At 47.2% G+C, this 242,462-nt stretch overlaps 2 protein-coding genes, 1 long non-coding RNA gene and 1 pseudogene across 4 annotated transcripts; 1 reads left to right on the top strand and 3 right to left on the bottom strand.

Moving 5' to 3' along the window:
• Positions 1-48,860: 48,860 nt before the first annotated feature.
• Positions 48,861-49,039, bottom strand: LOC135919834 (U2 spliceosomal RNA; annotated as a pseudogene).
• A 12,138-nt stretch (positions 49,040-61,177) lies between these two features.
• Positions 61,178-187,052, top strand: LOC135913624 (amine oxidase [flavin-containing]-like). Its single transcript, XM_070537845.1, has 14 exons — positions 61,178-61,338; positions 155,238-155,332; positions 156,906-157,049; positions 161,800-161,907; positions 163,929-164,020; positions 166,919-167,060; positions 167,873-167,933; positions 173,964-174,052; positions 174,805-174,964; positions 180,918-181,017; positions 182,687-182,798; positions 183,449-183,546; positions 184,523-184,700; positions 186,824-187,052. The coding sequence occupies exons 1-14, from the start codon at positions 61,284-61,286 to the stop codon at positions 186,977-186,979; spliced, it is 1,590 nt and encodes a 529-aa protein (XP_070393946.1). The 5' UTR covers positions 61,178-61,283; the 3' UTR covers positions 186,980-187,052.
• Positions 131,778-137,482, bottom strand: LOC139059422 (uncharacterized). 2 transcript variants are annotated; one of them, XM_070537843.1, is made up of 2 exons: positions 135,967-137,482; positions 131,778-131,976 (listed from the first exon to the last, which is right to left on the bottom strand). In XM_070537843.1, exons 1-2 carry the CDS (start codon positions 137,252-137,254, stop codon positions 131,819-131,821), a joined length of 1,446 nt encoding a protein of 481 aa, XP_070393944.1. In that variant the 5' UTR covers positions 137,255-137,482; the 3' UTR covers positions 131,778-131,818. The 2 variants fall into 2 exon arrangements, with proteins under 2 accessions (XP_070393944.1, XP_070393945.1); XM_070537844.1 differs by having other exon boundaries at positions 135,985-137,482.
• On the bottom strand, positions 184,651-225,936 carry LOC139059424 (uncharacterized). The gene is made up of 3 exons (XR_011514172.1): positions 225,724-225,936; positions 184,850-184,896; positions 184,651-184,775 (listed from the first exon to the last, which is right to left on the bottom strand). It is a non-coding gene; the product is annotated as an uncharacterized lncRNA (long non-coding RNA).
• Positions 225,937-242,462: the final 16,526 nt, after the last annotated feature.

Raw genomic sequence — 242,462 nt, 5'->3', positions numbered from 1 at the left:
TTCCACTTTTGAAGGCGAAGCTTAATCAACGTGGTCATTCATAGAGTTAATTTCATTATAAAGAATGCAGTCGTCGGCAAAAAGCTTCATTTTAACGCGGGTGTTAGAGGACAAATCATTAATAAAGATAAGGAATAAAGTGGGAGCAAGGACGCACCCTTGAGGCACCCCGATGTAACAGGTACAATGGAAGAAATTTCATTGTTAACAACAACATACTGAAACCGGTTGGTTAGGTAATCTTCAATCCAGTTGACAATAGAACCATCGCCTAAAGTTGTTTTCAGTTTGCTGATTAGTCTTCGATGGGCTACTCTATCAAACGCCTTCGAAAAATCTAATGCTATTAAGTCACCTTGTTTTTGATTATCAATACTTTGGGATAAGTCATGCGTTACTTCAAGTAATTGGGTTATTGTTGAAAGTCCCCGCCGGAAACCATGCTGGATAGGCGATAATATTTCTGCTTGCTCTAGATAGCTCGTATGATATGATATGCTCTAATAATTTCCCTACTGTGGACGTTAGCGATATTGGTCTTTAATTGCCAACATCACTTTTGCTTCCTGCTTTATGAACGGGGATCACTTTCGCTATTTTCCATTCCTTTGCAAGGCTACATGTTGATAAGGATTTGTTAAATATTAGATGTAGATATTTCGCGTTGACTTCGGCATATCTTTAAAGAAAAGTGTTGGGAATATTGTCCGGGCCGTTTCCTTTTTTTTTGTGTCTATTGATAGTAATAAGTTGAGGGCTCCTGACTCAGTTATAGTTGGCATGCCTAGCGGCCTCTGGTTGTAGTGATTCACCTCCGGAATGCGACCATCGTCAGCATTGAACACAGACTGGAAGTATGTATTTAATGAATTGGCAAAACTTAAATTGTGTTCCTGAGAATTGAGAGTGTTGCTTTGTTTTTTGGGACTAAGATACTTCCAAAACTTTCCAGGGGAATGTTTTAAAAAGTTAGGAAGCGTAACTGAAAAGAAATGTACTTTCGCTGTACTAATCTTTGCTTTCATTTCATTGACAGCACACGAGAGTTTACGTTTATGTTGAGGACCTTTTTTTGTTTTGAGCAATTTTCTTAGTCGCTTCACTTTGCGTTTCACATGAATGACATCACGTGTTATCCATGGGTTATGTCTATTTATTCGTTTCACGAGGTCGCGGGATCGAATCCCGGCCACGGCGGCCGCATTTCGATGGGGGCGAAATGCGAAAACACCCGTATACTTAGATTTAGGTGCACGCTAAAGAACCACAAGTGGTCGAAATTTCCGGAGTCCTCCACTACGGCGTGCCTCATAATCAGAAAGTGGTTTTGGCACGTAAAACCCCATAATTAAATTTTTTTATTTATTCGTTTGGTTCTTATTGGAATATAGTTATTGATGCAGTGGGATACAATGGCTTTAAATCTTTCCCATATTGCGTCTATATCAGTGTCTGAAGAATTAGCGAGTTCTTCAAATGATTGATACTCCAAAATTAAGTAATTAACTATGCTTGAGTCGTCAGCTTTTGTAAAGTCTGGATAACTAGTTTGGGGAATAGAAAGATTTGTTGCGGCCTGAATGGGAGTAGTGCATAATGTTAATTTGTGATCTGATATTCCATCTAGCACTGCTAAGTTAGTTTTGTTGATCGAAAAGTGGATGCTCAGAAAGATGAGGTCAAGAATGTTGGATGCATTGCCTTGAACACGTGTGGGCTCGTTGACAACTTGTGACAAGTCAAAAGTAAGCATAATATCAAAAACAATTTCTTAACAAGGAGAGCGATAACTCATGGTTGGCCAGTCGATATCAGGAAGGTTGAAATCCCCGAGAAGGATCAGCCGGGATTTTTGTACATGAAGTTCCATATACTGATATAATGATGTCACTGCACGTTCATCAGTCGAAGGGCTACGGTATATACATCGACACTGATAGTCGTTGCACCAAAACTAAGTTTGCAAAAAAGTGCTTCGGCATTTTCGACTTCTGGTAAGACGCAAGTATCACACTTGCGTTAAGCAGAGGGCCTATGAGAATAAGAATGCATGCTGCACTTCCACACACGTGCGTGCGTGCGCGCGTGAAGTACATGTACACACAATGTATCTCTCCTTGATGCGTGGTCGCTCTGCCCGTTGCATCTGTCACACAGTGTGTGCTGCGACCGTAATCGACATTACGGCAAATACTGTCCAAAAACTGCATCTCCACCTAGCGGCCGCGGCCACTCAAACAGACCTGAAACAGCAGCTGGAAAAGGCTTTGAGTTCCCGCGTAAAAGAAATGTTTTCTCTTATATTTGAATTACAATCCGTAGTTATCATTTCTGCAGCTTGTGTGTTAGCCATAGTTTAAGAATTCTCCGACGCAACTTACTTTGAAAAATTGAATTCGTTCAATAAGGCCTATAGAGGAGTGAGCATGTATGCTGCACTTCCGCACATATGCGTGCGCGTGTGACGTACGTCGTTCGTGGTGGTGGTGCTTGTCTAACGTATGCAACAGCTTCGCTGTACATCCACTTTCACACGGTGCAATGGAGGCGGTTTGTTGTAACTGCTTGGCCCGCCTTAGCTGGGTCACACGTACATGTCCGATGTTCGTACACTGGCGCTTTGAGGAGGAACCGAGGCTGCCGCGCATTCCTCTGGTTTCGATGCCTCGAGAGTGCAGGTGCACGTGCAGTAGTCATTTTTTTTATCCATGCCTCATCGTTGGCTGGAATGGCGCGCGATATACTTGGAAGTGCACTCGCGAAATACGGTTTCAGCGCGGAGACGATGGAGTGCTTTCTCGACGCCATGTTGAGTAACAAGATTGACGTTTATCCAGGCAAGGTTAACCTCGAGCCGACTTCAGTGACAAGTCGCTCGTGTTTATCATACAGGGCCGCTATTGCGGTAGAGCACGACTTCGAGAACGCGTGCCGTATTCTCAAAATTTCGCATCCTTTCGAGTCAACATTTTGCAAGTGCATTCTATTTGCCAACATTTGTATTATGCCAGCTACGTTTGAATGCATCTTCTGACAACTCAGGTTTCTGGGCCTAGCCGCAGTTGTATTTTTACGCTTTATTTAGGCTGACGGTTTGGTGCTGAAAACTAAGTCGAGAAATACACATATCCAACGCAATGTTACAATATAAATGACGCGAATGTTGTTTGAGTTGGTGAGGTAGCAGCAGTACCGCATGACTCGAGCACAGCCTCGTTAGCCATCTGCGCGCCCGGTGGCGATGTGTGGCACTTGTCGATCGAAGAGTCTTCGTGAGAGGCGTATGGGGAAGGCACTAGGAAGTACGACACATGTCTAAGTACATTTACGGCGTCATAGCACTTGTGTCACTGAGGCACACACACCCTGGCGGACTGGCCAAGCATGGCCACAATACACAGTGAAAAGTTGCGTATGGGCCTGACAGCAGCAAGCACTGTTTGGCCACATATCCAGTGACCAGAATTGTATATCAGCATCACCACCCTATTTATTTTATGTGCACGGCAGGACGAAGACCTCTCCCAGCGATCGCCACTTCCCCCTGTCTTGCGCCAGCTGATTCCAACTTGCACCTGCAGATTTCCTTATTTCATCCTCCCCCGACCTAAATTACTGCCGTCCTCGAATGCACTTCCCTTCCCTTGGTACCCATTCTGTAGCTCTTATGGTCCACCGGTTATCTAACCTACGAGTTACATGGCCTGCCCAGCTCTATTTCTTTCTCTTAATGTCAACTAGAATACCGGCTATCCCCGTTTGCTCTCTGATCCACGCCACTCTCTTCCTGGCTGTCTCGTAACGCTACGCCTAACATTTTTCGTTCCAACACTCTTTGCGTGGTCCTTAAGTTGTTGCGAACTGCATGTATACAGTATCAAAAATAACTGGGCGAGGAAACAACCACGCATGCCAAACCTCTTCAAGAGGATAATGCCCGTAGACTAAGCCTGCTGCACGCTCAGATTCGTCAGCGTAGACGTGCTCGCATGTTTCGGAGAGCGCGGGCTCCTAGTGCACCTTCTCTGTATCGACCACGTTGCTGAGAAGAAAGACTTGTGAGAGGTCCTATGCAGATCGTTCCTGACGGCGCATCTCAGACGCCCGAGTAGATTAGTCATATCTTTCTCGTGGTGAAAGAGGAGAAACTCGTATATCCATGTATGGTGATATCATTTAACCTTTACTCGCGGTCACGGCTCTCGGCAGGCACGTACCCAGGGGGGGGCCCGGGGGGGCCCGGGCCCCCCCCGAAATCAAGTGGCATACCCCCCCCCCCCTCCCCACCCACGCCACCACTCCTCACACATCCCTAAAGCGCCACCACATCAATGTTGAGATTCGCAGCTGTTCATCGGTCAGCATTATGCTGCCTTTTTCACTCCTTTTAGATGGCGGTAGTTATCGGCATCTCTTGCAATGTGAAGGACAGTTTTCTCGTAGATTCCGCAACCGCGCGATTAACTCGACATGCGTTCAGTTCTCACCATCTATTCAACCGTCACGCGCATAGCTGTTGCTTTTGTTAGTTCAACCTTCTTTGTTTAGGCTGATACTGGGACCAGGAGAGGGATGCGGCTGTTACTCAGCTGGTCTGTACTCTCATGGAACGAGTTATCCCTTTGCTTCATTGTTTCCTTGAGTTACGGCTCACCGCGACGCTGGCAGATGCCCGGAACCATATACACGTGATATGGGTTAGATAAGGTGGGAAATAATATAATGTGAAAGAGCGTCCTTCATGAAACCCTGCAGTAAACCTTAAACCCATAAGCAAGATGACTGTCGCCCGTTATCTCGTCTGTTTTTCCCTAACTGTATAGCACTTTTCGTGCAAAATTGGCAACCGGAAACAAACATCGCAAGGAGTTGAGAAATTAAGCGATCTACTAAGGGAGAGAGCCAAGGCAACAACCAAACTGCAAGCAAAAGCGAATAATAAAAAAAGTTGACCGTTGTTTATGAGAATATTTATGGATCAACATCTCTTTATTTAAAAAGGAAGTAGAGAAAACGCCGCTGGAAGAGGAGAACAATTACTTGTTTTGAATGACGCTTCCACAGTTATTGGTCGAACCGCCTCACGTAGCCACTTCTCTGCTGTGCTGATGTGGGTGTTTTTCTAACCTTTCGTAGTGAGCGCAGTACGTCCAGAATCGCAGAGTTCTGCGCTCTACGTGGTTGTATGGGACTGGCGGCCGCACAGCGTTACGCAATTTGCGGAACTGTCAAAACTGATCAATAAGGCGAAAATAACTGATATTCGAAACTATAACATGAGAAAGACTGAACAAGCCGTAAAAAACGAACGCAGCCTGAAATCAATAAAAAAGAAAACTGGCATAGGACAAACCATGATGATGATAAACCACTAAAAGATAAGAAGGATAATATCATCAGCAATCTCGAAGATATAGTAAAAGCAGCGGAAAAATTCTAAGCTGACCTGTATACAGTACGAAGAGGAGTCATGATAGTTCACTTAGAAACAGTAATGAACAGGATACAGAAACTCTCCTATAACTAGCGATGAGGTCAGAAGGGCCCTGCAAGACATGAAACGATGAAGAGCGGGAGGATAAGGTGGAATAACAGCCGATTTAATCAAAGATGGAGGAGACATAATGCTTGGAAAACTGGCGGCTCTTTGTACGAAGTGTCTATCGACTGCAAGAGTCCCAGAAAACTGGAAGAATGCAGACATTATACTAATCCACAATAAAAAGGAGACATTAAAGAATTGAACAATTATGGGACCACAGCTTGCTCCCAGTATTGTATAAAATATTTACCAAAATAATCTCCAATAGAATAAGGTTAACACTGGATTTTGTCAACCAAGGGAACAGGCTGGCTTCAGGAAGAGATACTTTACATTGGACCACATCCATGTCATCAATCAGGTTATCGCGAAATCTGCAGAGTACAATAAGCCTTTCTATGTGGCTTATATAGATTACGAAAAGGCATTTGATTCAGTAGAGATACCAGCAATAGTACAGGCACTATGTAATGAAGGAGTACAGAACGCTTACGTTAAAGTCTTGGAAAATATTACTACATGCGTGAGGTATTTGGTTGTTTGAACGAGGCGCGTATGCGCCATCATTCCAGAAATGAGGAGAGAGGACGAACTGGGCCGCGCTGTGAATCTAACCGGTCAGCGCTGCAACCGTTGTTCTAAATATAATCCGTAAATAGTTTCTCGTCTTACTGACTCGTCTTTCGCGTTAGAATATCTACAGAGGTTCTACAGCTACCTTAATTCTACACAAGAAAAGCAGGGAGATACCTATAGAGAAAGGGGTCAGACAGACAGGGAGACACAATTTCTCCAAAGCTATTTTCTACGTGCTTAGAAGAATTCAAGCTATTAAACTGGGAAGGCTTAGGAGTAAAGATCGACGGCAAATATCTCAGCAACCTTCGGTTTGCCGATGACATTGTTCTATTCAACAACAATGCAGATGAGTTACAACAAATGATTGGAGACCTTAACAGAGAGAGTGTAAGAGTGGGATTGAATATTATTATGCAGAAGATGAAGATAATGATAAATAGCCGGGAAAAGGTACAAGAGATCAGGATGGTCAGTCGGCCACTAGAGACTGTGAAGGAGTACGTTTACCTAGGTCAATTAATCAGAGGGAACCCTGGTCATGAGAAGGAAATTCACAGAAGAATAAAAATAGGTTGGATCGCATACGGCAGACATTTCCAGCTCCTGACTGGAAGCTTACCATTATTATTGAAAAGTAAGGTGTGCAATCAGTGCATTTTACCAGTGCAATATGTCCAGTGCCAATACATTTGCCAGTGCATTTCCCAGTGCATTTTGCCAGTGCATATGTGGCAGAGACTTGAGAGCAAGTGAAGGGCCACGCAAAGAGCGATCGAACGAAGATTGCTAGGCATAACGTTAAGAGAGAAAGAGTGGTTTGGATCAGAGAGGGAACGGGTATAGACGATATTCTAATTGACATCAAGAGGAAAAAATGTAGCTGGGCAGGTCATGTAATGCGCCGGTTAGATAACCATTGGACCATTAGGTTACAGACTGGGTACCAAGAGAAGGGAAACGCAATCGAGGACGACAAAACACTAGGTGGAGCGATGAAATTAGGAAATTCGCGAGCGCTAGTTGGAATCGATTGGCGCAGGACAGGGGTAATTGGAGATCGCAGGGAGAGGCCTTCGTCCTGCAGTGGACATAAAACAGGATGATGATGATGATGATGACGACGACGACGACGACGACGACGATGATGATGATGATGATGATGATGATGATGATGATGATGATGATGATGATGATGGAGGTGGTGGGCCCCCCCCGAAAAAAAATCCTGGGTACGTGCCTGGCTCTCGGTGCACTGTATTTCAAGAATGCCAGCCGATCTCGAGCAAGGAACTGAGGAGCCACCATTCCATTCATCATCTCATACATAATTTTTATTCGCCACCTTTATTCGTAACTCGTTTTAAGAGTCTTGCGATCGAATGACCATAACGACGACGTTGTAGGCTGCGCCCCTAGCAACCCGAGAGCACGAAGAGCTGGGTGCCGGGGGTGACGAGGCTTCGTTATTGGAGCCATACGCAGCATTTCTGGTCCCTGGGGCAGGAAGAACTTTCGCTTTCCAGCTCCTTGCAGATGCGGTTGAGCGGGTTGCACTCGCCTCCCTTGCCCTTGCAGCCGGTTAGTTTCGCTGTACCACGCGCGCAGTAAAAAATAAGTAAATAAATAAATAAATAAATAAATAAATAAATAAATAAATAAATAAATAAATAAATAAATAAATAAATAAATAACGAACAAGAAACAGAACAACTTGATCTGGAAAGATTGGATGCGCTTTGTAGACGATCACAAAGAAGAAGACAGCACTGGCGAAAACTAAAAACTGAGGTTTATTCGAGGGAAACACTTAAATATCAAATCATGCCAGCGCAGGCGCATCAGGGTATCAGCAGCAGAAAAGAAGAGAAAAAAACACAAAATCAGAAAAAAAATCCAATGGCGTGGCTCAGCTAAGCATATTATCCAGGAAACGTGCCTCCCTATTGTAAAGCATGACCAATGTGTCACTGATGCATGCTTGTCCCTTCTTTCTTATATAATATGCCTCTGGAAGTTCCCGTGAATTTTCGTTACTGCACTTGCGCAGGATCTTAACCTGGTTGAGCAGAGGCCTGCATTTATGATCTAGGCAATGCATGGGTAAATGACGTTGCTCCCGGTTTTTTATTTGACCTTTCGTGTTTTCGGATTCGCACGTTCAAACAACGGCCCGTCTGGCCTATGTAGGTTTTGCCGCATGTTTTGCCGCATGTGTGCTTGGTTGCTATCTTCTGCCTGGTTGCTATCTTCTGAAGAAGATAGCAACCAAGCACGGTGTCCCACTAGTTTTCTCGGCTCCCTGCAAGCTAAGTCAACTTTGCGTCCGCATTGGGAGACTTCACGCCAGAAAGAAGCAAGGTGGCTGTGGCGTGAAACACAAGAACCCCCATGTAGATTGCCAAGTTGGCGTTATTTATCAGATTCCCCTGATATGTGGCAAAACTTATAGGCCAGACGGGCCGTTGTTTGAACGTGCGAATACGGGAACACGAAAGGTTAAATAAAAAGCCGGCAGTAACGTCATTTACCCATGCATTGCCTAGATCATAAATGCAAGCCTCTGCTCAACCAGGTTAAGATCCTGCGCAAGTGCAGTAACGAAAATTCACGGGAACTTCCAGAGGCATATCATATAAGAAAGAAGGGACAAGCATGCATCAGTGACACATCGGTCATGCTTTACAATAGGGAGGCACGTTTCCTAGATAATATGATTAGCTGAGCCACGCCATTGGTTTTTTTCTGATTTTGTGTTTTTTCTCTTCTTTTCCGCTGCTGATACCCTGATGCGCCTGCGCTGGCATGATTTGATATTTGTTTCCCTCGAATAAACCTCAGTTATTAGTTTGCGCCTGTCCTGTCTTCTTCCTTGTGATCGTCTACAAAGCGCATCCAATCTTTCCAAATACAATGAACCAACTTGCCCAACAACGCATTCTGCAGAACAACTTGACACGTGAGGCTTTGCACGCGTAATTTATATCGCTTTCGTTTTGTTCACATGTTTAGCTGCCGGTCACGCTCAGGTGACAAGACAGCTGGTTATATAGTATAAGAACGGTACAAAAACAACGCAAATGCACAGCAAGAAATGATATATGATAACAGAAAGACAGCTAACACCAACAAAACGTCAGTGCAGCTATATAACAGGTGCACATTGCAAAGGAAATGTAACACTTATAAAGTGTGCAGGAAAGCGATGCAAACAAGAATGTCGCAAAAAGACAAAACATGCAAGTAGCAGGCTTAGACGTACGGAGGTCGACTGCGCGCTTTAAAAAAAAAACGACTTAGGTGACGATATTACTGCGACATAAATGTCCTCATTAAGGGTAACAAGGCACGCCACAAGAAAACACCCGATACCTACGAACATTTCAGACGCTGCAGGTGGGCATGCTCAAAACCATTGAGGTCTAGCTCCGCATCCCATAAAAAAACCTAACCTAACCTAACCTAACTTATGACATTTCGACGGATGGCTGGAGGCATAAACTCAAGTTGATGAAGGAACTTTAGCATATATAGACGTACGTGAGTGGCGTCGGCAGATTATTGCGGCATTTGTTTTGTAAACAAACTCTTCCTCTGTCGGCAAGACCGACGTACATTGCGCGTCCGGGAAAGGCATTTGCCGTAGTTGGTCTTGAAGGTTTTGAGCATTTGCCGGTGAATACGCTGTGACAAAGGCAGCAAAAGTAAACGGGCGCTATCATACAAAAGTCGTATACACTTGACCTGCATCAAACGCATCGAAGACCTTGGGCCAAATTCACGCAGCTTTTCTTTCGCAAGTGCCCTTAGCAATTCGTCGGCCGCCTTCGCCAATAACATGTCGCACATCATGGTCGTCTGACAGCTGCTCTTGAGCGAATTCTATGAAAAGGAGGCGGTCTCTCTTCTCATACTTTCCGCGCGCAATAAACGATTGGAATGCACTGCCTGAACAGATTGTCTCAAGTGACAGTTTTGAAAGAAATCTTAGCAATGAATTTTGATGTGCAGATTGATGTGCAATGTATTTCCTTTGACTTGTTTCGCTCATTTGTGTCATGTGTCAAGCCTTTTGTCTATGTAATAACTTTAAGGCGTTTGTAAATATGCCTTGTTATCTGCCCTTCCTGCTTGGACCACATGATGTCTGCAGTATTATGTAAATAAAGATAAATAAAAAAGGGCGCTGGAGTGCTAGACGAAAAAAAAAGAAAAGCTAGGCATATGCATAATTATTTTGGGACGAATGATTGCCTGAATTGCACACAGACCATTAATTCACAGAAAATGTGCTGCTTTTTTTTCTATAAATTGAGGTTCTTTTACTTTTTAAGGCATACTGCCTGCCTGAATTTCAAATAGAGTAAGCACATGTTTATATAGCCGAAAGTGAGGACTTGTTGGTCTAGCTGGCGCTTGCTTAATGGCGTAATGCAACACAACGATACAAACGTCGATGAACGGTGCATAGAAACATGTTAAGGACACTGCTAACATAGACACACAGTCGTCAGCAATGCAATATGAAAGGCAACAGCGAATTTCTTTTTTAAATGACGACAATTCGTAATGCGTGGGAACTTGACACGCCTTAGGAACTTGATACGCAACAATCAGTTTTCCTGTGGAACATTTAGTCTCATTGAACGTTTTTATAGAAAGGCATGGCTATGTAGCCACTACAAGCGTTTGAAAAATTATGGTGTTCCCTTTCAGATTGCTGACGACTGTACGTCACAGGTCCTACTAACGACTTCATTTGCGGAGTGCTTGTGACGTGCGTAGTTTATTCATCGGGCAGGCTTAGTATAAAGCACACAAGGCGTTTACTAGCTATGCTTTGGAATCGGATAAAATAACTGGCTGACACTTTGCGACATAGTGCAGCTCGCAGGGACACGGCAACACTGAAAGACAGGCAAACGTCAAAGATGTTACTAGCAACATTCAACAAAAGAAGTCGTTAGTAGGGCACGTGGCCTGTTTCTGTGCCGCACGCGCAGCCCACACTAACGACACCTAACAAAAGAAGTCTGTAACATGTTTCCATACACGTCTTTCATCTAGCCTGGCTGTGTCGCTGCGCCGCCTTAAGTCCCAAAGTGCTAGTTGGTTATTAAATGCGATTCTTACTATATCACGTAGAGTTCTCGCGGGCTTTATACTCAGCCTGCTCGATGCCTAGGCTACCTAAACTCGAATTATGCGTGCCTCATAATCAGAAAGTGGTTTTGGCACGTAAAACCCCAAATATTATTATTATATTAAACTCGAATTATATTGGCAGCACTATAGCGCATATTTTGCTGTGTACTCTCACTTTTGCACCGCGTAGATACCTGTTAAAGCCAGACTATACTTTTGCACGCCTTTACCACATTCACAAAGTTTAAAAAAATTGGAGGACGCTTAAGCTTCGCCTTCAAGAGTGGAACGCCACAGCGTTCCCGTCGACCCGCCAAGGGGTGTAAGACAATGGGCTACGGCGCAGCGACTACGCGCCCCGCATCGGACGCGGTGAGCGTCGAGCAACGCAGCGTTCGGCACGGCAACGAAATGTGCGCCTGAGCAAGCGACGCACGCCTGAGCCGTAGAAACAGCTCGTTTCTAAGGCAACACTGCATTCACTAGAGGCGCTTTTGTACCGCTTTGAAGCATCGTACTCGTGGCTCAGTGGTAGCGTCTCCATCTCACACTCCGGAGACCCTGTTTCGATTCCCACCCAGCCCATCTTGCAAGTTGCTTTTTATTCATGAAGTGCCTGCTGGGATTTATCGCTCGCAGCCAACGCCGCCGACGCCGACGACACCGGCTTTTCTGCGACACGAGCTCCTTAACGCTATCGCGTTAAAAAAGAATCTGAGGACGCCTAAGCACTTCTTATGAGTTGTGAGTGCAAAAGCACTAATGTCCAACTGAAGGCCGCAGAACAGTCCCTCGAGTTATGAACACCTCCTTGGCAAGCCGCAGAACAGTCCCTCGAGTTATGAACACCTCCTTGGCAAGCGAGCGCGTTGAGACGGTTGGCCAACGGTTTCGCCCAGTGGGTAAGACACTCGCTTTCTGAGCGTGGGGTCTTAGGTTCGAAACTCACTACCGCCAGCGTTTTCCCTCTCGAATGTATTCTGTTTTCATATACGTTCATTTCTTTACAGCGATTAGCGAGGCGAAGTTCGAACGCGGGCAAGGAACGCACGGACGATACATGCCTGCGAGAGGGGCGTAGCTTGGCGCCCTCTCCCCGCTGTGCTCCCTCCGTTTCGCTGCTCAAGACGCCGGCTTTCTCGTTGAATGGGACATTTGATGCTTTCGCTTCAAAAATTGCAATGTAGGACTGATGTCCTTAGGATATCTTTCTTCTCGAAAACGATCGGTGACTGGAATGGATGCCGCAACATGTCGTTTGAAATGTCTCTAATGATGAATTTTCGCTTCATTATAATTTGATTCGGTGGTGCATGCTTGTAGTTGTGTAATCTGAGTGTCGTTTCCTTAGCTACATGTTAAGCTTTCTTTTTTTGTTCGCTGTTCCATTTGCATGCGCTTCCTTTTAACGTTGTACCTCCTTTTGTAGTGTTTTGAGCTACCTTTGTTACCTTCCCACTGTAATTCCACACAGGCGCGATGCGCACTATAATAAATAAATATAAACGATAGCATGCGGTAAAAATTTTTTGTGCACCATAGTTATCAGGCAATAATTCAATTCCGCGGACACATACCACCATACCCGTTTTATTTGTTTTCAGAGGAGCTGCTTTAAAAATTCATGATAATACTTCAGAATACTAACGGTGAAGTGTACTTACACAAGTCACAGCAGACGGTCGAGCAGCCTTGATAGCTCAGGCGAGCCTCCTGCGGGCAGTCGGATTGCGGAAGACAGCCGAAACCCCTTGAAACGCAGTCGTTGGCCTGGCTGAATGCTTCACGCGGATAAAGAAAGGCGGTATTTTGAGTGAAAACTCGGAATTGCGGGGGTGATTAATGAAATGGATACATTGCAGCAAAGAGAGGACGGGTGACCTATTGAGGACGGCGCATATGCTATGATACCCGCTGCAAATGTGTAAATTACGTGCCCCCACCACGGGGTCCAGAAGAACTTCACTTTTGCCTAGTTGGTATTTACTGCATATCATATTGACCTCAAATAAGATGGGGACAGAGGGAGAGAACACATAAACAGCACGTGCTGTTGATGTGTTCTCTCCCTCTGTCCCCGTCTTATATGCGGTCAATATGATATGCACCACGGGGTCATTGTGCTCTAACGCCATTTCCACATTTTCAAAAATTGAAGGGGTGATGTGGCGTTACTAAGTGCCCGGTTCCTAAACGCAGTACATAAGCACACTCCCTTCATTATATATATATATATATATATATATATATATATATATATATATATATATATATATATATATATATATATATATATATATATATATATATATATCCGCGCACATTGGCGAGTGTGGAAACTCAGTAAGACACTTGAGGTTTTTGTTGCCTTATTTCTTGTTTTATACAACGTCGTCGCGTGTACATACCTGATGCCCGACAGCGCTTCCGCTTCAATGTTTACAGTACCCTCGGTTGATAACCAATCTCGGTATCGCTACAATATGCATATGCGTGGAAATAGCATGATTTGGCGGTAGCCATCATATTAAAAGGAGTTTGTAATATTTACGTATCTTGCCTAACAACCATCGAAGAATCCACGCACTGTACCATTGTTACTTAGAGTTGCGAGGTCTGCCCATTTTCGCCAAAATGTTTCGAGACGAGCGCCTCCAGAGGCGAGAATTCCAGCGTGGCAGTGTACTGCTCTAAGATAAGCGACAATAGTGCTGCACTATCCGAACGTTTTCAGCGACCTCGGTGATGTCGTGAACGTCCTCGCTCTATCTCTTTTTTTTCTCACAAACACTCTATACGACGTCGTCCAGTTATCGGCTTCCGCTGTCTACGCGTCGTCAGTGCAGTCATGTACGTCCCGCCTGCCAATTAATTTGTATCTCGCTTGTATAGCTGCTCTTTCGTAATTCAGGCGGTCCTTGGCGTGTTATCGTGTTTCTGCACACCGCACAACGCATGAAACATGTGTCGTCTAGGCCTAGAAGTAATAGGAGGATCACTTTCGCAAGACGTGGCTTCATAACCAGTTCACAACAGGTTTCTCTTTCGGCTTGGTTTCTGTGGAAGATCGGGCAGAAAGAAAGAAAGAAAGAAAGAAAGAAAGAAAGAAAGAAAGAAAGAAAGAAAGAAAGAAAGAAAGAAAGAAAGAAAGAAAGAAAGAAAGAAAGAAAGAAAGAAAGAAAGTGGGTATGTAGTATGGCGCAAGATGGCGTTAGTGAACAGCTGCAAGCGCCATTCTCTGCACACACTAACGACAGCGTCACAATCTTACTGGATGGAAATGCGAGCACATATTTCAGCCTATTAGTGGTTATTTTCCTTCATAGGCTACATATTTGAGACGGTGCTTCAGAGTTGACTTTTCTTACGGCAAGAAGTCTAAAGAGTCAAAACATAAGCAGTCGTAGGGTTATTAGGCGGAGTTGGGACTACAGCGTGAAAGCAGCCCTTATGACAAGATAATCACCGACAAGGATAAGAGGTGAGTGTCAACTGGCATGGTTTATTTGTGAAATCCCGCAACAAAGCCAAGAAAAAGCGAAAACAAAGTACAAAACGGCAAAATCCTCAGAATCATCTTCCCCGATTGCAAGCACTTCCTACTTCAGCGGGTTCGCTAGCGCTGCTACGAAGTTTTATTTTCTTTTGGTTTGACTCACAGTCGAAACAAGTAGAGGCGGTGGCTACATGGCAGGCCAAAGTTGCTTTGCAGGCACTATAGGGTCTAGTATACCTTGTGTACGTTGGCCAAGCTGTTCAACGAAACATAAAAACAAGATAAAATCCGGTGCAAGATACAACTATAAGACCTACGGTCGCTATAGGAGTGACGACCGAACATCGGAGGTCTTAAAATCGTATCTTGTGCCATGTCATAAAACATTTTCTTTTCGGTAAAAAGCTTAGCTAACGTTAGCTGGGGTGCCCTATATGGTGCATGAGATGTGCTTGACTAACGACCCCGTCAGCAGACAATGCGAGAATTTGTTCATTCATTCAAAGCAGCCGCATTGCTGTGGTTGGAGCGCTGCTCGGTCTGCAAACGCATTATTTAAGAGGAAGCTTTAGCTCGGGTTCCTCTATCTGAATACACGTAAAAGGAGAACTCGTTTTTCTCGGCAACCACTGCACCGAATTTGACGAGGCTTAATGCATTTAAAAGAAAAACCTAAAATCTAGTGATTGTTGGTTCTGAATATCTTATTTAGGTCGTCAATTTTTTATTAAAACTTGGCAAAAATCGAAAATTTTCAGCAAACCAAACTATCACATTTATGACTATCTAACTCAGCAAGGAAAAACGATAGCACAATTCTGTGAACTGCATCTCATAGTACATCTAAAGCGGACAAAATTGATATGTTACATTAAAATCTGAAAAAAATTCAGCAATATGGGAATACAGCTTTTGCAGAACCGTTGCACACAACGTAACAAATTCACGTAAGATATAAATTGACATATACAATTTGTCCTCTTTGAAAGATCTAAAGGCTGTCATTTACAGAACCGCGACATCTGTTTCTGATGCAGAGCTATGAATTTGTAAACTTCGTGCTATTTTTTTCGAACTTTGGAATTTTTGTAAATTCTTGTAACAAAATTCAGGCCTCAAATCATAATTCCACTTTCAACAGTCACTAGAATTTACCTTTCTCTCTCAAATGCAAAAAAAAAATCATTACAATCGGTCCAGTAGCCGATTGGAAAGCGTTTTTGCGTTTTACATATATTTGAATAGGCCGCGTCGGAGTTGGGCCCGAGCTAAAGCTTCCTCTTAATGCAAAAGGATAGAAAGTTGGGCGAGTTGGTACGGTAACATGATCTTGGATTGTAGCACGAAGTGACACTAGAAAGCTTTAGTTTAGGGGACGCAAGTGGCTTGAGTACGCAAAAACTAGGGGCGACGGTATTGCGCATGCGCTGACCTAGAGGTCTGCGCATGCGCGGCGCACTACCGTGGCCCCTAGTTCTTGCGTACTCAAGAAGCTTGCGTCCCCTAAACTAAAGCTTTCTAGTGTCTGCTTCTAGTCTCTGTCCATGTCACTTCGCGCTACAATCCAAGATCATGCTTGCTCTTAAGGCGACAGCCTTTCTAGGCTCGTGGTGAAGTTTGTGTCAGCAGACCTGACCGTCGGGGTGTCCGCCGAAGCGTCATCACACCATAAGAAGAGAGATGAAAGAAAGCAAAATGATTAATAGTGACAGTTAGTGAATGATAACGTTATAATAGAGATTGGTAGAGGTTAACAATGACTAGTAATGACTAATAACTACTAATGACTTGTAATGACTACTAATGACTCCGAAATTACCCCTATGTCTAACGACGTCTTGTAATGACCACAATTGATTAGAAATGACTAGAAATGTCTATAAATTAGTAGTAATGACTACAATGGCTACTAATGACTTGCAATGACTACTAATGACTTGCAATGACTACTAATGACTACGAAATGGCCAATATGTCTGACGACGGCTTGTAATGACCACAATGAATTACAAATGACTAATAATGCTTAGTAGTGAGCAGTAATGACTAAAAGAAAGAAGAGAAAGAGAAGAGGCAAAGAGAAAAGGGCGAATGATAAGAGAAGGAAGAGTAGGCTTTCGCCGTTCGCCTCTTAAGGGAGATCTTAAGAGACCCTGTAATTTTTGTTGGTTCAACCTTGGCCATATATGCGTGCTCTTTATTATTATTATTATTATTATTATTATTATTATTATTGATTTATTGATTGATTATTGCCTCGACTACAGAGGCACCGAAGCGGTCTTAATTTTCTTATGGTCTCACTGATTGCACAGCAATATTGAATAACGTTAGTATCAAAATTTCAGAATTTATTTTTTTCAGGAATTATCTTCACCGTCACATAGTTGTGACGGTAAAGAAAGCAGCAAAACTGTGATTGACGAAACTTGTGTTTTATTGGGCGAACCTGTGGCCTTCAAAAGCACGTACACTCAAAGAATGGCGATAGCGGCGAACACAGTCGGCGATGATCGAAAATCTGGTCAGCGGGTCAAGCGCGTCGGCTTTTATAGATAAGTCATCGAAGGTTCCAGAGTAATCGCTGGCGCCTGCGTGTCTTCCAGAAAGTAGTTATACATGTTATACGAGTACACGAGGTTCGGTGACAGCGGATAGAACCATCGATGACATTCGAGAACCTTCCGATACATGCAGGCGCGTCCTGCGCTGAGCGATAACATTCGTTAGACGGTGAGACAACGCGGTCACCCGATAAACAAGCAAAGTGTCGATAGCTATAGGCTGTCTAGACATTTTCAAGTAGTATCTACTTCTGGCGTCGCAAAGAATACTTTGGCAAGGATTCCTTGCGACGAAGGCGAGGAACTCGCAGTAACTTGACCTATTTCGGAAATATTTGCCCACTTTCCCAGCAGTACTCGAATCCACTTCACAACCTATTCTAGAAACGTCCATGTTCTGTTTGAATGTTGTATGGTAAATAATTACCCGTGTAACACGTGTACTCTTCCTTCGTGTTTATCGACGTATGTGTTACTTGGTCCATGAAACAGTTACCTTATGCCTTGGTGTTTCCATGTCCTCCAAGAAATTTCACTCAATGTTTTTTTTTGTATGTTATATATTGTTATTCTGTCTTATGCTATATGTATGTTATATAATGAACCTATTTCTTGTATTCAGCCAAACGCGGGGGCGCTTGACCGGCTATGTGTGTATACTATATGCCTTCTCTCACGTGCGCCAGTAGCAAGACCAACTGGTTGTTCCTGGGCACGTTAATAAAATTGATTGATTGGTTGATTGACATTGTTATATTGGAGCACAAAAAAAACCGGTTCTTCTAATGCGAAGCATTCTTTGGCTCATCCCCGGTACATAAGTCGTCGTAAGTATATGTAAGTTCCTATTTCGCCTCATTTCAGGGCTGCAGTGGGATCGCACCTTTGGCCGTGATCCGGGTGCGCGCGCACTCATCGCTCGTGCGCCACGCAGCGCCACAGCGAGCGGCCAGACCCGCATGGTGCGGCCACTTCCGCGTAGCAGATGACACGCGGCACCGCCTCGGAAAGGGTCTTACCGCTCCTTCACCGCGATAGAAGAACGAGCTCACAGGGCGGTTACGAGTGTGCAATGCGATCGTTTAAGCCTTCTCGCTCCCAATCCCGCGCTCACTGAATCACCTCTGAAGGTCCTGCTTCCTCCACGACATTTCAGGGTACAGATAGTTTTATAGCGTTCTCGTTTAAACCACCACACCACTTGGTAATGCTCGAGTGCCCGCCGGCTTTCCAAGCATTGACTGGCGCCAGGCACCCCCACCGGCGCTCCTGATGCCGTGATGTTAAACGCCATCTGGTTAACGCGACGTGGCAGCTCGCGCCGCTATCGACTCACGAAAGCGAGGCGTGACCGGCGACACGGCAATACTTTCACGATACTGCGGGCGCAATCGCCACCCGCGATGCGTGGAGGTGATGTTATGAGGCGCCTAGCTTTGTATCCTCTCAACGAACACTCCTCTCTCATTGGTGGTAGCACTCTCTGACGCCTCTCCCTCACTCACCCCTCTGGCTGTGGATCGTGCCCGCGGAGGGACATTGAGCAACGAGCTGAGGAAAGTTTAAAACAAAATTGGCGTGGGGCAGACCGCGTTGCTTCTGTCGTCACACAAAGGCTCGCATAACACGCACAATCGCTTGCTTTACGCAAACACGTTTGTACATCTGGTGACAACCCGCCGTGGTTGCTCAGTGGCTATGGTGTTGGGCTGCTGAGCACGAGGTCGCGGGATCGAATCCCGGCCACGGCGGCCGCATTTCGATGGGGGCGAAATGCGAAAACACCCGTGTGCTTAGATTTAGGCGCACGTTAAAGAACCCCAGGTGGTCGAAATTTCCGGAGTCCTCCACTACGGCGTGCCTCATAATCAGAAAGTGGTTTTGGCACGTAAAACCCCAAATATTATTACATCTGGTGACTCTACGAAGAACCTTATTCGGTAACTCTTTGAAGAAACAAAGCGAAATCTATTGGGATCGGCTTTGTTATTGTACCGCTGAATTCTGCATCTGACATGTACTTTTGATGTGTCTGCCTCGTAGCCGCGAGATGGGCTCCTGTAGAGCTGTTTATGCAGCTTTTTAGCTCAGGTAGCCCGCCAGAGCTATCTGGTAAATAAAGCAGATTGAATTGAATGATCAGCTGCTTGCAAAATGAAAGCTTCACATAACATTGATTCCCACAGTCCGGAATCTGCGTAATTTTTGAAGACCACGCGTTACATTACACAGGCTTTGACAACGACGTTTGATCTTATACAGCTATTGTTCAGTTAACCCACTAAGACGCACATGGCAAGTTCTGTCCTATGTATCGCCAATGAATACTTTTTTAGAACTAAAGGTTCACGTTCTCTTTCTTCTCCTGTCCTCATCTTCGGCGATGTGCCCATTTCTTGGTGTGAATAACCAGCTCACGCAAGCTCGCATGCACTTGTACAAAATAAACAATTACTATAGAAGTAGAACCCACAGTGTGCAAAGGAAGCAGTTCATGGATACATTGACGCAACGTAAAAGTGGCACACATATATTAGGAAAAGAAGAAGGAGTCATAGTCTGACATAACAGAGCGAACAAAGAAGCCACTGAAAGAGATCAGCCGCTTTACTCCGCCGCGACACCAACCGAACTAAAGCGAGTGAGACGCGCGTCTTGCTTCGAGACGAGCCAGATATAGCTCTAATACATTTACTAAGCGCTAAGCTGCTAAATGTCGAAGCTGCGTGAGCACATTATCCAAGGAGCGTTTTACGCTCTTAACCATACGGATCAGTTATTGAGTTGACCGGAAAAGTTACGCACTGCAGCGAACGTCGAAACAACGTCGTGCCTCAGTTTCACTGGTTTTTCTCAACGCTTGTAAACGAGACATCGCTGTGTGTCGGTAAGAGATAACGCCCGCAAAAAGGGGGGGGGGGGTGGAATGAGAAGTGATGAAAGGGACCCTCCATATTTTTATTTTTTTTTCTTATGCGCATGCGTGTTCGTAGCTCGACGCCGATGATAGTGGCAAAAAGCGGGTCAGGCGAACGGCTGGCCGGCCAAGCAGCGAAGAATGTCAAATCTGCGACAGGCAAACATGACTTTCGAATGGGAAGACGTGCCATCTACAGTTGATTGCGTTACACAGCCTCGTGAAGCGCTTTCTTCTCTTTAAATGCGTAAGCATTTTTATGTTTACCCAAGGAAAATGTCGCCCGTCCCTCCGTCATGCAAGAAGACCGCTAAAAGCTGAATCCCGCAGCAGCGAGCGACTTCACCTCCTCCGTGCTGTTGCTTCAAAGCGAACGAAGCGGCGGCGAGAACACAGCGCTCACGGAGATCTCAGCACAGGCCGGCCCGTTCCGCAGATCGCTTTCAAGATGCGGTCCGCGCGGTCGTGCTATACGCAGCCGCCGGCTGAGTAAGTTTGGTCATTGTTCATATTGCTCCGGCGCGGATGGATAAGGCCATATAAAGAGCGATATCGGCTTATAATGAGCGTCGCCACCTGCAGTACTTTGCTCGCGTTATCAATGCACCTTGCGCCGCCGTCAGCAGCAGTTCCTGTCGTCAGGGGTGTCGTTTGTACTGGCCTGATCAAGTTTCATAAAATTGATAATGACACCAGGCTGCGTGGAGATCAGCAAGTGGCACAACGCTTACGCATACTTGGCTCCCAGAGGAGCTCCTGCGTGATTTTTTTTAGGTGCCGGTTCAGGTGCCAAAGCCAGTGTAGCGCACCGCTGCCTTTTACTTCTTTTTTTTCGCGGATGATAAATTATGCGGTTTTACGTGCCAGTATCACGATATGATTACTACGCACGCCGTAGCGGTTCGGTACGAGGTTACCTCGCACCTCCACCATAACTGTTAGGGATAATTGCGTGTTTATTTACAGATGAATGCTAGCAGAGATGATCGATCGGGAACACAGCCGTCGAAATTCTGCCACGCACCCCAGAAACCGTCGTCATATTCCTCTTCAACCTCTTTTTTCACGCCACGTTACAATTTATTCACCTTCTGTACACGGAACCCTCACAGAACGCAAGCGTTTGCAAAAAGCTCTACAAAAGCCAGAATTATGTGCCGCCGTCGCAAGTCGAATAGTAACGCCCTAGCGCACCATCGTAGGCCTTGAGGAAGTATGAGCACTTCGACGAAGTGTTACATGCGTTGTAGAAAATCGCGCCCAAGTTTGTTTAATGTCGTACGCACAGAGATCAATGTCCTACTTGAAGTAGGCGACCAAAAGAAAAAAAACTGCGGCACAACCCATTTCACCATGACTGTCGACGGTAACGCGATATCATTTGATCAACAGAGCGACACAACGTATTGCCATCGTTGAAACGAGTTATGCATGAGGCGTGTGCTGCAGCAGGACTCCTCTATCGCACTTCTCCAAGAACACTCGGCGCCATCTCGAGGCGCTGCCGAGTGGTCCGCGCGTTGCCTCCGAGACGAGAAGCGTGGCGCGCCAGAACGCTGACAATTGTTCCCTCGCTTGCCGCACACTCAGTGGTACATACCCAGTGACTCAAGTTTCCATGTGCCGCACTTCAATCAATGTCTCACCCAGTGCACTCACGGCGTGGTTAGCTCAAGCGTTGGCCTGAAATGCGCTCATTGAAAAGCGGCACCTACGCAGTGCATTTGTGGCGCAGCCTGCGAATGCGTCGGGTTCTTGTCCTCGAGGAATCTTCGTGACGTGGGTTTGATTCTGCCCACACCGGAGAAATCTAACGGAACTTTTCGTCATTATAGAGTGGCACGTTCCCGTTGGCTCATACCTAGTTGTCCAATATGGCACCAAAGACGTTCATTGAAGGGCGGCACACACCCATCAGCACATTCCCAGTGATCCACGTAGGCGCGAAAGATTCCTAGAGTGGCACGTACACATTGGCACATACTCAGTTAAAAATTAAATTATGGGGCATTACGTGCCAAAACCACGATCTGATTAAGAGGCACACTGTCGCGGGCGACTCCGGGAATTCAGACCACCTGGGGTTCTTTAACGTGCACCTAAATCTAAGTGCACGGGTGTTTTCGCATTTCGTCCCCACTGAAATGCGGCCGCCGTGGCTGGAATTCGATCCGTGCTCAGCAGCCCAACACCATAGCCACTAAGCAACCATGGCGGGTACATACTCCGTGACCCAAGTTGAACTGATGGCTGGTTTAGAACCCGTTACCTCAGCACAACAGCCCCGATGCGCTAACCATTCAACCACAGACTATCTAGTGGCCGATGTAGGCGGCAAAACGGTTAGATTACATACATGGATAGCCCCCGGAATGCTCGTGAATTACGCCAAGAAAGTTAACGAATTAATGGTAATAAAGAAATAAAGCTATGGCATTCCCCGCTACAACGCGGGGTCACAGGCTTCGACTCCCGGTCGGTGCGGTCGCGTTCCTATCGGGACGGGATGTGTAAACCGTAATTGTGTGCTCGTGTTAAACTGTGTGGCTCAACGCGGAGCGGGACAGGCAAACCAACTAGCCCAAACCATCACCCTTCCGAATGTGTACTCCCAAAACACAAAAAAAGAGAGCAGCTTTTTCGGAAATTGGGCCGGATAGATAGATAGATAGATAGATAGATAGATAGATAGATAGATAGATAGATAGATAGATAGATAGATAGATAGATAGATAGATAGATAGATAGATAGATAGATAGATAGATAGATAGATAGATAGATATAAAATCGCTTTGCAAATGTATGGCGCCTGTGCAAATACTGCTACAGCTTTAACGGAAAGCCGGCCGAGAACGTAGCCATAACAAACTCCTTGTGTTGTTAAGCACACCAACATAGCGCGAGGCATAATTGACCGAACACTGTGACACGTGAAAAGGGCGCGCACAGAGACTCACCTACTAGTGCCAGGGCAAAGCAGACGACCAAGAGCGGTGCCGCCATGGCTGCCAGGAGTTTTTGCTCGATCGTCGGCTGGCTTCGAGTCGGAGCGGCGCCTTTTGAATGCTCGTCACGATCGTGCGCGGCGCGTTTTTCTTTCCCCTTTCGACAGGATGTGCCGACCACGTGCTGCGGCCTGTAGAGGGGCGAGCGAAAGTTGTTTTGTTTCCGCGCGTGGCGGCGACTTGGAAAGGAAAAATCGCGCAACCTTCGAAACCGTGGCCTCCGTCTCCATTACCCTTGCGCCATATTTTCTTTTTCCTTCCGGCCTCGCAGAGGACAGCAGCCTTCGTGATACACAAGCGCACGTTTGTGTAGTTTGTGATTGGGGTGTTGCGCGCCGCGAAGGCAAGTGAACCGTGACGGGCTGCCATTTGGAAATCAACACTAGTTTGTAATATGCGAACTGGCAAGAGAGTGCTTGGGCTGCTTGGTGCGTGATGTGAAGTTAAATCGAATAATAGCGCAAGAGACCGGACAGACAGAAGGAAGCGGGCGAAGTGCTGGGGTGTATATATGTATATGTATATATATAGTATAGTAGAGGTAAGGTTTCACATTAAACGCGAACGAGGAAAGTGGCTGCATCCAGCAAACAGCTGCTGTAGCGCAGCTGGCGCTTGCAATAAGCGATGAAACTTTGGCGCACGTGGAGCGGCAACACAGCGGTTGCGTTTTGTAATAACATCAAATATGAAGGCGGGAGGAAACACGTGCAATTAGTGGCACGGCGCTCTTTTTGTTATACAACCATGACACAGTGCACGCGGTGCAGACTTATACAGGAGACAACGAGTTGTTATGGGAGCTGGAAGGAAGCTCGTCGTGGTTTGATCGAGGGCGCGTTCGCTGAATGGATGTCTGAATCGGTGGCGACAACGCTTCGACGACCGCCAGCGCGGCCTCGAGGAGAGCCGAAGCCGTCGTGGTAGGAACAGCAGGAAAACAGCGCTAAGAACAGGACGTTAGGAGAGTGAGAAACAAGTGTGGCATTGTTCGTCACCCAATTCGCGTACTGTCCTTAACACTGCTCTTCCCGCTGTCGCAGTCGCGAACCAACCAGACCGCATAAGAATTGTCGTTGTTAATAGCTAGCGCCGCACTGACAATCACACAGCGCTCGCCCATGTTTGCCAGTATAATGATGCACAGATGCACAACGTGGAGTCGGAACTACTAGGCCTACTGGGGCGTTCGAAGCTGCAGAAGCGATATAGCCCGACGTGTAGACCCACCGGCGGCGGTACTTGGACGATCGCGCTGCTGATCGGGCGACAGCAGCTGCAGCGGAAGCTTGTCTCGAGTACGGACGGGCGAAGACGCCAGTATTTCCTATTTCCAGCCCGATCGTGCATGGTATAAAGTGGTTGGTAGCACGTGTTGCACAGTTTTCCGCGGCCTAATACAAACTGGGCCAAGTACAGGCACACGAATAAGAGCGCGATTTGAGGCTCCTTCGTAGATGCTGGCAGACTGTTCCTGCATGCGCGCAGGCCAGTTCTGCAGAACAAGGAACACGCGTTTGATTAAAGAAAGAGATAATCACGGAATTTAATATTCTGAACAACGTTGTGGCAACTATGCTGACACAGGCTGTAGCGGGCCCTGCCTTTGCCAGCAGAGGAAACAGGGAAAAATTCAAAAGTGCTTAAGACATTTTCTTAAGCCGAACTGTAGTTGGTCGCGCATACTGCAGGATATTAATATTTGAATATCTGTTAAGAGTATTCAGAGGTACAAGACTTGGCACTCGTCTTCTATTGACTCCTGTTCTCGTCTGTTTATCGCCGCTGAATATTCTGCCAGAACTTCTGCTCTGGAATGTTACAAGTTGTAATTTCGCCCGACCAGTCTGGAGGCCTAGTTAATATTTAGGATGCAGTTTGAAACGGTGCACACATGCCCGAAAATTACCGAGAGAAAATATTCATTCCGGTAAGCTAGGTTTTTACGTCACGCTTCACGTATGACATGCATATTGTCACGATATCGTGACGGTGAAAAATAAGACAATGCCAAATGCATGAGTTAGCTCTTTATTGGGCACACTTGTACGCAGAAAAACAAGTGATGCTCACTTCATCAAACAGCGCAAGAACGGGACACCGGAAATGGGCACACAACACAGGCACTGACTTCCAACAGATATTTTTATTGTGTGAGCGCGAAATATATACATAGGCAGAGAAGCATGAATGAGACATAAATGGCGTGACAAACATGAGAAGTTGAGCTTGCAGGTGGGCGGAGATGTCCTAAATTTGCAGAGACGGTATTTCCTTGTCTAATAACTGGATATATGGTGAACTGATGCATGAAGGACCACATTGGATAATGGCAAATGTCTCGATAATTACGCGTGTGCGCTGTTCAGCATAGAGTACTGCACGAGCCCGGGCTGGCCGAAGTGTTTTTCGGTGGTGCAGGGCCGGGTTCGGGCGTGAAGCCGCGGGCCCGGGCCAGACTCGGTCCAACTCATTAGAGAGCCCGAGTAGTGCCTTCGAGTACAAGCGAACGTGATGCATTGCATGGTCGAAGGCATCCTGTGCCAAGCTGAAGTGACACATGCAAAGAGCTTGCGCTTAGTATACCTTAGCAAAAAAAACTAATGAAGTTCATTTTTTTTTCTTTTCCAGAAGAAGTAACATTGTTTCCGCGTAAGTAAAAATAAATTATACAGAAGACCGCTCTCCAAACCATTTCTATGTTACCGCTTTTGCGATTGCACTATTACTACTCTCGATACTACTATATTAAGGCGACAGCCTTAAGCAGTTCGCTGCAATAGCTTATACCAGAAAAAAAAAGCGGCGTCTGGTCCAGTGATAAAAAGAAGCAGACGAGTGGTACAAAATATATCATCAGCAATGGCTCATACCTGAAATAAAAAGAAACAATCTGGAATGGCTCGTAACCCCAGTAAGCAAGCAAATATACAAGGGCTGAATATGAAAGACGAAACGAAAGAAAGAAAGGGAGAAAACGACGGCAAGAAAGAGAAAGCGAAAGAAAGAACGAAAGTATCTTTAGGTAGTGCATTAGGTGCTCGCATGTGTGGTAGAGGAGATCGACCTACAGCGCAATACGTTTACTTCACACTGCAGCTTGTTATGCCTTGCAAGAAGTCTGGCCCTCCGATCGCATAACTTATTGCTTACCACGCAGAGTCGGTAATGGGTTTGAGCCACATGTGACGTGGTTCACTTGCCTCCTGCATTTTGCAGATTTTTCGGATGTTTTTCGAAAGTGTGCCCCTGAACTTTCTACATTTTCGGATCCGTGAAGTCAAGTGGTACACGCCGATATCCGACTTTTATGGGTGGGTGGACTTTTTTTGTGGCCGTTTTACTATCGACCGCGTGATTGTGCGCTGAGCCTAACCGCGTTACGGTTAGCGCGGCGAGGCATCGCTCGCCCGCCTCTTCTCGTCAGAGGCTTTTCCATGAACTTTGTGATGGGGTGTGAGGTGGAAGGGGAGTTTTTAGCTCCCAAGGACTTCACTAAAGACTCCGGCTGGCAGCTCGTTGCCGCCAGACGTTCTTCAATGATTATGAGAAACGCGGCCAATGCCAATGCGATCGACGTTCAGCCTAACAGCGGTTCCAACGCTCGGGGCCGCGCCGACCGTACGGGCATTAAAAGCAAGATCATTCGAGGGGCCAGGATGCCTCCGCTGCCCAAGGAGAAGGCAAAGATCGTTGTGGGGCCCAAGGGAGGCCTGTGTATCAGCAAGGTCGGACCTACAGCAGTCGCCGACGCCATAAGGCAGGCTACCGGGCTCGATTCGGCGTCGGAGGACACCGACATGATGTGTCCCAACTTTCAACAATATATAATGGTGATTAGCACACCAAACAGGGTCAACGCTGAACGTTACGTCGGCATCAAGGGCATCTCCGTCGCCGGTCAACGCTTTGAGCTGAGCGCTTACGAGGCCGCCACACCCCTCCCCCTCCACGTGCAAGGGCGTCATCCGAGGCGCCTCCCTTACCGACGGGACCGCGGTGATCGACAAAGAACTCGTCAAGCCGAGAAACCCCACGGCGCTGGGCGCCAAAAGAATCAACAACACTGGTACCGTGGTGATCTTGTTCGAGGGGTACAGGGTGCCAAATTGTGTCTCGTACGGCGGCACCATCGTCAGGTGCACTTCATTTCGCAAGAAAATGGACGTGTGTTACAGCTGCGGCAGACACGGAACCACTCCGACGTTTGCCTTTGCCCAACGACGCCATCGGCAAGGGATGCGGGGAAGCAAGCCTTGACGCTCACCATAGGTGCGATCCCAAATGCAAGCTGTGCGGAGGCGATCACCTTACGGCCGCCAAGGAGTACAAGCGAAGATTTCAGACGCCGTATCTCGACAGGCGCAGACGGGGGAACGCTACCACGCCCTCAACGCCGAACATTTCCCGCCCATGGAGGGCGCGAAACAAGGCCGGCAACCATCGCGTCAACGCCGATTCGGTCGCAGCCGCTCCCTTTCCAGGGGGAGATCCAGTTCTCGTGGCCGCTTCAGAAGTCGCACCAGGAGCCGCTCCGTCTCCAGGGCCAGGTACAGGTCAAGGCCCCAGGTCTGATCTAGATCCAGGTCCAGATCAGGTTCCAGGGGCCGTCAGGGTTCCAGAACCCAGCCAGCAGCCGGACCTCAGCCCGCCTCCACACGTCGTGGGAAGCAGCCGACCTTCGTTTGGCCCAATCTAGCACGTCCCAATCCCGGCGCCAAAACCGAGGCTGCTCCGGCACCTCGTAATGAGCTGCACCGAGAGCAAGCTAGGGACGCGGGAGTCATTCGCTTACAAAAAGAGAACGACGACCTCAAGAACCCTATCAAGAGGCTAGTTAACCAAATGACAGAGATCAGAAAACCCGTTTCGAATGCGTCTTGTAGCGGTGCGCCAGTCATGGCAACCGAGACTCCAATCCCAGCTCCGGTAGACGATACTGCGATGTCCTGAAACGCAGGGAAGTTGTGAAACAAAATGTGAATCGCGAGCGTTGTGCGCAGAAGTCAGCGAGATTAAACAAACTCTGATTCGGCTGGCAGACGGCCTCAAACAGGTCACCGCCCGCGTCAGTTTCCCCACCGATAGCGTTCGCCAAATTCAGGTTGCGCTCGGGGGACCCCAAGAGAGGCCGGAGATCTCACAAATCGCATCGACGCTACTGAGGCGCGAATTGCTTCATCCGCCACCGTCGTACGACCGCTAACCGTTCCCGCCATACTAAAGGAAGCTAGACTTCAGTATCCTACCAGCGCGGCGACAGGAGGTCTCAGTCTTTGCGCACCCCTAACTCCCAGTTAGGCGGTAGTCCGTTCAGTCAGCCATAATGGATAGATCCAAAGAGAGTTTTCGCATTTGGCAATGTAACTGCAGGGGGTATTGTAACAAGAAAGCCCTCGATCGGCAGCAGTTATTTAGGTCTTTCGCTGTCAAACCTCAAGTCATTGCTCTCCAGGAAACATTAGTTCCCGCCGCCTCGCTCCAGGCCTACAGGGCTCTGTCGGGCCGGTCCGGAGGGCGAGTGATTTGTACCTTGATCGACAAAAGGCTTACTCATCTCACCCACGACCTCAAGCTGACGAGTGGTAGAACCAAATATGTCATGGTTGAGATCCTTCTCGACGCGCCGCTGCGGTATCAACACAAAAACAGCGTATTCGTCCTCAATATCTACAGCAACCCCAGGGACTCGCGCCAGCAGTTCAAGACCATCCTGAAGAAAGCGACCGACTTCGCCGGCCTTCGACCCTTGGTCGTGGTCGGCGACTTCAACGCACCGAACGGCGTCTGGGGTTACATCTACGACACTACCAAGGGGCACAGCCTGAGGCAGGATGCCAACGAGATGGACCTCTAGTCATTGACAAGAATTTTCCTACGCGCATCGGCAACTCAGTCACCCAGGACTCCACACCCGACCACGCCTTCGTCAGGAACGTCGAGGACGTGGGTTGGGTGAACACCGCCATACAGTTCGGCAGCGACTACTACATTCTCGAGACCAACTTCATGGTGTCTCGTAGTAGGGTCAGGGAATTCACGTTCATCGATTGGGACCATTTTCGCAAGATTCGTAAAGAACCCGCGGAAGCCAGGGCACCCGCCACTCTCGAAGAATGGTGTGAAGGCATCCGGATCGACGCTTCCGCGGCCACCAATAAAATGGAAACAGATTTCGAAGTCGAGCGGATGGACAGCAGACTCGCCCACCTGATCGAGGCCAAAAAAGCCCTGCTCCGCCGATGGAAGGGTGAAAGGCTCAATCGCAGACTCCGAAAGAAGATCTTGGAGCTCAACAAGGTCATCGATGACCACTGCAAAGCACTATGCCAGCAGCAGTGGGACGAGGTCTGCGAATCGATCGACTGACAGATGCGCAGCGGCAAATCCTGGGGTATGCTGAAGCACCTTCTCGACGAAAGCGGCTCCAAGTCAAATCAGAGGCATATGTTAACGAAAGCACTAGGTCTCACATGGTCGATGAACTCATCTCAAAGCTCATACAGAAGTACCTGCCCTTCTGTCGAAACGGGGATCCGGCGAACCAACTCCCGGTCTACCGAGGCCTTCCTCGCCCCGAGCTGGACGAAGGCTTCTCCGTTGCCCAGGTTAGACAGGCCATCTTCGCGCTCAACCGCAAGTCTGCGCCGGGTCCGGACAGAGTCAACAACAGAATGTTGAGAAATCTTGACGACACGTCCATTGTCTTTCTCACCGACAAGATCAACGAGTCCTGGAAGAGCCGCGTTGTTCCTGCAGAATGAAAGATGGCTTGCGCGGTGCTCATTTCCAAGCCCGGCAAGGCCCACAACATTGAGAACCTCACGCCGATTTCTCTAACCTCCTGCGTCGGCAAGGTGATGGAGCACATCGTTCTCAACAGGCTCAACGGGCAACTCGAAGACAACGAGGTTTACACGTACAACCTGATCGGCTTGCGTGCCGGACTCTCGACACAAAATGCCATGAAACTAATCAAGCATCAGATCGTGAGTGGCTGTTCCAGAGATGTCAGGGCTCTGCTCGGTCTAGATCTTGTTGCGGCGCCTGTTTCTTGAAGCCCGACCGGCGCCACTATTGGGTAGCGTGGCGTTGTCGGCAGGCTGCAGGAGTCCGCTAGACCATGGCGACCAGGCAAGAACGAGACGATTTCTAGTGCGAAACTTGCACTGTTTATTCAATCATTGGTGAAGGATAAGATGAAGAGAATGAATGAAGTGAGAAAGTACATTGTGGGGCCCCTAAAATAGGCCCACTAAAATCGTAGGCAGGATCTTGCTCGCGTTAACTTCAGGTGACAGGCACCGAGTCCGCTTGTGGATGGGTAGCGGATCCCTCCTACCGGGTGAGCTTGCACGGGCCCACCTCCGCAGGTGACAACCCGTGGGTCCGCGATCGTAGGCGGCTGATTCCTTCTCCCAGGTGACTTTTCACGAGCTTGCCTCCGCAGGTGGCAACCGACGCAGTCTAGTCGGGGATAGGCGGCAGATTCCTTCTCCCCGGTGAGCTTGTACGGGCCCGCCTCCGCAAATGGCAACCCGCAGGTCCAGGATCGTAGACGACTATCCTTTCTTGTTGGCGACGTTGGTTCGCGGAAAGCGTTCTCCCCTAGAGTTTGGACAGTTTGTGGAAAAGGTTCTTCTAAAGTCGCACACACACAAAGGGTAAGCACTGCGGCGCGCCAGCCAGACCGGGAACCTTTCGAAACAACCGTAGCAAATTAGGAATCCATCCTTCGTTTCGCTTAGGCATGCACACACACGAACGGCCTGTAAGTACTGTGGGGCACCTGCCAGACCGGTAACCACTTGAGACAACCACAGCAAATTAGTAATCCATCCTCCGTTCCGGTTGAGCGGGGTCCCCCGAGCATCCTTTTTTCCCGGGTGTTACACGCCAACCATAACCTCGAGAAGGTTTTCGACAACGGGCTCCACATCTTCATTGTCAATATCATTTCGGATCTGGGTCTCGGTGCCAGATTCCACAACTACGTCAGCTCTTTTCTAACGGACAGGAAGGCCAAGCTTCCGCTCCGAAGATGTGTCCCTCGGAGGGCGGGGAACTCCTCAGGGCGGCGTCATCTCCCCAACACTGTTTAACATATTGTAACAGATACGAAAGGCACCGACAAGAAGAGAAGAAAGAGAAGACGAAGAGAACGAGGAGTTTGAGAGGCCGCGCTGCGCTGCGATCACGCTACGACCATCGTCCATCTCCTGTAAATAAAGCCATTTCTTCGCAACTCACCCTAACAGTTGTGGTGGAGGTGCTGGGTAATCGACACCCGAAGACGGAGGCTGAATCACAAGTTCTTCGACGGAGCCGTCGCCTTGCTGGACTCCCACCGAATCCACCGGAGTTGAATATGTCCCACGACGCAGACGAACAACGGCCCATTCCAACTGCTGCGCCGACCAGTTCCGTTCTACAACTGAGAGATGCGCGTCCCTTCGCCGGAAGATCGGACGAAGACGTCGAGGAATGGCTCATCCATTATAACCGGGTGAGTGCCGCTAACAAATGGAACAGCGCTTCTCAGCTTTCGAACGTAACATATACTGCGTTGTTGTGGTTCGACAATCACGAGGAAACGTTCACAACATGGGGAAGGTTTGTTTTGGAAATCAAAGAAGGATTCGGCGACTCCGCAACGAAAAAGAAAAGGGCAGAACAGACGCTACTGCAACGTGCGCAAGTGCCAGGCGAAACCTGCACTACCTACATGGAGGCAGTAATAAAACTGTAGCATGGTGGACTCTGGAATGTCCGAGGAAGACAAAGTCGGGCACATCCTAAAAAGAATTGCCGAGGATGTTTATAACTTCCTCATCGCAAAAGACAACCTGGCTTCCGTCGCTGACATCATTCGGCACTGTCGTACTTTCGAGCAACTGAAGACAAGGCGCATCACGCCGAAGTTCGGCAGGCTAGGCAATGTGACGACAGTTGCAAGCGTGGACACCAACCAGCCCCTCGATCTGGCATCAACGATCCGACAAATAGTTCGGGAAGAGCTAAGCCTGCACGCGCAAGTGACACATCCAGGCACTCATAGCTTCCGCCTATCACCAGATTTCGAACGAAACGTGACATCCTTCTTCCCGTATTCTGCGGCGAGAGGCACTGGGGATTATGAACTCGCGCCCCGACAGCGGCCGCGTCTCTACGACAGAGGCCCTACCTATGACGCTCGGCCACAACGAGAGCAGCCGCGTTTTCACCCCCGAGGCCCTGTGACTTTTGTCAAGCCGCGACAAGAACAGCACCAACCCTACTACCACGATGCGACTTATGCACGATATAACGGATTTCAGCAAGCAGCAGAGACACGTTATCCACATGACAACGAACTTTCTCGCCGACCGCAGCCGCCTACCATCCGTTTCGAGAAAGACGCTGTGAACCGCGACCCTCCCGTATGCTAGAACTGCGGTTCCACAGGCCGTATTTACTCTCATACCCACAGCGCCATTTGGCATCACAGAGGGGGGGGGGAGGGGGGGTTACGTACATCAATGTAAACAGCTTATGGCATCGAATAAACAGCATTAAACTATAAAATACAATGAAAGAGAAAAAGAGAAAAAAAACGCAACAATGACATGACAAAAATGGTACATCAGGATATCAATGTACAGCACGCAGGAAACGGCATCATACAATTAAGTAATAAAGCTCTATATAATGATAGCAAACTCTGCAATTACTGTATACTGTAAAATAAAGAAGAAAATTTCAAAGAGCACTTGCAAAATGTTCATTATTAAGTATACTAACTACGGCAGCAGGCATTTAGAATTTAGAAGTGTCATGAAAATATTAGGAATTTTGATAAAATAAGTTAACGTAAAGAAATGAAATAATAGAAATTATTGATAATTTTAGAAATTCAGCAAGGTACTCTTTTTGTCTCTCTAATAAAATTGTCAACTGCAAGAAAAGCATCCCTGTGGCTGGATCCCAATGAAGTCGCCCCAAAAGAAAGAATGGTTGGCGAGGTTAGCGATAGCCCAAGTTTTGTAAATGAGTATTCTAATAGTTTTCTTTGCCTTAGAAAGCGACTGCACGAGAGAACATAATGTCTAATAGTTTCAGATGCACTTCAAGAAGAATTCAGAGGGGACATAGCGAAATCAGACCTGTGTAAGTAAAAATTTAGAGGAGGCGTACGACATTTCAATGTTGTAAAAGAAACTTCCAATTGCCTTGAAGAAAACCAATTAATATTACATGAGAAGCCATTTTCCTCTTCCTTCTTCTCCCTCTTCTTTTTCTTTACTACAGCTAGTGGCAGTGTAACAGCTGGCAAATGAGCATACCTTTGATAAAACCGTCCTTAGTCCTTCTCTAAAAAATTCATTTTTTCATTACTCCTTCAATAACCGCGCTGTGTGTAGGATATCTGAATATAAGTATATTGGTGTTATTTTTGCGCATAAAATGTCATGGTCTAATCATATTGTTACGGTGATGTTGGGAGTATAGACTGATTGTATTTACAATGTCTATACAAGCAGAGTTAATGGGGTTCGATGGCTGACTAGCAACAAGCAGCTGCCGCTGTCTCGCGATCTTCTTCTTTCTCTCTCTTCTTTTATCCTTCCGTAACAGGTATGGTACCTGTTAAGATGGTACCTGGCGTTTTTGCGTCGATTATCGCCATTTAAACACAATCACCCAAAAAGACGTCTACCCACTACCACGCATCGATGACGCCTTGGACTGCTTGCACGGTGCTATGTACTACTCGTCCATTGATCTTCGATCCGGCTACTGGCAGATATCAGTTGATGAAATGGACGGCGAGAAAACGGCCTTCATCACGCCGGATGGCTTATATCAATTCAGAGTCATGGGTCTATGGCCTATGCAATGGCTATACAATGGCCTATGCATTGGCCTATGACCCTTTGGCCTATGCAATGCTCCTGCGACATTTGAACGTATGATGCACTCTCTTCTGCGAGGCTACAAATGGACCACCAGTCTGTTATCTTGACGACATTATTGTTTTTTCTCCCACGTTCGGCAGCCACCTTACCCGACTCGCTTCAATTCTTGCGGTCTTCCAGAAAGCCGGCCTCTAACTGAGCTCCACGAAATGTCAATTCGGGCGCCGTCAGGTTACCGTGTTGGGACACCTCGTCGACGCATCCGGTGTACAACCAGATCCGGAGAAAGTTCACACCGTTCGCAGTTTCCCCGTGCCATGTTCTGCTTCTGACGTACGCTGCTTCGTCGGCCTATGTTCCTACTTTCACCGTTTCGTCAAAAACTTCGCTGACGTTGCTCGGCCTTTGACAGATCTAAAGAACACGCCGTTATCATGGGGCCCTGAGTAAGCTCACCCGTTCGCCGCTATCATCGGGTTTCTGACCACCCACTTTGATCCATCTGCACCGACCGAAGTCCACACAGACGCAAGCGGCCACGGCATCGGCGCTGTTCTCGCCCAACAGCAGAATGGTACCGAGTGCGTGATAGCTTGCGCCAGCCGCCTGCTGTCACCTCCCTAGAAAAATTACTCCATCACTTTCGTCAAGTTCTGGCCATATTTTACGGCCGCACGTTTTCGGTCGTTAAAGACCACCACGCCCTCTGCTGGCTGTCTTCCCTCCGCGACCCCACAGGACGACTTCGCTGCTGGCCTTTGCGGCTCCAGGAATTTTCATTTGTTGTCAACTATAAGTCTGGACGTCTGCACATGGACGCTGACTGCCTCTCTCGTCACCCCGCGGATCCTCCCGATCCTGCTGCGCATGATCCGGTGACCTGCGTTATGGCTTTGACTAACATTAAACAACGCGACGCATCCTTACAGTCAATCACCGCCGGAGTGTAATCTGGCAGTACCGACGTCACTTGTCGCATGTTCGTGCTGCACGACGGCATCCTCTACCACCGCAATATCAACCCTGACGGCCCTGAGTTGCTCCTTGTTCTTCCTCGTCATCTGCGATCCGTCGTTCTCGAACAACTTCACGATGCACCGACGGCGGGACACCTTGGCGTTTTGCGCACATACGACCGCGTACGACATCGATTCTTCTGGCCGGGTCTCTAACGCTCTGTTAGTCGTTATGTCGCAACTTGCGAATTGTGTCAGCGCCGGAAGAAACCTCCCCTGCTACCTGTCGGACGACTTCATCCAATTGAAGTTTCTTATGAACCTTTCTTTCGCGTAGGCCTTGACCTGCTTGGCCCTTTTCCGACGACGACTAGAGGGAATTAATGGATCGCCGTCGCTACTGATTACGCGACACGCTATGCGATAAGAAAGACGTTGCCGACTAGTTGCGCAAATGACGTCGCCGATCTTCTCTTTCATGACGGTGCACCTCTACAGCTACAGACCGCAGCCGCTCGTTCTTGTCTCCAGTTGTGGACGACCTCCTCCGCTCTCGTGCCAATGAGCACAAGCTGTTCACCGCCTACCACCCCCAAACGAATGGTCTTGCGGAACGTCTCAACCGAACACTCACAGAGATGCTGTCGATGTGCGTTTCCAACGATCAGCGCGACTGGGACGCCACGCTGGCCTACGTGACATTCGCGTAAATTCGTCCCGACATGGCACTGCAGCCTATTCACAGTTTTATCTGTGTATGGTCGCGACTCCACATTGCCATTTGACACCCTCCTACCTTCTGTGCCACGCGTTGCCACTGAGTACGCCCGTGAAGTCATCGATCGTGCTCACATGGCGCATCAAGACACCAGATCTCGTCTATTAGCCTCGCAGCATATGCAAAAAGAGCGTTACGACCCGCGCCGTCACGATGTTCAGTTTGCTCCAGGTGCTTGGGTGCTCCTTTGGTCACCATTTCGTAGGGTCAGCCTCTCCCAGAAGCTTCTCTCTCGCTACACAGGGCCTCATGAGGTCCTACGCCAAGTTAACGATGTCAATTACGAGATCGCGCAGTTACAGTTTCATCCATCTTCCAAGTCCCGCCGCCTCTTCACACCGTGCACGTTTCGCGGCTGAAGCTATACTTCGCTCGCAGTTCTTCGCCTACCATGCATCGAGACGGCGCTGCAGCACCCGGGGGTCCTGTTACGGAAGGATAAAAGAGAAAGACGCGAAGATCGCGATACACTGGGTGCTGCGTGTTGTTGCGAGTCAGCCATCTAATCCCGTTGACTCTACCAGTGGCGTAGCCAGAAATTTTGTTCGGGAGGGGGGGGGGGGGGGGGGCTCACGTTGCAGCTCGGCCTCCTTAAGAGGAAGCTTTAAATCGGGTGCTCCTATCTAAATATGTGTAGAAGGATAATTCGCTTTTCTCGGCAACCACTGCACCAAATTTGACAAGGTTTGTTGCATTTAAAAGAAAAGCTAATTCTATTACCTGTTCCGAATTTTTCATTTAGGTTGTCAATTCTTTATTAAAAATTGGCGAAAAACGCAAATTTTCAGAAAACGCAACTATCAAGCTTAAAACTCTGTTACTCAACAATAAAAAAATGATATCAGAATTATGTGAATTGCATCTAATAGAAAATGTGCAGCGGACAAAATTGATATGTTACAGATGAATGTAACAAAAAATATTAGTATTATGGAACTACGGCCTTTGAAGAACCCTTGCACACAACGTAACCAATTCACCTAAGATACAAACTGACACATCAAATTTGTTCGCTTTGACTGTTATAGCAGATGCCGTTTACAGAACCGCGATATCTGTTCTTGATGCCGAGCTATTAGTTTGTAAACATCGTGCTTCTATCTTCCCGAACTTTCGAACTTTTCAAAATATTTTAAACAAAATCCAGGTCCTAAATCGAAATTCCACTTCCAACAGACACTAGAATTCATCTTTCTCTCTCAAATGCAACAAATTTCATTAAATTCGATCCAGGGGTTACCTCAGAAAAGTGTTTCTGCGTTTTACATGTATTTGAATAGATCGCGTCAAAGTTGGGTCTGAGCTAAAGCTTCTTCTTAAGCAATTTGTCGAGGGATGAAATACATGAATATTAACTGCATTGCCATTGCCAAAGATGCTGCAAACAAATTCTTGAACGCTACGCACTGTCAAAACAAGTAAAATAATTAGTTTTTTTTTATAAACGAGTTTACTTTTATGTGCCAAATATTGTGCCCAAAGTAACTGATATCAGTGCTTCCATGTATTTATCTATTTAATAAGTGAAGAAAATATCACACGAACTTTAGAACTATATCAGTTCGAAACCAGCAAAGCATTGCATGCCGCTGGTATGAAAAATGTAAAGGCCATGAAATGAACAAGTTGAGGACAAATTTATTAATAAAACTTTGTCATTCAAGAACCCTATTTAAAGTCTTGCACGCATGCAGCGGCCAGTGAAAAATCTCAATGACGCTGTCACTTGCTCCAATGTATTATGCAGGAGCAGCTGTCACCGGTCCTGTATCGTGAGTAATTGCACCGAAATAATAGGCGCAACAGGGATCGCGTATAAAAAGGAGGAGTTCTGCAAAATATACGAGGGCGAGTCAAATAAAAGTGAGCCAATGTGAATATATGACAAACCGAGTACTTTATTTAAAAGTAGTATCCATGAGCAATTAGACATTTGTCCCATTGCCTAACGAGTTGCGTGATTCCCGTCTCATAAAACTCCATGGGTTGCTGCTTCACAAAGCCTGCAACTGACTCTTTCACGTCACCGTCCTTCAAGAATCTGGTTCCCTTGAGTTGTTTTTCAGTTGCCCCAAAACGTCGAAGTCGCAAGGTGACAAGCCTCCGCTGTATGGCAGATAATGCAGCGTTGCAGAACAACTTTGGAAATGCCTTTCACATCAGAAGTTTATGAGAACTTTATACCCATAAAGTTTCGGAATTGTCATCCATGCGCTCCGCAGATTCCTCGGCCTCCGCGAGATGCCGCGGCGAGCCCGTTCGCCATCAGAACGTCCTTGAAAGTTTGTGCTCGGATGGGGCTGCTTGGCGTTATGCGACTCCCGGTACATGGACGTTGTCGCGAAATCACGCCCGAGTTCGCAATGTTCGCGGTGAAATGTTTTTTCGAGCGTGAAAAAGACATTCTAGACAAAATCCAGAATGATTTCCGGCGCCGGTGGGTTGCTTTGGTCGGCGGTGCATGGACAGCACGAAAAAATTTCGAGGTGGGGGGAGGGCGGCTAGAGCCCCATAAGACCCCCCCCCCCCCAGGCTACGCTCCTGGACTCTACCTGTATATATGTAAATACAGTCTGTCTAACTCCCAACAACCCCGTAACAATATTGTTCACATTTGTAACAAATTACTAAAATAATTAGGTTACCTACGTCGTACACGATCAACTCTCCAAAACATATTAAGCTACTGCTAAATAAATCGCTAATACGCCCTTTTGTTGACTACGCAGCTGTCGTTTGAAACCCTTATAAGCAGTGTGAGATTCACAGGGTATAGGCAATTCAGAAAAAAAACTAAGGTTTATATGTCACCATTATGATCGTGACTTTTCATGTCCTGCACTTCGTTCCTTAAATTTAACTTCGCTCTATTCTCGTCTCCGCATAGCCTCGTTAGATTTCTTGCACAGCATCGTCAATTTTTCCCTTCGACTTTCAAGAACGACTGTACTAACCTCACGCCAGAGTCATCGACGAGACGACATCATAGCTTGAACTTGATGCCTTACTTTGCACGCCCACTAGTATGCTTAAATTCAGCCTTTTCCCTCGTTCCATAGAAGACTAGAATTCCTTACACGGGTCTATTCGCTCTTGCTCACCTCGAAGTTTTGTATCTGCCATCCAAGATGAAGGGTCCTAGCAAAACACCCTCATCGTTGTATCGTATTTGTCTGCGTCTAATTTCCCTCTGTTAACCCACTCCTCCTACAGCGCTTATTGCGCTGCAGTAAGTCCAAACAACAATCTAACAGACAAACTAAGTAATAATTAATTAATTAATTAATTAATTAATTAATTAATTAATTAATAAAACGTAAATAAATACATTAATACAATGTCCTGTTCCCGCTGTCCTGTCCGACGAGTGGCGATTTTCTTAATTATTCTGCTAACTTGTAGCGTTGTATTTTTGAGGAGCGTCTGGGTGTGATTGTTCCATTGGTTAGATTCGAGCCACATCTCCAGCACTCTTATGGTCTTCTCGGGTGCTCCTGGCCCTCGAGATAACCCACTCCTCCTACAGCGCTTATTGCGCTGCAGTAAGTTCAAACAACAATCTAACAGACAAACTAAGTAATAATTAATTAATTAATTAATTAATTAATTAAATAATAAAACGTAAATAAATACATTAATACAATGTCCTGTTCCCGCTGTCCTGTCCGACGAGTGGCGATTTTCTTAATTATTCTGCTAACTTGTAGCGTTGTATTTTTGAGGAGCGTCTGGGTGTGATTGTTCCATTGGTTAGATTCGAGCCACATCTCCAGCACTCTTATGGTCTTCTCGGGTGCTCCTGGCCCTCGAGATGCAAGTTGAGGCGGAGACCGTGGGTACTATATCCTATTTAGTTTGTGCCTCCAGGCTCTCAGTACCCCGGATTTCTCAGTTGAGCATTCCAGGCCCATTTCTTTAGTATACTTACTGTTCGACGCAGTTGAAGGCTTCTTGTAGGTTTGCTTCCTTTTTTCCCAGGGAGCTCTTAGTGATCCGAATGGTAATGTCGTCCACATACGTTGCATATCTGATGCCCGGGATGTTCTCTAATTTTCTGGCAAGCACGATTACCGCTATGTTAAAGAGCAACGGTGAGATTACTGATCCCTTGGGTGTGCCCTTGTTGGGTACTTGGAAAATATTTGTGCGGGCATCGTTTATGCCTATTGTAGCTGTTCTGTCTGAGAGGAATGCTTTTACATAAAACAGAAGAGTTTGCAGGACTACATGAAGTAGTGTGTACTGGTCACTTTGTCACACTTCGTGCAACATGGAGAAGTGGCACGGCCAATATTAAACGCCCCTATTGGAGTGTAGGCTGATCCTGTCCTTGTGCTGTAATGAAAAGTGGCTTTTGCGATACTCTTACAACCCAGGTGTGATGTGGCGGAGTGAACCAAAGTGGCGGCAAATAGGAAGTTGGTGACACCAGGTCAGGCGGACAGCGGAGGTCAGCGGTGACCTGGGCTGAGGGCCCGACTATTTTTCCTGTGCTACCTAAGCTAGCAAAAAGTCTTTACTACTATACTTTTACTGGTGACTCGGGAAATCGCCCATCTTGTGTCTGCCTCTAAGTATTCCGTATATTGAGTTATCTTGCGGTTATGGATCTGTATACCCTAATAAATAGCAGTGTCGGTAACCCCATTAACGTTTGGCTTGAGATACCGCCATAGCTATTCGGTCTGCCAAGCACGCGATAGCGGCATATTCGTATACTCGACTCGATTAAGAATATATGCTATCGGAACACTCCTAGTTAGGCCATCGCTTCCCTTAGCCCATGACTCTTGCTGAGCAGTTGCTCAATGGTGATCCTCGTCATTACACGACCGTAAGCAAAACAAAAGTATGAGATGGGGCGGTGCGTCCGCAGCCCTATGGCGATTCTTGGTGCAATTCAAGAGTTAATTGTTTTTCGTTAAGTTAGAATAGTTATTTACTTACTTAGTCTTTAGTTTTTAAGACACAGTATAGGCATAGCGTATCACAGCTGGACGTGAGCGCAAATAAATCTATAGGCTTTTCTCGCTTGAATATTTATTGAGGTTGACTGACGGTCCATTGCTTGACAACTTTGCCGAAGACAGTTTGAAACAGCGTGAAAGTCAACTGATGAATTTGCAACTAAAAGCTATGCCGGACTTGAGGAAGGCAAGACCTATAAAATGCACCCATTAGGGTAACGATGGCAATTTCACGTATGACCAGCTTGGCATGGGCTGATAAAAAGTATGCTAAGAGCTCACTTAAGACTTTTTTATTCGCCGGCCTAGCTAATCAGTAAATGGCGAAGCGCTTCAAATTACACTTTGCTTTTTGATACTGTGTTACCATGCCTTAGTCTTCAACGAATTCCGCATTCCAGTCTCTTAAAAACGACATTTTATAGCTACTGTGTCGTTCGTGTTAGGTTGTCCCGCGTTATGCACTGTCACTTCAATGCTGAGTTCGAACGAACTAGTCCAACTGTCTACACTTCATTGATCTAAAATGGTGCTCGTGGAGAAAGAGAAAAAAAGAAGCTCATGAACTAAAAAACATATCCTATTCTGAAAAGTATGAAAATACGCGTCCTCCGGTACACATGTTATTCCGGACTTTGATCGGTATGGAAATAAGGGCAGTTTTGTGTGATGCAATATGCTACGGTTTCTCGGGGTATAGTATAGTCGGCGTGCGTGTTTATTAGCATTATATTTTCTAATTAACTTGCAGTTAAACGGAATGCGCCACAGACGAGCTAATTGCGGCAGGGATTAACAGCTCCTGTACTCTTTCTCGCAACATGAAAGGTTGCGTGAAACTGTCACGAGAACAAAAAGGTGTGTGTCCCCCAAGAAGATTCGTTCGAGCATGGAAGCAGCTACACTCTCCCTTTTGCCGTCCCAATCACATCCACTGACTTCGTGATGTCGTGCGAGTCATCCAGAGGCGTCGTTGCGTTGCCCGAAGAAAAGCTTGCGGCGTCTTTCGAGGAAACAGACACTCCGAGCTTCGTGCTGCCGTTCGAAAAGCGTGAATCCTTCGGATAGCGTTCGGCAACGGAGTGCTTGTCCTCGGGTTCAGCCGGCGTCACCGTCTCGACGTTCTTGGCGGCCCGGGCGACATCATCCAGTGCACCCGACGCCCACACCCCAATGGTGAGCACGAGAAGCAGCGTGAACGCGCACATTGTGCAGGAGCAAGCGACCAAGGGGCTCGAAGAAGGCGACGCGTTGACGTCCTGCGGGTGTGCGGCCCCCTGTCCCGCCTTCTGTCCACGCATGTGCGCTGTCCAAGAGATGTGGCCCGGCAGCCGCGAGCGGCGCCGTCTCTTCTGCCTGACTTCGGAGCGCCGCTCTTCCGTGACGAGGATGGAAGGCTTGCGGGTACGCGCGGTCGGCACGAGCTCCACGGTCGAAGCCGCGTCGGCCCCGCTCGTCTCGGTGGCGCCAGTGTGTGCGTCGCCGGGAAGCGGATTCAGGTTGCCCACGAAAAAGTACTGCTTGTACCGAGGGTCCCAATACAGATCCTTCGGGGACAGGTCGTCCAGCACACCATCCTTCGTCGGCTCCGTCATCGTCTTCTTCGTCTGTCGCTCTCAGTCTGCTGGTTAGACCTTTGGGAGATAGCGCAACTCGTTACAGTGGATGTCGAAGAACCGGGTGTCGTGAATGGTCAAGAGTGGAGATGAGATTTGGAGAATGTGAAATGAAACCTGATCAAATGAAGCGTAATTAGGTAATTAGACTCACAGAGGCGCGGTGTCGAATAAGAATTTCAGAAGCTCATGTAAAAAAATCTGAAAACACTGAAGCGTTAGATCACCGGGCCAATTTTTAGATATCTGCGTGCACCTGTATGGCATTTTGCTACACGCAATGTATCCCTCAACGTCTACAGGAGACAAAGTTCTGCAACAGGCCAAGACTGTCTGACATGGTCTGAAAATGCAACAATAACCAACTGTTCCGGTTCACTTTGTGCGGCAATGAATGGAAAGCATGTGAAACGCCTGGGACACGGCGCGCCTAATCGTTACGCTCGTCAACATGAAAAGACTTGTCCGTCGGGTGTGTGCGACGGGATTATGCGCGGAATGTGCAGATCCTACTCCCCTCTGCCCTACGTTCAACCGCTCTACGCGAAGGTGCGGTTTCCCTCCCATGCTGTCTGTGTGGCTTGACCCCACGTGTCCCAACAAGGTGCTCTACCAGGGGGCAGCAGAGAATGAAGATGCCCGGATGGTGGAGGGTATAAGAAAGCCAGCGAGCCGCCACGAGTGTTCGCATCTTCTCTGCGCTTGCGTGTTGGTGCACACACGCTGGACGTTTTAGTATTTTTTTTGGCATTTGAGCGCACCGCTAAACCGTAATGATGTGCTAAACTCCTGTTATTTGTTTTTAGATCACCTCATCTTCCATGCCAAACCCCCTCTGATGGTCAACCTTGTTAGAGTTCTAAGCAAACGCTGTTGAAGGTCGCAAAACCCCGTGCCCATAACTACACTGACAACGCTCATCCAGGTACCAACAGAGGACCAGCGGGAGGCCCAGGTGACAAACCAACGTCCTAAGGATCAGCTACGGCTGACGAAAAGGCCTATTCTGTTTAGCGCAGGGCCATGGCTGCCTAGAATATGGTAACCATTTATCTCCGGACAACCAACAGCTTGATATCTTAAGTGAAGTTCACTCACCCACTTACTCGGAGCGCTTTTTCTTGTTTCCAAAGACGGTGCAAAGAGCATTCTTGGTTCCCACAGAAGGTTTGCACTATTTTTTAAATAAATAAATTATCATCATCATCATATGGCATTGTGTTTGTATCGTCACCTCCCAACGAATAACATTAACAGCGTCTACCTTAACGCCTGTTCACACCTTGAGCTTTGGATCACTGGCATTTCTCTTTTATTTCTCGACGAATACAATGGCAGTGCTCCACCCCTTGGATCTCCTACTCAAGCCGCGTCAAGGCCTGGCTGCTCTAGGCTGATATACAAGGCTAGCGTGTTAGGGGATATGAATCTCGGATTTTGTAATCATTGAAAAAAAGGTGATATGTGTGCGGCGTAAATGAGGATGCTGAAATGCAGTTTTTTTCAATGATAGTGAAAACTCGAAGTACAGTTCGATATCAACTTCTTTTTTTTTGTCTTTAATTTGATCCTATCTGGTCTGGAGGACATATCGTTGGACATGCACATATTTGACCGCAATATTTGTGTGGAACATCTGCCTCGCTCTTTTGATAGAAGGTTATTATCAATCGCGCATGTCTTTATGCACACCCCTTCTTGAACACTCTTGTAGGTCGTTGGGAATCGCAGACTGAATGATATGGGTATACACAACCTAAAACGTCGTCTCACGTCACGATTAAATATCGAGGCAACTAAGACCATCGCATTGCTTCACGTGCCACTGCCTCCACTTGACGTGCGACACGTTCAACGTCGTAATTACGAAAATGGCAGCCTTTCAGGCCGCCTTGTTTCGACGACAGTTTGTTGAGTCCATCTTTGCTTCTATTCATTAAGAACTGTTAGACGACCGAACCCAGCCATGCCATCGTTCGTATGCGCACCGACTCTACCAAGGCAAGTAACGTGGCCTCATGCAGTCCGGCAGGCATCCCGCGGTTGTAGGATGTCCGGGAATTCTACATCCACATGCCGGACATCTGGCTCATTCAAATGGACAGTCATTTCCTTCTCAACAAGGTTCCAGGCTCCGGCTGCGTTCCAAACTGCCAGCCCCCGGCCCCGACTTCTACGGTGACTTGCGAGCAGCCGTGCTCACTATGACAACTGGAGTGCTATGTCACAACCCCTCTGGCCAATTTCAACCGTCGCGTCATTCCGCGCCTTGTCGTCCCGCATCGTCTGCGTCCACCCATGCCGATCGTCAGCGCGCTCCGGCCCCAGCACCAGACCTCTACTCGGTCCGTGAGCCTCCTCCCCAGCTCAAACGCAGCTGCGCGACGACTCTTTCCAATGAATTGACTGGGCCAAACGTAAGTGATTTCAGCTACTCTAGGGCTCACCGCTCTCCTTCCTTGGACGTTCTGGCAAGCTGTCCGCTTTCCGTTCAGGGGCACCTCACTCGTCCCCGATACAGAGGCTTTCCCGCCCGCTCCACTAGGCGTATATTTCACTCTCACAGCCACGGCGACGCCACAAGGAAAATGGATTGCGATGGATTCAGCCACCACCGCAACACTGATACTATCAGCATTTGAAAGTTCACCGCAATCAGCAGCAAGCGAGCTTTCCGGTGTGCTGTGCTCACACCTTCCGCGGATGCATGGACTAGCGAAGTTTCGCACGAGCAGGTCTGTCATCTTGTTTCCTCAGCTCAAGAATCCCTTCTACTTCAACAACATGAGTGGCCCACACTTTCACTATCTCCACGCAAGTCACGAGCTGTCAGATGGTCTACTTTTGGAGCTCCAATTTCTACAGGCCCAGGCGTCTACGAGAACCTGCGGCAGATCGCGGTTACGCACCACGGTATCACTGTGGCTGCGCCTGACTGACAACTTATGCTGCCGGTGCTGCCTGGTACATATCTATCGGATTGCGTCAACCCGACACTTATATGACGACACCATCTGCACACTTTACCTGTGCTTTACCACTGGACTTTAGCACTGGACTTTACCATTGGACTTTGTTTCAACCGCGCTTCGCACAAGGAGGGAGGCCCTGTAGCGGCGCGACTGTCGCCTCCAGAGCAGGCGAAGAAGATGGGCTCACGTACAGGTAGCGCGAGAATTACACACGCTAGCGCGCTCGACCTGAGCGGCCGCGGTGTCGGCCGCTCCCGAGATCTCACTGCACCATGGCTAAGCGGCCTAAATAAACCGTGGCTACGGCGGCTATCTCGTGCCGCCACCTCCCACGGGATCAATGATGGAAACGTAATCAGCCCGTCAAAAGTTTCCAACAAGGGTACATATGCAAGTCTCATTTTTGGCGCAGTGAGACAGCGGCATCTTTAAAGCTTTCCTTTAGTAAACACAATATCTAAATTTGTACTATTGCAGGTTGGCTCTTCTACAACCTGTCCTAGATGGTGGCTGATCGTGATCTTGAAGGTGTCGCACAAGGCGCTGACGTACCATACGAAAGAGCTCCAGTTAAAGGCACGCAGATTGAAGTCGGCTGTTAAGGTTACGTTTTTCCCACGATTATTTAGGAGACAATCAGAGTTTTGCAAAAATGGAATCATCTGCGTCGGGAGCACCGACACACAACATACACAAGAAAGGTCATGCCTTGCAACAAAACTTTTAGGAGTAAAGTACCATGTTTCAACTTGCTCGACAAGGGACAAGTCAATACAATTCGTGTTGATAACATGCTACACCACCGTCTCTAGAGCCCCTATGTCGTCTGTAAATTTATAGCCAGGTGGAATTGCCTCACTCATCCGAATACCATCATGGCACCAAGTGTCAGCTACACCTGGAGTATGTGGGTCTTACAAAAGTAATATATTCTCTAGTGTTTTTTTCTTTTTCATTGACAATTTTCCTAGCACGTAGAGGTAGAAAACGTATTTGTTAGTAATCCAATCGCTAACTTTCCCATATTAAGGTATCCGTCACAGACGGTAGCTTTCTGGTGTTCGAGGTGTCATTCCAGCCGAAGAACTGATCTTTTATGCGTAGCTTATCATGTAACAATGATGCTTGTTTGCCCTTTCGCCCAGTGAGTCTGAATGATTTTTGTATCATGTAGTATCGTCGAGTTTTCTATATCTACCACTCTCTATGTAACTGGCGATTTTTTCCGAGCTGATAAATCTTGCGAATAAGTACTCAATTACTTCCGCTCGCATTACCCAATCCAAAAAGAAGCAATAATGTTGACGTACATATCACTCATGTCCACTTTGCACGTTTTTGAAAAATGACTCCGCCGGAGCAACCATTGTTTGTAGTTTGAAGGTTTCCCTCATGTGTTAAAAATCGTCCAAAGCAATGGTAGATGCAACAGGACATTTCGTCACATAGTTATTCGCTCGGCAAAAGCCATCCCTACCATTAGAAATGAAGGTTAATTTACTACATTCCTCTGTCATAAATGTAAGTTGGTCTTTGTTTACCGCCTCTCTCTCTCTCTCTCTCTCTCTCTCTCTCTCTCTCTATATATATATATATATATATATATATATATATATATATATATATATATATATATATATATATATATATGAGACGAACAAACAAGGACATCAACGACAGCATAGTGGAAATTACATGTACTTATTACCTGAAAAAAAGGAAATGAAAAATGAATGGAAATGAAAGCGGGACCGCGGAAATAAACGACCACGGACCCGTCGTCCACGCGAATATACATGGAGAACGAGAAAGAAGAGTTGCTATTCTCCGTTTTGAATGTCACTTCTGTCGCCGTCGTAATGGGAAGGCCGCGTATAATCAGAACTCTCGAGGAGCAATGCGCTTACGAAGAGCGGCGTCCAGCATGTGCGTGGCGTTTTCTGCACGATCTTCCTCGGCGGTGTTTGCCGCCCGCCGGCGACGATTGTATTCTCGTCCCTGTTCCTGCCGTCGCTCCTCGTACGCGCGTTGCTCCGCGGGAGTCCGAACTATACGCGAATATTCTATTATTAATAGCACAGTAACAGAGGTGACATGAGAATGCGTGTGCGTACCTATCGTCGCGATGACCACTGATGAATAGAATAAATGTTTTCGTGCCTTTGTTCAAAATTATATGTCACCTCTGTGTCCTGTGTTAAACAGATTCGCTGGTCATCCACCTTCACAGTGTGGAATGGCTGATGATTTGCTGAGGGAAGGCAACTGGCCAATAAACCCACACATGCTACCTGAAGGCACCAATGCTGCCGGATTCGATACCCCCGCTACGTTATGAACGAGAAGAAAGTTCACGCAGAAACTCCTCTTGGAGTTGTCGACGTATGCGTAAGCATTGTGCCACTTGCTTATCTCCACGCAGCCCGGTGTCATTGTCAATGTTGTGGAACTTGGTCCGACCATATCAAATCTTATGGGTCGTTGGCTTATGATGTTCCATACCGAACATGATAAGACAGGTCTAATTAAGATAGAGTTCATTACGGCACTCGAACCCATGACCATTGGTGTTATTTAGGTGAAGTTACAATGCTTCATTGATAGTCCGAATGCTTGTTTTGATCTTGCTCTTCATTGAAACGTAAGGTGTTCTGTGTGTTGTATGGGTGATTTCAATGAATGTAAGCATTGCTCTCTTCAATCTGCTGAGCTCTTGTCGCCTCTGCCTTACGTAGAGGAGGAGGAGGAGGAGGAGGAAAAACTTTAATCTGGTCCTGTACAAGGTGTTGCCACCTGCCTGGCTAGTTCCATGTTGGGACCGGGAGGTCAAGCCTCCTAGCCCTATCACGGGCGTACTGGACAGCCAGGACTTGAGGGATATGATCAGGAGATCTGATCATTCCTAAAAACCGATTCCGGGAAATGCCAGGGCCGAGCGACCCACACTCCCAGAGCAGATGTTCAAGCGTGCATATCTCCTGTTTGCATGCTTTGCATATAATATTCATGTCTGCAATGTTATACCATTTCTTTATTTGTGCAGGTGAATAATAAGACTCTGTCTGTAATTGTCTAAGTGTAACTGCTTGTGCTCTGTTTAGCCTATAGTGAGGGGGTGGAAACTCCCTCCTTCCCATGTAGTAATGTTTTGTAATTTCATTGTATGTAATGAGCGTATCTCTATGTAAGTTCTCCAATCCAGCAGAATCAAAACCATATGTAGATAATAGCCATTGCATTTTTTGCTTGCTTACGGGTGTATCAGCCATTGCTTAAGAGAGTATGAGCCATTCATTGTCTTAGGTGACGGACAAATTTCTCGTTGGGCAGACATAGAAATGCCTACGCATGCAAAAGGAAACCGAGGGTCCCGATTTTACAGTGAAGGTGTATATGGCCAGTTTCCAGCGGATCGATGCCCGTAGTCCAAAAACGTGGAACCGATCCGGAAGATACTGCAATACCGGGACAACCTGCGGCGGAGGTGAAGTAGGCTTTAAGCACTCCTCCAACTTGCAAAAATAAGTTTAATATTTGGAGTCCAAATACAAGCCGTATAGATATTAAGCTAATAAGAACAGATACTGCACTTTGAACAGCGTCGGCGATGTGCAAGTTCGCGCCACCCTCTCTTTGTCGGCGTTCCAAGCGCTTGCGCATCTCCTTTCCTTTCCTTCCGCTCTCGCGTGGTGGTGGTCCCGTTGTAACGTCACTCGTTTAGTTTCCTCCGGCGGTCCCGTCGTCCACGCGAATGTATGTAAAGATCTCGGTAAACGAGTCCATACCTATGTTCAAAATTCTGTGTCAGCTCGGTGTCGTATGCTATAAAACAGCTTCACTGGTCATCCAGCCTCACACAGTCGAAAGGCTCATGATTATCTTAGTTGGGTGCTTCAGTGCATGAAACTACGTTTTGTTAACAAATTAACTGAAACGCCAATGCATTTCTCCGCAAAGTTCGGGAATTTATATCTCGAAACTGGTGTCATCTTGAAAATTTCTTCCAAGTGGATCCGTCTGCGAACTCCACGGCTAGAATTTGTAAATTGGAATATGGGCCATAATGTAATCAGTTAAAAACTTAATTATAGAATTTTTATTATTTAGTCGATTTTCAATCTGATTTTTTTGCGCAAGTATTCTCCGCCGCGTCTAGTAGACCAGATCATGAACTATAAGTGTGATATCTGCCACAGGTAACCTTTAAAGATTTCTGAAAGTATTCGCTGAAACACCCAGTAAGGTTTTCTTCCTCCGCAGGGTTCTTCTTTCTTGGTGTTTTCGTTCCGTTCTCCGCTCTTCCTAAGCCGCTGCTCTGTTTTCTGCTTCGGTATTCCGGGTCTAAAGATGCTGGATGGCAATAATTTGAACAGAATTTATTTACCGACAGACATTAACAGTCACACTGGGTATATAGTAAACAAGGAAAGAAGGTTCACAATAACGAATGCGGCTGAGGGGCTGAGACGTGAGACAACGGACAGATCTCGTCAAGTGCCCGATCGGAGCGAAGGACTGCCCCGAGGAAAGAAGGTTCACATTAACGAATGCGGCTGAGCAAAGGCCTCGGGGCAGTCCTTCACTCCGATCGGGCAGTTGACGAGATCGGTCCATTGTCTCACGTCTCAGCCCACACTGGAACTTCTCAGTATATACTAAACAAGGAAAAGGGGTTCACATTTACAAATGCGGCTGGGCAAAGACCTGGGGGCAGTCAGTCGCTCCGATCAGGCACTTGACGAGATCGGTCCGTTGTCTCTCAAGTCTCAGCCCACACTGGAACCACTCGGTATATACTAAACAAGGAAAAGGGGTTCACATTTACGAATGCGACTGAGCAAAGATCTCGGAGCAGTCCGTCGCTCCGATCGGGCACTTGGCGAGGTCGGTCCGTTGTCTCTCATGACTCAGCCCACACTGGAACCTCTCAGTATATACTAAACAAGGAAAACGGGTTCACATTTATGAATGCGGCTGAGCAGAAGGCCTCGGAGCTGTCCGTCGCTCCAATCGGGCACTTGACGAGACCGGTCTGTTGTCTCTCAAGTCTCAGCCCATACTGGAACCTCTCAGTATGTATTAAACAAGGAAAACGGGTTCACATTTATGAATGCGGCAGAGCAGAAGGCCTCGGAGCTGTCCGTCGCTCCAATCGGGCATTTGACGAGACCGATCCGTTGTCTGTCAAGTCTCAGCGCACACTGGAACAGTGGCGTAGCCAGAAATTGCGTTCGGGGGGGGGAGGGGGGGGGCTCACATTGCAGCTCGCCCTCCTCCTAAGAGGAAAAATTAGGTCGGATGCTCCTATCTAATACACGTAGAAGGAAAATTCGTTTTTCTCGGCAACCACTGCACCAAATTTGATTAGATTTGTTGCATTTAAAAGAAAAACTTAAATTCTAGTGTCTGTTTGTTTCGGATTTTCGATTTATGTCGTCAATATTTTATTGAAAAGTGGCACAAATCAAAAAATTTCAGAAAACGAAACAATGAAGTTTATAAATCTGTAAATCAGCATTGATAATTGTTATCACAATTCCATGAATTGCACATAGTAGTACGTCTACAGCGGACAAAATTGATATGTTACACATGAGTCTCAAAAAATTAAGTATTATGGAAATACGGCTCTTGCAGAACCCTTGTACATAACACAACCAATTCATGTAAGATACAAATAGACATATCCTATTTGTCCGCTTTGAATGGTGTAATGGATGCCGTGTACAGAACAGCGATATCTGTTCTTGATGCAGAGCTCTTAATTTGTAAACTTCGTCCTATTTTTTCTTTCGAAGTTTCGCATTTTTCAAGATATTTTAAACAAAGTTCCGGCCCTAAATCAAAATTCCGCTTCCAGCAGACACTAGAATTTAACTTACTCTCTCAAATGCAACAAATTTCATTAAAAGCGATTCAGGAGTTATCTCAGAAAAGCGTTTCTGCGATTTACATGCATCTGAATAGGCAGCGTCGGAGTTGCGCCCAAGCTAAGCTTCCTCTTAAATAATTTGCCTAGGGATCAAATACATGAATCATAACTTCATTGCCATTGCCAAAGATGCTGCAAACGATTTCTTGCACGCTACGCACTGTCAATACAAGTAAAATATGTATTTTTTCATATAATATTATATTCGTATGTGCCAAAAATCGTGCCCAACGTAACTTATGTCAATGCTTCCATGTTTTTGTTTATTTAATAATAAAGAAAATATCACATTAACTTTAGAACTACATCAGTTCGGAATCAGCAAAGCAGTGCATGTCGCTGATATGAAAAATGTAAGGGCCATGAAATGAACAAGTTGAGGACAAATATGTTAATAAAACTTTGTCATTCAAGGTCCTTGTTTACATCCTTGTACATATGCAACGGCCAGTAAAAAATCTCAATGACGCTGTCATTTGTTCCAATGTATTACGCAGAAGCATCTATCACCGGTCGTGTATCGTGAGTAATTGCACCGAAATTATAGTGGCAGCAGAGAGCACGTATCAGAAGCAGGAGTTCTGCAGAGTATACGAGGGCGAGTCAAATGAAAGTGAGCCAATGCAAATATATGACAAATGGGGTACTTTATTTAAAGTAGCCTCCATGAGCATTTAGACATTTAGACATTTCTCTCATTGACTAACGAGTCGCGTAATTCCCGTCTCATAAAGCTCCTTGGGTTGCTGCTTCAAAACGTCTGCAACTGACTTTCACGTCATCGTCAGAGACGAATCTGGTTCCCATGAGCGGTTTTTTCGGTTGCCCCAAAATGTGAAAGTCACAAGGCGACAGATATGAGTTGTATGGCGGATATTGCAGCATTTCCCACTTGAACTTCGGCAGTTTTATATTAACCACATCAGCGACTTGGAGATGGGCATTGTCGTGGAACAAGATGAACCCATTCGTCAATTTTTCACGTAGTTTGTTCTTGACTGCGACACGCAGCCGATCCGGCGTTTCACAATATCGGAAACAAGTGATTGTCTCTCAAGATTAAGTAAATTCTATCAGTAATGGCCCCTGACGATCGAAAAATAAAAGTCAACAACACCTTTCCGGCGGGAATGATGGCCTTTGCTTTCTTTGGGGGGTGGTGAATTCAAGTGTTTCCATTGTAAGCTTTGCCGTCGTGTTTCAAGCTCGTAGTAGTGGCACCATGGTTCGTCCTCGATCGCACTTGCAGACAAGAAATCGTCACCCTTATTGTAATACCGGATCAGATGAGTAAAGGCAGCGCCGAACTTCTCCGTATTCTGGCGGAGATTCAAAATCTTGGGCATCCATTGCGCACACAAGAGCCGATAACCGAGATGTTCATGAAATATGGCGTGAACGGTGACGGTGAACCGAACCGTGACTGATGTTCACACGCTCTGCCAGTGCATCGATGCTTATCCTCCGTTCTTGTGTCATCAGCTCATCAACCTTTGAAATTTTGTTAGGGGTGATTGCACGATGGCTTTGTCCCAGTCTGGGATCGTCTTTGCAACTTTCACGTCCTTCTTTGAACAGTTTGTTCTAACGCTTCACAGTGGCCAATGAAATGCAATGTTCAATCTACACGGCAGCCATACGATGAGTAATTTCTTTTCGGGAAACACCTTCAGCTGTCAAAAAGCTCACGGCACCACGCTGCTCAACTTCTGGAGCGTCCATTACGTCACGCAACTATGTTCAACAAAGTGTATGGGCGCATTAAAGAACATTTATACTCACACCTGCTTGCCACTTTTGTAAATGAGAGATGCCTGCGTGCTACCGCAGGCCTTGCAGATAATGAACAGTACCATCATTGCGCGGGGTGGGTAGGCTCACTTTCATTTGACTCGCCCTCGTACATTAGAAATGCGAAGACACAATGGAATATACAAATGCTAAGATACAGCTTGATAAAGGGCAAGAAATTACCACTGGAAACAAAGTTCACTGCACGTATACACAAAACCTCGCAACAAGATATCTAAACATACGTATAAGTCTCCAATAAATCTACGTATCTAAGAAAAAGTCACGGTATATAATGGGTCAAACAAAGCAAATAAACATGTTACGCAATCACAGATTCACAGAATCCTAGATCTCGCCCCAATTCCATCTACTCCCCCCGATGTATCACGCGCGACGGAAGGCGCGGCGCGCTTGCTCCCCGCTTTTCTTCTTTGCGCACACAAGACTGAGCCACCATCATCGGCTCACCCATCCCCTCCCCCACACACACATACGCTTTCACTCGCACATACAGCACGCGGCGTGCGGTCACGATGTTATCGCCCTTAGACTTTATGCGGAACATGAGGGCGACGGCGACGGCAGGAATGCGCCTCTCCAGCGCAATAATATAATGAGCATCCGGCAGCTGAAGCGTCCCATGGTCCATTACTTTCCGCAAAAGAAGTAACAAAATAGAACTTTCACCATGCGACAATTCGCTGCACCGCAACATGCATGCGCTCTGGCTGGCTCTGGCAGCCCCCGGGCTGGGGAGCGAGAACAAAAAAAAATTGAAGTGGCTCAATCTGTCCTCGCGATTAAAAGTCATAGTAGAAAAAAATAAATAAGAACGTAGTTACCTTGGTTGGCTTTAGTGTCTTCACTGGATGTTTTGGCGCAGGTGAAAAAAAAATTTATATTTTTTATGTGACATGCCGGCACGAATGAACCACCACAACGCTTCGTCTCATCGGGCCTCGCTGCGGGCTTTGTCAACTTGTCTGATAGTGTGTTGATTTGGCTAGTCTCGTTGTATGGCCCGATGTGCGACTTTGGAAAAGTTAATGCACCTTTGGCGTCAAATATTTATGGGAACATTAAACTTACAAAGTTCCGGAATTGAAAATATAAAGCACACGTTTGGAAATGTCAATGCACCTTTCACATCAAAAGTTGATGAGAACTTTATACCCATAAAGTTTCGGAATTGACATCCACGCGCTCCGTAGATACCATGATAGAGTGTAGATTCGGCGGCCTCCGCGAGATGCCGCGGCGAGCCCGTTCGCCATCAAAACGTCCTTGAAACTTAGTGCTCGGATGGGGCTGCTTGCGTTATGTGACTCCCGGTGCATGGGCGTTGCCGCGAAATCCAGCCCGAGTTCGCAATTTTTGCAGTGAAATGGCTTTTCAAGTGTGAAAAATACGTTCTAGACAAAATCCAGAATGATTTTCTGCGCCGGGGGTTGCTTTGGTCGGCGGTGCATGGACAGTGTGAAAAAATTTCGGGGGGGGGGGGGGCTGAAGCCCCATAAGCCCACCCCCCCCCTGGCTACGCCCCTGCACTGGAACCTCTCAGTATGTATGAAACAAGAGAAACGGGTTCGCATTTATGAAAGCGGCTGAGCAGAAGGCCTCGGAGCTGCCCGTCGCTCCGATCGCGCACTTGACGAGGTCGGACCGTTGTCTCTCAAGTCTCAGCCCACACTGGAACCTCTCAGTATATACTAAACAAGGAAAACGGGTTCACATTTATGAATGCGGCTGAGCAGAAGGCCTCGGAGCTGCACGTCGCTCCGATCAGGCACTTGGCGAGGTCAGACCGTTGTCTCTCAAGTCTCAGCCCACACTGGAACCTCTCAGTATGTATTAAACAAGGAAAACTGGTTCACATTTATGAATTCGGCTGAGCAAGGACCTCGAAGCACTCCGTCTCTGCAATCGGGCACTTGGGAGATCGGTCCGTTGCCTCTCAAGTCTCAGCCCACACTGCAACCCCTCAGTATGTATTAAACAAGGAAAACGGGTTCACATTTAGGAATGCGGCTGAGCAGAAGGCCTCGGAGATGCCCGTCGCTCCTATCGGGCACTTGGCGAGGCCGGACCGTTGTCTCTCAAGGCTCAGACGACACTCCCCACTCAGCCGCGCACATTCTCACCCCCAGCCGTGGGACCATGTCCGGGCCAACGTTACTAGACTAGCCTTGGTCCGGGCTGCGTAACTCGCATAGGCGGTGGCCGCCGCTCGAACCACCCGAGCCGCCTGCACAGCCTCGGCCCGACCCAAACACTCCTTTCTCCAGATGCCGCTACAGCGCTCGCCAGAACCAGTGCGCGAGAACCCCTGCTGCTCCTTTTTTCGCCGAACAGCGTCCGGCCACAGCCTTCCCAAAGCAGGCGCTCTCTGGAGGCCGCCCGGGTGCAAGAATAACATCACAACACTTCAATGCAACAGATACTCAAACACACAGTGGACCCCAGAGAAGTTGAACAAGCACGCACTTCAACCAAACAAAAAAGAATGCCCGCATGAGTTTAACCAAGGCGAACATTCACAATGACCTCGCACCCCGTACCCAAGGTTGTTATTACAATCCTACTGGTTGTAATGCACGATTAACTCAAGGTGTCATCGTCAATGATTCATGCACACAAGTGGAAACAATACCAACAAAGGGAATACTTAAATTAGAAGTGAGGAATTGGTTACATGGAAGCACGCTTGGAAGCATGAAGAATGGTTAAGTATGAAACAAAACACGGCATTGAATATGGTATGTACGCGCACCGTTACCTCAGCAACAGAAACACACCGTAATGACATAATATCAGGCACTGCTAAGTATGTACATTCCATGTCAAAGCACGTACAGTCTCTCCGGGTGAGTCCCTGGCACAGCCCCCAGAGACCATGGGGGTAAACCACTCTTGCATTTCGTCCCGTGCACACCTTTCCTCAGACACCCTATCGGCTCCTCTGAGACGCGATAACGCATCGGCATTCGCGTGCTCCGTGCCCTTTCTGTGGCTCACAGTGACGTTGTGCCGTTTAGTGCCAGCGCCCAGCGGACAAGCTTCGCGACCGCGAGGGGCGTCGTGGTTAGGTAGGTTAGGGGGTTGTGAACCGACACGATATTTATTCGGGCGCCGCAGACCCACGGGTGGAATTTACGAATGGCCCAGATCACAACAAACGCGCTGCTCAATTTGGAATTTAATCTTCAAACGTTCCAATTCCATTGAGGCTATCTGAGTTTCATGTTGAAATTCTACGTCTTGCCTGTATGCGCCTGTGCCCGACCTCACCCCATCACTCGGCCCCGTAACTTCCCCGTCACTACTCATGATCAGCACCCACCAAACTCCGATTACTGCTAGTGGTCTCGGTGAACCATGCAGAGAAGTCACCCATCTTGTTTCCAGTCCCTGGAAGCCGATGAAAGGGGTCTCTTTTCCCCGGTCCTCACGCACCAAGAAGCTTTTCACGGATTTCCTCTACTCCCTCAGAGGGTGATGCAGTGCGGTCAATCAGTGAGCTGCACTTTCCGATACGCACTCAAGTCCAGTAGTGAGCGCTCCCTGTGCGTCAGGCCGTCGCCGCACTGTCTGGGCTTGGTCCGTTGGCCCGTTGACGCTAATCTTCGCTACTCGCCTTCACGCGAGCAGCACCCTCGCTTTCCACTTCTTCGCCTGGCCAGGCACAGTGAAGAACTTGTCGCAGTTCTGTCACCTTCGTGAGTTCTGATCGGTCACCGCCTATCTGCCGCTGCTGTCCGCGGAAGGCTTGCCAAGAACAGATATCCTGTCGGCTGCGCCAGTAAGGTTTTCTTCCTCCACCGGGTTCTTCTTTCTTAGTGTTTTCGTTTCGTTGTCGGCTTTTCCCAAGCTGCTGCTTTGGTATTCTTTGGTTCTCTGCTTTGTTATTCCGGGACTAAAGATGTTGGATGGCAATAATTTGAACTGAATTTATTTACAGAAAGACACTAACGGGTGTTACACTGGGTATATAATAGACAAGGAAAGAAGGTTCACATTTACGAATGCGGCTGAGCAATGACTTCGGAGCACTCCGTCGCTCCGATCGGGCACTTGACAAGATCGGTCCGTTATCTCTCAAGGCTCAGATCACACTGGAACATATCAGTATATACTAAAAAAGGAAAGCGGGTTCATATGTACGAATGCGGCCGAGCAAAGGCCTCGGAGCAGTCCGTCGCTCCGATCGGGCACCTGACGAGATAGGTCCGTTGTTTCTCGTGTCTCAGACGACGCTTCCCACTCAGCCGCGCACATTCTCACCGCCAGCCGCGGGACCATGTCCGGGCTGCGTAACTTGCACCGGCGGTGGCTGCCGCTCGAACCACCTTAAATCCCCTTTAACTTCGTAAAGTAGCGACACTCTCCTCCTCCCTGTTTCTCCTCTCTTTCACGCTCCCTCCTCGACCGTGACGCCGCCTACACTGCTCGAGCATAGCAACGGCGCCAACATATGCTCCTCGCCACACCGTCTCGAGCAAAAATGGCCCTGATGCACGGCGCGAGGGCGCACGTGATGCTATTAGGCCAATAGCGACGAGGCGTCGGCCTCGGCCAGAGCGCGCGAGGAGCAGGCGGCATTCTTCAAAGCGTGGCCCTACTTTACGAAGTTTAAGGGGTTTTAAACCACCCGAGCCGCCAGCGCCGCCTCGGCCCGACGCAAACACTCCCCAAGGACTCTCTTCTCCAGATGTCGCTACAGCGGCTCGCTGCGCGATTTATGGGGCTCGCCAGAACCAGTGCGCGAGAACCCCTGCCGCTCCCTTTTTTGCCGAACAGCGTCCGGCCAACGTCTTCCCAAAGCAGGCGCTCTCTGGAAGCGGCCCGGGTCAGAGCCAACAGCACAACATTGCAATGAACAGATACACCAACACAGAGGGTACCCCAGAGAATTCGAACAAGCACGCACTTCAACCAAACAAAAAAGAATGCACACATGAGTTTATCCAAGGCAACCATGAACAACGACCTTACACACCATATATATATATATATATATATATATATATATATATATATATATATATATATATATATATATATATATATATACCAGAAATAAAGCAGTTCTGGGTCCGGGTAAATATTCACAGTGAAGTAGACGCGCGTATAAAGCGGTTTGTTGACGTTTCGGCCGGGGTCCGGCCTTCATCAGAATACATTGCATGGTGTCAGTACAGTTAATATACATGTGCTTATCAACCAAATGAAGATACGTTAACATGAAAAACGAATAAAATGGGCGAACAAAATGCATCCGAATCGTTCAAAGGATAGCTGACACGTGTATAGACCGATGGCGATTGGAAACATAATCTAAGATACAAAGCATAAAAACGTACCGAAATTAATTGTAAAAACCAATCGCCACGTGACAGCAAAACGTCGATATGCGCTTAATATGTGCTATGTTATCAAGCAAACACAGACACAGAAAAAGGGGAATAGCGACGTACTAGTAGAAGAAGAGACAAGTGACGGACTACAAAGACAGACTACTAATTTTTCCTACACATTCATTCATACCACACGCGACAGTATCAAACTTGTAGATAAGGAAGGATTCGCGGCCTTCTCTATCATAATTTGAGCGAAATCCAGATTCAAGCAACGTGACTCTCAGTTTATCAAATGAGTGGTCAGGAAGATGTACGTGTTTTGAGATGGGCAGGTTGGGCAACGTGTTAGCGTGGGATTTATGATTGTTAAAGCGGAATCTGAAAGGCCCTTCTGTTTGTCCGATGTACCATTTTTTGCAGAGCGTACATTCAAGCATATATACTACGTTTTTTGTGTCACAGTCGAAATCGCCTTTGATTTTTAAACAAAAGTTTGAAGATGTACTAGTAACCTGTTGCGATGTGGCCATGTAGGAACATACTTTACATCGCGGTTTTCGACAAGGATGGCATCCGATGGCATCAGGGCAGTCAGTCTTAGATGATGATGCTAGTATATCTCGAATATTTTTAGCTTTACGGTATACTGCTTTAGGCGGATCAGAGAATATGCTTTTGAGGCGTTCACTTTGCATTAGAATATTGTGGTGTTTCTTTAATACATGCGAAACATTTGAGACTGACGCAGTGTGGGTTAGGACAAGATTTGCCTGGGGTGAGGCAGTCGGTTTGTTCTTAATGCAAAGAAGCCTCCTTCGGTCATGCACGTCTGCGCGTTTTATTGCATCGTCAATCAATTGTGGTGGGTAATTTTGTTTGGCTAAAGCGTTGTTTAGGGTACCACAATTCTTTTGAAACTCTGATTGCTCAGAACAAATTCTTTTAAAACGTAAGGCTTGGCTATAAGGAATGCTGGTCTTGCAATGTTTAACGTGACTGCTATCGAAGTGTAAATATTGACATCTATCTGTCGGCTTTTTGTATAGGGCAGTAGATAGTTTATCATTTAGCACCGAAACGCTGACGTCAAGGAAGTTAATAGTAGATGCAGAATACGTGTGAGAAAATGATATAGATGGATGGGCATTGTTAAAGTCAGATATGAAAGAAAGCAGTTCCTGTTCCCCATGAGGCCAAATCAGAAAAACATCGTCAATGTAACGTTTGTAGTAAAAAGGTTTTAAGGTCCTGGTTAGCAAAAATTTATCTTCTAGCTGACCCATAAATATATTGGCGTAGTTCGGGCCAATTCGCGTACCCATAGACGTCCCACTAATTTGCACATAGTGTTGTCCTTCAAATTCGAAGTTATTTAGTTCCAAAATAAGGGCTAGCAAAATTGCCGATGTGTCGCTGTCGATGATTATGATAGAGATTATGATATTATTATGATAGAGATTATGATAGAGAAGCCCGCGAATCCTTCCTTATCTACAAGTTTGATACTGTCGCGTGTGGTATGAATGAATGTGTAGGAAAATTGAGTTGGCTGTCTTTGTAGCCCGTCACTTGTCTCTTCTTCTACTAGTACGTCGCTATTCCCCTTTTTCTGTGTCTGTGTTTGCTTGATAACACAGCACATATTGAGCGCATATCGACGTTTTGTTGTCACGTGGCGATTGGTTTTTACAATTCATTTCGGTACGTTTTTATGCTTTGTATTTTAGATTACATGTTTGCAATCGCCATCGGTCTATACACGTGTCAGCTATCCTTTGAACGATTCGGATGCATTTTGTTCGCCCATTTTATTCGTTTTTCATGTTAACGTATCTTCATTTGGTTGATAAGCACATGTATATTAACTGTACTGACACCATGCAATGTATTCTGATGAAGGCCGGACCCCGGCCGAAACGTCAACAAACCGCTTCATACGCGCGTCTACTTCACTGTGTGTGTGTATATATATATATATATATATATATATATATATATATATATATATATATATATATATATATATATATATATATATATAGTGAATATTTACCCTGACCCAGAACTGCTTTTTTTCTGGTGTGTATATATATATATATATATATATATATATATATATATATATATATATATACAGTGTGTGTGTGTGCCTGTGTGTGGAGTGAAAATAAAGCAACACTAGGGTTAATATTACAGATGAGAAGTTTTGCGCCTGTCCAGCTAATTCAGTTTTCCCCCTATTACCAGGATTCACACAAATTAGATGAACATAGGAATTACTAAAACACTGAGCATGCCCGCAACAACAGTGCTATAACGAGCTTCTTTTATAACCGGTTGAAGAAGTTAACAGGTGAAACTTAGATACAACTCAAAAGTAACATTAAATTTGGTCGACAGAATCCCGACAATGAAAACTTGGGGGCATGGACGCCCGAGCCCCACACGTGATCGGCTAACGTAATAACTGAGAAAAACCGCCACCCCATCGCACGGCACCTTCGGAACGGCTCGGATTGGACTGGCAGCCTGTGAAGGTAAAGCGCAGAGACCGAGTATTGCCGGCAGCATCATCGGCGTGATTCCTGCCGCCTCCGGCAGGAGTCGCTGTCAGCTCAGATCCCGAGCACCGCAGGCCATGGCGAGGAAGGGCAGGCCACGGCTGAGAGTGACGCGGGCCGCCTCGTGCTCACATGCGCGGACACACACACGGCGGCCGCTGTCGACGAGAAGCGTGTGGGGTTGCGGACACTTGGCAACGCGACGAGCTATGGCTGATAGCGACGGCGGGGGTCCCGTAATCGTTGTCGGCGCCGGCATAAGTGGTAAGTTTATCGTAGCAGGCACTGGATGGATGTCATGTTCAGCTGCCGAGTGTGAGGTTGCTGGTTCGATTCCCGGCCGGGGCGGCCGCATGCCGATGTTACAGAGTGTCAAAACGTTCTTGAATTTCAATTTAGGTTCATGTTAAAGGATGGTACATGGTTGTTCTTTCCCCACCCTTTGTGCTGCCACGATTACATGAATGGTGCTCTATCCTAAATATTTTTGCTCCCTATTGCTGTCCATGTAATATTTCTTCCTGTATGCCATTACTTTTGAAGCTTCTTTCTTAAATAATTTATAGTAATGGTATACCTGTTTCATGTATGTGATCGATTCCCACTTCATCCACAAAACTAAATCAGTCCAGCAACATACACAACGGCGATAAAACGGCTATCTGCATTTGGCGTTAATAGCGTTCGACTAATATTTTCTGGTTGTTACTAATCAAATCGTGCTGTTATACAAGCAGAAGATGCATGCCAATCGTGCCGTTAAGTGAGCACATTATTCTTGCTAAAAGATAGTGTGCGTTGATATAAACAAACCGCAAGTCCGCCCGCAAACCTCTTCAGTACGTTTCGTGATATGTACATCCTCTGCACATGCTACAAAGGACTATGGGAAGTAGTGAACGAACACCTTCATGAGGCAAGAAGCCTGGACACCGACTCGATCTTTTGATCAGCGCGTCATGGTCGCAGGCGCCAAACCTACTGGGGCGGTTGAAGTCCCCTGTATTGTCCACAAGAAGCTCCGCCAGAAAAACTGATTAGTCCGCCGCATTGCAGCGGATTCTCTGTCGTTTGTGCATTCACCGACACTCCACTGCTCATCAGAAACACAGCTGTCTTATTCGATCTGCCTTCTCGCTTTAACAGTCTGTAGACCTTACTATGTTTCAATACAAGGATATCCTTGTATTTGCACGCAACTGTGTGCCCTTGTATTCACTCATAACTTGCGGATTCAGCTGCAGATTGAAACGTAGGACTCGCTTTCGTGCAGCTGCGCGCGTTGTTGACAATATTTCGACCGGAATGTAACGCGAAGCTAACCGGAACTACATTGTGCGGTAGGGGGGGGGGGGGATGAGACTAAACACTTGCAATCAAGCAATCAAAACATGCTTTCAGAATTTTTATTTATGCCTGTGACCGGCGCAAATGAAACCCAGCAACAGATTGAGCTTGGACTGCGACAGCTGTTCTGTTATGTTCCCGTAGTCTCAGTGTGTGCCGTCTAACCTATACAAAAGATAAAGCATTTGAACACAAAATTATTTTCGCAACCTGGTTGAAACAGTAATGTTTGATGTAAATACATCACAAGCTAGATCGGTAGCTTTCCATTTTCCGACATTTCGCCGAGTTGAATGCGAATTCAGTATAACTCGCTGAAGATTTGCTTATTCGCTAGCGTATATGGTGAAGTGCGAAACGAAAGAGTGGTTCTCAAGAAAACGCCATAGGCAGAGCCTGGTGTCATTCTGTACACCGCCTGTCACAACACTTAAGCATGGAAATACGTGAATGTGTCTGTTTTCATGTTCCAATAAATGTCGCTTCATTATATGCATCGTTCACAGCTATCTCTCATTTTCGACGGGGGTGGGACCGTATGTCCCATGAAAACATTTTATGCACGTCGAACACGCTTGTTGGAGCCCGTGTGAAGATGAAGCGGTTAAGTAAATGCTACACAACTAAGTGCGATGCGTACAATTGTCTGTATTTTCACCATATTGGAGCGAAGTGACACACGTTTACATTCAGTAGCATCAGCTCAGCAGGGAGACGACGAGGAAGGGAGCTCCGCTCCGGTAGAGGCTAGCACAGAGCGGCAGGCACGACGACGAAGAGTAGGGTTTGGCAGACTCGGTTGCAGGTCACAAAGCCTTAAATGAATATGAAGCTAGACTCGCAGTAGCATTCTACGATGGTCTTACAGTTCCCATTCTACCTACGTCAGCTTTCATCACTGCGGCGCCATTCAGAAAATGTGCTACTGCAAATAACTTCGCGAAATCATTGTTGACAGCATCTGATTTCCCGCATCTCAATTTTGCTTGGAACGATAAATGCTGCTCCACTAGAAAAATTGAAGTAATGATTCCGAGACTACAGTTCTGAGTCCCCCCACAGAACATTTACCTCCACAGGTCTGGTCTGGCTATATCGCCTTTGTGTCCTTTATGCAATGAGAGTTAATCTCTACAGCGCTTTTGTGTCGTGCCGACGGTTTATTATCCAAAGGAAAATATTTTTAGGACAACCCTTCCAAAATCTTGGTTTTAATTTGACTGTTCCAGTAATTATTTGGGGCTGCCGTACTAGGTTACAGTCACAGGAACGTTTGTGAAGCCCTCTGAATCTTTCTGCGCGAGGAAAAAGAATTGCATGCTAAAATTCTGCTTTATACTTGGTGACTTCAACGCCATGGACAAGAGCTGGGGTACCAAAAGGAGAACGCCAAAGGCAAAACACTTGCAGGAGTAGCGGAGAAATTAAACTGCGACTTAATTACCGATCCAGCGAACCCTACAAGGAAAGGAAACAGCGTTAGCGTCGACATCTGCCCCGACCTCACTTTCGTAAGGGGAAGCGCAGACTCGCAATGGCAAACCGTGATGGAAAATTTGGGTAGCGACCACTACATACTCAAGACACGGGTAGCCTCAGACAGCATGAGGCGCCAGATGAGCAAGGCAACGATGCCTAACTGGAATGTATTCCGAGAAGCATCTAATAGCAACCAGGCCGGAAGACAAACGCCAGAGGCGTGGGGAAACATGCCAACAGAGACGCGAGACAGATGCACCCAGAAGTAAACCGGCAGCAGTAGTACCTGAGGTGGACAAACGGCTACTTAGGATCTGGAAAGCTAGGCGCGGCCTCATCAAGGGATAGAGGCAGCAAAAATACAACAGAAAACTCAGGCTCAAGATCGCCGAGCTCGGGGCAAAAGCCGAAGAATACGCCACACAATTGGCGAAACAAAACTGGGAACAACTAACTCGCTCAAGGGAACGCTAGGCATGGCAAAGACCTGGCATCTCCTTAGATCACTCATCGACCCGACGAAGACCAAGTCAGAGAAAAACAAAGCTATATACCGGCTAATCCACCAATACCAGGAACAGGACTCAGAACTCTTAGAGAAGGTGCGAACCAAGTGCTTTGGCAATACAAACCTGCCAAACTACACAGGGACGTACCGGGGAAGCGAGAATGTTAAGCTGGACAAACCCATAACGAAAGAAGAGGTCTACGTGGCCATGCGAGACACCAACGAGAACACGGCTGCAGATGCGGATAGGATAAACAACAAGCTAATCCGCAACCGCAGTGATGAAATGGTTACCGAATGTACCGAATTCATCAACAAACGTTGGGAAGCAGAAACAGTCCTGGAGGAGTGGAAACATGCTGAAGTGGTAATAAGCCAGGCAAGAGACTCCAAATGCAAAACCTCAGAAGAATCTCACTCACATCATGTCTGGGGAAGCTGTATTAGCGAGTAGCAACCGAAAGGCTACAAAACGATATGGAAGATAACGAATCAGTTCTCCACAGAATGTTCGGCTTCAAACCTAAGATAGCAACAGAAGACGTACTCCTTCAAATAAATGAAGAAGTATTCCAGAACGTTCCCAGGTATGGAATAAACGTATAATAATGACCCTAGACATCAAAGGAGCATTCGACAATGTAAGCCACGAAGCACTCCTCACGGGTTTGGACGACCTGAACTGCGACTCGTACCACAGCCACATCAAGACCGAAATCCAACAGGCGGATTCGATAATGCGCAAGGCGTACAAACTGCACTACGACTACCCCAAAACACCTCAATCGAAAAGCTCCCAGCCCTGGGACTGCCATGTCAACAAACTGACGTAGTCCCAATCATATCACACCCAAGTGCGGAGCAATGGGAGGAACTGCTATCCAGCGACCGCTGCGAAGACCAGCGAGGTCTACTGCGGCGTGCACGACAGACAGCAGAAACCAGCGGAGGGCAGCCGACAATTGCGATAAAGGACGGACGAAGCAGCGGGCGAAGACCTCCGGGGAAAACACAAGGAGGAAGACTATCCTGAAGAATCCGCCCCAGCCGCAAAAAACACAATTACTAGAGCTCAGTAAATTTTTCACTCACTCACTCTTTACACTTATTATGCTCATACAATTTTACTGCAATACTTATATATTTGATCATTCATATCTGTAAGAGCAGACTCTTTAATTCCTATTTACAAGATACTTACCTTATATCACCTTATTTTCCTCAAAAAGAAATCGATAACAGTTTTTTCACCACCCTATTATTCATGGCCGATTCCCCAGAGTGGGTTGCGCCACTTCACTAAGGAACAAGAACATGAGATTAACCTTAGATTACTTAAAACTTACACTGTTAAACACTGTAAAACTTACACTGATCAAACATCGCACACAAAGAATGACGTCATGCCGGTCGGCGGCGGCCTGCTTGACTGGTCCCCCGTGGTGAAAATGTGCCGTGAACTGCTGTCTTCTTGTTCTCTCAAAAAATATTGGACCCCTTCCTTAAACGGGCTTTTCCGGCATTCAAGGGACCCGCGGACTCGTGGGGGAGGTGGACCTCAACTACACCAACCAGGCGAGCTGACGCGAGGCGATAAAGGCGGCCAGACATGGTCCCGAAGACACCACCGCAGGGAATAAAAGTAACTACATGGCTGCTCTAGATGGTTGAGCAGGGCAGAAAGAAACGACCGCAACACGCACTCCTACCCATCTGTCTCGTGGTCCCGTTAAGGTCGGCCGCGTGTAGAAGAGTTTCTTGACGGGGAGCGCCTTAGAGAAAGCACTGTCATGCACGGCTGCGTCAGCGGGCCGCAAGCCCGAGGTGCCGGCTGCCTCCGCCGGTGCCAACTCCCGCGTGCGAAGTTTACCCGAACCGCAGGTTATCGTGGTCCCCACTTCTCGGACCTCTGTCTCTGCCCCCACCTCGAGGAAGGCCCAACAGTTGCAAAAAGAAAGAGAGCCCCCTTCGCGACGAAATACAGTGTGTAATCTCACGGAATGTTTATGTTCGCATTGCAATGTTCACGAGCTAAGCTGAAATTCAAATGTCGGATCATGCGAATGAACACTGGTAAGGTAAACGTAGCCATATGGCCAAATGCCGAGGGTGATGTTTGATGTTTGCGCAGGAAAGAATGATGATGAAATGTCTATGCAGAGAAAAGCACGACACATGCGCAAATACGTTTGAGGCTTCTACACTCCTCATCAGACATGTACCTAGGATTCTTTTTCGGGGAAGCACCCAACCCCCAAGATAACTTTTCTATGCAAATGATGGAGGAGGGTGTAATTTTACTAGTACAAACGTTATTAATTCCCACTGTTCGCTGCAAAGACAGTCGCGTGAACCTGTAAAAGAGAAATGAAATAAGCTGTATCTCACAAATACGCCTGTGATATACACGTATCCTTTACTTGGCATACCAGGAACCACATCAAATTGACTCGTGCAGGAAAGGAACACGGGAAGGACACAACCAAGAACAAGTAAACAAAAGAAAGCATAAAATGAAGATTTGTAGTAGCGTTTTTCTAATTAGCTTTTTAACACATATCGGACACATTGTCCGATATGTTTATAATAGACGGTGAGAGTGTACACGATGAGCAGGTTGTATGTTCTGCTTTTAACAATCATTTCAGTAGTGTATTCACAACGGATGACGGTTGTCTGCCCTCTTCTTACATGGATTTGCCTCCCATTCCCGATATTGTTATTTCTGAGAATGGTATACGTCACTTACTGTTAAAAACTGATGAAAAAAAAATCCCCCGGTCCAGATGGCATACCAAACACTTTCTTAAAACGTTATGCCGAGTGGTGTGCGAAATACTTGGAAATTTTATTTAGTAAATCGCTTCAGGATGGCATCCTTCCGTATGACTGTAAGACTGCAATAATCAAACCCTTACACAAATCGGGAGACAAGAATTGCTTAAAAAACTATCGACCAATTTCCCTGGCTTCAACAACATGCAACATTTTTGAACACATAGTCTATAAGCATGTAATCTGTTTCCTTGATGAGCATTGCGTATTGACAAACGCTCAGCATGGATTTCGGCAGGGCTTTTCCACAACCACTCAGTTAGCAGAAATAATTCACGATTCTGCCAACATAATGAATAATAGAAAACAAACCGACGCTATATTCATGGATTTCAGTAAAGCATTCGACAAAGTATCCCACAGCAAATTACTTCACAAATTAAGTTTTATACTTAGAAATGATAAGCTATTCAAATGGATACAGGCGTACCTAACCAACCGTTTTCAATACGTTAAAATAAACCAGACTTCCTCCAACACATTACCTGTTGCCTCTGGCGTTCCGCAGGGATCCGTGCTGGGTCCTCTTTTATTCTTGCTTTATATAAATGACATTGGCAATAATCTATCTGTAAAAATTAAACTTTACGCGCATGACTGTGTACTATATGATGAAATTGACTCACCCCAAGATCAAATCAGGCTAAATAGTGACTTTGGAAAAATAGTTGCATGGTGCCATCAATGGCAAATGGCTATTAACTGAAAAAACCGTCTTTATGAGAATAACACTGAGAAAAAAGCCTCTTCTCTTCCACTATTTTGCCCAGAACACTTATATCTCCGAAGTTTCTTACTATAAATATCTCGGTGTACACATATCCCGCAATATTGCCTGGTCAAAACATATTGGCTAATTGTCTTCGCAAATTGTTCACCCTCAGACGGTCGCTGAAATTCTCCACACCAACTGTCCGCCTCCTGGTATATAATAAAATAGTTCGTCCTACTTTAGAATATGCAATAATCATTTGGGACCCCAACACAAAAACAAATATTGAGAAATTAGAAAGAATTCAAAAGAAAGCTGTCCGATTCATTTACAATTCTTACGGTCGAACTTCTATAACAGATCTCCTTAAACGTAGTGGCTTCTCTTCGATTACAGAACAAAAGCGTACTTCCCGATTAAAATTCTTTTTTCAACTAATGAATGGCCACTACCATATTGATACCTCACACATCTTAACACCTTTAACTGGTTATGCTACTCGTCATAAACACTCCCTAGCAGTAACCCCGTTAACACCGCACAACTACTGCTTCAAATACTCTTATTTTACAAGAACAATAGTTGATTGGAATAAACTTCCTGATGAAGTCGTTACACAAAATTCTTTATCGAGTTTTCAGGCGCACCTGCATTCATGAATCAACCGCACATACTTTATTTGCTCCGTTCTTCATGCATTTTGCCCTTTTGCCATTTTGAATTCAAGCGTTGGCATGATTGCTTGAACTGTATGTTTTTATGAATGCACTTTTCTGTTCCCACCCTGCTAATTTCTTGTAAAAGATCGCAGTACCTATAAATAAGCAAAATAAATAAAATAAAGAATAGTTATCGAGAAAGATGTATTTGCGGAACAATCATAGTTCTTTAGCTTAAAAGAACTATTTTCTGGGCTTGTTGGTGCATGGCTATGTTTTACAAAGTGTTGTGCCTAAGAAAGAACGAACACAGGAAAAGACGAGGTAAACCAAAAGAACGAAAAGTGCACTCTTTTCGTCCACCTCATTTTTTCCTGTGTTCTTTCTTTCTTAGGCGCAACTCTTCCTAAAACATAATCCCAGTTCTTTTGTATCCCTCGTTTACTGCTCTACTAAGTTAGGTGCCAAAACCGACTCGGGTACGTGCCTGCTCCTCATGTCACAGTGACCCGGTGTGAGGATTGGCCAAAGATGGGAACATGCCCAGTGCCACATACCGAATTGCCCAAAGGTGGAGTAGGCCAAATATAAGTAATTTCAGAAATGTAAAGAAGCCGTTGACAATAATGCACTACTCCAATAATATTATGTGTACTTTATACATAGCTGTGAGCCGACATTATATGCGCAGGTTTTATTTGGGATTTACTGCTTGATTGCGCATCTAGACATGCGCAGATATACTGACCAACCAAGGAAACTTCTCTATGAAGGTACATAGGCAGGGCGAACGCGGGGGGAAGAACAGTAATTCTACGCTTGTACATCAGAGCCATACGTTGCGAAGACTCTGCTGTTCGGAAGATGTCTGCGCCTTCGCTGAGCGAGCAGAGCCTCACGCGTGCAGCCTTTTTTGATGCGGTGAAATCAGATGGCAGCCACCACTGAATGCCGGTGTGAAAGGAGCCTCACGACTCACCGACCCAATCGCGACTAACACTGCTGCAGTTAGCTTAACAGAGCGAGATGAATACTGCACAGGGATGATGATGAGCTATCCTTTCCACCAGAACATAGTAAACAAGAGGCAGATAGTCAATCTATCTATCCCCTTATTCTGCCAAGAACACTACAAATGTAAGAGGTTTTATGCACTATACATGATAACTCTGTTCAAACCAGTCCAGGCTTTCTAAATCTCATCTCTGCAATTATACAAAGTGCCCCACCTAACTTTAGCCAGACTAAAAATATACGAATGCCAGGTTGCTCGACAGAACCCAAGGTAAAGTTCGTTGCCGTCGCTTGGAGACAGTAAAATTTTTACAGAAGTCTTCCGCCTTTTTTACTGTATCTTCGATATTGATGATATTACCCTGTCTATCTTTCAGCGCATACATCTTGGTTTGTCCGATGCCTCGTTTCCTTTTCACTGTTTTCAGGCTGCGTTCATGTTTTACTGCTTCCTCAGTATCTGTCACTTTATAATTTCAAATATCCTGTACTTTCTCCTTGTTGATTAGTTTTGAGAGTACCGCGAATTCATATATATATATATATATATATATATATGAATGGACCAGAGGGGACCAATTTTGCTTAATCACAATTATATGAAGCTAACACACAATGAAGCCAAGGAAACCATCGGGGAAGTTAATTGTACAAATTGAAGTGTAGAAAGTAAATTATATGGAAACTAAAGCGCGTAATAAAACCACTTCTGTGTGAGTGTGCGTGCGCGCGTGCGTGTGAAAGACAGGGACAATGCCAGCTGTGACGCGCGCACGCCCCCCCCCCCCCCGCCCCTTAACATTCTTCGATTAAAATATTGCCATACGTAACTCGGGTCTGCGAATTGTAAGCTATGCCGCAACCACGCGGACATAGGTACTGAAATAGAAGAATAAGTTAGAAACCTTGACTTCGAAGTGACGACCCCACAGTTAAAGAAGCTTTAACACCGTAACTGAACCGAGGCGCATTATATATAAAATGAACCGCAAAATATAGAAAGGTTCTAGTAGGATCACCGCAGCACAAGAACGCATACTCGGCAATAATAATGTGATGAGTTTGTTACGTTTCTAAATGAACTTTTCCGTGCGACTGCGTGCAACGTGCTTGGGAAGATGATTTCGCTCACGAACGTCGTTGGCTTATTGACACAGCACGACGCGGCGTGGCAGCCACTTCATTTCCTCGAGAGCGACAGCATGACAGGACAATGGCGGCGGCGGTTGTTTCCTGTAGCTGACTGCCAAGAGTTGCCTTGCGTTTATCGGCTTCCCTTTAAAGGAAGTGAAAACTATCGACAAATGAATAGGCGTCATGTAAATGTGGTAATCGTTTGCATAGTTTGTATCACCATGTGCTGCTGTAACCAACGATATTCTATTTACACCACTTCGTTGCAGCTCAGTGACTGTCGTGCGAGTCAGGCGCACTGCAGGTACTCGTATGGAGGACCCGGAAGGTTTCCCGTGCAGGCTAGTCGGCCCTATAAGTCGTTGCGCTAGTACAACCGACTGCACGTAATTACGTTCGGTGGCCGCGATCAACTCGTACCGTTTTTCGTTGCGCGCATATGAAATTACGTGCTGCCGAAACTCGTGTTGTTTGCGAAGCCGCGCCGCATCAGAACATTTGCGCTATTGCGTTATACATCGTCTTCGTTTGCATTTAAACAGCTGTATATGTGATAGGCAACAAAAAATTCAGCAATCGCGAACGCACAATTTTTTAATGGTACTCTCTACTTGCAGAGTGTATGTTCCAGTGTTAACGACTCTTTATAAAGAGGAGACGCCAACGCAAGTGCCGCTTTTGCCCGGCTTCAGCACACTCGAACTGGTTATTGTATGCAGTACTCCATCCATAACGAGTGTAGGAGCGGACGTTTCCGGAAAGTTTCATGTGTCGATAGCACGAACAGGCAAATAATATAACTCTAAAGGACACTTATGCAAGATATGGAACGGTATAGAACGTATTTGCCGGCTCCAAAGCTGTGCACTGTCTTATATATATAAGCATGCCTCGGAGTAGCCGAAGAAACTGCTTGTAGGATGGAATGAAGAGCGCAAAAGGTTCACGGAAACCTTAGTCGTGATAATCGCAACCCGTACTCCAGGCATATATACACCATGGGAATAGCGATGATGTCCACTATACAGCAGTGAACATTAACGATTTCTCAACGTTCACTGTGATGCAGGGATTTCTCAATCTGATAAAATTCTATCACAAACAAGATAGAAATTTTAAGTAGGTAGTGTTACCGTTGTTCGCTGGCTTTTGTAGCCGCCAGTACGAAAAAAATACCCGGTGTTCTTGAGCGAGGACTTGATGATCAGCGCCGAGACGTTCTATTATAAGTTTAAATTCGCATACCTTGTCTCCATACCTTATATTAAACGTTTCAAGTTAAATTTCACGAAAACGTATGTTTATTTCTCCAGTTCATTTCATTCTTCGGTTTGTTCCTTTGGTTATTTCACCGCTGTGCTTGACTCCCTCTGAAGCTCACGTTGTCTATGAGACAGAGACTGATTAATGGGGTTCAGTGTTACGGAAATGCAGGGGCTGCGTGAGACATCACGATGGAAGGCCTGGAATTCATTTTCACCACCTAGTGTTCTTAAATGCACCACCAAAACGCGGTACACCAGCGTATTCACATTTCACCCTTATCAAAACGCTCCCGCCGCTGCCAGGATTCGAATCCGCGACCTCTTGATCACTTGCAGGAACGTCGCAACCACTGAGCGGTCAGTGTCGGTGGTCCTATGTGACAATAGCTTCAAAGTTCAGAGGCTTATTCTTTCTATCGCATTCAATTCAATTTTATTTTCCTTTGTAAGAGACGACAAGCCACAATAGCTGTATACCACAGCTTGGCGGAGGTCCTGCCCCCTATAGCAATATAGCAGGAGCAGAAGTACAGTGATTGTACACAATACATAAACACGCAATAGAAATGGTCATACTAATGAATACATACATATCAAAAATATATGCGCGCTTACGATGTTCATTTTGCAAAACATAGTGCGCGGCCAGTTGCGATGTCACGCCGCTGAAAGCCCTGGTTGTCGTCTGCGATTTCTGCAAAACATGTGGGCCTCGACAAAGCGTTTATGCAGCTCGGCTTTCATTGCTTATGTTCTATGGAACGGATGTATTTTATGATACTACTTTCAACGGTGCCAGGTGGACAAATAAGGTGATGTTCTGAACCACGGACGTCCTGAGTTATTCGTTGCTGTGGGAATGTGTTTTAGAAAAGAACAAAAGGATAGTGCGCGAAGCTGATTATGTGCAGCAGGTACTTCATGTGATGTTATTGGGTGCAGGATCACTCCAGCAAAAGGCAGAAGCAGCACGCAGAAGCACAAACACACATCAGACTTGTATTGACGCACACAACATATATAAACGGCACACACACGCGACAGTTCCCCAAAATACCTCAGACGATATGCAGCTATATATACGTATCGTTCAATTATAATCGGCCAACAGTTCAGGCGGAAGCGCGTGTCGCCGTGTAGGAGACCTCATGGAACCGATGTCGGCCAGCCGGGTTGGACAGCCGGGTCGGACAGCCGGGTCGGACGGCCGGGTCGGACCGCCTCGCGGCGCTCAGATGGCCGGCAGCAGTCACCGGGTCGCGTCCACAGCTGGCGGGGTAGCCCTGTGGCAGCTCACCCGAACGCTCGACCACCCCGGTTCAGGACCGCCAGCCCTCCAGGGTCAGTTGCCCAGCGGAAGAGCCGGGCGCGGTAACCTCTCAGCGGGCGACAGCGTTGACTCTGGTGCGGCGTAGTGGCGCGGGCGGCGATAGCTCCCATGGGCCAGACGCCCAGCGAGGAAGATCTCTTTCGTTCAACGCCGAAACTCGCGCACTGCTCGCGCCACGGGGCCATGGGCCGCACTCTCGCGCCACGCTTTTTTGAGGCGCCACTGCCGACGCTCGCTAATTGGTGTCGATGATGATGATGGTCCTCTTCGCCACCGCACGGCTCACTGTCTTCATATGTTTATGCTTCCACTCCCGCGTACCCTATATTATAACACTTCAAACAAGGTGATCGACATTTCCGCTGTCAAGCCTAAACTGACAACAGCATGAGCGCATTGAGTGACATGGTACATTTTTTGCTTTGCCCATTTTATTGTTTGGGCTACATACTATATTTCCAGTGGGTAACGTGAATGACACAGAGCTCGGAGAGCAGACACTATTGTACTACCAAGGTGGTGTGGCATTAGAGGATGACATTTCCATTTGTGCCAAATGTGCTATCAAGATGGAACCGCCCCATGCTTCGTGGCGTATTTAAGCGTCCTTTCCGCCCAAGCTTAGTACCAGTGCTATAGTATAGATTGCGCTGCATCGTAGTTGCTAGACACCGCTTCCAACACCCCAGCATGCAAATTGTTTGAGGCTTGTGTTCAACACAGACCTACACAATAAATATCGAAGCGTTTATTCGCCTCATGATATTGCCACGGGGCAGGATTAGTGAAACGTAGGTGTATTTACGAGTATATACAAGTTGCAGCAACACTAGATGCACAAGATGGCTGCTCGAACCAGCTGCACGCTCTTCTCGACAAATCGTCCTCTTTCTTCATAGTCATACTATGACTATGCCCCACTGCTCCGTAACATCACACCCCGGTCGGATAAGCCGCCGTCTCGGCGGTATTGTTGATGAGGGCGAAGTCGCGGTGAAGTAGGGTTTCAGCCGAGAAACGTGGACAACATGAGTGGGCACAGGGGCGGACGATGAACAATAGTCCAGCCGGGATACTTCGTAATTTACATCACCAAGCTTGCACAGGATCTTATAAGGCCCTGTGTAGGGCGGGAGAGGTTTTCCGGACAGTAAGATGCGGCGGCATGGTGTTCATAGAAGAACTAGGGACCCAGGGGAGAAGTACATGTGGAGGGTGTCCTACCTCGTCTTCTGGGCACCCTGTGAGCCATGAGCTGGCAATTTGGCAAGCTGAGTGAGCCCTGGCGAAGATGTCGCGGGCATACTCGTTTGCAGTGTCGGTCGTAAGTGGAAAGAGTGTGTCGACGGGTAAAGTTGGGTGGCGTCCGAACAGCAGATAAATGGGAGAAAAACCAACGGTCTCGTGACGGGACGAATTATAAGCAAATGTTATGTACGGTAACGTGTCGTCCCAGTCGCTGTGGTCCGGAGAAACGTACATGAGTAGCAACGCCGTCAACGTCCGGTTGAGCCGCTCAGTTAGTTGATTGGTCTGCGGATGATATGCGTTGGATAGTTTGTGCGCGGCAGAACAGGAACGAAGAACAAGGGCATGGTGATCCACGATAACGAAAACAGGGCGGCCAAATAAGTAAGAGCGGAACTTGGCTACTGCCCAAACCAACACCAGGCACTTGCGTTCTGTGATAGAAAATCTCCGTTCGGTGGGCGAGAGAACGCGGCTAGCGTATGCAATTACGCGCATGCGATTTTCAGTTCATATGTCGCTTTCACTCAAGCCTCTGAACAAAAATGAAGTTATGCGTCTGATGCTGGGATTGAACAAGAACCCTCACGAAATAAGCGCGATGCTTTATCCATTAGGCCACAGACGCATGCATGCAAGCGTGCTTGTCTTATATCAGCTTGTGTGTCACGTCCCATACCAACAACGTAAAAAAGCAAGAACACCGCGCGCGAAGGGCACAGACGCAGGAATGGAATGCATAAATAACTGTCAACCTGGTCATCTGCCCTTCGCATGTGTAACGTCGCACAGCAACAAGACAAAAGCGATAGCGCGCCAGTCTCCGTCATATTGTGCCGCCTTTGGGATCGGTCCACGCTGTACGTTTCCTCGCCGGATTACAAAATTGGCGGCGCATGCACCCTGCGGAGGTGACTGGCGACACTAATGCTATTAGTGTTATTTCTTACGAGTGCCACTCCAGCCTGCAAACCCTGAGGACAAAATAAACAAATATCTTAGGTATGTCATGATGACCATTATGAAGATTATAGTTATGACTGGTCATGGAATAACGAGAGAGAAACAGATTTGCTATGCTATTTGCTAAGAACTTGGCGCGCTATCTTTAATTGTCCTATATACATTTCCTCTATGTATACAGTTCTATATATATATATAATAATAATATTTGGGGTTTTACGTGCCAAAACCACTTTCTGATTATGAGGCACGCCGTAGTGGAGGACTCCGGAAATTTTCACCATCTGGGGTTCTTTAACGTGCACCTAAATCTAAGCACACGGGTGTTTTCGCATTTCGCCCCCATCGAAATGCGGCCGCCGTGGCCGGGATTCGATCCCGCGACTTCGTGCTCGGCAGCCCAACACCATAGCCACTGAGCAACCACGGCGGGTATATATATATATATATATATATATATATATATATATAATGTGCTGTCATTCTATTTTTGTCGCCTTGCTTCTGCCATCATATTCATTCTTGCGCTGCAAAATCATTTGTTCATGGAAACCCGTTGATCCATCTGGTAGCACTTCGCAGAACCGTAGTGGATTCTCTGCATAGCACGTATTTCTACAGTACATGGGACATGCATAATATCTAGTTTCATATTCTCCTTGCACCTCTGCCTCTTTCCGCTACAATATTGTCAAATATAGTGGCACGGAATAACGCAGCAGAGAATGAGCTTTCGCAAGCTTTAGTTGACAGAGGTAGCTATCAAACCGCACCACCACATACTTCAGAGTGCGTTTATTGCCTATAGCTTGCATGAAGGAGCGATTCCGTCGCCGAATCCCAGAGTTCGCACGTTTTAATTCGAGAGGCGCATCAGAATGCCGCGTTGCACTATTAGCGCGAAATTGGATATTTATCACACTTAAGCGCACATATTTCCTTCGACGGTTGTTTAAAAATAAACAGACGAATGTTGCTAAATGCAAAGCCGCCTAACCACTCTCCCGCTGTTCGAAGGTCCGAGAACAGAAGAGAAAAGGACACCCCCTTTGTTTTCTGTTCGAACGTCCGAGAACAGAAGAGAAAGGGACATCCCCTTTCTTTTCTGTTCTCGTAATTCGCGTTAATATAGTTCGTAGTATTGGTGTGCAATCCCCTCCCCAACCAGACGGGATTCCGTGAGGCCCTCGATTTCGTAGTGATAGAACCATTCATGTCTAACTTGCATGCGGTCGCACCAGCCGTTATCCGAGGGCACTTAAAGTGATTTCCAAAATACAAGATGTGCCTTGGTCGAGGAATTTCCAGTAAACGCGATTTCCTTCTGTCTATAGCGATGAAAGCGACATCACCATGAACTTTCAAGGCAGGATAACCGTGATTACTTGCAGCTGTACTTGGCGTCTCTGCGTGGAGCGCGTAATTAGCCGCATGGCGAACTAGCCCTGGAGGTAGTTCATATACACGTGACAAGCACAGCAGGAACTGCAGCTGTGGCGCGCATTGGAAAAGCGAAGTCGAGCACCTCCTGGATCACGCCTGTCCCCACTTCTCCTGCGTGTCAGCCTTTCGTAATAACCCGCCACGAGCACAACACCGAGAGCGAGATCGAGCGTGAGATCGAGCACGAAATCGATACCGCGATGCATTCTGTCAAGATGCGAAAAAGACTCGTGTGGTATATTTAGAATTGAGGGCACCTTGGAGCACTTGAAATGGCCAAACTTAATCCGAAGCCATTTACTATACGGCGTCCTACACAAGTCACTGTGAAGCTTTCGGACCTGTATCTTCGCGTTGTTGTTTTGTTTAGATGCAGAAGCAAGGGAATGTAGGCTACGTCAGAGCCGGCTATATCGAAAGCCCAGATTTGTTACGCAATAAAAATAAAAATTAAAAGAAAGAAGAAAAATGTCAAAAAACACGATTCACCCACGAACACAAGTGCACGAAGATTGTCTCGTCTACGGGCACCAGCACCAAAAGCAGAGTCAACTATAGAAAGTCCAGTGAAGCAGTCCACGCAAGTATCTTAATATAGTACACATGTAAGGACAACACCACCGCGAGATCAGCTCGTTAAAAAAGAACCACAATGTAGAAGATCCAACAGTTGTGGGGCAGTCCGTAACTTTAGTGTCCAGTAAAAAATCGCGAAGGGCACTTGCAGCGAGCCTCTGCTTATTGTTGTTGACGTGTTAGAAGTAGTATAATCACCATCCCGTCGATACATCTACGTCAGTTCATCATGATCATCATCATCTTCATCATCATCATCATCCTGGTTACGCCCACTGCAGGGCAAAGGCCTCTCCCATACTTCTCCAACTACCCCGGTCATGTACTAATTGTGGCCATGTTGTCCCTGCAAACTTCATAATCTCATCTGCCCACCTAACTTTCTGCCGCCCCCTGCTACGCTTCCCTTCCCTTGGAATCCAGTCCATAACCCTTAATGACCATCGGTTATCTTCCCTCTTCATTTACACGTCCTGCCCATGCTCATTTCTTTTTCTTGATTTCAACTAAGATGTCATTAACTCGCGTTTGTTCCCTCACCCAATCTGCTCTTTTCTTATCCGTTAGTGTTACACCTATCATTCTTCTTTCCATAGCTCGTTGCGTCGTCCTCAATTTAAGCAGAACCCTTTTCGTAAGCCTCCAGGTTTCTGCCCCACACGTGAGTACTGGTAAGACGCAGCTGTTATACACTTTTCTCTTGAGGGATAATGGCAACCTGCTGTTGATGATCTGAGAATGCCTGCCAAACGCACCCCAGCCCATTCTTATTCTTCTGATTATTTCCGTCTCATGATCTGGACCAGCGGTCACTACCTGCCCTAAGTAGATGTATTCCCTTACCACTTCCAGTACCTCGCTACCTATCGTAAACTGCTGTTCTCTTCCGAGACTGTCAAACATTACTTTAGTTTCCTGCAGATTAATTTTTAGACCCACCCTTCTGCTTTGCTTCTCTAGGTCAGTCAGCATGCATTTCAAGTGTTCCCCTGAGTTACTAAGCAAGACAATGTCATCAGCGAATCGCAAGTTATTAAGGTATTCTCCATTAACTCTTATCCCAAATTCTTCCCAATCCAGGTCTCTGAATACCTCCTGTAAACACGCTGTGAATAGCATAAGAAAGATAGTATCTCCTTGTCTGACGCCTTTCTTTATTGGGATTGTGTTGCTTTCTTTATAGAGGACTACGGTGGATGTGGAACCGCTATAGATATCTTTCAGTATTTTTACATACGGCTCGTCTATACCCTGATTCTATAATGCCTCCATGACTGCTGAGGCTTCGACTGAACCAAATGCTTACTCATAATCAATGAAAGCTATATATAAGGGTTGGTTATATTCCGCACATTTCTCTATCACCTGATTGATAGTGGGAATATGGTCTATTGTTGTGTAGCCTTTACAGAATCCTGTCTGGTCCTTTCGTTGACAGAAGTTTAAGGTGTTCCTTATTCTATTTGCGACTGGTTCAGTAAATACTTTGTACGCAACGGTCAATAAACTGATCGGTCTATAATTTTTCAAGTCTCTGGCGTCCCCTTTCTTATGGATTACGATTATGTTAGCGTTATTCCAAGGTTCCGGTACGCTCGAGGTCATGAGGCATTGCATATACAGGGTGGTCAGTTTTTCTAGAACAATGTTCCCACCATCCTTCAACAAATCTGCTGTTGCCTGATCCTCCCCAGCTGCCTTCCCTATTTGCATAGCTCCCAAGGCTTTCTTTACTTCTTCCGGCGTTACTTGTGGGATTTCAAATTCCTCTAGACTATTCTCTCTTCCATTATCGTCGTGGGTGCCACTGGTACTGTATAAATCTCTATAGAACTCCTCAGCCACTTGAACGATCTCATCCATATTAGTAATGATATTGCCGGCTTTGTCTCTTAACGCATACATCTGATTCTTGCCTATTCCTCGTTTCTTCTTCACTGCTTTTAGGCTTCCTCCGTTCCTGAGAGCATGTTCTATTCTATCCATATTATACTTCCTTATGTCAGCTGTCTTACGTTTGTTGACTAACTTGGAAAGTTCTGCCAGTTCTATTTTACTTGTAGGGTTAGAGGCTTGCATACATTGGCGTTTCTTGATCAAATCTTTCGTCTCCTGCGATAGCTTACTTGTATCCTGTCTAACGGAGTTACCACCGACTTCTATTGCGCACTCCTTAATGATGCCCATAATATTGTCGTTCATTGCTTCAACACTACGGTATCTTCCTGAGCTAAAGGTGAATACCTGTTCTGTAGCTTGATCCGGAATTCGTCTATTTTACCTTTTACCGCTAACTCATTGATCGGCTTCTTATGTACCAGTTTCTTCCGTTTGCTTCTCAGGTCTATGCTAATTCGAGTTCTTACCATCCTATGGTCACTGCAGCACACCTTGCTGAGCACGTCCACATCTTGTATGATGCCAGGGTTAGCGCAGAGTATAAAGTCTATTTCATTTCTAGTCTCGCCATTCGGGCTCCGCCACGTCCACTTTCGGCTATTCCGCTTGCGGAAGAAGGTATTCATTATCCGCATATTATTCTGTTCTGCAAACTCTACTAATAGCCCTCCCCTGCTATTCCTAGAGACTATGCCATATTCCCCCACTGACTTGTCTCCAGCCTGCTTCTTGCCTACCCTGGCATTGAAGTCGCCCATCAGTATAGTGTATTTTGTTTTGACTTTAACCATCGCCGATTCCACGTCTTCATAGAAGCTTTCGACTTCCTGGTCATCATGACTGGATGTAGGGGCGTAGACCTGTATGACCTTCAACTTGTACCCCTTATTAAGTTGAACAAGACCTGCCACCCTCTCGTTAATGCCATAGAATTCCTCTATGTTACCAGCTGTACCCTTATTAACCAGGCATCCTACTCCTAGTTCTCGTCTCTCCGCTAAGCCCCGGTAGCACAAGACGTGCCCCCTTTTTAGCACTATATATGCTTCTTTTGGCCTCCTAACTTCACTGAGCCCTATGATATCTCGTTCACTGTCCTCTAATTCCTCCTATAGCACTTCTAGGCTCGCCTCACTAGATAACGTTTTAGCGTTAAACGTATCCAGGTTCAGATTCCCATGGCGGCCTGTCCGGCCTGTCCGGTGTATTACGTCAGTTAAGATGACATAATAATAAATATCAGCGGAAGCACACTTCTTATAAGCTGTGAATGCGAAATCATTAATGATCAATTGAACGCCACTGAGCGGTCCTTTGATTTAGGAACTCCTCGCGGACAAGCGAGCGCGTTCAGGCGCTTGGCCAACGCCTCCCTGATAGCACAATGCCGGTGCACTTCGATCCGTGACGTCATGCCACTTTGCCGGAGTGCCATAGAAAATGATGAGAGGGGTTACGAGCAAGCTGTTGTGGTTCAACGTCAGCACTTTCGTCATGCCGGGCTTGGCAATAGAAATTTCGGTTCAAGTAGCATGATGTCATAAAGCAGAGTGCGCAGACCTACTATCCAGGGGGGCGCTGGTTTACCCAAGTGGGTAAGATACTCGGCCTCTGAGCGTAGGGTCTTGGACTCGAAACTCACTATCGCCAACGTTTTTTTCTATCGAGTTTTATTGTTTTTATATAATAATTTTCATAGCGATTACCGAGGCGAAGTTAGAACGCAGGCGAAAGCTTTCGCGGACAAGGAACGCGCGGATAACACAGACCTCCAAAGCGAGGGGGACGTGGCATCGCGATGATGCCCTCTCCCACACGCAATACATGGCGCGACAGTAGTTGTTCCCTCTCGTCCGCTATGCTCCGTCGAGGTGCGCGCGTGGCATGCCGTCGCAGACAATGGAAATTTAGGTGCCGTCTCGCTTCTACAGACGCCGAATTTTTCGCTCAATGGGCCGTTTGATGCTTTCGCATCAGTAATAAGCTTATTTGCATCAAACGCATACATGATGCTGGAGACCAACGGAAAAAGCGGCCGACACCGACAGCTTGAAGCCACAAGCCCCCACGAAATAGTGGCTGCAGAGCTACGTGATGCCGTATAAATAAATCGTAGTGAGTTTAAGGAAACTTCTTAACAATGCCCAAGTACATATGGAATCGCGAGAATTTTAGGAACAAGTAGAAAAAAAATGGCTGTGGCTAAGGTTAAGCCCAGGATGCGAAGCATACTAGCCTTTATTTTAACGCGACAGCGTTAAGGAGCTCGTGTCGCAGAAAAGCCGGTGTCGTCGGCTCAGGCGTGCGGCACTTGCTCAGGCGCACATTTCGTTGTCGCGCCGAACGCTGCGTTGCTCGACGCTCACCGCGTCCGATGCGGGGCGCGTAGTCGCTGCGCCGTAGCAAAGCCACCTAGAAACAGTCTCTGTAGCACGCCGCAACCTTCGCTTCTCATTCCAACGAGCAGCTCTGTCTCCAGGAGGCACCTCACCTCGTGGGTGTCTAGCAGAGGCAAGCGCAGCTGCTTATATACCGCCGCGACGCCGCGAGCGACGGCGCGAGTTGGAGCCCCGTTTCTCCTCTGTCGTGACGTCACGGTGTGACGTGGTCAGCCTTGAAGGCGACGCCGCGAGCGACATCGCGAGTTGGAGCCCCGTTTTTCCTCTGTCGTGACGTCACGGTGTCACGTGGTATTGAAGGCGACACCGCCGCGCCTGAGGAGCTGGGTTGAGCTCTAGTAATATGCTTCGCATAAAAAAAATGGCTGTGGCTTAGCTAAGGTTAAGCCCAGGATGCGAAGCATACTAGCCTTTATTTTAACGCGACAGCGTTAAGGAGCTCGTGTCGCAGAAAAGCCGGTGTCTTCGGCGTCGGCTCAGGCGTGCGTCGCTTGCTCAGGCGCACATTTCGTTGTCGCGCCGAACGCTGCGTTGCTCGACGCTCACCGCGTCCGATGCGGGGCGCGTAGTCGCTGCGCCGTAGCCCATTGTCTTACACCCCTTGGCGGGTCGACGGGAACGCTGTCGCGTTCCACTCTTGAAGGCGAAGCTTAAGCGTCAGCTTTGCAGCTGTTATGACGTCATATGGTAGCTACGCGGCCGTGCGCCGCGCAGCAAGGGAGAGCGTGGTTGTGCGGCTAGTGTGTTTCGCATAAAACAGACGGTTTACATTCTTGGCTACAAAAAAAAACATTAACAGAACTAATGTCACATCTACGGATTGTTGCAGTAGTAAGAAACGAAGATACTAAGGGGGTTAGAAATGAATGCGTCAATCTTTGAAAGTTAAGCTCCGTAAAGTAAGCTTGTTTCTTTGTAATACTGTATTTAGTAGCATGGGTAACTTGTTTTGTTGTGTTTGTTGGCCGTACGTTGTTCTGTATGTTCGTACTTTCCAAAGTTCATTATTTCTTGTGGGGTACACGGCTATAACTTTTCTAAGATAAGCCAGCTGCCGCAGAAAGCAGAGATATTTCATACTCTTCTACTGTTTGAGCTAGAACGAAAGTCGCAATCCCGAGTGCTGGAAACGGCGAAAACGAACGCATTATGTAAGCACGACCAATGATTGAGAGAGGGAAGCCTAACAGCGCCGTCGCTGAGAAGACACACGGCACCGATCGCCAATATTTATAAGTGTGCTTGTCTCTGCTTTTGCGCAGTCGGGTCGGGCGTCTGAACACTTGTTGCAATAAACGTGATCGAAATAAATATGCCACTTGTACAAAGACTATGTCGGGTTCTGTTATTGGTAGTAACATTTTCGCCATTCCAAAAAAGAAAAGAACTGATTCACTGCTCGCCATCCTTCGAACGATGCACTGTTTATACTAAATTGCTCGGAGTTCCACTTCAGGCTGGTGTTATCAATACGATTATATCCATACACAGAGGAACCAAGTCGCACACGTACACAATGGCAAATTGACCGGGGCGTCGCACGATAGCTGCGGTTGGGGCAAGCGAAAGGTGCGTATCCTATCGCGATAACCGAGACTAAAACACTTCATCAGGTCAACGGCCACCGTGTTGCTCGAAGATTTACGGTGCCTGGCCTTCGCTGTATACGACCTCGCTGCATGCTGCAGGGACTACGTGCTTGTATGTGCAGCCGCCGATTACCTAGTCACGCTGCACAAGGCGGGTTCTGCGTAACAAAATCAATATTTTACCACTTGACTCTCGTGCCAACTGCTCGCGCCGCAGCAATGCTTTTCTTTTTTTAGGAATACGGAAAGGAATGCGAAGGATGGAATGCGCGTTGTCTACAATGGGCGACTGATATACCGCTGTACCCAAGGACCTTAATCAATGTGAACGGGCCTTTTATTTACAGCATATCCTGCGGCGCTGAGTCATTACAGCTGGAGAGTGGGTACAAATAACAAAAGCTATACGAATAAGTAAACAGAAAAAAGTTGAAGCGACAATGAAAAACAACGCATTCGCAATTTCAGAATATGTTAGGCAAGCCATAAGAACAGCACAGTGCAAGAGTAACTATCAATTACAAATTATTGATAAGTTAAGCGAAGCGGCCACCGTCGGCTGTGACCACCTCCGCTGGTAAAGTGTTTCATTCAGATAATGTTTTATGAAGAAAAATAATTTCGCGTAATTTGCAGATTTTATTTCTCTAATTTTACAGCTGTGATCCCTCCTGGTTGAGACGTAGTGGGGAGGCTTGTTATATTGAAGTTTGTCGATACGAGTTGAGTTATTCTGAATCGCATGCATTAGTTTCAGGCGGTTTTCCTTGCGCCTTCTGTCAAGACGTTTGATTCTAATGCTAGCCGTCATTTGTTTGTGGGACACTAGTTCCCCAGTACTATTGTTTTAATAAAAACTTCACCGCACGGCTCTGTGTGCCTCCAATATTAGCACTGAGACATTTTTGATGGGGATCCCACGAGCTTCACGCGCATTCTAAGTGCGTTCTTAGCACTTAGCACTGGCACGCCGCGATTTTCAGTACTTCAGGTGCGCCACGAAGAGTGGACTATTCCCGTTCACTCTGATGAAGGCCGGGTCGCCGGCCCAAACAATAAAGTAATAGCATTGTTGTTATATATATATATATATATATATATATATATATATATATATATATATATATATATATATATATATATATATATATGTATATGTGTGTGTGTGTGTGTGTGTGTGTGTGTGTGTGTGTGTGTGTGTGCGCGTGTGTGTGTGTGTGTGTGTCAGTGAAGTTTGATGTTATGGTTTTTTCTGAAACATGGTTCGGCACTGATGGTGACGAGTGTTGTTTCGATGACTATACTTACAAAGGCTTATCAAGGCCCCGTGGAAGAGGTGGTGGCCTTGCTCTATATGTTAAAAAATGTCATTCGCACTCTGTGGTTGGCGATGTTACAGTCAGAAATCCCAACGTTGAGTGCTTAGCTATATCGTTACAGAATATAATCGTTGTTGCTATGTATAGACCCCCTCAGGGTAACAAATCAAAATGTTTTGAGTTCTTGGAAAGCCTTTTCACTTTTCTTGACTCTACTAAACTACCTTTCATTTTAATGGGTGATTTAAACATTGACCTATTATCAGATGATTCTCATTCAAGGGAATTGCAGAGCCTCATTTCTTCTTATGCATGTATGAACTATATCACTTTGCCTACTAGAATAACTTGCAACACGGCTACTTTATTCGATATCTGTATCTCAAATGTTCAGCCTCCACGCACTGAATCTGGTCTATCATCTTTAGATATTAGTGACCATTTGCCCATATTTTGTTTCATACCTCTCAGATTAAACCGACTAACAAATGCTGTTACGCATATGACCAGAGATATTAATGATTTTGCTCTGAACGAGTGTCGTAAACTAATCGAAGGTACTAACTGGGGATCTATATACGAAATATCTGAAGTTAATACAGCATATGCTGAGTTTATTGATATTTTCTTAACCCAATATAACGCAGCTTTCCCACAAATAGAGAGAGAAATTAATGTTAAGAAGTTTAAGAAGCCTTGGATGAACAAATCACTTTACGCAAGGGTAAGAAAGAAAAATTATCATGATACACTCATGATACAAAAATGTATCATGAGTTCCTCCATAGCAGAGATCTAGCTCTGCTTTGTCAATATAAACAATTTAGAAATAAACTTAACAAAGACTTGAAAAACGCTAAATCTAATTATTACATAAGCCATTTTTCTCCTATTCAAAATGATAGTCGTAAGGTTAGCAAGAGGTTAATAACTTGAAGAATAAAACAAAATGCACACAACTTAGTGAAATAATTGCGACTAATGGTAAATTAACGGGCCGTGAGCTATCAAAAGCCCTGAATGACTACTTTATTAATGTCGGTTCACCAAATCTTTCTACGCATACTCCGGTTGATAGTTTTATGGGCCTCACCACTCCATTACTGAATTCTATAGCGCTCGCACCAGCAACCCCTCAAGAAGTAGCTGCATTAATATTTTCTTTAAAGAATGATGTATCCGCTGGATATGACGATATAAAAGTAATTCCCCTGATGTATGTATGCAACGTTATATGCGACGTCTTGTCACACATTATAAACCTTATGTTGTCAACAGGTGTTTTTCCGGACAAATTAAAATTGGCCCGAGTGGTTCCAATATATAAAGGTGGTGACATAAATAAACTGTCTAATTACCGACCTATTTCGGTATTACCTGTTCTATCAAAAATTTTTGAATGCGTTATTAATTCAAGGATGGCCAATTTTCTCCATAAATACAATGTCATTGCTGATTCACAGTATGGGTTTATAAAAAATAGGTCCACGGAACAAGCGCTATTAGTTGTTAAAGACAAAATAATAGATAACATTGAAGGTAAAAAATATACACTTGGTCTATTTTTAGATTTTCGCAAGGCCTTTGATTGCGTACATCATGATACTCTCCTTAAGAAGCTTTGTGGCTACGGGGTTCGCGGTATTGCGCTGAACCTGTTGAAACGTTACCTGAGTAATAGGTCCCAATTCGTACGAACAAATAACATCTCCGCTGATACACAGACAATAATGCATAGTGTCCCGCAGGGATCAATACTAGGGCCTTTATTATTCATTGCATATATCAATGACCTAGCCGATATATATAATTCTCCAGATCTGGTAATGTACGCTGACGACACAAATCTTTACTTTTCCTCCCGCTCATTACTCACCCTCCAAAGTATGATTAACACTCATTTACTGAAGCTTCGTGTTTGGTTACACGTAAATAAGCTTAGTTTAAATATAAATAAAACAAAATATATTCTTTTCATGCCGATCAACACCGTGGAACGTTATTCTATACAGATTTATTATGATAATACACAAATCAGTCAGGTTTCTTCTCAAAAATTCCTCGGTGTGTGGTTTAATAAAAATCTCTCTTGGTCTGTTCATATCTCAAAACTTGCTTCTGAACTAAGCAAAATTGTTGGTCTGTTACTCTTACCTGTTTGGTTAAAGGTGTCCATGTATAACGCACTGTTTTTCTCAAAACTGTCATATTGTAATCTTGTATGGGGTAGGACTACGTCTTCAAATTACCATAAACTACTACTGCTACAAAAAAGAGCCTTGCGTGCTATTGAGGGCTATTGCGGCGCACCACATAAATTACGTACAGAACCCTTGTTTGTTGAACATAGCATACTACAAGCTGAACAAGTGTATTATCTACGGCTGTTGCAATACATTCATAGAAACAGTTTGTACTCTATTGCTAACAGTACTATAAAATACAACCTTCGTGAGGTAAAACTACGTGTACCGCGAACACGCACCAATTATGGTAAACAAAAGCTAAATTTTCAAGTACCCAACGCCCTCAACAAATTTCCCTTTAGAGATGATTTCTTATTATCTAAAAATGTGTTCAAGAAAAACATGAAACGACGTTTGATTGAAGGCGAAATTCAAATGTAAGAAAATGCATCTACCGTTTCTTTATACATACGTTTCTTTCTATTTTTGTTGCGGACAAGCAACAATAGTCTGCTGCAGTCGCATGTTTTCGTGTCTTAATTCACCAGCCATGTACGCATTGTATTTGTACGTGTATAACTTTGTGTGCTTGCATATTACCTTGCACATGTTTGTATTTTTGCCGAATTAAGTTTCACTGTGCGCATGGCAGTGTTTGGACATATTTGTCGCGCCTTCATTGTACATTTTTTTTCATTTATATTGTTAATGCCAACAGTATGGGTGCCGGGGCCTCGTCAGGCCTTACCGCCTTTTGTCCCGGTCCCCTCTTTGCCTTGAAAAGAAGAATAAACTTCACTTCACTCTTCTTCACTCATAATTTCTTCGGCAGAATCAGATTGCTCTACCACGGAAAAGGAATGCTAGGCTGTATTATGAGCAGCTACGCAGTTCCACCCGTACATATACGGCTGCCGTTTTCAAATCATAAGTGACCACCATTCGGATCGGTGATGGGTCTGAGCCACATGTGACTTGGTTCGCTCTGCTCTTGCTTTTTGCCAACCTTTCGGATGTTTTTCGAGTGTTTGCCCCTGAACTTTCTACATTTCCGGATTCGTTGAGTCAAGAGGAACACGCCGATACCCGACTTTTATGGGTGGGTGGACGTTTGTGACATTTCTTTCCGTTCTCCTTTCGGCTACGCCGTGACTGTGCGTTGTGCCTAACCGCGTTAGGGTTCGCGTGGCGAGGCATCGCTCGCCCGTCTCTTCTCGTCGGAAGCTCTTCCACGGACTTTGTGATGGAGTGCGAGGTGTAAGGGGAGTTTTTAGCCACCGAGGACTTCACTAATGACTCCGGGTGGCAGCTCGTTGCCTCCAGACGTTCAATGAGAATGAGAAACGCCCCCAATGCCAGTGCGATCGACGTTCAGCATAATACCGGTTCCAACGTTCAAGGCCACGCCGACCGCGCGATCATTCGAGGGAGCAGGAAGCTTCCGCTGCACAAGGAGGAGGCAAAGATCGTCGTGCGGCCCAGGAGAGGCCTGTATATCAGCAAGTTAGGACCTACCGCAGTCGCCGAGGCCATATGGCAGGCTGCTGGGCTCGATTCGGCGTCGCGGGACACCGACACGATGTGTCCAAACTTTCAACACTATATAATAGTTATCAGCACACCAAACAGGCACAACGTTGAACGCTACGTCGGAATCGAGGGCATCTCCGTGGCCGGCCAACAGTTTGAGGTGAGCGCTTATGAAGCCGCCCCCCACTCCACGTGCGAGGGCGTCATTCGAGGCATCTCCCTTACCGAGGGGCCCGCGACGATCGACAAAAACTCAACCCGAGAAATCCCACGGCGCTGGGCGCCAAAAGAATCAAGAACACCGGTACCGTGGTGGTCCTGTTCGAGGGGTATTGGGTGGCAAATTTTGTCTCGTACGGCAGCACTATTGTAAAGTGCACTTTATTTCGCAAGCAAATGGAGGTGTGCTACATCTGCGGCAGACTCGGGCACCGCTCCGACGGCTGCCCTCGGCCCAACGACCCCATCTGCAGGGGATGCGGAGAAGCAAACCCCGACGCTCAGCATAGGTGCGATCCCAAATGCAAGCTGTGCGAAGTCGACCACCTTACCGCCGCCAAGGAGTGCAAGCGGAGATTTCAGAGGCCTGTTACGTTTCGCCTACGACGCGCGGTGTTGCCGGCGCGGATGCAACGGACGCCGAGGCTTCATTCAAAGCGGCGGACATTTTGGCCCGTTCGGAGCGGCCGCGGTCTGTTACGTTTCGCCTACGACGCGCGGTGTTGCCGGCGCGGATGCAACGGACGCCGAGGCTTCATTCAAAGCGGCGGACATTTTGGCCCGTTCGGAGCGGCCGCGACGCATCCCCGCCGAGCGCGTCCCGGCATGTTCAGTGCCACGTGTCTTTGTGTGTGCGTGTGTGTGTGTGTGCCCACGCTTGTCAAAGCGCGGCAGCCGGGGAGAGGAGCTCCCCAAGTGTGAAGCGAGGAGGTCTGACCGGCGCCGGCCCGGCTGATGCGTCACTACACTCGTCTCTACATGTCTCAGTCCGTCCGTGCCTCGCTGTCACGTGGTGTCGTCCCGTGACCTTCCTTCTTGCCCGCGACGCCAAGAGTATAAGAGCAGCTGCCCCCGGACGCCGAGAGAGAGGCTCCGATTTCTTCTGTTGAGTAACGTGCTCTCCCGTCTCTCTACTTCGGTCGACCTGACCGCCCGCTCTTTGCGATGCTAGAATAAACAAGTTGTTCTGTTAGCAGTCGACTCATGCTTTGCTGGGACCTTCGGATGCTTCCAGTGTGCCCCAGGCCGCCAGGCCAACGCTACCCTTGGGGCTTGCGACCCATTTTAAACAACGGGCGCCAACGGTCCGATTGCAACAACGGGTGTCAGCACTGAGGTTCCAACAGCTGGTGGCAGCGCTGAGGTTCCAACAGCCGGTGCCATCGGTGAGGTTTCAAATAGGCCGTATCTCGTAACGCGCAGACGGGGGCAACGCTCCCGCGCCCTCAACGCCGAACATTTCCCGCACATGGAGGGCGCAAATCAAGCCCGGCAAGCATCGCCTCAACGCCGATATGCTCGCAGCCGCTCCCGCTCCAGGGGGAGATCCAGGTCTCGTGGCCGCTCCAGGGGTCGCACCAGGAGCCGCTCCGTCTCCAGGGCCAGGTCGAGGACAAGATCCCGGGTGTGATCCACATCCATGTCCAGATCCGGTTCCAGGGGCCGCCCGGGTTGCAGAACCCAGCCAGCATCCGGGCCTCAGCCTGCCTCCACACGTTGCGGAAGGCAGCCGACCCTTGTTTGGGCCGATCTGGCACGACCCAAGCTCGGCGCCAATACCGAGGCTGCTCCGGCTTCTCGTAGCAACCCGCCCACACAGCAAGCTAGAGACGCGGAACTCATTAGCTTACGCAAAGAAAACGACGACTTCAAGAACACGATTAAGAGGCTAGTTAACGAAATGGCAGAGATCAGGAAACTCGTGTCGAATGTGTCGGGTTACGGTGCGTCAGTCACGGCCACCGAGACTCCAATCCCAGCTCCCGTAGACGGTACTGCGACGTCCTCCAAACACAGAGCAGTACGCTAACGAACATGTGAATCGGGAGCGTTGTCCGTAGAAGTCAGCGAGATTAAGCAAAGTCTCATTGGGTTGGCATACGGCCTCAAACAGGTCACCGCTAGCGTCGCTTGCCTCAGTGATAACGTTCGCCAAATTCAGGTTGCGCTCGGGGACCCCAACAGGGGCTCGGAGCTCTCGCAGATCGCATCGATGCCATTGAGGCGCGAATGGCTTCATATGCCTCCGTCCTACAACCGGTAACCGTTCCCGCCATACTAAAGGAAGCTAGACTTCATCATCCCACCAGCGCGGCGACAGGAGGTCCCAGTCTTTGCGCAAGCCTAACTGCCTTGTTAGTTGGTAGTCCGTCAGGTCAGCTGTAACGGATAGACCCAAAGAGAGTTTTCGCATTTGGCAATGGAACTGCAGAAGGTATTCTAACAAAAAAGCCCCTCTGCAGCAGTTTTTCAGGTCTTTCGCTGCGAAACCTCAGGTCATTGCTCTCCAGGAAACATTAATCTCCGCCGCCTCGCTCCACGACTACAGGGCCGTGTCGGGCCGGCTCGGAGGTCGAGGGATTTGCACCTTGATCAGTTAAACGGCTAACTCATATCACCCACGACCTGAAGCTGGCGAGTAGTAGAATCGACTATGTCATGGTTGAGATCCTGCTCGACGTTCCGCAGCTGAACACGCAGAAACAGCGTGTTCGTCCTCAATGCGTATAGCAACCCCAGAGACTCGCGCCAGCAGTTCAAGATCATTCTCAAGAAGGCGACGGACTTGGCCGGCCCTCGACCTTTGGTCGTCGTCGGCGACTTCAACGCACCATATGGCATCTGGGGTTACGTCTACGACACTACCAAGGGGCGCAATCTGTAGCAAGACGCCAACGAGATGGACCTTACTCTGGTCACTGACAAGAATTTTCCTACGCGCATCGCCAACTCCGTCCCCCGGGACTCGACACCCGACCTCGCCTTTGTGAGGAACGTCGAGGACGTGGGTTGGCAGAACACCGCCATGGAGTTCGGCAGCGACCACTACATTCTCGAGACCAACTTCAAGGTGTCTCGGAGTAGGGCCAGGGAATCCACGTTCATCGATTGGGACCATTTTCGCAAGATTCGTAAAGAACCCGGGAGAGCCAGGGCACCCGCCACTCTCGAAGAATGGTGTGAAGGCATCCGGAACGACGCTTCCGCGGCCACCAAGAAAGTGGAAACAGAGCTCGAAGTCGAGCGGATGGACAGCAGACTCGCCCACCTGATCGAGGTCAAAAACGCCCTGCTCCGCCGATGGAAGGGTCGAAGGCTCAATCGCAGACTCCGAAAGAAGATTTAGGAGCTCAACAAGGTCATCAATGATGTAAGATTTGTCGGACGATCCCACCGCTGGCATACAGTTGTAAGATATTATCGGACGGTCCCACCGCTGTTACCAGTTGTAGGAGTTGTCGGACGATCTCGCCGCTGCCACCATTTGTAAGCGTTGAAGGTCGTAGAGGGGAACTTGGGAGAAACTAGACGAACAGAGTTTATTTACACAGTCTAGCGTTACTCCGAAATGGAGCCCGCAAGACGAAGCATACAGCAAACGAGCACACAGCTCACGAGTACATTTCGAGCACAGAGCACGACGACCAGCACCCTCTAGCAGCCGAAAATCGCTGCTTATAATCACTCCGTTCGTCGTCGTCGTTCGACGTCATCGCAGACTACACGCCTTTTTGGAGGAGGAGGGCTCACACACACGTGCCGCACAGGTTTCAGTGCCGCCCAGGTTTTAGTGCTCTCTCGAGGGCACACGACCTTTGCAGCGCAGTCGTCGTGGTATCCATTGTCCTGTGTCCCCGTAGTCAGGTGGTCACGCCCGACCCCAGCCGGCGCCGCTAAATTCCATAGCTGCCTTTTTCCTGTAGTCGCCACGTGTGTCAGCAGACTGTGACAAATACTGGGGCCCCCGTACCGCAAAGCACCCTTTTGCCAGGGAGGCTCCCTCTGCCGCTGATAGATCATGACGACCCGGCAAATTAACCAACAATGCACAGGGCGCCAAACGTGGCCAGCCCTGCTGTCGTCAACGATCTTCCGAACGCGGCGCATGGCTGGTGTTACGACTTTGCACCACTGCCACCGCTATTGCGACTTTGAGGTGGTCCCGTAGCGCTCGTCACCCGTTTCGTGACAGAGCGTTGGTAGCGAAGACTCCGAGTCAGGCGTCGGTGAGAATAACGAAAGGGATTTTATGCACTATATACAGGTCATTATACAGGACAAGATCGGATCGGAACTGGGGCCGAGAGCTCACAGCAAACGCGACTGTTCCCGCACGGCGACGTCCGGCGAAAACGCGTGACACATCTCCCTCCACTCGAGAGCGGCACTCTGCTCCCGGTGGGTCGCCGGATCCGGTTTTCCAGGTGGCCGCGTCGCGCCTTATAATGCCCCGAGAAACCATTGTCACTCAAACGGCCCTATACGAAGCCAGCACTCGACGGTCATCCGAGAGGTCCAACCAGAGACCACGCTGGCCACCCGGTTCAAAGTTGGCGGGCGCGGTGACCTCCAGGCAAAGGGAGATACGGCGCCGGGCTGTCTGGCACTTGGTTGCACGTTTGAACATGTCGCTCGCCCATACTTCTCCGCAGGACACCACTGCCTGACGGCTCAGCATCTTGACTTGTCAATGGAGAATTAGGGCGTTGTGCCTTTCGGCGCAGCCCCGGGTTTGTCCAAAGGGCGCTCGCAGGATGAATTCTGCATCTTGTAGATTCGGAATCCGGGCTGGTGGTAATGGCACAACACCGGTTAGCGTTGTCGTGCTCGCTCGTTCTCTGAAGGGCGCCGCCAACGCGGGTCGGTCGAAGCACGTGCAGTGGGCTGAAATAGCCGGCACGTTGCCACCCCGGCCGGCCATTCCTAACAATGACCACTGCAAGGCGCTATGCCAGCAGCAGTGGGACGAGCTCTGCGAATCCATCGACTGACAGATGCGCAACGGCAAATCCTGGGATATGCTGAAGCACCTTCTCGACGAAAGCGGCTCGAAGTCAAATCAAAGGCATACGTTGGCCCGGGCCCTTCACGAAGCCACCAGGACTCACACGGCCGACCCTCGCAAAACTCATACAGAAGTACCTGCCTGTCCGTCGCGACGGAGACCCGTCGACCCGACTCCCGGACTACCGAGGCCCTCCGCGCCCCGAGCTGAACGAAGACTTCTCCATTGCCGAGTTCAGGGCGCCGTCATCTCCCCAACACTGTTTAACATATGTATTATTGGTCTTTCCGAGTGGTTGGCGCGCGTCGAGGACTTCAAGCACACCATCTACGCCGATGACATCACCATATGGTGCTTCGGCGGCTGCAAGGGCAGACTCGAAGAAGTCATGCAGGAGGCGATCGACGTGATCGAGGAGTATCTCCGCCCCACCGGACTTCGATGCTCCGCCGCCAAGTCGGAGCTCCTGCTTTACAGAAAAGAGAAGGGAGGCAGCCAGCTGAATCCCTAGGCTGAATCCCCGATCCCTAGGTGCATTCAAGAAAAGTTCGTAGTGGCCCCTGTGCCCCGAAACGTCCATCTCGTCCACAACGAGGGCAGACCCAAGGCCAGAGCAGCAGCCATCCTCAAACAGAACAAGCAACACGACATTAGAGCAAGCTTTGTCGACGCCGCGGAGTACAGTGACGGGAAGACCTTTGCCGTGGTCGGGGTCGACTCGAGCGGCGAGATTTCCAATAGCGCCTTAATTCGCAGTTCAGACCCCGGAGTCGCCGAGCAAGTCGCCATCGCCCTCGCCCTACTAGACGGTCGTGGGTCCGAAATCTATAGTGATTCGGAAACGGCAGTTAGGGCTTTTCAGAAGGGTTGCATATCCAAGGAAGCTGTTCGTCTTCTTAGCGGCTCGAGTCCATATGCTCTCACAACCATTCAATTCACTGGTTTCTCGCTCACGTAGAGTCGGTCGAGGGTGCTCCCCCGAACCTTAATGAGTCTGCTCACGAGGCTGCGCGTGACCTCACCGACCACGCTTCCACTATAAGGAGCAGTGACTCCCCTCCCCTCTATGGTCACAGGGACGCTCCCGCTGCTCGCAACGAGATTATTAAATATTTCTACATGTCCAGAAGGGTTTTTCCACCCCTCACCCCAAGTTGAATAGGGCGCAAGCCGTTTCGCTTAGGCTTCTACAGACCAGCACATATCCGTGTCTGTCCGCTCTCCACGAGGCTTACCCCGACTTGCATCGCGACGACGCCTGCCCGTCCTGCGGCCAGACCTCCACTCTAGCTCACATGCTGCGGGAGTGCGGGTCGACATACCCCAAGTTCATCAAGGAGGGGTGGGACTCGCTTCTGCGTAGCCCCGCTCTAGAAAAGCAAACGGAGGAGTGGGACTCGCTTCTGCGTAGCCCCGCTTTAGAAAAGCAAACCCTGGCCGTCCGGCGTGCCCGCGACCGGGCCGGTGGGCTAGACCTGCCGGCCCCGACGTGGTACTAGCCGGGTGCGCGACGAGTTCGCGTCCTCGCCGGACCTGCGATAAAGTTTATTCACTCACTCACTCACCACCATTCTCTCTGTTGGTTGGCCAACATGAAAGATCCATCTGCACGTTTGATGCGATGGAGCCTACGGCTTCAAGAGCGGCGAATCGGGATCGGACAAATCGGGACGGCATCACTTAGGTGCTGACTGCCTCTCCTGATCGCCCATCGAGTTTTTAGGCGAACATAACGATGAATCCGCAGGAATTTCGGGAGTTGTTGATGCCGCCACCATCTCTCAACAATAACAAGACGACGAGGAGCCTGCTTCACTAATTGAGTTCATAGGAGGCCGCGCCACAAACAGGCGTGGAGTGTTCTCAAGGGGGTTGCAATGTGGACTTGTTGGTAATGCATCTTCAACGGGCATACGGTAGCGCGATTAAAAGACTGGACAAAAGACACACAGGGACACACGCAGCGCTAACTTCCAACAACGTTTATTGTCGAAAACCAGGTCGTATTTAGACTCAGCCAACATGAGTCACAGCCACGCGAACAGATAAACAATCAGAGTGATACATTTTTGTAAGTGATATGTTAAGCCATGTGCAAGCCTGTTAAGCCAGCCCGTATCGTGTGGGAAGTGTTACGTCGGACAGTCGGGCAGATACATTAATGATAGACTGCGCGAACACAAAAATAGAGTAAACAAACTTGTATTATTTTATTTATTTTTATTTATTTCAGAATACTGCAGGCCAACAGTTATGGCCCATGCAGGAGGGGCTATACAAGGCATGTAAATACACTGGAACATCAAAAAATAAAAAGAAAGAACGGCAGTTTAACAGATTGCCGCTAACAGACAAGCAGAAAAATATGTATACACATGTACATATTCATATATATATATATGCTTTCGCACATATGCAGCTCTCATTCACTCAAACAAATGCTCTTCTAGAGCTTTAACAAAATTAGCGGACTGGAAGATGGCCCCTGGAAGACAGTTCCAGTCGGAAACGGTCCTCGGAAAAAAACTGTGTTTGAATGTTTCAGTTCTTGCAAAAATTGGTTCCAGTAAATGACTTCCTGTGTGGTGTGTTCGTCTAGACGATAACTGTTTAAGTTCTGTGGGATGCGAAATGTTTAGTTTATGTGCTAAAAGGTTATGCAAAAACAACAAACGGGACATTTTCCTACGTACTTGAAGTAGTTGGATGTTATTTGTTTTCATTAGTGTCGTAGGTGAATCAAGCCTTCTGTATTTGTTATAAATAAACCTAATCGCTTTCCTTTGCACCATCTCAAGCTGGTAAATGTCCTTCTTTATGAACGGGTCCCATAAGACCGACGCGTACTCTAATTTTGATCTGATGAATGTTATGTATGCAAGACGTTTAAGCTTACTTGGAGCGCCTCTAAGCTTCCGCCTCAGAAAGCACAGCTTGGAAAATGATGAGGAACAAATGTCTGAAATATGCTCAGACCAAGTTAAATCGTTTGTTATTGTAACCCCTAAGTATTTATGATGTGTGACCTCCATAATAGAATGATTTAGAAGGCTGTAAGAGAAAGGAGAAACCTGTTTTTTGCGCGAAATTCGCAAGAGGACAGTTTTATCTAGGTTAAGTTGCATATTCCATTTAAGGCACCATTGATGAACAGCTAATAGTGAATTTTGTAAGAGGTAATGATCATTACGCTCGTTTATGCTCTTGAAGAGAATGCAGTCATCTGCAAAAAGCTTGACAGAGACATTTTCGGAAATAGCAGCCGGCAAATCATTAATATAAATTAAGAATAGCAGTGGGCCTAAAACGCTTCCTTGGGGTACACCTGACGTAACTGGAAGCACTTCAGATTTACAACCGTTAACCTCCACGTACTGTGTCCTGTGTTTTAAATAAGCATTAATCCAATTAACAAGGTAAGTAGGGACGCCAATACTTTCCAGTTTATAAATAAGTTTACTGTGGGGAACTGTGTCAAATGCCTTGCGGAAATCTAAAATAAGTACATCAATCTGCCCCGATTTATCAAGCACAACAGAAAAATCATGAATTGTTGTAACTAACTGTGTCACAGTGGACATTTCTTTCCGAAAGCCATGTTGTGCAGGTGATAAAATGTTATTTTCAGCAAGATAAGAGTTAAGATAACCCGATACTATGTGTTCAAGCAGCTTGCAACAAGAGGAAGTGATTGAGATTGGCCGATAATTAGAAATGGTTAGCTTGTCCCCTTTTTTTAGAATTGGCACAACGCGGGCCATCCTCCAGTCCTCCGGTACATCTCCCGATAGTAACGAGACTTGAAAGATCCTCGTTAAGAAAACAGATACCTGTGCTGCAAAACGCTTCAAAAAGGCATTTGGAAGCCCATCGGGACCCGCGGATTTTTTATCTGCGAGTTTACGCAGCATACACACAACACCGTCCACAGAGATAGTTGGTACGTCACCAGGATCTTCAACTGGAATTCTTGCTGTGGTTGCCCGTTCCACAAGGAACACGCTTTGAAAATACGAGTTAAAACTTTGCGCTATGATCGTGGAGTCGGTTACAACGCTGTTATTAACTTGAATTTTGGTCAAGTGGTCAGTCCTGCGACCTAGGAAATTCCAAAATTTTTGGGGATCACTTCTGATAAATTCGGGGAGCGTCGTGTCAAAATAACGTGACTTTGCTAGTTTTAACTTATAGGCAAGTTCCTCTTTTAGAACCTGGAAGTGTTGCGGACAAGGTAATTTTTTCTTCCTACAGCGCCTTACTTTACGTTTCATTTGAATAATTTCGCGACTTATCCAAGGATTGCGGCGATTAATACAAACCTTTCTAAGGGGAACAAAATGTTCTATAGTATACTGTACTGTATTCTTAAAGTGCTGCCATAAACTATGAAGGTCATCGCTGCTAGGGTTATCTAACTGTGATTGTAAAGAGTCGATGATTGCGTTATCGTCAGCGCGTGCGTAGTCCTTGATCATTTTAATCGGTCGCATCCCGGCAACAACTGACGAAACACAACAGAAGAACAAGAGACGATGGTCCGAGATTCCAGCTTCAACACTAAGCACTCCATCAAAAAAGGTTTGACTAACAAAGAAAAGGTCTAAGACAGATGTCTCTCTGGTGTATGCATGAACGGTTTGCTTAAGGTTTAAAGAAAACATCAGATCAAGAATAATATCACATGAGGCAGACAGGCCATAATACGGTTTATCCCAATCAATAGCAGGGAAATTAAAATCACCGGTAATAATTAAGTTCCTGTTTTGGTAAGGCAGTAAGCGGTCAAATAAACTATACATGAAAGAATCCGCTGCATCAGGGGCACGATACACAGCACAAAGAAGAAAAGTGAGACCATGCGCAGTAACGTGCAACAACAAACTTTCATGCTGATCAATTTGTTCAAGCAGCGTTACGCTTACTGCACGTTTCGCAATCACAGCAACGCCTCCACCACGTGAGCCGCGATCGCGTCTGTATATGACGTAGTCCGGTGGCACAATTTCTTCATCAAGAATACCGCTATGTAACCATGTCTCGGAAATCACCAGTAGGTGAGGATCGTAAGAAATGAGCAGAACTTCAAGGCTATCTATTTTGTTAACAATGCTTCTAGCATTCAGGGATATCACACGTAACTGGCACGTATCTGGCGTAAGCAGCATAAGTGCTCCCCTCTCTTCGAATCAACAATGATTACTGGTAGAAATAAGTGCGAGCTCACTAGACTTGTAATAGAAGCCGAGCAGATTGATTCCCTAGGGGATTCATGTATCAGCAAACCGCCATTGGCATTCTCTAAAAAAGATCTGAAATTTTTGCGCATGGCTTAACATATCACTTGCAAAAATGTTTCGCTCTGATTGTTTATCTGTTCGCGTGACTGTGACTCATGTTGGCTGAGTATAAGTACGACCTGGTTTTCGATAATAAACATTGTTGGAAGTTAGCGCTGTGTGTGTCCCTGTGTGTTTTCTTTTCTCCCGTCTTTTAATCGTGCTACCGTACACCCCTTGAAGTTCTCAAGGGGCCAGTCTTCCTTCTGTATAGGCAACGGTGTTCTTTTTAGGAAGAACTTTTCTTCAACAGCGCAGAAGTCTACTAGTCGTCCCCAAAAATATTCGCGACGAAATCTTGCAAGCCTGTCACGATGAAGCCACCTCAGGTCACCTAGGCTACACAAGAACAATAGGATGGTTCGAAGAGAAGTACTACTGGCCACGGCTCGCAGCACAGGTGAAGCACTACGTACGAACGTGCCTTGTTTGTCAGCAACGCAAAGTGCTACCTGCGAACCTGCCGGGCTATTACATCCCTTTCCAGTGGCGGAAGCTTCGTTTGCACAAATTGGAATAGACCTTCCGGGCCCCTTCCAAGTATCTGCTACCGGAAATAAGTGGATCATAGTTTCGACAGATTATCTCACGCGATATGCTGAAACCGAGGCACTTCAGAGCAGCACAGCAGCCGAGGCCACACAATTCTTTATTGAAAACGTCGACATGAGGCACGGAGCTTCAGCGGTCATCGTAACCCACAGGGAAACAGTCCACGGCTGAGCTTCTGCAAAGTGTACTCATGCCCATTGGCATGGCCGACAGAAGGAAGACAGCCTATCACCCGCAATGCAATGGACCTACGGAACGCCTCAACAAGACTCTCGCAGACGTGCTGTGAATGCCGATGTGGAGTGCAAGAAATGGGACAAAATAATGGCCTGCGTAACGTTTGCATACAACGAGGCTCGGAAAGAAGCAACGAACATGACGCCATTCAGTCACCTCCACGGTCGAGAAGTGACTACAATGTTGGATGCTATGTTGCCTCACGATTCTGGCGATTCCAAAACTGACGCCACAGACTTTACAGAGCGCGGCGAAGAAACAAGGCAGCTGGCGCGCGTTCGAATAACTAGCCAGCAAGACCGTGACGCCGGGCGCTACAATCAACACCATCGATACATCTACTAACCCGGCCACAGAGTCTTCGTTTGCATTCCGAAACGCCGCCAAGGCCTCCCAGAGAGACTTCTACGCAGATACTTCGGAGGGTACAAGGTTCCACGACGCCGTAGCGATGTTAGCTGAGGAGCCGTTCCTGACAGCCCATCCCGCTGGAGGCGCCGTCAAGACCTACCTGGTACATGTGGTACGTAGGAAACCCTGTTTTTCTGACTGACATGGACACTTTCTAGTTTGTTGGACACTGAGTGCTACTCACCGAACGTCGGGACGATCGACGATCGGCTACAGAATGGCGCAAAAAATTGGCCCCCGAGATTTTGGTGTGTCAGGCTGCAGCATAGTGTCTTGGAGACTGTGCTAAGCTCCCTCTCCTCTCTGTTTTATTTCTATTTTTTCTCTCGGGCAAAGTTTTTTCTCGCTCATGTTGCAGAATTGGCCGACTTCGCCGAGTGTGAAAGGGCTGCAATAAGAAAGAAGGAAAGAAAGAAAGAAAAAGAAAAGAAAGTTCTCGGATGCCCGTGTCACGAGTGCGCATGTATTCCTGCCAGAGGCACTTGAATCACTTAAGGGTACAAAATATATCACCCTTCAATGTGATAACTTTCTATGCAGTGTTCCAAGGTCACCATTTACGCTGAGTCGTTCTTTTGCTGAATTCCCCTCTCTACGCCAAGACTGACAGAACTTTTAATTTTTTTATTTATTTTAACCGATGTAATTAAATATCCGAATCCAAATGAATACGAATATTCGAGACAAGTGAGCCCCGGATATTGTATCGAATAACATTTTGTCGTTTGTAAAGCAACATGAAATGTGCACTTTGCTCGAAGCACGTTCGGTAAAAAATCTGGCTTATTTAGATTGACGCTTGCACGCAGTACCGTTCGCAATTAACCGTCCGGATAACTGAGGAGCTTGTAAATTATAAATAATTGCTCTCAGATATATGAAGCTCCATGGCAATTACATTGACGAAACATGAGAACAGAATGTTACCAGATGCTCGTACAGTGTTGTGTTCGCTGAAGGAGAAAAGGCTGATACTACAGCGCCGCACGTTGTTTGAAAGGGATGCAAACATGATGAGGCTAGCCAAATAATAAATCAGAGCACATTCGTATATAGGCTGCCTAAAAGTGAGCCATGCTTATTGAATGACTGAAAATTATTGACCAAACATTCATCTGCCCTTTGCGTTTACTCAGGAATTCGTGCCCTTGCCCTATAACAGCATCTATCCTGCAGCACAATCATTCGAAACAACCCTCGCACACGTCGCTCCGTCTCCCTCGAGACTCCCGATGTGTTTTTATCTCTTATATGTTCGACAAAAAAACGAATATTCGACAACCTCGAATAGCGAACTCTCGAATCGAAAACGAATCGAAGGGACTATTGTATCCGTAGTCTAAATTTCGAGCATTCGCACACCTAAGTATTATTCATTTACCACCGAGTGTGTCGCTAGCTGCAATTTTCGGTACCAGCCTTGACAGAACATAATACAATGCATCCATGGGAACGCAGACACCCAAAACGGGCAAGGTAATAAGAAGGGAAGGCCCTGAAATCAGCACGTCTCAATCCCAGCTCTCCAAACGGTATGTGCTCGACTGGAAAGGTCGTACACTCGCATGCGGGTGAACATTCGTCTGGAGATTCACCTTCAAATAGCCTTCTTACTGTAGTGTCCGTATCGGAGCGATAACCGGCAGCAGTAGAGTCTCGCAGACAAAGCCAATGTTCTTCCACGTCTGCTCTCTTTTTCCGTCCAGCCATATATCTACCCACTTAAGGGCTGTGCAATATGGCCTACTTATCTTGGCAACGCCTGTCAAGCTGTCTGCAGTGGGGTTTCCAGCAGTACAGCGGCTGCCAGGGCTGTTTTGCGTCCGCATATGGATCGATCGATAGGTTAATCCCGAAGGCTCGACATTGGTGTGAATGCAGCGAGAAGTGTGAAGAGGGATCTACAGATTGACATGTTTGAGTCCTGTTTATTTACGCGTGCGCCTCACTATGTCCTCTAAGCGTTCGTCATTAAAAGCACGCAGATGTAAGAACTAACGAAACTGGCGGAATTACGGGGGCGCCAGATAAACAAAGAAGTGAGAAAGCAAATGACCAACGAAATGATCAAACTAAAGGAACGCGCGAATTTCTCAACGACATAAAAACAGAAGCAATGGTTAAGAGTCCGGGCTTCGACGAAGTTGGGCGCACGAGGTTTTCGACAGCGTTAACGAGGCCCTAAATCACTCGCGCTCCTCGTTTGCAGCGTTTCGATCATTGGCGTCCTCTCGTCGCCCCTGTTCCGCTCCGGCGTCTTTTTATCCGTCACAGAAGGTAACAGCTGCCGTCGACCAGTTTCCTCTTGCGCTAATGCGAAACGCGCTCCCCCGTGCACCGACGGGAACGGATGCCGAAAAAGTGCACCTGCCACACGTCGCCGACATCGCACGTCCTTCACCGGACCCGCCTGCGACACGTGTACGATTAGTGCATCTTGATAGAATGTTATTCGTCGGTTTCTTTTTTTCTCCCTCATGTCACTGTTGTTACTTTCGGCAATCAAATGATCGCCGACACTTGCAGTTATTCAATGTCAATGGCCAGGAGGTAGGGGCCTATCAATCATTCAATCCAACCAATTGTTCGTTCATTTCGAATAAACTCACGATTTAAATAAAGGAATTAAGCAAGATAAAAATAGGTTCAGTCGAGGAAATGGGCTAGCCCGTGATCGTACATAAGTTGGTGCCGCACGACAGCGTGATATATAGCCGTGTGTCACAGCCATCGCGTGCGTTGCAAGCGTCACTGCAAGCTCCTGTGCTTGCGCTTCTCGCAATAGGGGCGGGAAAACGAGGGAATGCAGAGACACGGCAGCTCGATGCAAAGCAAGGTGCTTTTAAGTCAAGCGGCCGTGGCAGAGAGCGGCTGCATATGCGACAGACGTCAAGTGGTGTCTCCGCTTCCAAGTGGAACTGCCGCTCAAGGCAGACCAAGTCGACCTCAAAACAAAAGAATGAAGCCTAACTACCTTGGGGACTCGTACGAGGGCCGCACCCGTGTAAGGGCTGCGCCCCCAACTTGGCAGCCCGAAATTTGGAGAAAAACGTTTCCGTCGGAGCAGCAAGCTCGTTCGGAGCGCCGATGGCGCGTGCGCGTGTCGCGAAGTACTCTCCTGCGCGTGCGCCGGCAAGATGGCGGGAGCTGTGCGTTGGCCTCTGATGCAGTCGTGCCTTCGGGGATCCGGCGCGCGGTTGTCGCCGGCTGAGCCGACGCCATTTTGACCAAAAGGTTCGGTCGTGTTTAAGGACCGCACCTCGCAAAAATTGTGAAAAATAAGTGCGGCCCTTACACGAGTATATGTGGTATTCGCCAAAGCTTTGGTTTCCGGAACAATATACTGATCGTAAAAAAATGGTAAGGTGTATGCGGAGACACCCATCGCAGCTCTTTTCAGTCAATATCTTGTATGTGCGCCAATAAACACTAATCTTGCTTGTCAGGCCGAGGTTGCTGTATACTGGCAGGCAACTGCACTCGAGATAAAGTGATGCACAATACACACGCATCGGTGTTACGTACGTGGCACCTCAACTCTAGTGCTGCGAAAGATTCAAGGCGCCAAGGGCGTGGAGAAAAAACCTCTTCGCCAGGTTCTGACTGTCCACTGTAAACTAAGGCGAAAGCCGCAATATTTAAAATAAATTTCAGAGAACAGTCCGTTTAGTACGATTATTCTCATTCTCGTTGTGCTTCATTCCTATCGCCTGGTCAAAACGAGAACAAGGTGAGAGCAGGACCCAATGTTTCGACAAGTGGACTTGTCTTCTTTGACAAGTGGACTTGCCTTGAAGACAAATCCACTTGTCGAGACGTTGGCTCCTGCATTCACCTTGTTCTCGTTTTGCTCATCATCTTGAATTTCCATCTCCCGCCTTCCCCGTGTATTCCTATCGCCTGTATTATTCCCTGCTTCACAGACTGTTCTGTCTCGGAGAGAACTTCACGTGAGGTTAGTAAAACGTCCATTTCACGCTCTAAATTTCAGGCAAGCGCACGCCACCGCTTCCTTGCTGCACAGGGTGAGCTCTAACTCCAGCGTGGCGGTGCAAGACAGGACTAAACGCGTCGTGGTCGTATGCGCAGTTTCAAGCTCTTGGTGTCGTTGGCTGTTATTTGTTCAAGAATCCTGGATTTGATACACAAAGCGAATGATTAATCGATAAACTCAAGCGTAGAATGACCTCCCACACAAGGGCAACGGACATTTTGCTCCTACGAAGACGCTGGATATTTAGGAGATACGTGTACCGGCTCATGTTCGAATTCCTCCGATCGCTACAGAGCTGGAGTCTGAATGGTTAGACGTGTAGGGAAAAGAAAAGGTGGGGGGGGGGGGGAGGGTGTTCAGACTTTGTATATATTTATTTATTTTACAATATTTATTTTACAATATTTTGCAGACCCTCCTCGGGCCCATGCAGGAGCGGTATATATATATATATATATATATATATATATATATATATATATATATATATATATATATATATATATATATATATATATACCTTGAATAATTCTCTTTTGAAAGATCTGATCACTGTTTCAGAAAAAATGTGCAGAAAAAGATATAACAAAGAGTAAAGAGGAACAGGTACGATCATCGATGTTTTGATTCCCGTGCTGATGTAAAGAATCCGCGAGGAGACTGCTCCGACTGGTTGAAGCAGCGGAAGTCCGCGAGCCGGTTCCAATAGCGACGAGTGGCGCTGCTGCTTGGTGCCTCACTTCATCTTGTGCACGGGCTTCTGCAACTGAACGCGGCAGCAGATTCAAAGAAGTTGCGTAGTAGCCACGGGCAGACAAGAAAAAAGAACTGATTTCATTGCTTGCAAGCAATCATTTGAAGAACTTCAGTCTCTTCACTTGCATTGTTCTGTTATGAAGCGCGCACACTCACGCATACGCGCTTGCACACACAAGCACCATTGGAGCGGATGGTATACATACATGCGCTCTGCTAATCGTCAACGACTGTTTCATGAAAGCAACAGGCTGTCTTTTATACAGACCATGGTCACACGATGTCGCTGCGAGCAAACAATGAAGATGTCCACTAGAAGAAAGACCATGAAAATACAATCGGTGCATAGCACGACCGTGTGAGAATCGGCCATTTACTTATTTGCCAAGCTTTCTTTGATGGTGCTCTCTCAATGCACGCTCTGGTCCCATTTTCATCCCTTTACTTTCTCCACACTCGGCTGCTTTTGATGCCGACTTCGTCACTTCACTACGGCGGACTTCTTGCTTCTTAGTCAGCTCGTCGATTCGGACATCTACGTAATGGCTCATACTCATTATGGGCCCTAGATTGTCCAACAGTGTCTACATGCCCAGCTGCACATAACCAGTGCACCATATTGTCTATTCGGCCACACACACCCAGCAGTGTGTCCATCCATAGGTAACACAGCAGCAGCCAGCGCGCCCAGGGGCGTAGACAGGGGGGGGGGGGGGGGAGGCTTATGGGCCTTCAGCCCTCCGCCCCCCCCCTCCGAAATTTTTTCGTGCTGTCCATGCACCGCCCACCCAAGCAATCCCCGGTGCCGGAAATCATTCTGAATTTTCTCTAGAATGTCTTTTTCACGCTCGGAAAGATATTTCAGCGCGAACCTTGCGAACACGGGCTGGATTTCGCGGCAGCGCCCATGCACCGGGAGTCACATAACGCCAAGCAGCCCCAGCCGAGCACAAAGTTTCAAGAGTGTTTTGATGGCGAACGGGCTCGCCACGGCATCTTGCGGAGGCCGCGGAATCTACGCAGCGCATGGATGTCAATTCCGAAATTTATGGGTATAAAGTTCTCATGAAGCTTTGATGTGAAAGGTGCATTGACAGTCTTAAAGTTGGGCTTTAGATTTTCAATTGCGGAACTTTGTGGGTTTGATGTTACTATAAATATTGGACGCCGAAGGTGCATTGACGTTTCTAAAGTCTTACATCGGACCATACAACGAGACAATCAAACCCAACACACTATCAGACAAGTATCAGACGGATGAGATGAAGCGTTGTGGTGGTTCATTCGTGCCGTCATGACACATAAAGTCAGCCAAGCTAACTACGTTCTTATTTATTTTTTCTACTTCGACTTTTATTCGCGAGGGCACATTTTTATTCGACTATTATTCGCGAGGACACAATTTTTTTGTCCTCGCTACCCTACCCGCGGGCTGCCTGAGGCAGCCAGAGCGCATGAGTTTTTCTGATGTTACCACAGAACACCTATACAATCTGGTGTTACCCCGACCACCGCGCGGCGCACTTCGGTGCGCGTTCGCTTTACTCTGGCCGAGTGTATTATCTCCTGGCAGAGTTTTGGGCACTTTCTGGCTAGCAGACAAGAAAAAGAAACTATCGTTGCTCACCGCCATCACTGTGGGAACTCGACGCACCGCGTTCACTTGAGCGCAACCCCTCCGGAAAGTCCTGTCTCGCCAGTGTAGCTTACCGAGCAGTATGCGTGTAGTTCTCGGTGGACCAAGCGTCTCACGTTTTCTTCGATATTCTTTCGGTAGCTACATTAGGTGCCCAAAGTAGGCATTTGATTGTGACCAACATACTTTGCGCTTTTTTCATTTCGGTGCCCCGGCGCTACAAAGAAAAAAAGCAGACGTTGTGGCGCAGCGAATTGTCGTATGGTGAAAGTTCGATTTTGTTACTCCTTTTGCGGACAGTAATGGTCCACGGGACGCTTAAGTTGCCGGATAGTCTTATTATATAGTATTATATAATTATGTAGTATTACATAGTATTGCGGTAGCAATTATATGGACACTCCAGGCGCATTCCGCTGTCGCCGTCACCCTCATGTTTCGTATAAAGTCCAAGGGCGATAACATCGTGACCGCATGCCGCATGCTGTATGTGCGAATGAAAGCGTAGGGAGGGGCATGGAGGGCTGGAATGGGTGAGACGACGATGGTGGCTCAGTCTCGTGTGCGCAAAAGAGCAAAGCGGGAGTGAAACTTTTTTCCCTTTTATCAAGCTGTATCTTCGCATTTCTAATGTACGAAGGCGAGTAAATGAAAGTGACCGCGCAATAATTGTTCGGTCCATTAGCTGCGAGGCATGCACGTGACAAGAGGCATCTCCGATTTGGAAAAGTGACACGCAGGTGTGAGTATCAAGGTTTTTTAATGCACTCATACACTGGATTGAACATGGTTGCGCGACATAATGGACGCTCTAGAAGTTGAGCAGCGGGTTCCCTGAGGTTTTTGACAGCTGAAGGTATTTCCTAAAAAGAAATTATTAGCCGTAACGCTGCCGTGTACGTTGAACATTGCATTAATTGGCCACTGTGAAGCATTCGAGCGAACGATTCAAAGAAGGACGTGAAAGTTGTAAAGATGATCCAAGACCGGGTCAAAGCCATCGTGCAATCACACCTAGCAAAACTGCAAAGGTTGATGAGCTGATGAGACAAGAATGGAAGATAAGCATCGATGACTGGCAGAGCGTGTGAACATCAGTCATGGTTCGGTTCACGCCATAATTCATGAAGTTCTCTGTTATCCGCTCTTGTGTGCGCAATGGCTGCCCAAGATTTTGATCTACGGCCAGGAGATGGAGAAGTTCCGCGCTGCCTTGACTCATTTGATCTGGTATCACAATAAGGGCGACGACTTCTTGTCTCCAATTGTGATCGGGGACGAACCATGGTGCCACTTCTACGAACACGACAGCAAAGCTTACAGTGGAAACATTCGAATTCCCCGCCTCCAAGAAAGGAAAGGCCGTCATTTCCGCCGGAAAGGTGTTGTTTACTTCTTTTTTCGATCGTCAGGGGCCATTACTGATAGAATTTGCTAAAGCTTGAAAGACTATCAATTTGTTTCGTTATTGTAAAACGCCAGATCGACTGCGTGTCACAATCAAGAAAAGACTACGTGGAAATGTGACGAATGAGGTCACCTCGTTCCACGACAATGCCGTCCCCACGTCGCTTATGGGATTAATACAAAACTGTCAATGTTCAAGTGGGAAGCGCTGCAACATCCGCCATACAGCTTAGACCTGTCGCCTTGCGACTTCCACTTTTTGGAGCATTTGAAGAAACAGCTCAAGCAAGCCAGATTCGTGTCGGATGATGACGTGAAAGAGTCAGTTGCAGACTTTTTGAAGCAGCAACCCAAGAAGTTTAATAAGAGGGGAATCACGTGACTCCTTAGTCAGTGGGACAAATGTCTAAATGCTCATGGAGACTACTTTTTAATGAAGTACCCCGTTTGTCATATATTCACATTGGTTCTCTTTCATTTGACTCACCCTCGTTTATATTGCACAACTGCTGCTTTTCATACGTGCTCTCTGTTGCAGCTATAATTTCGGTGCAATTACTCACGCTAAGCGACCGGTGACAGGTGCTCCTGTGTAATACATTGGTACAAATGACAGCATCATTGAGATTTTTCACTTTCCGTTGCATATGTACAAGAATCTAAGCAAGGTTCTTGAATGACAAAGTTTCATTACAATATTTGTCCTCAGCTTGTTGATTTCACGGGCTTTACATTTTTCATATCAGCGGCATGTACTGCCTTGCTGGTTTCGAACTGATATAGCTCTAAATTTCGTGTGATATTTTATTTAATTGTTAAATAGAGAAAAAACATTGAAGCATTGACATCGGTTATTTTGGCAATAATTTTTGGCACATACAAGTACATTCTTTTATGAAAAATACATATTTTACTTGTTTTGACAGTGCATAGCGTTCAAGAATTCGTTTTCAGCATCTTTAGCAATGACAATGCAGTTATTATTCATGTATTCGATTCCCAGACAAGTGGTTTAAGAGGAAGCTTTAGCTCGCGCCCAACTCCGACGTGGCTTATTCAAATACATGTAAAACGCAGAAACGCTTTACTGTGATAACCCCCGGATCGCTTTTAATAGAATTTGTTGCATTTGAGAGAGAAAGTTAAATTCTAGTATCTGTTGGAAGTGTAATTTCGATTTAGGGCCTTAACATTGTTTAAATATTTTGAAAAACTCGAAAGCCCCCCCCCCCCCCCCCCCCAAAGAGAAAACATAGAAGCACGACATTTACAAACTAATAGCTCTGCATCAAGCACACATGTCGCTGTTCAGTAAACGGCATCTATTATAACAGTCAAAGCGGAAAAATTTGGTGTGTCAATTCGTATCCTACGTGAATTGGTTACGTTGTGTACAAGGATTCTGGGAAAGCCGTATTTCCATAACGCTAAATTTCTTGAGATTCACGTGTAACATAGAAATTTTGTCCGCTGTAGATGTACTATTAGGTGCAATTCACACAATTGTGATATCATTTTTCATTGCTGAGTGACATAGTTTTCTACTTGATAGTTTAGATTTCCGGAAATTTGCTATTTGGGTGAATTTTTAATAAAGAATTGATCAACTAAATGAACAATTAGAAACCAACAGTCACTAGAATTTAAGTTTTTCTCTTAAAAGCAACAAACCTCCTCAAATTTGGTGCATTGGTTACCGAGAAAAACGAACTCTCCATTTACATGTATTTAGGTACGAGCACCCGAGCTATAGCTTCCTCCTAACCGAGCTGCAATGTGAGCCCCCCTCCCCCCCCCCCCGAACGAAATTCCTGGCTACGCTACTGAGCGCGCCCACTAAGTGGCGAAGAGAGACGAGAGAATCTCCGCTTTATTACATGGCAACACAGCCAGTTAAAAACAACCAAGGTTGCCGTATTCGTCTAGCACCAGTATCTTGAAATAAAATCAGATTCAACATCGTAAATATGTAAGGATGGATCTCTGATATCTGACAAGAGACGTTGACGAGGCATTTCGCGTGGATACACCGCATACAGCGGCCGTTTTCAGGCACACAGAGCCACACGCAAGCACGGCGCGCCATGTCGATCTGATCGGCGTCGACAGCATCTGTGGCGCAGTCAGCCGACGCGAATGGAGGCGGTCGAGACGCTCACCCAGCGTGGCGCCGCGAGCTGCTGGCTCCTTGGAACTGGGCCAGCAGCGCAGTCTTTTTTTATCTCCAAAGGGAGGCTGGGGCTGCAATAACACGAGCGAGTATCCGTGCCACGACGGGCCAACGTCCTCGGTGGCTTGTTGAGCCTGCCGATTGTCAGTCACTCCCGGCATGCTCTCATCCGCCATGGAATGCTTGGCGTGAGCTTCGCGGTTGTCTGCAGGTTCTACTTAAAGGGTTGTAGTCTGCGCTCTAGCGCAAGGTTAGGTCGTTCGACGAACAGGGTGTAAGGTGCACGAACAAAGCAACCGCACGCATTGCAGTGGTGCCGGGCAGGAGAAGGGTCATTTTTTAGAAGAGAAAAATCAATGCAATGCAGCGAAATTGCCGCATATTGTCATCAGTCGGCGCTGTCATCATCTTCAGCGGACGGCAACTTGTTTAGCTGCATGCATGATCTCCAGCTGCATCTGTGCCTCGACGGCCAGATGGCCGGTTGCAGTTCGCCGTCAAATTTCGCAATCTTATCACTTCACTTCGGCTGCGTTTCCCTTGCCGTCGCACCGACACTGTTACTTTAATATTACACTGCCGGCTGTCTTGTATGCCTAAGTCCATTCATCCCTGCACTTAATTTTAACTATATTAACAACTACCCTCTAATCCTAATTGCCATACCTCCTCAACGTTTCGCCTACCATGCATGTTTAGTGAAATTACTCGTAGCGCAGCTCATAGCTTCATTTTATCGTTCTTTGTTATCCTATATCCAAGTTTCCACACCACGTGCAGATTAGTACTGTAAATAAGCACCGCTATCAGTGTGTACCGATAGCGTTTCGCGCTATGATCGTAAGGCAGCGATACGTTAGTGCTTAAATTCGCGGCAGGGCTTATCGCAGGGACCCGGAACAGGTGCGCGAGCGCGCATGAGTTATCCGTGCCCGTCGGTCAGCTGAGATGTGCGCGCGCAGTGAGAGAACAGGCGGGGCGACATTTTCTGAGATGCGGTTTTTGTTTGCATTAAACGGCAGCGTGCAGCCAACATTATGGATGACTTTGTAACTCGATTAGAACTAAACGGTGTTTGTGCTGATCAGGTACGTTGTCAAATTTCTGCACTTACCTTAGGTCTGTGTGCGTAGTGATTTTGTTGCCTGTTATGCTGAGCTTTCCTATACTTTGGAGTGCAGCGCTTCGCATATATTCTTTTTTTGCCTTCGAATAAACAAAATGAAACTAAATTTCAGGCGTTGTTCGTGTCTTTATCGTGTTCGTGTCTTTTACTTCGAGCACTTGGCCACTTTCTGCAGGCGCGGATCTGCACTCGCTGCATGGCGTGCTTAACGAGAAGGGAGACCAGAGTTGCACAACTTTCAGTGAGCCCATGCAGCAACTGTGACACGATATTGCCCACATTCCCTGCATGCAATGCTGTATACTCCCACATTGCCGCAATCTGCAGCGAATGTCAGTGCCGTACGCACACTGGGCGTTGAGCATTTCGAGTGTAAGCGCCTGTGAGCCACGTCGAAGAAAGAGAGCCCGGCAAGGGTGCGCCTTGATTGATACCGTAGAATAACATTATGAATCGTGCACCTTTCACGACTTTACTGACGTCACAAATTAGCATCTTCAGACACCGGCATGACGTCAGGCTTGCTCTGACTTCCCAACTGTTCTTCCAACTACAGCCAAAGCTTTTCTGCCATCACGAGCACCGATGCCCAACTGCGATCTGCTCACACCTATGCGATATGTTTCCTAAATTGCCTTGGAAAAAAAATTCGAGACAACTATGAGCCATATACCAGATGTTTCTATCAATACCTTAAAGGGGCCCTGAACCACGCCGCGGGCTTGGTGAATGAAACACAGTCCGCGGATAGCATGCGCTGCTGTGAACATCTCAGCCAAATTTTGCAGGGGTGCGTGGCGCGTGGAGCTCGAAGCCGCCTTTCTCTCAAACGCATTTTTTTTTTAACGGAAGCCTGCTCCTCCCCTTTTTCTGGACGCTTTATTTGCTCGCCACTATCGTTGCGATTGAGCCGGCACTATTTATTTACCGTCACTACTACGTGGCAATATTTCCAACACAGATTTTTCTTTCAGTTATACATTGCATGCCTAATTCTTACATAGTTGGCTGTGCAATAAGCTACCAAAAAATGAAATGGTACAACAATTTTTGATATATGGCATCGTCGTGCAAGTGTTTGCAAAGCGATCTTGCAGACAGACGACGCGCGAGAGCTGATGTCGATATTTTGTACACTATTGTTACTTCAAAAATAAAAACAAACTGTTGCGGCAGGTGTATATTCATTATTCAAACGTGTTTTTTATATCTAAAAGCACATACAGATCACTAACTTATTGTTTCAAGCTTAGTTTACAGCAGGCTATTTTAGGCCGGACTTTGACGGATGAAGACGGAATAGTCCAGCAACAGTGCGCCGCAGCCAAGGAGCGAGCTTCGGCGCGCGTCGGAGCTTGTCTCCAGTGGTTGCGCGCCCTTTCCCTCCAGCCGAAGCGAAGCGACGCGTTCGCTTGCCAGCGCGCGCCGAAGCTTTCGGCGCGTGCCAGTGGTTGGGGCATTACATAGATTGCCATACGGCGCTCGCTACCATTTTCATTAGTCGCGGCATTCTCTGCCCTCCGCTGGCTGACGTAAGCAAAACGTCGCTTCAAGGGGCGTGGCTTTGCGCTCGCTGCAGCCTCCCAATTTCGGGTTCGCGCGCTCAAGGGTGCGATCGGAAATGGTTCGGCGCGTTCGTTCGGTTACCGGCGCGCGCGATTGGCCAACTCCACGCCGACGTCAACAGCCGCGGGGCGCGGCCACGTTTTTGGTGACGTCGAAATGACGACACGTTCCTGTCAATCATCCTCCCACCGAGCATGTCGTCTGCTAGGCGCCGAACGCGACGGGAGTTGAGAAGTTTGGAGCGATCATCGCTCCTTACGAGACCGACTTCGCATGGCGTGTCTGGTGGATTGGATTGGATCCAACCGGTGGCTGCGGCTGTGGAATGTCACGTTTGGATCCAATCCACAGATTAATTCAAGAAAATGGCGCTTGCGTTGGGAACTTCGGTTGTTGCGGTGGCGTTGCTCGATGAGGGAGAACAGCGAGTGGAGCTGCGAAGCGCGTTTGAAGAAAGGGCAGAAAGCGAATCCCAGCGTCGCTTTCGTTTCTCGAAGCAAATTGTACGTTGGTTGTACAGCGAAACTGACCCCACCATCGGATGCCAGCGATTCGCTGGAATGTCGTTGCTGCCTCTTGAAAATTGCGCCAATGTTCCCATCGTTTTTTTTTCTTTTGTTTTTCTCGCTGTGCGCTACACCACCTAGGGACGACGCAGAGAAACAAATAGTTATAAATTGTAGTAGTCACACCTACTACTTTATTAAAACGTGTTTAAGCTTGAGAAGAAAAAAATCATTTTTAGATAAATATTTCATTCATTGGAAGACGAGAAACATTTCGTTCTGTTGTATATACTGTCTACAAGCAGACGACAAACGAGGGAAGTAAACTTACGGGGAGTTCACCGCTTGCCGATTGGCTGCTCTCTCCACCCCGTTCTCACAAATTTTGCATACTGCCACTTTGTGACGTTGCAGCAACCGAACAGAACGCGTATCGAACAAAGATCTCCGATCGCGCCCCAGGGGCGCGATCGGAGACCCCTCTTTGGCGTTTTCTTTACCGCAGTCTGCTGGCACAAGCAACACACTTCCGTGTTATCACTATTGGCAATCTCTTGTCTCGTTTTCAACAAGCGTGAGTACCGAACGAAGGTATACGTTGTTTGGGGGGAAGAGGGGGGGCGCATACAAAGCATCACAAACTAGGCCCCGCAAGATTCAGTCCACGCGAAACTAACCAATGTTAGACAAGCTGCGCACAGCGGCCGAACAGTCTTTCTCTAACTGCGTCACGGCGCCTTGTGTGGCCAGCGTGCCCAAAAAGTATCACAAGATGTACCGAAATAAGTTACAATAGTGTTGGGGTCCTTATAAAGAATCACAAACGTGTCCCAGTAAGATTCAGTACACGCCAAAATTAACTGCGCCACAACGCCCTGTGCGGGAAGCGTGCCCATCAAGTACTTTGAAAAAGTACCGAAATAAGTGACAGTAATGTTGGGGTCCACAGAAAGCGTCACAAACATGTTCCGTTAAGACTCAGTACAGTCCGAACAAACTCGCCACGACGGCCACGCTATCTTACACTAATTGTGTTACAACGCTCGATGACGTGCCCCGAGCCTAAATTGCTTGAAATGCAGCGCAGACATTCAAACAAAATGTCTTAACTTGCCGGGTTTCAATGACGCAGGAGTGCCGTGTCGATGTGCAGCAGAAACGGAAAGATACGGAGGGAGTGCAAGTGGCTATGCATGAAATAAATACAAACGGGACGCCGAACGCTCACATGCGCAGCCGTCCTCGCTCGCTTCGGGGGTGTGTCTATAGCGTATGCATCTGGCGTGTCATTGGTTTGTCGCTAGGCAACCAAGAAAAAATAAGTCTCAAAGTATAAGGTCATTTATACGCAAAACTTCTTAGCTTTAGTGGGAAAGAATACAAAAAATAAAACACTGTTAACTTCATTTCACTTTTCTTTTTGTATGCTCCCGTCGTCTAATGACTGATATGAATACTAGGGTGACGTGTTTCCTGTTTCCAGTTTTCACCGGCTGTCCCCTCTTGTTGAATTTCTTTCTCTATACTCTACCGTTCAAAAAAAAAAAAGCCGCTGTGCTCGTGCTCTTGTATTTTATATTTTTTTTCTCGTCATGTTAAACCTTAGCTTGGCTTGGTGAGGCTCGCCCTTAACCCTTTACTGCACCTTGTTGCATTTACGCAACATTCTGATGAACGGCGATAAAAACCGAAGCAAAGTCAGTTTGGAGCTTCCTGTACACGTTGTTGCATATCCGCGACATTGGTCTGTAAAACGCGGCACCTTGTGCTGCAATCTGTGCTAATTCTTTGCATCTTCTACCAAAACAAACGTGGCGGAGGCTGCGCGCGCCCACGAGCAGTGATATAGGTAAGTTTTACAAATTGTAAATGTATTTCTCCATAAGACAAAGCGCAAAAAAATATTGTTACGCTATGCTCCACATCCTTCTAACTCTGTAGGTTCAAAAAGACATTGTAATTTCGGAATAGTTTGTTCCTGGCGACAGAGCGTTGCTATGTTGCACAAATGCAACAACGTGTACATGGTTTATTTTCTTCGGAAAAGTGAAATGGCTCCGAAACGCTGGTATGGCCCAGCAATTCCTCCTTATAGTGAAGGCAGTGACTATTCAATTAGTCACGACAGCCACGAGTGTAAGTGCGTTTCGATTCAATATGTGGACAAGATGTTCTCTGGTCAAATTTCCTTTTTTTCTTTTCAAAAGTACGCTGTGCCTCCGCACGTTGCCGTGTCACGTCGTCACGGGCACAGCTTTACGTCTGTGCTTCGATGTTCTACATTTTGACAATAACCCGAAAACACTGCATTGTTTCCTGGCTGGACGGGAATCTGCATGACGTACTGCATGAAGTGTGGGAACCACCTGTGCTGCACAAGCATGTACAAGTGCTTCTTTTTGTTCCACACTAAATCATAGGTACACCAATGATTGTCTCATGCGAATAAGCATCTGAGTATGAATCGCGCTAAATCTATTATTTACTTTCAACTTCTTCTTTATTTGCACATTGTTGCAGATATGCAACATACCCTTATTCTGCAAATTGAAACCACAGACATTCGCTGAAGTAAGTTTCCATGGGAGTACAGGTACTATTATGCTTCCCTACAACTCCATGAATAATATTTTGAGGAAACAAAAAATTGTGCAGTAAAGGGTTAACGAGCATAAACCGTAACGTTAGTGTTGTTTTCATAAGTGAACGAAATTCTGCTTGTACTTCATTACTTGGCTAGAAAACAATTGTGCAGATGACTACCGAAGGATCGATGCCCTGGCTCGCTCTTTTAACGTGCGCGCATCGCTGTCTCTTCATGCCGATGATCATCACTTTACTGCTTGCCTTGAGCCAATTACTATATAGAAAGGCTGGATATTTTAGAGAATTGTGCGGTAATTCATCGCTCGAAGCAACAATATTGTCGGACTGCTAAATTTCTATTAGCAACGAGAAGCTGCGCTTTTTCTCAATTTGGCAACATTTCTTGTATTGCAGTTTGCTAAGGCTCGTAGTGAGCAGTATGTATTTTTCACTTCTTGGGTCCAGCTTTTCTTTTTTTTTTGCACGCTAGAATTATTATAGTTAAACGTAAACAGGAGATTTAGGTGCCTCGCAGGCTCCGGCTACTCATCCCTCATGCATGACAAGGGAAACACTTTGCAAAGAATGAAGCCATAGCGATACAAGAAGCTTTTAAGCAATAGCTTTTGCGAAACACTTGACGTGGAATTAAACAGATAGCGCACCAACGCAGCCGTGCAGGTTGCCAGACGCTTGCGCTGCACTTCGACAGCTTGTACTACAGACAATTGAAGCCCAAGCAAACCTTATACGTCATGGTATTTTCACCGACAAGGTAGAACCTGTGAGCACATTTCTTTTCTACCCAATGAAATAATAAATCACGGTAAAGTGCCCAAGGTAAATATACCTGGTATCGAAGCTTCCATAGGAGCCCATACGTTCAAAACATGGCGGTCCATCGGCGGTTCATGGGGCTTAGCGCCAACTGTATGTGGTGGGAACACTTCCGGCGGAAAAAAAAATAATCTGACGCCATGTCCGTTAAAAGCAGAAGTGACGTCATGTTGTTTTCGAAGGCGCGAAATTTGTTTTTTTGTCCTGCCTTTGGAGCTATATATTCAAATGCCCCGCCATTCGACTTGATGGGCGCTTCGAGCTTTCAGCATGGAAAACGATGCAGGAAAAGGCCAGCCGTACGGTTGTCGAAATCGCATCCCTGCCCAGAACATACTTTCCTTGGAGGCCGACGAAAGGTTTAGGTGTAGAGTACTGATCCTATTGTCGGATGCCAAGCCCGTCGGCCAGCGAAGTCGCGCGAAAACAACTACACAATTATCTGGCGGTAGTACCTCACTACTTTTATTGACTGAACACATTAAGCAATGAAGCTACCCGCGTCACCAAATTCATACAAACTTCGACAAGCAAGAAAGCACAAACTGTGAGGGGGGCGTATTTCAACAAGTGAACTTTACGAGTGCGCTTTTCTGCCCATTTCAAGACGTGCATTGCATTGCGAGTGATAGTGGCGTCAACGCCCCCTGTAGCGATGGGCGCTGAAAAGAAATGCATTTATTAATAATAATAAAAATAAATAAACTTGTATTTTCTTAACTCTTCACGAATATATAAAATTGACTAGGAATTTTATTTTCGTTGAATGAATCTAACTGTGTCTCGCTTGAATTAAAAAAAACACGTTTTTCTTTCCCAATGTTTGTTCCCTCCAAACATAGTCGCGTTTCAATCGCTGCTCCCATAACCCCCCATGCTGATGTCGGTGACAATCTGTACTGAACCGCTTTTCGCCCGAAGCTTCGCGACCTATTTGAATCGACCTTGAAGTGCTTGCATATTTTTTCATTTCCCTCGTATCGCTTCTTGGGCCAGTCACGGATAAGGCCACGTTCCGAGTATCTTTTACTCGGAGAGCGGTCTCGAATTTGCAAAGCAGCCAGTTGGCTCAAGATAGGCAATAATTGAAAATTTCCAAGGTCGCGTGATAACTGATAAAATGGGTTCGATTCAAGATCAGGTTAAGAGCGACATCAGGGCGACGGGAAGCAGGCGCGTTCCCCTAGCGCTTGCGTGAAACGAACGAAAGCAGTCACGCGCTTTTCGCAATGACTTTTGCGTACACTGCGTAAATGATCTCGGTGGCCTACATACATTTAGCTACTGGCATACAAGAAAACAGGCAACGCTCAGAAAGCAAGCAATAAGAAAACCCTGACACGCGTATACAATATATAGTGTATAGAAGGACCCACCGCAGTGGCCACAGCTGTCAGATCTATACCAGCGCCAGTGTTCGCCTGCGTGCTCAGTGGGTTGCCTCTTGTCTTGCCCCGAGCCGCGCCGGGTTGCATAGCCTTATACGAGTACAAGCATATATCATATACCATATTTTATAATAAGCACTAGCGTGCAAAGCATCCGCAAGCTTTTTCTTATCCTTTATTTTACACCTCGGCTTCTATGTGGCAGAACTGCGATTTTTCTTATCGCTAACCATAGCCACGGATTCACTTTAGCTGCCACGCAGCAGCAGCTATTGGCCTCGAGCTCCACCACTGGAAAAGCTGGCGCCACCGTCGGCGTGACGTGCTAGGAGGGATCACGTGGACATAGCGGCCGCGTCGGCTGCTTCGGGAGCGCCGAAGCGAGCTGAAAACGAGAGTTTAAATTCCTTCGTACGCTACGGTCCTCATTTAGTGGCGATATTTTCCCGCTTCGAGTGTCTCTTTTCCAACGCTTGAAAGCACTACAATAGGTAGTGGCTGCCTTTGAAGGCGCGCAACATGGTAGGCTACTGCTCGGTGCCGCAATGCCGGACGTACGTAACGGAGGCCCGTGTCAGCCTTATTCACACGCAGCCGCAGGACAAGAAGCTGCCTGAAGCTTGGCTCGGGAAACATAAAACTGGCAAACAGTCATCGGCTACATCGGGTATGCAGCAAGCACAGACGCGAGGAAGATTTCTGCTACGGCGCTCGGTCTGCGATGTTCTGAAAACGCGCACTGAGACGCTCGCCCGAGTCCGCTGCCCGAGTAATGTCATGACGGTTTGGTCTATGAACTTGTCGATGCTATAGATACTGGCAAGTTCAGTGGAGTGGAAAGGGAGCGGTAAGAAGCACATAAAAAAAGCATGGCGTATGGTCATGTTTGTGTTATGAATTAATCCACTAGATTACAAAAAAGGAGCAGCGGGAAATCGCACGCTGTGAACACCGATAAACATACAGTGCGACGCAACTCTAGAAATAATATTGAAAGGTAAAAGAATTTAGAAGATAAAAAAAATATTGAATCGTCGCGACGGCACATCAGTCCCCGTAGGCGTCGAAGTCTCTACAATGAAATTATTTTTTGAACAGCTCTGGTAGCGCCCACGCAACAATGGTTGCTTGTATACTCTCAAACGCTCATATTCTGCGGCCTAAAGCTCACGGCACGGTGCGAAAACGGGCACGCGGCGAAGGCGAAATAGTGCGCGGACAAGCATGCAGACGCGCAGTCGGTCGCTGCGAATCTGTGCGATCGCTGCATTGAGGCCTCTTCATTCTATTACGCTCCATTTAGCTATACAAACACTATAAGAACATATTTCACATAGTTCGCTCTCAGCGTTTGCCTACCTTTCACGCAAGAAGCCGGTTCGGGAGACTCCATCGCGGCGACCGCGCGCAGTGGCGTTCACTGTACGTATTTGGTAAAGAGATAGCGTCTGTAAACGATTGTGCGCTTTCAGTCTGCCCAAGATTATTATTTAGACAGTAAAAAAACTTCGCTCGCTTCGAAAGTACTTAGAGAAATGTTCGGAAGAGCTCGCGCGTGGTGTTTTCACTGAGCGCTGACAGCAAAACCTATGAGGAGCGCGCCGCGTGATCCCTCATACTACGCCAGCGAGGCGCTTCCGATAGAGGGCGACTCCGTAACTCCTCGCCGCCAATAGCGTGGAACACAGAAATGTAAGCAAATCATGGGTACCTGGACGTTTCCAGTTCTGCAGAAACAGACAAACCAGCAAAAAAATTCACCGAAAATTACGATACCCTTAATGCGAATTTTTACCGCAGCTGTATAGGTTCTTTGAATTTGCGATATATTGTGGCACAGAATTTCATTCTGAGCGACAGGGTCCTCTCGGCGGATGCGCTGAGCTTCTGGTCGAGCAGTTCGTTTAGCAGCAGGGGTAGGCGAAGCATTTCCACCGGTTGCGCCACTCATTGTTGAAAAAAAAAAAGCGTGGACACGGGAATGCGTGGCTCGCGCGGAGCGCATTCTCTGGGGGCGGCGGTGCAGGCGAAGTAGCGCATGCGCAGTGTGTTCGAAGCCCACGCCACCGCTTTGTTTCCATGTGTGGCATCGGTGGACGCGCTCGCCGCCGCCGTGGAGCACGTCTCGTACGTCACTCAGCCTTCCTCCTCATCCTTTCACCACGCCCTATCCTTCCGGTTTCCTCCTCGCGCTCTCTTCGCTCTCGCCATCTTTCATCCCCCGCTGCGCCCCGCGTTCGCTCTTTCATCCTTCCCTGCGCTCGTTCGCTCGATTACCCCGAGGGAAGCCGACGCTCGACGCAGGAGCTTGTTCTAAAGGATTGGCAGGAGTGCTGTTGCACCACGTGACACATGTAGTTCCTGTAACGGTACGTCTTGTCAGCACGCGCCCGGAGCAGCCACCGAGTGACGGGAGCCTGCATAATGCGATGCGCGAGACCCGGATCCTGGCGTGGCGCGCCGTGCTTTGCGAGTTGCAGCATGCGGTGCGGAGCAGTGCTGCGAAGTGAGGAGGGCAGGACTGGCCGAAAAGGGTGGCGCGCACCTGTCGCCTTGCGAGGCGCCGCGGTGCCACACACACACGCGCGCGAAGACCGCCGGTCGATAAATCAATTGTGGTCCGAGACAAAGTGGCCGTCTGCCTGACGTGTGTGCCCGGTCCGCGCCGGCAGCTGCCAAAGAAAAGCGCGAAAATTCGGTGCGACTCGCCCACAGCCGCTTCTTTCATACTTGGCGACACAATCGATCGGTTGCGCAACACTCGACGAATGGAATGGCTGCCCCCTCCCCATTCCGACAATCATTCAGTTCTCCTGGCCGCCTGTCCGTGCGCCTCTCCAAGAATTAACAAATTATTTAATGAATCAATCAATGAACCGATGAATGAATTAATTAATCACTCAATCAATTGTCAGTCAGCCAGTCATCGTGATGTGGCAGCGCTACGCAAACGAAGACATAAGGCAAGAAAAAAATATGCGCTGACACTCTCAACTAATAATCTTTTTCGACAGGTACGAAATCAAATAGAGACAACAAAAGCAAGGAAATATACACACGAGGAGCACGAATGTGCATCATGAAAATTAAACAATAATCCAGATACTTTGACGAGATGTTCAAATTCTTCGTGATTGAGAGCAGTGAGCACAGTTGGTGACACAATGGCCCTTTCTGGTACGGAAGCAGTCAATGATCCCACAGGCAAGCTGCTGACCATAACCAGAAAATACTGTATGACCGTGTAGAGCTACCATATCACTATGAACATTCATTCATTCATAATGTATTAGCAGTTGAACAAATTAATGTGTGAAACAATAATGTATCCAATCAATCAGGTAGACAATTATATGCACTATTATTTGGTCTGTCAGAACTCAATTTCTTTGTCGATTCAGTTCGTCAGGTTGCAAGTAAGTCGTCAACTAAGGCCACGTGTAACGTCACCATTTCACTCGCGGAGTATGAAGGCGGGCGCACCAAGAAACAATACCAAATTGGCGCCCGTGTATGTTACACCTCATAAAAACGCATTTGCTCACCTATATAGGTGAGCATCTGCTCACCTTTATAGGTGCAGACGCACCTATAAATGTGAAATAATTACCAAATAAGTATATTGATACTTTTTGTGCGCAAACAAACAGGGACGAAGAATAGGGGCAACACAAGGACGAGCGCTTTCTAACAACTGGTTTATTTTTGAAGAACTACTTACTTAAATACCCACAGAACTGCGCGATCTAGTCAACAGAGCACCCTACAGCGCATATGATACCCGCTGATCTGCGCCTTCAAGTCAAAAGAGCAACGTCAATACTACATAAAACACTTGTGATAAAAAAGACGTGGACAAAAGCCACCTGGTCATACTAAAAACAGCAAAGTGCAAAAAAAAACAACCACTTACAATAAAATGCGTTAAAGATGCGATGATAGAAGCGAATTTTCTTTATCTAACAATGAAACAGAAGGATGGCTGATGCATTTATCTTTTTGTTTTTCTATCCAGTATGCTTCCACGATTTCCCTAGCGGTTTGATTCCTATGCCTGTCTAAAATGTCTGTGCTAGTAAGACAAGGGGAGCAACCATGTTCTTGGCAATGCATTGCCAAATGCGTACTAGGGCGACCTTTAAGGCTAGACAATTGCTCCCTTAACCTAGTGTTAATGCATCTCCCAGTCTGCCCTACGTACACACGACCACACGTCATAGGAATCTGGTAAACAACGTTCTTCGCGCAATCAACAAATTGGGTCTTGCGCGGATGTTTAACAGTGCATTCTTTCTGTACATCACCCTTACTTTCAAACTTCTTTTTAACCTTGGAACACACACTACCTATTTTGTTTCTTGCCGAAAATACTACTTTTACTTCATAACAACCAGCCACTTTTTTAAGTCTGTGTGAAAGGCCGTGCACATACGGAATCACTGAAACATTGGAGCCTCCATCCTTCTGCCTTTGATTCTTTGTGCATTGTGCTTTATCCTTGTTAAGTTCTTTCATTAGTCTAGCACACGTCGCCAGCAACACAGCGAGCGGGTACCCAGCCTTCCTCAACCTGTCAACTTGCTCAAAGAATGCAATCCTTACAGTGTGGTGGCATGACTTCAACAACGCTGACCGGAAACACGAAATGACTATTCCATTCTTCACAAGCCTGGAATGGTTTGAGGCATAGTTCATTAGCGGTTTTCCAGCTCGGGGTGAGAAAGACCAACACACATGTTCCGGTAGGAATGTTAACTTGACATCAAGAAACTGTAGCCTCTTATCTACCGGTACTTCCGAAGTAAATGTTAAGCCCTTTCCCAGAGAATTGAAGGCTTCTACAACCCTATTTCTGAAAGCACCCTTGTCTACAGGACAACCTAAAATCAAGTAGTCATCGACATACCTGTATATCTTACTTACTACACCTTCTAAATCTTTTGCCAGCTCTCTGTCTATGCTTCCCCAAAAAATGCTACTTAGGATGGGAGCTACCTTTGACCCGATGCACACACCCCTTGCCTGTATATAAGTTTCACCACAGAACCCTACATGTGTATTCGCTAAATAAAAATGGAGAAGTTCAAGAAAGGATTCAACGGCCATGCCGCACGTATTGCAGAATGACACCTCGTCATTTTCCTTTGTTATGCAATCTTTAACACTGCACATTAGGGGCCCTTGCGGTAAGGAATAGTAGAGATCTTGAACATCTATGCTGAATCCCCAGCTGCAGCTTGTACTATCTAGTGCCAAACAATTCACAAGGCCTTCAGAGTTTTTCAATAAGTACGGCTGGGTACCCGCTCGCTGTGTTGCTGGCGACGTGTGCTAGACTAATGAAAGAACTTAACAAGGATAAAGCACAATGCACAAAGAATCAAAGGCAGAAGGATGGAGGCTCCAATGTTTCAGTGATTCCGTATGTGCACGGCCTTTCACACAGACTTAAAAAAGTGGCTGGTTGTTATGAAGTAAAAGTAGTATTTTCGGCAAGAAACAAAATAGGTAGTGTGTGTTCCAAGGTTAAAAAGAAGTTTGAAAGTAAGGGTGATGTACAGAAAGAATGCACTGTTAAACATCCGCGCAAGACCCAATTTGTTGATTGCGCGAAGAACGTTGTTTACCAGATTCCTATGACGTGTGGTCATGTGTACGTAGGGCAGACTGGGAGATGCATTAACACTAGGTTAAGGGAGCACTTGTCTAGCCTTAAAGGTCGCCCTAGTACGCATTTGGCAATGCATTGCCAAGAACATGGTTGCTCCCCTTGTCTTACTAGCACAGACATTTTATACAGGCATAGGAATCAAACCGCTAGGGAAATCGTGGAAGCATACTGGATAGAAAAACAAAAAGATAAATGCATCAGCCATCCTTCTGTTTCATTGTTAGATAAAGAAAATTCGCTTCTATCATCGCATCTTTAACGCATTTTATTGTAAGTGGTTGTTTTTTTTTTGCACTTTGCTGTTTTTAGTATGACCAGGTGGCTTTTGTCCACGTCTTTTTTATCACAAGTGTTTTATGTAGTATTGACGTTGCTCTTTTGACTTGAAGGCGCAGATCAGCGGGTATCATATGCGCTGTAGGGTGCTCTGTTGACTAGATCGCGCAGTTCTGTGGGTATTTAAGTAAGTAGTTCTTCAAAAATAAACCAGTTGTTAGAAAGCGCTCGTCCTTGTGTTGCCCCTATTCTTCGTCCCTGTTTGTTTGCGCACAAAAAGTATCAATATGAATATGTTCCAACTAGGCCGACTCGCAGTTATGCTCCAAATAAGTATTTATTATTTGATGAGTTATAATAATTATCTGTGCGCTTTGGTTTTGTGGAGATAACATTGAATTCTACAATGGAGTGGGAATGTAGAGCGCTATTCGAATGGTGAGCTGTTCTAGACGGACTACAGAAACTCGTTATTTTGGGCCCGTGGTGTTCTGCTGCGGCGATTTTAATGAAGCGCAACTTGTTACTCAAGAGCAGTTCGTCATCCTTGGCGATTTGGAATGATCCCGAGCTCGTAGTGATGTCCGCGTGCATCTGACGTCGAAGGCCATCCGTTACCTCAAAAGAAGGTCAAAGGTTCGTCGATCTCCTTTCGGGGCTACCTTTTAGTTAGGAACAAAAGCTCGAAAGGCAGCAGCCGTTCGCTGCCTCGTGCAAAGACGCTGTAGTCGATGGCCCCCGTAGGGGGGGCTTCCCAGAAGGCAGCCGGCGTCGGTCGCAGCCCGAACGCTCGTCTGCAGCTTCGCTTGAGCGGACCGGCACCAGCAGGCCGCAAAACTGGCATCGGTCTCTGGGAGCCACCAGATGGCGCCCTGCTCGCTAGCGACGTTCTCGGCGGGACGTGGCGGAAGTGGCTCGCGGACGCTCCTGTGCACGAGGCTTCAGCGACTTCGTTCGTAGCTAAGTACTCTTTTATCTTTATTAGCTAGTGTTTCGAAGTGTTTTCTTTTGCATGGACTATGGGCGCCAATTTTGAATATTTGGTAGGTGTAGTAAACGCGTGAGTAAACGTACCGGCTTTGTCTAGGTCTGGCGGCTCCGCCGTTAGGCCTAGGTGGTAGGAGGGACCTATTTGATAGGCTCATTTAATTCTTTCAGCTAGCTCTTCGGATGCTTACATGGAGTAGGGAGTGATAATTCTTTAGTTTTGTTTGGGATAGTGGTCGAGGTCGGCTTTGCGTGAGTGATTTGGCAGACGTGCTCGTTGAGCCTAAGGACGTAGGCCTAGCGATGAAACCGAAGAAAGGGAGGGCCGCGGAGGACGCGGAGCAAGTGCAGTGCGACGAGTGCCTGCGCTGGTGCTTCCTCGACGAGACCAGTTTCCAGAGCTTAGCAGACGCGGAGGAGTCTAGCTTTACGTGCAGGCTGTGCGAAGGGGTCAGGGAAGCAGTCCAAAAACTGGAAGGAAATTGGACAGCCAAGTTCGAAGAGCTGAAAGCAGACCTGAGGGAGGAGCGGGAGAAGCGGGTAGCTTTGCAGGCGAAAGTCGCCGAGTTGGTCAAGGTGGAAGCGGTGCAGGCGGCGCAGTTAGTAAGGACCGTGGCCGAGCTTGACGAAGAGAAAGAAAGGAGCGCCGAACTGAAAAAGCGGCTCGACGCACTTGAGACGCGTGCAGCGGAGAATGTCGGGTCAGGACACCAAAGCGGTGGCAAAGACTCAGAAAGTAGGGTAGACCCTAGAGGCGAAGTGGGAGGCAGGGAGCCAAAGCAAGCGGTCGCCAGCTCGCCGCCGGTGAATCGACGTAGCTATAGTGAAGCAGCGCAACACGCCCCGAGTGAGGCGACGCTGCAGCCACAGGAAGCTAGAAAGAGCGGCACCTACCTTGAGGCCACGCGGAAAAAGCAGGAGCCCAGGGGACAATGCCCTTTGTGGAGTCAGAATCACGCGGAAAAGGACACAGGGAAGCAGGGAGAGGTAGGAGAGAGTGAAAGGGTGATTATCGCTGGTGACTCAAACATGGCTGGGTGCTCAAAAGCAATTGTGGAGAGGGTGAAAGGCGACAAAAGAGTGGCGGTGGGCACATTTCCAGGGCGGACACTGCGTGCTGTCAGGGAGCGAGCAAAAGAAAAGCTCACGGAAAATGCCCACGTACGCAACCTTGCCGTAGTAGCAGGTGGGCTAAATGACGTCCTAAACAGGAAAGGGCCAGGACTAGCCCAGCGTTTGGCGAAGGGGGTGGATGACTTGCGCGAGCTATCCCCTCAAGTGCAGATCGTGGTGTGCACGGTGCCGGAGGTGCCTGTGCGTGACAGTCACGTACAAAGAGCCGTAATGGCTGCCAATGAGGAAATATGGAAAATGAGCCGAGAGGAGGGCTTCGAGGTTGTCGAAGTAAACAGGGAAGTGAGAAGGTGTGGTGGTTTTAAACGAGATGGGATCCACTTCAATTACAGGTTAGCACAAGAAGTGGGCTGGCGACTTGGGGGTCGCGCTGTTGCTTTTTTAGGGGGCCCGCGGGCGCTCAGGAGGTCAGAGTAGGTAGTAATGAAGAAGGTCCCCTAGGGGAACATCAGCAGAGCATCACCGTCGATAACAGAAAAAGGAGGAAAGCAAGAACAAGAGCTCGCCATGCTATGGCTACATAAACATGCAGGGCGGCAGAAGAAAGGAAAAGTGGGCAGAGATTGAGGAGCAGTTACATAGAGAACAAATAGGGGTGTATGCTGTTACAGAAACGCACCTTAGAGACTCAGAAGAGCCACCAGTTATTGAGAATTATGTATGGGAAGGGTGCAACAGAACTAAGTCGGAAAGAAAGGGAGGGGGAGTCGGAATGCTCATCCATCAGGGAGCCAAATGGAAAAGAGTAAATTCACAATGTCAAGAGCATCTTTGGTTATCAGGTCCAATGAGTGGGAAAGAAACTTGGCTGGGAGTTACGTATTTGTGGACCGGAAAAAATTGCACAGAGAAGAGTAAAGAGTTAGTGGAATGCATAAGCGCCAGGCACGTACCCAGGGGGGAGCCCGGGGGGGCCCGGGCCCCCCCCGAAATCAAGTGGCGTACCCCCCCCCCTCTCCCCACCCACGCCACCACTGCTCACACATTCCTAAAGCGCCGCCAGATCAATGTTGAGACTTCGCAGCTGTTCATCGGTCAGCATTATGCTGCCTTTTTCACTCCTTTTAGATGGCGGTAGTTATCGGCATCTCTTGTGATGTGAAGGACAGTTTTCTCGTAGATTCCGCACGCGCGCGATTAACTCGAGATGTGTTCAGTTGTCACCATCTATTCAACCGTCGCACGCATAGCTGTTGCTTTTGTCAATTCAACCTTCTTTGTTTAGGCTGATCCTGGAACCATGAGAGGGATACGGCTGTTACTCAGCTGGTCTGTACTCTCATGGAACGAGTTGCGGCGGGAGAAAACGTCAATTGCGTTTAACTTATCCCTTTGCCTCATTGTTTCCTTGAGTTACGGCTCGCCCCGACGCTGACAGATGCCCGGAACCATATACACGTGATATGGGTTAGATAAGGTGGAAAATAAAATAATGTGAAAGAGCGTACATCATGAAACCCTGCAATAACCCTTAAACCCATAAGCAAGATGACTGTCGCCCGTTACCTCGTCTGTTTTTCCCAAACTGTATAGCACTTTTCGTGCAAAATTGGCAACTGGAAACAAAAATCGCAAGGAGTTGAGAAATAAAGCGATCTACTAAGGGAGAGCCAAGGCAACAACCAAACTGCAAGCAAAAGCGAATAATAAAAAAGTTAACCGTTATTTATGAGAATATTTATGTATCAACATCTTTTTATTTAAAAAGGAAGTAGAGAAGAGGCCGCCGGAAGTGGAGAACGATTACTTGTTTTGAATGACTCTTCTACAGTTGTCGGTCGCACCGCCTCACGTAGCCACTTCTCTGCTGTGCTTATGTGGGTGTTTTTCTAACCTTTCGCAGTGAACGCAGTACGTCTAGAATCGCAGAGTCCTGCGCTCTACGCGGTTGTATGGGACTGGCGGCCGCACAGCGTTACGCAATTCGCAGAACTGTCAAACCTGATCAACAAGGCGAAAATAACTGATATTCGAAACTATAACATGAGAAAGACTGAAGAAGCCGTAAAAAATGAACGCCGCCTGAAATCAGTAAAGAAGAAACCTGGAATAGGACAAACCATGATGTATGCAGTAAACGATAAGAAGGATAATATCATCAGCAATCTCGAAGATATAGTAAAAGCAGCGGAAAAATTCTAAGCTGACCTGTATACATACCCAGAGGAGTCACGATAGTTCACTTAGAAACAGTAATGAACAGGATACAGAAACTCTCCTATAACTAGCGATGAGGTCAGAAGGGATCTGCAAGAAATGAAACGATGAAGAGCGGCAGGATAAGGTGGAATAACCGTCGATTTAATCAAAGATGGAGGAGACCTAATGCTTGGAAAACTGGCGGCTCTTTATACGAAGTTTCTATCGACTGCAAGGGCCCCAGAAAACTGGAAGAATACAGACATTATACTAATCCACAAAAAAAGGAGACGTTGAAGAATTGAGCAATTATGGGACCATTACCTTGCTCCCAGTATTATATAAAATATTTACGAAAATAATCTCCAATAGAATAAGGTTAACACTGGATTTTGGCAACCGAGGGAACAGGCTGGCTTCAGGAAGAGACACTTTAAAATGGATCACGTCCATGTCATCAACCAGGTTATCGCGAAATCTGCAGAGTACAATAAGCCTCTCTATGTGGCTTATATAGATTACGAAAAGGCATTTGATTCAATAGAGATACCAGCAATCGTAGAGGCACTACGTAATCAAGGAGTATAGAACGCTTACGTAAAAAGCTTGGAAAATGTTGCTACATGCGTGAGGTATCTGTTTGTTTGAACGAGGCGCGTAGGCGCCATCACTCCAGAAAAGAGAAGGAAGAACGAACTGGGCTCGCGCTGTGAATCTAACCGGTCAGCGCTGCAACCATTGTTGTAAATATAATCTACAAATGGTTTCTCTTCTTGCTGACTCGTCTTTCGCGTTAGAATATCTACGAGGTTCTACAGCTACCTTAATTCTACGCAAGAAAAGCAGGGAGATACCTTTAGAGAAAGGGGTCAGACAGGGAGACACAATTTCTCCAAAGCCATTTTCTGCGTGCTTAGAAGAATTCAAGCTATTAAACTGGGATGGCTTAGGAGTAAAGATCGACGGCAAATATCTGAGCAACCTTCGGTTTGCCGATGACATTGTTCTATTCAACAACAATGCAGACGAGTTACAACAAATGATTGGAGACCTTAACAGAGAGAGTGTAAGAGTGGGGTTGAATATTATTATGCAGAAGATGAAGATAATGATAAATAGCCGGGCAAAGGAACAAGAGATCAGGATGGCTAGTCGGCCACTAGAGACTGTGAAGGAGTACGTTTACCTAGGTCAATTAATCAGAGGGAACCATGATCATGACAAGGAAATTCACAGAAGAATAAAAATAGGTTGGATCGCATACGGCAGACATTTCCAGCTCCTGACTGTAAGCTTACCATTACTATTGAAAAGTAAGGTGTGCAATCAGTGCATCTTGCCAGTGCAATATGTCCAGTGCCAATGCATTTGCCAGTGCATTTCCCAGTGCATTTTGCCAGTGCATACGGGGCAGAGACTGGAGAGCAAGTTAAGGAACACGCTAAGAGCGATCGAACGAAGATTGCTAGGCATAACGTTAAGAGAGAAAGAGAGTGGTTTGGATCAGAGATCAAACGGCTATAGACGATATTCTAATTGACATCAAGAGGAAGAAATGTAGCTGGGCAGGTCATGTAATGCGCCGGTTAGGTAACCGTTGGACCATTAAGGTTACAGAATGGGCTCCAAGAGAAGGGAAACGCAATCGAGGACGACAGAACACTAGGTGGAGCGATGAAATTAGGAAATTCGCGGGCGCTAGTTGGAATCGGTTAGCGCAGGACAGGGGTAATTGGAGATCGCAGGACGAGCCCTTCGTCCTGCAGTGGACATAAAACATGATGATGATGATGATGATGATGATGATGATGATGATGGAGGTGGTGGGCCCTCCCCGAAAAAAAATCCTGGGTACGTGCCTGATAAGCGCTGATATTAAGGGTTTCGGGAATGGTGCTGAGATTGTCCTATTAGGTAACATGAATGCCCACATACAGGATTTAGATGGCTATACCGACACTAACGGGAAATCAATGCTAGACCTTTGCGAGCAACATAACCTCGTGATCGTGAATACAGGGCCTAAGTGTGAAGGACAGATCACGTGGGAAGTGGGAAACCGGCAATCGACCATTGATTACTGTCTGATGACAGAAGGAATTCATGATAAGTTGAGAGAAATGGTCATCGATGAGGAAGGGTTTAGCAGCATAGGGAGTGACCATAAGCGCATCATATTGAAAATGGGATATGTAGTTGGGAAAGAGAGCAAGGAGAGCAAAATGGCCAGTCCAAATTTGAACGCTGAACAAATAGCAAATATAGTCACTAGAGTTGAAGAAGAACTTGGCAAGTGGCCAAGTAAGGAGTGGGAATATGGTGAGCTTCTAAGTGTAATAACGACAGAAATATGGAAAGAGAAACAACATGTTCGTTGGAAAGGAAAAAAGAAACCGAAAAGCTGGTGGAACAAGGAGATACGAGAAGCGATCGCCGAACGACAGAAAGCATCTCGAGAGCACAGGCAGGCAAAGAAGGCGCAGTTGCCACAGGATGAAGTAACCAGTAAATGGGAAACATACCGGGAGAAAAAGTCTATGGTTCAAATACTGGTGCAAGCAAAATTAAAAGGTGAAAGTGAACGTTGGTTGTCAGAAATACGTGAGAAAAAGAAGGCCGCACCTAGAATATTTTGGAATCACATAAAATTATTAGGCAGGAAGTCAGCAACAATACAACAACATATCCTAGACGAAGATGAAAACAGACTGGAAGGAGAAGCGGCAATAAATTACATCCGAAACGCAACAGCCGAATCCTTCCAAGGCAATGACGAGGTTGTACTTGAGGAAAAAAATAGCATGAAAGAGACCCAAGTGGAAAAGGAGCTGGTGCTGACAAATTTAAATTGGAAGAAAGCGGAAGAGAAAATTCCTAAGCGCACAGCCACAGGGCTAGACGAGGTTCCCGTTAGGCTTATAAATGAACTGGGACCAAAAAGTAGGGAAGCTCTGGTGAAAGCAGTGGAAAAATTTTTAAGAGATAGACGAATAGCAGACAGTTGGCGACAAAGTAGAATGAATTTAATTTATAGAGGTAAGGGGGAGAAAGACAGAATTAACTCGTATAGACCGTTGACCATTACATCGGTAATATACAGGCTAGCAATGCAGGCAATCAAATTAAAGCTCCAAGCATGGGCAGAGAATAATGGCATTTTGGGAGAGCTTCAGAATGGCTTTAGAATAGGTAGGCGTTTGGATGATAACTTGTTTGTTCTTACTCAGTGTATGGAAATATCAAAAGCAGAAAGCAGACCGTTGTATGTGGCCTTTTTGGACATTACAGGAGCATACGACAACGTAGACCGCAACATTTTGTGGGATATTCTGGAAGGGGAAGGCTTAGGTAACGATTGTCTACAGCTTTTGAGAGAGATTTACCTAGAAAATACCGTTTGCGTTGAATGGGAAGGGATGAGAAGCGCGGAGAAAGTTCAAATCAACAAGGGACTCAGGCAGGGGTGCCCTTTATCCCCGCTGCTGTTTATGATGTACATGGTGAGGATGGAGAGGGAGAAGTCATCTTTACCCGATTACGCCGTCGGCATGGCATGGCATGGCAAGAACTTTATTTTAGTCCAGAGAAACTAGGGTCCGAGGGCACAAGCCCCCGGGCTATGTTGGTGGCTCCGCCCACGTAGGCACCGGTAGGCCAAAGGCTTTCCCGATGTCGTGAGCTCTCCGGACGGCCAGGAGTTGATCTTGGAGGACATCGCTGGATATGCGCCGACTCCAGTCCTCCTCACTGTTGAGATCCGAAGCCCTTTGGTTGGGGCACAGCCAGAACATATGATCAAATAGACACGGAGTGTGTCCACAACTTTTACATTCCGCGGGAAAGTCCCGGTCAGTTTTGTTAAGCACAAAAGGTGTGGGATAAGATTTAGTTTGAATCATTCTTAATGTGACTGCCTGAGCTCGGTTGAGCTTCTGATGGGGGGGAGGAAAAAATCTTCTGCCGTCCCTATAGTGTGAGGTGATCTCGTGATAAGTAGTAAGTGGGTCTTTGTAGGAGCCGCAGTCATCCTGGAGCAGTTCCTGATCTGATGCGCGGCATGTGAGATCTCGCACAGCAGAGTGAGCTTGCTCGTTAGGATTGCAGCCACTGGGGCTGACCGAGTGGCCCTGATGAGCCGGAAACCAGACTAGGTGTGAGCTATCCAGTTGGTCGTAATTATGAGTATTAATGCTGTGTTTAAGTAGCTTGTGTGCTTCCGCTGAGATGAAGCCGGCTGAGTAATTCCTAATAGCTGTACGGGAATCGGAGAAAATTGTGGAGCCTCTCCTCATTGTAATTGCAAGTGCTATGCTTGCTTCTTCGGCGGCATGAATGGAGCTCGTTCTTAGTGATGCCGCACTTATTAATTTACCGCTCTCATCGACCACGGCAATAGCGTAGCGGTTGCCCGATCCATAACGAGTCGCATCGACAAAAAGAGCTGAGCTGTGTTGTTGGTGCAGTTTACCCAGAATGCATTTGGCCCTGGCGTCCCTTCTGCCTTTGTAGTACACAGGATGAATATTTCTAGGTATGGGGTCCACAACTAATTGTGTCTCCACCTCCTTGGGTATTTTGAGCTTAGAGACGTCTCCTCCTCGAGGCAGTATTCCGACTTCATCTAGAATTTTACACCCTGACTTAGTGTTGGAGAGTCTTGCAATTTGTGACATCGAATGTGCCTCAATGAGCTCATCTATAGTGTTGTGTAGTCCTAACTTGTTGAGGAGTTCGGTACTCGTTCCGTGCGGGAGTCCCAGAGCCCTTTTGAGTCCGGAGCGTATAAGTGCGTTTAGCTTAGCCTTCTCTCCTTTCCCCCAGTTCAGGTATGATGCAATGTACGTCACATGACTGATGAAAAATGCATGATATGCTCTGATGAGATTGTCCTCCTTCAGGCCTGCATTTCGGTTTGAAACCCTGCCCAGGAGCTTTAAAGTACTGTTGGCCTGACCTGTGAGACGGTTCAGGGCTGTAGCGTTACAGCTCCTTGCGTCAATGAGAAGACCCAGAATTTTTATTTGCTCTACTCTGGGTATGACCCGTCCTGTGTTGTCTGTGATTTTTATTGGCAGAGTTTCTAAAGGCACAAGGTTTCTAACACCTTGTCTCCCCTGTCTAAAAAGCAGCAGCTCAGATTTACTAGGTGATAGCCTGAGTCCGGTGCCCTTAAGGAAGGATTCTGTGGTGTCTACCGCTGCCTGTAGTGTCTGCTCTAGCGCTGCGAGTGACCCCCTTGGGACCCACACTGTGATATCGTCAGCGTATATGACGTGCCCCAAGCTCGGAATTTTGGACAATTCCTCTGAGAGCCTGTGCATGGCAATGTTAAAGAGGAGTGGGGACAATACTGAACCTTGTGGTGTGCCGTTGTTGCCTAAATTGTATGGACCGCCTGTGACTATACCGAGTTTGACCCGAGCTGTCCGATTAGCTAGAAAGGACCTCACATAATTGTAAAAATTGCTTCCCAGGTTCAAGGTTGAGATTTCATGTAGGATATGTTTATGTGCAACCGTATCAAATGCTTTGTTAAGATCCAGACCCAGGATGCCCTTCACGTCCCTGCTAGGGTCGTCAATAATAGCCCGTTTGATCATGAGCATGGCGTCCTGTGTGGATAATGCCTTCCGAAAGCCTATGAGATTGTGCCTGAAAAGCTCCTGGTTTTCTATGTGTTCTATTATCCTGTTATGAATAGCATGTTCGGCTACCTTGCCAATACAGGATGTAAGTGATATGGGCCTGAGGTTCTCCTTTGTTAGTGGTTTCCCGGGTTTCGGTATAAACGTAACCTTGGCCTCCCTCCATTCCGGTGGGACAGTGCCGGATCTCCAGTGACTATTAATTTTGACCGTGATTATGTCTATGGCATCATCATCCAGGTTTCGCAAAAGTTTATTTGTGATGCCATCCAGACCCGGGGCAGATCTCCCATTTAAATTAAAAAGTACATGCCTTATCTCAGCTGCAGTGAAGTCACTGTCCAAGTCCGGTTGCGATATTCCGGAGTAAGGTTCGCTTACTTCTTCTTCGTTTTCATATTCATTTTTAAGTGGCAGGTACATGTGTGCGAGGTCGTTTGCGACCTCTCTTGCTGTCCGCCCTATAGCTATCTGTTTATTGACGAGTCTGTTTATGGCGAGGTTTGTAGTACCTCTGGAGAGCTTGTCATTAAGTAGGCTCTTCAATAGATTCCATTTGCCTCCTCTGCGCAATCTGCCGTCTGTTTCTGAGCAAGTTTCGTCCCATTGTTGACGTGAAAGCTGAGCCGCGTATGTCTCGATATCACGATTAACTTGGGCAACCTTGGCTCTAAGTCTTCTATTGAGTCTGTGACTCTTCCATCTGGTTAGGAGAGAATTTTTCGCTTCCAGCATGTGAGCTAGCTTGGAGTCCATTTTTGGGACTTCGATTTCTGTTGAGACTGCTTTAGTAGCTTTCTTAATCGTTGTCTTTAGTTGATCTAAGAGCTCCTCATAAGATTCGTCATCTATGCTGGTTTCCTTACGCAACTTACGGAAGAGATCCCAGTCCACATACTCATATTTCCTTAGTGGTGGTGGTTGCGTCTGTAAGATGACTTCAATTATGTAATGATCACTTCCTAAATTCTCCTGCAGATTGTCCCATGAGCCTTCAATTCCCCGAAGGAATGTAAGATCGGGGGTTGTATCTCTGGTAGTAGAGGTACCAGTTCTCGTGGGGAAGTTAGCATCTGTAATAAGAGCAAATTTTAATTCACTTGCCGTGGTTGCTAAATTAGTACCCTTGACGCTCTGATGACCATAGCCCCATTCTTTGTTAGGAGCGTTGAAGTCCCCAGCCACTACGAGTGGGGCTGTATCTGCCTTACTGGAAATGCGGCCCAAGAGGGTCTTAAAATCCCTTTTCCTATCTTGCGGAGAGCTATAAACATTAGCTATATACACGTTAGCTGCTTTTTTGTTCTTCAGAATGAGTTCAATCATTTGTGCTTCTAGACCAACCTTGTACTTGGGAAGCTCGTGAGTTTCATAGGAGGTACCCTTTCGAACCAAAGTCGCTATTCCCCGACCCCCTGGAATGGTCAAGGTTTCGGAGTTGTAACCCGGTAGAGAGATATCCTCCTTAGCTAGTGTTTCCTGTAAGAGAATAACGTGTGGCTTAACTTTGGCCGATCTAATAAGCTGCTGCAGGGGAGCCTTGCGCCTTCGGAAACTCGCACAATTCCACTGCCATATTTTAATGTTATTGTTGTCGTTTGAAGCCATTATGATACCACTGGTTGATTGCCCGAACCCCTAGAGTCCGCGCTCGGGCTGCCGTTTGTGCCTCCGTGGACTGCCGATGCAGCCGCTGCGCTTGCCTTTGCCTTAACTTTGGGCCTTTCTAGTTGACCCACTCGAGCATCTAGATTAGTGATGAGCTCCATGATTTTCGCCAGAGTCCTGTCTATTGTGGCTAACCTTGCGGCTATTCTGATTTTTTTGTTCTTGGGGGGTGCCTCACTCTCTCCCATCTCCTCTGCCTCAGAGGTTTCTAAATCTTCTTCCTCTGTTTCGCTAATGGGAACGGGGTGGGGGGCTTTACGTTTAGGTTTGCCGGCCAAGGGTTTTGGAGCCGTTGTGTCCATCTGACTACTGGGTGTTTCGGACCTTTCTTTAAAGGATTTGAAAGCCTCCCTGAGCTCAGACAGTTCTTGCCTTAATTTCTGATTTTCTGATTCTAATGCCAATATTCGGGGATTTGACTCACGTTCCGGCTGTGCCCTACCATTAGTACTCCTGGACCTTGCCCTTGTCGGTTGTGCTGGTTTCCCAAGGCCTCCGTTCTTGACTCGATCGGCCCAGGTTGCTCTTGGGGTCGACTGTGAACGGGACCTCGATCTTGACCCAGGTCCTCGGGGTTGCGGGTCAACACCAGAAGATTCTCCAGAGCTGGGTTGTCCTCTGGATCGAGAACGCCCCCTGGAGCGGGAGCGTCCTCGTGAGCTGGAGCGTCCTCTCGTGCGAGAGCGCAAGTTGGCGTCATTTTCTAGCATGTCCCCTTTGCGCTGGGAATTGTTGCTGTCTTCAATGTCTTCGGCCACCTGTCTACAGCGTGCTTGCTGTCGTTGGCGCCTACGACGCCTTTGCCTCACAATGTAAGGCATCTGGAATCTTCGACTGCATTTTCGGTCCCCAGTTGGGTGTGCGCCACCGCAAATAGCGCACCTGGGATCGCAATGATGATCTTCAGGTGGGGAAGTGATTCCACAGCCCCTACACTTTCTAACACTTGCCGGATTGGGACACACGTCGGATCTATGTCCGATTTCACCACAGCCGTAGCACACATCTATCTGTCGTCGGTAGAGATAACAGGGCATGAGTACGTTACCACAAATAACGTGGTTTGGCACTCTTTGTCCTTCAAAAAGTACCACCACCGTTGTAGTCTGCTTGATCCGACGTACCTCGACGAGGCCCGGATTTCGGTGATTGACGAAAAGGGTTTTCAGTTCCGCGTCGCTAATGTCCAGGTCGATACCGCGAACAACACCCTTACATGTATCTTCTCCTGCTGCGGTGTAGGCCGCCACTTCGAAGGGTCCATCCCTCGTATGGATCTTGCGTACCTTGGCGTAAGCTCTTGCGTTTTCTTCCCGCGGAGTCGATACCACCAAGATGTTCTGACAGCCGTTCGGACAGTACGTGTCCTCCGTCGTGTCTTCCGGCGCTAAGGCTGCCGCCATGGCCAGCGCTCTGGAGAGATGCACCAGGCTGAACTTTTTAACGTCGAGGCCGCCACGGGGGCGGACAATTATCTTGATGTGATCCCTCGGTAGCATCGGGATCCTAGAGGCGGTAGCGACGCGCCTAAGCACGTTCTGCGAGGTGGCCGTGCGGCGACTACCTTTCCCGCCATGGTTGGTATCCTTTATAGCCACGGATTTCCCGCCAGCGGCTAATGCGCGTCTCCTTCGGCGAGTGATGGCTGTCGTCCATCCGATATCTTCCTCCAGGGTGATCTCCATGCCTTCAACAGCTGAGCCGGAGGCCATGCCTACACTCCGTCGTGCGCGTGAGGCCTAGGCCTACAGCGCGAGCCAGGGGCTGGCACCTTTTCTACGTGGCACGCAGAAAACAGTTTCCAACGAAGCGAAAAATGGACCCACCGGCAAAAAATGGGCATCCACGTAATCCTTGTGATACGACGCGTCGATCGCCACCAGGTTCTCAGGGCTGGCACAAAAATTCGGCGCAAGAACATTGATCGAAGCGGGAGCCGATGTTTGCACGACCGCACTAGTCGGCTTCTTCTTCTTCCACTCACCTACGCCGTCGAATACCAAAATTAAACTTCTATCGTCACAGGGCTGGTCTGGTGCCCTCCCCTCTGTGCCCAGTCTGTGGAGAAGATGAAACAATAGATAATTTTTTTCATATTCTGCCACCGTTTCACTTCTTCAAGAAAAAATCTAGAATCAAGACTTACACAGCTTGGTTTGGCTTTTCCATTATAAATATCCTTTCTCTAGGAGCCTCCTCTCTTGGACAGTGCCACAGGGATATTTGCTCAACCGTGGAGGATTTTATAATTGCTACAAAGAGATTGTCTTGAATTCTTAAACATTTCATTTTTGTTAATTTCCTCCAGTTAGCTTTACCATTTTCAGTTTTTAATAAAGATAGCCTATATATATATCAAAACGTTTATTTGAAACAAAAAAAAAATGCAGAAAGCGAGTGGGTGGAACCCCTAGTCCAGGGCCCCACTGGCTTGAGCGGTCCGCCGTGCTTGGTCGAGGAGCGCTAGTTGCATCTCCCGATCCTCTCTGGCGAGCCAAGTCTCCCATTGCTCCCTTCCGGAAAGTTTGCCAGCTATTTTTGGCGTATTAATTTTGGGTGGCCTGTTCTGGCAGTCCCACGTAATGTGGGCGAGAGTTGGCCGGCCTCCGCACCAAGGACAGCGAACGCTGTACAGCGTTGGGTGAATGGCATTTTATGCGAAGCATATTACGAGAGCTCAACCCAGCTCCTCAGGCGCGGCGGTGTCGCCATGAAACCACGTGAAACCGTGGCGTCACGACAGAGGAGAAGTGGCTTTGGCTCAACTCTTGCAAGACGGGCTGGGTGGGAATCGAACCAGGGTCTCTGGAGTGTGGGACGGAGACGCTACCACTGAGCCACGAGTACGATGCTTCAAAGCGGTACAAAAGCGCCTCTAGTGAATGCGGTGTTGCCTTAGAAACGAGCTGTTTCTAAGGCGTGCGTCTCTTGCTCAGGCGCACATTTCGTTGCCGCGCCGAACGCTGCTTTGCTCGACGCTCACCGCGTCCAATGCGTGGCGCGTAGTCGCTGCCCTGTAGCCCATTGTCTTACACCCCTTGGCGGGTCGACGGGAACGCTGTCGCGTTCCACTCTTGAAGGCGAAGCAGTAATGCATGAGTTGTTTCTTCGTCTAGCCGAACCAAATATAGCCAAGCAACAGCAGTTCACCAGGCTAAACAGTGGTTCAACAACTAAAATAAAGGCTAGTATGCTTCGCATCCTGGGCGTAGCCTTACCTAAGCCACAGCCATTTTTTTCAAATAAAGGTTTGGAAATGTGTGCGTCTGTATTCGGCGCCAGTCATAAGAGTCCTGCCTGGATAGGTCAGGGTGTGGTGGACTGTACTTTCTTCGCTCGCGCCGCTGGTGCTCAAGGATGTCTCGTGGTAAAAAGGGGTTTTCGTCAGATAGCCTAATTTCACCCAAATCTTGGCCAATCCCCCACAGTGGGTGTGCGCCATCGCATAAGGAATACCATACCATACCATACCATACCATACCATACCATACCATACCATACCATACCATACCATACCATAATGTGTCTGTTGCTGACTAACGCTCCCACTCACAGACTCAAAACACAACTCCAAACGACACAACTCCAACACACAACGCTCCAAAGTGAGCTTGTCTCACGAACAGAATGTGCTGCGAGAAAGACCCGAGCCGAAAAAAACTTATCTCACTCTCCAGAGGCCCAGAGCAGCAGCGAGAGCTTCAGGAGCGCGATTACTACAGCAACGTTCCCGTTTGGGGTGCCATTCCCAGTGCTCTTTTGTGAAAAACAGCACGTGACTTCCGCCACACTTTGCCCAACACGTCCGTGCTGGCCGGGGCCTCTTCCTTCCTCCACGGACTGTGCGGTCGCGACGCTTGCCGCGGGTCATGACCGTGGAGCAGGCACCGCCAGAAGCACCGGCCCCCAGAGGCCATTGCTGGACGCTGCGTAGAGTCACACGCGTGGCAAGCGGGCCTGGTGTTTCGACTCCCGAGATATTTTTCGCGTGGACTTTCTGTCGTTGCATGTTATCTGAAGTGTTTACGGTATTTTCTTTTGGTGTGACTGATTGTCTGATGTTGTCTGATTTTCGCTTGTTCGCGTTTGTGTCCGATGCCATTGTGTATCTGTTATAGTTTCGTCGGTGGATGCTTTTATCCCACATGTGCGCGTTAAGGCATGCGTTAGCGTGGATTTCTGGTGTTGTTTACCTCAGTTAGACGTGCTTAGTTTATCCTAATGGCTTGTATTTTTGTCTTAGTTCTATTTTTTTACGTTGGTGACTTTGGGTTCTAGCTGCTAATGAGTAGCTCCGGTGTCGCATAGCTATGGTTGTTTGTTTGTTTCTGGTATTTTGGTTTGGTCGGCACCTGAGCCGCTAGCATTAAATTGATGCCTTGGATGGCAGTCATTGCTTGGCGAAACGAAAGTCCGGCAGATAATGGCAGCGGATCCTGGAAAGGGGTAGCCGCAGAGATCCGGGAGAAGCCTTTCTCCTGCGGTGGACTTTAGATTGGTGAAGTTGACGGTTGCTTCGAACTAAGGCGAGGCGCAGTTCGCCATCATTGGAAAGCCAGCCCGGCGAATGCACGGGCGGCAGTCATACAACGGCTGACCGCCCTTCAAGAAGAGCCAGCCCTGCAGGGAGATCTTGTTTGCCGTCTTCACCTTGTGCCTCGAGTTAAGCGCCTGCTTAATGCGAACCAATCGGCTCTGCGCGAGAGGGAATCCGGGAGAAGGAAAAAAGGTCGGAATGCTCCTACTTTTGAGTTCCATTCTGGCCCCCGCCACGCTGCTACCTTTATTACTCTGTTTGCGGTTTTTATAAAGCTCCTACGCTCCCCAAAATCAATTTGAGGATAAGGATTTTTTTATTTGTGAGTTAGCTTTTTCAAGAACTGTTCCCTTTCCAATGTAACACTTTGCTTCAGCATTTTGCATGGCGCCATCTTCTTTAGCCTATTGTCTCCGAAAGCAGCATCCTACCGCTGTGCACACTTCACTGATTGCTAAATTATAAACAAAAAATATGCGGATCGGGAAATATTTAAATTCTTCAGCGTTTAGTGCAATACGAGAGCTGATGGTACACGTGACCTTGCATACACCACTTGTGTTTGTCAACGTAGTACACATGACGCACAGCGAGACGTGTTTGCTTGAGGCCGTTGTTGTGTGCCATCGTTCATAGCCTGCGAGAAGATAAGCATTGTCATTACCTCACGCCGCGTATAGCATCGTGGAAGAAGTCTTACACTTTAATCAAATTATGGGGCTGTACGGGCCAAATTCACAATCTGTGAGGCACCCGGTAGGGGGGGACTCCGGGTTAAATTGGACCACATGGGATTCTTTAGCATGCAACTAAATTAAAGTACACGAGTATTTTTGCATTTCGCTTCCGTCGAAATGGGGCTGCCGGAGTCGGGAGCGAACCTGCGACCTCTAGCAATGCCATAGCCACAAAGCTTCTGCGGCGGGTAAGCAATTGTTGATTTGATGGGCGGCCGTTGCCGTAGCGTTGTATAAGCGCTTCGATGCTTTAATGTTACAGTGGCTTGCGTCTGCGCACCCTATGCCACTTTTCCGCTTGACAAATTTGCATGGCGTTTATCTTTCAGAAATAGCAGAAACATAACGTACCATACCTAGAACCTAAATTTATCCAGTATGTCTGCAATTGCTGCCGTGTCTTGCAGTACCGTTTCCTCGCTTTCTTACGTCGCATTTCTCTCTCACGCACTTCGTCCTTGTATGCAATGCTGCCACGAGCGAAGAGTGACGAAGCTGCTATTCGCTCGTTTCGTTCTACCGGATGTACCAATTCTCTGTCTTCTCTTTCTACTCCCTCTATACTATTCTCTCTACCTACCCTCTGGACTACTGTCTGTTAGTACAAAGATGAGCATTGAATCTTCCGCTATGCGCTTGCAGAGAGCTTACGGATAACTTCAGCAGTCTGGAGGGCATTGTGGCGATGCCTATAGGGAGCTCCAGAGGACATTGTGACAACGCGACGGAAAGGTCCAAACGAGTTTCTCGCATCACATTTTCTTTCAGCTGCGTTCCCTTACTCCGACGCGGTGCGCCAGTCAGTAGCAGTATATAGCAGTAGCAGCAGCAAGGGAAAATTTGAAGAAAGTGGGAAAGAAAGCTTCGCTTTCGAATTCATTCATTCGTTGCTTTTCGTTTCTTCTGTTCTGGTGCAGCTGCCCTCGCATCTGAACCGCGTGATCAGGTGTTCGCGCGGGTACTGCGCATGCAGGGAAGTTCGCTCTCACAGAAGTTCAGCAATGCACGCATGCTTCTACCGCCTGTGGCCACGGGCAGAGTGCCAGAACGCGCTATTGTAGTTCGTGTCGGAGGAAGCTCAGGAAGCTCGAAGAAGCAGGCAAACACACCACCCGATGCAGAAGCACATAAAACGCGGCAGGCTCGTGACTACGCTGCTGCAAGCAAACAATGGACCGACGAAGCGCCAAATTAAGTGCCGTCGGCGCGAAGACTCGCTGGAGCGGCGAGAGGGAGGGAGCTCCCCGGGCGCTGCATCGGCGTTCTCGGAGAAAGCTCCGGCAGCGCGCTTTGGTGAGCAAACAAGACTGCAACGCATGAAAGAGCGGGCCATGTACCATGCATGGTCACAATCATCCTATAAGCCTTGCCAATCACCCATAGAATAAATTAGGCAAGGCGTTATCTAGCTCGGTAGACGACCTAACGGTGAACTTGCCAGCGAAAACGCTGGCGGGGCGAAGCAGGTGTGTGTGTGTGTGTATATATATATATATATATATATATATATATATATATATATATATATATATATATATATATATATATATATATATATATATATATATATATATATATATATATATATATATATTGTTACGGCGCAACCCCAGGAGTGGCGCCCGCTGGAAGACGATTTGACGTGTAGAGGTGAAATCGGTCTCGACAGCCATCTTGTTTATGCATCGTTGCATCTCGTGTAAATACTGGAAATACATCGTTATATGTGACGTCCGCAACATAACAATATATATATATATATATATATATATATATATATATATATATATATATATATATATATATATATATATATATACATATAGTTCTTCGACCGTGACACACAAGTTGCTAGCAGAAGAAACTTATTGAACACTGTCATTTCCACATGACAAAAAAACTCCCCACCAACCAAATTGAAATATTGTACTTGGGTGCCTTATTTGTACAGTATCTAGCTGGGCGAGTCGGTACATCTTCATAACTGTGGTACAGAACAAAACGTCGTCCAATTACGTATCAGTTTTTGGCGCACGTTGCCGCAGCAGCATAGTTTTCTTCCTCACGTCTTTCACTCCATCATGGTCGTTTTCTCTGTGAAATGGGGAGAAGTGCTAGACGGGGCACGCGTCTTTAGTGCTGGCGTGTCAGATTTGAAACAGAGCCCAACTCGTATTTACTAGTCTTTTTCATCGGCTAATTGAAATATATGACGGATGGCGTTCATACTCATTTTACGCACGTATCGTGTTGTGAGGAGAGCAAATCGCTTCATAAGGAGAGAAACGAATAATTACGGTCTGACATTTCATTGTTTCTTTTTTTTGTTTTTTGTTCAGTCCGCATCCAATCGTGCGAGCTACATGCAACATACACAACTCTGAAACAACATGCTCCAGAGTTGCATCATCTATGTTGGTCATTCCATAGGTTCTTTTCTGTAACTATTGTGCCCGTCTGTGCACCTTAGGCACGAAGATTAGTGGAATAAACAACAGCGCTGCATGTTTCGTAGGTGGTCCGCAGGATGGTGCCGATGACTCCGCGACTCGCATTGCGGTCATGAGCCCATACCCCCGCCGAGTGTTTATTGGATCGCAAGGACTCTGGCTCAGCCCAAGTCAAGTAGGCCGTGTTTGTTCGCCCCGAGAGGGCGGCCTCGCAAGAGCGCTCCCAGCAAAGACGAAGACAATGTCACAAAGGAGGCGATAGCATGACCACGGGAGCAGCCGAACGATAGCCGGCCCTGTTCGATACTGTCAAGAGCAGGCTCCTGCCGTACTGTATACACACGACGTGACTGGAGAGCAGTCAGTGTTGCGACGAACGACAAGCTTGAGGACTGACAGGTGCGCTCAGGAGTGCCTTGTAACTGTTCACTGCAGCTTCGATTAGGGGGTATCATACGCTTCCCGATGGCGGCCGCGTTTGACGAAGCTTTGTCGGTTCAGAAACTGAGTGCAGGTAGATTTTTCTAGGACAGGTAGAGGCGGCATCTACATGCAAGCACTGCTCTGTATAGCCTACAGGTCGCTTAATAAGTGCAACGAGACCTTTTAGACACCACGTGCTCTTAAGAAATTTTAGCATCGCGGAGGCAACTGCAGTTGCTTTTGCTCGCAAGGAAGAGTTCACGAGTTTGTCTGTGCTTTACTTAAATACTTTTGCTTAATGATTTGCGAATCTTTTCAGTTATCCCTCTGTACATTGCGATTTCTGATGCATATTATTTCCGCTCCTTTTACAAATCTGACTTAAAAAACGGAACAACGCTACATCAGTCACGACGATTTTTTTTTTTTTACAGCAACGTTGTTTATGGCTAGGGCTCCGCGAAAGTTTCATGTGCGAGATCAAAAGCTATTGTCATCGGCAATGGCTCGTGCCACTGCTCGTGCGTTTGTCGTCGTCGTCCTCCACAGCTGACTCCGATGATGCTCACCATACCAGCGTTTCCATACTGCCGCTCCCTCTGCGACGAAGCTGACGGCACTGATCCATTGCCCGTCGGTGCGGTGATGTCGGTCTCAAATTCATTGTCTCAACATATCGCGAAATGAAAACACGGATGTGTACAACGAATGTGTATAACGAATCTATAACATGAATGAGCGCAAATGTATAAAAATAAATGTTTTGCGTACCTTTCATCACAATAACCACCGATCAAAACAATAAATGTGTTCGTACCTTTGTTCCAAATTCTGTGTCACTTCTTTGTCGTGAGCTACACAACTACGCTGGTCATCCACCTTCACAGAGTGGAATGGCTCATGAATTTTTTAATCTATACAAACTAAAAATATTAATGATAACATGGCACACTTGCACGTTTAAATTCTGGCATTATTTTCCTTGGAGCAGCATTGAGGTCTTTTTTCGCTAATTTAGTTTTTCCCACAGGCAAAAGCCGAATAATGGTGTTAATTGCGCAACCGCAGCTTCCACGGGAACATTTTTCGGATGATGATGATGATGATGATGATGATGATCTATTGGCATCCCTTTTGAAATGAGGCGTCGACAAATATTCGCCCAGCCCACCTGGCGCGTAGAGCAGCGCCATCTTCTCGCAGCCGCAATGTGAAAGAGCATGGCAGAAACTGGCTCGCTGCATTTCGCTCTTTCTTGTTGAGGGCAATGCATGGTGGAGACGTCGAAAGTACAACAGCGAATCCATAAAGCGGAGAGATAAGAAGAACACGGCGGCCAGTAACAATCCGCAATGAACTACTTAGTTACATAGCCACACAATGAAAAATCGCGACATCGTCACACTTTTACGATAGTGCTGGGAAGAAGACTAATATGAACTCCATGGAGGAGCATCAATTCGCAATCCTGCAGCTTCACTTCATTCTTTATCTTTTTCATTATTTCTGTTCTGTTCGTGCTTAAGTGGTCTCTTAGTCTGGCTGAATACTTATTCAGCAAACTACCGTCGACGCGTTAAAGAGGATCAGTTGCGCTACTCGTTCCTTGGGTCGTACTGCGCAGACGGTACGACCACAAGAAGAAGGACAAGACGACACACAAAGCTCAAACTACCAACAAAGGCTTATTTTTTCAGAGCACAATTTTATACGCTCGTATGAAGTCATCACGCGTGAGCAATTAATTGCCTCCAACAAGCTTCATATCGTAAAAGTTAAAAGATGGGATGCTTATGCACTCCGTTTCTAATCTCAAAATATTTTCAGCCTCAGTGATTTCTCTTGCGAGCTTGTCGTGCATGAAGCGTACAACGGTGCATGCGCTGAACAATGATTCACATCCACAGAATTTACAGTGAATAGCGAGCCACCCATCACGTGTATTTTTGACATTGTTATTGTGTTTTCTAAGTATTTCATTAAGCCACCTGCCCGTCTACCTGATATACTTCTTACCACAATAGAAGGGGACACTACGAACGGAATTAGTAGTGCAGGGAAAACACGTGATCTTGTGTTTCTTTTCACAGTCTTTTGGTCTCCTATCGCCGTCGTTACGATGACAGAGTCCAAGGAGTCTCCGAGGGTCTCAAAAAAGTTACTTTTATTTTCGATCGATCTGCAACTTTTTTTTTTTTCAGATTATGGGCTACCTTGTGGTAATACGGTATAGCAGATACCTTCTTTTCTTTATCAGCTGGAGACTGCTCTGTGGTTGGCGGACGCCGAAGTTCTTTGCGCAAGGCTTCAGCAACAGAAGTTTGCATTTACAAAGGGTAGCTGGGCTCTGATAGCCGGTTTGACTGGTTATCTAGGCTAGCTGCTAATTCATGTTCACGTGATTTAGAGTGTTACGGAAGAGAAAGTTAGCGATGACCTTGTTTGCTAATTTAGAGTGTGTCGAGGTGTAAGGCAGATCGGGCTTATTACAACGTTTCTGATAACGCCAGCAAAAACTTGGGGTGAAAAATGAATACAGTGTCAACAAATTTAAGCCTTGCTCAAGAAAATTCGGCATTCGGCAACCGCAGAGCAGCCTGCGGCGGATAAACCGAAGAAGGTAGCTGTTTACATCGTATTACTTTTACTTTCTCTCACTTTATTAGCTTAAAGGCCCCACTATGGGGGTATTACATAAGGGGTGGGTGTACAGAAAGCAAGACACGTTGACCATTCAAGATGAGTAGTGAGCTCTTACAGCGTCAATGAAGGCGTGTGGGTTGATGATGGCCACGATGACGTGGGGAAGGCCGTTCCAGCCTACAGTGGTGCGTGGAAAAAAAAAAGACGAAAAGTTGAGAGCATGGGTTCGGGGACGAGCAATACTTAGGGAATGGGCTGTACGAAGTGATATACGAGCTAATAGTAAGACGTAAGGTATCTGATTGAGATAACTATGATATATTTTGTGAATTAGGGATAGACTAGCGATGCGACGCCGACAGTGAAGGGCGGGGGGGGGGCGGGGGGGGCAGACCTGTTTTTGCCTTTACTGAACATATGCTTATGTTGTATGAATACGATGAGAGGATGAACCTAGTAGAGCGATTCTGCACAATCTCTAGTGCACTTATAAGATAAATTTGGGGCCCTATAACGTAAAACTATTCCAATATGTTTCTATTCCAATCTCCTGACGTCAAATTTGCGTAACCGCCAACGCAAGCACCGGGTGGTCACCCGCAGGGTTGTCTGAACAGACCAATATACGCTCTCCTAGTTCGTAGGAGGTCACTTTTGTTTGTTTGAAAAACCAATAACATTGCCTACACTGAGCGGCTTGTCGTATCTAATTGGCTGACAAGAGGCGAGGAGAACGCTCAAGTGCAGAGGGATTCGATGGGGCCGAGCCACTGCACTGAAAGTCGATAACCGGATGAAGATGGTGGTGCCGGCGTCTACGATTCGTCGGCTTACCCTTACTTAGCTTGCGGTGGCTGGTCGAAAATCGCGGCGGCATGCAACGGAAGCTCAAGACTGACGCTGAAACGGACCCTCAGCAAAGAAGAGTTGGCAGAATGAGGGGGTAAACGTGCTGAAAGTGCTCGAAAACGTTACACGGCCACGCAAGAAGCTTTATTATACGCAAATACACCCATGCTCTCCAGCAGGTGCGAGTAGCCAGCGTCTGAGCGATCGGCGGCAGCCATCTTCTATTCCTTTCGGAACGGGGCAGCCTGCGGCTATTCCGAAGAAAATTCAGTTTTGTTCGGCAAATTAAGGCATATTTATCGCGTACACGTCACTTTGACGCGGTGAGTTCTTGCGGTTTTGTGACGTCGCGTGACAGGCAGGTGAAGTGGGTGCAGCCCGAAAACTTTTTACCAATAGCCGAGGGCTAATGGCGAAAAGGGGTCGAATCAGAAATAACTGTTTTTCTTTTTTCTGTCAAATCATGCATAATCAGTGTGTACACATCATATCAGATGGGGAGGTATCGCGGTTTTCGTGACGTCGCGTGACAGACAGGTGAAGTGGGGGTGGTCGAAACAAGTTTTTGACCAATCGTGGGGGGCTGATAGCAGAATTAGAATAGAAAAGTTTGGAATAGTTCTACGTTATAGCGCCCCTGATTAGGGTTCCAAATTTCTGACGCGTATTCGACTTTAGGGCGAATTAGAGAGCTGTGTGCAATGAGTTTAACATGAGGAGTGCAATTTCGTAAATAACTGCTGCTGTGCTGTGATAGATGAACCATGCTGTGATAGATGAAAAAAGCTATTGGAATCAAGGAAGTCCACTTATACGACAAAATATCGCATAATCTAAAGAGGAAGTAGCAGAACGATCAAAAATAAAAGTAGTTTTTTATGTCCCTCGGAGACTTCTTGGGCTCTGCCATCGTAACGACAGCGATAGGAGACCAAATGAATGTGAAAGTAAACACGATCACGTCTGTCCCCTACGCTAGCAATGTCGTTCATAGTAACCCCCTCTCTTGTGGTAAGGAGTATATCGGGCAGACGGGCAGCTGCCTTAATAATTTACTTAGAGAGCACAATAACAGTGTCAAAAATGCACGTGATGGATGGCTCGTTATTCACTACAAATCCTGTGGATGTGAACCATTGTTTAGCACATGCACCACTGTATGCTTCACGGGCTTCGCGGCTGTGCCACTACACAGACCTCTAACCCGTTCATCCTGATCATGCAGATTGGTAGCTGGTACCATAGGTCTACTAAAAGATCAAGTGATTACTGTTTGGTGTAGCTGCCGAGCCCACAGTGCTGCTATTTACTTGTTACTGAATGTTTTAATGTCACGCGCGCCTTGCAAATGCTATCAGGGGATCTAGAGACAAACCCTGGTCCTTACAAAGTTATCCTGGACGAGTTGAAAAAGTTATCCGCCGGCCAATCGACACTAATATCTGTGCTACAAGGTCTTAAAACCCAGCTAGCGAATACAAACCAAATTATCACTAATCTTAGTGCGCGCATTGCTGATTTAGAAAATCATTGTCAAGATCTTCTAACCCTCCGAACAGAACTAGAAACCATAAACACTAAGACCATTCAGTTAGCTCACCAAGTGTGTGACGTAGAAGAGCGTCTTGATGGCCTCGGGAATTGCCCCCGCCGTAACATTCTAATATTTCACGGTCTTTCGGACACTAATCTCAAGGAAACATACGCTCAATCAGAACAAATAATAATTCACCACTGCCATGAACGCCTTGGCCTTACAATCGAACCAAAAGATATAGAGCGTGCGCACCGCCCAGGGCGGCACACTACAAATCGCAAACGACCCCCCCCCCCATAATAGTGAAACTTTCATCCTTCAAAACTAATGAATCTATTAAAGCGAAAGCTTTACTACGCCAGCCAGCGAGCGATTTCGGCTCGTCGCGCCGTATGCCATATGCAGGCAGCCGTATGCCATATGCCATGGCCGACGAATGACCTTGAGCCGCCGTTGCCTAGCAACGCCGCAGCCGTGCTTCAGCAGATGGCGCTGCCGTCGCCGCTCGCTCCACCACGTGTTCCGCTGGGGTAGAGGGAGAGGAGGTGTCGCCTCGCGGGGGTATATATATATGCGCTGTCGCATTTGGAGGCGATCCCACCGCTGGCAACCAGTTGTCGGAGTTGAGGAGGACGTCGGGATGAAAACTGGAGGTTTATTTACATTATTAACAGTGAGAGGACCAAGAAATTAACAGTCATAAAGTCATTACGGGCCGGCAGCAACTCGGACGCTGCGGCCCGTGGCAAGAAGCTCGAAAGAGATGAATGAAGGAATACTCCAGGAATGCTCCCGGTCTCTGGCTTTTATGCCCTTCGGTGTATCGAAGTCACGTCACGTTCGGCCAATCGGCGTGCCCGCTCAGGTGACGCCATTTTCGGCCAATCGGTGAGCCCGTTCAGGTGCCGTCATTTTTGGCCAATGGTAGGCGCCCGTGCGATTGTGTCACACCCGGCGGGGAGGGTCACTCCTTGGTCCCTAATTGTCCGAGTGCTTACTTCTCTCTGCGGTCTTGCCTTCCCGGTCTGCAACTACCGTGACAAAGGCGGACGGGGGGGGGGGAAGGGGGATTGCTGCCAGGGCTTCACGGTGCATTACACCCGTCTTGCCTCTTGGACCCACGTTACCTGGAACAGTGCCAGGCTCTCGCTGCACTTTCGGGAAGAGTCAAGCAGTGAATAGCTCCAGAGGCGGCGTACGAGGTGGGGGCCGCCAACTTGCTTGCACGTGCCGCGCCTCGGGAATGTGGTATACGTGCTTCTGCGCTCCTTAATTAGCTGTGGCGCGATTCGATGTGGTCTGATGAACTTGAAGGAGGCCCAGGAAAAGGCCCCGTATCTAACAGTGCTTCGCTTCAGTGTATTTAGTCGTTATGGAGAGCGCGAAAGAGACGCAACAACGACAGAACTAAGCGAGGAAAAGACAACGCGCTCAAGAGACACCAGAAGAACGTGCCGCATGACTGGAGAAGTGTCGTAAAAGCCTAGTCGTTACCTGAACAGTGTGCCTTTCCGTGTCTATACAATAGAGCTAAACCAAACGCTTAACCACAAGCTAACACCACAAGCGTAGCCATGCAGCTTTTGCTTTCGCAGTTCAACTAGGGTTAACCAGAGCTAAGCAACAGGCATTTTTCTTTCAAACGGCCCGAAACTAAAAGGTAAACTCAGCATTGGCGAAGATTTCACTCATCCCGTTCGAACTGCGCGAAAGCAGTTCGTTACCTTTGCTAGGAGCAAATCTGTGCAATTTTCTTTGCATTTCAAGACTTTGCACATTGGATATCAGCGACACACCTTTGACGACGTAGCGGTAATTGTCAGTTAGGTATCAGCCTCGTAAAAGTGCTAGATCAAACCTTTCGTTTTCTGTTATTTACACTAACATACGTAGTTTTCTTCCTGAGTGCATGCTCCTGTCTAATCTATTGCAGTCATCTGGCAGTAATATACTAATATTCACTGAAACGTCGCTTACGGACGACATTTCAGATACAGAGGTCCTGGCTGACTTGCCAAACTTTAACATTTTTCGTCGTGACCGCACAAACGCACGTGGCGAGGGCGTACTAATCCCTGCTAACAAAGAGCTATCATGCTCCCTCATCAACATTACTTCACAAATTGAGTCACTATGGCTAATGTGCCGTGCCCCACCCGATACAGTAATACTTGGCGTATGCTACAGGCCCCATCGTACAGATCCAGATTTCTTACGTGAACTTAATGAAATATTATGTCAGCTTACTAATAAACACCCCACCGCACATATTCTCCTCAATGGCGATTTTAACTTCCCTAACATTGACTGGATGAATCAAACATCACCAATCACAGGAAATACTGAAGCAAGGGAATTTGTCGATGTTTGCCTGAACTTCAACTTTAGTCGACTGGTAACCGAACCAACACGCGTCACTAATTATTCTTCGAACATTTTATACTTAATGCTTACAAAGCGCTTAAAATCTATCGCATACTTACGTGAAATCAGGGATCACAAAGTAATTCATACTATATTTACTTTCGCCCAAAAAACACGCCACATCTTCAGCAAAACAACTTTTTTGAACGATAAGACCGATTACGACGCAATTAATAAGGAACTACAACAATTCCTGCCTGCGTTTAAATCCAGTCTCGATTCTCGTAATAACCACTGGCTAATTTTTAAGCACGAAATAATTTAGCTAACTAACAAATTCATCCCCAAGGTAAACTTCCTTGCCAATAAAAACAAACCATGGTTTTCAAAAGGCTTAAAAACTCAAGAAAACAAAAAGAAACGTATCTTACGTATTGCGAAACTTAATGGAAGTGTGTGCGCATGGGATAAGTACTATGCTGCAGAAGACGCGTTTTATACTTCAATCCGAAATGCTAAAGAGAAGTTTTATCACAGTGACTTACCTAAAATTCTAACAAGTAACCCTAGAAAATTCTGGGAAGTCGTAAACCCGCAAGCGCCACACGACATTAAACTTACGAACGATAATGGCGAGGAGGTAAGCGACGCTCATTGTGCTGAAGTGTTTAACATCGCCTTTTCATCCGTTTTACTAAAGAAGCTAATTTACGATTTCCTACGCCACCTGCTACAACATTACCAATGATGGCCCCAGTGACAATCTCTGTTGCTGGCATTTCGTCCCTCATCGACAAAATTAAACTGTCATCATCAGCCGTAGTCGACATTAACTCCAAACTGTTAAAATATACTAAACAAATTATTGCATAGCATCTTTCAATACTGTTCTCATTGTCGCTTGAAACAGGAGTTTCGCCAGACGACTGGAAAGTGGGAAAGTTCATTCCGGTCCACAAATCAGGTAACAAACAATCCCCTTTGAACTACCGTCCCATTTCACTAACGAGCGTCGCATGCAAAATCATGGAACATGTCATATACTCTCACGTAATGCACTTCCTGGACACGAACACTTTCTTTCATTGTTCGCAGCATGGCTTTCGAAAATATTTATCCTGTGAAACTCAACTGGCAACATTTATTCATGACTTACATTTCCATCTTGACCGTAACCTTCTGAGTGATGCCATATTTCTGGAGTTCGCTAAAGCATTCGACTAAGTGCCACACAAATGCCTGTTACTAAAACTTGCCCAGTTGAACCTGCACCCTCACATTCTCGGGTGGATTTCAGAATTTCTTACTAACCGTTCTCAGTACGTCTCTACAAAAATAAACGTTCTATCTCCCTCCCAGTAACATCGCGCGTCCCTCAAGGGCTTGTCCTCGCACACCTTCTGTTCCTAATATATTTAACGACCTACCCCAACCTTGTATCTTCTCATATCCGTATCTCGGCCGACGACTGCGTCGTCTATCGCACAATTTATAACCTTTCCGATTAAAATGCGCTCCAAAATGACCTTAACCGTGTACAGGAGTGGTGCGATCTTCGGCTAATGACACTTAATCTTACTAAATGCAAGCTCGTTTCATTTCAACGCCAGCATAATCCTTTACTTGTTTCTTACGTAATCTCTAACACCACTGTTGACCAAGTCTAATGCTATAAGTACCTTGGCGTCACCTTGTCCTGCGATCTTTCCTGGCGCGCACATGTGACCAATGTCTTATCATCAGCGAACGGATCTCTCAGTTTTTTAAAGCGTCAGTTGCGTCACGCCCCACAGGACATAAAGCTTCTCGTGTATAATTATCTAATGAGATCTAAGCTATAATATGCGACGCTCATCTGGAGTCCGAAACAGGTATACTTAATCAACGAATTAGAATCCGAACAAAATCGTGCAAAATAGGTTCATTCATTCTTCATACTCATATGACATAAGCATATCATCCCTCAAACGAGAAACTGGTCTCCCAAATCTTTCTGTGCGTCGCCGCAACGCCAGCCTCTGTCTACTTCACAAATTTTTTCACAGCTTCCTCAATCGCGCGCCCTACATCATCCCACCGACGCGCATCTCCCACCGCACTAGCCATCCGTATATATCAAACTGCACACTCATGTGCTCACACTACCACCTTCGCTGGCTCATTTTTTTCTTCATGCAGCAGTGGACTGGAATGGCCTTCCCCAAGAGATTGCAGCAATCACGTGCCCATCCGGTTTTACAGAAATTGTTACAGCACACTGTTCCGCATAAAGACTTATTTGTAACCTTCATTTGTTAGCCCATCTCTTATGTAATGCCCCCTAAACGGGGGTCTTTAAGGTAATAAGGTTAAGTGAAGTGAAGAAGTGAAGCATGAAAAGCTCGCAGGAGAAATCACTGAGGTTGAAGATATATTGAGATTATGTCCAGAGTGCATAAGCATCCCATCTGTTGACCACTCCGATAAGGAACTTGTTTTTCTTAGGAGGTAATAATTTGCGCACGTGCGATGACTTTGTAAAAGCGTATGAAATTGTGCTCTGAAAAAATGAACCTTTGGTTTGCGCTTCGTGTGTCGTCTTGTCCTGCTTCTTGTGGTCGTTCCGTCTGCGTTGTACAACCCGAACTCATGAACCAACGAGCCCAGATTTCCACCTCCTCGCATTGTTCGCCTTTAGCTCGGGGGCACCTGTCGAGGTGCATCGGAACGGAGAAACTGTTTTTTCTCGGCAACCACTGCAACGACTTTGATGAGATTTGTTGCGCTTAAAGGAGAAAGTCTAACTGCAGCAAGCGCATTTTTAATTCATGGAGTGATTGCTTTACAAAATTTAAAATCGCAAAGCTTCAAAGAGCTCATGAGTCAGGTTTCCAACTCTGTAAGTCAGAAATTAAAAAAAAGACAAAAAGAGGAAAGTCATACCACAGTTCTGTAGACAGCGCATCCAAGGCAAACGAAATTCGTGCACCCGCCGCGTTCATCCAGTGGCGATGGCGTTGCGCTGCTGAGTGCGAGGTGGTGAGATCGATCTCGGATATCGATGAGGGCGAAATGCAAAACACGTTCTTGTACTTGGATTTACGAGCACGCTGGAAAACCCCAGGTGGTCAGCGTCAATCCGGAGTCCCCCACTGCCACCTGCTTCATTATCAGATCGTAGCTCAGGCATGTAAGACTGCAAATTAATTTTATTAGTCGATATACATTATATACCGCTCTGAAATAAATCTAATTTTTGAGTGGGAATTTTGTAAAACCCTTGTAAACATTGTGACACTGTCACGTAAGCGGCAAGTTCATATATCACATTTGTACACTTTAGATACTCTAAGCCATGCAGTTTACTGTACTGCGACATATGTATTCTCGTGCTGAGTTACGGATTTGTAAACATCGTGCTAGTATTTTTTTTTCATTTGGCAATTTTCAACAATATTTGTGAAATATTCGAGCTCCTCAATCATCATTCTGCTTCCTAGAGTCGCTAGTGTAGAAGGGTGTAAAATTGGGCGAGTTGGTTCGGGTTCATTATGACGGCATCGCAAGTGGGACGGCAACGCAGAAAAGAAGTACACGGTAGAAGCCTGCCTTAAGGAAAGGCACGCCGTCACGTTCATGTGGCTGTAAGTCATTTTTCGAAAAAAAAAAAAACTTGTCATAACCAAGCACACGAATAACGGCACTTGAACTTATAGATGCTTTCCATATAAAGAGAAACCATGGATTTTGCATATCATTTCGTTCTGTCAGTTTGCTTGAGTGCGAGTCAGTCATCTTGGCTTGGTTTGGCTTAAGGTTTGGCTTAAGCCAGCAGTAGGAGTGTGTGCGCACACAGGCGGGCTTGTTGCATTTATTCCTTGCAGTTTGCAATGAACTGTCAACCATTCAGCTATCGGCCTGTGTACTTGCTTTCTGTACATCGCCGTCCCTTTTGCGCTGCCATCCTAGTGAGTAGAATTTAACGTTCTCTCTCGTAAGCAACACATTTCATTCAAATCCCCCCGGTGGTTGTCCTGTAAAGTCACGTTTTACATGTGTTTGAATGGGCAAATTGCACCAGGCTTCTTCATTTGAACGCACCGGTGGCCGAAGCAGATAGCGCCAGCTCTCGCAAGGGGCGACCGCGAAAGACCTCCTCTCCCTCTTTCTTCTCAGGCCTCGCAGCGGCTCGGCAGCTGCGCAAGGAGGGCGCGGAAGTCGTCGTGCTCGAGGCCAGGGATCGCGTCGGCGGACGGACGTACACGGTGCAGGTGAGGCTGTCGTGTATAATGCTCGTACATCGAAACTCATCGTCTGGAGCGAATGTTTACTCGAGTAAACATGACAGTTGAGCGCCGAAGTGGCAGATGCAACGAGTGAATGGAGAGACCGAACCGCATTGATGTCGTAGTTATTGGCAAAATCGGGGCCGGTGGTCACCGCTTCGCTTCGGAGCACACGCGATGCAATGATTGCGCGCACGATGTATGCGGTTCTCGCGTGTGGGCCTCTTGTGCCAACTTGCAGCGATGAACTGCAAGGTGCTCTAGATGCATACGCTGACACATGCGGGTATAAACCGACAGCTCTGGGATTCAAGATAACTCGTTTCCACGCTACATACCAGGTGTACTTTGAGAAGGTCCAAATTTAAAAAAAAAAATCCTATTGCAGATAGCACAATTCACACCCTTCATCTAAATTACTACATGAGGTGGCCGTTATGTCTACGAGAAATCAAAATGCCTAATTAAAGCATCAACATAATTACTCTAACGTCTTATTTTTTTCGGCACATTTTTAAATCTACGAACTATAGGCTCACCGGCTATAATTCGTAGATTTAAATCCGTTCGCGAGGCGTATCTGCTTGGAACGAGTTCTCTGGACTGCACCAGTTTCGAGATATTAATTTTCATTGTGTCCGACGAAATGCATTTGCTGTCCCAGTCACTTTAGTGCTTCAGTGCATAACACAGTGTTTTGTTAAAACTGGAACGCCAACGCGTTTCATCGCACACTTTGAAAATTAATACCTCGGAACCGGTGCAGTCCTGGGAATTCGTTCCAAGTGGATACGCCTTGCGAACTCACCAGCTATAATTTGCAAATTCAAATATATGTGAGGTAAGCTAATTAATTAAAAAGTAAATCAGCGCAATTATGTTCATTATTTAAGAGGCGTTTAGATATATCTTAGAACTAATGGCCCCGCCTTCTCGAGCAATTTAGTTCAAGGGTTTGTATTGTCCTATCTGCCACAGGCAATAATTAAATTTTTTTTTACCTTGTTAAAAAAAAAGGGACTCGCTATAGTTGGTGCATTCCTTTGCAGAAGTGGCAGTTCCAGGGCGCATATACAGGACGGCAAACGTGCGCATGTGCATAGCAGTTTATTGTTTAACGTTTTTCTTTTTTCCTTTCTGTTGAATGCTGTGCAGAAGCCAGTGGCATATTTGCTGCCAATATTTACGAAACTGATCAATGAGTGAATTAATTCATGAAATAACTGGGTATTTATTTATTTATTTATTTATTTATTTATTTATTTATTTATTTATTTATTTATTAAACGTAAGCTGACACCAAATTTCGACTGATTATTGAAATGCGAAAAGAAAGCACCCAAATTCCCCACCAAGGTATGTACTTATCCTGCGCACTTTTCAAGCTTTTAAAGCATCTCGAACATTCAAAGGTCCCTTTTCAACTTCAAGACGGCACGACACAACATGCCCGAGGGTGACTACGACATGAACGCCAACTCCTGCGGCTCGTGGGAACGACAGGCGTGCAACGGAGTTGTGCTTGCGTGACCTCTGGTCGCTGTACGGGCACTCGCAGGGCGATCACTATGGTTACCTGGACATCGGCGGCGCGTACATCGGCGCCACTCAACGGCACCTGCTACGCGTGCTCAAGGAGTTGGGCCTGGAGAAGCACCTGTACTGCGTCTACTACGAGGACTGGTCCGTTTTCACAATCCTGGTACGTCGTCCAGCTGCGCCGCATCCATTGCCTGTACGCGCAAGGAGAACACAACACATTCGAGGGATAAAGTAAAGAAAAAATTACCGACGATTACGTTACTTCCTAATGCGAAATTTGAGCGCAGCAAATAAGCTGTTTCACCTTTTCGATAGATTGAGGCAAAGAAATCGAGCAACACATGTATGCGCTATCACAGAATTTTTTTTTTATTTTTCACACGTATTCCTTTAACAAAGACTCCACTAACAGTTCTTGACAGTCATGAAGGAAGCTTTGTGGTCGGAGAAATAGACTGATATATGTTCGACTTGGTACACCAATGCTTGATTCTCAAAGACGAGATCTATACAAGTGCCTCGCGAGGTTGTCACAGCCGTGGGACGCGTTACGAGCGAGACGAACGGGATGTTCTCCCGCATAAGTGTTAGGAAATTGCTGTTTGTCTTTATGTCAACATTAAAGTCCCCCACTACTAACATCGGTGTGGATCGATGGACGGTTAATGCGAGTTGCAGGAAGTGCACGACGTCTTTCGTGAGTGCGGTAGGGGCGAAGTAGGCAGCTACTACCAGCAAGCCGTTGGGCTGATGAGCACATATACAGATCCGCCGCCACCGATCTGGCTCTCTGATTGCCACCGCACAGGGGTTGCATTGGAGGAGGAGCGAAGAAAGGAATTAAGTTCGAGCCGGCGCTTTGACAACCGGAGACTTGCAGGAAGAGGGGGGAGGGGGGCGGCGTGTACACCCAGCGGCAAACGATGGGGGCAGAAGCGCGCGCAGCAAGCGGACAACACGATAAAGGGAGAGGGAAGAGATAGCAGCGACTGACTGATGCCGCTGACGCCGATAGTGAGTCAACCCCAGCTGCGGAGTTGGTTTCAGGGACAACGCCGCCGATGCCGACACAAACAATATGATACCCTCGCTTCCGCAGCGCTAAGAACCAGGTCTAGCCGTCGGAAGGTGGTCACGTATTCGTCGACGTGCCGGGGCCTACGTGAAATAACCGGCGCGTCGGCAACTGAAGAGCACCTTATCCGCCACACAAGAACAGGGGGGGGGGGACCCTTTCCTCCTCTTTCTGCATGGCGGCGACGGTGTTCTATGCAGTCACGTTATCTTGACTCTCTAGCGGCGTCAGCGGCATCCAGCGGTATCAGTCGGTCGCTGCTAGCGCTGGGGGGATGAAAGGGGGGCGGAGCTGGTTACGAGGCCGACGACAACGCCGACGACGACGCGAAACCCAGGAACGGACGCCAAAGAGCTGCGATCTAAAATGGCTGCGGCTTAGCTAAGGTTAAGCCCAGGATGCGAAGCATACTAGCCTTTATTTTAGTTGTTGAACCACTGTTTAGCCTGGTGAACTGCTGTTGCTTGGCTATATTTGGTTCGGCTAGACGAAGAAACAACTCATGCAGGCGAGCGCACGAGTTGAGCCTCCGCTTTTACGGCTGTTATGACGTCATATGGTAGCTACGCGGCCGCGCGCGGCGCAGCAAGGAAGAGCGTGGTTGTGCGGATAGTATGCTTCGCAAGAAATAAAATGGAGGACGGCTTAAGCTTCGCCTTTAAGAGCGGAACGCGATAGCGATCAAACACTCCTTACTGCTTTTCATGTTTCCCGGCAACTGCAGCTTATGTAACTAGGGACTTTTAGCGTGTCCGGTATCCGGGAAAGCGCGGGCGGTTTTCCGGTTTAGCGGGGGCGTGAAGGTGAGCGGCCCGATCGGTGGCGCCAGCTAGTGGCGCGAAGCTCAACCACACAACCACAGAGCTAATTACTGTATTCTGCTTAGCTGCTGGGGTAAATATTCGACAGTGGCGTAATCGTGTTCACAATTACGCCGCTGCCAAAAATTTGCACGAGTGGCGAAGCAGGATATGGTGAGTTACTGCAGTTTTAGCTATGCGTTTGTCTGGTTGAGCTCTACAACACCAGACGGCTTCACCGCTCACGTTTACGCCCCGACCATCCGGTAACCCGCCCAAACCGCTCCCGTTTACCGGATTAGCGTACAAGCTAAACGTCTCTACTGTAAAATTTACCGGGAAACGCTGGCTGCGAACGCTATGCACGAAGGCGAGCTTTCTGGTAGAAACGCGACCTTTTTCGCGGATCGTTCACCTGTTTTTGTTTCGCACTTATAATATTTCAGAGTGAGAAGAGCTAATATAAAGGACATGCGCTGTCGGTGCTTTTCTTCATTAAACTTGTTTGAAGGCTGTCGTTCTCGAAATTTCGAGGAGTAACTTTGTAAAGAATGAAAGACAATGTATGAGCAACTTTGGTGGTAGAGAAGTGGTTGGGTATGCGTGGTTTGGAATTTGCTCCGAAATTCTTATTGCTAAAGCGACGTCCGACGCCTTGTAGAGGGCACTCCATTCAAAGATCTCTGACTGCTTCTCACACTTCCCTGAAACTAGTGTTTATGTAACCGTATGACGGGCCTGAAACGGCAGCTGGGAAATGGGTTTGCGTTTGAGTTACAGTGTAACAAAATTATGTTTTCTCGTATATTCAAATTACAGCACAACGCTAACATGCCTGTAGGTTGTGTTTTCGAATTTTCAGACGCATTTTACTTTGAGAACTCCAGTTGGTTCAGTAACGCCTTTGCGCCGCGCGGAGGACCCGCGTGGATCGGGACGCGTGGTTCAGGATGAGTTTTCTTATACGGACATCGTCGCCGGATTTTCTGCAACACGGGTTCCTTAACACTAGCGCGTTAAAATGAACTTTTCCAAACTTAACCCAGTCCGAGCAAAGAGCGGTGCGTCAAGGGGACGCACAATCAATGCAGACGTCGTGGGATTTCAAGCGCTACAGTTAGGCGACGCCATTGCGTTTCTCTGAATCTCCACGTTCCTCGCTTCCGGCCTGGACGGGATGGAAGCAGCGAGTCATAAAACACTGTCACTCGGCTGTCGCCTCGCCCACGGACTAAAAGCGTAACACAGTGAGCAAGCGTCTGTAAACAAATTTTCGGTGCTGCTGTAGTCCAGCAGGCCAAGGATGCCGCCAGGTCCCAAGGGCTCGAGGCCGTCATCCAGGTAGAAAGGTCTAAATCTCAAACCTGCTGTCCACAAATAAAGTTTACTCCTCCTCCTCCTGCTGTAGCTGTAGGAAATCTTGAAGTTGCAATGTTGCATAAAAATCTTAATAATGTGGATAACGACAAAGAATAAATTGACTCCAGAGATTAACCTGTTTCCTTTTTGGCAAGTAAACGAAAAATTCTTTTTTTTTTCGTTTGTCCACGTCTGTGGCTCTTTCTTTTGTGAACGTCTTACGCGAATTCCCCAACTGTTTGAACTATACACTTCAATATTATTCGACAGCAATTAACATTCGCTGCGACTACGCTTCGAACTTGAAAAATTATATTTGCACAAGCTTACAGTGGCTTTGGCACGAGATTGTAAATTCTCTACTGCATGCAATGCAATAATATTTGTCTCGCATGTTCGCAAGTGTCTCGTTTACCGATCGGCAGCGTTTTTCTTTAATTATTATTATCACGTTAAAGAAGTGTTTTAGGGCCCCTTTCGATATGTGTGGATATATTCTGCACCAGCATAATTTTTGTTGAAATATATGCCTGAATTTCAGGTTTCTTAGATACAGTCTTCAGCTTTTTCTGGACTATGTCTTGCAGGGCCGCTTAATTCAGTTTCTTTCTATCTGTTTGCTGTGCAGGTATCGTCTGGTAACCGTGCTATCAAATGTGCGGTTTTCTGCAGCACTTACGTATCTTTGAAACATAATTGACTTCCTAATTGTGCCGCATCACTCTGTATAGCTTCGTGGAGCATTTCAATTTCTTGCGAGCTTCGCACTGCACAACAAGGAAGCTTGTGAGGTCGGAAGGTTTAAGCCGAGCCGTCCTGTATGAATTCTCGTGCCTAAGCAGCCTAAATAGATTAGGACAGACAGACAGACGGACGGACGGACGGACGGACGGACAGACGGACAGACGGACAGACAGACAGACAGACAGACAGACAGACAGACAGACAGACAGACAGACAGACAGACAGACAGATAGATAGATAGATAGATAGATAGATAGATAGATAGATAGATAGATAGATAGACAGACAGACAGACAGACAGACAGACAGACAGACAGACAGACAGACAGACAGACAGATAGATAGATAGATAGATAGATAGATAGATAGATAGATAGATAGATAGATAGATAGATAGATAGATAGATAGATAGATAGATAGATAGATAGATAGATAGATAGATAGATAGATAGATAGATAGATAGATAGATAGCCAGGCAGGCAGAGAAAGGCAGGAAAGTTCACCAGACACAGGCCTGATTTGCTAACCTGCACTGGGGGAAGGGGGTAAAGAAATGAAAAGAAGGAAATAGAGAGAAAGAACCAGCTGCACGCATACTGGAAGTTTCCAACCAAATTGAAGGTGCCAACCTATAGCAGCTCACCGGCGAGCCACCTTAATGTCACAGCCTAATTGCCTACAGACAACCTTGCAAATTATTTGCTTATTTTATAAAGCCGTCTTCTGTATCAGACAAACAGGACCGCAAAGCCCTCTCTGTACGCCCTCTAAGATAATATCCGTTCCGTGTTCAACGGCATGTGAAAGTTTCGGTCGATAAGTAACCAACAACGGCATCATCCTAACAAAAACTCGTGCGCAGCGAGTTCTTTTTATGATCTGCCACCAAGCCAAAGCATTTGTTTGCATCTGTCTTCGTTTCGCGAACAGGGTCGACGGTACGTGACCACCGGCGGAGACTTCCCTTCCTTCTGGAATCCGTTTGTGAACATGGACGTCAACAACTTCTTCCGCAGTCTGGACAAGATGGGAGAAGAGGTGAGAGTGACGCCGGCGCTGTACTAGTGGTTTGCTGAATGACAATGGCGCATTGAGAAATGGAACAGTATGCACGTCAGCTAAACAGACAGGAAAAGGAGCAACGCGAAAAAAACGACCGACGCTATGTGGAAAAAAAAAAGTAGACAAGTCCGACGGCCACTGCCTACTGTATAATAGAATTGAAGGAAGGATAAGTACTTCGCTGCGCAGGAAATTTAGGGAAACATGTCAACAACTTTTAGTTCTTTTTCTAAATATTTCACTTTTTTTTTATCAGCCAATTGCGAGCAGTGTTAAAGCAAAGCTGTCAAAAAAGCAGGCAATATGCATCTGTAAAATTGAATCACTACTGACACATGGATGCATTTCCAACGTTTCCAAAACAACAAACACATTTCTGCAGTTTTCTGTCATGTTTACATACACTGGGACCATAATATTAGCGCTGTTGAACACAACGCTAGCGTGTAAACAAAAAAATATGGTAGGCGACCCTAATCTTTGACTTAGGTGTCTCTCAGCGGCACTCGCACCTCGGCGTTGGTGTTTCTTAGGTTAACTTTGGGCGAACCTGACGCACGAACCGAACTCGGAATTGTTTCCCATTATTTGCCGGCTTAATATCATGCCACCTTCTTGTGTTTGGCGTCATTAGTGACCTCATTATTTCCGCTTTGTACTTCTGGGTTTCCAGAAATTTCGTCAAAGTCGTGCTCACCTGGCGGGTCTCTAAAGTCTACGATTCTGTGCTTTGGTGGGCCGTAATCAGCGATTTCTAATTAATTCTAATTATTTCAGACACTTCAGTAACTAAACTTGTAACTAAACTTCTGCTTTAATTAATATAGTTTTATAATGAAACCCGTGAATTTCATACTATACTATTTTTTTCTATATTTTTCTCATTTATTGTGAATTTCCTCCTCGGTCGTCTCACGAGGTGAACCGGAAGTGCTGCGCAAGAAACAAGAGTGTCACTCGATGCTCGTTCCACTAAAAATACGAGGCCCTGAGTACGTGCTGATTTTCGTTTATACCAATTGAGTGCTTGATATTATGTTGAGCACACACAATCTGTCACATCTAGTTTCCCTGCCGTATTTACGATATTCTACGTGACTAGGCGGACATTAGAGCAAAAGAAATTTCAGTGGTGATTTCATTAATTACCTAGATTATGCGAATTAAATGTTTAATTGATAGCTTTAGAGGACATGCTGTAATTGAAGCCGAGCAGTTGTGAAGTCATGTCTGCTAAGCAGAAATCATCACAACACTAGCACCACTCTGTAGATGTGAGACCTTAGGATATGCTACATAATACATTAGTGTTCCAGTCAATATTTTCCAACATGCATGTCCCTAACAGTTATGGAGGGCCTTAACTACAACGCCGAGGATTCTTTTAGGAGATTTCGGGGGCAGATCTCTCGAAAGTGGTCCTATAGTCTTGAGATTTTTGCGAAGCAGGCATGACTTCACTATTCCTCGGCTTCAAATTCGAAAATATAACATGTGCGCTAATGTTAGTAAATAAAAAGCGAATTAGCACAATGTGTTAATCAGGGACATTATAGGAGAAATTTTGGTGCTGCTGATGTCTACCTATATAGCGGCGCCACTTGGCTATGTGACAGTTATTTTCATAAGTGTTCCTCATGAAAAGGTACACCTGACATATTTTTCTTATCGAGTGCATCATTACCTTTCCTCTGTGTAATGATCTGAAGGGCGCCTTTAGGGTAAATACGTTAATGAATACGTGTGTGGGCATGGGTGCGGTTTGAGTTAAAGTCTTAATTAGGTTATCTTCGTGTTTCACATTGATCTTTTCTGTTTTGTGTGTTTCTGATACATGGTTCTGCCAATTGCCAATGAAAAGCGACTATACACAGCGCAAAAATTGACGCAGGACGAATAACAGGGGACAAATAATTATTCACTCTCGCTCATAGCCTGTGCTGTACAGTAGCTCCAATGCGAATCACCAGGCAGCCTGGTTTTATGCGCTGTCCCAGATTCCAGTCGACGCGCCTTGGGACGCACCGCACGCTGAGGAGTGGGACAAGATGTCATTCCAAGACTTCATCGATCGCACCTGCTGGACCAGGTGGGGAGCATGCGCCCGGTCACGTTCGAACCTAACACTAGCATGTCGAGAATGTTCATTCATTCATTCATTCATTCATTCATTCATTCATTCATTCATTCATTCATTCATTCATTCATTCATTCATTCATTCATTCATTCATTCATTTTCGCTTTCGCAGTGTGTCTATCAATGCCAATTATGTTTTGTTAAACGGGGTCAGTGAAGCGCAGACGACACAAAGCCATTAAATTTAGGAACGCATTAAAGTTAAGGGAAAGTGGCGCTCAGACCTTCACGTATTCGCAATGAGATCTTGAGCAGAGCCGGTGGCATCAGAAAAGAACTCAATAGACGAAATCAGTGAGCAGGAATCCTTATGGCCACGTCACGACCCGTCACAGCCAGCAGTAACAGTCACACATGTAGCACTGATGTAATAGTTCTGCGAAAACCCGCAAGGCAAAAAGAAGTAGTTCTGCGGGTTACCGCAGAACTGTTACATTAAACTGTTGCCGTTGCTTGGAGTTGATGACGAATTCGACTTCGCCCTGCCATCTGCTATCCGTCTAGTTAGCTCAGATGGTAGAGTGGCTGCCCCGGAAAGGCGGTGGTCCCGGGTTCGAGTCCCGGACCAAGGACCATTCAGAGAGCATTCAGGCAGCATTGAGGGATGTCGTTGGCGGCATGTTATTGTGGCTTTAGAAGAGCCGGTCAGGTGGTCAATGCGAGAGTAACACAAAAGACAAAAAAAAACGTGAGTTGAAAGAGTGACTTTAGTACGCCGTCAGTGCGCGAATAACACAAAAGACAAAAATGAGATGTGTTGGAAGAGTGACTTCAGTGCTCTCAAGTCACTAGGGGGTGTTGGCGCAGCCCGTCTCCGCTCCTCCTCCTCCGCCTCATGGCTCCGTTCTCCTCGTGCGCTTTCCTTCTCTCTTCGCTATCGGCCTCCTTTCATCTCCCGCTGCGCTCCGCGTTCGCTTTCATTCTTCGCGGCGCTCGTTCGCTCGGTTATGCCGACGCTCGCCGCAGGAACGCGCTATTGGGAGCTGCCCTCAAAAAACGAGAAGCAGTGTGGCTTACTCCGGCCTCGATGCACAACACTCAATCCAAACACGGAAAGGCAGTACGCGCCGTGTGCAGCAACTTTAACGGAGGCAGAAAAAAATTAAAATAAAGTCATATAGCTGTAGCCATAAAACAGATCTAAATAAAAGGAAACCACTTTACCCGTTTCCTGCAAGTCCCTGAAACAGACCGACAGTATGTAGCAAAATAAAATAAGGTAATGAATAAGTCTATACACGCTCGCAAATCCCCTTCACATTATTTATTTATTTATTTACTTATTTACTTATTTATTTATTTATTTATTTATTTATTTATTTATTTATTTATTTATTTATTTATTTATTTATTTACAAAAACCCGCATTCGCTCCAAGAGCATTACTGGGGGGGTTATGCACATATATACACATTTGTGGATGTAAAGAGAAAACACAGTGTCGCACAAGCGAACCAAGGCTTTATAAGGAGGTAAACAGAAGCAATAGATCGCTAGTATCTAGGTATCATACCCCTATAAAACAAGCACAGAAGTACAGCGCAGAAAACAAAACAAGTACAGGATCTGGTAAAAGCAGCGCTATAGAGCTTCAACACACATATAAAACTGAGCATTCGATGCGATACCTACAACGGTTTCAGGAAGCCTGTTCCACTCAGATGCCGTTCACTGACAAAATGAATACTTCAGCGAATTGCCTCAGGAAGTTGTCTCCCGAGCTTTGAAAGCATGGTCGCGGCGATTCGAAATGTAATGTGCTGCGAGCATGTAGCTCGTTTTATCTATGCCAGAGCGCCCGTGAAAAATATTATGGAAGAACTTCAGCCTAAGATAACGCCTACGATCGCTCAAAGTCTGCAGTTGCAATCTAGTTATCATAGTGGTGACGCTAGTTGTGCGGCGATAGTCACCGACGATGTACCTGACTGCTGCTAGATAAGGATCCCACAGTAAACTCGCGCTCGAGAACAGGACGACCGTATGAGGTGTACCGCACCTTTTTCACGCCTTCAAGGTACGCGTGGGAAGCGCGAGCCAAAAATTCAAGGGCTCTGTTGGCTTTATTTGCGGTTTTTCTTATGTGTTCATTCCATGAAAGGGTATCCGTAATGTATACACAAAGGTACTTTGCCTCCTTTGCATGTGGTAAGCCGACATTGTTGATAACATAGGAGTTTGGCGAGTCTAGCTTTTTCCTCGAGAAACGAATGTAATTGCATTTAGTTGTGTTTAGAGCCATGTGCCAGGTGCTACACTATTCGGAAATCTTATTCAGATTAGATTGAAGAATTTCGATACCAGCTGAAGTGTTCATTGGGCGATAAACAACGCAGTCATCTGCCTACAACCGTATTTTCGAAGTAATTCCTTTTGATATGTCATTGATGAAGATTAATAACATCAAATGGCCTAACACTGATACCTGCGGTATGCCAGACGTGACAGGAACTGATGACGATTTCGAACCGTTGACAATGGTAAGCTGACTACGAAAAAAAAGGAGGGTAGGTCTCAAGCCATTTAAACGCATTTTCAGGAAGACCAAGGTGGGCTAGCTTGAAGGATAAGCAACGATGACTGACTTGGTCGAACGCTTTCGTGAAGTCTAAGAATACTCAATCCACCACCAATCCTTTATCGATTGCAGACACAACGCCGAAATGGAATTCAGCCAGTTGTGTGTCACAGGAGAAGCCCTGGCGAAATCCATGCTGGTTCTGGAAAAAATACCTGTGCTCACTGAGATGTTTAGCTATGTTTCTATGTCCTTCGTTACATTTTAATTACCCACAAAATCACTGAATCCATAAAAAGAACAAGGCTTCTGGCTTTTTCCTTCGCCGCAGCGTTGCCAAAGCCATGGCGAAGTTTTTCATCGCCATCAATGTGACGTCGGAGTCGTACGAGGGATCTCTTCTTTGGATGCTCTGGTACGTGAAGCAGTGCGGAGGCGTCAAGAGGATAATCTCCATCAAGAATGGAGGACAGGTGCTGTTCTTATATAGTTCAATTATTTATTAGCTACTTATTCCACGTGCTCGCTAGCCAGACTGCGATTTGTGCGAAGCGTTCAAGACAATGGAGCGGATACTTATTTGCTTCTGTTGTGCAAGAGTATGTCGATCTATGTCGACCTATGTCGATCTATTCAGCGAGTTGTGAGCTTAGCAAGTTATGCTGAGCGCTACCAGTCACTTGATGTAGTAGACAATTTCATTGAGTACGGCAAAAACTTGCGGATTGGACCTCTGCTCCTTATAGACCTTAATCTGTCCTGGTAGACCTACGTCGACCTAGCCGCTCACACTACATTTAACCCTATGGCATACTGATCATCGCAATTTAAAAGGGCACACTAGGATGGATAAATTACTGGCATGCCTTTACAAGGCTAAATCCACCCGTATACTTGGCGCCATATCCTCTTCCTCCTCCTTTTCCTGCTGCTCCAATAAAGTGTTTGGATGGATAATGGTGCTCTGCAGTTAACGATAGTCAGTTGTGTTTTCGTGCACGATACTCTACATATGTCAATGGGACGGGGAGGGGCGAAAGGTCCTCTGGATATGCCAAAGGACCAGCATTCTTTTTTATTTGCCGGGTGCCCTGAAAAGTAAAAAGAAAAAGGAAAATAAAGTGTCAGAGAGAGAGATACTTAAATAATTATTTAATGTATTCGTCTCTAACTTCGTGATCTCAATTCTTCTATGGTGTCATCCCTTGCGCGCCAAGTCGTAAATCCTAAAGCAACCGAAATAATTCACATTTCAGCGCCATCGTTTATTTCCTGATTTCTGCAGGAAAGAAAAATGAAGGGTGGCATGATGCAGATCAGCCTCAAGATGGCCGAGTCCTTGGGAGGTTGGTAAAAGTTCGTTCGTTTGCATAGTTATCAGGATTCTTGGCGCCTTTTCTAACGCTTTGTCCTTCTGAGAGCAGCTTCGGCGCAGACGAGTTTGAACAGCTGAACTGGAACACGGGACAAATTGAGACCGACAAGGACGTCGTCTGTCTCCCTTTGTCCCTCGTTGCACTTGAGCTGTTCAACATCGTCTTATCCATGGACCAACTAGCTCAGTTCAATACTGTCGCAGCTTTGGCGCCTTTGTTATCATGGCCGTCGCATCGCGTGAATCGCAGCGCACGCACTCGCCTGGAGTGACCGCGTCTCGCTTGGCGTGCCCCCGCCCCGTACCCGTGACGGCCCACACTGGCACTGCTCCGCACGCGCGTGCAGCTTGTCCACGACGTGGAGCACACGCGCGCCCCCGCGTGGCGTCGCAGTTGCAGAATGTCGCCTGCCCTCTCCGTTCACTCACTCACGGTACCATTCCACCGAGAAGAATTTGCGAATATTTGGTCTAGTTGGCCAGTCATCTTAATTGCGCATAAAGGTTGAGGGAGGCTTATCTAACTTACAATAATAGAATAAAGCAAAGGAGAAGAAGGAAAAATTGAAAGCACTACAGTCTGCTCGATCTTACAGGTACAGTAATAAGAAATATTATTCTGGCTGTGTTAGTAAATTGCCCCACTGCGATGACAAAAAAGCCGTTCTTGACGCGAGAAGAGCCTCGACTAGCCAGAAAAGGCGCAAGAACGAAAGGTGACTGGTGACGCCCCCTTCCGGCACCAACTCGCCGTGACATTACGTACCTCGACGGCGCATGCTCGGGCGTGACTAATCTGTCATCGGTAAAGCAGGACTCTCAAACAGCCAGAGAATGAACTTAGCAAGTTTCACAAACTTTTACTGACCTACAACGGCCCAAAATCAGAAAATAATTTGAAATCCGTGGCGTTACACTGACCTACATCGACGTTGGTGTCTCTGAGCGATATTTTTAAAAATGAACGTTGATTTTAATTTCTCTTCTAATAATCGACGTATTAGCGCGAAACTAACGAAAATTCAGTTAATACAAATAGAGCAACATTTATTCATCGTGAATATGCCCAGCAAGGCTGGTATTGACGAACCTTAACTTACGTAAATGCCGCCCGTGATTGGCCATCGTCGTCGTCTCGTTCCCATACCTGTAACGTCATCGGCAGATGGCCGAAACAAATTGGAAACGCTCTAATGTAAGACAAGTGATCTGTATGCGGACCAATGTTTCCATAACCTTTCAAATAATTTTTTTTTTCAGGAGCGCGTCGGACGGCGTGATACCGCTTGGTACATCATTTTGCGGGAATGCGGAGTGTGCCTTTTGTGAAGGCGTCCGAAAATTCACGCGCGCGGCCATCGCAGGGTATGTCGGATGGAGGCCTGTACGGAATCGCGTGACCAAAGGAGGGCTCGAGCAGGATTAGCCTGGCAAGCTTCAGCCACTTGGTCTTCCGGCAGAGAGATACGCGACCACGAACACGAAAGTAAATAATCGCGCATTAACCAGCGTTGCTGAAGGAGGCAAAAAACGCTATGTTCCGAAATTCTAGTGATGTGAACCAATAGTGAAATAATAATCGCAGTCTAAAATGCATATAGCGGAATATCCCCTTAATATGTTCTCGTAAATCCTCGTAATGCACACAATTCTCGTAAATGCACACAATCGTGTTTACTGTGTTGCCATTAGAAGTGTCGAAGTGGAAAAAGGTCTACGAAGTGTGCGAAGCCGGCCACGTAGTAGAGAGTAGACGGGAGAGCTTATATATATATATAAGGAACGACAAGAAAGGAAACCGAGGTGCCCGACTTGTATTGGTCATATATCATAAGAAGCCAACAAACAATGGCATCAAAGACAGCATAGGAGAAGTTATCTGCAGTTCTTAACAAAAGAAATTATAAATAAATAGAAATGCAAGTGGATGAAAAAACAACTGCCGCGGGTGGGATGCGAACCCACATCTTGGCATTATACGTGCGACGCTCTATACCAATTGACCTACTTTGGCGCCGTTTTCCCATCCACTCTCTGGGGCATTTATTTAGTGGGACTAACCCTGGGAGTGTTAGCCAGCGCCATTACTCACGGGTTTGGCGGCAGACGTGGAACATCCTTTCTGCCGCATGCGTCACGTCTACATGAACTTTTTGGGTGAAGGCCACGTTGATGTAATGACCCTTATGTGTGGGTCAACAAACCCACTCATGCTACCTGAAGGCACGAAAACCACAAAGAAAGACGTTCAACGAGAGTGGACGCTCCCATAGGGCCCAGCGGCCGAATTGACTGTAGCACACCAAGCGGATCTTCTTCCGGTTTCGGTTCTGGGCGCGCGCGTTTTGAACTCTAGCTGGCGTGCGCTAGGCCGGCTGCGCTACTCGGCGCCTTTTCTTCTTTTTTTACTTTTGATGCTCAATCGCGCGCAATGATAGTGAGGAATCGTGTATTTAATTACAATGATTGCGAACGATATTTACAAGCCTCCATCGAATCTGTGGCACGTGCAATTTCATAAAATAGACGCAGAACGGCTTGTAAATGAGAAAATGTTTATTTCGCTCTATATAAATGCTCGTTCCAGGCATTTTGTGCGTTCATCCAACGTTGTGGTAAGCAGCATTAGTTCCCGTACGAAACTCCATCTTACGGCATCAGCTGAAAGAAGTAAATTACAAGCATGTGTCATTTTGGTATTTAGCCTTAGCAGACATCGTGAGCTCCTGACTGGGAGCTTACCGTTATCATTGAAAAGGAAAGTTTACAATCAGTGCATTTTGCTGGTGCTGACTACGGCGCAGTGACTTGGAGGCTGACAAAGAAGCTTGAGAACAAGTTAAGGACCGCGCAAAGAGCGATGGAACGAATAATGCTAGGCATAACTTTAAGAGACAGAAAGAGAGCGGTTTAGATCAGAGAGCAAGCGGGTATAGACGATATCCTAATAGACATTAAGAGAAAAAAATGGCGCGGGGCAGGTCATGTAATGCGCAGACGAGATAACCGTTGGACCATTAGGGTGACAGAATGGGTACCAAGAGAAGGGAAGCGCAGTAGAGGACGGCAGTAGACTAGATGGTGCGTCGAAATTAAGAAATTTGCGGGTGCTAGTTGGAATCGGTTGGCGCAGGACAGGGGTAATTGGAGATCGCAGGGAGAGGCCTTCGTCCTGCAGTGGACATGAATATGATGATGATGAATATGATGATGATGGTGGAATGCTAAGTGTAGAGAAACACGTGCGAAAGCGAAGAATGGGCGACATTAAAAACAAAAGCAATTCACTTTTACATACATGGCGTCTAAAATACCCGACTCATTCCAGGCCGCACTATAAATTATGAAGAAAACATCTGATTTTCAAGCATTCCCCTATGCATACCCGGGAATTATTTCCTGCACTTTAATAGCAGAAATTCATAAGCGACTGCGCGTTTCCAAAACGAATTGGCACCAGCCGACGCGATAGTACGCTACATACACAGGTAGCCACAACACAGGCTCTCAGCCAGACCATGCTAGAGGCTCGCAGAATGCCTTCTACTCGCACTCGAGAGAAATGCGTGGGTGCAAAGCCTATCTTGAGTTGTCCGGAAAATAGAATTTTCGAGTTCGTTTTTGAGCTCATCGGCCTTATCTTTTGCGTGTTCTGCCGGTGCAAGCAACACACTCCAGTGTTATCCGTCTTGGCAACCGCTCGTCCCGTGTTCGACAAGCGTGAATACCGAATGTATGTGTTGCGGGGCCACAGAAAGGCGTCACAAACTTGTCTCACTAAGATTCAGTACACGCCAAACTGTCACCACGACCGGCTTGTTTTCTGCTAACTGGTTTACAACACCAGGCGCGGCGAGCGTGCCTGAGAAGTATCCCAAAAAGGATGCGAAATTAATTATAAGAATTCAGGGGGTCAGAGAATGCGTCACTAACTTCTCAGTGAGATTCAGCACATGCGAAACTAACTGCCGAGCTGCTTTTCGCTAACTGCGTTGTATTACTGTGCATAAGAAGCATCCCGAAAAGTAACGAAATTAGTTAAAATAATGTTGTGGCTCAGAGAAAGCGCCAAAACTTGTCCCGGTAAGATTCAGTACACGCGAAATTGCCTCACACGACCGAGGTGCTTTTCGCTAACTACCGAAATAAGTTATAAGACTACCGAGAACTACCTAAATAAGTTATAATAATGTTGGGGCTCGCAGAAAGCGTCGCAAACAGCTCCCAGTACGACTCATTAACTCAGATTAACTACGCCAGGACGGCCGAGCTGTTTTTCGCTAACTGCGTCACAAGTCTCAGTTCCGTGCCGCAAAAGTCAAAATTTCTTGAAATGCGTCGCAGACTGTCAAACAAAATTTCTCACCTTGCCGTAGCCCAATAGTGCAGTGCTGCCATGTCGATGTGCAGAAGGAGCTCAAGAATACGCCGGGAGCCTATGGGAAGCCCAACAAACACGCTATAACATCCAAAAGAGACGGGTCGCCGAGCAACCGGCCTCGCTGGCGTGTCTGGCGCATGACGCAGGCATCTGTCGCGCTGGCGTGCCGTTAGCTTGTTTCTAGGTAACGCAAGAAAAGTGAGTCGCAAAGTATGAGTTAGTTTATGCGCAAAACCTTGTAGTTTTAGCGGGAAAGAATAAAAAAAAAACGAGCGCCGGGAAAATAAAAGAATGTGAAATGAACTTACAGTTCATTTCACATTCTTTTATTTTCCCGGTGCTCGCGTCAACTAACGGATGGGATGAACACTATAATAGTCATGGCGTGCTTCCTGTTGCCAGTTTTCGCCGAGTGTCCCGTCTTGTTGATCTCTATGCCAAAACTACCAGATTCGAGACCTTCGCTATGAACGAGAAAAAAGGAAACCGAATTGCCCGATTTTTATTAGTCATATATTGTCACCTTGTAGTGACGGTGAACAACACAGTATAGCAAAACTGTGCCCACGAATGCAAGCGACACTCGAAGCACAACGATAGCGGCGAGCACAGTCCACGATCGTCAACGCCTAATCAGTGGGTCAAGCGCGTCGGCTTTTATACATGACTCGGCGATGGTTCCAGCTTAATCACTAGGGCCAGCGTCGCTTCCACAAAATACTGCACAATTCGCTCTGTGCGTACAATCAGATTACACAAGGTTTGGTGACACGGATGAATAGCATCATCGATAACATTCGAGAAACTTCATATACAAGCAGGCGCGGCCTGCGCCGAGCGATTAGGTTGCACATTTGTCGTCCGGTGAAAAGCGGTCTATATATATATATATATATATATATATATATATATATATATATATATATATATATATATATATATATATATATATATATATATATATATATATATATATATATGTGTGTGTGTGTGTGTTTCAATGAGAAGTTCTTTAAGTCCGGTGCATAGGTAGTTGAAGAAACAAAGGTGCACACTTACGAAAATTGCATCTTTAATGTTTTGAACGTTTCGGTCGTGGCACGGCCTTCGTCAGAATATATATATATATATATATATATATATATATATATATCACGAGAAGGTATATGGGAAGAACAACGGAGATCAAACGCATTTCGCTCGCCTTTACCTCTATATCGCCACTCATATTTTTCTTAATTTACATATGCTACTTTAGTGGCCCTCTTAAAGAGATCCCTTCGAATCAGGTCGTGCATCGCTGAGAGAATGCGCTAACCGAGCCCTGCATTCGTGACCTGTGCTGTTCGGCCATTCGCTGCTGTTTCGCGACAAGGCGCTTGTCGGTCGGGACGGGCGGTTCACTGAACAGTCAGGTTGTCAGTGCCGGCGAAATTTCGATGCGCCTCGTCGCAACTAAGAAGTGCCTTATTCCAGACTTTGCTCGGCCCACGGCGTTCTGCCGTGCGGAGTTGCAGCACGTGACGTAAAGCGGGAATTTAAGGGACGATACTGCGGTTTGCTGTAAACCTTTCCGTAATTTGCGCCGACTCACCGTGGTCTCACCTTCCGTGTTTTCAGACAGGGTGAAGCTCAATTCTCCAGTGGTCAGCATCACGCAAAGCAGCACGGGCGTCGTCGTCCAAACTCTGAACGGCAAAGAATACAAGGTGAACATGAGAAACTCCTAATTTATCAATGCTTCAATTTTGCGAAACAGAAACAACGGGGGGGGGGGGGAGGGGGGAGGTGTATGAGGGGCTGGCATCTTAAATAGAAATTTCCACCTAATAGATGAACCACTTAACCAACGCTACAGATTCGATGTCAGCAATTAATACGTAATGTCCCGCTCCGTCTGCTTCTCTAAACCATAGGTATCCGCTTCCTAAAATGTCTCAATTTCCTAACTGTAGCGTTCTGGTCAGCGGTCCACAAATGAGGGATAACTTATGTTTAGGATAGCTGTCAAGTGGGCATGTTGGTAAACGTTCATGTTGGAAAAAGCGTTACTGTTTTCATTAGCGCTTTTTGCATCATGGATAACTTATTGTAGTTTAAATATACCGACTGTGCAGTTTTTCGTGCACGTGCTTCCTTAGGACATCTCTTTCAACCTGTTAAGTGGTATCGCGTGAGGGTCAAATATGTGTCCCTCCCAGTATTAGCCTTTTGGTGAAACCTGTACGCTTAGGCAGGCTTCGCAACGAGATTACATGCAGCTTTGCTACAACATGGTATCGTTGCGTCCGGAGGACATGTGTATGTTCGCATGCGGAGAGTCCCGTGTCTCACCGTGTCCTATAAGTGTTCTTAGCTGACGACAATGACTTTCCATGCGAGCCATCTCATTGCCCGCAAAATTGTGCTAAGGCTCTTTGCTACGACCGTGCCTATGTTTTGCCTGTCGTTGAAACCGCAGGGAAGTCACGTGATCATGGCCATGGCTCCGCCTATGCAAATGCGCGTCCACTACTCTCCCCCGCTGCCTGCGATGCGCAACCAGCTGCTACAGCGAATGCCCATGGGCTCCGTCTGGAAGTGCCTCGTCTACTACAAGGAGGCTTTCTGGAGGAAGATCGGTGAGTGAGCCTCCTTCTGTGAAGTCAAGGGCCCGCCGCTTTGCGTGTACAGTGGCGGCACCGAGAAAAAGAACTTGTGCACGTTGCAGTAGCGTGACTTTCCCTGCCTGCTGAAACCTTTTATTGCGATAGCATTCATATGGACACTCCAACCGCATTTTACAGTGGAGCTGTTAGAACCTCGCTGGGTTTCTCTTGACATTCGCAGCTTCGCCTAGCTGGGAGAGAGAGAAAGTGAAAGCAGGCCTATAAAAGCAACATCGCGCAGCATAGCGACGCGGCGAGGGTGGGTGGAGCCTAGCGGAAATAGAATTTCACATTACTATAACTAGAGGGAAATCTGGCGCTGCGATCGTTCAACCATCATGGGAACGATGGGAAATACAGGCTACGGATTGGCGTTCTGTTGACTGGCGAACTAGTCTACGAGTATTTTTGGCAGTTTTGGTTTCGCTCTAAGAGCAGTTGCTATAACCTGCAGTGGGACAGTGCAACGCAAAGCTCTCTGCCTTTGTTCTGTTGCTCGAAGTGGCGATAGCGAGCTGGGCCAGCGGCTGGGACGATGTCTGCGTTGGGGTGTGGTGTCGAAGCCCTGACGAGAAAGCGACGGCATCGTAAACATTGAAAGAACATGTTTTGACCGTTTGGACCTTGGATGGTTAAGTGTGTTATAGGTCGGCACTGTGGCGTTACGTGCTTTATGAAACTTCAGAATGGAAAAAAGAAGGTACTACTGATACAATACATAGGCAGTTGTACTTCTAGTGGCTTGGCGATCAAATTTTATTGAAGGCTTCATTATGCATTGCTCGTTTATGTGCTCATTCAAATGCGTGTTTTAGGACTTTGAGAACACAAACTTACTTGTAGTAGGAAAGGTTGCTGCTTCCTGGCTGTAGTCTAGTGTCACAAAATGAGTAATTGCAAAGCCACGCTGTAACGCTTCGGAAACGGTGCGTCAACAAAAAACAAAATGAAGCATACTCGTAGGAGGCCTCAAGCATCCCTGCTAGCAGTGCAGCATATGCGCTTAAAAGTACTTGAAGACGTTCAGTAATCGTGACAGCCGACGCAGCCTTTTGAAAGAGCGAGAGAGTTCGCAAGTGCCTGTCGTCTGCGAGAAAAGTCTCGCATTTGCAGCGAGCAGGCACAAAGCCACCTAGAAAAAATCTAGGGGCTTTGGCAGGCATCGTAGCAGACGACTCTTCTGGAATTCATCTCAAGGGCGCAACACTTTCTCACAATACATTTTTATTTCCATAAACACTCGATGAGTATCTTTATATAAGTACATACACAGTTGTTATTGCTGTTGTAAAAATAAATAAATAATTATTCTCTGGAGTTAAATCGAAAACAGAATCGCACAAGAATGCATACCCTGGTGTGTCCTGTTGATAAACCATAGTAAAACATGCTTCAATCTCAAAGTCATACAAAGTTTATGTAACGTGTTGTACATTATATAAGATGCTTCAGAAATAAAATTAGATTTTACGCGATGATATCTGGGTATAGCTTCGTTTACAGCGCCACAAACAAATGCCACTAGTCTAAAGATTGAAGTCAATCCGAAGCCTGTACTTCCCATCATTCCCATGTAGGTTGAGGCAACGCTCATGAACCGTAGACACTAGCGCCACATTTTCCTGTAGGGTATTTATTTAGAAACTCTATGCTAGCGGGGGAGAAGCAGTGCCGCGGCGCGGACACGGGTGACGTGACGTCATTGCTCTCCAATAAGAACCCGCGCACTCGCTTCGGCCGATTTCAAGAAGCGTACACGGCGTCGGAGCTGTACTCGCGGACAACTTTCTGTGGCAGTGAAGTGAAAGTTATGGGCGCATGGCTACTGCACATGTGTTACGGCGCCAAGTTGTCTTCCAGCGTTTGCTCGGAACAGACGCCGAATCGAGGCAGCTTCACGCGCGACGGTATCGCGTTTGCCTAGACGCGGAAAGGAAAAGCCGCAAAATAAGTAAACTTTTACGTGCAGTAGTGCGTTTAATCTTATTTAACTGTTGCTAATGAGGTGTTTATGTTTTCTCTTCCCCAGCTTAAACTAACGTGGATGAAAACATGGGACTCTTTTCAGAAGCGATCTTGAGCGCGGTTTGCCTCCGTAGCTTTCCCTTCGTTGCCGCAGAAAGTTGTCTGCGAGCATCGCATGTATCAAAGCTGGCGATTGCCGCCGCTGACGGTCGCGTTGGTGCAGTGTCTGGCACACGACACCGAAGCATATGGCCTGTCAACAAATCGCTTCTACAGCGGCGGGCACCTGAAATGGCGCGCTGTCCCAACCCCCCCACGGAGGAAGACGGCATGGATTTTTCTGAAGCCTTAACTCCCTTCAGCTCCGCTGGTCTCGGGTGTTTGTGATAGCAGAGCCAGGCATAATTTTTTGTCGTCGCCGTCGCCGTGGTGTTCTGTATAAAGGGCGATAACATGGTCACCGCACGTCATATGCTGTATGTGTGAAAGCGCGCGAGGGAAGCCGCCGATCCCGGCTCAATCGCGCGCGCCATATATGGAGGAAAGCGGGTGGGCAGATACGGGCTTCGACTGCGCCAACAAGTGCGTACCTCATGCGCGCCGTATCTTGCAAGGGATCTGCAGACGGATCATACCTTTGTGCACACTGAGTTGAAGCAATAGACCACACGAAGGCCACTTCGCTCGCTGCTGCTGTACACACACAAAGCTCTAAATAAACTCCAGGCTAGGAACTGGCGCCGCCTGCAAACACATGTCCACACTTGTACCGCCTACACGCCATCTCCCCAGACAGATATACGTCCTGGACATGTCCCTGGTGCAGCAACCGCACAGGGACACTCACGCACATAACACACGAATGCACCGACCGTCCGGGCGACGAAATCTCGCCACGGGTCACAGCACACAGACTCACTACGTGGTCTTAGGAGCAAGACTCTCCGAACTGGACCTGGGAAGCCAACTGGCGACCCTCGAGCAGGCCCGGCGAGCCGCGATTTCCAGTGGAGCCCTGTCAGAAGGAATCACCCAGGAATAAACATCGCACAGATTGATGTATTTATGAAGTTTCACCACCACCACCACCAGCAGCGTTTTGTCAGCGATTGTACGCGCTCATTGAGGAGTGATGTGTTATTGTGCCCGGCGGCCCTCCAGATCGGGGAAGATGCTACACCTGCAACATGCAGTTGTCACGCCTCCATTTGTCAAACCTGACAGCAGCCCAAATTGGCCTGTCCCCGCCGGAGTCAGTGCACGGCTACGACATTGCACGCCTGTCAGCAGTCCAAATTGGCATGACCACGCCGGGGATCGGAGTCCAGCGTGCGTTCTTCCTACTTTCCTTCTCGGTGCCCAGGGAGGGGCGTGTGTTTCCGACAGGGCGCACCGAAAGGCGCAACCAGACCCGCTATCGTGTATACACGTTCGAAAAGCCGACGTTCGATTTCTCCTCACGCGATTGGACTAGACTGGCCTATAGGCCGCGATATCGGCGCAGCCTGGACAATCGCGCGAGGCGAAATCGAACGTCGGCTTTTCGAACGTGCACACGATAGCGACCCAGCTCACCGCCGGGGTTGCGTCTCCTGACGCCATCTGTCTCCTGACGCCGGATTGGTGGAAACCAGGAACAATGACGACGCAGGCATAAAAAGCGGATCCGGATGGCTGAGAGGGACGCTCGGACATGCTAAGACGCTACCATAATGTGCTCCGATGGTTGGAGCCGTTTTGTAATGTTAATCACGTACCTTTTTCAATATATTCCTTTTTCTTCATTTTCTTAAAACGTTGCTCGGAACGCTTTCTCCCGGCACCTGGCACGGCACCACCAATGAAAACTTCGTTGACCGCACGGACCCCCGACTTCGTAACAGTGGTAGTCAGCGGTGGGATCGACCTCACGGAACCTTGGACGTGAGGTCAACAGTGTTCATATTTGCTTGTGCGCGCTGACACCATGCTTGAAAAATGAAGCATGGTGGCACCACTGAAAAATGAAGTCTGGTTCCGTTAATCGTTATGAGGGGACTAGGACGTGTTCGAGCAGCGTTTAGAAACACTCGTTAGCATTTATTTTTCTTGTATGATTCAGTGCAACTCTGCGAATATTTATTTATTTATTTATTTATTTATTTATTTATTTATTTATTTATTTATTTATTTACTTATTTATACTGCGATGTGAAATCAGATCATAGCATTATAGATCAATATTAAAATTTAAATTTCGGCTGCCAGGAATTCCGGCTGCAAACCAGGGCCCGCATGCACAAAATTATATTACGCTAGAAGCTTTTGTAAGAGAAAATGTCACCGAATGCTGATGGACATATCATTCGCGACGATAGCCGGCCAGTGGCAAAGAACACTTGCGAACGAAAAGCTTTGCGAACTTGACCTCAGAGGATACAGCCCACAACTGAAAGTTTAGACTTGTTTCATGAATGAAACGTTTTCAAAAAATTACGGGGTTTTACGTGCCAAAACCGCTTTCTGATTATGAGGCACGCCGTAGTGGAGGACTCCGGAAATTTCGACCACCTGGGGTTCTTTGACGTGCGCCTAAATCTAAGTACACGGGTGTTTTCGCATTTCGCCTCCATCGGAATGCGGCCGCCGTGGCCGGGCAATGAAAGTTATCTCTCTGTCTGCGGAGCATTAGTCGTGCAATACAACACCTGTGGAATTCGCAATTTACAAAGAATAATGTTGCACTTCGATCAACGTCTAGCGTGACTCGACGTAACATGTGTCTTGCAACATATAGTTCATGACCGTGACATACAATGATCTTAACAAGCGTGTTTGTCGATAATGTAGTGGGAAATCATGCTTAGCAATAATTTACGTTCAGGACAACATTCAGTTCGGCTAGATGGTGCCTACTTGAATTGGGAAGGAAGAGCGCCAACTAAGGCGATCACGAGAGTGAGAACGGCACCGGACAAGCGCGTGTGTCGTTCTCCCTCTCGTGATCGTCTTAGTTCGCGCTGTTCCTTCCTAATACATTTACGTGCAGCTGCGAAAGTCCAAGACATTTTTTGCGCTCCTCATGAAAAGCTAGCGAAATAGATGTAGTGGAAAGGCAGGGAGGTTAACCAGATCAGGATTACTGGTTTCCTAAGCTGCACCGGCATGAGGTAAAATGAGTTGGAAAGAAAGAGATGAAAAAAATTCCCGTTAGATCCAATGTGCTTGTCGGGATCGACGTTAAGTGAAACGTTATTGAATTGCTTTAATTAAATGGTATTCAAAGAGACCCAAGATGCATGCAAATGCATATTATTTTCAACCTATGTAAATTAAGTTTACACATTCTGCTTGAGTGCAAACACAAGTTCACCTGACCCCACAGTTATGCGACGTGGGTGCTTCAATGGCCTGCAGGCTAATACGACGCGCTTTGCGACTGGTGAAGGAAGCATTATGAGCAGACGTGTAAGTTCACAGAAGTAAGAAACATACAGCTATACATTTGAAATGCTTCGGCACATCTCACGGCAATCACTCTACCACGTGACACTGCCGGCCAGAAGATGTCCTTTGTCATTTGTAAATGTCCTTTGCCCTGTAAATTTTCGTCGCGCGTTCTCTTTCCGCGACAATTTCGCGCTTTGTGATCGGGCTAGCCACTTGCAATCTTGCTCGCACGGGAATATTCAGGCTCTCTGTGCCGCCCACATTTGCTTTCTATACATTTAGAACAGCTTCGATGCGACGTATGCGCGACATTTATGTTAATAATTAATATAGATACAACGCAGGGTATGAATAGCACAGCTCGTCATGTTAACCACTCAATTTAGGTGGTTTATTCGAACCGTAAGCTGCTAAATAAATCAGTGAGAAACAAATTTCATCAGTGTGCCCAACGTATGTCGGCTTCGAAAGGCTATTCGTTCGAAAGAACTAGCGAGTGCAGCGGCCTGTTACTTTTTCACTTTCCCCTCAGGTTACTCCGGCTCCATGCTGTTCACGTTGGCTGAAGACTGCCCCGTCGTCTACACAATCGATGACACGAAACCAGACGGACGCTTTCCGGCCATCATTGGGTGAGCGTCTGCGCCCTCTCTATTTGGCGGCTCTGACTAATTGGCCAGGCTGCGTCAGTCGATGGATTACATCAATGAATCCATTATTTGTCTGAAGCAGTCGCGAAGACTTGCCTACGCTGAGTTGTGTAGCGGAAGTGTGTCCACGTGCCATGGAAAACGTCCGCGCAAAACGAAGACGAACATTCTGTCCGTTCAAAATGACGACGGTAATTGTTTCGAAAAGGACATTAAGGATAGCGCAATAAAATTTAGGGAGTACGTTGGGCATGTCAAGGGTAATGTACGGGCAAAGCTATAAATATGTGCAGTAATTATGGACATTGTTAAAAAATTACAAAGATAATGATAATGTTGCCTCAGAGCTCTAAGGCCTGTCAACATTAAAAAATAAAATTCGTGCATGGAGAAATGTGATGGAGAAATTTTATATTGGCAGACGTATTCTTATTTTGAGTAAGGAATTTTCGAAATACCATATAATTATGTGTCCAGAAGGGTCAATTTGGGAGCATTAGTTATAACCGGTCACACGGCAAGCCCGGCGATAAGCAGCCTCTAGGAGGGCTGCAAGAACGTTCTAACGGAACCGCGTAAAGTCGTTTTCGCTCGACACTCTGTGTCCCGAACTTTGCTTCGCTATAATTTTGGTCGTGAACCCGAAAGCTCGCACCAGCCAAGATGATTTTTTAAACCGTTGTGTACATTGAGAATTCTTTCAATCTATGGTTTCCTGCTTGCTATTGAACACATGTGACTCCGTTCCAGTCTACGTAGTGAGGCATTATTGCATTGGAGTATTCAAAGCGACGGAGCTTCTATTAATATTCTCAAGTGCGCAATTCAGCCTGGCGGTTCCACGTTCACCAAAGGCTGATTGTGCAGAATGTGTGTCTGATAAGAACGCGTTGCTTGCCCACTGTTGTGCTTTCCAGGGTAAGCGTACCTCACCGCTGCCGCCTAGTTCTTGCGAAGCCCGTTTATCGAAGCTCGACCGACGTTACTATTGGGTAGCGTGGCGTTGTCGGCGGGCTGCCGGCATCCGGTAGACCATGGCGATCAGGCAGGGACGAGACTATTTCTAGTGCGGAACTTGCATGGTGTATTCAATGGCTGGTGAAAGGTGAGAAGAGAATGAAGTGAAAAGTACATTGCGCGGCCCCTTAAATAGGTCCCCTAAAATTGCAGGCGGGATCTTGCTCACGTCAACGTCACGTGACCCGCACTGCGTCTCGTTGTGGATGGGTGGCTGCTCCGACTTTCTCCGGTGACGTAGCTTTGTGGCTGGTCCCACTTTATCCGGTGAGCCTAGACGGGCTCACCTCCGCAGGTAGCACTCAGCACGTGACATTGCAAGTCTTCGTCGTGGCTTTGCAGCTGGTTCTACTTTCGGTAGGCCTTTCTTCTAGGCGACGTTGGTTCTCGGAAAGTTCTGACAGTTCGTGGAAGGGGTTCGCACCGTTTGTGAAAAGGGCTCTCCCGCACACACACAATGGGGCCTGTGAGCACTGCGGGGCGTCCGCCTGACCGGCATCCACTCCAGACAACCACTACAAATTGGGAATCGTTTCGATGAGGCGTGGTGCATCCCTTCTGCAAGGGGTGCTACACGCCAACCGTGACACCACCGAGCAGCTCGCGTGTCACGCACCATATATGCTTGCCGCAGGTTTCTGCCTGCCGGTAAGGCGAGGAGCCTGGTGAATCTTTTGCCTGAAGAACGGAAACAGATGATCATCAAGGCGTACGCTGCTGCCATGAAGACCGACGAGGCACTTCACGTAAGTCCATGCCTCCCGTTTGAAAAGATCTGTATGTGCCCGAACTTGGACGAATAGGAGCGCCGACTATATACAGACAGCCATTTAGAGTGTTTTAGCATAGCGTTCGCCTGACAGTTACCATTTCTGCTCTAACAGCCAGCTTCGCGTTCCAGTCAGTCCACACAGTAAAGCAGCAGCCCACATATAAGAATAGGCATCCGATCCCGGTGGGTGGCAGTGCGCAGGGACGCGCACGTCGAAGAAACCGAGATGGTCGTGATTAATCCCTGTACTTTGAGGAGTTAAGCATTTTAAATCAGCATCTTCGACTCGGCATTGGCGTGTAATGGGTGCTATGTGATCCCGGAGAGAATTTGGTCCCTGTGGTCACTGAGCAAAGCGGGTGCGACCGAAACGCCGGCATCTTTCGACACCGTTCGAAAATGCGGAGAGAACCTGGTTACGTATACGCTATGCTCAAAAGCTCGTATGATCAATATTCGAGGGAAGTCATAGCCGATGCTCTGACGCGCGTTTTTCTTTGTGGGGGAAAGTGTGCGATGCTATTGAGGGTTAGCGCGGTATATATGGCTTTTGGCTTATCATAAATGTGCTAAATCGGATGTAAAAAGTTTTTTTCATAGCCACGCCCTTCTCCTTGAACGCAGCCCATCCACTACGAAGAGTATAACTGGGCAGGCGAGCAGTACGCGGGAGGCTGCTACACGTGCATGATGGCGCCCGGATTTCTCACCACTTTCAGAAAGTAAGTCGTCATCCGTTGTACTTTTTCTTGCACATGGCTACAGACAATATCGGAAATTTACAAGTCCCTGCAAATGCGGCAAAACCTGTCGTTTGACCTCGTAAGGGAACCCCGCACCTCCCTTTGCGATGGAGACCCTGAGGTTCAGAGGGACAGCGTTGTTACCCCTTGTGAGATTCGGACCAAAAGCGCCATATATAACAAGGCTTGACGCCAGTTTTTGTTGTTTGCTCTCGCTATTGGCCTCGAAACTTTTTTAAAAACGTTGTATATAGGTGTAGTAGAGAGGAAGACAGGACACCTATTTCTAATTTTGTCTAATTGTCTAATTTTATCGACAATTTATCGACAATCGAAGTTATCGACAATTACCCTAGGTATTGTTTTATAGATATGCAGGTAGCTCTTGTTCCCCCGTGTGTGTGTTGAAGAAATCGTAATGCGCTAAAGAAGACGATAGCACAGGAAAAACCTAACCAATATACCTTGACATGGTGTGCCGTTTAAACATTAACATCGCAGCTGAACCACGAAGTGAAGGGCGACAGGTGGCGATTTGCGTCTACCCTAATGCTCCGCGCTCTGTGCGAAACTGCAGTCTCCTTTTATGATAAAAATGTCGTTGAGCAAGTCAGACCAGTGAGCTGTATCAACGCGAAATTGCGTGCGCTGGTTCGTTATGCGAGTCCGCACGAAATTCGTCTGGGACAGCCGTTTTAGACCCGGCACGCAGGGTGTGTGTATCCTCACTGCCCTTATGTTGAAGATAAACATTCGGTAGATATGCGTGTCTGGTTGAGAAAGAACCAAACGAATCAAAATCGAGAGATCCGCAACAAAAAATTATGTTTCTTGCCCTCACTTTTCGTTCTGCCCACATGCTGCACCAACTTTGGAGCTCGAAAATTGATCGCGTGACAATATGATCGCCGCACGCACTCCGATGCGCGGACGGCCGCTCCTCTCTCGCGCGCAGCCTCATCCGGGAGCCGATCGGCCGGCTGCACTTCGCCGGCACCGAGACGGCGAGCCAGTGGTCGGGCTACATCAACGGGGCGGTCCAGGCGGGCGAGCGGGCCGCCAAGGAGGTGCTCCACGCCCAGGGCTTGATCGGCGAGGAGCGCATCTGGGAGCCCGAACCGCCTGTCGACGATGTGAGTCCATCGCCCGCGGGTGCCTTGCAGGGCTGACGCGTACACTTTAAAAGCGCAGACTGAATATTCAGAGACCTGGAGTGGGAAGAATTGGGGATAAGAGTTAATGGAGAATACTTTAGTAACTTGCCATTCGCTGACGACATTACCTTGCTTAGTAACTCAGGGGGACCGATTGCACTGCATGCTCACTGACCTGGAGAGACAAAGCCGAAGGGTGGGTCGAAAAATTAATCTGCAGTAAACTAAAGTAATGTTTAACAGTCTCGGTAGAGAACAGCAGTTTACAATATGTAGCGAGGCACTGAAAGTGGTAAAGGAATACATAAGTGGTAAAGGAATAGGAGAGGCCTTTGCCCTGCAGTGGGCCTAGCCAGGCTGATGATGATGCTGCTGCTGCTGATGATGATGATGAATCAATCTATAGTCGGATACAACTTTAGAAAAAAGGGGAGGCCCCGCCCAGATGACCGAAGCGGCGAAGTCACCGGCCGTCCGGCGCATGACGTCGGTCCAGAGTGCGCGCCCATTGGTGGATGCTCGTGTGCACCCGCCTCGGAGGTGTAAACGCCCCCTTTTTTCTAAAGTTGTATCCGACTATAGAGCGTTGAAACCTCACAATGCGAAGGTGTAAGTTTGAGAAAAGCGTGCGATTTGCTTCTGAAACGCGCTAAAACGGAAAGAAGAATCAAGAAAGGGAAATCATAACTACAGGGGTGGTTTGGGGAAACGACGTTTATCTGTAGTTGCTGAGAAACGTTAGAATTACGTCTTGCGGGTTCGCGATCGCAAAAAAAAACTATAGGTCAAACGTGTGGGCGCCTTTAGACGTGCGAGACAGTGGGAATGGAGCAGTCGTAAGTATAGATTCTCTTCTGCGAGCCACTTGAAAGCAGCCAGCAATGGTAATCTCCCAGAACTGCTTTTTCGTTCTGTGACAAACTGATCAGTAAATAACACAAAAAAATTCAGACCGAATTTTGTTTCTGAATTTCTTGTCGAAACCACAGAGGCCGTCACGTAAATTTGACGTCAGAAGTTTAAATTTTCTTTCGGGCTCGCAGGTTGGCTGTTATGGCCAAGTGTTATGGCCAGTACCAATTCCGGGATATTTTCAGAGCGTCTGTCGGAATGCATTGGTGCTCGAGTTACTTTTGTGCTTCAATGCATGGAACAGCAGTTAAGAAGAAATGTGACTGGAACACCAATGCATTTCGTCGGAGGCTTTAAAAATGAATACCTCGGAACTGGTGTTGTCCAGAGAATGCGTTCCAAGTGGATATGCCGTGCGAACTCAGCGGCTATGATTCGTGGATTGAACTATGCGGCGTAAGGTAATTAATTAAAAACGACAATTAGCGTACTTAGATTAATCATTCAATTGAACATTTTGATTTCTCGTAGAAGCAATGGCCGCCTCATCGAGTAATTTAGATCAATTGGCCTATCTGCCATAGACAATGTTTAAGAAATGTAATGCAAAAGGATAGAAAGTTAGGCGAGTTGGGCGCTACAATCCAAGATAATGTTTCAGAAATTCGGTGCAGCTAAAAAAAAAAAAACACCCTGTATATGAGAACTTGCAGTGACGCTCCCGTTCGTCTTTCAAAGATCAGGTTTTGTGCCGATCGAGGCACATGCTTATCTAAGCTGTATTAAACTAGCCTTCTTACATGGTTCCAAATTTCGTTGCAGTTGACCCCTAACTGCCGGAAGTTGAAGTAATTCAATTTCCCAAATGCTTGGAAACCCTTCTTAATTTTGTTGTCCTTCTTTGTGTGACCGCATTTCAATCGAAGCAGAATTTTTCTTTGAGGTATCTCTCCTTACTTATCAATCATACTTAAATTTTCTTAAACTATGCCGTCGTGATTCAAGTTGACTGTGTCAGGAGGGCGGAATGCGCGCAATAAGGCGTGTGCGTTTATGAACAAAGATAAGTTGGTGGCCTGTGTTGCAACGGTCTCGTCCTCGGTTGTTGGTCTCGTCAACTGAAGACGACTTTTCTGCTGTGAAAAATCCTGCTGTGGCAGGTTCTGTCACGGCATTTATTTCCAGTGCCGCCTGCCTCCTCTGTACGGAGGCGGGTGACCTTCTTAACTTGCCTCGCTGTTACCCTGCAGGTGATCCCCGAGATCCCGTTCGAGGACACGTTCGTGGAGAAGCACTTGCCTTCCGTAGGCGACTTCCTGTCATTCGTCTCCTTCCTGGTTCTGCCAATAGGCGTCGCTGTCGGGTGGACGCTGCTCGGCTATCGCCTGCCGTCCTTTACGCATTGACCGAGACCTGCATACTTGCCTTCGTCTGCTGCCAAATAATATACGTGGAGTCTGTGTTCTATCGTTTCCCTAACGCTGTCTCATGTGCGTGACTCTCGCATCCCTCGACATGTTCAGACATGTTGAAGGGTGTTTTAGTACTTACTAGAAGAAGGGGCCCTGAGCCACTTTTTATCGAAGTAGAGAAATGTATTTGAAGTTACATTAGGCTATTTCAGAAATACTCTGCCGTAAAAAGTACTTCAATGCGTTCAGCAGAAGCGGAGTTGTTGGCGCTCAAACAGCCATTCGTGGTGCTTCCGCTACTTCTTGAATGACTTGCACTGCGAAGGCTACGGTGAACTATGGACTTGGCTGCAGCGAGACGACAGGAGAGAGCGCACAATTAAGCGTGTATCTACTTTTTCGCCCCCCAGATCAGCCCGGAACGCAATCCAGCCGTGGACCACTGTGACCTGCGACTGCGCTGAACTTCACAACGTGCTACCGTCGTTGCCTTGGCGGGGGCCGCGTACCTTCACTCAACGCTTCTGCGTCTGCGCCGGGAGCCACTTGAGGCTACAAAAGCCGTAGTCGTCGTTGGAAGCGGTCACTTGGCTGCAGCGAGACGACAGGAGAGAGCGCAGAATTAAGCGTGTATCTACTTTTTCGCCCCCCAGATCAGCCCGGAACGCAATCCAGCCGTGGACCACTGTGACCTGCGACTGCGCTGAACTTCACAACGTGCTACTGTCGTTGCCTTGGCGGGGGCCGCGTACCTTCACTCAACGCTTCTGCGTCTGCGCTGGGAGCCACTTGAGGCTACAAAAGCCGTAGTCGTCGTTGGAAGCGGTCACTTGGCTGCAGTGAGACGACAGGAGAGAGCGCAGAATTAAGCGTGTATCTACTTTTTCGCCCTCCAGGTTAGTTGGTTTTCATAGTTCAAAGCTTGTCCGAATCTGTTTCTTTCCCTGTCGTACTCTCTGCTGCCAATAATTTCTATCGTGTTTGGCCGGTGCTGTATGTGAAACACCATGACTTCGCGTTTTGAAGAAATAAGAGAGGAGTACCGAAGGGAAATGAGGGAATTCAAGAGTAAGCTTGAGCGCGATGTACGAAAAGAACTTCGCGAGATTGAGAAAAGCCTTGACAATTTCAACGCGAGGTTTGAAGAGGTCATGAAAAAGAATGAAACCCTTCAAAAAGAAAACCAGGAGTTGAAGAAAGCCCATGATACTCTCATGACCGAATGCACTAAAAAGGAACTAGAGGAGCAAGAGCTCAGGATTACAGCTAATGAGCAATACTCCCGGAACTGCAACGTCGAAATAAAGGGAGTGCAGGAGAGCAAAAGAGAAGACCTTGTACAGACAGTGTGCCAGATTGGAACATCGCTTCAGCGGTTCATCCGGTTGAACCGGATGATATTGAAGTCGTGCACAGGGTGAAAACTCGCAACGACCAGGCGCCATCTAACATTGTCGTGCGGTTTAAGAGCCGCTGCAAGCGTGACGCATTTCTTCAAAACGCGAAAAAGACTAGGCTTATCATGCATGACATTGGCCACTCCTCAAATGAACCCATTTTTGTGAACGAACATTTGTGTCCACCATTGAAGCGGCTCCTGGGCATGGCTATTGAGAAAAAGAGAGTGTCAAACTGGAAGTTCGTGTGGGTCAAAAATGGTCATATTTTCGCGCGTAAAGATGAAGACTCCCGAGTTGTCCGAGTGACATGTGCACGGGACATTGATAAGATTCAGTAAGCCTACATAACTGCATTTCTTTGCTCGGTTCACAAAGGAATGGCCGTTACACCCGATGACGTAAATAAAATATTTGTATTAGAAAATATTAAAGGATTCACATGTTTCCACTTGAATGTAAGGTCGCTACGGAACAAAGAAGATCAGTTAGGTATTCTGTTAAACACTTTCAATTTTAAGTTTCACTTCATATTCCTAACCGAAACATGACTTACTTCAGAAAGTGACACTCCAAAACATGAAAATTACAGCAGTTTTTCGAAAAACAGAAGTAACCGAAATGGTGGTGGGTTGCTTATGTATGTGAAAAGTGTCAGATGCGATTTAATGGAAAACTATTCGTTAATGACGAATGACGTAGAGAGTCTTGTTGTCCGATCCAATGATCATATGTTTGCTGTCATGTACCGCCCGCCTGATGGGAATTTACTCAATTTCTTTGCCTACCTTGAAGATCTGTTCATGTATGTAAACCAAAATGAACTGACACTTGTCCTTGGCGGAGATTTTAATCTTAATATGTTGGACGCATCCACCCCGCGGTACACGTTCCGGACGCTTGTAGATTCGGATGGTTTTCGCTGCACGGTTAACACGGCAACACGCATTACATCGGCCCCAAGCACATTAATCGATCTATTCATTACCAATTTAGCACCGCATGACAATATAGGTGGTGTTCTCGCCTCCCATATTAGCGATCACTTACCTATATTTCTGCTTATTAGGTCGCCACACCATAAGATTGCCACACAACATTCAGATAATCGGAAAATTCAAAACATTAATCGAATCACGCTTGAAACATTTCGCTCTAAGTTAAAAAGGATAGATTGGGACCCTATATATCACGCAGATACAGTTGATGAAGCGTATGATACATTCTTACGTTTGTTTAAGGAAGCCTAACATGAATCTTTTCCTTTAATTACTATAAAAAATCCAGCCGATCGCGGAAACCTTGGATTTCGAACTTCTGCCTTAAACTGATAAAAAAGGAAGACAAACTTTATAGAAAGATCTTGTCCACGAGAAACCCTGATGACTGGGAACAATTTAGGCAACATAGGAACAATACAACCGCCTTTCTTCGTAATGCGAAAAGGGAATACCTATTTACATCTTTCAATTTGGAATGTAATGCAAAGGCAGATGTAGTATGGAAAAGGATAAATGAATTATTGAATCGTTCACCTGCGGCTCAAAGTGCTCAAGAGATAAGCGTAAACGGTCTGGTTTTAAAGGGCGGCCAATTGGCTGAAGCATTCAATTATTTTTTTTTGTCAATCTAGTGAACACGTCCCACTATCCTGAGGCTGTTAATCAAATCCAGAGTAATAAAAATAGTATATATCTGAACCCTACGAGTGTGCATGAGGTTAAAATGACATTTAACCTGCTCAAAAATAGTAATGCCTGCGATCTGGATAACCTACAATTAAAACCTGTTAGGTACACCATTGATATAATTGCAGCACCACTCGCACATATTTAAAACCAAGCGATTAGTACTGGAAATTTCCCCGAGCGGATGAAGCTCTCTAAAGTAATTGTTATTCGCAAAGGAGGTGATAAAAACCAGTTTTCTAACTCTCGCCCTATTTCCATTCTTCCAGTGTTCTCAAAAGCACTAGAAAAAGTTATACATGGTAGAATCGAAAATTTCGCCTCTAACTTCAACTTAATAACTAACGCTCAATACGACTTTCGTAAGGGCAGATCAGCAGAACTCGCCTTATTAAACCAAAAGGAAATAATTTTAAAAGCTTTCGAAGAGAAGGAATTTATAGCTGGTATATATATAGATTTTTCAAAGGCCTTCGATCGCCTGAACCACATAACGTTGCTAAAAAAACTCGAGCTGTATGGTATACGAGGCACACCCCTACGACTTCTAACCTCTTACCTAAAATTTCGTAAGCAAGCCGTAGTGATAGGCGATTCTCTTTCCTCATTTAAAAATGTGAATGCTGGTGTTCCCCAAGGGAGCATCCTTGGTCCCCTTCTATTTAACTTTTACATTAACGACATAATTAAGATAAGCGCGACACCGACATTTGTTATATATGCGGATGACACGACACTACTGTTCCGAAACTCTAACACTACGACACTTCACCTCGATATAAACGATTGCCTTGACAAATTGAACTCCTGGAGCAAGCCAAATTCATTAGAGATAAACGTTAATAAAACAAAGGCAATCCTGTTTTCACCCAAACAATCACGTGCTGTGCTAGAAGGTAATCTTCTCCTCGGTAATTACATTGTAGAAGTTGTCGACTCTGTTAAGGCACTTGGTTGGATGGATGGATGCGAAACTTTAATAAGGTCCTGAGGTACGCGACTCAGCGCGCTGCGGGCCGCTCCCACGTTGGGACAGCCAGGCCTTGCCCGACCGCCGCATCGTGGGCCCTCTGGACAGCCCAAGGCACTTGGTGTCCATTTTCATAAAAACATGTCCTGGGATCTGCACATCAATCACGTTATTACCCGTATTGCAAAGTCTGTTGGTATTTTAGCAAAGTTTCGATTCTTTTTACTACAAGAGGTTAAGCTAAAAATTTACAATGCTCTGTTCCTTTCTCATCTTAATTACTGTATCCTTGTCTGGGGGAAAACCACAACAACGAACTTAAATCGCATATTCGTACTCCAAAAGAAAGCTCTGCGACATATAGCCAATGCAGATTACCACGCTCATACTAAACCACTTTTTCATCGTTTTAATTTAGTTTCTACTCACAATCTTTACTCGTATCATCTGGCGATAAGATATAAACAAAGCATCAACAATCCTGGAAATTTATTAGCTTCCCTTGCAGACCTGACAATTCGAACGCCGATACATGACACTCGTAGCACGGAACCCTGGCAAATACCATTTTCGAGAACATCCTATGGGGAGCAAATGCTTCGCTGTTCTCTTCCTATGCTAATAAATTATCTACACAAAGAGACATTAACGATAAAAAATAGTAATAGAACAAGGCTCCGCAACTTTTTTGTACATGTCGAATACCAACTTTATAAGAAAATGTAAAATTCACTTATATGTTGATACGATTGTTTTTTTCTCATTTGTACGCCTGTACTATTGTAAACTAGTTTTTATCTTGTTATGTATAATTGATTCTATTGTTTATTTGTCGACTTGTCACCTTCGCTGTGCCTTGTAAAAGGGGGCCCGAACCCCCGTCAAGTGGACTAGCTTCCACTTTTTGTTCGGGCCTCTTTCCAAAGTCCTTTGGAAAAATAAACATGATTTTGATTTTTGATTTTGACGCGGAGCGTGACCACAAACCTCCGCCTACTTAAAGGGACACTAAAGAGAAAAATGATTTCTTCCGCATCAGTGTGTTACCTTTCAATGACACCAAAAACACCACTCTTACCACGATAAGGCGCTTGGTAAGCCAGAAAAAGCGCAAGAACGAAAGACGGGTGGCGACGCCTCCTTGAAGTTCCCGCACCTGGTCGCTGTGGCGTCATGGATTTTGAAGGCATCTTCTAGGGCCTACTTAAGTATATAGCGGTACAGATTGACTACCTTGTGTTCTAAAGGAACCAAATATTAAAAATGGCAAGTTTCGGGAACCTTCTCTCAGCCAACGTGGCCCTAATGGGAAAACATACTTTAGAATCCCTGGCGTCACACTGACGTACAGGGCGTAGGGTTTCGGCGCCAAATTCAAATACTGATATTCGACCTTCATTTACTCATCTAATAACCAAACTATTATTTTGAAACGACTGCCTGCAGAGTTCTCAACCAATGCTTTATTAGTCTCAATTGATTTATTGTTTCGCTTTAGTGTCCCTTTAACGTCACCGTGGCACGCAGTTCAAATTTGATTTTATATGTTCATGTAGACGTCATTACTTCCGACTTTGGCGCCTATGGCGCGCCAGGCGTTGGTAGTGTACTCTCTGCCCTACGCGGCGCACGCTTCCAGCTGAAGCTGCTAGGGAGGTCCATGCGACCCTAGCGGAGGCTGCTAGGGGCGCTGGAGCTCGTTCCACCTGAAGCTGGTTTCCCCTGAGCTGGTTCCACCGCGGTCCAGTAAGAGGTGATTAAAGGATTGGTGGAAGAAAAGTAGGGAAACGACAAAAAACGGAGACGTACAAAAGCACAGTTCGCAATAGGGAATCCGAAAATTTCTTTGTGGGAGTTCATAGTGTCTTTTTTTTATTGTTTAACCTAGGTAGCACATTAGGCAGCATAATAGCAAGAGCTTAGTGGCGCAATCCACCCTCCCCCCCCGTAACGTCCACCCATCCTGACGACCTGTGCCAGTCCGTGCGCTCCCGTCGCTACCACTCGCTTGCTGCAGCCTGCACCCGAGGATGCGAATCGACTACATGTTAACGCGATAACGTTAAGGAGCCCGTGTCGCAGAAAATCCGGCGTCCCGCGTCGGCGTTGAACGACGCTTCGGCAAAAGAATTTCGAACCAAATTCCGAACGACGCATACCCAACCATTTCTCTACCACCAAAGTTCCTCATACCTTGTCTTTCATTCTTTACAGAGTTACATCTCGGAATTTAGATAATGGCAGCCCACAAACAAATGTAATGAAAAAAAAGAGGACTCCGTGCCCTACCACTCTCTGAAGAACGATGACCAGCGAAGCTGTGTATGTGGGCCCATTAATGGCGAACTGCACCTCCGCCGCGGTATCGGCCCACATATGGGGAGTGCTTAACGCCTGCTTCAACTCCGCCGAGGGTCGGCCCGGCATTGCACTATCTTCGGGATCGACACACGTACGGGGAGTGCTTAACGCCTGCTTCACCTCCGCCGCAGGTTGGGCCGGTGTTGCACTATCTTCGTGATCGGCCCAGGAAGGGGGAGTGCTTAACACCTGCTTCACTTCCACCGAGGGTTGGTCCGGCATTGCACTACCTTCGTGATCGGCCCAGGAATGGGGAGTGCTTAACTCCTGCTTCACCTCTGCCGAGGGTCGGCCCGGCATTGCACTATCTTCAGGATCGACACACGTACGGGGAGTGCTTAACGCCTGCTTCACCTCCGCCGCAGGTTGGGCCGGTGTTGCACTATCTTCGTGATCGGCCCAGGAAGGGGGAGTGCTTAACACCTGCTTCACCTCCGCCGAGGGTCGGCCCGGCATTGCACTAACTTCGGGATCGACACACGTACGGGGAGTGCTTAACGCCTGCTTCACCTCCGCCGAGGGTCGGCCCGGCATTGCACTATCTTCGGGATCGACACACGTACGGGGAGTGCTTAACACCTGCTTCACCTCCCCCGAGGGTCGGCCCGGCATTGCACTATCTTCGGGATCGACACACGTACGGGGAGTGCTTAACGCCTGCTTCACCTCCCCCGAGGGTCGGCCCGGCATTGCACTATCTTCGGGATCGACACACGTACGGGGAGTGCTTAACGCCTGCTTCACCTCCCCCGAGGGTCGGCCCGGCATTGCACTATCTTCGGGATCGACACACGTACGGGGAGTGCTTAACGCCTGCTTCACCTCCGCCGCAGGTTGGGCCGGTGTACTATCTATCAGGTGTACTATCACCTCCGCCGCAGGTTGGGCCGGTGCACTATCTTCGTGATCGGCCCAGGAAGGGGGAGTGCTTAACGCCTGCTTCACCTCCACCGAGGGTTGGTCCGGCATTGCACTACCTTCGTGATCGGCCCAGGAATGGGGAGTGCTTAACTCCTGCTTCACCTCTGCCGAGGGTCGGCCCGGCATTGCACTACCTCTGGGATCGGCCCACGTATGTTCGTTGCTTACCACGCAAGCAACGACACGAAAATTCCTGGGGCGGTAGAGGCAAAGCTTCGGTGTAAAAAAAGAAAAAACACCGACAACGCATGTCCTTTATGTTCGCTCTTCTCAGCCTGAAATATTAAAAGTGCGAAACAATAACAGGAGATCGACCAACGCAAGGGGCCACGTTTCTACCAGAAAGTTCGCCTTCGTGCGTAGCGTTCGCAGTCAGCGTTTCCCTGTAAATGTTACGGTTACATAAGCTGCAGTTGCCGGGAGGCATGAAAAGCAGTAAGGGGTCTTTGAACGCTGTCGCGTTCCACTCTTAAAGGCGAAGCTTAAGCGTCCTCCAAATTCTTAACGCGTCAGCGCTAAGGGCTCCGTGTCGTAAACATCCGATGTTGGCGTACGCACCGGCGTCCGCGGCCGAGAAAATCATCCCGAAACGCGCATATTCTATACAGCACTGAAGTTGTTATATCACTGTAGTTGCTCATAGCATGTCTTACGTTCTTTATACAAAATCATTCTTCGTAATTTTGGGAATGGCAGCTAACAAACAAATGCCCTGAAACGAAACACCGACAGCGCACGCCTTTTATGTTAAATCTTCTCAGACTGCTGTCGACTCTCTCAGAGCGCACATTCGCCATCTGTCAAGGATCCCCGACCATCATTTGGCCTCCCTACAAGCCGAGAGACCTCAAGCGACCTTTTCACGAGTGATTAGCGCTCATCAAGAGTGCATACCGGCATCTTTTACACCGGCGGCGAAACCTTCCTCCCCCCTGTGGTGCCTGCGACAGCCTCAAGTGAATTTTGCTATTCCTGGAATTACAAAAAAGTACAATCATCCATCGCCGGCTCTGAAGCAACTTACGCTCCTATTACTGCACCAGACGTATCATGACCACATACATATATATATACCGATCGTTCGACCTCACCTACCAGCTCCACTGCCGCATTCGTCGTTCCAGCCAAGAACGTTACAGTTAAATTCAAGTTGTCGCACACGACTACATCTACATCGGCAGAACTTGCAGCTCTCCGTGCCGCTATGATGTACATCACCGAAGAGCCAACAGAGAAATGGGTCGTATTTTGTGACTCTAAGGCAGCCCTTCATAGTATCAAGTCCGCATTACGTCACAGAACTTACGAGCAAATGACATCTGAAATCAGCGAACTGCACCACCATGCTCTGGAAAGAGGACACCACATTATATTTCAGTGGATTCCTGCTCAATGTGGCATTGTCGGCAACAACCTAGCTGACAAGGCTGCCCGGTGTGCCCACGAAGATAACAAGACGCGTCCAACGCCTTTGGCGAGGTCGGACGCTGCCAGAGAACTTCGCCTACTTGCGCGCAAGAAGTCCCAAGATCTCTGAATTTCAAGTGGCTTCAATTCCAGATTACGTAAACTGGACCCCACGCTACGGCTACAACTGCCATCTAGCCTTTCCCGCGACGAAGCAACCTTGTTGTGTCGCTCGTGGCTGGGAGTGGCGTTTACGAACGCATACTCCTGCCGTATGGAAATGGCCGAGAGCCCGATGTGCGACTCCTGTGGGTGCGAGGAGACCATCGAGCACCTATTGTGTACCTGCCCTCGCTACGATGTCCAACGCCTCTCTCTGTGGGCAACTTTACGCAGACTGGACTCGATACCGTTCACCGAGACAAAGATACTCGGACCGTGGCCACACCCGTCACTGGCTCGAAAAGCGATTCGTGCACTAGTGCGGTACTTGAAGTGCACGGGCTTAACAGACCGTTTATAGTGTCCTTGTGTATGGTGTCCCTCCCACACGTACTCAGTGCTTACTCTCTCCCTTTCTTCCTCTTTCTATTCCCCTTTCCCCCACCCCCAGTGTAGGGTAGGAAACCGGATGCTGTTCTGGTTCACCTCCCTGCCTTTCCTACCCTTGTTCTCTCTCTCTCTCTCTTCTCAGACTGAAATATCAAAAGTTCGAAACCGTAACTAAAGATCGGGTCCACGCACGAGGCCGCGTTTCTACCAGAAAGCTCGCCTTCGTGCATCCGCTAGTGTTTCGCGGTAAACATTACGGTTGCGCACACATGCCGCAGTTGCCCGGAAGCGTGAGAAGCAGTCGGGGTTCTTTGAATGATTTCACGTTCCACTCTTAAAGGCGAAGCTTAAGCATCCTCCAAATTTTCATTGTTTTTGTGTAGTGCAACGTTCGTCGATTTTTCTGCGCAACGTCCCTGAACGCCCTTTGTGCTCATTCTATAGTGCGCTACGCAACTATGCCTAGTCGTCGGCGTAATTACTGTTTTGCACTGGTCGCACTTGCGCATTATATTATTGTTAATTTAGTTAGTAAGCGAATGTTAGAAGGTTATACAGTCGATAAAACTACTATCCTTACTTCGTATAGCTATCGACTATTTTGCTATCGCAATCGGTGCTTCGCCTTTCGGGCGAATCTGCGACTTCTTTTACTATTCTTGGGTTTGGCTTATTTTGTTTATGCATTTTTCACTGCTGCAACAATGTTGTACATCGTTTTTTTTTTAATGCTGTTCCTAACAAAATGCACAATCTTGAAAGTGCATTGGAAAATAAAATCAATTTTATGCGCACAGGGAACAATGCCACTGCTCGCTGAAATAATTGCTCGAATTATTGTATACAACTGGAAATCAGCTTGTTTGATATTTTAAGGGACATAATGTTTCATAAGTAGAGGTGCCGTGTGCCATACCTTTCTTGTCGGCCATGTATGCCCGCATGTCGGGTATATGCATGTATGACGAAAAAAAAAAGGACTGTCCGCAACTCGACCAAGTGTGGTCGGCTTGGGCAACAGTCCACTGAAACGGCGAGGGGTGCACGCTCGACGATGGACCGCAGGGGAGAGTGGGACGGTGATTACTGGTGCTTGATGTAGATAAAACGAATGACGCGCTCACATCATCATGAGAGTAACTGCTGCAAACTACCGCAAGCTGCCCACTTTCGTGGGGAACCAGCAACCAAACCCATGTACTCGCGAGGTCGTAGATAACGCCTCCCGAACCATCGCAGTCACTCCCACTCTGTACGCGTACAAAACAAACATAGCATCTAGCAGGGCGTGCTGCCGCTTAAAAGGCGACAGGGCAGTGAAGAAAACGTTGGCTGGGCAATTGACGCCAGCGATGTGCTTCCCTCGCGGCGGTTCGTGACAGCGAGAAGCAGACGCAGGGGCAGCACACCCGGCCAAATGCTAGGTTCGTTTGTGCTTGGGAGCAGTGCAGACCCGACGCGCAAACGGATATATGTCACATGGTATTTCTTTTGCTTATTTCGCGGGCATCCGCAGTAAACTGAAAAACACCAATACTTAATAGATAGAAAGATAAAAACTGTTTACTCGGACGTTTTGTAAACCGCTCTGCAACTTTCTAATTGGAATGTTTTTTTTTTCCTAACTTCGTTGCTTCAGAAGTTGGTTAATTATACAAAAAAATGCGTGGCACAGTACGTACAAAAGTGAGCAACATGCATTAGGTCGCGTCGTCTTAGAGTGCATCGGCATATTTTTAAACGCTTGCTAAAATTAGCTGAAACAACCTACACACACACACGCACACGCACACGCACACACACACACACACACACATATATATATATATATATATATATATATATATATATATATATATATATATATATATATATATATATATATATATATATATATATATATATATATATATATATATATATATATACATATATTGTGTACAGAGAGATTTTAGTGACGAAGGAGGCTGGACCCTGGCCGAAACGTCGGACAAAAATTCACGTTTCGCACATTTGTCCATCCGTTCGTTTTGTATAAAACACCTGTATCCCCCACATTTAATTGGTTTGTGTATGTAAGGTTTGCAGTTTAGAAACTGACCTTTGCTGTACTTGCCGCCTGACATCGCTCTGCCATCGCTACCCTGTCGGCACGGATGCCACGCCGACAACTGAAGCCTCATTTCTGTAAACCTGTATATAATGTAACTCCTCGACGTCAGCAGTATCGTTATTTGTGTGCTTTGCCACAAAACCCGACACAGAGGGCCAAGGGGAGCGGCACGAGCGTGGGGTTAGGTACACGTGCGCCTTGCGCAGCCCAAGACCAATGAACGACTCGTTCTTGTGTTTAATGTGTCAATAGATTTATTGCAAGACATTCATTGGGCGAGGCTATACAGAAGTCTATGTTCATGACTGGACGGAACATACTGTGAGCGGGCTCAGGCGGCACGTACTGCAAAGATAGCCTCCCTTACCTGTGGCGCGATCTCCGGTCGTGCACCTGATTACCACTGCAATAGAAAATAAAAGGCTGTAGAATGCTTCAGTGAAAGTTATCTTTGTCACTGACAGATCTGGTCATCAATCACACGTGATGAACCATTCCACTCTAGCGTTGCCAAAATTTTCTGAAGCGTGTCGCTCAAGTGACACAGAAAAGTTCACTATAATTCTCACTAGAATTGTCAAGGGGATTTTAAGAACACAGGTATTCTGGGACATTCTAATATAAATTAACGTGAACGAAATCACTTACCTAGACGTTTCACGTTGGTTTAATCTCCGTGAAGGTGAAGGAAAATGGTGAATTTATCAGCAATCTATACAGGGCATTAACTTCGCAGATGTATTTACCATAAAGCGGGCGAATATTAAATGCTTCGAACACGAAGAGTTGGTGAGTAACATTTCATTTGTATTTGAAAATGAACCATTCGGTATTTTCGAATATCGACGCTAACCGAGCATTTTGCGACAACCGACTGTTAAAATCAAGTTACTGTTTCCCACCTACTGAACAAGGTATCGCGAATTACCACAAGTAAAAGAACGGCACAGTTGTGAAAGTAATGCAGAAACAAAATAGGTAACGTACGCTTTGGTTTCGGTACTGCGGCGGCAGTGTGGCGCTGCCTAACAGATTACTTGGGGTTACGTCATGAGCACACACATCAATACCCAAGCACACATGGACGTGAGAACTGCCGTCGTCACTGTAGCACAATCTGCAGTGCAAGGCATGCGTAATGGGGAGCTTGCGGGTTCGGCTCCCACCGTCAGCAAGTTGTTTCTTCCTTCGTTTATCTTCTAATTTTTACTTTTCAGTCAAAAACTACATGCAGTTTCTTCTAATCATTTCTTTCTTCATTATATGCATTGGCTTATATAGTTGTGACTAACAATGAATCAGGTCTTTCCGTTCCCCTTCTTCTCATCCATTACACGACGACCGGATATTTTTACTTCTCGTTTGCCAATTAGTCTTTCTTGCAGTCTAGTCATGTTGAATTTTTATCTTTTACGTTACAACCATTGATGATTTCCGTATAACAGACCCTGTATTTTGTCTACGACACACAGCACACCATTAGTTCTTTTTCTTTCCTTTTCGATAACTTCTGATATTTTTTCAACAACTGATTAGGTAGCGCTTTTGGAAAGCTCGTCATGCAGCAGCTTCTCATTCTTGGCAAGCTTGTTGGCGACCAGGCTGTCGAGCGGCTATTCCTGCAGTTCATTCCACGGCAGCTTAGTGACCTTGAGCTTAAACCGGTCCTAACTGTCCGTGATAGTTGACTGTCTATTCAGTATATACAAGCGTGTTACCTTATTATACCAGAATAAACATTCATGCTGAATAAATGTGCGCCTGTGTTTGTCTATTCGATATTCGATTCGTGTTCGAAAACGTTACTATTCGCCCACATCTAATATTTATTAAATCCCAGCCACGGCGGCCGCATTTCGATGGGGGCGAAATGCAAAAACACCCGTCTACTTAGATTTAGGTGCACGTTAATTAACCCCAGGTAGTCCAAATTTCCGGAGTTTCCCACTACGGCATGCTTCATAATCAGGAAGCGGCTTTGGCACTTAAAACCCCATACTTTTACATAACGAATGATGACAGCTTAAATTTTTGTTACGATCAGATAGGCAGGTTACAAATACGGCTCGATTTAAAAGAACACAAGTAATATAGTTTTCCTAGCATGAAAACGCGCTTAGTCTGCACATTATATCCCTCAATTTTCTTATGGTTCTCGACGTTCGTGGCATGAAACACGGAAGCATTTATCAGACCCGCGGAATACGAATACATGAGAAACGGAAGCGATTTTATCAAACCCGCGAAAACGAGCTCAACCGTTCCGATATCTACGCCTTTTTTATGTAGTCTATATGCCTTATTCACATGCTGTGCTCTAAATCTGAACATAAAATTTATTTTATTTGGTTTTGGTAAATTCGCTTACTGACACGCTTGAGCGCGTCCACCAATCAAACACATTATAGGGACACTAATGAACCTGCTGCGTTTAAATGCATTCAAATAGGTTTTATAAATTATACAAGAAACATCAATTTTGCAAGCTCGGTTACTAACTATGCATCGTACAGCAAGTTTCGGTCGCATACATGCAGCTTTTGAATAATAAACGGCGTTCTAGAAGGCCATTTCTGAAGCAACTTTTCTAGCTTTTAAGTCAGTAAAATATCACCAATTGTCCATTCGAGTTACTAAATATATCGCTGAATACTAAGTAGAAACGTTTGCCATAAACAGACGAAAACGTCACTAAATCTAACAACATCGCTAAAATGGCAACAGTAATTAAACATAGGTAAGTTATTAAAACAAATCTGATGTTGTGTTTTCAAAGATCGTCAGGTTAGACGGCCCCGACAAGCACTGGATGATGCAAAGGATGGTGAACTTGTTTCGAACTGGCCATTCGCAAGGCGCGTCCAACAGGCGACTCGCACCGCAACGTACCGTACTCTCAACTGCTGGGTGCGGCCGGCTGAGCGTCGTTTGCCACAGCACGTGGCGGCGAGGACGATCCTACGGCTACAAAAGCGGGGGACACGTAATAACAGAATCGTACTTATGTGGGCGCAATTGTCATAGGAAGCTTGACACCAGCTGTTTTGTTGAATTTGCCAATATGCAGCCGACAGTGCCCACTTTGAAACGTGTGTGCGTGTGTGTGCGGGGGGGGGGGGGGGCGTGTGAGATGCAAGCAAATGGCCTACCTTGCCCTTCTAACTCTGGGAGGGGAGGGGGGCATGCTCCCCTCCGCCCGGTAGAGTCGCCTATGATAAGCATGGCCTCACAGGCGCACAGGCCAATATAAACATATCTCGCTCAATGACCACGAGCACTCGATGTCACAACGCTGCCGTGACGAAGAACGACGGCAGTAAAAAGCGAACGCTTCGTGCTGCCTCTTGCTTTCCCGCGAGAAAACCTTTTACGGCCTCATCAATTCAAGCAGTCTTGAAAGTACTGGGAACCTCAATTACCAGCTGGAATCGAGTAGACTCTGTGTGCTATACACATACCGGTGATGAGTGCCCTGAACAACCAATGTGACCAGTGGCATATCAAGTATATCTAGAGTGGGGGGCAAAGCGCAGATGATCTCACCCCCTCTCTCTCTCTCTCTCTCTCTCTCTCTCTCTCTCTATATATATATATATATATATATATATATATATATATATATATATATATATATATATATATATATATATATATATATATATCCCTTGCAGTCAGTTATCTCTTGCAACTAAATAAAATCTCAAAACGATACAAGGACAAAACGAAAAGAGTGCCTGGCAAAGGTCCCCGATCCCGACCAGTAGCAGCAGTATAGCGCACTTAAAGATGCACATATGCTACAAACAATTTTAATAATTCAACCAAGAATTGTACTTCCTGTTTAATTTTGCAGCATATATGTATCGCTAGTTTAGGTAACAGTTATTGTCTAGGTTATCCGCAACGAAGTGAAATCAACATAAGTTACTTGCAATATTCACAAAAGAAATTGACTCGCCATCCCGGCCCTGCGACAGCGGATGTCCAGCGAATCTGTTGAAAACCGTAACTGCTGATGGGGGCATGCAGTGATTTAGTGCTTTCTAACACCGCCCTCACTTTCCGCTAGGTTTGATATATGTGCACGGTTCTTCCAGGGCAACGGGATGAATTCTTTGTTCACAAAACACATTCATAAAGCTCGGGATAGCTTACATGAGTAATTTACTACAAATATCTTAATTAGTCCCTTATCAAAGTTTACCTGGATGTTACCCATGACGCGCCTTTTATTTTCTCCATATATGAGAAAAATGTCTTGCTCAGTTCACCGAGGACATCGCTAAAACTAAGACGGAACGTGTTATGACGCCTGAAAATAGGGAGAAAATACGACGGCTGATTAATTATTTGCAACGCTTCTAACCAGACCAGGAACGTAAAAATTTTGTCGTACATTGCAGTTAGCATGTCCCCCTCCCCTTTCCACAAAATCTAAACCTGCTGTAAACTACAGTTATGTCGTGACGCCGGGAAGCATAGCTGATAGAGCCCCTATCACATGCTCTAACACTCAAATAATATTTTTTTACCAAGATTGTGTTTGATCCAACCACATTTAACTTCGCACAAAGAGTTTCCATAATGTACCACCAATTTTCGCTAAATTTGTTCTTGGCGACTTTTATAATTCTGCCAGGGCAGTGGGCTCAATTTTTTACCGCTCGTTAGACACGCTCAAAGACTATGAAGTGCTAGCATACGTAATTTATCCTGAAAGCCCCAATTACACCATCTATTTTGAACTTCACCTCCACATCACCCATTGACTTGCCCTTACAGTCACCAAACATAACAAAGATGCCTCCTTTAGTTCAATGAGGACACCAGACGAAGTTAATATATCACGCATGATAAAGCATCAAGAAAAATTATGAGGGTTCAATAATTGTTCGTAACGCTTCTAAATAAGTAAAAGAAGTTAAAACCACGCGACACCTTGCACTTAATATGCTGCCTATTTCTTCAAAGTATAACATATCTGAAGCACAGAGTTTTCTTGGGACATTGGGAAACCGAGCTATATGGTAGCAGCAGCTTGATACTTTCGAACACTCGCTTACCATTTTTTTAGCGCTGTATTTGCTGAACGCGTATTTATTATCGCACATAAGTTTAGCGCATTGTTCCCCTTATGTTCGCAAAATTTGGCCTCGGTTGTTGTAATTAGGCCAAGCCTTACACTTCTCGTAAAATAGACTAATCACGCTATGGACTACTTGCGTACGTATTCTGCTGGAAAATGCGTATTTAACCTACCCCTTTGGAACATTGCCTGCGCCTTATCCATACCATGCCTCTAATTTTCTCTAGATATAAGCAAGATGCCTTCTTTAGCTCGCCGAGGACACCGGAGAAACAGACTACGAATCTCGTAATGTCCCCTTCAGTAACGGCGTACACGTTTGCGAACGCGACTTATTTTTGCCATTACTTAAAACGAACACCTGCCCCCAACCCCGTAGCCTATCATTACTACTACCCGGACCAATACCTTAATACACGCAACCATTGTAAGAAAACAGCTAATCTGTTCCATATTATGCGGTCATGCCCAGCGGACAATCACGCAAATCACGAAATCAGTAACGCTGAGCAGTGGGAGGCCGTGTTGCTCAGCTCCGACCCATGACCTGCAGGACAAGGTCTTCAAGAGTGCTGAAGAAGCCGCCCAGGCTCAAGGGCTCGTGGCTGCCTAACAACAAGGTCACCCGTCAATAACTTGTTTTCAAATAAAGTCTTTACTCACTCATTCTGCCATTACTGTGCAGTGGGTGCAAGGAATAGACAACGAACATTAAGCTTTGAGTGAATTGAACATTCTGCTCTCTCAAAGTACACCCGTTTCGCAAGTTTCGCAAGTTTCAAAGTACACCGTTTCGTTTCGCAACGCATTGCACTTCACATTTTCTTATTTTCGCGGAATTCCAAGACTGTACGTTGTGCGTTTTTTTAGGAGTCTATAAAACATCTATAGATTAGCAGCAGTATGACACCCAGGAAAGCTTCAATGAGTAACTTTCTACAAAGGCCGTAATGAACCTACACAGAGTAAACATACATCAGCCGTCGCTCGGAACATTGTTTCGTACATCGAATAAATATAAGCACCAGGCCTCGCATATTCTACCGAGGACAACGGGGAAAAACAACGATATGCCGTGCGTAGCGCATAAAAATTTGGATAAAGCGACCAGTCAGTTATTGTTTTCAGAACACATAAGCAACTTTCACAGTGCAAATTTTCGGTACACATCACCAAATAGTGGCCCTCATATTGTCACGTGGTGGTGACGTTGAATAACACAGTAGCAATACTGTGAACGACAAATCTAACCTTTATTGGGCGAACCTGTGCCCACAAAACAGGCTACACTTATAGCACAACGATAGCGGCGAACACGCTCGGCGATCGTCGAAAAACTGATCAGCGTGTCAAGCGCGTCGGCTTTTATAGATCAGTCGTCGAATGTTCCAGATTAACTGATGGGACCCGCGTGTCTTCCACAAAGTTCTACACCATTCGTGTCACGCGATGAAATCTGATAACACAAGGTTCGGCGACAACAGACACGCGGATAAAAGCGTCGATAACTTTCCAGAAACGTCGGATACATGCAGGCGCGTCCCTCGCTGTGCGATTACAGTTGTTACGCGGCGAAACGTGGTCGCCTGTTAAATATAAGTACACGTGTCAATACCCCCCTCTTAAAAAGCATCGACCCGATGCTGCAAACAAACGAAGTTAATAAACAAAAGCACTCGTAGCAAAGAAAACAAAAATAACGAAGTTCGTCAGCGTCCGTAAAAGGGTTTAAGGCGCACCACGTGGACCACTTCAGATCGTGCGCGGCGCCGCTGTGAATGCGAAATGCCGTCTGGCACGACCTCATAGTCCAGTGCGCCAATACGTCGGATGACCTTGTAGGGTCCCATGTCGTTAAAGTGGCTTCTCGATTCTCGAACCAGGTCCTGGCGGCGTCTTCCAGTGCGAAATAGACATGCCGCAGCTTGTCGTCGCTGTCCCAACTGTTAAACGTAGCGACCCTCTCATACGTCTCGAGCCAGGTTTCCGGGTCCTCGAATGTTGATCCGCGGAACGTCGGAGGGTCCCTGGGCTGCTGCAGCACGATGGGGGACGCTGTGGCTGCCATTGGGTTTGCCTTGTCCACAATCTTTTTGGTCTTCTCAGGTAGAAGTCCGTGCTCCGGGGGCAGTCCTTGCAGTCGGCGGCTAGCACGCTGGTCTTGGGCGACGTTGGTTTTGTCGTCGGGCTTCGGGCTAGGATCGCGGCTTTGCGGGGGCGTTCGGTACATGAACGTACCCAGCACCTCCACCAGATGTCACGTGGTGGTGACGTTGAATAACACAGTAGCAATACTGTGAACGACAAATCTAACCTTTATTGGGCGAACCTGTGCCCACAAAACAGGCTATACACTTATAGCACAACGATAGCGGCGAACACGCTCGGCGATCGTCGAAAAACTGATCAGCGGGTCAGGATAGGATAGGATAGGAATAAACTTTATTTGTCCAGCAGTTGATGTTGGTGCCCGGGGCTAGGCTGCCAGTGGACCATCGCCCGAGGAAGATCTTTCGAGATCCTCGGCAACGGCCCTGGCCCGCTGGACGGCCCACTCCTGGTCTTCGGGTGCCTCGCTGAGGAGGGCGGCTTGCCATCTCTCAGCGAGGCGCCCCGCTTCAGAGGGTTCCGCTGTTGTATTCCCCCTGCCTCTTTGTCCTTGTTCCACGTGGCGTTGGCATTCCCAAAGCACATGGGCCATATCAGCCCGTTCGTGCTCGCACCACGGGCAGCCGGGCGACGGGTGCAGCGCGGGCCACAGGCGGTGCAGGTGGTAGGGGTTGGTGAAAGTGCCCGTCTGCAACCGTCTCAGATCGACCGCCTGGGACCTGTCTAGACGCCCGTGGGGTTCTGGATATTTTCTTCTTTCTTTCCGATAGTGACCAATCACCTCTCTGTACGTTGCCGGAAACTCCCTGACATCGCAGTCGGCGTCCGCGTGATCCCCAGCTCCGTCCGCCGCGATTTGTGTTGTATTGGTAACAACAGCGGCCGCGGCAGACGGGGTGGCAGCCGCCGTCGCCGTCACTCCTCCGCTGGGGTCCCGCACAACAACGGCAGCGGCTGCCCTCTGGGTGACCACGTCGCGGCGGGTAAGCTGCCTCGCGACGAGGTGGGCGCGCTCGTTGTGGTTGGGTGGAGTGTCGTTGCGTCTTCGGCCGTTAGCAATGTTGGTGTCATAGTTGCTGTTACTGCCAAGCTCCCCGACGTGCGCAGGGAACCACTTGAGGGACTTGTTTGTAATGGTGCCGGATCCGAAGTCCCCGGCCCGGGCGTTGAGCATACGCGCCACATCCGCGGACACCCAACCTTTGATGTAATTCCGAATCGCTGATTTGGAGTCGCTGATAATCAGGCTATCCTCTGCACCTCCGTGGAGTACCGCGAGGGCTATGGCCATCTCTTCCGCTGCTTCGGCCGACGGCAGCCTCGCTGATGCCGTGACTCGGATCGTTCCCTTTGTATCTATGACGGCCATGGAAAAGGCGGGCGCCGCCGCCGTCGGTCGGCCGTGTTGATGTTGCCGTTGTTGCTGCTGCCGTTGTTGTCGTAGTAAGAGTAAGGGTGGTGGTGCTGGTAACTGCGGCTCGCCTCGCACGTTCCCTTGTAGCGGCGGTGGTGGTCGACTTTCCTCGTCGCCATCAGAGTCACCGACTGGCCGCGGGTACCTCGCTGCATCGACGAAGAGGACGCCTTCTTGTCTTCCATGCTTCTCGAGGATTGCTACCGCCCTGCGTATACGTCTTTGCACGTCATGCACCGGGTGCATATTCTTCGGCATGTTTTCCGTCTGTATGGCGTCCCTGACTTCCGGTAGCAGTGATTCTTTCAGTCCACGCGCCTCGTGATATCCAATCCCGAGCAAGTCCAGGATTCGTCTTCCCGTTACGGTGCTCGACAGCCTCTCCAGCTGCGCGATTCTCTGCGCCTCGGCGATCTCCTCGAGCGTGTTGTGTACGCCCAACTCGAGGAGCCTGTGGGTTGGCGTGTACTGGGGTACTCCCAGGGCGGTCTTGAACGCCCTGCGGATCGCCACGTTCAGCTTGTCGGTTTCGCTCCTGTTCCAGTCGGCGTATGCGGCGACATACGCTATGTGGCTTAGCGCGTACGCCTGTATCAGCCTCGTAACGTTTTGTTCCTTCATTCCTTTTTTCTTGTTCGCGACCCGCCGCACGAGGTGTGTGGCGGCGGCCATTTTCTTCTGCAGTCGGGCAACCAGCTCGCGGTTGGCACCGTTCTCTTCCAGCCACAGGCCGAGCATTCGCAACTTGGACACCGTCGGTATTTGGGTCCCCTCCCTCGTCGTGACGCGGACGCCCAAACGACGAGCGTCTAGCACGGCCTGTGGAAGGGGTCCTTTCTTGCGCGGCCTGTGGAGCAGGATCTCCGACTTGTCGGGTGAGCAGACGAGTCCCGTGTCTTCGAGGTGCCGCTCCACCTCCCGGACGGCCCGCTGCAGTCGGTCTTGCATTTCGCCGACGCTCGTGTTCTCCGTGGTCCACACCGTCACGTCATCTGCGTATATGGTATGATTGATGCCCTCGATCGCCTCAAGACGCTCCGGCAGGCCGATCATGACGAGGTTGAAAAGCATGGGGGAGAGTACGGAGCCCTGCGGCGTTCCCGCACCACCCATTCGGACCGTTCGTGGTGAAGCCCCGTCGATCTTGACTGTCGCCTCGCGCCCATTCAAGAAGCTGCTGACATATCGGTGGAACCTCGCCCCGAGATCGAGTCGGCTGATCTTGTCCAGTATGGCCATGTGCTTCACAGTGTCGAAGGCGCTCTTGAGGTCTAGCCCGAGTAGGGCGCGCACGTGCGTGCTCGGAGCGTTCACGACCTGTTCCTTGATCTGCAGCATGGCGTCCTGCGTTGAAAGGCCCTTCCGGAAACCGATGATGTGGGTGCCGAAGGCGTCCTGTTTCTCGAGCAGCGTCGTCACCCTGTTAAGGCAGGCATGCTCCATCACTTTCCCGACACAGGACGTGAGGGAGATCGGCCTCATGTTTCGGACCTCCAGCGGTTTGCCCGGCTTTGGTATCAGTATAACGTCCGCGGTCTTCCACTCTTGCGGAATTCGGCCCTCCTTCCAGCACGCGTTGATGTACTCGCAGAGCTTCTCGATGGCGTCGTCATTCAGGTTCCTCAGGATCTTGTTGGTGATCCTGTCAGGACCGGGCGCCGAGTTGGTCTTCAGAAGCTGGAGGACCGTTCTAATTTCCTGCACGGAAAAGTCCGCGTCCAGCTCTTCGTTGGGAGCCCCGCAGTACTCTGGGTGACTCTGCCCTTTAGGGCGTGCGAGGTGCGTCTGCACGATCTCTTCCGCGAAGGCCTCTGGGTCGTCCTTGTACTTGTGTCGCAGCTTGGCCATCTCTGTACGGGTCGCCGTTCTGGTGCTTGCCGGGTCGAGCAGGTGCCTGAGAATCTTCCAGGTGCGTCCAACACTCATGTTCCCGTTCATCGTGTCGCACAGCTCTTGCCATTCTTGCTCGCACAGGCGGGTGCAATGCGTCTCGATCTCCCGGTTTATTTCGGCGATCTTCTTGCGTATCTTCCTGTTGAGTTTTTGCCTACTCGCTCTCCGTTGCATGGATTTCTTGGCCGCAACAAGATGTGCCAGCCAGGGGCGTAGCCAGGGGGGGGGCTTATGGGGCTTCAGCCCCCCCCGAAATTTTTTCGTGCTGTCCATGCACCACCGACCAAAGCGACCCCCGGCGCCGGAAATCACTCTGGATGTCGTCTAGAACATCATTTTGACTCTCTAAAAGACATTTAACCGTGAAGATTGCGAACTCGGGCTGGATTTCGTGGCAACGCCCATACACCGGCAGTCATATAACGCCAAGCAGTCCCATCCGAGCACAAAGTTTCAAGGGCGCTTGATGGTGAGCGGGCTCGCCGCGGCATCTCACTGAGGCCACGGAATCTATGGAGCGCATGGATATCAATTGCGAAACTTTATGGGTATAAATCTCATAAGCTCTTGATGTGAAACGTGCATTGACATTTCCAAAGTTGTGCTTTAAATTTTCAATTGCGGAACTTTGTGGGTTTAATGTTGTTATAAATATTTGACTCCAAAGGTCCACTGACTTTTCTAAAGTCTTACATCGGAACATACAACGAGGCAAGTCAAATCAACACACTAGCAGACCAGTTGACAAAGGACGCAGCGAGGTCCAATGAGACGATGCGTTGGGGTGGTTCATTTGTGCCGTCATGTCACATAAAAAAATATCAACATTTTTTTTAACCTACGCCAGAACACCCATGTCAAGACACTAAAGCCAGCCAAAGTAACTACGTTCTTAATTATTTTTTCTACTTTGACTTTTATTCGCCGAGGACACATTGAGCCTCTTCAATTTTTTTTTTGTTCTCGCTACCCTACCTGCGGGCTGCCAGAGCGAGCCAGAGCGCATATGTTTTTCTCGTATGGCCCCGACTGCCGCGCGGTACACTTCAGTAGGCGTTCGGTTTGCTCTGGCCGAGTGGATTTCCACCTGACAGAGTTTTGGAAGATTTCTGGCTAGCAGACGAGAAAAAAAAAAAACAATGGTCGCTCGCCGCCATCACTGCGGGGACTCGAAGGATTGCACCGCGTTCCTTGAGCGGAACCTTTCCGGAAAGTCTTGTTTCGCCGGTGTAGGATACTGAGAAGTATGCGTATGGTTCTCAGTGGGCCAATCGTCTCATGTTTTCTTCGGTATTAATTCCGTAGCCCCATTAGGTGCCCGATGTAGGCATTCAATTCTGGCCAACATACTTTCCTATGATTTCATTTTTTCATTTCGGTGCCTCCGCCCCACAGAAAAAAATACGTTGTTGCGGCGCAGCGAATTGTCGCATGGTGAAAGTTCGATTTTGATACTTCTTTTGCGGAAAGTAATGGGCGACGGGACGCTTCAGTTGCCGGATACGTTTATTATATTATTGCGAAAGCAATTATATGGACACTCCAGGCGCATTCCTGCCGTCGCCCTCATGTTTCGTATAAATTCCAAGGGTGATAAAATCGTGACCACGCGCTGCATGCTGTATGTGCGAGTGAAAGCGTAGGAGGGGAGGTGGAATGGGTGAGCCGACGATGGTGGCTCAGTCTTGTGTGCGCAGAGGAGAAAAGCGGGGAGCAAACGCGCCGCATTCCGTCGCGCGCAATACATCGGGGGGAGTGGATGGAATGGGGGCGGAATCTAGGATTCTGTGAATCTATGATGTGCAACATGTTTATTTGCCTTGTTTGACACATTACATACAGTTACTTTTTCTTACATACATAGACTCATTGGAGACTTATACGTATACTTAAATATCTTGTTGCGAGGTTTTGTGTATACATGCAGTGAACTTTGTTTCCAGTGACACTTTTTGTCTTTTATCAAGCCGTATTTTCGAATTTGCTAAAATAAATTTGTATATCCCATTGTATCTTTGCATTTTTAATGTACGAGGGCGAGTCAAATGAAAGTGCGCCTACCCTAACCGCGCAATAATAGTTCGGTTCATTATCTGCGAGGCATGCGCGTAGGAGAACGGCATGTCTCATTTACAAAAGTGACACGCAGGTGTGAAGATAACTGTTCTTTAATGCTTTCATACACTGGGTTGAATATGGTTGCGTCGTATAATGGACACTTCAAAAGTTGAACAGCTCGGTGTCGCGAAGTTTTTGACAGCTAAAGGTGTTTCCAAAACAGAAATTAATCGCCGTATGGCTGCCGTTTACGTTGAACACGGCATTTCATTGACCACTGTGAAGCGTTGGAGCAAACGGTTTAAAGGACGTTGTAAAGACATTCCAAGACCGGGACAAAACCATCGTGCAATCACCCCCCACACAATTTCAAAGATTTATGAGCTGATGAAACAAGAAGGGAGCATAAGCATCGATGTCCTGGCAGACCATCTGAACATCAGTCATGGTTCGGTTCACGCCATAATTCATGAGTTTCTCGGTTATCGGCTCTTTGGTGCGCAATGGATCCCCAAGATTTTGATCCATCGCGAGAAGACGGAGAAGTTTCGCGCTGCCTTGACTCATCTGATCGGGTATCACAATGAGGATGACGACTTCTTGTTTGCATTTGTGATCGGGGACGAACCTTGATGCCACTACTACGAGCCTGAAACATGACGGCAAAGCTTACAGTGGAAACATTCGAATTTACCACGCCCAAAGAACGCAAAGGCCATCATTTCCGCTGGGAAGGTGTTGTTGACTTTTTTTTCGGTCGTCAGGGTCCATTACTGATATAATTTGCTAAATCTTGAGAGGCTATCAATATTTTTCCGACATTGTGAAACGCCAGAACGGCAGTGTGTCGCAATCCAGAACGAACAACGTGGAAAATTGACGAATGGGGTCATCTTGCTCCACGACAATGCCTGTCCCCACGTCGCTTATGTGGTTAATACAAAACTGGCAAAATTCAAGTGGGAAACGCTGCAGCATGCGCCATACAGGTCAGACCTTTGACCTTGCGACTTCTACATTTTGGAGCAACCGAAAAAACAGCTCAAGGGAACCAGATACAGACTTTTTGAAGCCGCAACCCAAGGAGTTTTATAAGACGGGAATCACGCGACTCGTTAGTCAATGGGACAAATGTCTAAATTCTCATGAAGACTACTTTAAAAAAAGTACCCCGTTGTTGGCTCACATTCATTCGACTTGCCCTCGTATATCTTGCAGAATTCCTGCTTTTTATACGTGCCCTCTGTTGCGACTATGATTTCGGTGCAATTACTCACGATACACTACCGGTGGCAGCTGCTCCTGCGTAATACATTAAAACAAATTACAGCGTCATTGAGATTTTTCACTGGCCATTGCATATATACAAGAATGTAAGCACGGTTCTTGAATGACAAAGTTTCGTTAACATATTTGTCCTCAACTTGTTCAGTTCATTGCCTTTTAATTTTTCATATCAGTGGCATGCACTGCTATCCTGGTTTCGAACTGATATAGTTCTAAAGTTCGTGTGATATTTTCTTTACTTAAATAGACAAAAATATGGAAGCATTGATACCAGTTATTTTGGGCAAAATTTTGGCACATTCGAGTATATTCTTTTATGAAAAATACATAATTTATTGTTTTGACTGTGCGTAGCGTTCAAGAATTCGTTTGCGGCATCTTTGGCAATGACAATGCAGTTATTATTCATGGATTTGATCCCTTGACAAATTGTTTAAAAGGAAGCTTTAGCTCGGGCCCAATCCGACGCGGCCTATTCAAATACTTGTAAAATGCAGAAACGCTTTTCTTAGATAATCCTGCTAATCGCTTTTGTTGAAATTCGTTGTATTTGAGAGAGAAAGTTAAATCCTAGTTCTGTTGGAAACACAACTTCGATTTAGGGCCTGAATTTTGTTTAAAATATTTTGAAAAATTCGGAAGTTTGAAAAAATAGAAGCACAAAGTTTACAAACTAATAGCTATGCATGAAGAACATACATTGTGGTTCTGTAAACGGCATCTATTATAACAGTCAAAGCGGACAAGTTTGCTATGTCAGTTTGTAGCTTACGTGAATTGGTTACGTTGTGTACAAGGGTTCTGCACAAGCTGTATTTCCACAATACTAAATTTTTTTTATACTCATATGTAACATATCCATTTTGTCCACTGTAGATTTACTATTAGATGCAATTCACACAATTGTGATATCATTTTTCATTGTTGAGTCACGGAGTTTTAAACTTTATAGTTTCGTTTTCTGAAAATTTTCGATTTGGCCAATTTTTAATATATAATTGACCACCTAAATGAAAAATTCGAAACCAGTAGTCACTAGAATTAAACTTTTTCTTTTAAATGCAACAAACCTCCTCAAATTCGGTGACGTGGTTGCAGAGAAACACGAATTCCCCTTCTACATGTATTTAAATAGGAGCAACCGAGCTAAAGCGTCCCCGAACAAAATTTCTGGCTACGCCACTGGCCCCGTATATATATATATATATATATATATATATATATATATACGTATATATATACATGGGGCCAGTGGCGTAGCCCCCCCCGAACAGAATTTCTGGCTACGCCACTGGTGCCAGCCGGCTGTCCACTCTGGACGGTTGGGGAGCGCCGTCGCCCACGGCTCCGCGGGATCTGTCTGCCTCTTCTATGGGTGGTTCTTGTCGCCAGTCCGTCCATTCGATCTCATCAGTGGCTTTCTCTACGTCCGCGAGTAGCACTCTGCACCATTCGCTGATGTCTTCGATCGGGCCCTCCTTCTTGTCTTGCTCTCTATTTTTCCGGAATCTGTCCCAGTCTACGATTCTGGCCTTTCGGCAGACGACCTCCTCGTTTTTATCCTCTCCCACGGTCACGCACAGGATCCTGTGGTCACTCCCCAGGTCCTCGAAGGAGTTCGACCAAGTGACCACGCCCGCGCCTGACCAGACGGAGAGGTCTGGGGACGTGTCGCGGCACACTCCCTGTCCGATCCTGGTGTGCGAAGCAGGTTCGTTGAGTACAGTCAGGCCGAGCTCGTCCATCAGTCCGGCTAGCCTCTTCCCTTTCGGCGAGTCGGCTCCGTATCCCCATTGCGTGTGCGGCGCATTGAAGTCTCCGCATATCAGCAAGGGACTGGAGGCGGCCTTGGCCATCGCTTCGCGAAAGAGGGCGTCGAAAGTGTGAGTGCGGTATCTTTGCGAGGGGGAGCTATATACGTTGAGCACGAAAAGGCCGGTTTTCCTACATCCAATACTCGGCACGACTTCGATCAGTACATGGTCTATGTCCGACTCTTCGTGGAGCACGAGTTCGTGTTCGATGAAGGCCGTCCCGCGCTTAACCAGGGTGCACACCCTGGCGTCCCTTCCCATGGATTCGTAGGGGGGACCGCACGTCACATAACCCGGAAGCTGGGCCCGGTCGAAAGGTTCTTGCAAGGCAATCACGACAGGAAGTTTGTTATTGGCAAGCGTTTTCATGTATTGTACCATCGTTGCTTTTTTGTTTTTGAAGCCCCTGCAATTCCACTGCCAGACTATGCGTCTGTTGTCGGACTTGCGGGACGCAGCCATGATTGTTATGCAGAGGTGTTGGGGGGACATAATCGTCCGTGCGTCCCTCCTGCCCCGGTGTGGGTGATGTTGGCGTTGTTGTCGCTGGCGAGGATGGCCGGTGCGTTTACCACTTGTGACGATGGTACCCCGGCCCTTCCAGGCAGATGGTGATGATGTTGCTGTTGCTTCAGCTGCTTCGTCCCGTGTTCCAGATCTTCGATTCGCTTATTCATGGCCGCGAGTTGGGTGTTGACCGCTGCGTACTGCGCGTTACGTCCCGCGTCGGATTCGTTCAGCCTTGTCAGGAGTATGTCAAACATTCGCTCCGTCTTGTCCGTCAGTTTGTTTACCAGCTCTTCGATCGCGTCTATCTTTCTGGCTCCTGACCTGGGTCTCTTCAGTGCTTGTGCGTGGTCCAAAGACTCTTCCGTAGGTGGCGTATCGCTTGTGCCCTTGCGCTTGGAGCCCGCCGCTGCCGGCGCTTCTTCTTCGCCGCAACACATGTCCATCTGCCCTACTTCGCCTCCTGTCGCGGTCGCATCGCCTCGCTCGGCGGCCTCGCGGGAGGTGAAGGAGGAGATCCTCTCATGAGGGGATTCTCTCATGCCCTTCAAGATTTCGTTGAGCGTTTGTTGTAGCTCGTCGATTTTCCTCGCTGATTGTTCGTTCTGCTTTCTGGCCCTGCCCAGCTCTTCTCGAAGTTCCTTATTCTCTCGCTCCATTTTCTCCATCCTCGACGCCAGGAGGGAGTCGGGGGCTTCCCTCGTGCTGACAGAAAGTGGGGTGCTCTTTACAGAGTATGTATTTCTTTCCGCGACTATGTCGGACCAGGTGACCTTGCGCGGCCCTGTCTGTAACTCGCCATGTGTGGCCCGCACGCCGTCTGGCATGGGGCGGTTTCGGTTTCGGCTTCCACTCCGACTCCGGCTTCGACTTCTGTTCTTAGATCTGTTACGACTTCGGCTACGTCTTCTTATCGGCGAGAGGGATCCGGATCTCGAGCAACTTCGGCCTTTTCCCTGCGCCATACTGTACCCCGATGGTGATATGGTCCGCTGAGGGGCCTTTCCTTCTTCCAATGTGTGTTCCCTTTCTTCTCTGCTTCTCGCCCGCCACCTTCTCTCCTTCACTATGTGTGGCAACTTATATTTTGCCTTGCACATTCGGTCGGCCGTGGGGTGCGCCTCGCCGCAGATCCGGCACTTGGGCGTGCACTCGTGTTCGATGCTCGGGTTCTTCGACCCGCAGGCCGGGCATAGTTTGATCTCCGGTCTAGGGCATACGTCGGGTCGGTGGCCGAGCCTGCCGCACTCTTTGCAAAAGTCAATCTGTTTCCGATACAATGATACTCTTATCATGATGCAATTGAAGTAAGCCCATGTGGGGACTCTGTTTCCCTCATACAGCAATATCACGGTGGTCGTACTGCCGAGCCGCTTGGCGTATGTTAAAGAGGGGTTTCTCGAGTTCACCAGAGCATGCATGAGCTGGTCTTGCGTATACTTCAGGGGAATGTTGCGGATAATCCCTTTTGCCATTTGCTCGGGCGCCGAAACGTACGCGTTGGTCTCGTGCCTCTTTCCGTTGATCGTCAAAACCTTGATCTTAGCGATTTTCGTCGCAGTTGTCTCGTCCGGTGTGCTTATCACCAGGATGTTTTGCATGGGATTGGGACAGATCGTGATCATCTCGTCGTCGCCCACTACCGCTTCTTTGCGTATCGCCTCGTCGAGACTCGTTCCGCACGTGTTCCTTATATTCAGCCCGTCTTTCGGTCGAACAATTATCTTGATATCATCCCTAGGTAGTCGGGGCATCCTACTTGCTCGGAGAACTTTGTTCACTATGCTTCGGCCCCCTCGGGGCATCGGGCTTCGCGAGCGGGTGTCGTCCTTTCCCGCCATCTGGGTAGCGTTCGTGCGGTGCCTTCTTCTGTGTGCAACTTCGATCCAACCGTCCGCAACGCCTTCAGCGTCTTCTCCCGCGGAAACGCGTTTTGCGTCGTTGGGTCCGTTATTCGGTGTTTCTCCAGTTCCTGCCTCGTCTATCTCCATCTCGGTGGTATTTCGTTCAATCCCCAAGTCCAACGAAGAATGCGCCAGGCCCAACCGTCGTTAGGCCTGGCCGCGCTCACACGGGACTCGTGCGATTATCGTGCCGTAAAAACTCGCAATGTTCACGCTCACCCAAAAAGTTGGTATCCCTGGGTTCGCGATGACTTGAACTTTCAGATGATATGCCGCTTTCTGGTGTAGGGCTCAAAAAAACGGCGGAAACACTCATAAATCGATGGAGCCGAGAAGCTTCGGCTCCCACTGGCGACTATATAACACTATATAAACAGGTTATACACTTATACACTTAACACTATATAAACAGGCTATACACTTATAGCACAACGATAGCGGCGAACACGCTCGGCGATCGTCGAAAAACTGATCAGCGGGTCAAGCGCGTCGGCTTTTATAGATCAGTTGTCGAATGTTCCAGATTAACTGATGGGACCCGCGTGTCTTCCACAAAGTTCTACACCATTCGTGTCACGCGATGAAATCTGATAACACAAGGTTCGGCGACAACAGACACGCGGATAGAAGCGTCGATAACTTTCCAGAAACGTCGGATACATGCAGGCGCGTCCCTCGCTGTGCGATTACAGTTGTTAAGCGGCGAAACGTGGTCGCCTGTTAAATATAAGTACACGTGTCAATATTTTCAAAATACGAAATATCTGCTGTGTTTGCTCCTGTCGGGAGACGAGTTGTAGTGTAGCTCTTATTTATAAACAGCCTGAAAATTAAATTTTCAGTCAGAAGTGACCCATCTTTTTAGAAAAAAAATCAAGTCAGTGCTGTGTTGGTATTGAAATGACTCTGCGAGTTCGACCAAGGTCCTTTTCACGAGCGTATTTACGATAAGTCGTGATTACACAATGAAATTCGACAGTTATACCTGTTAGAGGCTTGATCAGATTTCCAATTTTGATAAGATACTGAGACTGCAACGCTGCAATGGACAGAGATTAAATAGTTCCAGCGTCTGATGACCGAACGATTTCAGGCCGTAAGGCACACCAGTCGTTGGGCGCGGCTGATTATAACACTTTATCCGAACTTCCCCGTCGCCCGCAGATTGAATGCAACCAGCTGGTAGTGTTTTAGAATACGGATATAGCGGTCCGCCAAAACTGAGCAGGATGCAATTTGTGCAAGCTGACAGTTTGTCACGGCGGGAGCTGCCCAGTGCCAGCTGCGTTATCCGCAACGCGGGCGTGTATGGAGAATCACGCGCGGCGTCCGCTGGAGGGCGTCGCGAGAAGGCACGCAATAACAACTCTCGTTCTCCAAACAGGGACATGCGTAGTGAACAAAAAGCATTACTTATGTGGTCACTCGACCAAAAAAGAAATCTAGCTTCAGCTGTAGTTTTAATGGACTTTCCAACGAGCAGCCGGAAATGCCTGTGCCCGCTCTCAAAATTGTGTGTGTGTGTGGGGGGGGAATCAAATAACATACTTTGCCCGCCTTTGAGAGCGGGGGGGGGTCAAATGAGGTACTTTGCCCCCCCTTTTGAGAGGGGGGGGGGGGGGGCAAGCTGGTGCCTGGCCATAAAGGACTAACTATAAATCAAATTGCTGATTCTCTTGTCAGGGCATCAATAAGTGGCCCGATTCTCCATTATTGCCATTTGGCTGCTCATGTTACTGCTGCTAGGTTTTGCAGGAGTGTCATTATGCAAGCAGTATCAGGCTCCGCAATTACCAACTCTGCGGATTACCGACATCTTCTATACCCTTGGCACAGACATTTTTGCCAAACACAAAAAACTGAAGTTTACATCACGAGGCTGCGCTGCCGCATACCTTCGTTTACCTTCTACCTGCACAGGTCTATTCTGGTCCCCTCACCATTATGCTCATTCTGTGACGAAGCGAAGACAATAGACCATTTCTTCATGTCCCGCGGGCGTTTTTCTATTATAAGAAAACAACTACTCGAAATACCGCTTCGCAATATTGGCCTAAATTTATCAGTGCGAGAGTTGGACTGCAAGAACAGGCCACCCAAAATTAATACACCAAAAATAGCCGGCAAACCTTCCGGAAGGGAGCAGTGGGAGACTTGGCTCGCCAGCGAGGATGGGGAAATGCCACTAGCGCTCCTCGACCAAGCACGGCGGACCGCTCAAGCCAGTGGGGCCCTGGACTAGGGGCTCCACCCACTCGCTTTCTGCATTTTTTTTTCTTTTAAATAAACGTTTTGATATATATATCAGTGCCTGTGATCCTAACTTTTGGAGCCTCCATTATTGGGTTCAGTCACAGAAATGTTTGCTTGGCAATCCAAAGTTACCTAATTGAAACCAATCGATTATCATCTTAGACTGATCGTCCTCCCTCCCCAATATAGCTTTTTTATTTATTATCTATTATTATATTTTTATACACGGTTTTCTTCTGATTGTTTCTTTTTTCACACACAGACAGCTTACTTTTCTTAAGCTCCGACGTTCAAATTGTTAACTCCTTTTTTTTACGCACATAATTTAACCACCCCATTCATGGCCAATCCCCCACTGCGGGGAATTTGCCACATCCACTAAGGACAACAACATCAACGACTAAATCAGGAGACGTTGACATCAGGAGATAGTGCCGACAGCAGAAGATGGTCCCGTGAGGAACATTGCAAAGTATAACCAGTCACAGGGCCGCTACAAAGGCAAGACGTATTCATCATAAAGTCACAACAAACACTTACAGCACAAAGTATCATAAAATAGAAGCAGATACATCTTTTAATATCATAAATGCTACAAATACTCTTTATGCGACCTACGCGCGGTCAGCAGACTGCGCGCATTTGGCACCATAAAATGTATTATGGTGTTTAAGATATTCTAAGATGTGTTTGCTTCTATTCTATGATATTTTGTGCTTTAAGGGCCAGACAATGAAATCTTCCTTACCTCAGTAAGGAAGCCTTCATTGCAGTGAGGCTACCTTATGTCACTCTGAAAGGTTCCTTACTGAGGCGCCCTCGGTGAAGGCTTCCTTGGTGCTTCCTTGGTACTTCCTCAGCATAAGAAGCCAAACAATGAAACCTTCCTTACCTCACTAAGGAAGCCTTCATTGGGGTGAGGCTACCTTATGTCACTCTGAAAGCTTCCTTACTGAGGGGCCCTCGGTGAAGGCTTCCTTGGTGCTTCCTCAGCATAAGGTAGCTCCAAAGCTACCTTCATGCGTCCTTACGCCGCTCCTGGCCCTGAACGAGCGCTTCACCTCACTGCTTAACCACGTGGCATTCGCTTGCGCATGCGCACTGTCGCCCACCTGCGGAGAAGCGCGAGCACGGTACGTCTTGCCAGGCATGTTCGTTTCAGTCACGCGTGCGGCATGAAAGCATTGCTAGGCGTTGCTAGGCGTTGCAAGACGCCGGCGTGCCAGCGTTGCTGGAGCACATCAAGTTTTGCACTGTAATGCGCAACTTTTTTTTAACTTTAGTAAACGAAACTAGAAGAAAGCGTCCACGCTTCTCTATATTAGCTATTCAATTTAAAGATTGTGCGACGATACAACATTTTTAATAGAATAATGGTGTTCGCGGAAAGATTTGAAGAGATAATCTCGAACCCAGGCACGCGGCAACCGCTCCTTAGGTGAGGACGGGTGAAGGGAGCTTTCAGAGTACGCTTGCTTCCTCCATCGGTCCTTCGCTGTAAGGAGGCCTCACGTAAGGTTAGGAAGCGCTCGAAGGAAAGGAACTAGGGGTGTGCGAATATTCGGAATTTCGAATACGAATCGAATATTTTCCATATTCGAAGCGTATTCGATTCGAGAAATGCGTGTTCGGAAATTCACGAATATCCGAGGACGGCCGAATAACGGTGGAAACGACGAATATTCGGATAGACTGCGAATAATTGAGCAATTAACCAATTGTATGCTTGCTCCGCATTCTCCTAAGAACATGTTTATTAACTGAGAACTTCGCATGATCCGCTCATTATCTGTATGCTCTGTTTCAGTCTATCTGCTTCAGGCATTTGAGACATGATCAGTTTCGGTTTCTTTTTCACCAAGCTTTATAATTCCAATTATTTTGGAATGCCCCATTGCCTTGAAGGTTGCAAAGGCAACTCAGGGTTGCCTTTGCAACCCTGAGTTGCCATTATCTGTATGCTCTGTTTCAGTCTATCTGCTTCAGGCATTTGAGACATGATCAATTTCGGTTTCTTTTTCACCAAGCTTTATAATTCCAATTATTTTTGGAATGCCCCATTGCCTTGAAGGTTGCAAAGGCAACTCAGGGTTTGCTAACATTGATTCAAAATATATCAAGGCTCTTTGTGCGGAGTGGCCAGCCTAGGCATGTTTCTTGATCCGCGCTTTATGGCCACAGTTCATCAGGCATCTGTTCAGATGATCTGGCTGAAAAACCTTGTGACAAGGGAGCTCCAGGAAGCCGTCGTGGAACACCGTGGGGTCACCGCCGTGCCAGCGCCGACTTCGTGTCCACTGGTGGCATCGAGTGTATGGAATGCTTTTGACGATCTAGTGATGAACAAAGAGAAGACACATTTGGCATCTGCCCCTGAGGGGGAAGTTACAGACTACGCGCAAAAGCCTCTTCTGGAAAGGGGCATGAATCCTTGTGAGTGGTGGCAGTCCATTGGCCGCTTCAGGTACCCGCTTTTAAGTGCACTCGCCCGGAAGTACTTGGCGATCCCTGCCACTTCAGTTCCTAGTGAAAGAGTCTTTTCTACCGGTAGAAATGTGACAGTGCATAGAGAGCGTTTACTTTCTGGCCATATTGAGCAGTTAATTTTCCTTCACGACAATCTGTAACAAGCGTTTTACCTGACTGAGGGCATTACCTGAGTCCATTATCTATAATTGAGTACCTCTTTAATTTGAAGCAACCTTGTAAAATGCAATGTTATTTTTAAAAGGGTAATAAAGCTATAGTTACCTCTCTTGCAATTTTTTAATACTACACATGTATTCGATATTCGATTCGATATTCGAAGAGAGTTCTTCGCCTTATTCGTATTCGATTCGTAATCGAAAATTTCAATATTCGCACACACCTAAAAGGAACGTTTTATTGTTTGGACCAAGCTACCTTCATGCGTCCTTACGCTGCTCCTGGCCCTGAACGAGCGCTTCGCCTCACTGCTTAACCACGTGACGTTTGCTTGCGCGTGCGTGCTGTCGCCCACCTTCGGAGAAGCGCGAGCACGGTACGTTTTGCCAGGCACGTTCGTTTCAGTCACGCGTGCGGCATGGAAGCGTTGCTAGGCGTTGCACGACGCCGGCGTACCAGCGTTGCTGGATCACATCAAGTTTTGCACCGTAATACGCTACTTCTTTAGGTTTGATAAACAAAACTAGAAAAAAGCGTCCACGCTTCTCTATATTAGCTCATCAACTTAAAGATTGTGTGACGATACAACCTTTTTTATTGAATAGTGGTGTTCTGGTGTTCGCCTAAAGCTTTTAAGAGATAATCTCGAACCCAGGCATGGCGGCAACCGCTCCTTACGTGAGGACGGGTGAAGGGAGCTTTCAGAGTATGCTTGCTTCCTCCATCGGTCCTTCGCTGTAAGGAGGCCTCACGTAAGGTTAGGAAGCGCTCGAAGGAAAGGAACGTTTCATTGTTTGGGCCTAAGTATTTAAGTACCATCATCAAATTGGGGTCTATAGCAGCAGAACCTCACGGCCGCTTTTACCGCTGCTGCAGGTATTGGGAGAAGAATGATGCGTGAAGTATTAAACACACAGAGGAAAAATATGGAGAAAGATGGAAAATGCTTCCTTTCTTTTTTGCATTTTTTTTGCCCGTGTATTACGTAGTTATGTCCGTGAAACGCTGATTGATTCCTCGTGGGATGCCGAACTTTGTGCGAACATCAGGGCTGCCACCACATGTATGATGCATGATACACCACATGATACATGATGTATCATGATTTCGAGTGATCACACGCAGGCGCTCGGACGAGACAATATGACGATTTTACTCCAACGTTAGTACTTTTCGTTCTTTGTCCGTGTTCCGAACGGCACGCCGCCCACGTTATTACCAGGCCAAGGTCTCAATCCGTTTCAAGCATTCGCGTTTCAATTCATGTTTATGTTAGTTTGAAGTCTGAAGTTTATTTTCTTTCTTCATTACAGTAAGAGGAAACAAGAGCTAAAGGCCATTCGGCCTGACAGGGGCTCTTGCTCCTAAGTGCGTTCGGCTTTCATGATGATCAATTGTACGAAAAAATCAAATATAACAAGAAACAAGCAAGTACGATGTAGAAAATACAAATAAACAAGATAATGTGTACATTATACTATGACTATATGAAAGACATTTATGCTTCAATTTTTGTTTGTGCATTCACATTACAGCGCAGATTAAAGGATACATATATAGTGCATAAAAAAATTTAGTGCTATAGCATTTTATGTATAAATAATTTGATTGTGTATGAGAAGGTTTTTTATACATTGCTTAAAATTAGGCGCACAGAAATCAATTTTTTGCTCAACGATGTTTAGTGCATGGCCTTGGTATTTGGTAGTTTATATCCTGACGTCCGTAGTTATTACGCGTGAATGGTATTTTCTCTCTTTGATAACGTAATGGGTATCGTGGAGAAGTGGGTATGCTGACAACATGGAGCCTGTGTTTTTTTATATGTAAGAGTAATCTATAATAAAATACTTGATTTGCTCGGATCAGTAAATGTTTGCCGAAGAGATTGTGTGTGGGTAAGTCACGCGGCCTACCATGGTAGTTTTCAAAAATTCGGACTACTAGTTTTTGCAAGCCTAATGACTTATCATAGTTTTTTGCTGTAGTTGTTCCCCAAATCAACACACAATAAGTTAGCTTCGAGTAAAAAAGGGCGTAGTATATTGCTTTCTTTAGCCATAAAGGTATTAGATCACCTATTTTATACATACAGCCTTCTACTTTGCTAAGATCATTGCTAAGCTTATTGACATGATTGTCCCAGGAGAAGTTTTCTTGGAACCATACCCCCAAAAACTTTTGCGTTGTTACTTGTTCTAGCCTCTTTGCTTGAAACAGAACAGTGATATTAACAGGCAATGGCTTGTTTATCGGTTTAAATATTATATATTTGGTTTTGTTGACATTCAATTGTAGTTTGTTGATGTACAGCCATTCAGATAATAAATTTAAATAATCATTTATTTATTTTTGTAAGCATTGCAAGGAAGAATTTGCAAAGGAAAGATTAGTATCATCTGCGTACATCATGATATATAGGACCAAGTATGGATCCCTGTGGCACGCCAGTTTGTATTTTGAGAAGTGAGGAAGTGGCCTGATTATATGAAACAAACTTGTAACGATCTTTTAGTAAAGCAATAAAGGGGGCTACTTGGTGAACGTTCATGGTTATATTGCACTCAGTTTTACAAAGACGATATTAAGAAAGGACAGGACGTGGACGGACGTAGCGCAAACTACCAACTACCAAACTACCAACTACCAGTTGGTAGTTTGCGCTACGTCCGTCCACGTCCTGTCCTTTCTTAATATCGTCTTTGTAAAACTGAGTGCAATATAACCATGATTGTAACGATCCGTTAAGTAACTTCTCATTAAATCTAATGCTGTACCACGTATACCGTAGTCATAAAGTTTGTACAGAAGTAAAACACGATTTACACTGTTAGATCTGGAATTCCCGATTTATTTAAACCTAGACGCATAGAAAATGTTTGGGCCGAACTAATCTTCGATGTGTGAATAGCCGGCACGCCTCATGCGCGCGGCTACACTGTGCTGCAGCCGCGTTCCTGTGTCGCGCTTTCCGCTGGACACGGTGCGCCATTTATGGGCGCGGAGTCCGGGCCTGGCCTCCGAAATGCGGTGCGTGCGAACACTTGGAAATAATTCCTTCCACCCCAGCTCCCGAGCTGCCCACGGGGTGCTCTTCAACCTCGTCTTGCTGGGGTTGCCCGACCGATTGTTTCAAATCGAAGGACTGCATCACACGCTATACGCGGATGATATCTGGACGACAACGGGCAGCGACGGAGCGATCGAGCAACGTTTACAACAGGCCATCCAATGCGTAGAAAACTACCTCGTGGGCACGGGACTCGCCTGCTCGGCCGAAAAATCCCAACTGCTGCTATATAGACCAGTGAGAAAGGGGCGCCCACCTAAATGCTACACCCCCCTGGAAAAGCAAAAGATCCAATTAACGGCAACAAATGGCCTACCCATCCCGTTAGTAGAGAAAATCTGGGTACTAGGAATGATGATAGAGCATAAGGGTGGCAATGGCGAAGCACTTCGCAAGATAACGGCAAAGGCCACCAGCACGGTGCAGCTTATTCGACGCATCACCAACAAACACGCGGGCATGCGCGAAGGCAGCGTCATCCGAATCATACAAGCCTTCGTCATTTCTCAGATAAGGTACACGGCAGCGTTTCACAACTGGATGGTTGCGGAAAAAAACAAGCTTAAAGCGCTCATACGCAAGGCGTACAAATGTGCATTGGGACTTGCGCCTGGAGTTAGCACCACCAAGCTCTTAGAACTAGGCCTACACAATACGCTCGAAGAACTAGTGGAGGCGCAACAAGTGTCCCAACTTGAACGCCTATCCAAGACCCGCCCGGGCAGTCACGTACTTGAAAATCTCGGCATCACATACCACTCCCAACATGGCGTCAAAGTAGACATTCCAAGACCCATACGCGAGCAACTATACGTACCCCCATTGCCTCGCAACATGCACCGGCCCCCAACACCACACGGGGAGGCGTAAAGCCAGGGCAAAACAAATTAACAAAAGTTACTCTAACGACAAGGAGGCGGTCTTCACCGACGCAGCCCGCTATTGAGACAGGAAGAGTTTCGTGGCGGCAGTTACTAGCCACCGAGGCAACCACCTCACGAGCGTCACCGTGAACACCGCACATGCCGAAGCGGCAGAGGAAGCGGCCATGGCACTGGCCCTCACACAAACCAAAGCTACATACGTGATCTGCGACTCGCAAACGGCAATTCGCAATTTTGCAAATGGGCGCATCTCGCAAGAGGCGTATCAAATACTCCAGCGACATCCCATACACCAGGGAGAGGCCGACGTTGATAACCGAAGGCATTTGCTATGGATCCCGGCACACACTGGAATGAGCACCCCCAACGAAGCGGCTCACGGCGTTGCTCGAGGCCTGACTCACCGAGAAGCATCGGAGGAAGAGCCCCCGCGGGGTACTGCAAACGTCTGGGCATGGGAGCATCGTATGACCAGTTTTCACGACATCACGGCACACTACCAAATACAAAGACGCATATGCCCATTCCCTCACGCTAGGTTAGACAGGATGCAAGCAGTACACTTCAGACAATTACAAACAGACTCTTACAGGAACCCCAGACTCATGCACGCCATGTATCCAGACATGTACTATCGGCGTCAAATGAAAGTTGAACAGCGGAGCGCGTGGCCCAAGCACAAGTTAAGATATAGTGCGCGCCGTCCAGTCGTCACCATTGACAGGCGCGCACATCCGCTTTGGCCGCACTGCGCGATCCCCCTCTAGTGAGATAATTTCGCTTCTGTCCTGGTTCCTACATTTGAAAGGGAGGAAATAAAAAATAAAAAATGATGCTAAAATATTGCAGTTTACGGCGAGTCTTGTCGCACAGATCGCCGAAGCCACAAGTGCTGTCAGCGTGAACAGCGGTGCGCGTGGTGCAGTTTGCACCGTCATCGCTCGCACCGTGCACCGTCATCGCAAGGCAGATTCGCTCGCGCGGTGCGGGGGATGATGGTGCAAACTGCACCACGCGCACCGCTGTTCACGCCGACAGCACTTTTGGCTTCGGTGATATGTGCGACAAGACTCGCCGTAAACTGCAATATTTTAGCATCGTTTTCATTTTTTATTTCCTCCCCTTCAAATGTAGGAACCAGGACAGAAGCGAAATTATCTCACTAGAGGGGGATCGCGCAGTGCGGCCAAATCGGATATGCGCGCTTGTCAATGGTGATGACTGGACGGCGCGCACTATATCTTCACTTATGCTTGGGCCACACGCTCCGCTGTTCAAATTTCATTTGACGCCGATAGTACACTACAAACAGATGCACATCGTGTGGCGAGGTTGCCACACTAAATCATATGTTATGGGAGTGTCGGGACCTAACAAACAAGTCGGGCAGTGCCGACCCCTCCGTCTCTTCCACCGCCAGCCTCCGGTCACGCTGGATGACGGCACTGCTCAGCTCTGACCTGACAGCACAACTCTGGGCCGTCCAGCGAGCCGAGGAAGCCGCTTCGAGACAAGGCCTCGGAACCACGTCCGCGGCGGGTGCCCAGACCCACTAAAAAGACGCCGGACTCAAATCTTGTTGATTTGAAATAAAAGTTACGCTCTCTCTCTCCCCGTGGGCATTTGCGACGCCAATAAAGAAAAAAAATGGGGCAGTGCGGGATGAATGCCAGGTCATAGAGAAAGAAATTCAACAAGAGGGGACACTCCAAAAACTGGCAACAGGAAACACGTCACGCCTAGTTTCAACAACATCCGTTAGTTGACGCGAGCATCAGAAAAAAAGATTGTGAAATAAACTTCCAGACAACGTTTTATTTTTTTTATTCTTTCCCACTAAAAGTGAAAAAGTTTTGCGTGTAAATGAACTTATACGTTGCAACTTTTTGTTGCGTTGCCTAGCAACAAGCTAGCGGCACGCCAGACGCGCGTGCATACGTCATGCGCCAGACAAGCCGCAGGAGTGAGCGTGGACGGTCGTACGCGCGAAGCTCGCGTGCTCGGCGACCCGTCTGTTTTGGACATAGCCCATTTTATTGGGCTCCCGGCCTTTTCTATGCTTCTCTTGCGTGTCGTCTTCATTTCGACATGGCACCACTAGACTACGGCAAGGTGAGAAATTGTGTTTGACAGTGTGCGGCTCATTTTAATCACAATTAGGCTTAGTTCGAGTGGCGCAGTTAGCGAAAAACAGTACCGCCGTCCTGGTGCAGTTAATTTGAGTTAATGCCTCGTCCTGGGAGGTGTTTGCGACGCTTTCTATGAGCCCCAGCTGATTGAGAGCTGTGCATTCACCTTGAAGAAGATCTTGGGACCATGGCCTCACATATCGCAGCTACAAAAGGCCACAAAAGCTCTGCTGCGATATTTGAAGGCTACTGGACTGAGTCAGCGTCTGTGATCCGGACTGAGTGACCGAACGATATCCCAAGTGGACTTGCTCTTCTTCTTTTAATCTTTCCGTCCCCTTTTCCCTTTCCCCAGTGTAGGGTAGCCAACCGGGCTCAGTCCTGGTTAACCTCCCTACCTTTCCTTTATCATTTGCCCTCTCTCTCTCTCTTTCTATGAGCCCCAACATTACTGTAACTTATTTCGGTAGTTTTTGGGCACGCTTGCCGCGCCCGGCTTATTGACGCAGTAAGCGAAAACCGGCTCGGCTGTGTGACGCATTTGCGCGTGTACTACATGCGTGTACTACGTCGTAGCGCCTATGACAAGTTTTCGCGCATTCTGTGGCCCCCAACATTATTGTAACTAACGTCGTTATATTTGGGGTAGTTTAGAAGCACGGTTGCCGCGCCCGGCTTATTGACGCAGTTAGCGAAAAGCAGCTCGGCTGTGTGCCGCAGTTTCGCGTGTACTGAATCTTACTGGTAGAAGTTCGTGAAGCATTCTCTGACCCGAAGAAGTATTGAAATTTATTTGGTAACTTTTTGGTATATCTTGAGGCTTGCTCGCCGCGCCTGGGGTTGTGAAGCTGTTAGCAAAAAAGCAAGCCGGCCATAGCGAGTTAGTTTTGCGTGTACTGAATTTTAGTGGGACAAGTTTGTGACGCATTTTATAGCCCTGCAACAACATATACCTTATTTCGGTACTCACGCTTCTCGAAAACACGACGAGCGACTGCCGAGAGTGATAACACGGGAGTGTTGCATGCGCCGGCAGGACGCGTAAAAGATAACACGGAGGAGCTCAAGAACATGACACTTATATATTCTGAGCGACTGAAAACAGGCTTTGCACCCACGAGTCTGACTCGAATGCGATTACAAGGCATTCTGCGAGCGTGTAACATGGTCTGGCTGAGCCTGTGTTGTAGTCACCTTTAATTGTGTACTTGGCGTACCATCGTGTCGACTGAGGCCAAGTTGTTGTGGAAACGCGCAGTCACCTGTGTATTTGTGCACTTAAAGTGCAGGAAATAATGCCCGGGAAAGGAGGGGTGCTTGAAAATCGGATGTTCTGATTTTATGGCATTGTTTGGGAGGAGTCTGCTACGAAATGCACCTAAAAGTGAATTTATCTGTAATGCCGCTCATTCACCACTTACGAACGTTTCGCCTCTACACGCAATACTCCTGTTAGGTCAATATACCGAAATGATACATTCTTGTAATTTACTTTCTTTCAGCTGATGAAATCCGGTGGAACATCGTACGGCAACGACTGCTGCTTACCTGGAGCCACAACTTTGGATGAATGCAGAAGCCCGGAACGAGCATTTAGATAGCGCAAAATAAACATTTCGTCATTTCAGAAGACGTCTTTCGTTTTCTTTATGAAATTGCAGCTGAAAGATTCGGCGCAGTCTTGTAGAGGTCAATCGCAATCATTTCTACTTAATAATGAAACGATTCCACGCCAAGGCCACGCGAGGTTCAGCAGAAGTGAAAAAAAAAAAAGAATGCCGAGCAGCGGAGCCGGCGCGGCGTGTACGAACTGGTGTTCGAACTGTGTGTACGAACTGGCCTAAAACCGGAAGGAGTCAACAACATCCGCTTGGTGCGCTACAGTCAATTCGGCCGCTGGGCTCTATGGGAGTGTCCGCTCTTGTTGAAATTTCTTTCTCTATGGCCAGGTAGCGTCGAGGAGTGAAGACGTGTTTACACCGGCTCCGCGAACAACCAAGGATTCTGGTGGATTTTCTAGCAAAATGCTCTGCAAAAGTGCTAAAATCGATTTTCGGAAGTGACAAGGACCCGGTCAGTGGCGTAGCTAGGTCGTCTGGCACCCGGGGCCCTTAGCTCTTCTGTCACCCCCCCCCCCTTCGGGTGTAGTCGGGGAAGGCGAGGGTATCGACAATTTTCGGGTGTCTTCAGACGTGTATGACACCCCCCCTCCTCCTCCTGGCCCCGTGCACCCGGGGCCCACGGCTCCCCCCCCCCCTGTTGCTACGCCACTGGACCCGGTGGACACAATTGTCTTTGCCTGTGAGTGGATTTTTAGTGATTTTACGGCTAAAAAACTGTGACCGGAGCACAACGCCGCGCTAAGCCTCACCTCGGCTTCGGCATGGCCCCGGCCGTGGACGGCGTCGACGGGCAGCCCCAAGCCAGCGGCGGCTCCCAGAGAAGCGGCGACATGGAAGTGACGGTGGAAGGCAACGAAAAGGATCCTAAGGGATCCGACAACGAAGGATGGTTCACCGTTTTGGCGAAAAGGAGGCAGAAGATCGTGCCAGCTGGCGCGGAGACGACGCTCGGCGGACGCTCGGCGCGACGCGCTCAAGAAGGGAGCAGGGAAGAAGGAAGCGGAGCTATCGGTAGCATCGAACCTACCGAGACTGCCTGCCACGGGCTGGAAAGTGACTCCACGACTACGAGAAGGCCTCTCGGTGCTTCAGAAGGCACCGGAAGTCAGCCTCTAAAGAGCAGTGCGAGAAAGCGCGGGCGTCAGCCTACAAGAAGCCAAGGGAGACCGCTTCGTGATAAACACCAAACAAGGTACGATCATCTACCACACATTATCTATGGAAAATGCTAACAGAATAAGCAAGATAGATAAGATCAGGATTGGAGACAAGGACTACGGGGTCGTCACGTACGTGAACGCACCGGAAAGCTGTGGGCATGGAGTTATTCACGGCGTAGAGGAAATGTACTCCGATAAAGAAGTCCTAAGCAACCTCAATGAGGACGAAGACAACCCGACAATTCTAGAAGCAAGAAGAATGGGCAAAACCAGAACTTTCCTCCTAACTTTTGACGACGAAGAAGTTCCACGCAAAGTTTTCTTCATGGGCGCTATTCTACGGTGCTTCCTATACAAGAAGAGGTACGAAGTATGCTACAAGTGTGGAGGACTCGGGCATAGATCAGACGTGTGGGACAATGACGAACCGAGGTGTCGAGGCTGTGGGGTAACCAGACCACAAGGACATCAATGCGAACGCAGTGCCAGCTCTGCGGCAAAAACCACGTCACCGGGGATAAGAAGTGCAGGAATTTATTCCGCACCCCGTACATCGTGAAGAAGAGACAATGGGAGCAAAAACAAGCGGCCGAGGAGGCGAACCAAGAGGAACTTAGTGAAAGCAGGCCAAGCGAGAGATCGAGCAGCAGGACCAGGAGCCGCTCGGAGTCCTTCCCGAGGCTACAGACACCGCAACACCAGACACAACAGAAGGGAACAAGTAACAAGGTGAGCTGCTCAGACAAAGTCTCCCAGGATTCAGAAAAGGATAAAGAAAACCAGGAGCTAAAAGCGCTTATTAAGAGGCAGGAAGAGCAAATCAGAATACTGATTGAGGATAGGAAAAAGGAGAGAGAAGAATTTTTAAAGATAATCGAGGAGATTAAGAAAGAGAAGGGTGGAAACAGTAAGACACAGGAAGAGAGTGTAGGGGACAAAGAGCCCAAAACAGATCGGCCCCCGCTCAAAAAGAAGAGAACGGGAGAAACAGACTCAGACAGTAAGATGGACAAAGTTACTCAGGATATTACTCTGATGAACGAAGCTATGATGCAATTCATGGAACAAACTCGAGCGGAATTTGAAAAACGCGACATCGGCCTCAAAGCAGAATTTGACAAACGCGATTTCCCTTTAAAAGCTGAATTCGATTGGTTTAGAAAACAATTAATTAACATTCAAAATGCATTGGCAAAATAACACGATCTGGCAGTGGAATTGTAGGGGCTTCCTGAAAAAGAGAGCAGTCTTACAAACATTCCTAACTAACATCGATAAACCAGACGTCATTGCGTTGCAAGAGTGTGGGAAAAATGCAAAATTGGCCGGCTACACAGCCTACACTGGGCAAGGAGATAACCGGCAGACAGCTATTTTAGTTAAAAGAAACTTAGCAGCAGTCCTACACGAGACTGACACAAATAAGATTGATCACGCCCTAATTGAACTAGTACCGAGGAAAAGAAAAAATAGGAGCATATACGTTCTCAACGTATACAGCTCTCCTAGGCAAAAAAGAATTGTGGCTTCGATCAGCTCATCGAAAGGTCCAAAAACATTGCAGGCAACAGCCCCATAGTCATAGTCGGAGACTTTAACGCGCAGCACACGGCTTGGGGGTACAAAACCTCGCAACAAAAAGGCAGAGAATTATGGGATACTATCTCCAAGCATGGACTAACCCTACTAACAGATCCTCAAATTCCGACGAGAAAAGGAAATAGCGTTTTCAGGGACACCACACCGGACCTTACTCTCATAGGGGGACACATAACCGCACGATGGTGTAACACGGGAGAAGACTTGGGGAGCGACCACAGAATTATAGAGACGGTGGTAGAACACGGCATACCAACCCCCAAACCCAAGCAGATCGAAGCAGTAAATTGGAACCTCTTTAGGCAGAAATGTGCCGAAAAAGAGGAGCTCAAGGATGTAGGCAGTTGGAGCAAAGCCCTCTTGGAAGCGGTTGAAGAGGCCACCGAGAAGGTGGAGGCAGACGAAATGCAAAAGGTAGTAGACCGGAAGCTGGTCGGATTATGGAGGAAAAAGAAGCAGCTAGAGCAAACATTGAAAGAGAATAGAAGCAATAGAAACATTAGGAGGGCATTAGCGCACCTAAACGGAGAGATTGAAGAATACGCACTCGAACTCATGAAACGAAATTGGAATAGCATATGTGAACAGATGGATCAAAAAATTGGTAAATCAAATGCATGGCAACTACTGAGGCACCTACTTGATCCCCAAAGCAGCAAATCAGAGACGCATAGAAACATGCAGAAACTAGTGTATAAATACGAAGGCAGTAACAGACAATTGTTCGCTGAAGTTAAGGATAGATATCTTAAATGCGGTCCGCAACAAACACTGCCGGACTACAAAGGGGAAGAGAACCCCCTCTTGGACAGCCCCGTCACCGTAGGAGAAGTCAGGGCCGAGCTGAATCGACTAAGAACGAAAACAGCTGCAGGACCGGACAGAATCAGCAATCGGATGTTGAGGAACCTCGATGACAAGGCAATAGTAAACCTAACAAATTTTATGCAAGAGTGTTGGGACAAGGGTAAAATCCCCAAAGAATGGAAGGAGGCTAAATTAGTCCTACTTCCAAAACCGGGAAAAAAGCGCAGTCTAGAAAACCTCAGACCAATATCCCTCACGTCATGCGTCGGCAAACTAATGGAACACGTGATACAATCTAGAATTAGCAGATACTTGGAAGACCAAGACATGTACCCTGACACAATGATAGGCTTCAGAGCACACCTATCTGCGTGCGATGTCATGCTACAGCTTAAAGAGCAAATTATCGACCACCAAACGAAGGACACGAAAGCCATCGTTGGCTTAGACGTGGCCAAAGCATTTGACAACGTAGACCACAAGGCAATCTTAGAACAATTTAATAGCCTAAACGTACGGAGACGTACCTACGAGTATATAAAGGACTTTCTAACTGACAGAACAGTAACGGTCAGTCTAGGGGGTAACGAGAAGAAAGGGATAGAGCTCAGCAATAAGGGGACACCGCAGGGTTCGGTGCTTTCACCCACTCTCTTTAACATAGTAATGATGGGACTCCCGCACAAACTTAATGACTTACGGGGTCTAGAACATACGATCTATGCGGACGACATCACCCTATGGATAAATAGAGGAAATGACGCCTACATAGAAGAAACGCTGCAAAAGGCCATCAATAGAATTGAAGAGCACTTAGAAAAAGCCGGACTTAAATGTTCAGCTACGAAGTCGGAGGCTCTCTTCATCAGTCCACTGAAAATGCGAAAGAAACTTCCTACCCAAGGGATAAAACTCACGGTTAATGGGGACGCGATTCCAAACGTAAAAGCTATACGAGTGCTAGGCATGCACATTCAGGACAATCTAAGAAATACGGAAACGATACGAAAGCTTGAAATGAGCGTAAGCCAAACTTGTCGACTCCTCAGAAGGATAGCCAACAAGAAGGCAGGCATGAGGGAGGCTAACCTATTAAGGATAGTACAGTCCTTCGCGATCAGCAAGATCACATACGCAACGCCGTACCTTAATCTGACAAGGGCCGAGAAAAACAAAATAGATATCCTCATCAGGAAAGGAGTTAAAACAGCCCTAAACCTTCCACCATGCACCTCTACGCACAGGATATTAAACATGGGCATTTCAAACACCCTAGAAGAGCCCCGCAGGGGCGTCTGCGTCAGCAGGCGTTTGGTGTGTTGCGACACCACGTACCCGAGCACACGAGGGTTGGACCCTCCCGCGTGTAGCCGTGCGCGGCTTAGCCGTGTCCGGGGAAAGGGGGTACCTGGGGGTTGAGCCGATGCCGGCTGTTCGGACCTTTAAGGCCCCCCGGCGGAGGCAACACACCCCTTTGGCCTCTGCTTCACGTAGACGGCACCCCCGGACTGACCCACCCGGGGGAAATCGGTAGTTGCCTTTTCCTGTCTCTCTCTACTTCGACCCTTCGTCTTTCTCTCACTTTCCAGCTTTCCTGTCTTCTTCTCACTTCTGAATTTCTGATCCTTCTGGCAGCTAGGGTTAACCTTGTGTGAAATGACCAAGCTCGGTTATATCATATTTGGCTATAGTGGTTGTGTACAGCTGGCGATGGCAGGCCTCATTTATTTACAAGGCCTGTCACGTCCCCTTGTTGGGCTCCATGATGGGTGGCTGACACCACTGCCGAAATTACTCCAATTTTTATGGCTTCTTTCCCCAGGCTTCCTGATCGCGCTCTCACAAAAAGAGGGCGCACCGAAGAATGTTTCAACTTTCTTAATAAGCCCACTGAAATTTTTCCACGTTTCCACGTGATTCACAGCGAAACCCCCGACAAGACCGTAAGAACTGTATCACCTTTCGTTGTCGCGAAATGCCTAACTGAGACCCTAGGTGCAGGATACAAAGTCACGAAAATGGCCAGTGGTGACATTCTCCTTGAAGTCCGTGATAAAGCTCAGCATGAAAATCTGCAAAAGCGCATCTCGCTTGGCGACACCCAAATCTCTGTAAGTCCTCATCGTTCATTGAATAGTGCACGAGGGGTAGTATCAGATCAGGACCTGCTGGAACTGACTGAGACAGAGCTCCTAGAAGGCTGGAAAGAGCAACACGTTACGAATGTACAGCGAATTAAGATCCGACGTGACGACAAAGAAATTCCGACAAAACACCTCATACTTACCTTTTGTACGAGCACACTCCCTGAACAAATCGAAACCGGCTACATGAAAATAAATGTAAGACCATACATTCCAAACCCCCGACGCTGTTTTAAGTGCCAAAGATTCGGTCACGGCTCTCAGAGCTGCAGGGGCCGTACCACCTGTGCAAAGTGCGCATCACATGAGCACCCTGCAGATAATTGCAATGATCCTCCCCACTGTGCAAATTGTGACGGTGAACACCCGGCATACTCTCGCTCTTGTCCCTTATGGAAAAAAGAAAAAGAAATTAACACGCTCAAAGTAAAAGAAAATATTTCCTTCAAAGAAGCTAGAAAACGCCTCTCGTTTGTGGGGCCTTCTTTCTCCGACGTGGCACGGCAGGGGGCAGTGCCACAACGGTTCTCGGCGGCCGTTAGGACCACGCAAAGTGGACCGACGGTAGCGCCACTCGCCCCCGCTGCGGGATCAGCTAGTGCTGTTCCGCAACCCAGCAAGAGCCAGCAGTCCACCGGACCTGCGGGCTCCACGACTTCTAGGGCCTCTGTTCACACAGAGAAGCCCGAAACACCCGCGAACGTACACCGCGAGCGGACATCCAGCGCCTCTATGGAGGCGATGGATACATCAAGTGTATCGGCGTCTCGGACGCTGAAGGATCGGAGCAGCTCTCAGGAGCTGCCCAAAAAAGGCAAATCCCGCATCACAGGGCCTGGCAAGGTTCCTGTGGGATAACATAGTTTTCTTCTCTTGAACACACATCACCATACACTTTCACTATGGATGCACAAATATTATATTGGAATGTCAGGGGTCTTCTTCACAATCTAGATGATGTCAAGGAACTCCTACATAAACATAATCCAAAAGTGCTGTGTGTTCAAGAGACTCATCTGAAAAGCACACAAACAAACTTTCTTCGTAACTACTCCATCTTCAGAAAAGACCGTGACGAGGCTAACGCGTCGTGCGGTGGCGTAGCAATTGTCGTAGACAAGTCTATAGCTTGTCATCATGTAGCCCTACAGACACCCCTCGAAGCAGTATCAGTGCGAGTTCTTTTTAATAAGTTGGTTACTGTTTGCTCCATTTACATACCCCCAAACTATCACCTTCACAAAACAGACTTCTACAACCTCATAAATCAGCTTCCGGAACCCTACGTACTCGTGGGTGATTTTAATGCCCACAACTCCCTTTGGGGAGATTCCCGTTGTGACTCGAGAGGTCGGCTGATAGAAGATTTTCTTTTGACATCCGATGCATCCCTATTTAATAAGAAGGAGCCGACTTATTAAAGTGTGCATCACAACACATACTCATCTATAGACTTAGCAATTGGTACTGCTAGTCTTCTGTCTCACCTGAAATGGGATGTCATCAAGAATCCTTTTGGAAGTGATCACTTCCCAATCACTCTAAACTTAACAACACAGTATGATTCTCCACCGCATGCCCCTCGATGGAAATTAGCGTCAGCCGAATGGAAATGTTTTCAAGAATGTACTTATTTACAGCGGGACTTTTTAGAATACTATACTATAGATGATGCCGTATCATATTTTACTCATTTTATTATCGACGCAGCGCAAAAGTGTATACCACAAACAAATGGTCTTTCATCTAAAAAACGTGTCCCGTGGTGGAACGAAGATTGCAAAGAAGCGCGAAAAAGGCAGAATAGGGCATGGGGCAGGCTTCGTCGATCACCAAATGCGGAGAATCTAATTGAATTCAAGAAGGCAAAATCACAGGGCAGGAGAACACGACGACATGCTAAGCGAGAAAGCTGGGAAAGGTATATATGTAGTATAAATTCGTACAAGGATGAGGGTAAGGTATGGAACAAGGTAAACAGTATAAAGGGCAGGGAAACACAACCGCTTCCTTTAGTAAACGCTCAAGGCGACACCATGAGAGATCAGGCAGACTCGCTGGGCAAGCATTTTCAAAATATTTCTAGTGCATCACACTATGCGCCAACTTTCCTAAAAATTTAAGGAACACATAGAGCGAGAGCGCCTTGAACGAAAATGCGCAGCAGATGAACCTTATAACCGTCCGTTTAGTCTCGCTGAACTGAAGGCTGCTCTCAGTTCCTGCGGCAACTCAGCACCAGGTGGTGACCGCATAATGTATGCAATGATCAGGAATATGGATCCAGAAACATTGAACACACTTCTGTGTCTATACAACACCATGTGGGTATCTGGGCATATTCCATCCTCTTGGAAAGAAGCGATTGTCATCCCAATTCATAAGCAAGGCAAAGACCCCGCGTTAGCCAGTAGTTATAGGCCAATAGCACTAACGAGCTGCATGTGTAAATTATATGAAAAAATGGTTAATCGGCGTCTAATCTATTTCCTCGAAAGCAACCGTCTACTTGATCCCCTTCAATGTGGTTTCAGGGAGGGTAGGTCAACGATAGACCACCTTGTTCGCATTGAGGCAGATATTAGAGAGGCTTATATACACAAACAATTGTTTCTCTCTGTATTTCTGGACTTGGAGAAAGCCTATGACACAACATGGCGATTCGGAATCCTTCGAGACCTATCTGCGATGGGCGTACGCGGCAACATGCTAAATATGATAGAAAACTACTTGACTAACCGCACGTTCCGTGTTAGAGTGGGCAATGCCCCGTCCAGGCTATACACTCAAGAGACTGGTGTGCCACAAGGAGGCGTGCTTAGCTGCACCCTCTTCATTGTGAAAATGAATTCCCTCCACAAAGTCATTCCATCCTCAATGTTTTATTCAATATATGTTGATGATGTGAAATTAGGATTTAAGTCTTGTAACCTTGCTGTCTGCGAGCGCCAAGTCCAACTAGGACTGAACAAGGTCTCAACGTGGGCAAACGAAAATGGCTTCAAGCTAAACCCCCTCAAAAGCTCCTGTGTACTTTTTTCTAGAAAGAGAGGCTTGATACAAGATCCAGATGTTATGCTGCATGGACAACACATACCACTCAAACCTGAACATAAATTTTTAGGCATAATACTCGACTCAAAACTAACCTTCATTCCTCATATCAAGTATTTGAAAGCTAAATGCCTTAAAACAATAAACATCCTGAAAATACTGTCACATACAACATGGGGAAGCGACAGGAAATGCCTCATGAACCTCTACAGGAGCCTTGTACGATCGCGCTTAGACTACGGTGCCGTTGTGTATCACTCAGCTACACCCAGTGCTCTGAAGATGCTGGACCCTGTGCATCATCTTGGTATCCGCCTCGCCACCGGCGCCTTTAGGACGAGTCTGATTCAAAGCCTCTATGTCGAATCGAATGAATGGTCGCTCGATCTGCAGCGGTCATAATCTACATTTAATTATTTTCTGAAAGTACATGCTAACAAAAACCATCCTTGTTACCCCACCATAAACGATATGACCTCTGCCACACTCTTTCATAACAAACCTACAGCCAGAGAGCCATTCTCGATCCCTGTGACAAAGCTGAGCGAGGAGATGGATGTTCCTATTCACGAAAATAGTCTAATGGCTTCTGCCAAGCCGTTTCCGCCGTGGTTGTGGCAAATCATTGACTGTGACACGTCATTTGTGGAGATAACGAAGCACGCTCCAGAGGCGCACATTCATATGCATTTTCTGGAATTACAATTTAAATACCCTTGTCCAGAGTATTACTCAGATGCGTCTAAATCACATGCTGGCGTGTCATACGCAGCCGTCGGCCCATCCTTTTCAGAGTCCGATGTTCTGCACCCTCAAACAAGCATCTTTACAGCAGAGGCGTATGCACTGTGGTCGGCTGCGAAACACATTAAACAGTTAAAATTAGGTAAGGCGGTCATATACACAGACTCATTAAGCGTTGTGAAAACATTGATGTCATGCTTCAACCACACACATCCAGTAATTGCAGATCTTTTCTCTCTCCTCTGTACCATTTATGCCTCTGGCCAACATGTAACGATATGCTGGGTGCCTGGACACAAAGGTATTGAAGGTAACGTCCTGGCAGACCAAATTGCTACCTCCTTAGACACAAAAGCTTCCAATATGTCCGCAGCCGTTCCGGTCTCAGACCTAAAGCCATACTTACGGAAAAAACTCAGAACCTACTGGCAGCATAAATGGGACTCTGAAACCCATAATAAACTCCACATAGTTAAGCCACATTTAGGATACTGGCCATCACTGACCAAGTCCAGACGAAGTGATGTCCTATTCTGTCGTCTCAGAATAGGGCACACTTACAGTACACATAAATTTCTGTTAAGTGGCGGTGAACGTCCAATGTATAGTAGATGTGGGGAGACACTCAGTGTTCAGCATGTCTTCCTACAATGCCGCGAAACACTAGTCGAGAGAAAAAAACACTTCCCTTTAGCATAGAGTCAGTGTACACCACTTCACCTGGCACTGTTTTTAGGCAGAGAACCGCTATTTCACATGCAATCTACCTTAGCCTTTTTAAACTACGTTGACACGCTGCACGTTTTCTGTGCAAGAAATTCGTAACACGGCCTCTTGCCAGAAGCCACTGTTGCGATGTGAACGTTTGCTCTAGCACATGCCTCCAGGCCCTTGTACTCAAGGGATCAGCTGAGGCTGTTGTGCTATTCGTCAACAACAATCACCTTTCCATTTTTATTCATGTAACACTATTACACCATTATTGTACATCCTATACTTATAGCATACCCTACTTCAGCCATTCTCATATTTTTATTCCTTGTGTATTTTATGCAACTTATAGCTCTTAGTTTTAGGCCTCTCTACAGCCACGTCACATCAGCCATTAGTTCATTCAGTACTCGTCACCACTGCCTTGGCGCTCTTTGGCCACACTTGGTCCTTGCGCCAATAAACACTACATATCATCATCATCACCCTAGAAGAGTTGATCGAAGCCACACTAGTCTCCCAGCAACAGAGACTAATGAGAAGCAGAGGTGGTATGCGAATTCTAGAGAAACTAGGATACAAAACTAGCAACAAAGTAAGAAACACGGGAGCCATTCCGTCGCAAATCAGAGATAGGATACGCATACCACCACTCCTGAAGAATATGCATCCCAATCACCATCAGGATAGGAGGAAAGACAGGATTAAAGCACTACAAAAATCACTAGATAGAAAGCAAGGGGTTTTCTACACGGATGCAGCGGAATATGAAAGCAGACCAGGTTTTGTCTCAGTGACGACACAGGCTAACGGTGAGAACTCAAAGAGCTGCAGTACCCCGCAAAACAGAGTGGAGGTTGCAGACGAGGTGGCCATAGCCCTAGCTTTGACTCAAAAAGGGGTCAAAATCATAGTGTCAGATTCCAAAACAGCCATCAGGAATTATACCGCAGGGAGAATCTCCAAAGAGGCGCTCAACGTATTAGAGAAAGGACCAATTCCAGAAGAATTAGTAAACCTTATATGGACTCCTGCCCACGAAGGCTTGCCCGGCAACGAGAAAGCGCACGCATTGGCCCGAGAGCTTATTTACCGGTACAACAATGCAACCGCTCCAGCCAGGGAGCCCCTACAAAAAGAAGAAGGCATAAACACTTACAGCGAAATTCTCGCTTATTATAGAATGGAAAGCAAAACACTGCCAGAGGCGCATAAGAAACTAAGTAAACAAGAAGAGATAACATGGAGGCAACTGCAAGCGGGGGTGATCTGCAACCCCTACATACTGAAGAGACGGCACGATAACATTGAGAACATGAACTGCAAACACTGCGGGGCAAAGGCGGACATGATCCACATAATATGGACATGTCCTAGATACAATAAACCAGATAGGGATAGACAATCCTGGGAGACTTTAATGACCAGCTCGAAGGAAGATGATCAAAGAGAAGTCATCCGCATGGCCCTGGACACCGCTGAGCTCCAAGGAGCATCAGCCAGCTGAAAAGGGAGGAGCAATCCGACGAGACAGGAAGACTCTTGACTCTTCGGAGCTCTTTTTGCGGGTGCAAATAAACGTTATTTCTCTCTCTCTCTGGGGCAGTGCGCCAAAGCGCTGGGCTTCTGTGCTTGAGGAACCCGTGTGACGCCGGTTCAATTCCCACCCACGTTCAGAGATAATTTAAAGGTTGTTAGAATGCGCTACCTTGAGGAGTTCGGCCCACATATTTTGGATAGATATCCGGCAAGAAAACTTATCCCACGGCAGCAAGGTATGTATGCGTCCCCTACGAACTCGTCTGCAAAAACTCCACGTTCGCTGCGCTTACAGTATTGCTTTATAAAAAAATTATGTAATATATAAAAAAACACCCTAGCTGTATATAACATGGCATGCTGACGAACGCTTGCAAAGAGAGAAATCAAAGGTTGACTCTACGGGAGCCTTTCTAAAAAATCGACTCGCCATCCTGGCCCTGCGAAAGTGCATGTCCAGTGAAGCTGTTGAAAACCACCACTACAACTGCTGAGGGGAGGGGGGTAGGCACGCAGTGCTTTAGAGAAAGCGCAATAATGGTAATTTCGACAGCACGCCACCGTTGCCCGTATTGCCGTTTCTTTTTTCCTTGGCCGCTCCTCGTATTCACGCTCCTCCTCGGGAGTGCTAACTACGCGCTTTGCCTACCCGTAGCGGTGCTGCAACAACAATGAAATCAGTTGCTGGACTGCTTCTTTTATATGTGAAGAGCTAGCGACGTCACTCCCACGTCGCAAGCTGCCATCACCGCGGCAGCTTCCGCAACAATAACCGGGAAATGGGAAACAGCCCTCGGGAAACGTACGCAGGGAGCACTGTCTTTGGCATTGTTATCAGGAGTGCCTTATCGACAATTACGTGGTTCGGAAGCTTGTTTTGTGCTTGTTCTTTATTGAAATATATGCTGCTCTGTATGCTAATAAAGGGAAAATCAGACATCCACCAGTACGTAGCAATTCCTACAAAGGAAACCCATACAGGTTCGTCGAAAGAAAAGCCTCAGAGTTGAAGAAATATTCGTCCTGGTCCGGGACACAAACCCAGGACTACCGCCTTTCCGGGACAGCCCGCTCTACCATCTGAGCTAACCAGGCGGCTAGCAGATGGCAGGGCGGAGTCAAATTTGTCGACAACACGGAGCAAAGGCAAGTGTTTGACGCAGTAGTTGTGCGGAAACCCGCAAGGTGGAGAGAAGTAAATAATAAAGGGAAAATCAGACATCCACCCGTTCGTAGCAATTGCTACGAAGGAAAGCCTTTGTAGGGTTTCCTTATTTTTCGTTTCCGTATTTTGCCTTCATCAGTTACTTCTCTCCACCTTGCGGGTTTCCGCAGAACTACTACGTCCACTAAGGCCCACTAAGCTTCAACAAAGACACTCCCTCACCAGAACAGCAATTGGCCTCCCTGGTGCAGTATTGGGCCATTACCTCCCAAATGATCCCTACAATTAACCCACAGCACTCAGACCCCAGCAGCGGCAGAGCACCTGACCAAAGTGGCGGTCAGACCTGCAACGCAGCAGAGGGTGCTAAGAATCTCTGGGTCCGGACAGGCCGCCACTGGAAACTGACCCTGTCAACCCTTAATTGCCGAACTCTGTCGAGTGAGGCTGCTTTAGCAGGACTCTTTGA

Source organism: Dermacentor albipictus, chromosome 4 (assembly GCF_038994185.2).
Source record: "Dermacentor albipictus isolate Rhodes 1998 colony chromosome 4, USDA_Dalb.pri_finalv2, whole genome shotgun sequence".
In the NCBI taxonomy this organism is placed as follows: Eukaryota; Metazoa; Arthropoda; class Arachnida; order Ixodida; family Ixodidae; genus Dermacentor; species Dermacentor albipictus.
This window is presented reverse-complemented; position numbering and strand designations above follow the sequence as displayed.

Excerpts from the sequence above, each read along its gene's own strand:
- LOC135913624 (XM_070537845.1), top strand. The coding sequence starts at position 61,284 with ATGGCTGATAGCGACGGCGGGGGTCCCGTAATCGTTGTCGGCGCCGGC. Across the intron at positions 161,908-163,928 it reads TGGACAAGATGGGAGAAGAG|ATTCCAGTCGACGCGCCTTG; the intron begins GTGAGAGTGACG and ends GCGCTGTCCCAG. Across the intron at positions 174,965-180,917 it reads GGCTTTCTGGAGGAAGATCG|GTTACTCCGGCTCCATGCTG; the intron begins GTGAGTGAGCCT and ends CTTTCCCCTCAG.
- LOC139059422 (XM_070537843.1), bottom strand. The coding sequence starts at position 137,254 with ATGGCCTCCGGCTCAGCTGTTGAAGGCATGGAGATCACCCTGGAGGAA. Across the intron at positions 131,977-135,966 it reads TGGTAGGGCACAGCCGGAAC|TGAGGAGGACTGGAGTCGGC; the intron begins GTGAGTCAAATC and ends GGATCTCAACAG.